This window comes from Trachinotus anak, unplaced genomic scaffold, assembly GCF_046630095.1.
Source record: "Trachinotus anak isolate AG129_WGS33_773 ecotype Australia unplaced genomic scaffold, CSIRO_AGI_Tana_v1 ptg000021l, whole genome shotgun sequence".
NCBI lineage: Eukaryota > Metazoa > Chordata > Actinopteri > Carangiformes > Carangidae > Trachinotus > Trachinotus anak.
The window spans coordinates 16126666-16399681 of NW_027273872.1; the positions used below are offsets into that span (position 1 = coordinate 16126666).

A 273016-nucleotide genomic window follows, 5' to 3' on the forward strand; every position below is an offset into this window, starting at 1 on the left:
ACACAGTTGAACATCTGACTGACATAATCTACTGAGCAAATAATTGACAACACAGACGAAGAACTGTAATAAACCTGCTCCAGCAATCCAGTATCCTTTTGCCATCTGATCAGTCTGCCAGTTCTACTTTGTTCAATACAACAATTGCATGGGTAACAACTTGCTGAGTATTCTGACTATCCTGTTCACCGTTTAATATGTGCATGACATATTAAATCCAAAGAGATTAAGCTCTTGCACCTGAACTCTTGATAGGTTTGGTTGAAGCACAATTGAACATTTACTTTTTTCTCATAAAAACCAGGAGATCTTATCATTGTCGTGACACTTTCATGTGATGTTACCTCGCCATGCCAAAGCCATTAAACCAATAAACTAGGACTTTTGAGTAGTGCCAGTTCTTCAGTCCTGGTTATGTCAATTTTTGATTGATTGTGTCTTTCAGTTGACTTATAATTTAACATTTAATTTGACAACAAACAGAAAAATTGTTTGATGCAGCACTTTCATATTTGTACATTTATACAGTACAGCTAATTACTGTGTGCCAGTATGAATGTAAAGAAAGGCAGTGTTGAAAGACATAAAGATTAGTATGAAAACATCTGTCAGATGCCAGGGGCTGATTATTACTTTAAAATCCTGTAGTGTAGCCTATGTTATTAAAAAAAGGTGTGTATGGCACAAAACTTTGGTCATTTCATTACATGAATATATTAGTGGGCAGGTACTTTTTACCACTGGTGCATTTCTTCACTGGGGACCTGAAGTTATGAAGAACCTTTTCTCTATGCAATGTTTCAGATAATTGTGATGCAGTGAAACAAACAGACCTAGATCTGGGTGAATGTAGTTAGTATTAATGAACAGAAAATAAAACATATTCAATAAACCTTGGTGCTGAGCTGCTTTCTTTCTTTCTTTCTTTCTTTTTTTGTACAGTGAAACACAAAACCAAACACAACCTATTAACAAATGAAAAAGAAAAGAGGGAAATTCTTCACTGCAAGAATACATGAATTGCTCAAAGTTTGTGGTACAGTGGTTTATTTCGAAAACAGTTTTTGCAATTCTTAGTTGACTGTTTGGGATTTACTTTGCATTGCTACATTTTTCACTTTTCCTGCCACGTCTTTAAAGTGACTTACAAACAGGAGCATAGTACATACCTATTTTTCATAGATGCATGAGAGAAACAATGACTTTCTTCAGTTGAAAATCTATAATAGGTTCTTGATGAAGCCAAATGTGATTAGCAGTACAGTAACCATAGACCATGAGTCATGTGGTTGAGTTATTTACAGCTGTTTTTCAGGAAGTGGCTAAATGTTGCTGTCTGAATGTCTTATTCCACGGTCATTTTAACACATTCTCAGCCAGACAAACTTCTCAGGTCTTTGCTTCTGCCACAATGTTGCAACTTTGCAAAAACAAAAAAAGCAAAAAAAAAAAAAAAAAAAACTTACAATAGAAAAGAAAATGTTTTCAGCAAATGTTTTTTATGGCACATTTTACATGCGTTTACATACTGAAATCTCACTGCTTTTACTTCCTCTTGTTTTTTTTTTACATTTCTGTGCCTTCACCCCCTCCATTATGCTATATATAGCTGCCTTCCTCCCTGTGACTGAAATGTACTCATTTTTACTTTTTAATGATCCATTCCTTTGATATATCCTACCCCTATTTTCAACAGAAAACACATTAAAGGGTTGTTGAACTTTGGCATAACCTTTCTTTCCTTAGTAGTAACAAACAGGACAAAGATGTTTTCTCACTCTATTTCCCACAAATTAATTTTACTTCCCTAAAAAGTATGATTTTGAGACTTATTTTCTCACATGGTTAGAGCAAAAAGAAAAAAAAAAGATGAAACACAGATGCATTGTTCCTCTTTTCTTACTCGGGTTGCAGATATGTGAATATATAATACATGGACATATCGACCAAGAACATTTCACAATGCCTTTACGTTAAAGAAAGGAACTTCTGAAAATACTACTTCATCATCGCTTTATCTACACAGCATGTACCTGATGTGATAAGTGACAAGTTAAAGTCCTGTGGTCAGCAAACGTCCAGACGAGATGATCAGTACAAAAGATCAGTAGTGCTTGTTAGTGTGAAAGGCAGAGAGTGCAGCATTATAACATCATGTTGATGTGAATCATCTTCATTCATTCTGTGGTGAACTTATATAAAAAAAACAAAACTCTATGTACACATGAGATGCTCCATCAGTCTTCCTAGTATTCCTCTGATATTGCATCAGACAAAATATTGCCGCTGGGGCTGGTGGTGACATGAATGTCAGTGGGTCCGCCTAGTACAGGTGGGGTGGGTGTAGTGGTGGAGGCCTGCTGGGAGTGCTGCAGCTTCTTCCTGTTGATTTTCCTCTCTTTGGCACGCCTGTTCTGAAACCAGATCTTCACCTGAAACACAGATAAACACAGACAAACATAAGATACCACCATCACAGACAGATGTATTGGGTAGATAGATATAAATTAAACCAGTGAGTGCGTCATGAAGCTTTGTTATCAAGTGGGACCTTCTTTGTGGCAAAATGTAATGATTTTATTTACTTTTTGTGCTAACTTTCTCTTGCCCTGCTGCATCTACTTCTGCTCAAGTTAAGTCATTTCCAACTTTCCCAGAATTACTTAATGTGCAGCAACCACCGCATTCAGCTGTGGGTTTAACAAGCGGAATAAGTAGGCAGAAAAAAACCCCAAACAAAACAACAATAACAGCATCATGAAAACCAGAGTGAGGGTTTTACCATTAATGCTACTTATGTGAAATGCTTTGTTTGGCCACATAACATTATGGTTTACAGAGGTTTTCTACCATAAAGCTGGTTTCTCCAAATGGCATTGTCGAAGAACTTTCTGCTAATGTGCACTGTGTCAGTATCAACTCTACACAAGGAGGCTAAATTTACAACTTAGTATCAACATTGTGAATCATATCAAAAGAAAGAAACAACCAATAACCCTTTCCTTCCTATTTCTCTCTCCTCTCCAACCCACAACCCCAACACCCCCCCCCCCCCCCCCCCCCCCCCCCCACACACACACACACACACACACACGTCAAGCAAACATAAAAACGGAAACAAGCTTGGTCAACACTTTTAAAACCTATCTCATGTCACTTTATCCTGCCATGTCACCAATGTTAATAAATATTTTATTATCTTATTACACAACCTATATGCCACTGTTTAATTTGTGGCTTTCTTAACGGTCAATCCTCATTATTTACAGTCATACGTCTGCCTGGGCCCAGAACTTAAAGTGGGATCATGTAACTAAAGATAAAACAGCAGTCTCTGTCTCTTTCCACTGAAAATATGATTTCATAAGTGACAAAACATACATTTTCTCAATCAAGTACCCACTGGGGTTTTTTGTGCAATAGCCTTACTTGGTGTGGTATCGCCACTTGCATGCAGAGTACAGTTACCAATAGTTGCTGTGTTTTCTGTAATTGCAGCCACTGTTACTGCAACAGTGAATACTGTTATATAATTTGACTGAAAAAACAAAACTATTTAAAAGTTTTAACTGGAGCTTCTGACTGCATCTTGCAGTCCTCCTCAGCAGATACAGTAGTAGCCGAATGCTGAAGAAGCTAGTCAGTCAGTTTTTTGTTTTTTTGTATGTTTTTGAGGGTCAAGTTTTCAAGGTCAAGAATGAACTTTCATGCTCAAAGGTTACGTATTCTCACTTCAAGTGATTGAGGAAACAAAGATATAAAACAATCTTACTATCTGTTAAAATCACTGATAGCATTCCAACAATGTTATAGAGTTTGGGATTGATTTTTTCCTGAGATTCACATTGTGAATTTGCTCCAGTCCTCTCACCTGTCTCTCTGAGAGGCTCAGTGCCATCGACAGCTCGGTCTTCCTCCTCATGGTGATGTAGCGGTTGTACTGAAACTCCTTTTCCAGCTCTAGACGTTGGTGGTCAGTGTACACCACCCTGTACTTGTCCTTAGTGCGAGTCTTCCCTCCTAAGTCACGCAAAGAACAATTCTGAATTACACAGCAACAATCAATGCAAATTTGGATGATTAACTGACTGAATGAATGGATGTAAACAGCGTGATACACGTTCCTGTGTATTTATTTGTCTTCATTCCTACCAGTAGTTCACACAGGAATGACTATATGTGAGTGAGTCATGTGTAGTGTGAAACAAATGACTAATGTGAAGACGTCTGGTGCCATGTTCAAGTTCAGGCGCCACTTAAAGCCTCATCAACTCTATTAATCACGCTAACTATAACTAATGCAAAGACTCCCCACTGCATTGCATCAGCGGTTCCCCTTATCACTCTGAGTGGTGTTTACATAGGTGTTTACACAGGCAGCTATTCATTGACATGGGTGTTCTTGCACGCACACACACACACACAGACACACACATACACTCTTAGGGAAGGGTGAGTCAGTGAGTTATTGATCTGAAATCTTGACCATGTGACAGCATCGATCGAGGCAGACCAATACACACACACACACACACACACACACACACACACAGAGTAAGGCCTGAGGGTTCTCGCCTTTGGAGGAGGTTTGACTTCTGCAGACTTCCTGCAGGGCTAGTGTTATCTAGCCTGTCTCTAACCCTTTTGCACCCACCCAGTGGATAGAGGGTGGGGAGTGACAGTTCTTCAGACTCCACTGTTAGCTTTTCATTGACATCTTGCTGGCGGAAGGGAGAGGTGAAAAGCTTGATAAATGTGTGTGCAGTCTGGTTTGAATATGTTGAAATTGTTCCTGTCAATGAAAATGTGTTCCACCATATCTGTCATCTGTACTCCCACTCAACTGCTAGGGCTCAGTTTGTAATGTGACTGCACCAAGGACCATAACTCATAACAAGAGTTATGCTTATTTGAGCATCTTTAATCATAGCTTGCTATCTGACACTTCCTGTTTGTTTATGGCATTTAAGATATCTGATTTGTGACGTTAACCCCGGTGTTTACTTGAGAACAACAATAGCTTTCTCAGCCCAATCCAGTTCTTAAATTAATAATTACATCTGAAGGTGGAGGACAGTGTTTAATCACAGCCTGCAGCCCACAACAAGCCAACACGCTGACCTCTTCGGCTGAATCCAGAGAGTGTGCTATGATGAATTCCCACCTGAAACGGACGGTCTGATGGATTCGTGTGGTCTCCTCCTGCAGCTGAAGGGGTCCTGTCCAGAGATGAAGTTGTATGGGTTGAACGACCCCCCTCCGGCGGCGGTGGGCGTGCCGCTCAACTCCGCAGAGCTGAAGCTGACCTGCCCGGCGCTGGGGCTTGACCCCGGGAAGCTGTAGGGATACTCCTCTCGGGGAGTGTAAATGGGGTTCCAGGCACTTGTGGACGGGTCACCGACTCCCGGGACGTGATGATAGCCGGGGAAGTCATACGGAGACGGAATGTACTGACTGTTCATTGACAGAGCCTGCGCTGTTTGTCTGGCGGGCTGTGAGCTGGGGTACATACCGGTGGCCTCGTCCGACAGGTAGGGTGACTCTCAGGTAGACCTCGGTGATTCAAACCTCCTGGGGCATGTTAGGCCTCCGCGTTTATTCCCGGCAGCTTCTGGCGCTCTGTTTTCACTTCAGTCTAAGGTCCAGGCTTATTACTGCGCCACCTGTGCAGTAGGACTACACACCTTTATAGATTTACTGCCAAGGAGTTCAAAAGTATCATCGTGACGTCACGTTTTACCTGCGACCCACCTGCCTGCCCGTCTTGGCAACAAGAGGCCATTGACCCTAATTTACCCGGTTTGTCCCGGTGGATTATTTTGATAGGGCCATCGTGTAAGGTGTGCGTGTATCGTAGGCCTCATGTGATGTCCAGCACAGAGACTGTAAATGAAAATATGAGTTGACTCAGAAGAAGTTTATTTAAACCAATAATGAAAAATCTTACTTATATAAAGCATATATAAAAGCATGTATTATTGTTATAGTATACCCTTGTATGTATGCAGAATACCCTTGCACATATTTTCGGTACATTTTGGTTTAAATGTATTTCTACATGGCCAGGCATGTGGTGGACATGAAGTTTCTGTAATTGTAATTAATTTAAAAACAGTTACATTTTATAATAATTACACTAAATAAAGATCAGAACCAGACATAGGAAAACAACATGTACAGTCCGTGTGTAACAGTGGCATATAAACTCATTTTGATGTCATGTCAGGCCCCAAATTCTGGTGTGAATCTGTCAAGAAATATTGCAGAGAACACACCCTCCCCTCTCTCTGTGGCTCTTCATTTCAGTAACTGTTCGTTCAGTATTAGTATTGATATTATTATTATTCCTGATGCATTACTGTGTCAGCTTAAAGTGACACATTTTACCAGCTAATTGTATATCTCCAAAGTAGTAACTGTAGCTGTCAAGAGTCACGTAGTGGAGTAGAAGTATAAAGACAAGTGACATAACATGATTGTAATCAAGTTGAGTACAAGCGCCTTATAACTGTAGACTACCTCTGCCACGCTGAGCTGACTCAGTTTAAGTATTTGAGTAAAGGTAATCATGCACATTTAACCTGTGAGTAGGACTGATGAGTTGTATGTTCAACACGATTAGGTGTTGTAGATGTATTTGTACACCCTTACATTTTTTTTACCATGAACTGTTTATTTTGAGCAACTTCCTGTTTTCAGTCTCAAACAAAACAGTTTGTTCTGTATTTTTACACAGGTTAAAAATAATGATATTAATAATAAAGAAACAGACAACAGTGTTCTTATAATTGAGTTATTCATGATGTTTCTTTGAAAAACCCATCTTCACTACTTTCTGAAATTCAAAATACGTAGCAAATACAGAAATTGGCCATTCGAATCAAGTGGGTCAATTTTTCACTATGTCCCTGCTGAAAACAACCACATGAGGGCAGCAAAAAACTAAATAAAAGCAGGTAATTTACCAGGTGCCCTTCAGAGAAACAAACTTGCTGTTTACAAATCTACTCTATGAGCAATTTATCCAAAGTTTATTTTTCATCCAACTTGATGCAGGCTTTATAAGTTTTCCACAATCAGTTGATGCTGCTCAGATTATCATGCAGTGAACTGTATATTTCATTTATCAAGCTTGTCTGTGGGTTCATCTACATTTTAAGTCTGCTCAAACAGTCATAAAAGATTCATGCCATTATCTTGGTCAGAACACTCATTATCAGCTATATCAGCTGTCAGCTGGTAGCAAGAGGCAGGCTTGTGTTAATGGAGAGAAAAGTGCCACAGGCCTGAACGTTAAAGGAAGTGCAACATAAACATCAAATTTGCACAGTATGTTGTGAATCGGTCAAAATAAATGAGATCATAGCCACCCAGCAGAACCAACATAGGGATATGGTTTTAGCACTTACATATACATTGCAGTATTAATGTGCTGCACTTCAGTGCAATTCAAACTATTATTGGCATGAAAGTTTTATGTTCGAAATAAAGTTTCCAAAATACAAGATACAAAGTGCAATGAACGACACCAAGCTTGAGACTGCACTGAGCTTTACATTACCCTAAAATGGTACTAAAATGTCTTCAAACATTTAGACCTAAGAAAAGATCCTTATACTTTAAATTCGCAGCACTTGTCTGCTGCTGTCTGCCAGAAATAAAAACCTGTGCTTTTTTCGGGCTGTATAAATCTTTAATATTTATCTAAATGAGGGGTTGCTGTACGGCATAGTCCATGTATAGTGACTCACTTTAAACAGTGCAGCATAAACATTGTTCCCATTGGTCCCCTTCTAGTTGTACAGATGTAGAAGTTCATTGAGGGGGAACTAATAAAAGGCCTGTATCCCCTTTTCACCAATCCTAAAAGCTCACATGTGTTAGAAAGACAGCTGCTGTAGGTGCCCAGGCACACCCAGAGCTTTCATCTTCCACTTCCGCTTAGACATATTACAGTCTACAGAAAGCCTGCAAGCAGTAAACAGTGCTAAACCCTTACAGCATGCATGGCAGCCAAACACTGAAAAGTTGAGAGGGGGTTAAATTATTTAACACACAACAAGATGGTTCAGCAACCTGTGGCATGATAAAAAAGTGACTAAACAAAAAGTGGTCATTACAGGTTGAGTAGTTTACTCAGTATGATAAGACACCACTTTATTTGATCATAGAGTGCAAGGTGGTCTGTGTACTCACCCACTATGTCTGTGTTTAGACTTGTCCAATTAAAAATAAGACAACATACAAATTTAATTTAAGTCATATTTCATTATGCAGGACCACATCAAGTTACAGTTCTAGATGCACAAAAATGACATTTCTTATTGAATCTCTAAAACCAGATCTAGAAAGTGATTACAACTGAATAAGATACTGTTTAGTCTGAAAACAACTCAACCACACTCAACAAAACAACATAAAACACGAGAGAAATGTAACATGTTCTCCTTCTGTTGTACATCTCCCATTTCAGTCTCTCTTTCAAAAGAGTTTTTTGTCATTGTATGCCTTTACTTGACACTATGCAGTAGAGACAAGATATGAAGCTGACTCTTAGTTTCAGTAATTCCTCACGTTGGGCTTTTAATCTTTTTTATGATGTTAACTGAATTAGTGCTGCAACTCATGATTATTTCCTTGTCTGATTTGCCAAATATTAATTAAATTCAAATAACAATTAATTGATTGAATATTTTATCTATAAGATGTAAAAAAATAAGGAAAAATGTCATAGTTTGAGGACATCACACTGAAAAACAAAGAAAAGTAGCAGATCCAAATGGAAAAGGGTTGGGGTTTTTTTCCTTAATGTCGTCATCCTAATGAATCCCTGAAGAGCCTCTGACTCAATCACCCTTTATCGGTACAACTTCAAATGGATTTGACTCCAGATGAAACATTTTATGGTTTCATCCATCTTCATCTATCAAAGGTGAGTAGGGTTCAGCTCCAGGTCCAGGTCTTAGCCCTGGAGCTTCCTGTTTCTACCTCCCTCCCCCCTCACAGGGGCCTTAATGGGGCCCAGAGAGATAACTTTCAGCCTTATCCAAAACACAGCAAAACACAAACTTGGGTCCAGCGTACAGGGTAGTTGCACTAGTTGCACTCAAGCTATGGCAACAGTCCAGATCAGCAGTGAGGGAAACCACTCTTTAGCTGTTCAGATAGGCTGAATAGGCTGGGTATTGTTGCAGCAGAATGATCTGGCATCCAGTTTGTTAAGTGGTGCACCGCTCTGTCAAGCTGTATGAATAAACAAAGACAGCTGCCAAATTTAAAGGAATAAATACCCCCCTGTGTTCTCTTTCTCCACCATACCATTGTAACAACATGGTAAAATTATGGATGATAACAAAATGCAATGTCTCCACTGGACTGTGTCTGTCTTGGCTGTCTTAAAATTTCCACCTAGTGTGTCCTGTTCGAGCTGTGGTTTGCTGCAGGATGTTTAGACAGAGTGGGTGTCTTATCTCCATCTGATAAGGGATTTGCATATGTGAAGGGGATGTGTATTATTGTTGCATTATTACCTACTATCTCTTGTGTCTACAGTTTAATTGAAATTGTGCTAAAAATATGTAGATCTGGGGTAAATTGATAAATTTAGAACAGATTTATTGCGAGGAGGTGTTAGTTACACAGACAGAATTAGAAAGACGTTAAGGTGGGACAGCCCTGTGTGGCGTTGCTCCCCTCCTATTTAATAACTGGGGCTTCAGTGCCTCTCTAATTACTGCTAGCAGGGCTTTTAGATTTACCCTCACAATTAGAGGAGAACATGGTTACTGTCCAATTTAGCCCCTGTTCCCTCCTCCCCCTGTCTGCCCCGAACTCTTGTTAGAGAGAAAAGACCTTCGTCAGCTGCAGGGTTGTGTTATGAATTTCAAGCCATCCACTCATATCCTGGGAAAGGAAGAAATTAGGAGGAGAGCCAATGTAGAAAACAGACGTATTTGCATGTGTGTGCGTGCACATGTTTGAAAGAGAGCGACTGAAAGAGGAGAGAAAAGAGACAGGAGCGGGTGAGGACAGAGGGAGGTGTTGAGATATTTTATGTGGGACAAATGGGAAAAAAAGGAAATAAAAAAGGCAGAAAGGGAGATTGACCATGTGAGAAAATCAGGTTCATTCAAACTAAAACTATTATATGTGTTTAATCTATTTTACACTTTATTCTAGCAGTACGATTATATAAGTGAAGTTATTTTCCTGAGAAACTCAGACCTCCATGTTTGTTTCCAAAGCAGGCCACCAATAGCTCTGCCAAAACCTTTTTTTTTTTTTTTGCCTGGACCTCTCACTCACTCTCTCTCTCTTTCTCTTTCTTTTTATTGTGTTTGTTGTTTTATGCAGGGGTTAGATGTGGTCCAGATTGCTGTTGCCAATAGAGACTGTCTCAGTCTCACCTCCAGTTGCTCGCCACTCCATTCATAAACAAATCACTCCAGTTTGGGACCTCTGAGCCACTACCTAAGAACAACAAGCAGAACTCGATCTGTATTTTGAAGTTTTCTCCCTCTGCCTTTTTCTCTTTCCCAGTTCACTCCTTTGTTTTTGAAACTTCCCTCTCTTGCTTTTTGCTCAACTCCCCTTCACTGTTCCCTCCCTCCTCTCCCTCTCCTCCTCCTCTGCTCTCTCTCAGCTGCAGCAGGGTTGGACCACTGACACTCTCCTCGGTGTGAATCTGTCAGGGAAGGAGTGTGCATGTCTCCATTGGGAACACTTTTTTTTTTTTTTGGGGAGCGGTGGGCAGGCTTTTTCAGAGTGAGAGAGTGGAGAGAGAGGAGACCCCTGCGGTGCTGTGATTTGGCCAAACAAACAGCCTGGCTCAGAGCAGTACCTCCTCCAGCGGACTGCCGGGACAGCAGAGATTAACCTCAGACTCTGAACATCTGAGGGATCTATACATCTGAAGCAGCAGCCCCTGTAGAGACAACCAGCTGGAAATCTCTCCTCTGATTTCACAAGGAGGAGACCAACTGCTGGCCGGCAACCTCCTCGGACAGAGAGGGAAGACTTCTCTGTGGATCTAGGATCACTCTGAAGGTAAGAGGGCTTACTTCTCTGTCACTGTCAAGGATTTTACTTTTAGTCACGGCTGCTTGGCAGCTGTTGGCAGATGTGAAGATGTGCTGTACAAAGTGGTGAAAATTCACTTAGCCAGCATGGGAAGCCCACTGTGACAAATTGAATTTCATAGTTGTCTCAGAGAGGATGCCCCTCACCCTGAACTCAACTCTGAACTCTTGGTTCATATAACTCTCTAACTATGATAATCTAAAGACAAAAAAAAAAAAAAACTTTCGAAAAAAGTCTGTTTTGTTGAGTGATGTTGTTGCTGGTCAATGGTAACGTGTCTGTGTTGGTGGTATTTGTTTCCCGCATACTTGAGTATGTACACAACAGCAATTACAATGTGAAAGAGTGTGAGCAACCTGTTCAAACATCAACATGGTGATGGCTTGCATCTCTGTACATAGACACCTTTTCATTCTTTACATAGTGAAACTCTAACAATGTTTGTCTTCTCACTAAGAGAATACGTTTGACAAGGTATCCCAGGGTCCCAGACACACACACACACACAGTGGGCTTTATAGCACAAGCTGTTTGTATGCGCTCCACTTTGTGCTTCGCTGCTAAAGGGCTTGTTTATGCAGCCCTCCTCAGTCACCCTGAGTGAACTGACGGTCCTCATCGCTACACCATCAGTCTCTTTCCTCCCCTGTGCCTGTCCCCCCGTATTGCTCCAGGGGGAAGCTCTTTGAAAAGCCATGGCCGTGCAGTGATACTATGAGACCAGGCATCAGTCACTGTCACCAGCGTCCCCTTTAACTGTGGACACATCTCCTTTTAGTGATGACACATACCAGCTTGAATTTATATCTTAATTGCTTTGGTCACCCTTCTTAAGTGTAAATCTTTCATAAACCAGTGACTGGGCACTGTCTGAGGAACGTGGAGCCGAGCAGAAATAAACAAATCTGTTGAGTCATCTCCTTTCATTCATCACAGGAGAAGGTTTTAGTACCTGGAGTCGGTTACATTATAACAATGTGAGCTATTTCATGGCTGAGACACGTGTGGTGTGCATGTCTTTTCGCTTGAATCCTGCCATATGTTTTGCACCTGAAAGCTTCCCCGCGTCCCTGCTATGTATGGCTGCGGTGGTGTTCAGTTGTCGCTTTGGTTGATTGCACATCCTTCTTCTGTTTACAGATGACCTTTTGGATATGGGAGCATCTGAATTAGCATCAGTTGTAATGACAACAATGTGTTTTGAGTCTGCTGTTCTCCTCCTCTTCAGTTAGGAGTTTTCTTTTGAAGTTTTCCCGCTCTGTAGATATTTTGGCATCCAGGCATCGTCTGTACTGTTGCTGCAGATGAGCTGTCGGAAAATTTCATGCATGTCATACTTTTGCCATCAACGGTATTAGCCTGTGTTACATTCATATCATAATTGCAGAACATTTCACAGAACCAACTTGAAAGCAGTAGACTTAGTCTGACAGATCTTTATGGCATGCATGTGTAAAACATAGTGAAGTTTCATTTGTCTCCTGACTGGTGGGGATTTTTCTCCCTGTGCGTCAGGCTGCTGGTATGTACTACAGCAGAGCTCCTCTCCTCTCCCCGGGCCCTGATGCAAGGCGGCCCATTCGGCTCCATTCCCCTGACCCAGACCTAATCCTTCGTCATCAGCTGTTTCCTGGCTCTCGGGGCTCTCCACATGCCAGTCGCTCTGAGAAAATGTGCTTCACATTATGACCGTGCACAAAACATGCCAGGAGTCTGATTCGGCTCACATGTGCTCTGGAGTGCCGATATGTAACAGTTTGAGCTCAGCAGCAAGTTTTGAAACACATTGATCTCATTCTGTCCTCTTGTGATTTTTCCTCTGTGAGCTGAACACACAGCTGTTGAACAAACACAATTTCAAAACTATTGTGGTGCAGTTTATATCTGGATGAAGTGTATGGCTTCAGAACTTATTTTCAGCTCTTAGACAGCTTATCATATGATTGTTCTTACACTTATTGATGAGTATGTGTATTTTATATTTAAATATAGCAGTCTCTGACTCATTCTCTGGTGGTCACTTAATGTCTGATTCATGATTCATCATCCATACTCCAGAAATGAGCTGTTGTTTCTTTGGAAGCCCATCAGTTGCATGTCCATCTAGACACTATACTTAAGTCGTATAGCTTTAATGAAGAGCACTAAGTGGTGCCTCGATACAGCATCCTGTATGGCTTCCCGTCCATCTGGCCTCCCCCCTCAATCCCCCCTTCTTTCCCTCCCACCCACTCACACAGAGCTGACAGGCAGCTGCATCTCATCTTCAGTCAGAGAGCACAGCCACTCCTGTCAGACAACTCCTGGAGGAAATGTTTCTCTTATGAGTTATAATACCAAACTTTTAGAAGGAAAGCTGCCTTAAAATGCAAAGAAAGGAGTCATTTTTGTCCAAACATGTACATTTACTTAAGTACATTTACTCAGGTGCTGCGCTGAGCCGAGTACAATATTGAGGCACTATGAATATTTTCCATTTTATGTTACTTTATTCGTTTACTCCAGAACATTTCATAGGGGAAAAATTTACTCCACTACTATGTGATGACTATAGTTACTAGTTATGTTTCATAAATTATTCAGAAAAATGTAATTATATGTCTGCATTATTATATTAGTATAATAATACAGACACCATTCTAATTAATGGATGCTTTTACTTTTGATGCTTGTTTCTGATATAACCTCTGTACTTTTACTTTGAAGGCCCTGAAAACTGATGAGAGGTGGGGTTCAACAATACTCCACAATTTTCTGCCAAAGTTAGAGCAGTTTTGGTTATTTGTTGGGAAGCAATTTCTGTATTTGTGTTTTTCTCTGTGCTCTTTTTGCTGGTTTAAAGTGGGTGGGGCTGTTTTGGAAAATGGTGATGTCATGTCTGTCTGTGCACCAATCAGATCAGAGTTTGGCAACATTTTTAATTAAAATGTTTTGGCAGTTGTGGGGTTTTGTGTTAGTGTTTCCAGGCCAATGACAATCAAACCACACCCATAGAAAGTATGATGAATGATGATGATGAATATTGAGTTTTTAAATACTAAGCTCTTAATATATATAAGACATTTTTCTTTTTTTCTGAACCTAAACTTCACTGTTGCTTATTTTGCCAAAAATATTAAATATTATAGAGAAACATTTAAATATAATATAGAGAAATAATAATAATAGAGAAATACACTTATCTGCTTTCTTGGTGAACTCCCACATCTTTATGTTAAATACAGCCAGCAACCAGTTAACTTAGTTTAAGAGTGGAAACAGCAGGAAACAGTTGACTGACTCTGACGGAAACCAAATCTGCCTTTCAGTACCTATAAAGCTCAATAATTAGCATATACACACATATACATACTGCACTTACTGTAGATACAAAAACAAAAGTGTAAAAATGCTAATAAGCCAAGAAGCATTCAGACACATAATTCCCTTTTAAAACAGGGTTTTCAGTCTTGATGCTAAGCTAAGATAACCAGCTGGTGGCTTTTACTTCATATTTACCACACAGACATGAGAGTGGTGTTGATCTCCTCATCTAACTTAATGCACAAGTGCATTTCCTAAAACTATTGCTTAAGATTTAAAAGCAAGTTCTCTGTAAGTAAAAGTGAAATTAAAACTTTCAATGCAAGACTTTTTCTTCCTTTTATTACTGCCTTTTCTCCAGAAAAGGGTTCTCCACCCCTGTATGGCTTCAATTTTAGGCAGTTATTATGATCGCCTCTGCATTTACTACATAAGGAAGAATACAGATTTTCAGCAGGAAGTTTTGGTCTCCGTCAGATTCTGTTAAAGCAACACGTTTTCTCTCTGGAGCTTGTGATGTGCCTGCTCCAACAAAAACATGCTGGAATTAGTGATACAGTGCAGTCGGACAGAAGGACAAAGAAAAACAGCCTTTTGCTTTTACAAGATAAGAATATCCTACACAGTGTAAAATGGAGACATTTGGATTTCTCATGTTTTGTTTCATAGCTTTGTGCTGCTTTCTTAGAGGTTAAGTGATATATATCTGTGGCACTTCTGATTTGTCAATTCCCATCTATAGAAAACAATCCCCAAGGAATTATTCTAAGATTGGATTGCTGCAAAAATGTCAATATTAACATAACTTTGCATAAAAGAACATTTTTCCAGCATGTCAAAACTGCACAACAGGTATAAATTATCACCCAGAGTCACAGTTATTCCTTATTTTCCTCTTTAGGCCTATATTGCTGTGTTTAAGGAAACAAGTGGAGTTTAAAGGCAGTCAGTCCTAATTGTATTCAGCTGTTTCTGGTTCTGTCTTGTTGGGGGTGTGGGTGTGTAAGAGCAGAGGGACTGGAAGTGTGTGTAGGCGTCCTCCATTTCTCATGAGGCAGGTTGGGGGTCTTATGCCCTCTTAATTGTTTGTTGGATGGCTTATGTGTGAGAGAAAATAGAGGAGGTGGGGTGTTGTACCCTGCACATAGGTGGGGAGGTCTTAGAGAAAAAAGGTGGGATATGTCAAATATGTCTGATATCCTTGTTTTCCCTGAGAGCAGTTTGCATTGGGGGGACTAGGACAAAGCACACACAAAATTATAGCCTGAAGTGGTATCTTAAGATTTACTACTCAAGAAAATGGGAAAAAATGTCATGACTTCAGTGACAACCGCTGCTTTAGTTTTTGATAAGTTAATCCTTTTTTCTTTCATTTAGGTTCCCAAATGAGTAGAAAATTAGACCATTAAACCGATATCAAACACTAGCCACATCTGAGGATGTCAGTCTACAACCATCAGTTTTACCCAGAAGCCCTTTACATCCCCCCACCGCCACTACAAACAGCATTTACAGCTCTGTTTGAAAGGGAGCAAACCAAAATCCACAGTTTCCCAAACATGTGTTGCCACAGCACGAGTACAGAGTCACTTTGTTTGCTGAGGTACGACCTCACAGTCACTGTAACCTATAGCTGAGCTGAGCAAAACCAGAGGGAGATTTATGAACAGGAATAATAGTAGAGGATTTTTTTTAATGCCCCAGAATCTGATAATGCAAACTTGAGAGAGGCTTCAGTGCAGCTTCAAGCTCTAAAGTTACAGGATACAAGCTGTTTTTTGCTGATAGAGAACTTTTCAAAGTCCTGTGTCCAGATGTGTAACTGCGAAATCCAGTTGGGGGTCAGTGTGAGTGAGCCAAAAAATCTTGACAAACTATTTCTGTCAGCCAGATATTGTAATAACAAATGAATACCTCTCTGCAGCCTGAGTCTGTCTTGAAAGTAGTTACTCTACACACAAAAGTTTCTAGAGTGGAGAAATATTGTGCTAGTAAGCTAAAATCAATGTTTTAGCAGCTTTAATGAGCCATTGTTCATAATATTAACCATGGATCAAATGGCAACTTATGTAATGTGAAGGGGTCTGTTGTAGTGATGAGCCCACTTATCACCTGACTGTGGTTCACTTCAGGCCTATGGAGAGTTTTGGTTACTTTCAGCTCATTGTTTTGGTTTTTTGGCCCATAACTTTATTGTTTTGGTTCACTCTCACAGCTCCCATCAGTGATGTTTTGGGCCACTGCAGGCAGCAAAACCCACTCCACACTATCTGCTCAGCACTAAATAATGACAAGCTGACGCAGTTAGTAACTAGCTGGTGAACAGCTAAAGAGACAAATATTTATTTCAAATATTAGGAGTTGGTGGAGAACAAAAACAGAGCTGAAGGAAGGTAATATTGGACCTTTAAAAGGTTGTGTTTACCCCCCCAAGTGGCCAAAAAAAAAAAAAAAAAAGTTAACACAGCTGCAGCATTAAATATGTTATGTATGGCACAGGGGGCATTAAGAGAATCTAAACAAAACAAAACATGAGTGAAAGTGTTTAAGCATGCACTGTCTCTCTTATCTCGCTCTTATCTCTTATCTCTTACAATATGAAAGGTGCATTATTGTGATACCATCACAGGCTCCATAGTCATTTCCTGCTTACACTAACTCTTATGCTCTGACAGCATGTTGGTGTCGTGTGTGCAGTCCCAGCTGAAATTGCTTTTTGCTCATGAGCCTGCAGTTTATCTGTCATTATTACAGCCGTGGCAATGGACAGTACGTGTATTGGTCATGTTGGAGGACAGTGAGAGCTGTCTGAGGTGGGAGCAGTGCATTGTGGGTCTGCTGCCGAGGGACCAGAAGTTTTTCCTCAGGAGGGGTGGGCTGGTCTGTCCAAGTGATAAAAATGGAGGTTTGTTTTAACAAAGACACACTGGGTCATTTTTTTTCCCACAGAGCTCGCAGAGTCCTGCTGCTCGGAGATATGTCAAGAAAACCTGGCATCCCTCTAAAAAAAGAAAACTAAAAAGACAAGTATGGCATGTACAGTGCGCTTGTGCTCCGGTGTAGCTATTTTAGTGATATGATTTAGTACATGTCCTTTATTAAGTATACTTATTTGCAGTGGAAAGACGTGACCGCTAAATTGGAGATGTTTGTTTTGCAGATCACAGCTTCCTGTGCGCTTCAGCAGAGTAAACATCACCGTCTGTGATGCAAGACTGTGTGTGCGCTCCCTCTGCTGTCCCACTCTCTGCTTTGATGTGGTGTTTCCCATAAACTGTATTCTGTACGTCTGCATGCTCCCTTTGCTGTTTTTTTTTCCACTGTCTGTCTGCAGTGTTCTTGTGGTGTGTCGATGGTTTGTCATGCTTTGTCATTGGTCTAATTGTTCTTGCATGTTGATTGTTTTCTTTTTTTTTTCCTCTTTGATTTTTCTCTTTCTTTGCTCTTTGTTCTCGTTTTTCTTAATTTCTTATTGCGAGTTTACATCTGTCTCGTGCAGCTTGTTATTTAAAGCAGTTTTTCTCTTTGTATAAGTTTCATTATGTGCTGTTTGTCCTCTTCTCATTGTGGCATCTCTTGTTGTCTCCATGAGTATTTGGTTAGCGGTTGTGGTGTTCTGCTGTGTCATTGATGCATCACTGGCTTACACCCACACAAGGCCAGAAAATTTCCCCATACAGGAAGTCAGAGCTCTCCAGCTGCGCTTGGAGAGGTTTTTTTGGACATCTTTCTCTCTTTTGTTATAGATTACTCTTTTTTTCCCCCTTTTTTCCTAGTGCAACCTTTCCCCCCTGGGACACACTCAAGCAAACAGTTGGCAGCAAATGTGGTTCGGAAAACATTTCCCACCTCATTGAGGACTGCTTCATCATTGCCAGATGTTTAAATAAAACATGCAGATACAGTATAGATAATCCCAGAAGTGGCATTACAGGCTGCTGAGGGACTTGAGTTTACACACTTGAGCTGTATCCTGAGGCTGTGCGTGGGCTGCGTGCACCCCGCTGAGGTCGATTTTAGCATTCTTCCTCGTTAGCTGGTGACACTTTGAGTGTAGCTGGGTTGTTTATGAAAACCAGGGAGGGTCAATCAGCCACCAAATTCCCAGCATCTGTGGGAAAACTCATACAGCAGGATAACAGAGTATCCGTCACGCTGATTACTGTGCCATCACTTAAATACACACTGTTTGTTTTTGCCAGACCTCCACAATCTTTGGGGGACTGCAGTATCCCATTTCAAAGATTAAAAAGACAACAATAAACATCTGGGTTACAAAGATGTTTAGCTGATCCTTCATATCATCCTGAAGACAAGCTCTCCTTCTCAGACTGAGAACCACTTGACTCGACTAGATTTATGGATATTTTGAATGTTTCTTGTTGTAATTTGTCTCGAACCCAACTCGATTGTCTCTAAGCAAAGTGCAACTTTGGGTTTTAGGGGGTCAAACTGCAACCAAATGTTTTTATTAAGTGGGAAACAGAGTCACTGAAATGCTGCCAAACCTTCTTGGCAGATTCACTAGTGTCCTGACCCTTTTAGCACTTCATACCAGTGTCTGTTCTCTTCTTGCATAAAGACCTCACCAGGATAGCAGCCATGTTTTCAGCAGTGTTTAGACCTGCCCTTAAGTGTCGCCTCACGCCAAGACTACCACTTTGATGTTACTGTTGCATGTTCTTAAACCTTGGATTAATCTCTGAAGTAACTTTCACCCTCCACACTCTTTTTGAAGTGGACTCCTGGCTCCCTTTGGCCCACTGATCCAAGTCAGCACATCCCGTATTTAGGGTCAGATTCCCACTCAGAGTCTCCCACTGCCCATCGGTCAACATAAAACCTCATCGTGTTGCAGCAGCCAAACATTATTTTTCCGTCCCTTTCAAAGAGCTGAACACACCTAGATTCTTGTTCAGCAAAGAGCATGTTCTTCTTTTTGATCTCAGATGTAAATTGCACATCCTGCAGTAGCCCTTACATAGCAGTCTGGCTTGTTTTAGCAAATATAGCATCAGCTGGAAAGTCCACAATAACATTTGTTAGTTCTCAAACTGCCAAGTGACACATGCAGTTGGCGTCACTGTGTTTGGCTGTTGTCGCTCAAAGTCATCACCACTGACACTGAGGTTACCGGCACTCGTAAGCACTGATGTATGGCTTCCTCAGTGGACAGTCCCTTGATGCCGGTTGCTGGGGGCCCCTCGGGGATGAGGTGACCCCACTGCTCCCGCCGTCATCACCAGAATGGTCCCAAGTGTATCAGCGGTCCTGGGAAAGTTTCAGAGTAATACTGTGGGAACGTGAACTGTACAGAGACAGCAGTGACAAAAGGGGTAAGAGAGGGAGAGGTCTGAGTGTATGTGTCTGTGTGTGTATGTGTGTGTGTGTGTGTGTGTGTGTGTGTGTGTGTGTGGGATGGGCAGGGGTTGTGGTGTAATACAGCGTACGTCTGTGTGTACAGTGTGAGCTTCAGCATTATGCTGGCATGCAGCGTGCACTATGTGCCAGAAAAGCACTGTTTATGTGGGCATGTGTACCAGCGACGACACAAAGTAAATTTCTCTCTCTCTTTCTCTTGCTCTCTGTCGCTCCTTCACCCCTTTTTATTAGAACCAGGAGGCGGGGGAGGAAATGAACAAGTCATGTTTTTGGAGCAACTCAAGAGCTTTTCGTTTTGGGAGCGGAAGTGCCAAAGGCAGTTAATTTAGAGAGACAACGTGTATCTGGTTTGAGTAACTGGCTTTTGGGTTAGTCATGGAACTTCTTGTAGCTGATCTCCACTGCTAAACTGATCGGGTCATCTTTATCTTTTTTATGCCCATCTCTTATACCTGCAAATATAGCCATTAAGTATTTCAGCAACTTTAGTTTTCTAGATATGTTCCTTTAATACATGAAAGCTGAGAAAGGCCCTAATAGTGTCAGATAAGCTGAAGAAATGTAACCTTTAAAACATGTGTTGAATTACATAATGCATAAAGATAGTCCAAGTTCTTAAAATAGAGATTGTAAAATTGGATTGCATTATCAAGCAAATGGGGCAACATTTCACAAGATATATTTCACAATTTTTCCACAGCCTGTCTCCTTCTCTTCCTCCTCCACCCTCGCTCTTCCCAAGGCTCCCTCTTCCGCCCTCTCTCTCTTTCCCACCCTCTTGTGTACAGGCTTGTGATCCATCCTTAACTGTTTCCAGACGCCTGTGTGCTGCAGGCCTTAACCCTCCGTCCCAAACATAACAACAACCCACCCCTCCCTCTTCCCCCTTCAAGCTTTTCCTCTGCCCTCTTACTCCGTAGTGAAAAGGCCAGTACAACATTTTAAGGTCTTGAGTAACATTGTATGTGGTTAATGTTGGTGATGGGAGGATGGTAAGTATTAGTCACCTCTGACCTCAATAGCTGCTGAATTGATTCTGGGATGCTGATATCACTTTGGTGTACAACATAATATCCCATTATAGTTACAAAACCATAGCAACCTTTCAAAACTCCAAGTACACTCCTGTGTCAGCCACTTGGGTGAATGCCCTCATTTTCACTTTTGTTTACACCAAAACCAATTAATGGCTCAGCACGGCTCTAGAATAGCTTGGACGCAGCATTGTTGCCAGTGAGCGTGTTGCAAAAGCTGCACACAGTGACCCGTTTGTTAGTGGGCAGAATGCTGGTGAACCAGGAACAAAAAGAGCCAGACATTGTCGCTCTGTCCTGGTGCAGTGAGGCATCAAATACCTCCAGAGTGAGCTGCATCTGCACCTCAGACCCAGTGTGCAGGCCAGAAACCATTAAAGGAGGCAGCTTGACAACAAACTCAATGCTTTGTGTTTGTTTGTTTCTTTTTAGTATTAGAAGACCATAGTTCTCTTTGATTTGTAACAGATTTTTCTGACATGCAACGTGATTTATATTCTAAGCTCTTGCTTAAACCTGACCTGCTGGGTTTCATGAGGGCAGCAATCAGTCCATCATTATATGAGGTCTGTCTCTAATGGAGAGGTGACAGCTCTGGGGGAGCTGTGTGTTAACTGGGGTGAACACAAACTAAATCTTCCAGCTGTTTTCTTCATTTTGACAGAGTCTTATTGAACGTTTTGTGGACAGAATAATCAGTGGTTTTTGAACTGTTGACTGAGACAGCGAAGCAAAAATATTACAGTTTTTTTCTCATCTGTTTGTTTGCAGACAAACAGACTGTTTGAAGACATCCAGCATGAGGAGGGTGACGGTGGCCACACATCTGACAGTCACAGTTACAGGTGAGAACTCACTTTCAGAATCTGCAAACAGGATCACAGGTAGGTTTGAAGGGGAGCGAAGAGTGTGATGCAAAGCCTAGGTGATTTTAAACTTAAAGAAAGTATCACTGCTAAATCAACTTTTTTCTTTTTTTTTTTCTTTTTACAAAATATTCAAATGAAACTTAACATGGTTGAAAGAGTCACAATTTCCAAAAACTACCTTACATACATTTCTACTCGCAGTAATGACAACTGAGTTATTCAAGGAGGTTTTATTTAGTATATGATAAAGTCAAGGATGGTCAAAGTATAGACACTTATGTCTTTGTGGATAGCTGTCCAGTCTGTGAGATAACACAATACTCTGATGTAAAGGACAACTGATGAATTCAAACCGACCCCTGTCATTTTAAATACATCTGTCACTGACACAGCATCATTTTCCTCCCACTTACCGCTCCAGACAACTCATATCCGTCATCATTTAGAGATAGAGCAGGATCTGCCTTGTATTGTTGATTTAACCTTTAACCTCATGCTGCCGTGTCTCTGACCTCCAACCTGACCTTTTTCCTTGTTGTGTTGTGTTGTGTCAACTGCAGCTCTGCTGTATCTCTGCACTGAGTTGTGTTGCCTGGAGGTCACCCCTGATGACAAAGAGCACATCCTGGATGAGGGTTCCTCTCTCACCCTTACCTGCTCCGGCTCAGGGGAGACCACCTGGGATTTTAAGAGGGATGACTTGCCATATTTCCAAGTGGAAGAGATTCTAAATGGTGGTCAAAACTACCAAATTGTGCAAAGTGGCTCCACATCCAGTGTTTTGACCTTGTGGGATGTGAGCTGGAGGCACACAGGAGTGTATCAGTGCACTGATCAACACACTGGAGAAACTAAGGAGGTGGTTGTGTTTGTCCCAGGTGAGGCTTGTAGAAGCTGTTTACAGTAAGTCTTTCATAAAACAGTGAAACAAAAAGGATGTCCCAATTCTGTGCTGCATACTAATTCTCTGCAGGTTTTGAATATGTAGTGTGGCCACATTGGAAAAGTCAGCATGGATACTTGAAAGCTGCTGACAACATACTCTTAGTGTGCTGTTGATACACAGGTCACTGTGTAGCAATACAAAAAAAGGATAAAATAATCATGGTGAGAACTGGAAAACAGAAAAATAGGTTTAAATAAATTTGTGAAAGATCAAGATCAGATCAAGTGAGACCTTATTATTATCATTTTCATGTTATTTGTAGAAAGAAGTAGATTTTTTTTGTACACAAACTGTTACAGGATACTATAAAGATTAGTTGGTGGGTGGTATGGAATTGGGACACAGAAAAAAAATCATCCACAATTGAAATGAGATAATGAGATAATGAAATAATGAAATAATGAAAGGAGTCATGTTTCCGTCCACAGACCCTGATGTGTGGTTCAAGGAGAGCTCCCATGGCATGGTAACTAAGACCAGTGAGGAAAGCACCGTCCCCTGTGTGGTCACCAACCCAAAGATCAGCGTTACCCTGTATGAGAGGGACACTGACATGCCCATCAAGGGACATTATGTTCCCAGTCAGGGGTACAAGGCATCACTGGAGGACAGGACCTACGTGTGTCGAGGAGAGCTGAACGGGGAGGTGAAAGAGTCTCAAGATTTCAACGTTGTCAGCATTTTGGGTAGGTGTTCAGGTCCGAGAGACTGGTTAGGGAAACAGCTCCCTCTCAAAATATAAATGTGGTGATTATCGACTCACCCCCATGTGTGCTGCAACCCACAAACACACACACAGATCTGGCCCCTTTAATTCAATCTCAGCCCACACCCAAACTATTAAAGTTAATGAGTCTATCTTTTTAAGGCACCATAAGGAATCTCATAAAATGTCCATCATGTCTTCAAACGGTTTTTGCTACAAGTATCAGAGCCAAAGCACTACACTGTGAGTCCAAAATTATAATTCATTCTCATTTTAACACATATGCTTTGGTCACCTTACACTATCCCTGAAGGGTGTGCAGATGTGTCTTTTTCCTGAGGAGATAATGAGGTAAATATTGGATTCTTAGCCTCAGAGTGCAGTTGTTTGCCCCGAGAACACACTGAAAAATACTGCATAGGCTGTTTGGAGAAAAATATTTCATAGTTATGTGGAGTTGTAAAGTTTTTTTTTACAGGAGCCATCCATCTAATGACTAATATTTTGGAGATTGGATAAAAATATTGATCAGGTTCCTTTTTTTTTTACCAGTTTATTCACTAGAATTGAAGAAGACTTTTCTACATATTGTTTTGATAAATCGCATCATCACTTCTTCCTCCTCTCCCCCACACTCTCTCTTCCTGTCCCAGTCCCCGAGGCAATTGACGCCTACGTCAATGCGTCAAAGACAGTCCTGAAACAGGGCGAACCTCTGTCAGTAAACTGCACGGTGCACGGAGTGGAGCTGGTGTATTTTGCCTGGGATATCCCAGAGGTGAGTAGGAGTGAAGCAGAAGGAGCGCTTTTGTTCAGCTTTCCCTTCGTGATCGCTCTCAGGCTCATGACCGAGCCCAAATTACATCAAGATGTAGAGACACACCTCAAATTTTAACCTCCCGTGAAATTGTACTCATAACACATGGTGTAGGTATTTTAATAAGTGGTTCTTAAATGCGGAAACGCCAACTATGGTTCATGCTTGAAGATTATCTACGGTACACCCATGGAGAAACTTCCAGACGTTTTTACTTATAATATCAACCATGAAATCTATAAAATCAATCACATATGGAGGCAGCATCTCCCAATGTCATGGGTGAATCTGTCATATGATCTTGGCTACTGATCAGGCAATATTTCCTAACGCTCAGCAATATGTGATATCTAAGTGAATGTAAGTTTCCTGTATAAAAAAATGACTAAATTCGTGTTTGATTACTTATTTTTTGATCATATTCAAGCAGATAGTAAATTGCTACATTCAGAAACAGAGATCTTTGACAGTGCTACTTTAATGCTGTTTTTCTCTCTGAGGGCGTTGAGGTGGAGCCGCAGACAGAGGTCCAGCTGCCCAGCATGAAGATGCACTCCTGCCTGATCTTCCCTAGTGCCAAGGTGGCCCACAGCGGAAACTACATCTGCCATGTCCGTGATAATGTCGAAGACCACACTGCCTCTGCCAGCGTCAACATTACTGTGCTCGGTTAGTGAGAGACGCACACTCACACAAAAATAAAACAAACTGATGCTGGACAGATTATTATTGTGTTTCACTGACAGAGAGAAGACTGCTTATTATGTAAACCTTTGTAAGTCAAGGTGAGAGAGGAGCTTCTTTTAAGGGAAATGGAGATCCCTTCTGTTTATTTCTGTTCAAAGTGTGAAATAAACCTTTCACATGGTTTGGATGCCCTGAGTGAAACCTTGAAAAACAGAGCTTTAGACCTGGGGGTGCAGCAGCTCTGTTTTTACACTTTTGGGGGAAAAAAAAGTTAATAAAGTTCACAAGTAATGTTTGTGTAATTGAGATTTGACTTCAAACATTAACATACAGTGCGTAATCTAAGCGGCTAATTCGTGTCGAGAGGCAATAAAAGCAGCATTCATCATGCTCAGCTTTTCTTCCTTTCTGTCTCTTCACATTCACGGAATGTGTTTGGGTCTGTGAATGCTTATTCTGTCTGCAGCGAGGTGTGTTATGTTTATGAAATCCCTGAATAACTAGAACCACTGTGGTCCATGGAGACTGGGACGGTGTAGTAGAGCGGTCTGGACATCACAGTGGAAAAGACAGATGCATTCTGGCCACAGAAGTTCAACAATGATCACTGTCTATAGCCTACCATTAAGTGAAGTAACTTGAATATACCAAAAAAGAATGTGTGTATGATTAAGTAAATGGAAAAGATGTTTTTTTGTTCTTTTTGTCTATAAAATCATTTGGTATGACGTATACTTTTTTTTCCCTCAGAGCGAGGCTTTGTGGACGTGAAGCCTGCACAGCCACGAAACATTTCAGCCAAGTTGCAAGAGAACGTGGAGCTGAGAGTTGAGATTGAAGCGTACCCTCCCCCCCAGGTCCGCTGGAGCAAAGACGGCACCACCATCAAGGGAGACAAAACCATTACAACCAGAGAAGAGCACGAGACCAGGTGAGACATGCAGCCAGACTTCTTCAGCTGTCCTGTGACCTTAAAAATACTTCAAATACCATGATGCAATTAAACACCTCATAGACCTTCATAAATGTAAACAATTAGCACTGGACCACTGTTAGGACGACAGCCTTCAGAGGCATCCAGCTCTCATCAGTCAGCACTAGATAAGGCCTCCGCAGAGAGAAACACAATCCTCTCTAGAGGGCAGGACTCCATCATTCATCACACGGGAACCTTAAACACAACATACCTGTCACAACTCACAAACGTCTTTCAGAAAAATGCCAAACGCTGCTTTAATTGCAGGGCCACGTTTTCACGTTTTTGCCAAAACATGTTAAAAATCAAAAAGACAAAGCGACATGTCACCCACAAGCCTCCTGATCCACAGATGGAGAAGCTCTTCACCACAAATAAAAAATAATTGAAAACATTAGCAAACTTTAAACAACCACATTTACGCCACACTAAATTCTCAAAGACAAATGGATAATAAACAGAAACAGATGAATAAAAGACAGCTCACTATATCCTGAGCTCAGGGTCAGCTGTCATCAATACAAAGTAATATGTACCATATAGTGTGTGTAGCTTGGGTTATGAGGAGGGTTTTCCATTTCAAAAACAATCCATCATTTCCTTTTAAAACATGTTCTTTCTGAAGATCCTTCTGTAGCAAAGGGAAACACTGATATCTGTAATCTGCCCTTGCGAGCAATTAAGAGAAGCTTATCAAGAAGTTTATAGTAAAGAGTGGAGATGTATTCCCTGGAGGGTAGAGCTAAAAGTCTTAATTTTCTTAAATATTGCTGAAGATAATGTCCACAATCTAGAAATGAGTTTGCACTTCCAGAACTGGAAATACTTTACCTTATCTCCATATCTGAAAGGCACTGAATTCACAGAGGAGAGAGAGCAGGATAACAGATCATGTTTCATGTTAAAGTAGATCTAGTCATTCCAATCATCTTCAATATATCGATTACTCAGATCTCTGCAGAGAAATATTTGGCAGCTCATACATATTTATTCTCGTAGGTATGTCACTATTCTCACCTTAGTAAGGGTGAGGACGGAGCAGAAGGGCCACTACACCGTCCTTGTCACCAACGGAGATGATACAAAGGAAGTGACCTTTGACCTGGAGGTCCGAGGTGAGAAGCTGATCACAGTATGAGGGTTTTTTTTTTTTTTTTTTTAAACCTCATTAATGTTCATGAATCACAGACTAGTTGAAAATTATCTTTGTGCATCAGAAAAATCAAGGCCAGACACTTGTTTTTGTTCATGTCAGTAATGATTAATGGCTGCTGCACCCCCTGTGTGTAGTCCCCTCTCAGATTAAAGACCTGACTGACCACCACCTCCCGGGGAAGAGACACTTGGTGACCTGTGTAGCTGAGGGGGTCCCAACCCCAACCATACAGTGGTACAGCTGTGACAGCATGCACAAGTAAGTCCCACCGCCACCCATTCATCACTGAACTGTCACACTGTGAACACTAGGGGGCTGACCATACACAGAAATTTGTTTTACTTTCAAATTATGTACATCTGCTTTGACTTCACACCACACTGCTGATCTGTCTTGCCGCAGGTGTAGCAACCAGACAGCGGTGTGGCAGCCGCTGATGCCAGAGCCAGAGGAGCTGAGCATCCAGACCAATGTGAGCTACAGTGAGAGTCGTAAAACCAGTCAGGTCCGCAGCCAGGTGACCTTCCACAAGCCCCAGCAGGTCACAGTTCGCTGTGAGACCAGCAACCAGGCAGGCCTCGTCGACAGGAGAGATGTCAAACTGGTGTCCAGCAGTAGGTTTCGTGAAGAATGTCCCATTTTAGTGGTTTTTATGTTTCTGTGTCAGTTGAAGGACATGTACAAAGAGATATTGAAATTATAGAACATTATATTGGATTTATTGTGTAAATGTGCAGCAAATAGCTTTAAAAAAATATATTAAAAAAATAATTCTACCACATTTTTGTTAAACTAAACAAACACATGGTGGTCTGGTAAAAACAAGAGTAAAGTTTGAAAAGTTTATATCTCAGAGATACAGTGCAAGGTTTTCACCAAACAGTGAGACTGTGTGTTTGAAGTCAAAATATGTATTTGCACTTAAGCTGTAAATATCAGTCTAACCACTGCTTTCTTTGGAAAATCACTGCAAACATGTTTACAAAGTGAAGTTTTATGTCTGTGGAGAATTTGAGACAACTTGGTTAAATGCTCTCTGCTTGAATTTATTACCTTATCTTCATCCTGGCTCTGTGTGTCTTTGCCTGTTGCAGCACTGTTCTCCCAGGTGGCAGTATTGGCTGCTGTTCTCGCCTTAGTGGTAATCGTGATCCTGTCTTTTATCATCCTCATCGCTGTGTGGAGGAAGGTAAGATAGACAAACTCAACTATCAGTTTCCTCTTCGTATGTAAATGGGAATTCCAGTGAATGAAAAGGAAAAAAAGGAACCTTTTGTTTGGTGTTTCAGTTTTGCACCTTTGTGTTTCTTCTGTGTTGTCAGAAACCTCGCTATGAGATCAGATGGAAGGTGATAGAGTCTGTGAGCCAGGATGGTCATGAGTACATCTATGTGGACCCCATCCACCTGCCCTATGACCTGGCCTGGGAAATGCCACGAGACAACCTGGTGCTGGGTGAGTCTTCAGGCAGACAGGGGACAGATCAAAGTGCAGAGAGCTGGCGTCAATAAACTGATACTAATATGAACCTGTCGAACACTGTATGTGATATGCCCTCAGTAACTGACTTGACTTAATACCACTCTATGCATTTAAAGTAGCCGAGTCACAAATGATGACAGTTTGATTAATAGATAGATATGAAAACATATGTGTAAAACTACATTTAAAATATTTTCTTCTCATGGTAAATGCTGAGATAACAAGAAAGAACAAATTACAGGAAATTAAACACTTCGTCATTTGAAAAAACAAAAGAAGAGTTTATAAAAGCAATGAGTCCATTAAAAACACATGTAATTTAAAAGGTGTACAGTTGCTTACTACCTCACAAAAAATGTATAATAATTATGCTTTAATAATATATGATTATTTATGAATACATAAGATATATATATAAAATTTAATTAATAGATAAAAAACAAAAATTAATAGACTAAAAGAAAATGAAATAATATAGTTTGTATTTTGAGTACCTTGTGGTTTACTCTCTATTTGCTTTTACCATCTCTGTATTGATGTACATTGTTGTTTTTTTATTGTTAGTGGGGTTGTATTGGTTTGGTTAAATCTTATTTTATTTGACACATTTATGAATAATAGAATTATTACCATTGGGTTTTTTTTGTTGCTCCTTCTTTCATTATATTATTAATGACTTCATAATATTTGCTGAGGTCTTGTGGTAGTGGTTTCTAAAAAAAATAAGCTGTAGCCTTTCTTTCTTGTTAGCTGCAACTAAAAATGTGTCCATATTACATATTTATATTAGAGTAAACAGACTTTTAGGCAGTGGTCTGCTTGTTGCTCAGATGAGAACAAACAAATTACGCTGTACCTCTCACCAGGGGACTTTAGAAAAGTAGAATACTAAGTATGTTTTAAAACTATGCCTCTTGACTTTTATCCTGCTTTATTTTTAAAGGTCCTTCTAAACTTTTTTGTCTGATCATGTGTTGTTGGTTGTCAGCTGCTCCCTACAAACAGCTTCCTAAGGCCACTCAGCCAGACCTGTAACTGTCATAACTGCTATAAAACAGATTATAATCTCACAGTCCTTCGGAAAACATTAGAAACGTGTTTACAGTCATATTTTAATGAACAGAAATGTTCTTCATTTTCAGGTCTAATGTGTGCTCTATTCAGACTCCGTCCCACTGAGTCCGTCTTTGTGTTTCAGGTCGCACTCTTGGATCAGGAGCCTTTGGCAGGGTGGTCGAGGCAACTGCATATGGTCTCACTCATTCCCAGTCCAGCACAAAAGTGGCAGTGAAAATGTTGAAATGTAAGACAACACAATGTAAAAACACAGTAGAAAGCCATGTGCGTATTTGTGTGAACAATGCAGAGAGCACAGTGGAGCCCCCTGCATAGCTGTCAGATGTTGTGACACCAGTGCCATATTCCTGTGAGCACAGAGAGCAGCAGCCTGCTGAGCTTTAGTTTGGTTGCCAGCCGGGTTTGCAGTTTTCAGCCAATGGGTCATTGAGCAGTTTGGCAAGGACGGCGTGTGTCCTGGTCTCAGTCTGTTTAGCTCTCCTGTTCTCATACCTACCTCACACTGCCCTGCTTTTATACATCTTTCTCTCTCTGTTTTGTCCTCCCTTTATCCAGCCACAGCCAGGAGGAGTGAGACCCAGGCCCTGATGTCAGAGCTGAAGATCATGAGTCACCTGGGTCCTCACCTCAACATTGTGAATTTGCTGGGGGCTTGCACCAAACATGGTGAGCATCACAGTGAGCACCAGTAACATACAGTGCTAATACGCATGATAATTAGATGTTTTTATAGTTTGTTTACAGCGCCTGATATCAGCTGTGAGCATTTTCTTTAAAGCAAACTGTCCTGGTGGTTCAGTAGGCTGAAGCGTTCTTTCATATAAGATATATTCATTTTACACAAAGTAATGGGTGCTGGTGTTTATTTTAAAGTTACCATGTGTAGATTTTTTTTTTTATGTGATGATCACATCTTTTCCAATGGCAGAGGATTTTATAGAAGAAGACTTGGTCAGAACCTAGTATAAAGGCTAGACTGTGTATGGTCAATGTGAAACATTGAGAAGGTCGTTGAAAACTGTTGTGGAACCATTGTTTGACTTTATCTCGTCGTATTTGCAGTCAGCCTACTGCTTGCTTCTCTCCTATTCTCTGTACTCATACAGTATTTTAATACAGCTGACTTTCCAATAAAGCTGTCAGACAACGGAACAAGTTCGAAATAGTTACTAAAATGTGGCCTATTAAGACCAAATGTTAAAAAGCAGTCACTTCCACGCCATTTCCAAGCTGCTGCCCTGCATTGTTAAAATCCTGTTTTTATAACTGTGACCTCGTTTGACTAAATGACCATTGACATAAGTTAAAGACAAAGACTGTGCTGTGATGTTGGTTATACTCACTCATTAAATGATCACAAACAAAATTCTTTCTTATTTTGTCTCTCACACAATGCACAGCTTCTGGGATCCACAATAGTTTTCAACTACTGTATTTCCTTAAAACGTTATTGGGGCCTGAATTTACCTCAACTGCCGAAGGTAACAGGCCTTTATTTAAGGCAGGCTTGTATCTGAGGCAGCTCTGTTTTATTTTTTTTTATAAATTCCCCCTGTTTGATACGTATAATTGGTCAAGCTGCTATTTCAGTAGAAAGCCTCATTTTGATCTTCTCCTGTTTGCCTGGTTAAAGGAACTGCCATACATGTTAATACAAACTCAACACTTCCTATAATGTGACAAATTAAAATCCCACTAGCGTTTAGAAACACTTAATTTTTTTAACAAGGCTTTTATTGTCTTGTCTCATTTCTGGTTGCTGGCGTTCCTGTTGTTTACATGCTATTCAGATATGTTTGTTTCTTTAGATTCGCAGTTACTGTTGGCTTGTCTCTCCCTCCCTCTCCCATGCTGTCTCTTGCTCTTATGTTAAGTCATTCTCGCGATTATAGACCCCATTGTTGCGGCCAAGCCAAAAATGAAAGTATTTTAAGTTTCAGTGTTGTGTGCAGCCATTCTCAATTCAATTGTTTTTGGAATTTCCAGTCAAAAGTCCTGCTGTTTCATAGTATAGAGGCAGGGGAAAACTACTTTCGTAATTTAACATTCTATTTAAAATGTTAATGTCAAAGATCTACATTTGATCAAAATGTGCCTGTTGTCCTATTTGCACTTTGAGTGGGAAGGAGGAGAAAGCAAGACAGGGAAATGTTGTGTACCACATATTTACTATCAACTAATCTCGACCATTTGATAAAAATGTATACTTGTTTAAAAGGTAAGAATTACTTTTATAATGTAAGTATAACCTGATATATGCTTTTTAATGTTCATTTGGGATATTTAATTGTGTGACAAGTACGTCTGCCCTGTCTGAAATGAATGTCCTATTAATATTTGATAAATCCCATATTTTAATTTTTTTCTTCCCCTAACCAGGCCCTCTGTACCTGGTGACTGAGTTCTGTCGCTATGGCGACCTGGTGGACTACCTGCACAGGAACAAGCACACCTTCCTGCAGTACTACGCTGAAAAGAACCCAGATAGCGGCTGCCTCATCTCAGGAGGAAGCACTCCACTCAGCCAGAGGAAAGGGTGAGAGAAACAAACTCTACAAAATCCCCAGTCAGGGCTACACAAAGGAGCATTGTGTGTAATTTGTGTGGGCGGGGGGGGTTTCTTTTTATAATATCTGTAGGCACAGATGTCATATAAATTTTGATATGATGTTGGACCATGAATAAATACAGATTTAGGTCATTTAGTACACTGTAATTTTACACACTTCATGCATCCTTACAGTTATGTGTCTTTTGGGAGTGAGAGTGATGGAGGATACATGGACATGAGTAAAGACGAACCCTCAGTCTACGTGCCCATGCAGGAGCAGATGGACACCATAAAGTATGCAGACATCCAGCCTTCTCCATATGAATCCCCCTACCAGCAAGACATCTACCAGGAACAAGGTTTGATTTGAGCCACAGGTGTCTGCGTTGATGTACCCCTCACAAGTAATGACATTAATAAAGTTTCCAGTGTAATTATTGAAAATAAGTATAAAGAATTCAACACAGTGAGCACAGGAAACAAAGTAGAGTAAGATCATCTGTCTGCTGCTCACAGGGGGAGGAACTCTGTGAAAATGAACAGTGTTTGTGTGTAGAAAGCACTGTATTTAATCAATGAACGTGAAATGGAACAATTCACGTTTTAGGCTTGTAAATCAATGAATACGGTTCACTTTCTGATCAAAGACCACAGAGAATGTACAGACAAATGTTACAGCATATAAGGATATGAGCTTGATTTCAGCCCATGTAATCACAGCAGCCGCAAATTCCCCCAAACGCTGAGACAGTGCCTTCATTCATCACCTTCTCTCCTTCTTATGTTTGTTGTCTCACCTTGTCATCGTGTTCAGGTGGTGGCAGATTGGACCTGGTCATCAGTGACTCCTCCGCTCTCACCTACGATGATCTTTTGGGCTTCAGCTACCAAGTGGCAAAGGGGATGGAGTTCCTCGCCTCCAAGAATGTAGGACATTGAAAATCAAGTTCTATGATATTTAGCTGGTGACTGGGCCCCTGATAGTTACACAATTTGACAAATACCCTTATTCACTTTTACACTGACATTTATAGGAGAGAATTGATCAATAGGAAGCTACACCCAGCAGCCAGTTAGCTTAGCTGAGCATAAAGAGTTTATATAGAGCATAAAAAGTATGTATAATCTGTAAAAAAACCTGTAAAAATGCCAATCTGTTATGTGTGTTATCCAGAGTCTCTGATAGTTGCCTGTGTTAGTTGGCATCTTCACACACACCCGGCAAATTTGAAACTTATGGTAGCAGCCTGTTAGCTTAGCTTAACATTAAGACTGGAAACAGCTAGCCTGGCTTTGTCTGCATCTCTAAAGTGTCAAAACAAGTGGAAGAACAACAATGTAATTTTACTCCATATTATTCCACAACAGTGTGTCCATCGTGACCTCGCTGCAAGGAACGTCCTGATCTGTGAGGGTAAACTGGTGAAGATCTGTGACTTCGGCCTGGCCAGAGACATCATGCATGACTCCAACTACATCTCTAAAGGCAGCGTAAGTGGCAGAATAATTACACAGACACACACACACACAAAAGCAAGTACAGCAACAAAACCTTATAACTTGTGTCGCTCACCAAGCTCTTTCTATCGAGTTTGAATGCATGGATGTCTGGTGCTTTGGTGAAAGGTGACATCCAGCTGAAAGTTGTAGTGCACATAAGATAGATAGATAGATAGATAGATAGATAGACTCTTTTAAACCTGTTGACATCTAATATTTCAAAATCGATCTTGACGTTCTCACATGGAGTGTTATCTTTCTTATCTTTCATTCAGACCTTCCTGCCCCTGAAGTGGATGGCACCAGAAAGTATTTTTCATAATTTGTACACCACCCTGAGCGATGTTTGGTCATACGGTATTCTTCTTTGGGAGATTTTCACACTGGGTCAGTCCAAACACACACACACACACACACACACACACACACACACAAATAGTCCCAATTAAGATCAGAGCTGACTTACACATAAGAGGGATTCATCCTCTTTTAATTGCTTATATGGATCACATTGTACTTACTGAGCATCACCTGCTTGACTCCTCCTTAATTCTTTAAGTAGCACAAACACTTCTCGACTCGGTGAACTGTAAAACATAAGAAATATAGTATGTTTCCAGGTGTCTAAATGACAGTAAATAAGAGTAGTCAAAGCTATAGCAAATTTCATATTCCATGTCTGATTGCAAGTACATACCACTTTGTTTTAAGACTCATATGAGGTCTAAATCATATTAGGCACAGTCAAGCTTTTAACTTAGCATTTCTTTGCTCGCAGTATTGTGAGCTTTTTTTTTTCAACCCACTTCCCACGATTTTTTGAACCTACCATGAAAACAGCAGTTTATAGTATATGCTGTGTAAGCCTGAGTGGGGGAAAACAAACTCACAATCCAGCCTCTGTAAGCGAAAACCAAAGATTCTCTGTGCTTCCGTGCTTCACTCTGACATTCATTGGACTTTTCAGATCCATTTTTCTTACAGATTTGGGTCTGAACAAAGACTTCATTGCACAGCAAATGTGATTCAGATAAAAAAATGTTGTATGAGAAATATCTAATAGTTTATGACAGTGTTATTCTGTGTGCATGTGTTATTATTATTACTTTAGATTAGATTTATTTTACATTGAGATCTACTTTAGATTTCATGCCTGTACATCAGTTATGATTTCTAAATTAGCTTTTGAATTATTTGAAATACTTTGTGCAGGAGGAACCCCCTACCCTGATTTGCCCATGAATGAGTTATTCTACAGCGCTTTGAAGAGAGGCTACCGAATGGCCAAACCTGCCCACGCCTCTGATGAAGTGTGAGTCTCACTGTCACCTTGCCTTACCTTGTTGCCTTCACAATAAGTCCTTTTACCTGACGTATAGATACGAAATAAACTCATTTTACGTTGCTTATGTTGTAGTTATGATATCATGAAGAAGTGCTGGGATGAGAAGTTTGAGAAGAGGCCAGAGTTCTCCTTTTTGGTGCACAGTGTTGGGAACATGCTGACAGACAGCTATAAAAAGGTACTTTATTTATACATCATCTGTAACCTACTGAGCTGACTTCTTTATTTTAGACTGTGAGCTTGGACTTGTGACATTCTGCCACATATTCCTGAATATCTTATGTTATTTTGTACTTATTATCCACCAGTTATTCTTTCATCTCCTCACTCACTCATTGATTCACTCATCTGCCGCCTAGTGGAGGCCTAGTAATCATTCACTTAACCAGGACTCCTCAGTACTCCTGAACTGTACAGATCCCACTGGTGAAAAGTAACTATGTATGTTTAGTTACGAAAAGTAACCACAGTTTTGAGATATTTGTACTTTGCTTAAGTATTTCCATTTTATTCTACTTTATACTTCCACTGTACTGCATTTTGTTTTTATTTACAAAACATTTGATAACTAAAAATCTATAATTCCTTTTTCTAATATTAAAGTATATGTATAAAGGGTTACCAAGGGTTACCACTATTCTACACATTTACCATAAATATTTTCTATAAATATTACTTTCATAAATACTAGCTCCACCTTGACAAGTTGCAATATTAAAATATTTTATTGATGCTTAAAGTAAAATCTTCATGATAACACTTTTGTAAAAGTACATTTTTTAATGCAGTTTTTACTTTTATTTTTTCACTTTTAAAAGTATTTTTACACTCTGGTATTACAACTTTTACTTCAGTAAAGGATATGAGCACTTAATCCACCACTGCTACTTGTTTTTGACACTTTTTTTGACACTGCTATTTTGTCTGTATGTATGTCATGGAGCAGCAGTATATACAATACAGAAGTATACATGTTTAAAAAATAGTAGTATAGTCAGTAAAGGTGCATACAAATAATACATGTTGGAATTTAGATACAGGGACTTTGGACAATGTTCTGTTTTAGAATTAGGATTATAGATAGTAATATACAGTGAGTTGAACTGCAATGATAGGTGGCCATGCAGGTCAGTAGAGGATAATTCGACTTAGTAGATGATAGTTAAATCTGCAGAGGTGGAGAATATTGCACTGTGCTCTGTGTGATTGAAGCCTGCAATAAAGAAAGACAAATCCAATTGTGCAGGTCTGTACTGGTCAGAAGAAAACTTTCACAAAATCTGTAGTTTAGTAGTGGGTGAACTGCAGCTCCTGGCCACATGTTTGATTCACAGATTCTTTAAGTATATACTTGTGGGATAAACTTTGACGAGCTTCTTTTTGACTAAAATGCCATTTCTGCAATCTGCAACTCCAAATGATCAAACTATTGTCTCCTGACAACAGAAATACAACCAAGTCAACGACAACTTCATGAAGAGTGACCACCCGGCAGTCGCTCGCACCAAACCCAGACTCTCCTCACCCTTTCCGATTGCAAACCCATCATTTGGCTCCCCGTCGTCCGTCGCCTTCTCCTTCCCCCAAGACCCCTACAACCAGAGCCCGAGCCCAGGAGAATTCAGACAAGACTCAGACATGCAGGAAGTTATAACTTCATACAATGAGTACATCATTCCCATCCCAGACCCCAAGCCGGAGGAGGTTTTCACTGACGTGCCATCAGAAAGCCCTGCAAGGTACAGAACTGCTGAAAACATGCTGCAGATGTGTGCCAAATGCTGGGGTTGCAAGAAAGATGAGGATGTATTTACTTAACAAGAGCATTTTTTTCCACCATACACCCACTCATCCAGATGTTGAGCTGGGAGACAATAGCTGTATTATGAAGGCAGACATGGAGAAATGTTTTTATTGCATGTTTTTATATAAATACACAGCCAAGCTAAGTTGGCCTTAAAGACCAAATAAATGTTTGACCACACAAAATCCAGGTATACTCACATAAAAAATGAAAGAGTTGTTTTTTTTCACAAGTCATTATTAACTTGGATTAGGTTTCTGTTTTGTGAGTCATTCAGTTTGACAGTGATAGCTACTTCCAATCGTGTGTTTTGAATTTCAGGAGTGGTGTGAATCTTCTGCCTACGTTCAGATCACAGATTGTACCAATTTAGGTTTGAGGTCTCTGGCCCCCTCGTGAGAGAAAACAGAGAAGAACTGTTCTGGTCCAGGATTGCTGACTCATGTCCATGAAGATCTCATACATCAGCAGCAGCATGAGCTTAAAATCAGCCATGGGCCAGTCAATAACAAGATTATTCAATGAACATCCTTCTAATTTTCTTTAGAAACTGTATGTCTATGGCTGAAACAATTTATCAATTAATCGATTAGTAGATGAACTGAAAATTTTCACAATTTTCTCACAATTTAATGGACCAAAAAATTACTTAGATAATCAACAAAATAAGAAAATTATCAACAATGAAAATAATGCATTAGTTGCAGCTGTATTCATGGCCTTTTGAAGTTAAAACATTTTAGTTTCAGTTGTATAACTTCAAGTAAGTCATCTCAGGATTTCTTTTTAAATTTTATCTAGGATGTTAGGCAGGAAATACAAAGTAAGAACTGCTGCCTCTTGTATTATTGATTACTCAGAAAAAAGATCAATTGATTAAGATCAATTTGGCAGTAATTCAATTTGTCCTATTAATTTAATGCATGAGGCACACAGGGAGTGCTCAGTATTTATCTACACAAGGAGCTGTATTGGACAATACACTTGAAAGTTGTGAAGCATTGAAACTGAGCATTCAATGCAAAATGTGCATCATTTCTTTAAGTGTAATGGAAACAAGTGCCAGAACCACTACTGAGTTAAAAATATAACCTGTGGTTGCTGAAGGGAAGATGTAAAAAAAAAAATGAGTGAAGATGTCAGGATCAGCATTAGTAGATACTGATCATGGTGTGTCAATTTGTGAGTCACACATGACTGAGCACACTGTGTGAAACTGTGTTTTGTTTTTTCTGCTCTCAGCTCTCTGGCTCTGGAGGAGGAGACTGACTCCATGTCTCAGGACACGGCTGACACTCTTCCAGAGGAGGACAGGCTGGAGGAGACCAGTGAGAGGGACGCTCTGCTGGGCGCCTCTGGGACGCCCGAGGTAGAAGACAGCTTCCTGTAGTCACACCACATGTAGGAACCCTGAGAAACCAGAGCCCTTTTTGTTTTTTCCTTTTTTTAAACATGCCTGAAAAAGGGAACATGACTAAACTAGAATGTAGCAAAATGGAGACCGAGAAGGCAATCTTTGTATTTCCACTAAGCACTCTAAAGTTTTGCCCTTCTTTGAGTTTTTGTGTCACACTTAGTACCTCTGGAACCGCATAATTGTTACAAATAATGAGCATGATGCTGTCAGCTAGTCATTTATTGGAAGCTTGCCACAATATGGTACTCTCCTCACACTCCCGTAGATGTGTCCCATTTCCCCATTTTAGATATGTGCTTTACTATTAAGACACATTCAGCCATTTGTCCCTTTTTGGCTCTTACTGTTATATCCCTCGCCCTTTCACAGCTGGGGTAGATTTTTGAAAAGCAGGTGATTTTTTTTGTTTATTATGAACAGTTGGATCAGTTGTAACGATACAAAATGATTAACACAACAATAAAAATATACACACATAAAAAGAAAATGCTGTTCACACAAGAACAATTTCAATATTAATGGGAATTAATAACATCACTTTAGGTCTTACCCTATCATCAGATATGTGGGAAGGTGGGTAATTGAATTCAAACTTTACATTGCATTGTTTTTCCTCGCGTGCGCGTGAGTGCAGCCACATGCAGTCACAGTAGTGTAATATTTTTGTAAGATGTTATTCCCAGGACATGAAATGCAGACAGAATCTACATGCACTGTTTTACTATGAAATTAGCGTTTTTAGTTTTATATGCCATAGAGTCAGAATCTTCCAGCTCTCTTCTTTTTTTTGGGAAATATATGAAATTTTGGGATTATATGAAATGTATATTTCATTTGTGAATTTTGAATAGTGTCTTGAATTTTGAATACTTGTTTTATGTAGGCTTAATTCATAGTTCTGTGCCAGATTTGCACTTTATTTAGAAAAATGTTGATATTCATTATAAATAAAGATACATGTACACTATGTTAGAAGATTACAACTAAGAACTTTGATTTATGACTTAAGTTTGTGGCTGTTAAGTAATTATGACACCCAGTTTCTGTGATGACAGGCGGCTCAAGTGAATATAATAAATACAGCGTATCACTGCCTTAGCACAAGATGGCACACATAAATGCCTTTGTATAGACTGAGATTTATGTCTTGCAGCTATTGTTGCTTGCTGACATGAAGGGCTATTGTACTCAAGGAACCTAGATAGCCATATGTGTACATGTAAAAATGACGCCTTTAGTCTTGTGTTGCATTGTTTAACATTCACTTACACAATGTCTACTTCCATTACATAAACCACCTTTTAAAACACCACACTTTTATTTCCTGTAGCATTTGTTACAATGTTAGTTAGTTGTTAAAATGCACAAAATCACTGTATCACAAGCTATGGTACCAAAGCTCTTCTTAACGTTTACAAATGTATTTTTATATGTGTCATTTTATATGTTGTAAATGTGACAATAAATGTGTATTATCATAGTATTACTGGAAGTGTGAGTCTTTTATGAATCATGTGAAGTCAGTGACTCTCTGTCTACATCAATTTTTCCTCATTGTTTAAACTTCCCAAAAATAAAAAAACTAAACCACAAAAAGTACTTATACTCAAGGTCTCGATAATATAAAGCTAATATAATGTAATAAGCACATTCACTGATTTGTAGCTGGATCTTTTTGAAAAATCTTCCTAGAACTTACTTAAAAGATGTTTCTTTCATGGTGTGGAGTCTTACTCACAGCAAATCCTATGTATTAGAGTGACTTCTCTCATTCTGCATCCTCATATTTTTCTCTGACTCCTCGATCAGATTTCTAAGAGCCCTTTGACTGTCCTTCCCTCTCCCATGAGTCCACGGTTTTCCAGCTAGAAAAGCCTGGCAGCCATGGTTCTACAGTGATGGAGATGATTAGTCTCACCTCCACGGGTGTCTCGGGAGAATTGTGCCTCTCTGTGGCAAATTGGTACTAGCTCATTAATTAGTTGAGCGTGATATGCTGATCCGCCTCCCCCTCACACACACACAGTTCCCTCCACCCTCCACCACTTGCTGTCTGAAAGATTTCATGTTTGCTGTGTGACTTCTGTGGTCGAAGACACTGTAAACAAGCAGAAGGGAGAAGAAGGGCAGAGGCAAACAGAAAGGGAAGAAGGGGCTCTTGTCTCAGCTCTGGATGCTGGAAACGTCAAACCCAGGGACATTATTGTACCCCTCTGTTAAGCTGAAGACAACTGCAGGTGAGTATTTGAAATAAATTAGTGATGCCTCCATAATGCATGACAATGAATCTCTGTTTTCAGATGTAGGGATGTACTAATTCCCTACTTACTTCCTCAAAGTATTTCATACGTTAGTCTGTTTCCTTATTTTAATGTACACAAAAGACAGTAGACTGTGTTTCAGCATAGGTTCATCTTTACAGGCAATGCTGCTCTGACCAATCAGAAAAGAGAAGTTCATTATGGGAATGAGTGATAACACAGCTTCTGCTGTGGTTTTCTTGTTTCTCTCTCCAACACCACAGATCAAAAGAAAAGCGTTTTGTAGCAAACACAGACATCAACCCTCAAACTGCAGGTTTGGAGTTGATCCAGGATGCAGTCCTACCTCACGCTGCTGCTGGGGATTGTGGCCTCTGCTACTCCAGGTAAGGCCCGACAATCAATGACTGTTAAATTTACAGCTGCAGATATTTGTCTTTTTACTCTATTTGTTTTTATTTTTTTTAACAACTACTGTGCATATAAATGAGCAATCCATAATCGTAAATAAAACTGTGGAAGAAAGACAAACACTCCAAAAAAAAAAAAAAAAGGCAAAGCATGAAAAAGTTAAAAAAGTTGGATTATTTTCATAATGATGTAAAATCTCACACTGTGTAGAGTTAAGTAAATGTTGGATTAAAACAAAGCTTAAATAAATCAAATTGCAATAACATACATGACATACATGGCATACATTCTACATGACATATTCAACTGCAGCATAGCTAACCAATTATTTATATAATATCTTCTCAAACCTGAGTTACACTATTGTGTATAAGAGGTTCAAATTTCACATACTTTCACAAACGTGGTCAGTGTGGAGGGGCTGAGAAACAGTGCATGCTTCTCCATCTGAGATCTGACACTTTTGTAATGAGCAGAACAAGTGTCTGCAGTATCATGAGTTGTTTTTTGGGGTCATTATGATACTTTCTTTTGATTCTGAGGTCCACAAGCTGGGCATCAAATTGCAATTTCATGTATTTGTATTTGAACACATGAAAGCATCTGTTGTTTGGTTTAATTACAGCTGAATGCATTAGCTTTGCCTTCTGGTGGATTGCTGTGTGAGGTGTAATTGGGGTCATTTTGAGGTTGGATGAATAGTTCATTTAGACGATTGGAGGGGGGCTTTGGGCGAAAGGCAACTGTTTACTCCGACAGTCAGGATGTTCAGAAAAAATAAATGCTGATCGGTTCCTAGTCTGTCTACATAGTGGTGAATAGGAAAAATGCTGAACATGGAATCTCAGTTCTGCTTCAAGCTCCAAAAGACACTGTACAAACATTTAAATGGAAACTTTTATGATCCTTACTGAAAGTGTAGTTTCAATACTCAATGAGAGAGAAACAATAAGAAAAAGAGAAAGAGAGAAATTAATAGGAAAGGTACTCTCAGTCAGCTCTCAGGGTCAACAACTTTCCAAAAACAGTTTCAACCTCAAACAACCCCTACATCCTGCTGAGTTTCTACAAACTTCCAAATCAACACCGAGCATTCAAAGAGAGCCCTGTTCTTCATCCGTAAATCTTGCTTTGTTATTCCCTCAGGGATGGGGCCTCTTTTTTTTTTTTTTTTTTTTTTAGAAATGTCCCTTTCAAAGATGCCTGTTAGATATTACTCAATTTTCCATGCTTAAAATGCTTGAATGTGGCGTTGAATATGATGGCCTAAGTTAAAATTAAACAGTAACAGATTTCAAACTTTCCATATTTTTAGTTTTTATGCTGCCAGTGTTTAGATAGCAACACTGACAAAAGCAGAAGTGAGAAGGATCGAGAGATGTTATTCTGGTCCAAGTCTTCAATCTGTTTCCTGAATTCATGAGATTACTTCCAACATAAATCTGAATCCTGGAGCAGATGAGACATTTCTGAGTTCTCAGTTATCTTAAAATGATCAAAACAGAAACAACATCCTGAATTTCCAAGGAGCAACAACAAAATAGAGTAAAACTACAGTCTGAGAACTTAAGCAACACAGTCTATTTTGATTGATTTGCTCTAACACTTTTCTTTCTACATTTCCGTTGCCTAAAAAGTCAATAAATTCATTCATTAATTCATATTTTCATTCCTTCTCAGCAGAATGGAGGCGTCCAGTGATCAAATTCAACTCTAAGGTGGTGGGGGGTTCTGAGCTGGTGGTCAGACCTGGAACCCCTCTTGATCTGAGGTGTGAGGGGGACGGTCATGTAAACTGGCTAACCAGGCTTTCCAAACACAGACGCTACGTGTCCAAGGGCAATGGGAATGTCCGCACCTTAAGGGTGGAGCGTCCCTCCGCAGAGTTCACTGGAACGTACAAGTGTTTTTACATTTCCCAGCATCGTGACCTGACCTCCTCAGTGCATGTGTACATAAAAGGTGAGCTCAGATGAATGAGATTTCTACTCTTCTGTTCACAGAAGAGTAGGACAAGCTTCTTAAAGTTGAGTTGTAAGTGTTATACCTCTCTGTGATTGGTTGCTAGATTTCTTTAAAGTAAATTCCACATTATTGTAGTGTTCAATGATCTAATAAATCTCTTTCCTTTAGATCCAAACCGTCTGTTCTGGACCAGCAGCACATCCCTGCGGGTGGTGAAGAAAGAAGGTGAGGACTACCTGCTGCCCTGCCTGCTGACCGACCCAGCAGCCACAGACCTGGGCCTCCGCATGGACAATGGCACCACGGTGCCACCAGGGATGAACTTCACAGTCGACCGGCACCGTGGTATTTTCATCCACAACCTCCACCCCAGCTTTAACGCTGACTATGTCTGCACAGCTAAGGTCAACGGAGTGGAGAGGATCTCCAAGGCATTTTCCATCAATGTCATTCAGAGTGAGACACATTCGGCTGTTGGGACTGCTTAATCGAAACTGTTGTATCTGTTGTATCTGAAGAGATATGTGCATCCAGTTTGACACTCATGTATGATTTCCTCTTGCTCCAGAACTTCGTTTCCCTCCATATGTCTTCTTGGAGACAGATGAATATGTACGCATTGTTGGGGAGGAACTCAAGATTCGCTGCACCACACACAACCCCAACTTCAACTACAATGTCACCTGGAAATACACCACCAAGTCGGTGAGTATGGCGCATTTTTTCAACTTTCCTTAATTAATTGTGGCAGTAATCATGATTTTAACTTTTTTATTTTTTGTCTGCAGCAACCAACCATTGAGGAGAGGGTCCGCTCCAGTGGAGAAAATCGTCTGGACATACAGAGCATACTGACCGTCCCTGCTGTGGACCTCGGAGACACAGGAAATATTTCCTGCATTGGTACCAATGAAGCAGGGGTGAACAGTTCAACCACATACCTGCTGGTTGTAGGTAAGCCACAGAAACAACCACACTTGCCATAACTGATTCTGAAAAGCTTGCAGCATCTGTTAACTGCTGATAAATGACAAACTGAAGGCATGTCTCTGGATTCACCTGAACAGACAAGCCCTACATCAGGCTGTTGCCCCAGCTGTCCCCTAAACTTGCCCACCAGGGTCTTTCGGTCGAGGTGAATGAGGGAGAAGATCTGGAGCTCAGTGTGCTCATCGAAGCGTACCCTCACATTACAGAGCACAGGTGGCACACGCCAACATCTCCCAACACGTCCACCCAGGAGCACAAGTTCATCCGATACAACAACAGGTAAAAGTCTCCAGTGAAAGCTGCTCTTTCACATGCTTATAGCACAGTTTAAATTACAAAAAAAACAATCAAGTGTACTACAGGAAGGGGAAGTTCCTCTGGAAAAATGCTGTCAGTGCATTTTGGGTGAATTTGACAGGGAACACCAAGGTCATAATATTCTCTTAGGTCATGAAACTGTTGCTAGAGGGAAGAGTGGTGTTCTCTTTTTAGTCTCTTGACGAATTCGCCAATGATTCATAGGAAATGTCTGAATTCAAACCACACAATTAGTCACTTCTTTGACTCCGTAGACATTCCTCTTTTTCTCAGTTTAAAGATCCTTTTTGGGGTTTTTTGGTTTGTTTGTTTTTTTATAGATACCATGCAACTCTCCAGCTGAAGAGAATGAACGCACAGGAGCAGGGCCAGTACACCTTTTATGCCAAGAGTGACTTGGCTAATGCATCCATCACGTTCCAAGTCCAAATGTACCGTAAGTGATGTGATTAAACACTAATCAAAACAGTAAAAACATTCATCGTCCTATGACACAATCTTTCTAACAGTTTGATAGAAGGAAAATAAAAGTTTCTTTGAAGATTGTACAGCTCAATAATCTGATCAATCCTTTTGGCAGTTTAACAAAGCTGAGCATGAACTTTTCCCTCATTTTTCTTCACTGGCAGAGAGACCAGTGGCTGTAGTGAGATGGGAAAATGTAACCACACTCACTTGCACCTCATTTGGGTATCCAGCTCCCAGAATCATCTGGTACCAATGTTTTGGGATACGGCCTACGTAAGTATCACCATACACTGAAGCCAGTTAGCAGACACATAACCCATAACACTAAGTGAGGATGTGGGGTTTAAGTACGAACACCCCTGTGATGTTTGGGTCCTGTGTCTAACTGTATATGTGTTACAATGAGGCAGGTGCAATGAAAACACCACTGGGCTGCAGATGGCGATCCCTCTCCAGGCTCCCACAGTCGAGGTCCAGAGGAAGGAGTATGGGGCCGTGGGGGTGGAGAGCGTCCTCACCGTGGGGCCGTCCAGTCAGAGGATGACAGTGGAGTGTGTGGCCTTCAACCTTGTAGGTGTCAGCAGCGACACTTTTGCCATGGAGGTTTCTGGTGAGTATTTGACCGATCACAGTCACTGTAGCTCTCAGTTTGTTATCTTACAGTCACATGGACAGGGGCTCAACCCAAATGTAACATCTGATTTGTAAAATTGTAGTCTCATGGTCAGCTGGTCCCCTTCTTAAACAGTCTAAATCTTTTCTAATCCAGTCTGTTTTAGAAAACTACGACTTCTATAAATTCTACAGAGGCACATCAGAGAACAGCAGCTTACATTACACACAGTCAGTACATAAGAGTTAAATTATGTGTTGATATTGATTGGACAGATCAGCTCTTCACTTCCATTCTGGCTGGGGCAGCAGGAATTCTGACCATCCTCCTCGTGCTACTGATTTTCCTGTTCTACAAATATAAGCAGGTTAGTCTAACAACATATGTAGCTTAACTAGTAAAATACTGGTTAGATGTTCAAATATTTTGAGGAAACATGGGTTTTTTTCTTTGATTTAGTACCATTATGACCTACTTTCGTTTTCAGAAACCCAGGTATGAGATCCGTTGGAAGATCATTGAGGCAAGAGATGGAAACAACTACACCTTCATTGACCCCACTCAGCTGCCTTACAATGAGAAGTGGGAGTTTCCAAGAGACAAGCTGAAGCTAGGTTTGCAGCATTTTATCTTAAACTGACTCAAGTGATCTTAAATGTTCACATTTAGTTCACATTGTGGATCATATGCCATTATTGACTGCATTTAAAAATATTGTTAATTTTAAATTTTTTTATTGAAAGATTACATCATTAGATGCAAACATAATGTTAAAATGGTAATGATGTATCTGATGATACATGAGCGGGTTTTTGTCATACTCATAATGCGCTCTGATATTTTTTCTCTGACCAGGGAAGATCCTTGGTGCAGGAGCTTTTGGAAAGGTCGTTGAGGCCACAGCCTACGGTCTGGGAAAGGAAGACAATGTGTTGCGTGTGGCTGTGAAAATGTTAAAAGGTGAGGCGATCTTCTGAGCCTCGATTTAACAGAGAGATCTTTGTTTATATGACCAAGTCAAAATGACTGGCAAATCTGAAAATGTTCCACATAATGTGAAGAAATTATGCCTGATTAGGGCAGTTGCAAATGTCACTTAACAAAATCATAAAAAAGTTATTCGACAGATCAGATTTAATAATATGACAATCTGTGTTGTGGTTATGTAGCCAGTGCCCATTCAGATGAGAGGGAGGCGCTGATGTCTGAACTGAAGATCCTGAGCCACCTGGGACACCACAAGAACATCGTCAATCTACTGGGAGCCTGCACCTATGGAGGTCAGACAGCATCTTGTATTTATTCTTTATCATGTTTGATGAAATTAGAATATTGTAAAAACAACTAAGTAATTTGCATGCAAACACCGTTTCTCTTTGTTGAAAGGGTCATAACATGGTGTGTTTCCTCATCAGGACCAGTGCTTGTGATCACAGAGTACTGCAGCCTTGGTGACCTCCTCAACTTCCTTCGCCAGAAGGCAGAAACGTTTGTGACCTTTGTTATGAACATTCCCGACATCATGGAGATGGAGAGCTCAAATGACTACAAAAACATCTGCAATCAGAAACAGTTCATTAGAAGGTACATCTCCAAACATGTGCAGTCTCGTGATCGAGGATTAGTGAAAGTCTTTGTTATCTGTTTCTGTTGACGTCCCGCTCTGTGTGTTCTTCCCGTCCAACAGTGACAGTGGGATCTCCAGTGCATCATCGAGCAGTTACATGGAGATGAGGCCAAGCCAGCTGCCAAACGTGGAATCATCTCCGGGTAAAATACTTTCCCACCAAATCCCATTTTATATTCACACAAATTCAGTCAAAATGCAGCATGAAAATTTGCCACTTTACTTCCTGTCCTTGGGTGTTACTAATATTATTTCTCTCTGATTCATGCTTAGACCCTGTGTGTGAGGAGACTGGTGAGTGGCCGCTGGACATTGATGACTTGCTGAGGTTTTCCTTTCAAGTGGCTCAGGGCCTTGACTTTCTGGCTGCCAAAAATGTGAGTGATTTTGCCACTAAAATTAAATTAAATGTGCAAACATATGGAATAGAATACTCTACAGCAGCAGTGGCTGTATAGACCCTAGAAAGCGGGTAATACCCAGATGATGGACATGCATGAAAAGTACCACTTTGTATTGAATATGATAAATGAAGGGTGTGAAATCATTTGTGAGAGAGTTATGAGGGGTATTTCCCATTACGTTGTTCATATTTAATCATTGTCACAGTTTAACAGTGTATTTGATCACAATTCTTCATGCTCCATCTGGAGGACTTTACAACCAAAGACAAACTGAGTGTATATGTGTGTGTGTGTGTTTGCAGTGTATTCACAGAGACGTGGCTGCTAGGAATGTCCTCCTGACCAACCGCAGAGAGGCAAAGATTTGTGACTTTGGCCTGGCACGTGACATCATGAATGACTCCAACTACGTGGTGAAGGGAAATGTAAGCGCTTGAGTACATTAAAGCCAACTTCTACTCATATGACATAAGTCTAATTAAAAATAAAAAATAACACTTTTTGTCCTTTTGACATTGTGTGTGAAGGCACGTCTGCCCGTGAAGTGGATGGCTCCAGAGAGTATTTTTGACTGCGTGTACACTGTCCAGAGCGATGTCTGGTCCTATGGCATCCTCCTGTGGGAGATCTTCTCCTTAGGTCAGAACGCATGCACGTGTCCCCTACATATACTCACATTTACTTCATGATGTTCTCGCTGAAATTACAGTATATTCTTTTCTATTAGGCAAGAGCCCCTATCCCAGCATGGCTGTGGACTCCAGGTTCTACAAGATGGTGAAGCGCGGCTACCAGATGTGCCAACCAGACTTTGCTCCACCTGAAATGTAAGCTCAACACCAGAGCAACACGAAGCCTGGTTGGATGGATCCCTGCTGCTTTTTGCCCACAACATTTTTTAAACACTGTTGTCCAGTAAATGTTAATACTCTATTTCTTATTGCCCAATTATCAGTTGAGTCAGTAGCAATCCTCACCTTTTTCATCAGCTGGTAAAATGTTAGCACTCAACCTATTAAACTGAGATTCAAAATAGTAGTAATGCTGTGGTTATGGTTGCTAACTGCTGAGACCTGCTGCTGAAAGGAAATAACTACTAAATAGTACACAAAATTAAATTGGTATCAGAATCAACAAAGACTGATTTAAAAAAAAAAAATAGTTGATCCTAAGTTGACTTCACCATCAGACAGTTCAAACGGCATGCTTCCCAAATGTTCGTCACAACTGAACAAAGATCCTTTTTTCTTTGCCACGCTATCTAACAGCTGGTGAACTCATGAGGTTCTTCCATTATTCCTGATTTTAATTCGCTTGCTTTGCATTTTCGGCTAACCCCAAACTCAAAATTCAGCAAGCCTAAACTCCAAACTTTACAAACCAACAAGATGAGAAAATAAAGAGAGTGTTTTTCCCAGTATCACAGAGGGCCCTAACATCAGTGTGCTGATTTGATGTGACTGTCACACCACCCGGAATAACTGTGTTGTGGAAACGGAGGGGACTGAATCTGAGTCAGGGCCTAATCATCTGTTGTTCTTTTGTGAGTCAGGCCTCAGTTCTGCCTGTTAGCCACATGATCTCAAAGCTAGGAGGCCATGTAACTGGTATTTCACGGCAGCAAAATGAGACTGGAGGGGCAGGGATTTTTATGAACAAGTCTCTCTTATCAAACTGCGTCACCACGTCTATAAGTCTCTCCTTTTTTCAGTTTTGGCTTTAGTTTTTTCAATTTTACCACAAAAACTCAGCAGTTTTCACTGAAAATCAGGTGCATAGCCTCAGATATAAACCCCTGAAAGTGAATAGCATCAATAACTGTTTTGTCTGGTGAATTTAGCTGAAAGAAATCTGTCTTCTAACTGTGATTTGCTTTTGTTTCAGTTACACAATCATGAAGATGTGCTGGAATCTGGAGCCCACGGAGCGTCCAACGTTCAGCAAGATCAGTCAGATGATAGAGAGACTACTTGGGGACCAACCTGAGCAGGAACAGGTGGGTTAGTGTGGAGCAGGTTATAATGGCTCCAGTCTGGCTTCAACAGAATTATACAAGGAACAAAAGGTGATTCCCCAGCCAAGATGTCCTAAGGAAACCTTGTTTTTGTTTTAATTTAATTCTCCCAAAGAGAAAACAAGTTTAGCTGTGCTGTCAAACCCATTAAATGAATTGGATTGTTTGTGATAAAACCTTGTTTGGGTGTTGTTCCCAAAGTAGATACTCACAATTTTCAGAGTATCATTCTCTGCCACATATTAAACAGGGGACTGATAATGATATTTTAGTTACACAATGCAAGACTTCTTTCACTTTTAACACCATTACATTGAAGCTGGATGAAGGATGAAGCCGATATTTGGCTTTTCTGGCTGAAGTCTAACCATCGTACTGATGCCTCTCCACAGCTAATCTACCAGAATGTGCAGCAGCAGGTCACCGAGGGTGAAGTGTGTGACGAGCCCAAGTGCTGTGACGGCCCCTGTGACCAGTCTTGTGACCATGAGGAAGAGGAGCAGCCTCTGATGAAGACCAACAACTACCAGTTTTGTTGAATGCCCTCGCCACCAATCAATCAATAAACCAACCACTCATCCGCAAGCATCATGGGATAAGCTGTAGTCTGTGGCCAAAGTACCACAGTTTGCTCCAAACGCTGGATGGTTGCAGAGTCGCCTTCACAGCTATTTTTCGCTGTTTGTGTCTGCTCGACAGACAGACGAGCAGCTGCAGCAAGCATGTGACTTGACTCTTTGCAGACCATGACTACAAATTGCCACGTCTCACACCGACTGCAGACATGAAAGGAGGAAACATGTCGACAAACCACACAAACATCCAAAGCTGTATCTTATCTTACGCGTTACTCCCTCACAGACTGTTTATCACCCCTTGTTATGTATTTGAGGTATAATCTGTTGCAATTTATCCAAAGGAGACAAAACCTGTTTGTCCTCTCTTCTCACATGTTCCTAATTATATATTGTACACTATGTTTATTACTATTTTTTATTGAGAGCGAATGTTTCTTGTTTCTTTGGAGATTTTCGTCAGCAGGTTCACTTCCTTTTCATCACTTTATTGCATGTAAGGTTTCTCAGAGGAAGCAACCCGACAGTCACAAACACTGGATCCAAAACTGCGAGAGCTGAGCCACCCAACTTTATGTGGTGCAGACAAGCTAGGTTCTATTCTCTGATCACCTTAACCCAACATCGAAACAGTGCAAGTGTTTCTCCCTGGTTTAAACAGGCTAAATCAACCATGGAGCAGGCAAAGAATGACCATGTTGTTTTCCTCTCTGGGATTTGGTCATAGCTGTGTTTCTTGTGACTCACTTACACTAGCTGTCAATTGGTGGCAACATGTGATTGTTCCACTTCAATGTAATTCATTAACCAGTGTTCAGTGTGATTTAGGAGCAGGGAATACAACGGAACTGAGCAGGGAAATTTGTGGATCCGTGCTGGATCAGGTGAACAATGTTTCATGTCTGACAATGTGAAGGTTTTTTTTTTTTTTTTTTTTTTTTTTTTTTGCATGGCACAACTTAATCTTCTCATCTCCTGTAACTGTTAGGATGTAAGCTTCACCTATGTCTAGATGTACCAGTCAGCCTACACTGCCAACTGTATGAAGATTTTAGAAAAACATATAAGCTATGTGAGAGACTGCAAATTTGTATGACTTCAGGCATTTCAAATGTGCTTGCATCTGAATGGAACACAAATGAGATGTCTAATAATGTATATATCTAATCATGTAAATCAAGAATTATCTTTATTTTCACTGAAATGTTGTAGACAGTCGTACATCAATATTTCATATAGTGTTAAGTGTTGTTTTTTTTTTGTGCAAATGGGACAATCAATGCAAAAGCTGCAAATGTAATCACTGAAAAACTGCAGAGGTGTTGAATAAAGCTTTACCATTGAAACTCTATTGTGATTCTGCTGTAAAGTGTGTATGCTACCGGAACATTATGTACTGTATATGTTAGACATGTGTGCAGATAGAAACCGTGTGGCCTTAATGTTCTTCTCTCCTCACTTCCTACTTTTTACTGGATAATGTCCAATCTGCATTTCCTCTGGAACGTTTCCCACAGTATCTGTCGACATTGCACAACTCTGAAATCTTTGTAGGGAAGTATTCATCCCATTGCAGAGGCTACAGAAAGTCTGAATGCTTTTCCTCCTCTGTCTGGTTTATTTCACCACTCACAGATCCTTGTTTTTACTTTGTGAGGTGACAGACTTCATGAATAACAATTTGAACAACAGCCTTTGCTGTCTCTTCTCAAAATAATTATCTCAGCAGCACCTTTGTTGCTCTGCCAGGGTCCCACTATACTCATTCCTACAGACCCTCTTTCTAACACTCCTGTTACACAGACACCAAAAATGAATTTCTTCACATAACTGTGGCGTGTTTGTGCAAAAAATCTTTTTAGCACATCACAAACAAACATTACTGAGCTTTGTCTTGATGTTTCTCCTCAATAATCTTCTTGTTATGGTTTAAAACATTTTGTTTTTCAGATTATTTCAAGTATATGTAATAAACTTAATCACACTGCTATACAACAAGTGAAAATCCATGTTGTGTAGTTGTGTTTTTTATTTTGGACTGTTAGACTGAGTCAATTCAAGCCAAAGTTCTTCCTCATGTTGAGCAAATGTAAGGAAGCATTAGTAACATGTAAACAAACCGAGGCCAGAGTACTCATTATGAATATGGAGAGCTTTGTAACATTGTAGCCGGTGTAGGTGCGGCCACAGTGACTCATCATATTGCATGCAAAACATTATTCTGTGAAGTCTGAAAAAACAACAACAAAAAAAAACAAAAAAAACGTCTCTTTGAAACTTGAAAGTCCTCAGAGTCCTTCACACACAATTACTGTAAATCCACAATCCTGACATAACTTTGCTTGGGGAAAAACCCACAATTAGAAGTGATGTGGTTATTACAAGAAGTCCAAAAATAAAAAGAAAACACATAAAAATCATGAAATGTGGCAGGAGTTGGTTTTAAGTATGTTTCTACAAATATAAAACACATCAGCCTGAAGAGCTGTAAGGTAGTTGATGACAGTAGGAGAATCATGATGTGATTAACCATTAGCCTTAAGACAGAGTGAACAACGAGCACTCTTGTTAATTAAACAATGTACAGTATGAGCCTCACTTTACTGTGTCAGAGGTTTCTCTTCCTCAAGTTAACATCTGATGCCGAAGAAGCTGCCTGTCCTACTCTTTACACATCCTGGAGCTTTTTCGCTCTGTGGCGCTGAAGATAACCATGATATCCATGACATTTGAGGCCTCTTTTCATATCACATGACTGGTATGGGCATGATAGTAATCTGGTGGGTAGTTTGTATGAAGATATGAGTAAGAAACTGCTTCACAGTTGTTAGGTTTGTAGCCAACATGAGATTGCGTGTTTCACTCCACTGCCTACCACCACTTCTAAAGAGTTATGAAGGCGTATTTGTAGTCTAAGTCCAGTTTCAAGTTGAGTTGAGTTAATCACAGAAATGTTGCTCCTCATATTCTTAAACGTTACTCATAGCCACATGAGCAAGTGCATTAATAGGCAGGAGTAATATATACTATATCAGATCGACTTGATCAACGATTTGTAGTAACTATTAACTTATGACTCAGATTTCTTAACAGTTTTACCACAGTGAAGCTGACCAGATCTCTAAAGTCATTCATTTCTTTATGTTTGTGTTGCATCAGTAGCTTAATTAACAGGACTTCACTGGTCCAGTTATTTCAGTATTTAGACAAAGGTGTGGCTGCTGTATTTTCTTTTGACCCGCAGGTGTCCCTATTGGACACTTGAAGCTTCAGTAAATGAACACACTTCCTGGGCAACCTGAGAGCTCCAAGAAAGCCTTGTTTCTAAAGCACTCCATGCTGGCAGGTCCGCTACATAGCTCCACTTTATTGTCAGTGGCTGACTGATGATTGTTTGACATGAGGAAAGACAACTGATTGCATGCACCCTTGAATGGATCTCCACTGATCCAAAATGAAGCAAAAGGCTACAAGGTCCATCATCACATTATGATACAGTAAAATGAACAGATAAAGTTTTTATCATCACTTTTCAAAAGCAAACATCGATCCAAAAGGCAACAAGTGGCAGGTGAGAGGTAAGAGTGTAAAACACAAAGCAGAAATGTCCTGGACAGAAAAGGGCAATAAATATACTACTATTAATGTTTAAATATTCTTAGGCTTGAAATAGCTGAGTTATTAAAATCATGTTTACATTCTTTCAGTCACAGGAAAGCATTTAGATTTAGGACTCACTTACACTTCTTTTAACCCTTGGCACCATATTGGTAAGAAAAAAAAAACAAACACAAAAGAGTTGCATTTTTCTTCACCATACTGACTTATTCTTACTCTCACACTCACTGTTATAGATGGTTAAAAAATGACTTTGTAACCTGTATTCTGAAATGACACTGTATGTCTCTGTTAGCATCTTCACAGAAACACTACTGACCACTCTGCGGTCTTCTCGTTACCATCAATAAGGTCCACTTCTTCAAAATTCAACCACTTCATCCATACTCAGCACATTTCCTCACATCAGTAAAAGCTGTCAGCACTGCATAACTGATGAAGTGTGCTGCTGCACAGGCTCATCCTCTACTAAAAGGAAAATTCTCTCTATACTTTCTGCTTCCTCAGTTGCTCTTGGGCTGAGCACAGTCTCAGTTTCACACTCTTGGACCCCTCTGGTAGCACTTTCATCTCTCCTCATGGCATCTCCATTTCCCTCATCACCGTCTCTCTTATTTTCTGCACTCATTTCACATGCAGCCATCTTTACATTCAGTCCACACCTCTGCCTGGCTGTTGATTCATCCAGCTCTCCATCCATAAAATTTTTATTCAGGCAGGACAACCTCATATGTCTCCGTCCCTCCCTCTTGTGTCTGTCCCTCACTACCACTTCCTTCTTCTTCCTCTTTCTCCGTGTTGATCTGTGCCACTCCCAACCGGTACAGAGCATCCCTGATCACCACCTCTCCCGGCTGGCAGGCCTTCACCACTTGGTTGATCTGCTGGCTCACGATCTCCCTACTGGTGAGGTAATCTACCAGACGGTTGTACAGGTAGTAATAGGCTGCGTTGCTGAAAACCACAGGTTGCCGCAGTGTACGGCTCACTGAGGAACAGTCCTCTGATTTTTCAGTGGCATCTTTCTCAACTTTGTCTGTGTTTTCTTTCTGTTCTGGCCCCTCACCATCCTGTTCTGTCCCCAGCTCAGCCACCAGACTGACGTAGGGCTCCAGGTCCTTGCAGAGGGACATTGAGTGGTGCTCTGGAGCAGGCGGCTCCGGGGGCTGCTCCGTTGCAGGAGGATGAACCAGCCAGCAGGAAGATGATTTGGTGATGGGGTGGACCTGCTGGTTCTCAGCTACCAAGGAAAGGTCAGCACTGTAGGGCTGGTCTTGTAGCTCAGCACATGACACAAACTGAAGAAGATAATGGAGAGCGACAGACATATTAAAAGCTTAATCTTTGAACCAAATGTAACAAATAGTTAAGACCCACTTAAATAAAAACATTTAAACCTGCTTTTCCTCAAATTGACTTGACATTTTTTTCACACATGGACAAACTTTAGAAGAAAACTAAATATAAAACATTTTTTAAGAAATAAAAAAAATTTTGCAAACACAAAAAAACGTATAATTTTCAATTCAGTAATCCACATCTTTTTAAGAAACCATTTAATCATATCCATGATTTATGTGAATATACCTGTGCATTTTGTCTCATTTTAACCAGCAGAAGTTCCCTAACAGATAAGTGGCTTATAGAAAAGACCTACCTCTGGCCTTTCAAAGGGATCACAGAAGCAGCCTTGGTTCCTGCCCCACATCTGGGATGCTAGCTCAGGATACAGCATGTCTGTACAGAGCGCCACCTGACGGGCACAGTCAGTAACATAGACTGGGGGCCAGTAGCGAGAGGACAGCAGCAGGTCGATGTGATCTCGAGCCGTCTCCCCTCTCACCAAATATTTAGAGCCACACACCACCTGGTCACGAAAATGGGACAGAAGTAGACAATTAGCGCTCAAACCCATTCCAACGTCTTACAGGGGATTATTATGAATACATGGCAAACATATGGGGAATATTTGATTTCTAGGCACATATAACCCGACAGTTTTAGTTTTAGTTTTTCATTCACTTCATGACTACTTTCTGCATTTGGCATTTTAAAATGCTATCTAATCCAAAAAGATTGTCAGTTTGGACTTTTGAATGGACAGATTAACTGATTTGAGTGACTAGTTAAAAAAAATTACAGATCTCCTAGTTTTACCTTGTGGGGGCAGACCTTGGACAGCTTGCCAGCAGTGAGGTGTGGAGGGGGCTGTGGCGCGGTGGAGAGGCCGCTATGAACGAGCGTGTACAGTGAGATCAGAGAAGCCAGCAGCTCATTCTAACAAAGAGGAAGACAGAGAGGACAATCTTATTTAAACAAACTCAAACACAGATTTAATAATGTCAGAGATAAGATTAAATCAAACTCCAAGCAAGTAAACCAACTTGCTGAAATACCCTTGAGCACCTTGACTAAAATACATTCAGCTCTGGAGTACAGGGGAGGGGAGGGGGATTTCCTGTGCTTTAAACCAAGAACTTATCACATGATCAGTATGTCTGAACTAACAGTAACACTCGTATTCCAGCTAGTATTTCACAGTAAACATGTTTACTTCAAGTCATTAACATACAACAGAAAAAACATGTGAGCATGATAAGCACATATGCACAGGCTTCTCTCTCCATCACACAGACACACACAGACACACAGACACACAGACACACCCACCTTAGTGGAGCCCGGGGTGATGTTCGCCCCGCAGCCGTCCAATATTGTTCTGAGCTCATCCTCACTGTGATCCTCGATCTTGTCGAGTCTCAGCTGACCATCGTGAATGAGACGCACCAAAACTGATGGATCACCTGAAACAGATGGTGGAATCCATTCTCGTTAAAGTACATGGTCAACATAATGCCACCAAAACAAATCCTATAATGGTGATGCATTAAAAAAAATCTGAATAGCTACTTCTAGAAATCAATAAAAAAAAATCAGTACTGCATGTGATAATGACTTTGACATAATGCTAACACAGAATTAGTTTAAACTGGAACCCTTGCATGGCATTTGCAAATATTAAACTACTACTATCTACACATAATAAACAAACCATATGATTGTTCTGAAATTAGTTATCTTTCCACTTGTTTCTCTATGAAGCTATGAATGACAGGTAACATGTCAGAGGTAGAATCGCTTATCCCTCTTGTTTCTCACTTTCAAAAAAATGTTCATGATTGAAAACTCAACAGTCACAGGATTAGTGCATATAAAAGCAGAGAGTTCAAAAGACTCTTTGTGAATGTACCTGAGGGCTGCTGTGCGTGTGACAAGGCTTTGTCTTTCTCTGTGTTGATAACAGTGGGACTCCTCATCAGAGGGGGGATGAAGGGGGCAATGATGGAAGCATCCACACGAGTGATGGGGATGTCAGTCGGGAAAGCCGCCTGCTCTATAGCCTCACTCTCCATGGTCAGCCAGAAGTCATCCACATGTACCTCATCTGAGACTGAAATCTCAGGCCAGGTGAACTATGGAGACAATGTGGTTCAGGGAAATGCAAGATGTTGTCACTGCTAAAGCTCTATAGCTCTAACAATGGGATTAATTTTGCAACAGTTCTGCAATTGATCTGTCACCTCCACATTCTTGAGCTCCAACGCGTTGTTTGTGTGTCGTTGTACAATCTCCAGCTTGGGAGCAACACCACAAATGCCGCAGATCATATCGTTGTAATCCCGCACTGTGAGACACTCAAAGGCCCAGTAGCCGCTCAGGAGAAGCTCTTGAATTTGAGATAACTCCTCTGGACTCAGTGCATGGACTGATGCAAAATAGGAACACACAGTGAGATTTGTAGAAAACATGCAGGGATATACAGAGGGAACAAAGTGCAGAAAATAAGAAGTGACTCTCAAAATCCCATAAAAAATGAAAGACATTTGCAGAATTCATGTGTGTAGAGTGTAATCCAGAATTTACCAGGGTGATTAGGGTTGTGGTCCAGTATAGTCCTGGCTGCCTGAGAGGGGGCTTGGCCCAGTCTGATGTTCACCCTGATCTTCAGAAACAGGTCAATACTCACCAGCAGTTTGTTCCCGATGTTGAATAAACCTACCAAATAAATAAATAAATCAACATTTCAATTCTCAGAGAAAGCAGGCTATACCACATTAGAAAAAAAACATTGTCAGGAGACACTGTTTAGACACACTTGATACACTGTGACAGAACATTGCTGCCACCATGAACACACAAGAAAAATATTGTTGTTTAACCGTGATCTCCTGCTACGGTGGCCTTTAAGGACAGAGAACATACAAGCACAAATATTAAGGGAAACCATGCCCCAAATACCAAAACCTATACAAACAGATCAATTTGACATTTATGGAGATTGAGAACCCCTCTGTCTGTTGAGACTGGTGGTCATCTCAGCAGCCTGCAGTGCAGCTCCAGATATTACCATACCATATACAATAAATACATGTTTTATTGAACGGTTTAACGACAACACCACCTCTTCAATAAAAGCGAATATAGACAGTGTGGTACATATTCAATTTAGCTTTATTTTTTGAAATTATGCATTAAGGATTGGATAACAGGAGTATCTTTTACTAGATTATGGAGACATCCTTATTGAAAAGAGGGAGAGATTCTGTAAAAACACTGGAGATAAATGATGATAATCACAGTTTTGTATCATAATTACTTTTTTTTGCATTTTTATATCAAAATGTGCTACAACGCTGTGTCTGAAATATTTCCTTGGCACATGAAGCAGCTAGATATTAGAATAGACTAGGTATCTTAATCTTAAAATGAAAATGCTTTGGCTGGTATTCGTTAATGTTCTCCCAAAACATGTAAAATATTTTCCCCATAGATGAGTTTGAGAAGGTAAAGGAGAGAATGTGTACTGCAAGAAAAAGGTACCATCATAGTTGTAGCTTTCTCCAAACAGCAAAATACCAGTGTAATTCCACAAAAGTCTAATCAGAAACATCTTTTAAATTGTGTCTGATGTGCAAACGATCACCCTAAACAAAGGCAGAAGTTTCCACCCTGGAAGGAATTTTTGAAAATTGTGAAATGGCAGTCACACCCAGAAGTCTACCCACAATCTAATTTGCTTTGTTTGAGGTATTCTGTGTGAGCAAATGCACAGAGATGAGACAACGGGCAGTTTACCAACAGTAAGAGAAATCTGCCAGGCTTCAGTGATTGACGCCCAAGAAAAACATAGAAATACAACATACAAGTTGTTGTTAGTGCTGCTGTTTACCTGGATGCAGGTCAGTGAAGCTGTGCAGAGCCAGACACTGAACGTTGAGACACACCTTGAGCTGGAGAGAAGCTGTCTGCATCAGGGCCTCGGTAAGCAGCCAGCAGTCCTCCTGTCCTGCAACAGTACTACAATGTACAAGCGCACGCGCGCGCACACACACACACACACACACACACACACACACACACACACACGTAAGAGTGTACATTCGCCAACCAACAGAACCCAACAAAAACGCTGGGCTATCTCCTGTCATCCAACACATCAAAATGTCTCATTATTTTCATCCCACTCACATCCTCTCACCTCTGACCTCCCTTGAAGAGAGGGTAGTTACACAGGCCACAGTGAGTGGCTGCTGATTCAAAGTACTGAGGCCAGCCAGACTCAACCATCGTCTCTGTCCCTGCGCTGTCTTCGTGCTCCTGGTCACCTGGTTGAACCAAGATGATCTGGAGGCTATTGAGCTCTTGGATGAGGTTTAATGTTTCCTGAAGCTCAGTCTCATTTTCAGGAATCTGCAGGGAATGGCGCAGTAGCTGCAGTGTATTTTGCCGCTGAATGTCCTTCTGAGCAGGACTCAGGGCCTGGTACGGATCCAGCAGCGTCTCAGACTGAGAATGGAAAAACAAAAGCCATAAGAGCAATTTGTCCACATCCATTTGTCCAAATTATATGAAAGAAAGTTAAGATGTTAGCTTTAATAACAATTAAAGTGATTCATTGCTACAGCAAAGATTAAAGATGGGACGAAGGGAATGTTTGTATATACAGGCTTTTTCTTGTGTTTCTACAAGACTTAATTAACTCCTGCAATAATTGGAGATACTACTCGAAACTAATCTTACAGTATCCGCACTTCAGAAAACTCTGGTGGACATAAGCTTTCACCTTTGCTCCCTTGTTATTCTTTTGGGTGAGCTCACAGCCACATTTAGGGCACACTGCAGGTTTGTGTCTGTTCTTATACATATAGTCACAGGACAGGTTTTTACAGCGACCCCTGCCTCGTGCTGTGGACAGTCCCAAGTCCTGAGAGAATAAAGAAGAGCAAGAATTAAAAGTAAATCAAGAAACAAGGGACATTCAGAGACAAAATTACATTCCACAAAAGGAACATTGAGTGTAATCTAATAGAAAAAGAAAATTTACAGCAGGCTAAATTGCACAAGGAATAGTTGTATACTGACAAAGTTAGAGACAGTGTGCTGTTTGAAAGGCACGACTGACAGGATATTCACTCTCCTGTCAGTCAGTGAAGACACAGGCTGGCTTCCATCTGCTGAGACAGAGGAATCCTATGGAAAGACATGCAGAGAGTCAGGAAACTAGATTAAATCTGCAGCTTTACTGTTTTCTGTTTGTGTGCATGTCAACATGCTTCAGTGTGTAATAACCTGCTTGGCTGAGGTGGTCGTGACCGTCTGGCCGAGCTGCTTTAAAGTGCTGGGTTTGAGACCTGAGAAACTTTCTCGGGGCACTGTGTTTAGAAAAAAAACCACATCAGCCGAGAGCAGAGGCCTCAGAATGAACAGATACTTATTCAGACATCTCACTTCCTCAATGTGTAATGAAGATAGTCTATACATGCCAAGAATAAACACTGAATGAATATAAAATAGAGCTGTATGTAAACTGACATGAAAGATTGTATTCATTACAGTATATTTAGAAATAAAATCAAATGTTGCACAGTACCGGTTGACGATTTGTGGTTGTTTGCAGTCTGAGATTTTCCTTTGTTAGGTGGGACAGTTATGATCTGAAACAAGGCACGGCCTAGAAACACAAACACACGTGTTAACATCTTATTTTAACACGGACAACAAAACATTTCCTTTGTGTTGCATGTTTTCTCTCACCTGTACTGTAATAGGCAGGGAGGATGGGTCTGACAGGCCTCTTTTGAACAGTGGCACTACTTTTGTCTTGACCTTGGACTGTGGCACTTTTAGGACTGGCTTTCAATTGTCTACTCATACACAGAGGGAAAGTATGTAGGGTAAGATAAAACTATTCTCACAACTTGAAATAGAAACAGCAGCTATAATAACACAACAAAGTGTCAATATAATCATATTCAGTTTTATCTTTTCAGGCTTACAAAAGGTCTTTGTCCCACACTTTTATTACAGTCCACTTGGTAAATATGTCTAAGTACATGTTGATATATTAATGGATGCTCACCTTGTTTGTTCCTGTGGCTTGGTGCTGCTGCCCTCTAGTGTCATTCCAGCTGGAACTGCACGCTGCTTTCTGGAGCGCCACTGAACTCGCCCGTCTTTTTTGCTCCCAGTGGTATTTGTTTTACTGACATCAGCATTCCCTTCCTGAGCAGGAAGCTGTGTGGGTTGGCAGCTTTCATTAGGCTTAGTTTCAGCTTTCTGTGGAAACTGCTTTGATGCTCCTTCTTTCTCTTGTGCCTTCTTTGCCTAATATATAAAAGCAAGCAAAGTTGATTGACTTCAACCACAGGTCAAAACTGGAGCCCAAATAACTGTACTAATCATAAAAGTTTAAACATCTCTAACAATCTGTCCAGATATTGCCCGACACTTACAGCAGGTATCCATTTTCCACCCAAAAGGCTCCCACATTCAGGGCACGTTGGTGGCTTATGGCGAGTGACATACACAAACGAACACCCAGGATTCAGACACCTCCCTCGACCTCTCCTGGTGTATGTTTTCACAGACTGCAGAGAAGAGGAAAACAAGTTCATATCTCTCAACTGTTATAACAGAACCCACTAATCACATTTTTCAAATACAGACGATGATATTTGAACAGGCTATAATTGCCAGTTTCAGTGTTGACATTTCGAAGCTGAATGAATGCCATGGGTGTTTACCATTTTATATGAAGGTTTGGCACTTTGTTCTACACTGGCTCCAACAGAGACCATCATCACTGGGCCAACAGAGCTGACACCTGCCAAAGACTTGGGCTCCAGCAAGTTCTGAGGTGAGGGAGAAATCATTTCACTGCATTAGTAACAACACTGTTTTATGATCAAAATAGTGAGCTACATAGATTTTAAACTACTGAATGATAAATGAAGCATTTACTTTAATACAGTAGTAGAAGGATATTTGTGTCCCACCTGTGAGGGTATGATGGCAACCACCTGTGTCGTTTCCCCCTGTATTTGCTGCACCATCATCCTGCCATAACCACTGCCAGCAGTTTTTGACTCATTTCCTTTCAGTGTGACCCCATTTGCTGTGATGTCAGCAGAGCCCTGGACATCTGTGGAGTCTGGGACTTTGGATGAGACAGAGGAGGAAGAGGAGGATGGGATTCCTTGGACGGCAGTGGGACGAGACACTACTGCAGTTTCCTCTGCTATCTCTTCAACAACAATGGGCTGCTCGGAAAGTTCCACCTCACCGGCCAACCCTAGAGCTGTGAGCTGAGGATCTTGGGTATTGGAGACTGAGGGCAAGCCTCCTTCAGTCAGAGGCTCCAGGGACTCCATGCTCACCCCTGACTGAGAGCCTCCTGGCTGGTGATTTGAAGGGCTGCCTTTGGACAAGAGGAAATAGCTGGCTCTGGGGAGAATCTTGCGGAAGCCTGGCAGGTCTTTGGAAGGGCTGAATGAGGACTGAGGGAAATACAAGATTAGCATGATGCTTCATGGAGTAGTGTTGACACAGATAAAAGCAGATAAAGCAGCTTTAGTAGCAGGCAAATGTATTGACTACAAATGAAATCCTCACTATTCTACATGCTCTGCGATGCATAATCATAAAGAAGGACTCAGCAGCCTAAGCCAAAACAGCACTCTATCATCCACAAACACTTAAAAGACAATTGGCTTGGGCTGACTGCTCAGCAACACCATTTTTTTACTACTGCATGCTCTACATGTTGACATGTTTTGTCAGAATATATATTACTATCACAGAAATTATAAAAGGTTTTGAAGAAAAAGAAAATTTCTATAAATCCTGGCTTTGTTCACTTTTATTTATTGTAGATGATTATTTTGTACTTTTTCAATTAGTGATCAATGATATTTAAATCCATCAATGTCAACTGTGTTAACTTCTTTTGGCACCAACTATGATGATGAGTGTTTACATGACCAATGTATGTATTTTGAATTAATTATAACAAACTTCAAAATCAATTTACTTTGATTTTAGTGGTTAGACAAGAAAGTTTTAGTCTGAGGATTTGTGAAATAAAAGGCTCCACATATGCTCAGATGCAGTGGTTTATCAGTATGAAAAAGTTGGTGTGGCTTACTGTATCTATGCCCTCCTTCTCAGACTTGGCCTTCTCCAGATAGTAGGCTTTCTCAGCCACACTGAGCCTTTTCCAACTCTCACTGATTCGCTTGTTGATCTCTGACTGTGGCAGATTAGGTATTTCCTGCTGCATAATCTGGTGAACATCAAAGTAGTATAGCAGGTAGGCAGACCTAAAACAGACAGATTCCACATTTGCAATCAGTGCATGACAATGAGAGAAATTTCAGATTTTTTTTAGAGGATCAGTCCCTGTTTAAGACAGAGCTGTACTTACTGCTATAATAATTTAACAGTTGTGTGTGAAAGTCCTTTGGGCTCTATGCAATTACCTAGGCTTCTTAGGTTTTTCAACAGAGTCTTCTTGAGCTTTGTTCTTCCTCTTTTTTGGGGTGGTCACCTCCATTTGGTTGTAGCAGCTCTCCACCTCCTCGGTGACCTTCACCACCTCATACACCTCCACTTTCTCCATAATTTCCAAAGATGGGGCCAACTTGAAAGAAGTATAAATATAAGATTAGTTTGTTGGTCATGTTTGAACCTTCATGAGGGCAGACTTTATTGCAGGTGTGTTATATCATAGTGCAGTAGTTTTGGCTAAACGCAGTATCACCAAATACTATGCATTTAACACCCAAATTTGAAAACCAGAGTTTCACCAGCTGTGCATGACTGGCCGGCATGGCCGATGAAAGCACTGGATTTGTGAAGCTTATTATAGCGGTGGATAGCTACATCACAGCTGATGAGAGACAAGTAGAGACACTATATCTGATAAAAGCTGCTGCAAGTCGGACAGTGTGACTGCAGGCCGGTACTTCGTGCAGAGGGAATACAGCGCTGCAATGTCTTAGTCGAGATAAAGTATAATGGAAACTTGTCATGCACAGGGATCTTAGAGAGACCGCTAAAGCGCTAACACGTTAAAAACACTGGTCCTTTCCTGCTTTAAAAGTAGGTTTAATGGCGTGTGTTTATACTGCCTGTACAGTCACCGAGTTATCCAATGAAATGCCTTCTTGTTGAAGCCTTACCTACGATGGCCCCAGGCTCAACAAACTGCTCTGAACAACCTTTACAAGTCGCCGAAAAAGTCAGGCATTGTGCCGACGGTAATTACAGCCGAAATGTGTCTATGCTTAATATTATTTCAGAGGTTAACGATGCATTTATATCTGTAAAGTAATTTCGTTTCTCGTCGTCCTGTAAAAAAAAAAAAAATGGCGGTTTGTTGCTATGGTCTTCAACCAATGAAATGCCGAAATGAACAAGAACGGGCCAATCACAGAGGACGTATTTGACACGTGAAAATAAGGCGTGCGTCCTATAGACCTTCAGAGTACATATTGTGGCCACAAGCAGGCTTATTTATTTATTTATTTATTTATTTATTTATTTATTTATTTATTTATTCGTTCCTTCATACACAAAATGGTGTATGAATAATTAATAAGTGGTATGAGCTCTGTGGTTTTGTGGCATGGAGACCATAAATACAAATGAAATTCTGCATAAACTTTATTTGACTATATCTATATTTATATTCAAAGAAATGTCATGAAAATGACTACAAAATGTCATGGCTGGTTGGGATAGAGGAACGTTAAAATTAAAACAATGGGCTACCTATAAATAAAGCATCAGACTATGATTAAAAAGACTTCAAATTTTACCCTATGTGTACTGCTTAGACCATTTGATTGTCTTCAGGTCCTGCCTCCATACAAAATTATAGCCTTTTGTTGATGCATTTACATATAAAATTCACCTAAGATAATTGCAAGGATTATATTTATTTATTTATTTATTTAATTTTTAATTTTTAATTTTCAATTTCAAGTGAATAAGTACCAAACAAAAAAATAAAATAAATAAAAAACAAAAAAATGCCTCCAAGTTTTAGCCATAGTTTTTTTTCCTACAAGACAAAATTCTGGGTTTTACCACCAAATATAGTCCAAACTAATCGAGCTGAAGCAAAAATAGGCAACTCAGGCTTATGAGCCGAGCACTGATCGCTCCACTGAGCAAAATGGCGGATGACAAGGTGAGTGAGTTAGTGTGCTCTGGCTTTAAATACATTCATTTCACGTGTTTCGTCAGATGACAGCAATTGCTAGAGGAGGACGAAAAAACCGGTCCATCTCAGCAGCAGCTGCCCCCATGCTCGGATTAAGTTACTCGGGCGGGAGTCGCTGCTGACTGAAACTGGCGGATCCTTGAACTGGCTAAGTTTTGCTGCTGTTAGCTAATCGGCAAACTTCGAGAAATCCACTCAGCTGTCTCGTTAGAGGAGCTTTTTACAAGATAATCTGTCAGTGACTGTAACTTCAGGCTGCGGTGCACAGCAGCGTTAGCTACCCTCAGTAACATCTATGTTGTCTCACCGTTTCATTGCACAAATGTGATGCCCTGGTTTTATTTGTTAGGATCCTCTTAAACAGCTGAAAGATCTGACGCAGCTCAGAAATCAGCTGGAAGAGATCCAGAGGCGGGTTGAAAACGAGGTTTCTGTCGGAATACCTCAGGTGAGTTGTTTTCACGGCTCCTGATAACTGACCACACCGGCGGAATAAGTTGTTTAAAGTGTTGTTTTCTCGCCTGCCACCTTAATAACAGCAATATTTGATGGTGTCAAATGTGTTTTCAGTTGCGATGAATATTATTATGCTCATGTTTTGTATATTAACGGAGAAACGCTGGCCACAAATACACTGAAGGTGAAAAAAAATATTAAAATAAATATCTAAAAATATGGCTCCATATCTCAGTGTATCCCAATTTACATTTGTCAGTCACTGTTATTGATTTGCCTTTAGTTTAATCAAGCTTATGGTCATTTTGTGTTTGTTATATTGTTGGCAATATAATGATTTATCCACTACATACTGTAACCTGTAAATGCGTTCAGTTCTATATATCCATCTGTTTGTCCTTCCCCTGTGCTGGGACAGTGCTAAAGATCCCGCTGTTACATTTTCCTTTTGTAGGGAGGCTCTGTGTTAGGATCTCCATTTCTGAAGGGCTTTCTGGCCGGCTATGTGGTGGCCAAGCTTCGCTCCTCCGCCATCCTGGGAGTGCTGCTGGGAACAATTACTGGCATGTACGCAGCACAGAACTATCAAGTGCCCAACATCGAAAGGACTGTGAAAGAGTATTTGAACAACATGAAAAAAGGACCAAAGTAATTTGGGCTCACTCTTCGCCCTCTGAGTTTTTTTTCCCAGTGACATACGAGCCACATGAAGAAATACTGTTCTAGCTGCCGGCTTGTCAGCGGCTGGCGACAGATGAGCCTTCAAGATTACTTGATGTAACTGGAATTTTATTTGGGACTCAAAGTAAAAGACTGGATTTTTTTTTAAATTAGCATTTTTGTTACAGGTTCACTTAAACATTGCTCTGCTCCTTTTCCACTTGTAACTGTTTGATCTTAACACAAGATGTAAGACTCCGTGCCCACAAGTTTTGGTCCTTCAAAATTCATAACTTGTCTTAGTTTTGTTGCCTGGAGCAACTGTCTGAGCCCGATTTTGAATCATGCCGTGTTTTAAAAAAGGCAGTAAGTCCTTCGCCTTTTATTGTTCAGCTCAAGTTACATCTACAGCGTTATTCAGAGAATGGTGTGTATAAGTATTTTATAAGTGATATTTAATTGAGATTTGTTGCTGTCCGTTTTAAGAATGGCCTGATGTGAGGGGGTTTGCACTATAGCTAGTACTCAGATTTGTTAGTGTTTATTTTTGCATCACTGAGGATGATTGTGATTCAGAATGTGGGGACCAGTTCTCCGGCAAGGATCAGGAGACAGTGGGTGAAAAGGATTCAGTGGGGTGTCCTCTTGGGGCTGATGGTCCTCATCTATGGCTCTCATGCACCGCTCATCACCCTCACCAAGGTAGACGGTCAAGTCCCTTTCAACCCCTCATCATGTGTCGTCATGATTGAGTTAGCTAAACTCCTCGTCTCTCTGGTGGCTCTTGTTCTAACTGGGGGTACATCCGCTTTACATGCTCCTCCGCCTCTAGTCCTTGTGGCCCCCTATGCAGTCCCTGCCATACTCTATGCCCTCAACAACAACTTAGTGGTTCTAATGCAGGCCTACATGGACCCTAGCTCATACCAAGTTCTCTCTAATCTTAAAATTGCCTCCACTGCCCTGCTGTACTCTGTCTGCCTGGGCAGGAGGCTGCGGCCTGCTCAGTGGTTAGCCCTGGGGCTCCTCATGGGTGCAGGGGTGTGTCACAGCTACAGCAGCCTGGACCTAGGGGACCTTGAGAGAGCTGACGCAAAGGAAGGTCCCAGGCTGCATATCACAGCTTGGGGGCTTGTCCTTGTGCTGGTGTACTGCTGTGTTTCAGGGCTGGCAGCAGTTTACACAGAGAGGGTGCTGAAGAGCCAGGAGCTGCCCCTCAGTTTGCAGAATCTCTACCTCTATGTGTTTGGTGTGGCCATCAATGGGCTGTCCTCCTTCTCCTCTGTAGCAAGTGAAAAGAGCTTTCTGGAGGGATACTCAGGGGCCGTTTGGGTCATTATAGCAGGGCAGGCAGCTAACGGACTCCTGATGTCTGTGGTGCTCAAGCACGGCAGCGGGATCACCAGACTGTTTGTCATTTCCTGCTCCATGCTGGTTAATGCTCTGTTGTCCTGGGCCACCTTAGGGCTGCAGCTTACTCCCTTTTTCCTCCTGCCTGTTTCTATGATTGGACTGGCAGCTTACCTTTATTACATATAGAGGAGAGGACTCCAAATAAACCACAATCCCAAAAAGAACTCTCATTACAGTCTTCTTAAACTTCTGTTTCCTAGTTTTTAAGTTTTGAGTTTTTCCCTCAGTTTTTTTTTTCCTGCCTTCTTTCGACCTGCCTTCGGAGTCTTGGACCGAACCAGACTCCAGAATCCTACACATGGCAATTTGCATCATATTATAGAGTTAAATGTATAATTATGTTACACTTTTGCAAGTAAATACAGATTATAATGCAAGTGAAGACCATTAAATCTTCAGTTCAACATTTCTGAAGAGTGCTGCTATTGTCCTGTTTTTCTGTTTTGTGTCACAATCTCTGCCAAGAACAATGTCAAAGCTATAGTGATATAAAGAGTGTTAATAATAAACAATAAATTGTCCAAAAATGGTTTTGCTTCTCTTGATGTACGGAAAGCATGCTCATTGACAAAGATATTTTAGTCATATATTCATTCTTGCTGGGATAACAGGTCAGCCTTAGGGTCACCTCTCGCGGCTAGAGCATCCTTTAACTCTCCCAGTGCTGGGGAAGAAAAAGAGGAACAATTTGTAAATGCTGTAGTGAGGTACTGTAAGTTCTATCTGTAATCTAACAGCCGCTCTGGCAGAGGTTAAGAAGTGTACACTGACCTTTGCAGAGTTGTTTGTTGTCAGCTTGTAGCTGCTGGTTCTGGGCCGAGAGGTAGACGGCATCCTGCACAGCCTCCAGGAGCACACTCCTGTATCTGCTCTCTGACAACTTCCTCTGCTCCTCACTTACCTGACGAAACACTCTGAACACCTAGACAGCGGCAAAACATGAAACATTAAAACATAGAGTGTGTGCAGGGAGGATAACAGCTTCTTTTTGTGAAGTAGCTGTAATTTTACTTAACAAATTAATGATTATCTTATGGCAATATCCTGTTTTATCTTATTTTAATTATTTTGTATCAGAAAACAGTTAAAATTATTTCCTCGGTATGTAGTGTTTATTGAAACATGCAAGAAAAAGGCTTATTCAAGATATTCCCCCAAAAGTTATATTGAAAATATAAATATATTGTATTTAGGATATTTTCATTTGAATCTTAAATCTCGAAACTCGCTTCATTTTTTGACTGACTTAGAAAAGTCAGTAGGTCTCAGCTCTTGTTCTTGGTAGCTGAGACCAAGATCTTGGTGCATACAGGTTAAATCACTCTTGTATTTACCGGTCATAGAGACTCACAGGAGTAAGAGATAGATTTGAATCAATGTTCCCTCACCGATCAAACAAACTCCCACCTGCAGGCTCTCCTCCCTCAGACATCGTAGCTCTGTTTGGTGTCTTTGAAACTGATCCTGCAGGTCTCTCTCAGCCTGCAGGGCTTCAGTGCGCAGGGCCTCCATCTGCAGCACCAGGACCTGCCTCTGTCTGGTCAGCACCAGAAGCTCTCTCTCGGGGCCTTCTGTCTAACAGAGGAATGGACCAAACCATGAAAAATGCAAGGAAATAACAGAATCAAGTTGCAAATGCAGTGGTTTCCTCTGCCCACCATAAATCCAGCCTTGCATTAATTTAAGCTGACTCGGCACCCTTAGCTAAGATAGATCACAAACTCAAGAATGAACAAGTGTATCTCATTAGCTCACCAGTAGCTGTTCCTGTGCCAAGTCTCTCTCCATCTTCTCCACCTCCTCTTGAATTAATCTCCCATGATCCTCCTTAAGTTGCCTCCTCCGCTCCTTCGCTTTATTGTGTTCCAACTGAGACTGATCATTAAAATTGGCAAAGTGAATGTCTTGGTGTGGGTTGCCCACTCTCTCTCTCACACACACTCAGATCTCATTCATATGTTTAATAGGATATTCCGACGGCCTTCTGGACATGTTTTCCAGTCAGATGATAATAAAACAATATTACATTTAAAATGGCAGGGATGATAAGAGGTGCATTACTTGTTGACAGAAGTCAGATTTCTCTGTAACAGCCCTGTTCTTCAGTGTCTCCTCTCTGAGAGCCTCCTTCAGCTGCTGGATTCTTGCTACTCTCTCCTGGACTTTCTCCACATTCCCTTTACCTTCTGTGCATAAGAGAAACACGCACAATATCATTGACGCCCCTAAGATGACAAATCCTTAATATCACAGCACATTACCTCTGATGTGTTCTTCCATTTCTTGTTTCAGCTGCTCCTGTAAATATTTCATTGCGTCAGTACTCTCTTGATGATCACTGCTGTGCCAAGTGCCGTTTTGGGTCCAACAACTCTGCTGAATCATTGAAAAACATGACGCCCATTCCATTAGACTGGCAGCACCCATCATTTGTTAGCATTTTGCTAAACTCGTGTGGAAAAGTAACCTGTGTTTTGCCTTTTTTCTTCTTTGACTCTTCCCTCCTACTCTCCCATGACTGATTTTTCACAATCTGAGGGAGAGATCACAGACTGTGTTTGAGCTGTGAGCTCAGTTAGTCTCTGCAGGTGTTGGTATTCAGGAAGCACCATTTCATATTTGGCCTATTTAGAGGTTTACCTGCAGGTTTTGAGTCAGCTCCGCCAGCCTGTAGGCATTGTCAACTTCACTTTCCCCCTGTGACATCATTAGGGTTTGGAGATCCATAATCTCATTGCGAATCTTTTGTTCGGTTACCCTTGGACTCCATTGACTAACGATGGCATTAGTCATCAAACCTCTTACTTTCTGGGCCAAAGCTAAGGCAGAAGGGGTCTCATCATCTAGAAGACCTGATGGGTGAGGAGGATAGTCAGTTTCACATCAGTTCAACACTGTTGTGTTGGTGTGGCTGGGTGCAGAGGACCACTTACCCTGAGGGTTAATACAGTAGATGAGGACCGTCCTACTGTTTCCTGTTAAGGCGTCATGTAGGAGGAAAGGAAGGAGCTTGTCAGTCGTTGTGGCTCCATGTGGGATTTGGTCCACAGCCTTCACCAGTGGGTTGACTCTGAAGAATATTCACCTGTTACCACTGAGTTTGGTGTGGGGTAGTTATTATCAGCTTATTAACATTTTACAAGGTTTTCCTTATTATTCTTATGCCTTAACATACAGAGCTAAATAAATGACCTCTACAGATATCAGGTATTGCAATAGACCGCTCACTGTATTACAGTACACAACTGACCCTCTGAGGTCAGTCCTGCTGGCTCCTCCTGCCAGGCTGAACAGCTGCAGTCTGCTGCGGCACACCTCTGACTCCACCTCCTCTGGATCAAGTTTCCACTCAACAGCCACTGAGAAGAGGAAACTACATCTGAAGGAAGCACATACCAAATAGAGACAATGATAAATTCACTCATGCATACATTTCAGGAACGGGGAACAGGCACGACACCATGCACAACAACCTGATCAGAAAACACAGAGGTGAATCTGCTGCGTGACAATCCAGCCACTCAGGCGACAGTGAGTCACTCAGCTCTATAGTTATCAACCATTGTAATAACCCTATTCAAAGTAATTCAGTTAATGTAATTCAGTTAATGGATTAGACGGTCAGAGTTTATTTGACCTGCCTGCTGGAAATGGAGCCTGCACTGGCCTTCAGTGTCTCCCGGCATGTGTCATACACAGCACAGGCTTCCTCTTCTGAACTGACACACACCTCACATAAACCACCTATAAGACTGGGACAGAAAATATGGATTACATTCGATGCACTTAAATGTAAACGTGGGGTATAAGTGATCCATGGATAATCCGTCTGAATATATATTCGTTGTTTATTGTATCTATCTCGATGCTGTATATCAGTGGTCATCATTGGACTCACCTTCCAAGGACTGGGTGTGTGACAAGTTTTAGAGGCTGTCTGTTGGGGCTCAGGAGATCCACCGCACTGCCATCTGGATAAAACTGACATTGAGAAACATCAGAGGTTATTCTGCACCATACTGTGTCTCATATGATTTATGGCTACACTCTTTTACACAAGGACAAACCTGAAGGAACGACACAGAGATGAACAAGTTCTCCTTCACTTGCGACAAAATGCGACTAAACAGATTTGCCAGGAGCTAAGACAGAATCAAGAGTAAGATTAAAAGTAGGAAAACATTAAATCTGCCAGTATTACGTGTAGTGTGGTTTTGGGCTCTACCAGTTTGATGATGCTGTGGTCGATCAGCGTGCAAATCTTCTCTGTGGAGGCTCCACATGTCAGCAGAGCTCCATTATAACCACTGCATATGGACTCAGTGAGAGGCTGCAGGAGCTCAGGGTGGAAACTCTGCAGATTTATATTCAAACTATCAGTTTGCAGACATTACAATATTTGGTAGCGATAAGGTGAAAAGAGACCTTGTAGTCTGACGCAAACAGAACAGAGGTCAGCATCACTTTTGTACCTTTATGTTGTCAACATTCACAACTTGGTCAAAGGAGAAGGACTTTGCTTCCTGCGTGAAAAACAGTCACAGCAGTGAGAGCTTGCAGAGAACCAGTGACTGAATGCTGAAGGGTGACTGTGAGTAAATGTAAATCTTCTACCTTATTCTTTCCTGCTGTGTAGTTCACACCATGTCCATCTTCACTAATAACTACACAGTCTTTACCCTCTGACAGCACAAAAAAGACATTTAAAGTTAAATCTCCAGCAACAGCAAATTTACAAATTTTATATTTTTGTCCTTGCTGTACCTGGGATTGTAGTAAGCACAACTCCCACTCTTACTGCTTCAGCTCCCTCACACATCTGTATGAGGATCAAGTCAGAGAGAATACTCATAAAAAACAAGATGATCTCCATCCCCTTAAATTCAAATTGCATATTCAGTCATTATACACTGTGTCACACTCTCACTGTTGTAAAAAAAAAACAAGAAATTGGTACTTACAGGTGCATTCATTTTCACAGCCAGAGCTTGTGTCTACCTTAGCCACTGGGTCACCTCGATTTCATTACACATAGGCTGAATTATTAATGAGCCAGAATCCTCTTTCACTGGTCTGATCAGGGTACAGTTACCGAGATGGGCAGAAAGGTCACAACTGGGGCTATATTTGAGCAATAATGATTTCCTTCGACCATCTTCATCATCTCATTTTGGGATAAGGAACAGATTAGATTGATATAACATTACTTACAAGTATGACGTTTTCAGATTTATTAGATCATTCAGCAGACATCATGTATATATTCCACCATTTTACAATATTAACAGTGGCGACAGATTAAAGACAGGGGTCAGACGTTTAATAAGCAATTAATAAGAGCAAATTTTGGATTGCTATAGGTTGTGAAAATCCCTTTGCCTGCTTAAAAAGTTGTTAATAGACTTTGCTCCAGATCCTCTGCAGCCCTTTGCTAGTAGGTAAGTGGTCATACAATCCAATTAGTCAAAAGGATTTTTCTAAAAGTTGTGCCTATAAATAGTTGATAACCTTTAGTGAATGATTTATTAACCATTAAGTCAGCCATTAGTTGCGCCTCATAAACTCTTTAAAAAAGGATGCCTTGTTAGAAAGTGGTAGAAAGGAAAACATTAAGAAAAATAATTCAGGAATGACAGCCAGCCAATGCATGGCATCAAATGGAGAGGAGAGCCAGGGTGTTGTTTTTCCACTGTTGGGCTTCCCACACTCTTCTGGAGACAGATTCATCATCTGAATCCCCTGCTGGGCCACTGGTGTGTCACACACAAACTCGCCAGGCCTGTCCCCCACAGACATAGTGTGTGTGTGTGTGTGTGTGTGTGTGTGTGTGTGTGTGTGTGTTGTTCAGGGAGATGATAGTCTCTTAAAAGGCCCAGTCACATTGACAGGGGTTCCTCCCCGCATGGAGAATATCATTATCTGCTCCACTGTGCTCAAGCTGATCCCTGTTTGTCAGAAATGGTAAACTGGTTACTCTCCACCCTTAGTTCCTGGAGATGAGGTTAGCCAGAGAGGGGAGATGACCCTGAACCACTTCAGGGTCTGTGGTGGGTTATCGAAGACCCCCAGAGCATTAACACTTAGACCCAGTTCTTCCAGAGATGCAGAGTTATCCTCAGTGATTCCTGAGCAAGATAGACTGAGCTTCCCGATACACTTCACCACCCGGGGCATTGTGGATAGTGGAAGATAGAGAAATTGTTCCAGCTAAAATCAAGTTCAGTGAGGGCAGGGGTGACACTCAGGAACTCTTCCAGTAACTCCGGATGCTCTAAAGGCTGGACAACGTCCAGAGTGAAAGAAATTATGTTCCCAAATGGTTTAAAACCCTCTGTTTTTATCAGTGATGCCATATGCAGTAAGCCAACTTGTTAACAGCTGCTAAAACAAAAGTCCACTTAAAAACGTATCCGAAAACATGAATCTAACCAGCTTCAAGTCAAGCACTTAACCTTGTTATGATGAGCATTTCCCACAAGAGCCGTTTATATCTGTGAATGGTATCAGTGTCTTTATTCTCAACTGACTGCTAATGTTCTGCCTCAGGTGTTGGCACTTCCCTTCCTTTCCCTCACACTTCTAAGAGATGATGTGTTCTAGGACAAACTGTACAGTACTTCCTCTGTGCATGAGTGAAAATCCCCTGAAATATTCCTACCAGTCTGATCTTTGTCTGTCATCACCCCTGGGGAGAGAGCAAGAGGAACCAACACTTCTTCATCAATCTGAATGAAGCTAGCAGATATGCGTCCTTTGAATCTGAGCAACTAACATGTTGCTCTCACCAGCAGCTCTGAGAGCTGTGAAAAGGCCACTGAGGGGTTCAGCTGGGACAGGAACCAACTAGGGTTCCTGCTTTGCCTCTCAGATCCCGTGAATTTAATTCGATGATAATTTGATGACAAGCGTGACCTCATTTTAAACTGCCAGCTTGTTGGCGTCACATCTTTTGTCGCTCTGTCTCTTCTTAATGATAATCTTAAGATATGTAGGGGATAAAATGAAATGAATCAATGAAAAGGGAAACTTGAAACCAGAAACAGATGCCAGAAAGTCCAGGACTGAGTGAGCAGCATCATTGCATCTAATCAGGTTGAATTTTATTCAGGCCTTGTTTAGTCTATAGCTTTGACAAACATTAGATCTCGAGACAACATGATTGGAGGGGAACATATTGTATATGTATAACAATGCAAACAGTATAGTTAGGAAAACTTTATTTCTCGCCTTCTTAACATAAACACCTTCAAAGAAAAGTCACTTTCACATCCTTTATAGGATCAGTTCACCCACATTACAAAAAAAAAAAAAAAAAAAAAGCTCAGCTCACTCAACTCTCATGGTATCTAGCCATGCAGATAGTTTTGGTTTTATTTAGCCAATATTTTTGTTTGTGGTGCCCACAGCATTGAAAAACACAAAAATCTAAACAGCAACACCTCTCTCAAGAAACAGTGTCCTCATTACTTTTGGCATCCACAGAACACACAGTGAATAGTTTTTATTGAAACTACTTTTACTGGAAATACTGCCAATGAAAACTGTACCCTGTGAGGTCTGTGGATTATAAGAGCATCAGAGGACATTGATTCTTGAGAGAGTCTTGGCTTGCTGTTTTTAATGTAATTTTTCAGTGTTGTATGCACCATAAACAAAAAGGGCAAGTAAAACTAGACCTACCTCTATGTCTAGATGCCAGTAGAGTTAATGGAGAAAACATGTTTGTTTTGTTTTTTTTAATAATTTGAGCGAACCGACCCTTTAAGCATTCTGCAGAAACAAACACTCAAATACTTTAATATATTGTAGATGAATATCTCCAGGTTAAAATGTCAATGAGAACACCCCAATAATTCTGTTACACAGACAAAAATTACAAACATTAAAAGCATTAAAGTATAACAGGCCTCTAATGATTTAATTTCAAGCAGCCGGCAGAGCAGGTACAATCAACAGGTTACATGTAAGAAGAACTGATCGGGCTTTAAAACCATTACTGTGAGTGGGGCTGTATCCAACTTAAAATGTCTGCTAAGATTGCGTTGGAAAAAAAAACACCTTGATTCAGAGTCTGCTTCGTTTGTTTCACTGATCTGTGAAAAAGAAAAACACAACCAATGATAATGTGTAGAAACCAGCAACAGTTTGAGAATAAAAATAGAACTTTTAATTTTGTCAAATTATTCAAAGACCAAGTACTGAGGCTCTAAGATTTGAGGTTCTTACCATCGACGAAGGTCTGCATCAGCTTGGGTGCCAACATCATGCGGCGAGGAGCTGAACAGAAAAAAAATAAGAGGAAGTGTAGTTACTTTCACCGCCCAGCTTCACATGAAATGCAACACATGCAGCGCTGAATCAAAAGGCCTTTAATCTACCCACCTCTACCCCTCTGACAGTCAGGGCGGCCACGCATGGTGGTGCCCTCGATGACGTTGCCGGACTTGTCCACACACCAGCAGAAGCCAGTGGGGTACCAGCACTGCATGGGCAAGTAGTTGCCCTGCTGGTCACACTGAGGCTTGTAGGAACCGATCTTGCCGGGTCCGGATGCTGCCTCCATCTGGCATTTGGTCTTGATCACAGTCACTGAGAGAAGGACAGAGAAGCAAACACTGGGACATTATTGACCTGTTTGGTGTTAATTACTGATGATTGTGGCACAGAAGTGAAAATACGCAGTTCCCAAGAAAAAGACAGTTAAAGCAATAGTTTGACTGTTTCCAGTCTTTATCCTAAGCTAAGATAACCAGCTGTTGGCTGTAGCCTCATATATTTACTGTTAATATACCACAGCAATTATATTGCATGAATTTACAAATAAATTATTTGTTTTTTTGCTCTACATGATATTTTTTGCCTTTTCTAAAGTCAAGTAAAGTTTTTATGAAAAAATCAAAACACTTGGTGTCTGAGTCTTAAAGCACTAGATAAAGAGTTTTATTCTTTGGTGATAATGTTGAAATGAATGAAGGACTTTCCATGTTCCAACATATGAAAAAGGCTTTGATTGTTTTAGTGACTTTTGCACAGATGAATTAGTGCCATGAGAAATCCCTGTTCTGAGAACTGCATTAAGAGTTGTGAGAGGGAAATTTCTAATAATTGAACTGAAAAACAAAAACAAGCGACATATTATCACTAATATTGTCACGGTAATGTACTACAGCCATAGATGGTCCTTAAACACCCCTTCTGCTGGCTACTAGAAATGTAACATCTACTCTCACAGCACCCGTCTGGATAAGAACATCAGCTCAACACTACAATGTACAGGAAAGTCGCAGTAACCTGGCTCAGATGTGGGGGGTGCAGGCTTCTGCTGGGCCATCTGGAAGATCAGCCAGTTACGCATCCAGGACTCCAGGCTCTGCAGAGTGCAAAATAACAAGATTATTTCATTTGATTCATTTCTATATTAGTTTTATTGGTTTGCACTGGAGTGAGTGCGAAGCCTCACCTTCCACTCGCTCTCATTCATCTGCTGCTTCAGGCTCTGCAGGTTGGCCTGGAAGGTCTCGTTGAACTGCGGCAGCTGGGAATCCTGCTCAAAGCAAGACCAGAGCTTAGCAACTGTGCATCAATACACAAAATCAGCAAAGTGAGGACACGGTAAACTGCAACATACAAGTGCAACATACCAGCAAGATATCCTTCAGCTGCTGCTCCACACTGACAACAGCAGTGTCCTGCAGTTTCTGATCGGAGAGAACAGGAGAGTCAAATAAATCAGTGTTTGTTTACATTTTTTTTTTTTTTAATGTATGGTACAATTTTCATGTTGAAGCATTCTTTATGTACCATCCGGGACAATATCTAAGTCTTAAACAAGTTCGAGGCCACCTCGATACAGTTAAATGGGAAATCCTCCAGTTGGCAGGTGAAAACTCACTGTCAGGGGAGTCTTGCTTGTCTTTGAGTCCTCATCTTCGGTGAAATCCATCAGCAGAGGCAGGGTGTTCATGGGCATCTGCATCCTCACTGGAGCCACAGCTGAAAACACAAACAAACAAACAAAAAATATATTAATAACTTGATAAAAAAAAAAAAAAAGATGACGCATTGAGCATTTTTATTTCTTTTTACTGAAAGTTAATGAAAATGATGTTGAAAGCTAGATAATATACAGTATACTTGGAACTCCAAGTCACAATGCTTGAAGTCCTATAATAGCAAGATTTACATAAAGACAGCACTCAGCTAACTTCTTCCCCCTCTGAATCACCAGTGAAACTTTCTTGTCTATGTCCGGCTTTCAGATCAAGTTCCGTAAAGCAAACTCTCACTTCCCTCTCCTCCTCTTCATCTCTACAGCCTCCTCTCCTCCTCCTCCTTCACTGGTCTGATGATGACTATTTCTGAGACTGACATTTCCCTACTGGACTCCTGTTATGCCTGATCATTAGGACTTGAGTGCCCTCTTTTACCCTGGGATGAGCGGGTCAGCTGTTTGCCCATTCTCTCTGAGTTCTTCTGCAGAGTGTGAATCTGCTGCTTCTGGTTGAACACCGTGTAGGCAGTGAAGACCTGGCTGGCCAGCAGCAGACATGCTAGGGTGGTCAGACCTGCAATCTTCAAAGCACGGCTGTTGGAGCCCCTGAGAGAGAGAAACAGAAAAAAAAAATGTCACCTGAAGAGGATGACGCAGTAGGGGAAGACAAAATCACACAACAGAACGGAGAGAGACTAAAAACAGGATTTTGACTTTTACAAAAAAATTCAAGGGCTTGGGGGGATTTCCAAAAGTGCTGTTTGTGGACTTTTCAAAGGAAGGGTGATTAGTTTTGTTACTGATATCAGAAAGTCCAGCACACACAAAGAAAGCCCTATGTAAACATAAAAACTGAGGAAAGCAAATTTGCGTAATATGTTTTTAAAGCTGTCATCATGTTTCCTAAAATAATAAAAGGTGTGAGACATGCTCATAATCAGCCAATAGAAATGTGACTATCATTAGTTACTAGGCAGATCCCTTCTGCTGGTGTTATCAGGAAGTTCATATCCCGGTAAGCTTTAGAGCCTCTTAAGACTGTTAACAGGTGTAACTTGATGTTTCTCTCATATAATTACATTAACATATAACATCTATATATCAAGGTTTCGAATGTCAAATAATCAACATTGATATTAAAGTATTAGCAGTTTTTCTCTGTGGTTAATTATGAACCAATAGGATGACATCATTAGTTACTAGGCAGACACTTCCTCCTGGTGCAAGGGGAGGTCAATGTTCTACTGCAGCTAAATGAAGATGATTTAAGTTTGTAATACAAGTAAAAATGTTTGAAACATACAAATAGTTGCAACAGAACAGCACAACAACTTATTATTTCAGAACTAGTGTAGGAATGTGAAACTGAAAAAGAGCAACATATGGTATATGGTATATGTGGTATGGTATAAAAAACATAATGTTAATCATCCGTTGAGTTGACCGAAGTTGTGTGGTGTGACAATAAGTGAACTATAAACTATAGTTAACTATAACTAACTAACTAACTAATTAACTATATAAAGAAAATGATGCCCCTTTTTAGCAAAACTATGACTGAGCAAACAGCTGTTGTTATGAGGACAATGTTTATTTATGCTAGGTCCCTCTTACCCTCTGGGTCCTGCAGGGAGAACCAGGGCCTCCTCACTGCCTGTCAGACTCCCTCTGGCCAGGGGAGCATCTTCTGGTAAGTGGGCCATTTGTGTCTCTCAGCTTCTTCAAAGCCACAAACTGGACAAAGTCCGGCAGGTCAGATGGATAAATTGCCTTGAAAATGAGGAAGGAGCACCAGACAGGTTCCTCAGAAAGGTGAAGGGATGTGGAAAGTCCCTCTCTTTAAAGCCCTGTGGGTTGGCTCAGTGGAGCTGTGAGAGAGAGTGAGCTCTGATTGGTCAAATTAAAACACCATCACTTGTTGACAGAGGCAGATTATAGTGAGAGGTGCAGAAGTTTATTTACATCCTTTATTTCACCCTAATATTGTATTATTTATTGTCTGTACTAATTCTAAGATCATATGGTCGGTCCAATGAACTTGTAAATGCAGGTTTAAAACTACTATACTTTATTTAATTATCTTATTACTCAGATGTATTGTACTGCTAAATACTTATGATAGTTAACTTTATGTATATTACTTTTCTTCTTTCTTTTTGGCACAGTTAGTGCCAAAAGTGTTTTACAGGGAAAGGAAATAAGCAAACAATGAAACTACTATCTCTAATACTAGCAACAGAGCTATTAATAATGTAATATTTATCAATAACACTGAAATACAGTTCTGAAATATTTGTCAGTTGTAACCATGAGAACATGTAAATTGTTTAAGTACTTTAACTTCTGTTTTCATATATTTTCAAATGCAAATCTTTATTCAGCCACTGTTTACTTCCTGGAACAGCACAGGGTTTAATTCATAGTTTTCACGATAAGGAGTCAAAATGAACAAGCATGAGATACATGTTACAACTTCTCTGGCTTGTGTTAAAATATCAGGATAAATCTTATGTTTATTTTTTTGTCAAACAGGCCAACAAGTCGTGCGATTTTGAGAGATTCAGTACCTCCCAATGAAGTGAAACCAAAAGATGAAGCAATCAAGCAAAGTAACAAGAAACTGACAGAGATTTCTAGAAATCTCTGCAGCAAAGCAGTCACCATAAACCTGCTGGCTCTGAATCTGGAGTGACCATCAGTTCAGTGTCATTCAGTCGAGGTTAGCTTGCCCAAATGACACTGTGAAAACAGCGAAAAAAGATCCAACTACTGAAAAATACAGTGGTGTTTTATTTGCAAATTAAAAAGCACCGACAATATTAGTTACACTGTAAAAATTATTGACAACAATTACAAATCTTTATCATACAGTCCAGGAGATTAGTACCATCGTTGCTGTTATGTGTTATCACTTAATACTTTATATGGAGAGACTCAGTACCTCTGTACAATAGTTGGCAGTGAGAGGACATGAGAGGAAACAATCTTAGTGACACATCTCTGCACAATGAAATTATCCACACTCCCCTCAGTACAGCACTGACATTTCACACTATAGGAATGGGCTGATGGAGAGTGTAAACCCAAACACATTCAATAATTTAGGTCTACCAAGGGTTGCTTATTATGTACATTACAAAGTCAGGAAATAAAGGACCAACATGTGCATTGTTATCACATCAGAACATTGTACAAAACTATTGCAATAAGAGCAGCTTTTTGTTATCTATGCTTGACATCTAGTTGCAGTGGTAACACCTTGACCGACAACCGAACGTCTGTATGGGCATACTGTTGGTTTGCCTGGCAACTTTACACGGTTTTCCCAAAGACAGCCCCTCCCCCCTCCCCAAACTTAAACAACTCATCTAGTTAATGAAATAAAACAAAACATGAGACAAAATATACAGTTTTGACAAAAACCCAATGCTGAAAATGGATTTTGAAATGCACAATCTTGTTCTGTACACCATCTGAATCTCTTGAACCAGAGTGCTTCAATAAACATACAGTAGCTAGCTTATGTTCTTCTTCACAGATTGTAGTAGGAGCCGGTTTGTTAGTGTGCTTTCCAGTAACCTGTATGCTCAGAATCGATGTTCACTTGAGTGCCTTAAATATTGTGCTTTCAACATCTATCCTCCAGATCCTGCTTTAGTCAATTCATCGGTCATGGAACTGCTTAAAGAGGAAGCTGAGCCGAACAGTTTAACTAACGGAACTGTACATCTGGCCTTTATGAGAAAACTGAGCTAAGGTGTTTAGTTTTGGTACATTCTACAATAATGCATTGCCATCAGCATTACAGAAATGTTAAAACAAAATCTGGGTAAAGGAAACAAAACATAAAACTTCTAAAAAAAAAAAAAAAAAAAGAAAAGAAGAACCCTCAAAAGTCCATGTGGTAATAGTTTAATGAGATTCTGTCCTGGCACTTGTAAATATGTGATAACTAGATTCTACCAAGGCCTATCCAGTAAGGCTACAACATGCAGCCCGAGTCAAGTTGCCAGATGTCCCATTCTCCTCTCATAAAAACATATACACATACACACACACACACATATATATATATATATATATATATATATATATATATATATATATATGTGTATATATCAAAGGCATTTGCAACCAATGTCTCTCTAGTCAATCAGGCTGTCATTCATTCAGTCAATGTTATGTTGCCTGTTTTAATGTGCTCCAAACACCACGACTCATAGCTGGAGACACAGGTGATGCTGTGTTTGTCCTCTGTCACCCGTTTTCCAGAGCTGAAAATGTGATGACTGCTTCAGCTTCAGACATTTTTTTTTCCTTTCTTTGATTTTCAGGATGAAGTTCATGCAAAGAAGAGGAGGTCTGATTCACAAGAGCAGGGGTGTGATTATCGAACACTGAGGGTCCCTCCTGTGCATCACTGAGCCCTCCCTCCTCCTCCTCCTCTTTCAGGGCACAGTGGAGGCCATCATCAGGGCAATGGCATCTCAACCCTCAGGGAGAGAATGGAGAGCTTTCAGCTGCTGAAAGCAACTGTGCTCTCTAATTGCTCACCATCTACTGTCACCCTGTTCATTTGGGAATATCACAGTAGAGTGTTGAGTTCTAATTAGGCATCCCATCCTCAAATCTCCGTATATTTCAGTTTCTTTCAAAACTGTTTGGGATCTTCAATGTTTCGGGCCACTTGGCCGGTGTCCCCCAGCAGGGTCAAGCAGTGGTTCAGTGTGTAGAGCTGTGGTCTCCTGCTGCGGTGCTGCTACCTGGTGTGAACCAGCTCTTCTCTGAGCCAGCTGGGCAGCGGCTGACCCATCCTGTAGAGCAGCTTCGACAGCTCGATGTTGTGATCCCTATAGTATTCCCTGAGGAACCCCTGGGACTGAAGGAGTGGAGAAAGATAAGATGAAATCACATCTAAAAAAATGTCATCAGAAGTAAAGAAAAGAAATGACATTTATAACATAACGGACAGCAACGTGTATCTTGCAGAAGATCATACCTCAGCGTCCATGTCAGGGTACCTGCGCCCTTTACTCTTTCCCAAACACTTTGTCTTCCCACCCTCCAACAGCTGACACCAGAAACCTTTCTTAGGATCAAACCTGCACATAGACAAGAATAAATTATATAACTGGTGATGAATTACTGCCCTCCTGCAATTCATTCACAAGACAATTTAAAATATAATGACAGGGAAATAAGGTAAAGCTGTAGATGTCTGCCTTGTCTGATCTGCTGCACCCCTGAAACTCAACTAATATAACCTGTGGGGTCTAAAGGTCGAAATCAATCTGTGAACTAATTTGTAAACGGCAGCTGAAGAAATGATACTAAGAATGATTAAAGTGAAGGAGGATACTCACGCGAGGATCTTGTGGTAGTTGATGATATTGGCGAGGCCCAAAAACTTCTGGATTTTATCCATGACTGAGGCAGGTTCAGTCTTCAGCATCTGTCCATCTAAAACTATCAACTGTGTGAGACACACACAGCACCACATGTTAGAACAGGAGCAGTCGTGTATGTAAAACCTCTGTGTTAAAAATGTTCCTGGTTCAAAAATAGACATTTTCTTAACTGCTACTTTAAAAACCTCAACTCATACTTTAAATGTTCTGCTGGTAGATATGTTTTCATCCCATTTTGCATGTGCAGCTGACAGATTCGATCAGTTTGGGGCAACAGGTGCTTGTTTCTCTCTTGATAGTGTCCCTCAAAGGGCAGCTCCCCGAGCGGATTTAAAGAACCGCCCGTGAAGATGTCACAAAAGAGTAAAGAGGCCTCCTGTGCCCCAGACTTTGCTATGTGCGTGAAAACACACGCAGTACCTGGCTTGAGTGGTAGTAGTTGAGCCAGCGCTCCAGGTGGATGGCGTACCAGCCTGGCACCAGACAGCGATTCTGGAGGACCCGTAGTTTGACTGGAGCGTCGTGGCCTGCGGTGATGACGTCATGGAAGGAGTACTTCAACGCCACCGGATCATCGTGGGCTCTTTGGTGCTGTAGGCGGACAGAGATGAGAGGAGACGTCTAAAATCAACTCTTAATTACATTACATTGAGCTTTATTTAAAGGTTCATGTGAAGAGATTAACAGAAGAGTTACCACAACACATTTTACATGGCATTTATCTGGTTTAAGAGGCCTATGACAGACCTGGTACCAAGAGTAAGCTCTGTCTGCTGGATTGATGAGGATAGTGATGATCTTGGCTTTGGGTAGGAGAGCTGCAGCCCTCTGAGCAGCCACCTCCGAGTCAAAGTAGTTGGCACTCTTCTCAAAGTAGTAGTCTGAACTAGTGTTGGAGGGCAGAGGGAAGTACTCCATATACCTAACACACAACAAACACAAACATACCAAGTGTTACAAGCAGCCACAGCTGATCTGGTCCAATTTGCTCTCTGCAGATAAGGACAAGTTCTCTGTTCCCCGTGTGGGTGATCGGCCATGTGCAACAGCTTGGCATCACACATGCAAAATACATCTAACAACACCACACAATGTTAATATTTGGGCAGCCCACTCACAGAATTGTTCATCCTGCCAAGTAAATTTTGTGTTGGACTCTTTGCAGGTGCCGTGATGCATGAAGTTTGTCTCTGATGCAGGTTTCAAATTAATTAAACCTACAGGAAACTGAAAAGAGTGGATTTCTAACTAAAAAGATGTTTATTGTGTTGCTGGTCTCACTCTCTAATAAGTGGTTATGTTGTTGTGGCATCATTTTCATTCTTGGTGTCATTTACTTAAAACAGAAACATGCAAACTGTCAGATTAACCATAATGTTTTTAACTATTATTGCATGTGTTTGTAACTTTACATGTTTTGCACTATACTTCACCTGAATTCCCACACATTGATATTTGTGAAAAAATCTAACTCTGGCTCTAGAGGTTTCCTACATTGAAGTTATACTGCAGCGATGTGCTAAATGAACGTTCATTAAAACTACAATAACCATTTTGCTAATTAGAAATTTTCAAACATTTCCTGTGATCAGAAGAAGACACACTTGTCAGCTGCAATGTCATTCAGTTATATACTAGAATCAAAGATGAAGAGAGTTACTGAACTCAACAAATTAAATGAACAGTCAAACAAAGGGAAACAATACAAACATTGACTGTGTAATGGGAGCATCGCTCATTATAACTACACTAGTTAAGTATAGTTGTTAGCTTATTGTTGCCCCAGCACTGCTACGCCACAAAACACTTCAGTGCCTGGGAGGTTTCTTACCAGTCGATGCCTCTGTGGTAGTTGTGTCCGTTAAAGAACTGGATCTCCTCAAAGGTCTCCTTGCTGGGGTAGTTACTGGTCAGGTCAGGATGCATGCCGAGAAACAGGTAGAGTGCCGTTGTCCCTGAGAGGGCAAAGAGAGAGCGAGTGGTGTAGAAAAGAGGGAGAAGAGAAAGAAAGAAAAGAGAAAGAGCTTCAAGGATGTATATATTCTCTCAGCGGTACAGTGACAATTATCACACAGTGTAAAAGGCAACAACAATAATACCATGAAAACAAATCACTACTCTGTCTACACACTCTACACAATCAGTCTACTCCACTAGTGCCATCTCCAATTTACAAAAATATAATCACAAACTCATTCAAACCGCTGAGAGCAAGACACACGACTTGTGTTTTGAACTGAATGAGAAGCTTTATTTTAATTTCCCACTCCGTCCTGTGGGGGGCGTTGAAGTACTGCGTCTCACCTGTCTTTTGAGGCCCAATGACAAGCAGTTTGGGGAAGCGGTCACATGTTTTCTCTTTGGACCAGATGTCCTTGTGCCTTTTGTCCTCACAGGGATCCTGTAGCCATAGAAAGATAAACAATCCTTTGTTTTAAGTGCGTTTCAAACAAAAGTCTAACAAATATGTAAATCAAAGAATACAAGAGACAGCCTGGTTAACATTTCCTTACTCAAACACTCTTCAGGCTCAACAACAAAGGAAATACCTAGAACCCTTAGGATGGGTAACAAGATCCATCAAGGTCCATCAATGAAACAATGTGTGTTCATTACCAAAGTCATACACACACTATGTCTGGATACGGTATGTATGCAAGTGATTCAAGCTTTAGCTGTATAATGTCATATTTTAAAGGGACAGTACTTAAAACGTTACAACAAGGTTGTTCCACAGTACCACTTTCGGCTACATTGTGTTGTTATTGCAGCATTATTACTTTAACAAAAGCTGTTAAAAAATTACTACCCAATGTAAACTTTGGCTTTAGTGCCAAACAATTGAAGACAAAAACATACAAATATAAATATATAAATAAATTAGGTCATCATCAGGGTCGTCTTCTCACCTGCCAGAGGGGATCCCTCTCAGAGGGGAATAGGCTGAAGTACTTCTGAGCCAGCTGAATAGGCGGCAGGGTCTGCATCTTCAAATTGGTCCAAGTCTGGACGAACATCACCAGGCTTTTAAAGGTGTACAGGCCCAGGCGATCGTTCCCATAGTTGGACAGGTGGGTCATGAAGATACTAATCTGTGGATGGGAGGAACAAGCAGAGATAGAATGGTCTACATTGGGGATAAATGATACACACTGTACTTTATTAGTGTTTATATGTGACATGATATGAACTTTTCTAGACCTGAAACAATTTGTCAATCAGCTGATTAGCAGATCAACAGGTTCCAGGTTCTCAAATGTGAGAATCTGATTCTTTTATTTGTCACACATCACAGTAAATGTGATATCTTTCGATTATCTTGTCTTGTCTGGCTTATCTTTTCCTTTTTTTAAACTGTTGGACAGATAAAACAAGTCATTGGAAGATGTTCACCTTGGGATCTGGGGAATTATAATGAATATGTTTTGCTATATTCTGACATTTTACAGACTAAACAGTTAATTGATCAACCAAGTACAAAATAATAGGCAGATTATCAAGTGATGAAAATAATTGTCACTTATGACCCTAAAATTTGACTATAATAAATTGTAAATTTGTATCGGCATTGGGGCAGTGTCCTTGTCCTTAATAAGCCACTAAAAACATTATTATCAAAAAGAAAGTCAAACATAGACAAGAATGCAATTATCTGCAGGGTGACATTTGTTGCACTTTTGGTAATAATAAAAATAACCTTTTTTAATCATCTGACAACATAAAATCTTGCCAAAGAGGAATGCATCTTCAGTTCCAATAAAAGAAGCTTTTATAATAGTATAAAAAGAGGAAGTACAATGCAGACATCACTGCATGAGTCACTGACGAGCCATTGTCCCGTTCCTCATTTAAATTTCAATTTACACCACCAGCTAAATGGGTTTCCAAGTGTGCAAGACAAAAGCTGCTCTGCATGTTTATGTATTTGACTCACAGGGTTCAGCAGAACAGTGAGGAAGAGCTCTCCTCCATTGATGAGTTTGTCCAGTTCATTCGGACTGCCGGGGTAGTCTTTATAGAAGATTGTGTGCGTGAAAAGGCCGCATGTCTGCCTAGGCAGCACCTGTGATATAGACAAGCACAGATTCACCAAACCAAAATTTAAAAAAAAAAAAAAGAAAAAGAAATCACAAAGAAATGTATTCACAAATAAACACACAGACACATCAGACCTCTGCTGAGAGTGGAGCGGAGCTGTCAGTGCTCCAGGCAGTTACTCCACACATTGTTTGCTTTCAATAACATTCATATTATGCAGCTCATCTAGCCAAAGCAAACCTCTTATTCACTCTGAGTCTATATGGAAATTCATGGAAATGCGTTTACAGTTTGGAGTGTCTGTGGAACTGAATATCAATCATCAGTAAGCAGTGAAAACTGTCCATTCAGACTGCACTATCTCAAGGACAGGAACAGAGCGCTGAAACCACACAGGCCGACTGAATGCCAACACTACAAAGGAAGTGGACTGAGGCTGCACTGTTTCCTATCAGTCCTGAAGGTCAACCTGTGAAAGAAATGGATAAGAATTTTTCCTCCTTTTGAACCTCATGAATGTAATCTATTCAACTTTAATTTTGGTCTGTGTTATTCAGCACCTGCTAGCGCCCTGAAGCTGAATAAAGTTCAGTCATTTTTGTTGACATGTCACTGATTGGTTGTATGCAGACATGTGCTCTACTGCTGCCAGAGAAGTCAGTCATTGTTATGGTGCTGAGGCCTGTTCGGGAAAGGTGTCTCATGCAAGAGGGGTTCACTCGACTACATTATCATCTCCCACGCTGTAGAAGAATACAACAGCCCCGCCACACTAATGAGATGATTGGCTTTCTCAGGACTTCTGTCGCCTAAGAAGTGAAAATAAGATTCTGCTCAGCATCTTTGCGGACAAGACTTCAGAAAAGCCAGAGCGGAAGAGGAATAAAGGACGATGGACAAATGCAGCACGGAGAGTAACTGCTGGCCTTGAGAGGAGAATAAATACAAAAGAACTGGAGGAGGTGGAGATGGAGAAATAATGAATCAAGGATAACATATGTAGATGGGAAGACAACACTGAAAGGGATTACTGGCAGAGAAGGTAATGGATGTTGAGAAGCCAAGATGAGGGAGAGCAACAGGCCAGAGTTAACAAGATAATGAGGCCTTATGGATGCCTGGGTGAATGAGAAGTGGTCTTACGCTAATGCCGCTGTGGATGAAACCTCGCCGGAAGCGAGCAGGCTTCAGGTGTGGGTACTCCTCTGTGCTGGTCACCTTGATGCCCCACACCTTCTTCCAGGCGTCGTACAGCTGTATGTGGACAGGGTAGACGCCTGAGTGATGAGGCGCCACCGCATAGCCCATGTTAGTGGGGATCCCATGCTCCTGGAGGATGAAAATACATGAGTGATAGTTTAGAGATAAGATGAAGAGAGAATTGAAAGGCACCAAAAGCAAGGTCCATCAAAACCGGTTAAGTTCCTCAGTGTTAAAGTTACAGCACTTAAGATTTTCACGGCAGTGAAACAATTTATAACTGCAACAACCGCTTAACATTCAGTAATTATAACAGTTTTTATTAGCAGCGGCAGAGTCCACCACTCCCATGCTGGATTCCCATTCCTCCTTAAGCATGAGGGAACCATTAGAAAACAATGCAGCATGAAACCGTGTGTAATTTTATCTCGCTGATATCAGCCTCACTGGTCTTTACACCGTGTCAGAGCTGCTTCACAGCGTTCAACTGGCTCTTACTGTGAAGGAAATGCACTGCCACCACCGGGGCTGATAGGGATCATTTATCAAAAATGCATCCAAAAAAGAAACCAAACCACGGTCATTTTCTCTGCACTGCTGCAATGTTCAGTGTATCATTTTTAATTTGTGCAAGTGAGTAACTGAACGAGATGGAGCAGCCACAGTGAGCCGTTCGATAAGGAGCTGCAGGCGACAGACAACACACCTCCAACTCCTCAGCAAAGTAACCATCTCCACTGTGACCTGCCGTTGTGTGGAAAACGGCTCACACTACGAACAGCATGAAATCAGGTCTCTGGCGGCTTCATATTGACTGACTTCATCATTAAACCATATGAATTTGTTTGGCTGTGATGTAAAGAGGAATACCTACTGCTCCTCTGTTTCTGACACAGCAGCTGTGTTTGCCGTAGTATTAGATCACACTTGATGTTACCGAGTCGACCCAGACTGAAATCGAACTGAGCACAAGGACAATAGGATAAAAAAAAACAATAGCTCTGGTCACCGTGCTCGCCAAAAGCTGTGATCTGACCTTCTGCCCCTGCGACTCACCATGGCAAATTTCTTGTTGAGCAACATCTGCTCGGCCAGCACGGACTGATTGTGGAATAGATGAGGCTGCATGTGGCTCCACATGTGAGGAAACCACCAAAACTCCTTCACGTAGGAAAGCAGCAGGTCGTCTCCGAGGTCCTCCTCATCAGAGCCTGGACGTGACGAAGAGGGTTGATGGTCAGAGGGGAAGGGAGGGAGGAGATGGAAGTCGAAGGAGGTTAACAGGAAAAAAAACAGGCGTGAAGGGTGAAGAGGAAATGAAGGAGATAAGAATGGACAAAGAAGAAACAAAAGGTGAATTGGGATCAGTGATGAGGAAAGGAGGTGAGGAATTTGGGAGATGAGCAGCAGCAGAAAAAAAAAAAATATATATATATATCAGGATAAGAAGAAAAAGAAAAGGAGTGGAGAAATTAAAATAGCGTGAGTCTAAGCATCAGAGTGTGTTATCTCTGTCTATCTCTGTCAGTTTAGTGCATGTTCTAATCTCTGCTCGAGTTAACAGCTGCAGAGGTTCTCTCCACAGGCCACATCTTACCGGCATGAAAGAATTTCCCTGAGAAGCCCAGATTGAAGGTGAAGTTGGGCACATGGGTGCGCAGCTCCCTCTGTGTCTCCAGCAGGGCCTGAACCGGTGAGAGGAAAGAAGAGTGGGTCAATACATGACGTGCTCATCCTGGTGCACCAGTGCATTAATGAGGAAAGCGTGAACACATCGGCGCAATGCGTGCCCACATACATATTTCATTCTGCAAGTTTCTTTCGGTAAACATCCAACATCCACTCCCAGTTGCCTCACTCCTCTCCTTCATTCTGTTTGATATTTTGCTCTCCTCTGATTCGGGTGTTTGTTTCATTTGATCTCCGCGCTGGATGAGACTCACAGCACACACCCTCTCTCACTCTCTCAGATTTCTCCGTCTTGTCAGGGTGTGATTTGTTCCTAAAAGCTTGCTGTTGCGCTGCCAGTGAGGAGGCCTTGATGCTTCTTCCATAACTTTTTCTTATACCCCCTGCCTACACATGTGTGTGTGTGTGTGTGTGTGTGTGTGTGTGTGTGTGTGTGGTGGTGGGGGGGGGGGGGGGTCTGTTCTGCTCTTGAGGGGATGCATGTAAGGAACTTTTCAACATTCTTTGTATGTGTCTGGGTCCCTGAAATATTCATTGCTGTGGAGCTTCTGTGACAGTGTGAGCAGTGGGGCCTGTCAGCTTTGAGCGGCCTACTGGGACGAACGCATTCAGAAAGAGAAGAGGAGCGGGGAGAAGAAGGGCTTTCTGTGTGACTGGCAGAGGATACCTCATGTATGAGGCAGTTTTTTATTTTCCATGCAAAGGGTTGGAAACGCCGGGTTCAGTTTCTATTCTGATGACTTTCCTCACACGCTTAAGCAAAGTTGCTCACAAACTCACCTTCACATCAGGCACCTTCATGCGGGTGCCCTCTTTGCCCACAAAGATGTCATCTATATCCACCAGGATGTAGCGCTCCAGGGACAACGAGAGCCTCTTCCCCGTCAGAAAGGCCACGGCATCCACAAACACCAGCTTGTGCAGCCAGAAGACCAAGTTGTTACCGAACAGGACCCTCTGGATGCCATCGTGGAGCCCCAGGTCCTGCACCACAGACGGGAGCAGAGCAGCGTTCTGCCCCATCGATGCAACGCTCTCAGCCGACTGGGTCTTGGCCAGCAACACGGGCTCGTATGTAGAGTGGTTGGACTGGAAAACGGTCCAGTCATCCCCAGGAAGAGGACCTGGCAGGGGCTGCCCAGATCGAGTGATAAAGAGTAGGGGGGACTTGGGGTTGACTGTGCAGTCCTTCAATCCCAAGTTAGAGTGAAGAAAGAGGGGGAAGCCCTTCAGCTGCGCACTGAGCAGACTGTTTTCATTGGCCTGGTCAACAGAGAGACAGAAACAAGAGAGAGAAATGACACAGATTCATCATACACCAGAGTGATGAAGACAGAAATGGATTGGATATAATTCCCCAATTTCTCCAATCATGTGTGAAATGAGGAATGTCAGGCCTACTCAGATGTGAAGGCATGAGACAGCTTCTACCTGCTATGCTCAATCTGCCATGCTCCAAGACTGAAGTCAAAATGAATAACCTCCCGCTGTGCCCTCTAAAATTCAAAGACTGAGGGTTCGGTGATTATTCATTGAAATTTTCCCTCCCACATTTCTCATTCTCTGACTCCCTCACATCTCTACGACCACAGATATATAGCCCTACGTTCTCTTGCTCTATCACTCAGGTCTTTCACCACTGTGTGTGGGTGTTGGTGACAGCATATACCAACCCTGGCTTCCTTTCCTCATTATCCTATAAGAACATATTTGTGTATTTTCAAATATAGTAATAATACTAATATTAATGATGATCATCATCGTCATCATCATCATCATCATCATCATCAACCAAATCAAGTAAATTTATAGAGTTTATTTCCTTTTCTTTTAACCTTACATAAGCCCAATATGTATGACTCTTTCCTTTGCCACAAATAGACTTTTTAGACATTTAATGAAGGTGACAAAATGACCACAGACCATTGATAATCCAGCTAATCAGGAAATATTTCACGTTCTATGCGCTTAGTATGAACTAATACATGTTCATTTGGTTGCTAAAAGTCATTACAGAACTCTGTAGTATGTAAGCTGTTGTGCTAATTGTTATGTTATGTCATCTTCAGCCTACCTCTACTGACATTAATGGGGTGGGCAAAGTAGTAAAAACACCAGTCAGCATAATGTAACATAGCTGAACAGCACCACAATCCTCCAAACTTACAACACAGTCGAATCAACACCTCTATAAAACAGTTTGAAAAGTGCACTTTCCTGCTGAATTAGACTGCATTAGCTTTAGCTAGGCGTACCTAATAAACTGCAAACTGACTGCATAGCAGTCCGGATCCACTGCGAACAGTTTGGTTCAGACAGCAGAGCTCTGCTGTGTGTCCAGGTCATTAGGATGCATGCCCTCACTCTATTTCCTCCTCTCCCAATAGATGGTAAATCCCACCAGGATTTCCTGACCTTCACCTACACTGCCGAACACCTCTGCACCACCAGTCCACATATCTTTCTATATTCTTTTCATGGCTCAGAGATGGTGATTAAAACCATAAGACCTGAAAACTGGCCTTGGGCAAACAGGCTCAGCTAAGGATTTCTGGGAGGGAGAGAGAGAGAGAGAGAGAGAGAGAGAGAGAGAGAGAGAGAGGGAGAGAGAATGAGAGAGACAGTAAGAGAAATATAGAAGGAGAAGGAAGTAGAGTGGACTAAATATCCAGAGAAAATAAAACAAAGGAGAGAAAATGAGGAAAGAGAAACAAGAGACTGGGCAGGAAGAGTGAAGGAGGCCAGATTGCAGAATAAAGAAAAACAAGAGAGAGATAGAACATAAGAGAAACTGCAGTGGGACTGAGTGATATTGAACCAGGCAGGTCCAACCCTGTGAATCCTATCTCCTTAGAGACGCTGCAGCCAGATGGACAGGGCAGAAGGTGTGAGTGAGAGGAGGGAGAGGAGGGAGAGGAGGGAGAGGGAGTGTGCTGTTGTCCTAACCTTGAAGAAGCCAATGATGCCCACTCCATATTCCACACAGTATTTGTCCAGCAGCTCTCGGTTCCAGGCGTCCAAGTTCACATACTTGAGAATGTTCTCATAAATCACCAGTGTGAAACGCCCTCGCTCTTTGTCTGTCAATGTGGGCATGTCCCCCTTACCGGGAGAGATCTCAGTCCGGTACCTGAACCGGCCAGACTCCAAAATGGCCACAATCTCCTGACCCAATTGAGAATACTGGCTTTCCACAAACACCAGAACCACAGGATCTGTTCTGGCCCCTCCGGGATCCACCCCGGGGCCCCCTGAGACGCTCCGCAGAGGTAGCAGCCGGGACGGAGTGACCCTCGGGTCGTCGGAGTCTGCGGATGCACCCTCGGCTCCGGACACGCCCCCTCCCGATGGCTCCAGCTCCCGCTTGACGCCATAGAGGAAGTAGGCAGAGATGAAGACGCTGACGGTGCAGAAGAGGAAAAGGAGGAGGAGGGAGGTCTGCAGGGGGAGGAGACGGACCAGCCGACGGAGGCGTGTCACGCATCCCAGCATCGTCTCACGCCACACCGCTCCGCCCCACCGGCCCAGCAACACGCCTTGGGGGCAGTTTCTCTCGGTGTGGGTAGAAAATGGTGAGCAGGGATTACTCACAACAAAGTCAGTCTTGCTATGGAGCTAAACACAAACGCCGATAAGGTCGCAGCTGCAGCAGCTACTGGAGAAAGAAATGAGGTGGTCTCACTTTGGCTCTCCCTCATATTGCAGCACTGCTTATGTCACCATGGCAGAGAAATAAGGGGCCTCGGACCGCTGGTACACACTTATGCCTCAGGGGGAGGGGTGGCAGGCCGAGTCACTGGCGGAGAAAGATGATGGAAGACTCCATCACCTGTCCATCATGTGAACCTGCCAACCATGTAGCAACTAGATTTCGCTCCACTCTTCCGATTGGAGAATGATCTTGAGGAAAGTGAGGTCACGCAGGTCATCTCACCAGCACCATTCCCTCGGGATCGGATCTTCTGACCTAGAAAAACAGCATGACAGAAAGAAAATCATGTTAAAGTCTGAAAGCGCAGCATCAGCTCCTATAGAACAAACGACATATCACATTCTTTTGTTGTGTGGGTTTAGCAGTGTGTGGGAGATGTGTGTATACTGCCAGTGCCAACACTCCAAAAGTTCACACCAAAGTAATCCTTGCCTTCACCTACACATACAAAGAGCTGCCAATTTCCCCCCTACACACACGCACACACACACACACACACACACACACACACACACACACACACACACACACACACCTAACCCCTGTGTTCACAAACATAAACACACACACAGGCAGAAAGAAGAGAAGAAGAAAAAAAAAAAAAAAAAAAGAAATCACCCGCTCACGCAGCCTCCACACAATCAATAGGCAGAATGTGAGTGACAACAAAGCCTTGGGGCGAGCCAATTCCCAATTCCGTCCAGTAGGAATGTGTGACTGCATACAAGTGAAGCCATCAACCCCGGGGACACTCGCCTTCTATTTCCCTCAAATCCTCACAGTATCGAGACCAAAACGGAGCGCAGGGGAAGGGGGAAAAACGCGCCGATGGAAGGGAAATGATCCAAGAGCAGAGGAGAGGATGACAGTGACAGAAAGACTTGGCAACAATAGGATCCTTTACTCTGGGAGAAAACCCCTCATCACACTCTATATGCTTTTCCAAACCCTCTGCAGACCTATCGTTACATACCAGCCCTTTAGTCAGTCTCCATCAAGCCAAGTGTGAAAAGTACAACATTCAGCATGAGAACGGTGCGAGCTAGTCACTTACAAAAACATCATTTCTCCATTTGGACGCCTGGTGGAGAAAATGAGAGCATCATTATCCTTGCATGGAAATGCTCTGTCCATTAAGCTGGAGAGCTATCAAGGTGCGCACACCCCCCTTTATAAAACCCTAGATACCACATTAGAGCAGAGTCACAACCCTCTCAACCCAGAGACATTAAACAGTGACCACCAAACCCATCAAGACTCATCAGACTCAAATCAGACATAAAATAGATCTGATAATGTCATCAAAGAGTTTATTAGTAACACCATAAACCAGGGTTTAATTAAAGGGGAGTAACATTAAAAACAGAGGAGTGGCTACACTATGCTCAGCACAGTGAATTCACGTTATCATCCGTCTGACAGCATTTCAATCAATAAATTATTGATTTTTCACAGCCTGATAGGAGACAAACTTCAGATCATACCACACATTATTTCTAAGAGGATTCCATAAAGTTAATCCTTTGATCACTGAAGTTATCATTCGTGTACACACAGTGCTACAAGGGTAGGGGAAAAAAAAAAAAAAAAAAAAAAAAAAAAAAAAAAATCAGGCTCACATAACTGTCCCTTTAATGTAATCGGGGTCAGCATTCTGGCGAGTATCTCTGCCCCCTCTAGGCCTTCCAGCTCAGCTTAACAGGATGCCTTAAATCTCCCTGCGAGTGCAGTGGAAGAAAATCACACTTCTTTTTCTCTGAGTCGTGTCCAAGTTTCCTCTTCACAGGGAGGCAGAGTCTAATGTAAAGAGAGGCCGTGAAAAAGCAGTGGGCGTTCAGAGAATGTATCGCAGCAGAGCAGACAAAAACCAACAGCCCTGCTCGCTTGAAGATCCCCCCCCCCGGTACCTTGTTTGTTCATTTCTGAGGGAGCCAGGGTTCGTGCCACCACATATCAAAGTATGATTAGCCACAGGAAGTGACTGCTGCTCGAAACAGTGAAGCAGAAAATAAGACGAGGGAGACAACTTTTAACACTACGCACTGAGGCCCAACTGTTTTTTCAGGTCTCTTGGCCAAGAGCTTCTGTTACCACTTAGAAAATAAAAAAAATAAAAACTTGCAATGATGAGGTTTCTCGTCACCAAATTCTAGCTATTAGGGCTGGTGCAATAACTTTCTAAATATTATCATATGTTGACTTTTGGCAGAATCTGGAGCTGCATGTGCATGTGAGCTACTACTATTATTATTAATGAATAACTATTATTATTACTGAATAACTGATTATTATTTAGCCCATAAAATGTTAGAAAAAGAAAAAACACCCATCATGAGTTAAGGTGCCCAGATTGACAGTCTTCTCAAAGCTTTATTTTCCTCCAAACCAACAGTCAAACAACAAACAAGTATTTAGACAATAAAAAGAGACAAGAGCAGCTACTCATTACATTTGAGAGGCTGAGACCAATTATTCATTGGAAATGTTCCTTGACAAGCGACTTAAACAATTAACCAATTATCAGACTTGTTCGTTCATTTTCAGATGATTAAAGCTGCTTCACGTTCATGTCTTTCTGTTGTTCAACTTTATAACAATGAACAAGTGACAAAGAGCTCATCATGCACAGCAGAGATCGCTACGTTGAGCATCAGAACATGCTTACATGTCTCTTTACATTCATTATGTTTCCCTGTCATCTTGACACAGGTAAACAACTTTATTTCGAATGCCAAAACCATGTCAAACACATATCACTAAGCTCCGCCCTTTAAGAAAGAAGTTATTTCCTGGTAGGGATCAATGTTATCTTTGGCCAACGTCTGCAGAAAGACAACAAGCTGTGGCATGACTCTAATGACACTGTTGACATGGCTTGGGAGCAGATTAAGTGGTGACACAACACAAACAGAGCAGGGGCACGGAAAAGCTCATTTCTTGCCCAATTCACAGCAGTGATGACTGCCTCCCAATGTTGACCTTCACTCTGTGTTACAGAGAGCTACAACTGAAGGAATGAAGAGAGAGGGGAGAGAGAAAGTGGGTTATGGCCTGAGTGAGGGGAGGGAGAGAGGAGCTGACACAAATAAAGAGAAAGCTCAAGGTCTCAAGTGTGAAGCAGTGAGATCAGGCTGGCTAAATAGAGAGTATAATACATCAGGCGATAATGGAGATGAGGATATAGCACCGACGGAACAGAATAATAGCTAATGGATCTCAAATGTCCACATGCTCATCTCACCTAATGCGTCTTCTACTTTATGTGCCATGTGAAGAAGCCAAGGTGCAACCGCAAACGTCTCCGTCCGCCTCCCTCCAAAATAATATATGCAAAAATGCAGAGGAGGAAGAAAAGTGAACATGAATATTTCATGTTAGCGGAAGCTGATGAGAGGTATAGCCAGCAGACATATCCGTAAGGTAGAGAGCAGGCAAAAGATGAGCAGAGGCCTCGAGTGTTTCACTCTGCCACAGAGAGGCAGTATCTTAACTCATGCATAAAGGAGAGGCAGATGGAGACTGATGTGTATCTGAGAGCCAACCTTTTCATTCTCAATGATGGAAAGAGCTCAGGCTCTGTAATTGCACACATGGACTAAATATCTCCCTAAATGGTGGTGGCAGATAGACCGATAGGAGGACAAAGAGCAAAAAAAAAAAGGGCGATATTCAAAAATGTAAGTGGAAAGGGAGACAAAAGCAGAGGAAAGGACAGGATGATCAACTACAAAATCTTGAGGAAAAACAGATTGGTGAGAGAAACGAGCGAGAAATTCACCCCAAGGGCGACCATCAATCTCAAGGCTTTGAAAACATCAATTAAAATCTTTCCCTCATTATTTTATAGCAGCTGAATGATGGTGACAGAATGAAGTGGCGGCATAAACAAAAGCAGGTGACGGCCGAGGGGACAGACTAATGCTTTCCCTCAGGGTGGGTGGTCAGTCAAACCTGCTCGTTCTGCATCACGGGAAGCAGGCCAGAACCATACTGCTAGATTAATGAGAGACGATGAGGAACAGGAGGACGGAGCCTGGTCCTCAGCTGTAACAACTCTCTGGATAAACACCACTAAGGATGGCCATATGTAGCCTTGCACGTCCTGCCCCCCCCCTTTCCCCTTTCCCCTCCCAGCCTGACACTGTGGTTGCACTTCTTTTAAAGTGTGAATAACACTAAGTGTCCTCGGGCTTGCGATGAGAGTCAGTACATTAACACTGTCAGACAGAGTCAGACTAACAGTAGGTGATCCCTTCGACAAATAAACTTTTAAAGGGGAGCTGGACCCTCTGAGCCCCTGATGATTCAACGCTGCCCCCTTCTCCCCCTACTGCCCCCCCCCCCTCCCCGATGCATCCCCTCGTCGCTGACTGACAGAAATAAACGACAACCTTCTGTGTTCAATCACCGAAGGCCTTGGCAACAGCACGTTCTCCATGGAAACGCCACAGTTACGTTGTGTTCAGAGGCATGGAAACTGTGCAGAAGGAAATGGGGGGGGGGGTGTAATCCATAGGACACTCATCAAAAGGCTACTGTTGTTGTCACTTTTCTGTCTTTGTCTGTGTATTGATGTGAATGTACCAAAGTGGCTCGATCACAGCGGACACACACCCAAGAGACTCATTAGAAGATCTACAATCCCAGTCATCTCAACACACACACACACACACACACACACACACACACACACACACACACACACACACACACACACACACACACACACACACACACACACACACACACACACACACACACACACACACACACACACACGCTTTGTTTGTATTTATTCCTGAACAAATATTGCTAAGCTTTTGTGCAAACACTCAGGTCTTACAAACACAAAAACAAGTTTGGGCTGACCGTCTGAATTGCTTCAGTGGGGGCATGGGTCAAGGTTAAATGGGTAAGAATGACGCCAGTGTAATCCCTAATCTGTAATCCTGTTAATCTCGACACTGCAAACAGTACCAAATGTGCTTATGCCAGCTCTGTAACTGTGTGAGATGCCTTGAGGGGATTAGGAAGCGAGACACAATAGAGCGGGGAAGGCGAGGGTGGAACATTGTTTTCGGAGAGGGGTTGAAACGCCATGTGTCCTCACTCCCTGCCTTGTTTTGATGCTCACTTAGAGGCCTTCACTAAAAACATGAGGTGATAAACTCAAAGTCTCCAGTTTGAGGTGTTGTGACTGCTGTGCTGGAACTCTCCACCAGAAAGCAGTAACAAGCAAAGCTACAGCGAATTTCTGCATTTGCATTCAGCCTCCTAGCTTTTCTTCTGAGAGATGAAACGTCAAAAAACGAGAATTTTCATATTTGAAACCACAACTAAAGCAACAAACAGGCACACGAGAGCAGCAAGGACTCGCCTTCTGAAAGAGGTTACTTTTTTTTTCCTTTTCCTTAAGCCAGCCTTGGCATTCATCAATACAGAATCAATCAATCTGAAATTTGAATTCCATTTTATGCATCCATTGTGGCTGCTGCGATTAAAGGCTCAGGCCGTGAAATAGCGTGGAACGCGGTGGCGTATCCTCACTCCAGCTTCCGCCTCCTACCCTTCAGCCAATCTGAATGCGCAAGCAGGCAGCTTCATTTTAGCTGCAAACATTTACACCGACACTTCCCTCTCCCTCTGTCTCATCAATTCATTTCATGCCACTGCGTGAAGGACAGAGGACTCGGGAGGGAAATGTAGTTTTGCCTCCTAATTCTCTAGAAAGTGACTTTCAGACCATTTCCCCAACCAAACCATGCGGCTGAATTATCACATCATTTTTCAGCACCTCAATTTACTGTCCCCAAGACTGAGGCAATTTCACAGAAGAAAAATGCCTTCCCTCAGTTTGCCCGTGCCCCTCCAATTACATCTCAAGGCCCCACTTGAAGACCTCAATCCCAGTGCTGTCATAATTGAAATGATTGCAATGTTATTCGTTGACAGACTAATGGGACAAAGAGGCAGAGGCTCATCTTCAAATCCAGACAAGGGAGTGCAATCTTTTCCTAAGAGCAATTATGAACAGAATGGGAAGACAGAAAAAGTGTGTTCAATGACAATTAGAGAGAATTGGGGCATCTCTGCTCCACCACTGTACTGTATATTCTGCACCAGACGGCGCGAGATCCCTCCCGTAGACTTCCATTAGAGGGATCATGTCAGATCGCATCAACACACATATCATCTTCTGTGAGGATAACCTGAGCAGGCACAGGCATTATGGCATGATTACACATTCATATTATGTGGAGACGATTAGGACCAAGATGAATAAAAACATGGAGGCCAGAGAATAAAATATACATGGCACTCCCTTAGTCTTTTTCATCTTAAGACACACTCCCAAGCCTCCTGTTCTCCTCAGATCTGGGCTCTCAAGCAGGAGCTATCGGGACAGAGGGATCTGAGAGAGGCAGGTAGTGTAAAATAGATTACCTCACAGTGGGAAAAGCAGTGTGGATGAGTTGTGGGAGCCATGGGAGAAATGTGGCGGGGTGGAGACTGAGCAAGGAAGGGTCATTAGGGACCGGTGGAGCTAAGATGTGAAATGGAGACTTTCCTCAATAGCATTACTCCCCTGGGCTGTGGGGATGAGCGGCGAGAGTGGAACCTGTGCCTTCATCAATAGCCTCGGCCACCTCACATGCAGCACATAAAAAGCATGCGCACGCAACCCCCCCACCCCCTCCTGCTGATAACCACCCTCAGCTCACTACCACAGTATATCTATTTATAGACACTCTGTGCCCCATTTACAGGCATGGGGACACTGGATCTGTAGATTTAAAAAAAAAAAAAAAAAAAAAAACTGTTGAGAAATGGAAGACATCATTTGTATACTGCAGACCTTTATTAGCAGCTGAGGAAGAGTCAGCACATAGAAAAAGAAAAGATTCATATGGAAAATACTGCAGTAAGATCAAAATCCATTAAGACATGCAGTCAACTCATTATTGTCCACACACGACAACAGCCCAGGTGTCGGAATTCACTTCTACCTGATTCATGTGACTACAGATTAGTCAGATACATAACGAGAGAACGGACTGATTAAGCCATTGATAAAGAGAAATAACTGACCCCACTTTGCTCTGCATGTGATTTCATCTTTGAGTGACATGGCAGACTATTAGCCAGCAGCCACAGGAGAGGAGATCCTACAGTGTGTGCCGCTGAAATACATAATAATTTCCTCCATTTGTCTTTTTTGATGTTTTGACATCATGCATATGGATGTCCTGCAGGGCTGAAATTACGCTAGAGACATGTTTATGTCTGGAAATTATAGGAAGGACGTAAAGCAATGAAAACAAACCCCCCCCCCCCCCCAGCCCTCATCCACCTGCAAAAAAAATAAAAAGGTACACTTGAGCAATCGGGGAGCTCTCTCTATTGGATTTGTGAGGGGAGAAATAGGCTTGTAGTGCCTCGGACAGCCAACGTGAGGCACAAGGAGGTGGTGGCAGAGGAAGGAAGGGGTTGGTCATTTATCATTTTTGTCAGTCCTGGTGGGAAAGGGAGGTGGGGCAGGGGGGGCTTTCATATAAATTGAGTGTAGGTGGAATCAATGTGGCGTTGTTGGTGAGAGCAGGGAGGGGCGAGGGAGCCAGATCAATGCTGCGGGGAGTGACTGTTTGTTCCCATTGTTTATCTACCGTCATCTCAGGCCTCTGCTGAAGGACAAGGGAGCACGGCGGGCAGCACAATGTCTCCGCTGGGACTACGGATTCGTAATGGGTCTCCCCTTATACAGACAATAGACATCACTCAGAGGTGAAAGTCATACTCCTTGTGGATGAGGCACGTCTGTGTGTGTGTGTGTGTGTGTGTGTGTGTGTGTGTGTGTGTGTGTTTGTGTGTGTGTGTGAGAGAATGTGTGAGTGGGAGTTAGGGGGTTCTGAGTGGAAGAGGCAAGTAGAGATAACAGTACTTGTCAGTGCAGTTTCATGCTGCAAGGTCCACCGATCAAATCAACTGCCTATTCAGAGGAGAAAACCTATACTGAGCTCCTTGGAAACTCTGACTAAAGCACAACAGTTTTATTAAGGCTTTTACACCTGCAGCGGAACAGCAATAACAGATTTGCTGACCTTACGTGAACCAGAGATGCTATCAAACAGCGGCAATGCTTGTGGTGACCGCAGATGAATAAAAGAAAACGATCAAACTAATAATAAAATCCCCAGGCATGCTGTAACATGGGCTGTGGCGCACACATAAACAATATAAGTGTCTAATGTACTCAATCAGTCTGGGAGAGACTGAGGGAAAGCAACTGAGCAGTGGATGTATCCTCGGCTGTAATGGGGATAAGTACAATTCCTGCTCATGAAATGATGATGAGGTAGATTCAAGAGGCCGCCCAGTGAATTTCAGGTGTTATCATTCCCATGGGAGCCCCCCCCCCCCCTCCCCTTTTACACCTCCCTCCTCCATCTTCCCTTCTTTCATGTCCAGATAAGAAACAGCCCGCACTGATCCGACTGTGATTCGCACAGCAGAAATGCGTCCCCATGGGAATATCACGGTGCGGAAGAATAGCTGACACAAGAGATGAGATTCTGTTTTCCTGCCCATATTTTTGCCTGTGAGATCAAACAGATAGGATTTTTCCTCCTGCATGAAAACACGCTCATAACCATCAACTCGCTTTCAAAGTACAATCAGGAACAACAGATAAATGGATAGAAGTGGAAATTTGTCTGGAGGGCTGTATACACTATGTTTTACATAAACAAACACTACACACTTGACACACACCCCCATTGTGGTAATTGCAGGGACTAAATGTGTGAAAACTCCAACTGCAGAGAAGTAGCCAGCCTCATGATTGTCTTTTAGCAATAACAATAATTACACTCCCAATTGTAGCCCCAGTCATGAATCCTATTACAAATCCTGTGTGTTTTTTGAAAGTGAGGCTCTGCTCCAGCTTTCCTCTTCTCCCTCCTACTTTCTGCTTCAGTCGCGGTTTTTAAAAACACAACCGCAGCCAAGCTCTGCTACACGCCACAGTCTTCCAACGTGGCAGTGTGCACCCCCCTCGGACTGTTTCTTTTTCTGTGTTATGACGGTGGTTCAACAGAAAGTAAGATGAAAAAAAAAAAAAAAAAAGACTGATTGCTCAAGTGTTTGGATGACATGCAGCTAGTGCAGCCACTTTTCAGAGGTTGCGTAATAAATGGAATGGGCGATGCAAAGACTGGTGTGAAGTACATAGTTGATATTAAATACATTCATATCTGGGTGATATAACAGCTGGCAGCTTCCTGTCAAAAACTACATTATGAAGACAAGGACAAATCTGAGCAAAACATAAGGAGAAGGACACTGAATTATGCGTTAATTAAGCACGGGAAGGACTAAATCTGTGCCGAGACACGGCTACGGTCAAAAACTGACCATCTCTGCACTGAAGGTCACCAAGAGGCCTGCAGCAGCTCCGAAGACTCCTCGGGGTCTCATGGCTGAGAGATGGGAAGACAGTGTGTTCAACAACTGTTGCCTGGGTGATTCACCAGTCACAGTTTTACAGCAGACTGGCAAAGAGAAAGCCACTGTTAAAAAAAAACTGACATGACATTTCAGCGAGTGTTTGCCAGAAGGCGTGTGGGAGAATCAGAAACAAAGCTGAAGTAGATTTTATAGTGTGGTGAGACCAAAATATAGCTTTTTGGCCATCAGACTAAATGCTGCGTTTGGTGTTGGCTAAAGAGGAGCGGTGGAGGCAGAGGGTAAGATAAATGCAGCAAAAACCTTAGGGAAAACCTGCTGCAGGTTGACAGAAAACTGTGACTTGGGAGAACATTTAGGTTTTAGTCAGACATCAAGCCCAAAGATAGGCCAAAAACTACACAGGGATGGCCTCAACACAACAACTAATTAGCTGCAGGCCTTTAAACCTGCAGTTTATGAAACCTGACAGAGCCCATGCAGTTCTGTAATGGACTACATGCACCGATAGAGACCTGTCCCCACAGGCATAGGCCTGTAGTTGCTGCCAGACTGGAGCCACTACTAAATATTGACTTCAAGTGGATAAACACTTCAAATGCTATTTTTTGTTTCATATTTGTATTTAGTTTAAGTTAATTTGCAGATTGCATTTGACATAAAGGATCTGTTGATTAGCATTACAAAGCTTTCAATTCTATCCATTGTGATTCAAAGCAGTAAAACAATAAAACATAGAGCAAGGCAAAAGGAGGGAGAACACTTGAGGCTTCGTCTCTGCCAGGCCCCCATCTCCTCTCCCTTAAGTCTCTTCATGTTCCCCAAAATAAACACAGCTCTGCCACAGCTCACTGTTATCCCTTTCACAGCTTTAGTCTCAACGCTGCCACTTCTCCAGACTGTCTATTTCATCCCCTCGCCGAGGCGCTCTACCTGTACCCAGTAGAGCCCCCCCCCCCCCCTCCTCTGCTCTCATCCTGGACCAGAGGGTGAGGCATGTGTGGGTGTCACAGAGCTGACAGGTCTATCTGGGCTCTGTTTACTGTGCTGGCTCTTCCCATTTCCCCTCTTCACTGCCCCATCTACAGCTGTGTATCCTACCGTGACCACACACACACACACACACAGGGTAGCTGAAGCCTGTGCACAGGGTCAAGCCTCCACAGCGCTGCATGCGTGGTGTACGTCCTGGAACACAACCCTTTGAAATCAAAACAATATTTTCTTTATTTATTTAGAGACGGGACTGCAGGAGAGGGGGAGAGGGAGAGAGAGAGAGAGAGAGAGAGAGAGAGACAGAGAGAGAGGCGTATGGGTATTTATGTGGAAAGAGAGCTATTCTTTTCCCTGTCAGTTCAAGAAAAAACCTGTCAGAGCCACTGACACACACACACACACACACACACACAGAGAGAGAGAGAGTCTGACTTTTTAATGGTGTGTTTATATGTATGTGTTTTCATGTGTGTACACGTGGCTCTGCTCTGATATGGGTCCTAACACCCAATCTAAAAAGCAGACTGTCATGTAGTGTGTTGGCCATGTAGAATCTAAAATCTGTCTCCTGCCAAACATCCACAGCAGGCCAACAGCTGCCAGAGTCCATGGCGTTCAGACACACGCCGTCACCATAAACCCTATGTAACACATTTCTCATTTGATACGCCTCTCAGCCATTTGCTCTCCTGAGCACACAAACAGCCGTCTCCACACACACACACACACACACACACACACACACACACACACACACACACACACACACACACACACACACACACACGCAGATTGGTGGTGTGTTTTTCCCTCCTGCTGGCTGTAACAGGTGTGTTGAGGGGGATGGGGGGGGTTAGGAAGCAGTAAGCTGATCCAGCCATGGAGACCCGCTCCCTCTCTACTCTTGCCAAAACATCCCCAGTCCCGCTACAATCCTGAAGGGAAACTTCTAATCAGTCCGGCTGATCAATACACCCTAGCCTCAGGATATGAGACTCTAGAGCTAACTAGGAGTACTCAAGGAGAGGGAAGTCTGTATTGATCACAAAGGGTTAATGAGACCTCTGTGCCAGCTACGCCTTTTTTGAGACTGGAAATGCGTGACTCAGTCACTTAATTGATACAAATTGGTAACACACGTACAACTTGACTGCTGCTGAGGATTTAATTCCACTATTCTATGACCCATGGCCTCGTGTTTTGACGCGTAGCGGTTTACACAAAGGTGATGTAAACCTGAATGAAATCATGATAATAGCACCTCAGTCAGAGGGGAGCACAGCGCCACAATGAGTCAGCGCAGACTGAACTCGACGACCAGAAAGAAAGAAAACTGGTAAATCTTTTATCTGCGCTGCCAGTAAAAATACCGAGTATGATAAGGTTCAGGATGCCATGACATCTTTGCTCCAGTATCAATTATTCAGCATCGCCCTTTCTAACCCTTTAATTATACATCAATGTTAGAATAACAAAGGCTAGGGACGCTCACTGTGTTCCTGCTAACAAACGCCATTACAATGAGACCGGATGGGGGAACTTTAGCCTTTAGGTAAGGCTTGGAAGAAGACAGAAGCGAAAAAGCCTTCGGCTGCTTTCTCCTGCTGTCGAGCTGTCATTCGTGATGTGTCCGCCTCACCCACTGTGTGATCAGAGATCAGAGGGTTAACTGAAACTCTGGCCTATAGCCCTGTGCTTACATTATTCAACAGCTTGTTACAACAGCCTGCTCCCTGATCTCACACACAGGGAGACGGAGCTGGAAACTCCAGGGAGGGGAACGCTGGGGACGAAAAGCCGGATTAAGAAAAAGGGATGACAGAGAGACCGGGAGGCTGGAGAGAAGAACGATAGGAGAGAATGAGGGGTGGACCTGAGGGATGTGGGGGGGGTGGGGGGGGGGGGGGGGGGGGGGTAGGTGAGGCGTGGAAAAAAAAAAAGTCAGGATGAAAAGAAGTATTGAGAAAAGGGAAGGATGAGAAGGTGGTGAAAGATAGTGAGAGAGAACAGGTGGACAGAAGAGGAGGGCTGTGTGTCTAAATCTGCCTGTTGCTAGGGGAGACTGATCAGAACCACCAGACATGGACGTTTAACCTTTGACTGCACATCTAATTTGTTAGCTCACCTTCACATTTTGTCTGAGGGAAGCAGAGGTTTGAGCGATATCTAAAATGTTTTATTTCTGAGCTTTTCTCAGCACAGTGTCAGAAAATGCCACAGTCCATTGACATGATGAGACATAACAGTGTTAGAAGGCGTTTTGTGCTTTCCTGCCAAAAATGTCCAAATCCATCCCCGTCTCTCAGTCTTTGTTGTCAATAAGAGACACCTGAACATTGGCTGGCAGTATTCAAACAGGTAAGACGGCAGTATCAATTTACTCTCTTCTCAAATAGTACTCACAGACACACACTCACACATGAGCAAAAAAACAAAGCAAAACAACATCCATCAGATGAGCACTCAACTGACAGCGACCATGTTTTGGGAGCGCCCTGTTTGTAGTCCCAGGCTCGCGCCGCTCGCTCAGTGAGCGGGCTCCTTTGTTCATTAATTGATTGGCCTCCCCTGCTGGGCCTCAGTAACTAGGTTACACAGATCCATGAAAAGAAGAGGATTGGCCCCCCCGGTGAAAGGCGCAGGATAGATGGACGACTCCAGGACAGGAATCCGAGTGTTAATATAACTAATGGAGTGAGGACGACGGTAACTTTATTGAAATCACCCTCATCTAATTAGGGCAAGCAGCTGATGAGAGCAAAGAGGAACGGGAAGGAGGGCTGGATGCCATTATGCAAGGGTGATGTCACCGTTGCATCAAGTGAATGGGTGAGGCTGCGGAAAGGTGAAGTGATGGCTGAGAGAGAGAGAGAGAGAGAGAGAGAGAGAGAGAGAAACAGCATGATGTTCATTATCCAGCTGTCACAGACAGATCTCTCTCACAGTCGTACTGACAAGCAGCTTGTAACATCCCATCACTTCGCTCACTGTCACCTCTTCCCCTCCCGACAAAGGCAGGGGTGTTTTCTTAAAATGATGGAGGCAGGTTAGGGAGAGTGCAGAGGTTGTTGAGAACATCACTCCCAGGTCACAGAGATGTTTGCTTCAACTAAAGCTCCAGGCCTCCGGTACCATCACACTTGATAAAAACAAGTAAAGAGGGGAAGCTGAGCAGCCAGAAACACCATGTACTGACATGTGAGGGGAAAGGCAACCTTATACTCATTACCAGAAGTTTAACCTTTGGTTTCTTTATAATAAGGTCAGAAATGAACAGGGATCAGAAAAAAGTGTCCTTTAAGTCCTTTCAATTATTTGTAGATTCCATTCCTGCAATCCATCCTGCTCATTTTATAAACCGAGTTGTCATACAGTTTATCTATGTACAGAATGAATTTGATTACTGTGACTCCTGGGAACTCATCACTGGCTCATTATGTTCAATGTGTGTGGGCAAAAAATTATTTTGTTAATTAGTTTTCGGTCGGAAAACAACCAGGTCTAGAGCTTGAAGCAGTGGAAAAAAGCTGGCTCTGTGCCGTCAGCAGCACACGTGGGTTGACCTCAGACAAGCCACCACGTCCGACAAAACCATAACCACCAACCAAAGGCTTTGAAAAACAGGAGGTTAAAGATGGGACTGTTTAGGGGAAGACCATGGTTTTTTTTCCCCCCTTTTTCTTCTGCAATGGAATGGAATAAACTATGCAACAACTTCTAGACGTTGACGCTGGATGCTTATTTACCAATAAGCAATGCATATTAATTAATACCAAGTTAAATAAAGTTATCCCGGCTAAAGGACCACCATGACTCTAAAGTAGCCTTAAAGAGGCACAAGAAACTCCTTGCAAAAAGTAAATGTCTCACCTAGCTTTACAACTCCTCCAACAACAGAGACGGAGCCATGCTGTGCCCACCCTGTCTGCACGGGTCACAACAGCTGAACCAACAGAGGATCTGTATCTGCTCTGCATACCTCAGTGTCCATCATACAGTTTATGACTCAGGTGACAGGACTGAGCCCCCTCCACTCCCAGGGATGGACGCAGGCGAGCGGGGCGGTGGGCAATGTGGCCCACAGTGACACTGTGAGCCAGACGAATGTGGGCACTGTGCGTGCTAATGGCCATCAATACAGGGGATGAGTGGTGTGGATATCTTTGGCAACAGGTCAGAATCCAACACAAAATCAAACAAGGCCTTGGGTGGCCTTTGAAAATAAATAAATAAACCCTACCAGAGTATGACTCTGCAGAAATTTCTGCTGGCATAGTACTTCTCAACCCAAGTGGCGTGTGACAGCTCGCAACATAATCTTAATATATTATTCGATCCTCCCACCCTGGAGCGATGGAGTCATAATGCATTACGAACTCCACTGAGGCTCCAGGCCCTGAGTGGCAGAGCAGTTGACCACTCCTCACAAAGAGATGACTTCCAGGTCACATGAGGAGAGTGCAGCGGAGATGAGGTTAATATTTCTGTCTCTGGTAGCCAGAGGGAGAGAGAAAGAAGCAGAGGAGTAAAGGAGCAGAAAGGGGAAAAAAAAGAAATCCAAAGCATTTCACTTGTATTCCTTTAGACTTCAAATTACCTACTCTGCAAATTGCAAGACAAAAGCAGTCCACCTCCTCCCAACAGCCTCTCTAATGGTGTTGTCTTTAAAACCTTTATCACTTATTCATTACTTCTGATTTTCCAGCAGCAAGGGCTGAAGCTTTGTCTTCAGTCTAATTGAGAGCCAGTGGCCTCAGGCCCTAATCAGTCAAACCTACTAACAGCTTTCCTCCAGGGAGGACCAAGTCAAAAACAGCATTATTATACCAGTAGGTCATTTGCTATGTGTGCAACTTCAAATTACTTTAATTTCACACTCACCAAGACGGTGATTTGTGGAATGGGGAAAATGTCAGGCAGTAATGAAGGTTGAGGTTTTCCCAAGTTGTCCCTTTTCGGAAAGTGAATGCTGTCAGTAAAACTTTCAAAAGAATATGCCACATATTCAATAGTGGTTTCTGAAGTAACTTTCAGAACCCATTCAATCAATAAAGCAAAAAAAACTTTCAAAAGGGGGAAAAAAAAACCAATTTTCCTATGTTTTTTTAATGCACTACTTCTCGCTCCATCTCGCTTCACTCCCACCTCTCCCCTCCCCGCACGTGGATGCGTGCACAATGTCTAATTAGCTGTGTTGTATCCCTTGATGACTCCGCCATTTCCTCTCACTGGGAAGATTAACCACCACAACACTAATATCTGCCTGCACATCAACACAATTAGGTGAAGAGTGAAATGTGAGGCATGTTGTCATGTCGCGTCTCCCCGGCTTCACTGGGGCACACAAAGGAGAACTTGGCGAGAGAGGCCGCTGTGTCTGCAGGTTGGGGAGGCGCTGAGCAGGTGTATTTGGCGAGCCAGACTGTCGACACGGGATGTGGTTAGAACTCGCCCGAGATAACACAATGCGGCCGGGTTTATTGTTGGAAGTAGAGGTTGTAAAAGGAGCTCAAAGGCCACATTCAAAAGGAAAAAAAGACAAACTCCTGTTTTATTTCACTCGACAACACTCGATCGTGTTGATTAGAGGATGATTAATAGGACGTCTGCCGATTATTAAAAATCTACTCCAGGGTTTAAATAAAGTGTAATTTTGGGTGTCCTGTTGCTAATGAGTAATCTATGTTGTATTTAACTTTATTTATACATATTTTTCATTTAATTTAGCCAAGTTCTGATAACCTAGGGGTTAACTTAGAGGGTATGTGAATCTTTCAGATCAAGGTTAGACCTCTATACTGTACCTGACTGATTAGATTAGTCAGTCAGTAAAAATCCAACACCACGAACGGAATGAGGACATGGTTTTACCCTGTGAGTTTTAGGGGTAACAGTCTATGAAATCCTCATAAAAACCTGCCTCATTCCGCCTCAACACTGAGCCAATTCACCCAAAGGTTTTTGACTAAGATTCAGTGATGAGTTTTCAGGTGAATATCAAATTGAAGAATGCCAAATCAATCTTCTATATCCAAGTTCTCCCCGAGCTGTCACAGGAGGCTGAAACTCTAGATAGTCAGGAGAGAGAGGCGTCCATACAGTTAGACATGGAGCCTGCTGAAGACAATCCATTGTTTCAAATTGTTTCCAGATGCTCTGCACTTTAAGCTGTTGCATTTTCTGGCCATGATTTGTCATTCTTTCAGTCAGTTTGGGAGCTTCCTATGAATTCTCATCAGCCAAGCCACCACCCAGTGCATCCTTAGTGAGCAAGTGAACTTATTGTCCTCTCCTCCGTTACGAGAAATCTTTCAACAACTACTGGAAATTATTTTATGCGAAGAACACAACAGTGCTCTGAAACACAAACTAAGAAAAACCCAGAATTCCCTGAGGTCCTCATCCTGTTTAATAAACAGCTTGTTTATGCCAAGAATACATTTCCAGAAGAACACTGAGCATTTGTCATTTCATGGAGTATTTTTTTTAGTTTGGCAGGTTCATCTTCAAAATTACATATGAGGCTTAGGAACAAAAATCCACCATAATCAACATGAAGTATTACAAAACAGGACCAGTTGCACTAATGATGTCATTAATTAAAAGGCACAGTTTGTCATTTAACTGTAAACCAGAGAGAAGCAGCTTCATCATTAAAACCCAAACACTGAAGTGGAGCCTGCTGTAACTCAACCAATTAAACTACACTAAACAGCAACCCACCTGTTCATGCTGCTGATGCCATTTTGTTTACATTATATATATATATATATATATATATATCATAAGTATATACTGCATACAGTGCACTATATGAACAGACAGTTGATAACAGCTGAATAACATCACCTTGGGTCAGCATATGATAGTCAAATGCCTATTTTGTAACATTTTGTAGACCAAATAATTAATCAACAGGAAAAAATAATTATCAATTTCACCAATTATTATTCATTATCAATCAATGAAAATTACTGTTAGTTGCAGCTTTAGAATTACATATTCTAATCACACTCACAAGAGAAACATAGAAAATTTTGTTTCCAATGGGATGTTAAAAAAGTCCAGTGATTTACACTGTGATTATACCTGTTATCTATATTTTTAAAAATAAAAACACCAACTGTGTCTCTAAGAAACCGCACAATCAAGTGACAGAAAGAGATGCCACGGTGACAGCACTAAGTCCTGGCGTGTGCTGTGATGTTAACATAAATATCTGCCTTCAAAAGTTGTTGTTGCTGGATCCTTGTGTGACGTTTTCATTTCAACCTTCAGACCACCTAAAGGCTCCCTGGCAGGGAAAGAACTCTTTCGCTGCACGAGGAATAGACGCGGACAGGAAGACAGAGATATCCTCGCGCTCCGATATGCTGTCAACTGACATTAGAGCACACAGCAGATATTTACAGCTTTCTGGAAACATCTGTAGGCTCATTGAGGACTGTCAGGCAGGCAGGGTAAACAACATGCTTACTAGCATCTCACACCCCCATGCTAACCAGGCCTGTCAATCACATGAATCAAGCTAGAGGCTGCGATTCAGATGTGGATGAAAGAAGCCTGGTACAACAGCCACATGAATGAAGAGTATGGCAATTTATTGCAAAACACAAAAGTGGAGACTTTAAGAGTGAAAGATTCCAACAACAACACAACAAACGCTCAGCTAATTGTTTTGCTCCTAGAATTTCAGATGATCATTTGCTGATAGCTTGAACGGCGAGTTCAAAAATATGTAACACAAGAAAAAGCTGAGAAATCTGCCACTGAACAGAAGCGTACAGAGCAGAGCGGAGAAGAAAGCACGCAAAGTGGCAAACAAGAGAGCGAGAACAGAGGAAATCTAACAAAAGACAACAGAACATAGACGGAACACAGTGGAGCCCAGCACAACACTCCAGAACAGGCTGTAATTGTGTTGTGCAGGACTGACCCCAGCGCATCCCAGCAGGCATTGCATGATGAATGGGCCTGGCGATGACTACATCCCACATCCCTCCACCTCCTCCTCACATGCTCTTTTCTCTGACTCTCTTTTCTGTCGCCACTATTAGCCCTCCTTCTGTCCCTCCCTTCGCTCCCCTCCTTTTCCCAAAACCACACTCTATTCAGCCGCTGCCATCCCACAAGATTAATTTGCATGCAGTGCACTTAGTCCTTGTATTGTGCTCTGACACAATGACATATTACAGTGCACAGCACACCTATTAAACATATAGTCTAGCTTGAGGGACGATGCTTTTTTTTTTTTGTTGTTGTTGCGAGGATTGTTATGATGGAGCACAATGTGTAGTGTAAGAAGCGCGAGGGTACAGCTTGGTCGGTTACGAACACAGAGACGACTCTGACACACGAGTCACAGCGGAATCATTACAGGAACAGTTAGATAACCTCGATTAATGATTCACTAGCCCTTAACTAATAAACTGGGCCAGATTGTGTTAGCAGTGGTAGCAAGAGCAGAGAGACCTTCAGGTTAGGCTGTGTGAGAACAAATAGCAGCAGCCAGCACGAGACCGGGGAGAGAGCAAGAAAAAGAAAATTAAAGAGTGGAGGAAAAAAAAAAAAAAGCAATAGAGGTGTTGGTGTTACTCCACTATAGACCCTGAGGAAAGAGATAGTAATGCATGGGAAATGGGCTTTTTTCCTCCAGCTTGCTTTGCTCCCGTTGTCCTTCTACTGTTCCGTCGTGCCCATGTCCAAGGGGAGCAAAAGAGGGAGACCAAATTTAATTTGCGCCACCGTCTCCAGCCATCACCCTCTGTGCCTTGGGGGCAAAAGAAATGGATTCTGGAATTTGAAAAGATGAGTGAAATAAAGAAATAAAACCAGGACACGCAGGAGAAGGCGTCAGAGACAATAGCACAGAGGGTGGTGGCGAGTTTGAGAGGAGCAGAGCGGGGAGAGGGGAGGCAGGAAGCTGGGAGAGTGTTATGCGGGCCAGATATTAACTGTATGGTTATCATAAACCGGCTCAGAGGCCGGGCCATCTGGAGAGGCCATGGGGGTTACTCAAATAATCAGATCAGGGCGCTGTTGGTAGCCACTGCTGCCAGCACAACGTCCAAACCACTGAGGTAGCTGAGGGGTTAACAACCCATTACCTCACCCTCCTGCGCCGCCTGGGGAGACACAGTATGGAGTTGTGGTAACGGCGTGCGAGTCTTCCTCAGAGCCCAAAGCGCACCTTTGGGCTGTTACTCAACAAAGGGGAGCTCATTGGAGTGACATCAGCAAAGAGATGAAGCCTGTGAGGAGGAGGCAAGTGGGAGACGAGGGTGTGGAGGACGGAGACTGGGGAGGCTGTGGACTATGTGGGAGTCACATTACTCTCCTCCAGCTCTTCTCTACCTGTCACACAAGCACTTTGAGGACTCAACAATAAAGCCAGAGCCTTGACGACTTCAAACGCCTGCTTTGCTGGGGTAGATCAGAGGCAACAGATGGATAAAGGGAAGAATAAAGGAAGAAAGATGAATTTAAAAAGCATCAGGCTTGCTCAATGTGTAGCCTCAACATTGTGTTGAGGGATGTCTTGAGTTTCATTAACAGATTCTTGACTCAAATTTATCCACTGCTCAGTCCCACAGTCGAAGAAAGAAAAAAAAGAAGGTGTGTCTCTGTGTGTGTGTGTGTGTGGGGGGGGTGTGTGGGGGGGTCCACCCCGGCCCATTGAGAACCAATGAGCTCTGGTCGAGCCACAGCAGAGAGTTGGGGGCCATTATGGAGAGAAAACAAACACAGACCTCTGGCCAGGCACACACAGCGTGGCCCAGACACCTGTGTCCCATTCACCCAACATATCCGGCCACTTAACACTTCACAGAGGGGGTGGGGTGTTGTTTGTATTTGCAGGCTTGCACACCCCACTATGGTTCCTTTAGTTTAGCTTCTTTACCCAAACAACCTCCAAGCATCTCTGTGTGGACCAAATGCTTGCGGCTGCAGCACATCCCACTGAGAGCAGCCAGCCGTTACACCACCTGACCGCCACAACTGACCCCGTTCAAAATTGCACCCACCCTCTGGATAAAAGCGGTCAAAACCTGGCAAAACAAAGCTCATTCATCCTGCTGTCATTTGCAGTCTCCAGCCGTCCTCCTGTCTAGGTGCCCCAGCTGCGTGTGGACTGACCTCCAGGTTGCCAACACCTGTCCTGCACAGACAGGGACAGACAGACAGACACACAAATACAGACACACAAACACAAACACACACACACACACACACACACACACACACACACACACACTCCGTTCTCTACCACCCAGGATGGATGAGAGACAGCAGGCTGGGCAGACACGGCACCGCCTCGGATCAGTGGAGGGGTACACTTGGAGCTGCCAGCAGCTAAACCTCGGGGTCGGCACCATTACAATTCTTTCCACCTCAACGGCTCAAAATGGAGAAGAGGTATGCCATCAGCTGTGGTCAGTTTGTTACGGTGGATTCTAAATGCCTCGATACAATTTAATGAATTGAAATGGAGATGACCCACAACCCTGGCAATGCGCTCATAGTTTCCACCCAGAGATTAAGCGAGATAGCAGGGCCGAGCTGTTTAGATGTAGTGGAGGACGCGAGCACGCCACAATGCTTTGTTTGCGGCGAAGCCAAACGCACTCACAGATGGGAGCCGACTGGACACCAGATGACTTGATGTGGTGCGGTGGCGTGGTCTGCTTTGGGGCAGGGGAGAGAGGGGAGAAGAGAACAGGGGCACTGGGCAGCAGATGCCCTGCTGAAGTTTACTCAGACCTCTTGTCCTGGTGGGATGCCATAATGCTCCAGCCTGGTCTGCTCTCAAGCATCGAGACAGCGCACAGAGAGAGCGTGTCAAAGACGTGCCTGTTTTTTTTTTCTTTTTTCTTTTTTTTATAGTGTACTGTTGCCCTGGATAACAACAGTTTCTATCATCAAAAGACAACAAAGAAAAACTGAAACCTCTACGTGACCTGATGTGCATGCTGGCTCCTCACTTTCCTCACAGTTTCACCGCTGATCATGACCTGCGCTGTAAACACAACCTCTAGCTGGTAAACAGCGAACATGGGTTTCTTGACAGCAACAGGTCACGGCTGTGATCTTGTTTAAGCATCGGGAGGAACAGTCAAACAGAGCAAGCGCAGGCAACTGTTACTAAGATAAGGACAACAGCCACATACTTAGTTGTCAGATAACAGGCACAACAAATACAACTAATGCAAACATGGCTTTAAAGTCATTTTTAGAGGCTGCTGCTGTGATCTTGTATTGTACTTGATTATATTAAGAAAAAAAAAAAAAAAACATTGCATTTTACGTATAATAAAGATATGCATGTTAGGGAAGTGTTTTAAGCCAGATATCATTATTTAATACACAATAAAATGATGGAAATTTTGTATTTTTTGTGTAAGTATCATTTCCTTATGTCTCAAAATATCCGTTGAATATTATACAAAGAAAGCCTCTAATTCCACTGATTCTTGATGTTTCTCAATGACTAAGATGCAATTACATCACACTTTCCATTTAAGTCAGCTGTATACTATGTACAGCCACACTGTATACGACTTGAGGCACGCATGGGTGTGGGTGTGCACAGTTCTTCAGCCAGACCCAGCTGAGACTACCAGACAAGTGGGTAAACTTACAGACCCCCTCCGCCCCACCCCCACCTGTCTGTCTGCCCTCCATGCTCTTATCAGAAAGCTTTTAGCACCAAGCCTTAGGTCCAGTGATGTCAGGCTAATGTCTAACATTTCAACAGACTGACAGTAACGTTTACACATACGCTGGCAGAACAGCCTTCATCACAGATTTCCTGTTTTCCAGTAATCGTACAAAACTTTGACCCTGACACACAGTGCTCAGAGTTTCTCAGGATAAATAATAGGCTACTATGTACAGTATATCTCAATGCTACATAAAGGCAGCAAACACATATATATCTAACTCTGAGCCTGACAAAGAGGCCTCTGAATGGCTGAATGGATAAAGGGGGGAAAAAAAAAACCTAAATCATATCCGATGACTGATAGCACTTATGATGAGGATGGGGTTAGAATATCCTGCAGTGAAGTGGTGCGTTCCCATTACTGCATCTCTCCATCTCTGAAAATGGCTTCATTAGCAGACCAGTGCCGAGAGCTCCCTCGCCGAGCGTATCAACGTGCTGTACCCCGAGGGTCCGCCGGAATGGCTGAGGTGAAGTCCATTAAGACCCGACAGCTTGTTTTTTGACCACTAAATAAAACAGGGTATTTTTCTGTGTCAGTGGTATAAATAGCTTTTAGCTTTGGAGCTGGAGTGCACAAATTTCTCAGGGGTTGAAAACTCCACTGCAAGAAGAAAAAGAAACCCATGGATTGGGTTGCTAACACCGCATCATCACAGGTGTGGACCTAGACCCAGGTGAATAAAATCAGAATACGAAGGCATTGTCACACAGGTGTCAGGAACTCATGTACATAGAAAACTGCTTCATGTCATAACTTGTCTAGACATTAGCCGAGCTTCATCGAATAACTTTTGGTTATTCATCACTAGTCATTTATATGCCAATCCCTACTGAGTCTAACTACCACTGTGGGCCTTGTCAGAGTGAAGTGGAGTATAATCTACCAAAGACAATTGAGGGTTTTCCAACGGCGCTGTTCATTTTAACTTGTTCAGGATCAGAGTTGTCACCTAAAATGCCTAAAACGATGTCAATGTCTGTGTCTGAACGGTGGCGCAGGGGGTGATAAGTAGAAGAGCCATAAAAACCAGGCTGTGTTCTGCTGGGGATAAATCCATATCCCACATAACCTGTCCTGCTCTTCTGGCATACTTCCCGATCCCTCAGGCAACCAGAGCTGGCTACCTCTGAGCCTATGACATCGTTCCTACTTTCCCAGCACTTACGCTCCAATCATGTGTCACCTGATGAAACGCTACACCCTCGCCACCATTATTTGTCTGGATACACGAGCCTCTGGAATGTATCGGATTCCTGCCTCGGGGGATAAGCACCTTGGAAACATGGTCTTACCTTCACTGGCTAGCTTCTCCCGTCCTCTCCCTCTCCCTCTCCCCCTCTCTCTCTCTCTCCTCGTCTGTCTTTCCATTCAGCAAAATTCCACTAGAGGCCTGCTTGATTTACGCCGCATCATTGCCCATCTATTATGTGCTCACATTTTTGACGTACATTTCATAGTAGAAGGACATGTGAGGGACTGTTTAGAGTTTTGGGACTGTTTTTGTTTTCAGGCTGTCTGCCACCGTCCCAGCCAGAAGGTGAGTGAACACCATCCTTTGCCCAGTCACTGTATGTGCTGGGTCACAATACCTCCCATGCTTGAGAGTAAGCACCAGAGCTCACCCAGAAATTCAAATCAGAAAACCACTTTGTCCTACAGTGCAACGGTGCAGTGCAACCACTCTCAACCTATCTCCCCTCTCCAGAGAGCAACAGTTATGCCGTACAGTAGTCTGGCCTGTAGCATCGAGTATCTCTGAGTCACTGGCCAGCGTAATTCAGTCTTGGGAATTATGACAGTGGAAAATCATTTCCCTGGGCCGGGGATAGGAGGCCATGGCTAATCGTTCAGTAATCTGATCTGCCTGCATACTGTAGCATTCAGCAGGGCCGCTAGCCTAGCCAGCCAGTCACACATGTGGACACCCCCGGTGCCTGCCAACTATCTGATGGAGGCTAGCACTATTCAAAAACAACTCTCCAGGTTTTCCCGAGGATTACAGATGCTATCGGATCATTTGCTAATGCTCAGTTGTGCTGTGCAGTTTGAAATGTATTTACTCTGCTCCTGCTCTCCAATACCCCTCACGATAGCACGGCCTAAGCCAAAAAATGCCACAGCTACATTCCAGGCAGAAAAAGGCGCCTCAATACAAACTCAATACTTTACAGGCTGCAATGGTACAATCTGCCTCTCGCATTCTAGTGTATTAATCCAAAAATCTGATTTAACAAGTAAAACAACCAAGTTCGTCTGTCAAACAGCAGGCTATTCTGGGTATACTTCCAATTGTTGATTCCAGTATCGAGTGGAGCCGGTGGCGCTGTAGTAGTATAGTAGAACAAGAAGAACCATAGGGAGCAGTGCTGTGGCACAAAGCAATGCTTATACCGAGCAGAGAGGGTTGGGGGGCTTGAGTTTTGGAAAGATGCCTGGCTTCAGCCCCACTCTAAAGAGAGGTCTGCCCCCACACACACACTCTGAGTGTGGCTACAACAGGCACTGACATGGAAAAATACAAGAGCTGGCATGTTTTTGGGCACTGCAGTTCCCTACAGTTACCTCGTCTAGCATTAAATGTGATAGTGTAGTTACTGCAGCACAATTAAATTGACGTCCTCCTCTGTTCAGAGATAAGCAGCAATAAAGCAGTCGACGCCATGACTGGCAACAAACAAGGTTCCCCTTACTATTCCCCATTCAAGCCTGAAATTTAAAATGATGTATTGTCCGTGATCATGTCTCATTCCGATAAAGGGCCAAAACACTGCTCGGTGACATGATCCGTCATATACGGTCGCACCTTCAGCATTTTATCTTCCTCCACGTGTAGGCATTGTAACCCCGTCGCAACATTTCACAGGCATATCTAAGTGAAGAGATGCTGATATATGATCAAATGGCTGCGGCAGCAGTGGCAGCCTTCATCAGCTGAAAGCGCTAGATCACAGCATGTTGGCAGCCGGTGGGAGCAGTCAGATGGAGGGTTAGAACAACCAGACAAACAGTTGGCACGGATAAACAGAATGCAACTTAAGGTTCAGCTCTCCACAAATTTGACAAACAAATGACAGCAACCACACTCTTTTTTTTTTCCTAATTAAATGGAATAAGCCCTACATTTTTTTTAATTTTTTTTTTTGGTGAATGCAGGGTGGAACATGTGATAAACAGTATATGGCTTTGAAACAGCAAAAATGGGAAGCAATGTTAAAATAAGTCTCATGATACTTAAAAGCGAAAGGGACAGCACTTTTCAGTCACAAGAATGTGTTCAGCAGCTGAGGCGAAATGCAGGGAAAGTCCTTATGACTTTGCCAAATACATTCTGAGTGTGAGTCATTCTCCTTTGGTAATCTCTTACTCACATAGGTTCACACTCGCATGCGTGTACACCCCAAGGCAACAGATTTCAGGCAGGTCTGGACTGCCCCTATTTTCTACAGACCAAGTCAAGTGTTAATCACATTTAATAGATGGAGCTATCTTGGTGAAGAGAGACATTTGCTCGATCTTACACCACAAAGCAGCCTCATACAGTAAATCCAGAACTTATTGAAGAAAACACAGTGCGTGACTGGTGCACTGTGCAACAGCCCATCAAACCACATAAAAACAACATCATAAAACTACTAAATTACAATGGCCACGACAATTATCCTGCAAAGTCTGCATTATCTGTTTGTTTGTGAGTTTATGGTCGGGGGAAGTGTTTTTTTTTTGTTTTTTTTTTTTCCATTTGTTATGATCAGCATGCAGAGGATTCCTACAGAATGAATCATCTGTCACAACTCAGCAAGTCACCACTGCTGATAATTAACCCAGGTTCCCCGAAATCATTGGTACTAATCAAGTAATGTTAAGGTAAAAAAAAATCGTTGCATTCCTGTGGCGATCTATTGTCCACCTCTGTCATGTGCGGCGCCGTCAGATTAGGTGGCGGACAGTCGTATCGACCTTTAATTATAATCTGCACAGAAAATCGTTTGGCCTCATCATCGCAGGAGACACGGTGGAGTAACATTTGTGGATAAATCGCTACGTTGTTGCCGATTTATCGCAGCTAACTTGAGGCGAGCATCTGATAATACTCTGAACCGCGGCTGCTGCAAAGTTGCAAAAACAAGTTAGTCGGTGGTCGCTGGTGCCGGGCTGCGTTAGGATCCGGCTGGATGAAGGGATTCCGACATTAAACCACGGAGCAGGGGCCAGCGGGCACAGCACTATCCTGGGTGCAAACTTCGACATGACCCGCTGCAGCAACAACAATAACGCTGGCCTCCCGTCTCTCTCTGCTGCCACACGGACTAGCTGAAAGCTGCACCGAGCCTCCACCACATCGTCTGGGCTTTATGTTCCCAGCCAGGGGAAGGGGAAGGGGAAGGGGGGGGGGGGAGAGAGAGGAGAGAGCCAGGCCGACAAACTGGCCTCATTCTCCGTTCTGCGCCAGACAACGCTCCCTGGCCTGGCCTGGGAGACCGAGCGGCGGGGCTCACTGTTGTCTACCCAAAAAAACAAAAAACAAAAAACGTGAGGAAACACCGCGACGAGACGCGTGTTGTGTCGATGTACTCACCTCGTCTGAGTGTAGATGGGTTCGGGACAACACACGCCGGTCGGGCTGAATGCGGGATTCAAGCACCCTGGGCGCATATCATCGTCGTGGTCGCCGTCGTCGTCGTCGTCGTCTCGGTTTGCTGTCGGCCGTGATGTGGAAGCGGCACGGCGGACTCGGCCGGGAGAGATCTGGAAATCTGAGAGTGCCCCTCTCTTTCTGCGGCTCCGTGCACCAGCAGTGGCCCATAACTGTCGACAGGAGGCGCCAGCACAGCACATTTTTGTCTCTGATATGCGCATGCATGCATATACTACACAACTCCTCAAAGAAATCAGTGTGCGATCGTATTTCTGCAGGAGCTTATGTGCATCCGTGCTCTTCAGGAGTGAGATTATAGTGGCCTTGTCGCACTGTGTGTGTGTGTGTTGCTATTATTCTGGTCGGGATTTAATTGCGCTGTGATGTTCGGATTATCCTGAAAGTTTTTATGATCTTAGTACCAGGAGCTCAGGGGTAGTCGTGGTGATTTTGATTAGTCACCACATCATGCGGATTACACAACGTGAGACTGTGAAAAACTAGATTAGATTGGATTTTTTTTTTCTTCTTATATGTATAACTAGTTTTGCATCAATGGTCTTATAAATTAAATCATTTTTCCTGATTTAAAAAAAATCACTCCAATATTCCCCTAAGAAATTGCTTATTATTATTCATAGTGCTTAATCATAGTGGCCTTATAATACTCAGTCACACTGCACTTCCTCTGGAGACATGTCCTTTTCCTCTGGGTTATATCTCTGACAGAATATCTCTAAATGATAACAATAGTTACGGTGCTGATTATTGCTATGAGGAATGAACAAACATACAGGACCATGAACAATACAGGAAATATACCTTGATGAAAACCAATGTCTCAGTGTGCCACATAGGAGCATACAAACATTGACACCACTCCACAAATGAATGGAGCTCAGAAACCTGGAGCAGCTGTGATGTAGTGCTACACCTACATGTCCCCTGACCTTGTGACTCATGAGGTTAGTGATTTTGATTACGAGTGGCTAAATCCAAGACAAAACCGTCCTTCAAAACAGCTTTGGCAGCCTCATCCGCATCACATGATAGAGGAGACAGGGTCACACGACTCGTTAAGACAAAGAAAAGGCGATGCCCAGAAGGTTTACTTTGGTGTCCCACGCAAAGCGAGACACAGCCTGTGCTTGGCTGTGAGTGGAAACATGAGGAGGAGGAGGGGGAGGGGGTCGGTAGAGGCTCCGGTTGAACCTTTTCTCATGGAAATATGATCACAAGAGCAATTGTTGATCGATAATAAGTGTCACCTCGCTGATGAGCACAAAGCAACTGATTACACTTTGAAGTCACTGCATCTGGCTCAGACTTTGAAAGCCACAGAATAGAATAGAACAGTAGACTCTCCTTTCCGACCTCTTGAAAGGTCGCTGCAACATGAAAAAGTTGCCAGCTCTGTGTTTAATCCCTGTCCTTTGACTCCACAACCTCGCCCTGACCTTAAATAAACATTAGAGGCTTAATGCCCATCCGTAATCTCAAACATCCTTTGCCCCACTAATTGGAGTTTCACACGGTAAAGACACTTGACCTGAATCTGAACAGGTGGATAGATAAACTGTAAGTGGACGACACAATTGGCTTATACAAGCTCACACACACCAGCCAATCAGTCCATCTCTCACTCACAAGTACACACATCAAGCACCTCAGTAGAAATTTACTCTGTTACATGTCGAAATCCTGCAAATCCTATTTAAGTCCATCTAGAAGATTTAAATAAAGCAAGTAAGATGAGCAGAATAGAAATAAAATAGTGCCTCAGAGCACACAGTGACAGTTACATCTTCACAACTAAGCTGCAGGTGGCAGAGTCACTTGTCATATAAAGCCAGTGTTGCCACTTATTTCCAAACATTTCTTTTTCTTTCTTTCTTTCTTTTTCTTATGGTGTAAATCTGGTACAATCTTGAAATAGGGCGACACCCCTAGGTGAAACGTGGCTCTCTGGCGCGGTGCATTGTGGACGGACACTTGGCCCGGTTGGCTCACACTCTGCAAAATGGCGACGTCCCTAGGATCTAACACGTACAATAGACAGAACTGGGAAGATGCGGTAGGTTTAATCATCGACACAGTGTTCAGGGCGGGGAGTTTGACTAAAACACAACAATTTTCTGTTACATCCCAGGAATTGAAATGCTCGTTTAACCGACTCGCTTGCCACTAACATTGCAGACTTGCGTGATAGCTAGTTAGCATTTCGTTAGCTAGTAGTAGAAGCATGGCTGCTACCGTCTTAGCATGTCAGTGTCAGCTAAAGCGTTAAAGTTAATTTGTATTTAATAATATACACCCTTTCCTCTTGACATAACAACGCTGAGAGACAGATGTTGGGCGATATAATCCGAAATTGGCCCAAAAGCAATCATCGTCGCTGAAATTTAAACATGTTATGCTAAAGTTAGCTATCGAAGCTAATCAAGTCTAGCGTTAGCAGGCTAACAATAATAAAACGAAGTTGCATCAAATAATCGGCTAATAACTTCAACTCATAACTGGTAAAAACAGAACCGAACCAAACTAACACATCAGCAAATTCTTGGTTGTCTGCTGTTTTTAAATAAGATTTACAGCTTAAACTCGTATCATTAAGATGCCGATTTAGCTTAGCAGGCGCCTTGAGAAGAGGACCAAACCCGCTTATTTGACGATGAATAATAGCTTTGGTAACTTTAATAACTTTGTTCTCCTCTTCGTGGAATTATTAGAAGAGTGGTCTGTGTTTTAAACACTTCTTAGTTCAGTACACCATGTTGGCTTGTTAATGGAGTCAGTGATATTGGTCAGTCATCGTATAGACAAATCGGCCATTGTAGTGGGAAAGCCAGAAAACTGATGTAACCCACTGTTTGACCTAGGTTGCTTTTCAGTGAACTGTTTGCGCATCAAGCAACTGTATTTTGGAACCACTTAAAGTCCCTAACCCTACTATATATGGCAACAAATCAGTTTCCTCTCTTAAGCCTTGACATAACATGGCCTTTGGCCAATGTTGGTTTTATCAAGACAGCAGAATATAAACTTTGCAACCTTAGACTATGTAGTTAAGAGCTACTTATATTTAGGTGTTCGGCTGATGTTGTCAGTGGGATGGATTCAGCAAGGTCATTTTCAGCTGTTAGCACTTGGACTGAAACGGCATCCTTCAACAGATGGCAAAGTAGGAATGAGCAAGTCCCATTGCACTCCTTGTATTCACACATGTTAATTCGCCAAGATGCTCACAGTAGAGAGTTAAACAGACTGTAGGCCAAGTTACAGCTTCCGGAAATTGAATCAGTGACCTGTTGGATGTATAACAGACAAGGTGCTTGGCTTTTTACTAAATAAACATCTGTTTTTCCTTTGTCTTCCAGGATTTTCCAATTCTGTGTCAGACATGTTTAGGAGAAAATCCTTACATCCGCATGGTGAGTGATCATGACTGTCGTTGCAAAGTGAAATTTTCTGTAGTGTTGATTTCAATAGTTATGCAGGTTTTACATTTATTCGTGCTTTGCATTACAGACCAAGGAGAAGTATGGGAAAGAATGCAAGGTATGTTTTGTAATCCTATTTCAAATCATGATTATGCAGCACAAAACATAGTTTAACTTACATTTTTATCATTGTGTTCCATGTACGAATATATATCCATACATTGTCATTCTTTGCCCATTAGATCTGTGCTCGACCCTTTACTGTGTTCCGGTGGTGTCCAGGGACACGAATGCGTTTCAAGAAGACAGAGGTCTGTCAGACCTGCAGTAAAATGAAGAATGTTTGTCAGACATGTCTGCTTGATCTGGAGTACGGTGAGTCTCTGGGACTGACTCCTTGTAATCTGTAAATGTAAATTGTCCCGTGTACACTTGTTATGGTTTGCTAAAGCATATAGCTGTGTGCGTTGACCCCTCTTGTCACACTTTGTGTTTTTTCAGGTTTGCCTATCCAGGTCAGAGACACTGGGCTTTCGATCAAAGATGAGGTTCCTAAATCTGATGTGAACAAAGAGTACTACACACAGAACATGGAGAGAGAGGTATGTTTGCTTTCTGATGCTGGATAAAAAAAAAAAAAAAAAAGTTTTGTCAGTTTATAGTGACAGCTACAACAGCTAAGCCTAGTTGTAGGCATGTCCTGAATACTTTCCTTTGTCCCCAGTTTTAAGTCCTTAAATAATATTTGGCGAAACAGAGTCTGGTCCAATTTTTGTTATTATTTTTCCTACACTGTACGTCTTTTATGTATATACTCTACCCATGGTGTATGTACATTAAAATGAGTAAAGCAACTTACATATGTCTGATGTGAATATTTTTACATTAAGAAAATATGACCAACATCAGTTTTCTTTTGAGTTTTGTATTGTAGTTAGAATTGTCCATGTGGGTGAGTCATTGACTAGTTGTGGCCGCAGATTTTAATCATTTATGACACCTTACGGGTTTTGTTCACCTATAAAACCCCCCCACTATAATAGGCCCAACAGGACATCCCTAACTTAGGTTTCTTTTTCAAATTGGAATTTTTCTGTCATTAATCTGTCATGTCTGTTTGAACATGTGTTCTCAGATAGCCAATTCTGATGGCACACGGCCTGTGGGCCAGCTAGGTAAGGCCCCCAGCTCTAGTGATATGTTGCTGAAGCTGGCCCGTACAACGCCATATTACAAGAGGAACCGGCCGCACATCTGCTCCTTCTGGGTGAAGGGAGAGTGTAAGAGAGGGGAGGAGTGTCCCTACAGGTGAGTGACACTCAATGAAGCTGGCTACAGTTGCTTAGTGGTCAAACTTGCTGCTATGGGATCAACAGTGCATGGCTGGAGCTGAATGTTTTTTATCTTGATTTATTTTTATATATGAATTTTACATATATTTTGAGTACTTGCTACTAAAAGCAAAACAAACACACTGTGTTCTTACAGGTCAATTTGTGATTTCCTAATACTTGTTATGGTTGTCGTGCTGTCAGCATTTTCTTATTATGGCTCTGTGTTTTCACACAGGCACGAGAAGCCCACAGATCCTGATGACCCTCTTGCTGACCAGAACATAAAGGACCGTTACTATGGCATCAATGACCCAGTAGCCGACAAGCTGCTGAAGCGGGCCTCGACTATGCCCCGACTGGACCCACCAGAGGACAAGTCCATCACCACCCTCTACATAGGGGGTTTGGGAGATACTGTCACAGATGGAGATCTCAAGTAAGGATTTCTATTTCATAACAAGCTCTCGTGGAATTTCCTGTTGTTAATGAGAGTGGGTTTTACTTTTTTCTAGATATGATAGAAAGGCATCGACTGTTCAATTACTGTTGACAGTTGTTACAATTTTAAACCTTATCTATAACCAGTGTTATGGTTCTATTGGACCTTTATCTGTGTGTTTGCAGGAGTCACTTTTACCAGTTTGGTGAGATTCGAACCATCACCATAGTCCAGAGGCAGCAGTGTGCCTTCATCCAGTTTGCCACGCGGCAGTCGGCCGAAACAGCTGCTGAGAAGTCCTTCAACAAACTGATCATAAATGGACGCAGGCTCACTGTCAAGTGGGGAAGGTAAGAACTTGATGAAGATGGTAAAACTTCAACATTAGGGTGTCCATCTCCAACACGACCTCCTGACACTAACAGCAATAACAATAGCCTGTGAAGCAGTGCATTGTGTGGATGCAACTGAAAAAAAAAAACCTCCTGTCATCTGGTAAAATTTGATAGTGTCCACACAGCCTCACCAAGCAGAGACAGGTGGGGAGGAGAGGTGAATATTTATGTGATAATTTGCTTATTAACACCAGGAATGGTGTTACCATCACAGACATAACTGACAGTAAACTGACAGCAGTGCATTTAAAATAATAATGCAGACATTGTAAGAATTATTTTACCATAGCAAATAAATGGACGCATTCCGTTGCTGCACACAACGCAGTGATATTTAACAAAGTGATGTGATCAATATGATCAACTTGTATGGTTTGTCTTTTTAAGGTCTCAGGCAGCAAGAGGAAAGGAGGGCATCAAAGATGGTGTCAATGAGATGGGTACTAGACTTGATCCTGTACCGGGACTGCCTGGAGGTGAGTCTGCAAATACAGGCAGAGTTGAAATGTGCACATGTGTGAGTGAGAGAGTGTGCATAATGACATAACCATGTAAGAATACTCTAGTCTGAAGTAGTATTTAATGTCTACTTTTTCTTTTGATTGTTGAATCGTTAATTCAACCCTGTTGGTGTAATACATACGGACAGCTATGCCTGCAGAAATAGAAAAATTCTTATTGCTATTGACAGTGGATGGAAGTAACACTGGTGTTACTAATGATTACTCAGTTTTCTAACTGTGTTTCTCTTTGTACCATAGCTCTTCCTCCACCACCAGCTTTGGATGAAGAGGCTCCTGCAAACTACTTCAACCTGGACCCTAGCACCTCTCCTGCTGTCATGAACATTGCTCTGCCCCCACCTCCAGGCATTAACCCACCTCCTCCAGGTAAAATTGTAACCTTGATCCCACAGATGGAGCTTATCATATACATACATAGTAAAATATTATATATGTGAAGTATAAAAGAGCTTTTAAAAAACAACATAATTAACCGTACACTGGTGTTAACTTGGTAATCCTCATCTGTTGTTTTTATATATTTGAATTTAGCAAAATTGCTGAGAAGATAGTTATTAAATGATTTAAACGCAGCGATAAAAGGTAGATACCTAACCCTGTATTCTCTTTGTTTTCATCTGCTTATTCAGGTTTCGGCCCTCCAATGTTTCACCCCATGGGTCCCATGGCTCCTCCTATGCCCCCTCCAATGAGCATGAGACCTCCTGGTCAAATCCACTACCCCTCCCAGGATCCTCAGCGCATGGGTGCCCATGCTGCTCATGGCTCACGCCATGGTGATTAGCTGCTAGAGTGAAGTGGTACTGTGTTATTCTTTTCCCTGAGTCAAACCTGGTCACTTCAGATGCTGTCAGTGGGCCTGAAACCTGCAGACCACTTCTGGGAGAAATACACTGCATAGAAAAGACAGTTAATGTCTTACAGTATAACATCTGATTTATTATGCCACCTCCAGTGCAGTGAATGAACTGAAAGAACACCATCTGTGTCTGGAGAGACACAACCTGGATCTTACCAGATGACTTTGTCACTGCTCACATTCAAAAATTACCAGAACAGCAACTAAACAGCGGAACTTAACACAGTAAAAGACTTCACACATTAGAGTACTGACCAATGTGATCAGGGTTGTTTTTAAAGGACTCCTGTGCTCGGAGCCATTGTACATATAAAAATGTATACTTTAGGTAAAAGTTGTCCTTGTCACATCGTACAAATTATCACATGGAGTTGAATTCTGAGGAGCATTTTTAAACCTATTCATTTTCAGTTTGTTTGACTTTTTTTTTTTTTATTTGACACATTCTTAATATTCCACAACATAAAGACTTGGTTATTGTAAGGCTTTCTTTGTATGTTGTTTTCACTTGTCATTAAAATGACCTTTTTTTTGTCATTAATCATCTCAGAGTTCATATTATTCATCATTAATGTAACAATATACTGTTGTATGTGTGTTGTCTGGGTAGTGGAGAAAACATTGTAAGGCCTCAGTATGAAAAGAGACTGAAATGGTGAGAGGAGGTGAATCAGGTATTGAGACACTTTGATTGGGTGAGGGGAAAAAATTGTTAGGACTGATCATCCTGTAGCAGCATATAACTGATTCCAGCATCCAGAGTTTGCGTCAGCTGGTCAAACCACTCAGCGGCAGCACATTTCTATATCATGCAGGAGTGTGCTTCCCCCCGCCCCCTGCTGCAGTGCCCACTGACTAACAAGGGGACCATTTTTGAAGGAGGAGGAGCAAGCATAGGTCAGCGCTTTAGTCTTAAGTTGTCAGCCCTTTTTCATAGTTCATTTGATTCGGGGCTGTAATCATTTCCCCATCCCCTGGGTGCTCTGTTGAAGTTGGGTCGTTTGCACATGCGGTCCAGAGCGATGCCGGGCAAGTTCTGGGATTCCACTGCCTCAAAGCTCATCACTGGTATCACCCTCTTGCTGGCCATAGCACCCCCAAAAGGCATGGGAGATCTGAGGAAAACAAAGAAAACTCCTTATTAAGCAGGCTCAGTGCATTGTTTCACGTTACTGGCAAAACGTGACTCTAGGTATCGTGGCTATCACACCTTCCCATAAAGGGTGGGGGGAAACTTTTAAACGATACATGATACCCAGTCTGGTCATCTCTGACTTAAACTGAGGGTCCTGTTAACAGGAGAAGACCACAGGGGATTCAGGTTGAAACTGTGTGTGTGGTGAACTCAGCCTTTTCCACGTGAGCTCTGACGTGTGATTAGTTGAGTTCAGATTTAATTACAGCTTCATAATTTCGTGATAGTCTTATGGGTGTAAACAAATCCCTCCATTGGGGGTACAGTTCCAGACTGCCTGGCAGGAACCGTTTGATTGACAGCCTTAATTGAGTAAAGTCTGAGTTTGTCTTTCCTCTATTCGCCATTTCTCCCATCTGCCCAAGCTTAACCTTTGTTCTGCCTCGCTGGCGTGATGCACTTCCTTGTGTGCCAAGAGAAAGGTGATTCCTTTTCGTGCGCAATCTGTCTTAGTGGGGACATTAAAGGCTCGCAGCCCCCCCAGTGGATCATCTTTCAAGAGCCAGAGTTCAAAATAGCCATCACGCAGCCACACTCCAAGGAGGTGCAAGCCAGAGACTGTATTAATTTTCAAACTGTGGAAACATGGAGTGGAGCCGAGGGAAGAGATGATGGTGATGGATAACATGCTTAGATCATCTGTGGATCTATTTGAAGATGGGTGGGTCTCAACGCCCGCGCTTCCAACTGAACAGGATTTAGAAGTTCATGATTTATTTGGATGAACTGAGTAGTGACTGGTGAAGCAGGCGGAGAAAGGTAGATTTACCTGTTGAAGCACCTGTAGTTGGCAGGCTGTAGTGTTCGTGGGAGCTCAGGCAGCTGGGTATTGAGAGCGTTCAGGAGCTCTTCGTTGTTTCCCAAAGCTTCCCTCCATGGGGAACAGTAGGATTTGGGGATTACTGTTGTGTTAAACTTTTCATGAGGAATTCCCTTCAGAGGGCCAGAATATCCTGACAGAAACAAAAGTCTAATGTCAGTGGGAAAATATGACACACATCTATGGATAAGATGGCTGCGTTTAAATTCATAGTAAGCAGAAGAAGGTGTCCTGTGTTGAGAAAACTGGATAATCCTTGGGTTTTGAAAGTAATTACAAAACCCAATCGATAACTTGAAAAACAGCAAGCCCTAACACAGCACAGACAGATCTAATACGCATACAAATATCTTTGATGTCACTCCTGTCAACAATAGGAACTACAGTAATTAGATCTCGGTGTGAATCCCTGCTAATAAACAGAGCTTAGCTCACTGTCAGTCAGGCTATAAGCGGTGCCTTCTGTCAGACCAAATACACAACAGCAGTCAGCAAAGACGCTCGCAGATAACTGCTCTCAACAAACTGCCAACCATCCTGGCAGTGATGACAATAAAATCAAATTTATGTGCTCTACACATTTCCATATGAAAGATGCATCCTAACAGATGAATGTGAGAGTGTCCATGCATTACACAAGCGCATCCTTTTGCCCAGGCACTAGCACTGCCCAAGCATTGAAGGTGAACTAGTCCTATGGCTCGTGGCCGTCTGCGGCAATCCTTTCATCACCTTTGTATCACCATTTACCTGGAGCAAGGACGTCAGGACTGCCCCTCTTTGCTACAGTCTTCTGTAGGTTCATGACCAGGCTATGCTTACCAGGGATGGAGAAAGCCTGGTTTTCTTTTCCTCCCTGTGGCCCTGGGATGATTTGTTGGGGAGGAGTGGCCTCCAGATGGACCTGAGGGCACAAAGTTAGGTTTCTTTGAATTTATGAACTTCACAAATGCTGCGCCACACTTTATTAGGGGGCACTCCACCAATTTTAGACACAAAGTTTAGTTTAGTAATCTGGAACAGTTGTATAATATCTTCAGTGGCTTTGGAGGGAGCTTTCTGAAGTTTGAAAAAAAAACCCTGATGATGTCATCAATACAAAAAGCCTGCATTAGAAACTGATCGTGTAGAGTCTGACAGAAGTGGGTATTTAGGAGACAGGGGTCTAAAGTTAGGTAAAAGAGATGCTACTGAAATTCATTATGGGAAGTAGGTTACAGCATTTTAAAAATGTTTATTTTAAGCCAAACTAAAGACCAAAATCAGGATAAAAAGACTGAGACTGCAGAGGGGCCAGCGAAGAGACAGACTTCATTGGTTATTAATTATAGTTCTTTGATGCATCCAGCCCAGCAAGAAGCTGTTATGTGGCATTAACTGCATGTCAGAAACACAGATTCATACAGAGTATGCTTAGTTCAGTGGATGTAAGTCATCATGCGTTCTGTGCCATCTGTCAATTCCTTACATTATTGGTGTTGTAACCACTGTTGGCAGAGTTCTCCACAGTGAACATATCCACTCTCCTCTGTCTCTCCTGAAACATGCGAGAGCCTCGATTAGAGGGAAGATTCAGCTCCTCCATCATCACATCCTTTGGAACACTGATCTTCTTCCCCAGGTTCAGACCCCCTGGCACAACATGACACACAAATGGAGGGGATTTAATAAGTGATTACATTTAACGTCCCTGTGCGTTTTCAAAATGGCAGTATGAGTCCAGAAGTGTGTTTGCCCCAGGTTTTTGTGCTGTGTAGCATTGCATCAGGCGACTCTAAACCTGCATAAACACAACACGACATTTAGTTGTTAGTGCGAAGGCAGTGACAGCAGCAACTTCCAGACATTTGGAAAGAGAAGGGAACTAACACAGACTAATAAGGACCTTTGGCAAATCATAATGTCTCCTCTGATCTTCTTGTTTCTGTCAACTTTAAACAGCTGAGGGGTACTGATATGAAAAAGCCAAACCGTGTGCAGCATCACTAAGTTGGTATCCGCACCGCTTTTGCTCAGGGTCTCTTCTCGTGTTATATCATGGCACAGTAGAGTTTCTGAAATAGCCTCCAGATGATGTCAAGAGGTGTGTAATGTTTGTTGTGGTCCTGGGTTGCATGGGTAACTGGGCATATAAATAGGATCTTTGGATGAAAGGCTAATGTAAGAGAGCGGATGGCCTTCTTTCTTCCACAGGATAAGTGTTCGGAGAAGTCTGGGCAGATGCCACCCTCGAGGAGCTGCCTTTGATCGGCCTGTGTAAAATTCAGTGGTGGGAGTCACATTTTGCTGAGTTTAGGGGACTTGGTTTCAAAGCCTAGCAGGACGACAGCACTGGAAAACGAACAGTGCAACTGGGATAGTCCCTGCTGGAATGCTTAAAGAATTTCAGCTACACACTGGCACTCCTTGGATCTGGGTGTAGCACACTCCACGTGTCCCCAGGCAGCGGGTTAAGACACTTTGATGTTTGACTTGATTACATCTGACGGCCCTGGATGTGATCACACACTTTGGCAGTTGTCGATGCATTACGTCAGCTAGTTTGTGTATCAGTTTGCCATCAAATATTATGTGCGCCTAAGTCGATTGTGTGCCAATATCCAGACTGGAACAAAACCAGTGCATCCACAGTACACTCACCTCCTCTGGCTTCCTTAGCCAGAGCCTTGGCTTGAAACATCCTCTGTTTCACCATGTCATTTTGGCCAGACTGCATCATCAGCATCATCGTTGTTCTGTGATGGACACAGACATTTTCTGAATTATTTCAAGGATTTATCTAAATTGTAGTGTTATGGCACTACTTCAATATATAACCTACGACTTCTGATTTAGTGACAATCAAGAGAAAAAATACTCTCCTATAATTTCCTGTTCATTGTAAAACACAAGCCCTAAGTCATATGTTATAATTATAAGTTTTATTAAGGGCAACTCCATTTTGTTAAGTGAATGTGACTACATTACTCCAGCCACGTGTTTTGTCCAAGCAATGCATTTACTGATATTTTAATTAAATCTGTAATTATTAAAATGTGTATTTACCCATGAAATCAACAGCAGCACCACAATAGAACCACGTGACATCTTTACATTTTAAAGCTGCTTCTCCAGCGACACAGAAATGTTTGATTTTCCACGTTACATGTTACAGTACATTAAAGGACCTAGTGGCTTCCACACCTAACGCTCCTTTCAGTCAGGTTGTAAGTTGTGCCTTCTGTCACTGCTTATTTTGCTCATAATAAAGGCCTAAGCTCCCCTCACCTTGGTCCTTACCTGTGTCTCCTGCCTGTCGGGTGTTGGAGTTGCTCCGGATGGTTGAGTGGTTGATCCCGTACTGGAGTTGGGATGCTTCCACGCTCTGCTCTGATACTCCTTAGCAGAGAAGGAGCAGTCTGTATAAAACTCCCCAGGATGCCTCCAGTGCTTACCTCACTCAGTTTATTTTAGCAGAGGGGCAAGAGAGTGAAAACGGATGGAGGGAGTGTTTCGTGGGGAGGTGGGGGTATAAAAGGGCGATTAAGGGGAAGGGGCTTGTAAAAAGATTTGCATCCTGACCTCGGACCTCTTTGATAATAAAAATCTGATACCCTGCATGTGTGTATGTGTTCATTTGAACAGCTGCGGTCCAGACAGTGACAGCTATATGAGAGGCCGAGCATCTAACTTCTCCACTGCAAACATAGACACATAAACATAATCCCACTATATGTTCTTCTTCTCCATCATTATATTGATTATTTTTCTTCTGTACACTAGTCCTGCTCCGTTTGTCATAGAAACTCCATTCTAACACCAAAACATGCAGCTTGGGAGATAGGTAGAATTACTTTTCTCAGATATACGTCTCATTATTTCCAAAATGGTAAATGTTTTGTCTGACATTTTTCCTACAGAAATGAATGGGGCGACTGTTCAAATCCTCTAAACGTTCTCCTCTTTAAAACTTAACTGCTTCAGCATACTTTTAACTAGGAACTTCATAATGGGTCCCAAGACTTGCAGCTATTGAACTTATATTTGGCTTTTTGGTATCTTATAGTTTTTGATTTATCACAGTTTAAGTGTTTCAGTATTTTTTTCTGACAGTTTTTAAGCTTATAATACAATAGTGGGAGATCACAAATGTTCCAGTAACACTAAATACTGCACATCACAGTGGATCTTAGTGTCATTTATGCCCTGTGTTATGCCCCACCCTTAGGTGGCCCTAAGGGTCACCAGTGACCCACGTCAGACCAACAAGACACTTCTAAAACAATCAAAAAACCACAGTTCATTCAACTCGGAAATATACAGATAACAGGGACACCAAATCAAGACTATAGAAAACAAAGTAAGAACATAACAACCAAAAAACAAATAACCCCCGAGCTGAGCCTTTTGAATTATTTGTATGCCTTTTAATTAAATTTTTTTTATTTTTTTTAAAGCCTTTTAAATGTGTTTTACTACACTGATGAAGTTGGACGGAATTTCACTGTACAATTTTGTATAATGACAATAAATATTTTTTCTATTCTTTTCTATTCTATTCTAAATATAAATGAATAGACTGAGGGTGCTGTTTGCTTATTGTACTTGAATGTTGTCACTGTAGAGCAGGTCAAATCTGAAAATAAAATATCAATCACAGATTGTTTGCTGACATGAGGATGTGAAAATGCAAATTGGATTACTCCATTTTCTTTTTATTCTTTTCCATTTTAACTTTTAACTTTTATTACACTGCGAGAAGTGGGGTCACATGACTGCTGGGCTGAGGAGCAACAGGAGCACAGATGTGCTGATCGGGCAGCTCGCACAGGTACTCACACCTGACTGACTGCAAGCAACAGATTAATTACTTTCAAATGGAAGCTGTTGACTGCTTCTCCTGCTTATGTCATATTCATTAAATCATGTCCAGTGTAATCCTAGAACACATTCATGAGTGGAAAATTACAATTCTCAAGTGTGAAAACTGAGAAGTGGGTAAAGAACATGTGTAATGGAAAATTATTTTAGGAGAACACTTTTTTTATTAAGAAATAAAAACTTCTCAGCTGTGTTAGGCCTAAAATGCATCATTTTTTTTTAAATTCAGCAAATATTAAAAAAAAAACTCACTGTTAAGTTTACAAGTAAATGTCACCTTTGTGCTTAAGTAAAAATTAATGTTTCTCAATTTTGTGTTATTAAGGGCTGCTGAAAATGTTCTTGTTTGCTGTGCAAAGGAGAGTGTATTTTATTTCAGGTGTGATCATTGTTTTCATAGGGATGCCAAAATCCACCTCAGGCCAGTCCCACACCTAATGGTCCTCAACAGCCAGCAAGAAATGTTAAGTCATGTGCATGATGACACTCCACACACATATGGACTCAAATTAGGGTCCTAATGATTTTAAAGGGATAGTTTGGGATATCTGACGTAGTGTTGTGCGAGGTGGTCATGCATAGTCAGTGTGTTACCCGCAGTAGATTCGGATCAGTGCGCTGCCAGTTTAGAGAAGCAGCCGGGAGCACGGGCACAGAAGCAGAGCAATGTGCTGCTATGGACGGGGCTGTTTTAGATGCTTTTAAAAGGCGCCCACTGAAACAATCCAATATCTATTTAAATGTACGTTTCATTTAGACTATTTGCAGTGCTTTATCTTCTCGTCAAAACACAGTGAAGTTTAGCTCTTTCTGATTCACTCAGCTGACCTGCAGCTGTGGCGTAACACAGTGAGTCCTGTAGGTGTGCTTGTGCGTGGGAATAAGGTAGTTAAGTGACTGAAAAAAATATAGTATCAAAGGAAAGTGCTAGTTCATATAGTACTGCTCTTTTTCCATCTCTTAAAACAGCTTCAACTGCTTCTTCATACAAACTCAAACAAGCAACGCCTCAGCTTACGCAGAAGGCAGCACTTTCACCACAATTTCTTCAGAAATGGTACTTTCTAGTATCTATTTTCTATCTTTCTTTTCTTTCTTCTGTAAAGTCCTTTCTAACATCTATGCTCTCTCTCTCTCTCTCTCTCTCTCTCTCTCTATATATATATATATATATACTGCAGCCACCATGTGTTTCTCACATACAGACTTTTATGGGAGAAGCTGTAAAATTGATGAGGTCGCTGCGATCAGAGGTTGTGATTCAGTTTTCCATTTTGGGGTCAAAGGTTAAACTCTGCAGCAGTCTATTATTGATGGTGTGAGACCTTTGACGTCCTTTTCTTTCACACTGCTGTGGGTTAAGGGTGTGTTACACACCCTTTACCAGTAGTGTAAAAGATTGTAATAAATAACAATACAATGTTTTTGCCAGTGTGTTTACATTTATAACCAAATGCTTAGAAACTCCAGTTGTGATTTCTGCATGTGCCCTTTTTTGTGTTACAACAGAAGTGATGCCCTTTAACTTTATATTTGGTTGCCCTTTTTGAACTCAAGTTAGTCTTTATTGAGCAGCTTTTTTCCCCACAAATTGATTCATTGAGCCCAGCAGGAGCCGAGAGGGAAAAAACATTTTCTTTATCCCTGTTGAGATTGGATATCGATTTCACACCTGCCCTGCTCCACAATGCCACTATCCCCTGGTGGGAAGCCTCCAAGCCTCTGAAAGAAAATGTGGAGTCATCCTGAGTCACAAAAAAATCATCTGCAGACACACAATGGAAGTTGAATAGTTTCTGCCCATTAAGGGTTCATTCAAGTGTGTTTGTTTAGTAGAAAAGCAATTTTACTTGATAAAAAGAAGCCAGATTGGGTTATAGCTGCCTTTTAACAAAAAAAATGTACCTTTTGTGTTGTGCTGCATCACACAGAGCCTTAGTGATTGCAATCAATTTGTCATGTCCACTTTATTCAGACCTACTGCTTATAACAATTAATTACAAAATGAGTTATTATGATAAGTGTCTGTTAATAATCCAATGGTTTCAAGAGTCTTTTTCTAGGAGAAAACAATACTGAAAACAGGACAATGTCTCATGACTGAGTCATCTGTGTTTGAGAGGTGGCTTCCGCAGTATGTTTATGTCACGAAGAGAGAGGTGCACAACCACCAGGCGCTGACAGCTGACACAAGAACAATAGAGGCCCATTCAGACACAAGGGCTTGTGTAATTAGGGCACATTTAAAACCGTTTGCCCTATTGGCCTTCAGATGAAACCTTATGAGGCTGGCTAGTCTGAGGAAGTTCAAAATCTTACAGGTAGTGTTGAGAGCAGGAGAAGGCAAAAGCAGCAATATTCAAAGCATGGCTTTTTATAGCTTAACGCTGAAAGCTACATGCATTAAAATTCAGTTTGCAGCACTGAGAAAGTCATCATTCTGAACTTTTCTTATTTGCTTGCAGGTGCCTTTGGGAAGACTGCTGGAAGTCAATCAGTAGGGGAGCTGTCTTGACAGTGCTCAGTTTGAGCTTCACTCCAGAGCGACATTATGTATGGGCTGCTGTGTGAGAGTCTTCATGACTTCATCAAGGAGTCGTATGGGGATGACGTGTGGAAGCTGGTCAGAGAGAGAGCAGATGTCAGGTTACACTCGTTTGTCACCCACCAGGTAAAAGTGTCTTTGTTCCTGAAATGAATAATATGACATAACACTGTATCTATGCACAGAATAATGATAATGATAACTCTGAAGTCTCTATAGTACATTCTGTCCACATGTCCAGATGTCAGAACATTTTGAGTGATAATGTCTGCATATGTGTATCTGCAGGTGTATAGCGAGAGTGTGATTCCCCGGATTGCAAAGGCGGCCAGTGGAGTGACAGGCACACCGTACAATGAGCTGATGAACTCCTGGGGTGTCTACTTCCTCGGCTTTGTTGGGAAGTATGGCTATGACAGGATCCTCAAGGTGAGAAAAGATCTCAAATTCAGAACTGTGTTGTTTTTTTGTACATATGTGAGTGTGATGTAGTGTAATTATTAAATACACAGTAAATACATCTTATATATCTTATTGTGTCGAATTTTCTTGTTGACGTTTCAAAATGAAATCTGTCAACCTAGTCAAAAGAGATAATTGTGCATGTTGTGTTTTTTCAACAGTAGATTTTCTTCTACATGATTTCCTTAGACAATTGAAGAGTGAATATGTAACTCGTGTGCAAATCAGTGGAAAATTAGGGCTTGCCACTAAAATGTACAACCTTTAAAATTTAAAGTTAAAATGTTATTAGTGGATTGCATGAACTCTTATGGACACGTATTGCATTATTGGTTATAATTTGTCCAGCCCTTATTAACAATCAACATCTGTTTTGTTTGACAACACTAACATCATTAAATCATTTTCAGGCAAATAAGGAACAAGGTACTCCAGTATTACGCTTTCATGAAGTAGCAGGACTCCGAAAAATGGATTATATAAAGAATAATTAAAATCACCAGCAGCAAAGGGCAAGATATTGTGATTTGCTGTCATTTGTATGGGTCAGGCTCCAAAAATGCTCCGTCATCATTTTTAATGGTTTGTCCTCTAGCACAAGCCAAGATAACTCTGATGACTCTCAGATATTTCCTCCGCGAAACACATTCAACTGTTTTCACAGGATGCCCACTCCTCCCCGTGATGATTAAATACTGCTTGAAAAGGTACAACAAATCTCCTAAACGTGACCTGTTACCCTCCGTCTCTGCCTCCAGGTGTTGGGCCGTCATGTACGTGACTTTGTCAATGGCCTCGACAACCTCCATGAATACCTGCGCTTCAGCTACCCCAAGGTGCAGCCCCCAACCTTCTTCTGCCAGGAGGAGTCTGCCACTGGGGTCACCCTCCACTACAGGTCTGAGACGATGCAGAGGAGGGTGGAGGGTTGGAGTGGGTTGGGTGAGGGGTGGAGTGATAGACTATCAGGCATCAGACAAAAAAAATAGCAGAATGGAGCGAAAATATTGAAAGCTGTGCCATTAATCTCTTCACAAAGATATTGGATTTTCTTCCTCTGTGACCTGCAGGAGTAAACGTAAGGGCTACCTGCACTACGCCATGGGTCAGCTGAGGCAGATGGGGAAACAGTTCTACGACACTGACATTCATGTGGAGGTGCTGTCTGAGCAGATGGTCGGAGACTACTCACATGTCACCATGAGGTACACACACACACACACACACACACAGACACACACACACACAGACACAAGCTTTTTTATACTCACTGGTGAAAAGTAAATAAGTACATTCACTCAAGTACTGTACATGAGCACAGTTTTGAGGTGCTTGTACTGTACTTGAGTATTTTCTTTTTGTTACTTCATAATTCTCCTCCGATGTATTTAAGAAGTAAATATGATTATGATCATATTTAACAGGCACGTTTACTAGTTTCTTTGTAGATCAAGATTTTACATAGAAAACATATGAACTCGGTTTACAAACTGTTTTGGCATGTGACCTCTTATGAGAAAACAGCGTCTAGTTGGGGTCCCGTGTCAGGTTTTTGGTGTATATGAGTATTTAACAGTTCCACCACACAGTTATTTCCGGTCTGAACTTCTCAGATGGCCTCATTTAGATAACTGTTTGACCTAAATAGCTAAAATTACCTAATATTTAACCAAAAAAAGCAATGATTAATAAAACATCCAAAATTTTGTTTTTCTTTGTTACTGTTCCACTATAAACATCTTGTGGCCCCTCAGTGATTTGGAGTGGGACTGAGGTTGGTAACTGTGTACACATAATTAAAAGTAGCTACACCTCAGCTAACAACTGTAAAATGCTACTTATGTATTGATGCATCAGTGCTATAAATCTAATAATGATGTATATCGTAAGATTTTAGTCACAGGGGTGTTTTTCTGCAAAACAAATACCTTTACTGTCAATATCTTAATTGATACTTCTGTAAATTTACAGTTTTGTATTGGTACTTTTACCTTCTTACACCACAGCTCAAATTCAACTTTATAAATTTAAGAAAACATTGATATGTGTGTGCATGCAGGCTGAACTTTGACAACTCAGCTTACCGCTACATCATGAAGGAGGATGAGGAAGAGCAGGAGATTTTGCCCATTACCTCAGACTTCTTCTTTGAGGTCTTCCCCTTCAATATTGTCTTCAGACAGGTAATCCTTTTGAGTTACCCTCCAAAGGGCAGTTAATGAACGAAAGTGTTAAATGATTGAACAGCCAACGATTTTTTGATTCTTTAGGACATGGTGGTGCATAACGTAGGCTCAGGCCTGGCTACAGTCTTCCCTGATTTGGATGGGAAGAAGATCAATGATGCCTTCTTGCTGGCTCGCCCCCTAGTGGAATTCACCTGGAACATGGTAAGACATCACTTTACATGGCTCACCTTCAGACAATTTTAATGCTTTCAGCCAATTCAGCTCCTTAGCCATATCAATCTGCAATAGACCAAAATTTGTCTTAAAATATCAGCTTTAAACAGGTGCTGATGACCGCTGAGAACACTGACTTTGTAATCTGTACACAGATCATCTCCCACCCCAACAACTTGTTTGAGATCATGTCCAAGGAGCCTGTGAAGAGAGAGAGGAACCTTCACAACCGAGTCCAGAGTAAGAGTGGGAGCCATGTAAACACTCGCAGGGGTGTGTGTCTGGTGGGCGAGGACTCTCAGGCTTGTGGTCAGATCAATTTCACTGCAGACACGCTCAATTTCAGTTTGGTTAAATAAAATAAAAAAAAGAGCAGGTGTGCAGTGAAATTGATGTATGTTCTCATAGAAGAGCTAAAGCATCTACATTTAACTTTGAAAACACAGCTGAATTAAAGTTGTGAGTTTAAGAGGTCTTTCAGTTGCTGAAATTGAATTGTTTGATGTCTTGATTCAACTTAAATTGATTAAATTTAGTGGAACTGATCCCAGCCCTGTTTGTCATGGATAGAGGGTATGAATATGAATGTTTGCGGCTCTAATAGTTGGCCCTGTTTTTCCACAGATTCTGACTATGAAAATGCCAATCGCTCTGCTGATGTAGATGTGGAGCTCATGGCTTTCCAGTCCATCATTGGAGATGATTATAAAGGTCATGACCTTTCCGTTATCTGAAGTAACAGAGCAACACCTAGGCATACAGACACTGACATAAACTGGCTGACAATGACTAGATGAAACCAGTTAAAGACAGACTCATTAAAATACAAATCTCACTTTAAAGGACTGGTTTGACATTTTAGGAAATGTGATTATTTGCTTTCTTGTTGAGAGCTGTCAACTTTATGTGAAGATTGATCCCACTCTCATCATTGTACATTTAATGTGGTGCTGTGGCCAGTGGAGGGTTAGCTACAGTTAGCATCACTGACTGAAAACATGGGGGAAAAGCTAGTCTGGCTCTAAAGCTAACAACAATCAACCTTTTAAGCTCCTCTTAAGTTCACCAGTTAACATGTTATCTCTCATTTAATTTGTACAAAAACTGAAGTGAAAAGGAGAGACTTTACAATCTTATGGGGGGATTATGTGTCTTCTTGGCTGGGACCAATGACTTCTTTAAGTCTTGTTTTTACTGTGCAGCTACTAGACAACCAGCAGAAACTCCAGGAAGTCACTGCTCCCATCCAGAAAATAGTCCTGGACAAAGCTCACTGAATGCCATTAGCTGTCACCAACCTTCAGACAGAACCAGGCTAGCTGTTTCCAGTCTTTATGCTAAGCTTTACTAATTGGCTGCTGGCTCCAGCTTGATATTAAACATACAGATACAAGAGTGGTATTGATTTTCTTGTCTAACTGATGGCAAGAAAACAAATACGCATATTTCCCAAAATGTTGAACTATTCCTTTAGAAATGCTAAACTGCTACATCCATTAGGATGACATTGTTAAAACAGTGCAGACATAATCAACTGCTAATATTGAATCCCACACATTTCTCTAAATGTCTGTGTTTCTGGCATTTGATTGTGTTCCTCTTTTAGACGGTAACAGTGCTAATGCTATGGAGAGCTGGGGTGATGGGAGCCGCTGCCTGAAACTAAAAGGACAAATGAGATACATGCCAGAGTGGGAGTCCATCATTTTCCTGGGAACTCCTGTGTAAGGCACGCACATACACACACACACACACACACACACACACACACACACACACACACACAAGTAGATGCAGATCTTTATTAAAACACCGCAGCTGAAAAGTAAAACATTCAAAAAAAGCAGCAAGAGCTAAACTGAATTACGAAGCTGGAAATAAAAGCCTGGGCAGTGAATCAAATCAGGGGCCCATTCTAACAGCACTTACCATGCATGAAATGAGCTGCTAATTAGCCTGTAATCAGACAGTGCAGCTCTTGTGAGCGTAATGGGAACCCATTTGCAACTGAGTGTTTTCCACAGAGTACACTACCAAAACATCTCCCTCCTCTTCTCAAACATTTTGTATTACAAGTAAATGCCCTTATGAGTGTATTGACAAAACATACATTATTTATAGTATAGGAAACATAAAATTATATCTTTCAGAATTACAGCCTTTTAATTTTTACAGATACGGCTATTGTTATTCGTTCAATGTATGTTGCAATTTTTTTTCTTTTTCTCTCTCTAACTGTCTATGTGGGTGTGTGCAGGATGGAGAGTCTGAGTGCTATGTTTAAGACCGGATTGTACATCAATGACCTGAGCATGCACGACTCCAGCAGAGACCTGGTTTTGGCTGGGACTCAGCAGTCAGAGGAGCTGAAGAGAGCTCTCATACAGGTTCCCTGAGCCGAAGTGCAGATGCATTTTACATGTGTGATCAGCTCACTTGTCAGTTTGCATTATGCAAAGTTGCTCTGATGCCCTTATTTCAGTCTAGCAGCCCCAGATCACCTTCTGCCTGCAGACCTGAGATGAACAAAATGGATGCAAACTTACGTTTCTGTCTTATTCTCCATTATGAGTGCAGGAGCAGAAAAAGTCGAGCAAGCTGGAGGAGAGCATGAAGATGCTGGATTATGAGATGAAGAAGACTGATGACCTTCTGTACAGGATGATTCCCAAGCCAGTGGCTAAAAGGCTGCGCAAAGGAGAGCCTGCTGTCAACACTTGTGAGGTCAGGATTGTACACAGTGCCCACAGTTCACCAATCCTTTTTCAGCTGCTGCCCTTTGAAACAAGAGTTTAAAATTGTGGGGAAATAGGTTCATCAGCTTTCTTGCTGAGAGTTAGATGAGAAGATTGATATCACCCTGATGCCTGTATGGTAAATATACAATTACAGCAGTTGGTTAGCTTAGCTTAGCACAAAGACTGCAAACACCTTGCCTAGCTGTAACAAAATCCACATACTAGCACCTTCAAAGTCCAATAATTACAAACAATACATTACATTTTAATTAGTGAGCTTTAAAGGTGCTGCAGAGCAGATTTTGTTAACTTTGGACAGAGTCAGGCTAGCTGCTCACAGGGGCTAGCTGTTCCTCCCTATTTCCTATAGTTATGCTAAGCTAACCAGGTGCTGGCTATAACTTCATATTTATTGTAGACAAACGGAGTGCTGTCAGTTCTCATCTAATTCTCCCTAATTTACATTCATGTGGTAAAACACTTTAAAATGACAATGATTCTTGCCTAGTGTAGATAGTGACAGTGTACCTAACCACACACACACACACACACACACACACACACACACACATACCTCCATATAACCATATAAATTCTCTGAATTCTTACTACTCTTCCTATTGGAACCTTTTGCTCTAATGAAATTCAGGGTGAGAATGAGAGCGGCTTCATATCAGCACAGACATTAAAAATGAACCATGAATATCTGCCTCCCCTCTCAACCTGCCTGCTCATCAATTCTCTTATCTCTTTTCTCCCAGGTGTTCCCAGATGTGACCATTCTCTTCAGTGATGTCGTGGGGTTCACTCGCATTTGCAGCCACATCACTCCGATGCAGGTGGTCTCCATGCTCAACACCATGTACACACTGTTTGACACGCTCAGCGAGAAGCACCGCGTCTTCAAGGTTTGTGTGTGTGTTTGCTCTCTGTGTGATGCACTGTATGCATAAGAGCTCCTGTCTAAGAGCTGCTGGTGTTATCCTCTCCAGGTTGAGACAATTGGAGATGCCTACATGGTGGTTGCCGGGGCCCCAGAGAAGACTAAGTACCACGCTCATAACATTTGTGACATGGCCCTAGACATGGTGCGCTCCATCGATCACCTGAAAGACCCCTCCAACGGCAACAACATACAGATACGTGTTGGTGGGTAGAAAGTATGTGAACACGTGAGTGCGTTTAAGTTGGTGTTTGACTGAGTTAACTAACCTGTTGTTCTGGTTGCAGGGATCCACTCTGGCATGGTTGTGGCAGGTGTGGTGGGACATAAGATGCCACGTTACGGTCTGCACGGTGACACAGTCCACACGGCATCTGCCATGGAGAGCAATGGAAAGGTAGGGGAAAGTAATGAGTGAAAGAACAAGGATAGCATGCAAGAGGCAATGATGCATCCGTTCTCTGTGATCTTGTTGTGACTTGTCTTTCTCTGTCTCAATCAGGAGATGCACATTCAGCTCAGCAGTGCCACCTATGAGCACCTGAAAGGAAGTCACTTCATTTTCGAAAGGAGGGGCATCATTACCATCAAGGTCAAGGGTCAAAACTGTCACCATAGCAACTATACCAACCACATTAATTGCATTTACTTAACCAATTGTAACAATATGTTTTAATTTGCTGTAGAGCGTATGCATAGAGCGGAAAATTCAATTCAACTGAATTCAAAGAACTTTTATTTATCCCCACTGGAGCAATTAAAGAATATGCAGCAGGGAACACTCAAATGGATGTGTTGATGCATAAAATAAAGAATAAAGTGCATGTCTCTACTCAAATGTAAATATCTCCACATTGTGCACAACCTACATGGGATCCAGAGCTGAGGCTGTAATCTGTATTAAAGAAAGATCTGCATATCAGCAATCACACATAAAAACATTTCTGAATGTAAAAATATATATAAAATAAAAACTCACAATGTTTTGGCTCTGGGGACTCAGCCCACTTAGTATTCAGAGCTTGTATTTGCAGCTTGCTTGTTGATTTGCCAGTCTATTTTATCAGTGGGTCTGACTTTGAGGCTGCACATTTAGTGATAATGCCAGCAAAGTGACTCCCAAAGGTTTCTGAGGCAGCTGATTGCAGGTGCCAATCTCAAGAAACCACCAGTGACTCGTTCTTCATCAGGGAATTTTGACTATTGAAAATCTGCCATCTGCCATGTTACCCCCCTCTATAACAGAAGCTGTGCCTATATCACTGTATACTATGTCTGAATATTTGTGCATATGTCAGACATCTTTATGTCTAAACCTAAATCTTTCTTTTACTTTTTTCTTCTCTTCATCCATTTTTAGGGGAATGTTGAGATTGAGACCTACTGGCTGAAAGGAAAGAGGGACAAGGATGGGAATGCTCAGGCAGCGTGTCCTCAGTTTGAGACACAGACCATCAGCAAGGCCATCAGCAAGGCCACCATCTCAGGGCCTGAGGCCACAGGGGATGAGGAGGGACTGGTAAAAATTCAGCTCAGCTAAGCTTGAACGGTGTACACTCATTTACTTTATTGACACCATCATCATCTCTGATTCCTTGAGCCTTCATCTGTTTTTTCCCCCAGGTTTTTCCTCTGGTGGCAGGGGAGGACGAAGATGATGTCAAGTCTATTCGCTCTCATCGCATCAAGATGGAAGTTTCAGGTCATTCTCTGGAGGAGTCGATTGAGGAGTGCCGGGTGGAGGAGATGTCTGTTCATAAGGTGAGAGTGTATATCTGCTGCTAGGATTTCTAGATTGCTATACAGACTTTTATTGACTCTGGTTTACCTACAATGTCGAGTTGTCTTTGTTGTTTCACACTTGCTGTTTCATTATCAGTGCAATAAAATGAACTCTTCCCTCCCCAGTCCCATTATAAGGATGCTTTGCAGGACGGCCTCCAGGACTCTCACCTGGAACTGGACTCACCTGAGTCTGACGGCAGAGACTCCATCATGGAGTCCCGTGCCAGCTCCTGTGACTCCCGCTGCTCCAAGAGCGCCATGTGCTCTGTGTCGTGAACTGCGACACAGTAATGGCGACCAAGCAGATGCTAGCTGATGCTATAGCCAGTAATTCATATGTTTTACTGTTTCTAAAGCGCTTTTTTTTCTTTTTCTTTTTTACAACTCACTCAAAGCGCTGGGTGTTAGGCCAAATGCCAGATAGGAATACAGGTTTTGCTGTTGTTTTGCTTTTTTGGAGGCATTCTTGTACATGGACTAGACTGTAATGCTTGAAACCTCTAGTGGCCTTGTGTGGAGTTATAGTACGCAGCAAAATCATCAGTGTTTATTTAGCGCTGACAATACAGAAATCAGACACAGCCATCAGTGTTAATTTTACACTTTGATCATTTTGAACAGCTGCCTCAGAGATCTGTCAACCCCATGAGTGAACAGACACTTCTCCAATTAATACCTCACATCAGTCACCTCAGGGCAATTGCTACTAAAAAGTCAACACTTGCTGAAAAACTTGCTGATTGCATCCGCTGTAAGTGTTCACTGCCACGTGGTTCAGCTGGACACGAGCTCAGTAATTTCCTGCACTGTTTGTTCTGCTGTACCTTGTAGATTTGACATCTTATTTCATCCTGTGAGAAAAGAAATCAGTCAGAGTTTCTCCTCCGTCCCTCTTCCTCCTCTCTCCTCCATCTCGCATGTCTGAATTCATTATTCTATATCAGTCTTGTCAAATATACAGCCACGGCACAATGTAAACGCTTGTCAGTTCGGTGAAAATAAAGAGAGATGACTGCTGAGCTTTCCGTGGATCGGTGTGTTGTTTGTCTTGTCTTGTCACACAGAGGCATTGGCATTCACACTCACATTTGCATTTGCATATATTTTTACTTTTTTTTTTTGGAACACATTTCTCTGTGGATATGTAGATATGGATATGCTTTTATTGTGTATCTGTGTGCCCAGATCTGACATACACAACATGTGCACCTGCATCTTACTTAAACACCAGTGATGTTCGTAGGAAGCTTGGTAAACAGTCCTATTTAAGCTTCACAATGAATGATAAATGTTTTTTTGTGTTCCTGTTAGTGTAAAAAGTCAATATCAGGCACAAATAAATATCAAATTAAAAGGGATTTTCACCAGTGTATCAAAACTCATGCTTTGGTTTCCGCAAGTTGTTGCTGCAATCTTCTTTTCAGTACTACAACACGTATCCATATATGTCACTAAACCAAGAACAGCATAATCCATAAATACACAGACAAACAATCAAAATATCAGTTAACGGGTTTCGCTGTTCCAGTCAGACAACATTTCCCACTGACTGGTTATCAGATGAGCTACACTTATAGGTGGCGTCCTCACGATCTAGGCTGCATCCGTTGGCTTGGTGAGAGTCTTTAGCTGCTGAACTGATGGAGCAATGGAAGCAGAAAGCGTATAAGAAGGCCAGCAGGAGCAGTAAGCAGACGACACAAAAAACAACCACGATCAGGATGGTGTGCACTTGCATGTGCAACTCATCCCATGGGAGCAGCGTGGTGGTGGTCGGGACACTGAGGGTCGTTGGGGTCGTACTGAAACTGGGCAGGGGAGGCCCTGTGGGTAGCTGTGGCTTCATGGAGGCAAGGTTGGCGACTTCTGGCATGACGGGAGGATGTGTGCCCCTTGAGACTTGGGGATACGTTGTTGCAGCCTTATGGAGAAATACATCTTTTAGTTTGGTTTACCACATGCACAGATGAGCACTCACATTAGCAAAGCTGTAACGGCCTATTACGATACTAATGCCACTGAAGTACTAAATCAAGGTAATGATGTCTAATGATATATCAACCTGTTTACAATGAGCACAAATGGTATCACACAATGATGTTGTATCATTCTTAACAAAATGCAATTTTTGCAACGCAATTCCATACAGTATATTTTAAAGCAAAGCAGCAAATGAAGTCTTGTGTCTGTTGTCTGTCTGTCTGTCTTACCTGGAGTGTGATGTTGCAGTGGCCTTTGATGAGCAGAGCTTGGGAAAATGAAAGAGATGTAGGACCGGAGAGGGAGGGCTGGACTGAAGAAGTGAGGTGGCTGGTGGACCACGAATAACAGGGAGGGTTGCCATGGCAACGCTTGCTGAAGGGCACTAGCGTGGAAGTGACATCATATCACCTCAAGGATGTGTTGACAAGTATACAAGTGGAGACGTTAGGAGATTTTAAACAGGCAGATGTGCACTGACTTTGAAATGTACACTGAGCTAAAACTATAATATGCACGGCCCAACAACCTGTAGCCTATGATCGCAACAAAAAAAAAGATCTAGGCCTATAATTTACAGGTATTCTTCTTAAACTGTGCAGGAATAAAAGTATCTGCCCGATAACACGAGAGTTTTGGAACAGCAGACACAATCAGAGCAACTAGAGCATGCCAGTCACTTTGTGAAGAGCAGGGCCTCCTCGTCAGCCCTGAGATTGATCAGGCTCTCCAATGCTGCCACCTGTTGGTAAAAGAGACAGCACTGAACAACACCCTGCAAAATGCAAACTCATCTTGTCAGCAGCCCAGCTCCTGTGCCGTCTGGTCTCTTTCAAACAGCCTATAATGATCCTTTAGTACAAGTTGTAATTGGTCCCACACCCCTGCTGTGCTCACTCAACAGGAGTTGAAGCCTAAAAAATGTTTTAGGGCTTGCTCCAAATTTTAGTCGCCATGGAGATGACTCAATTATTCTACTGATTTTCAGTCATTTTGTTAACACTTAGCAAATAAAAGAAAGCTGTTTTTTTTAACTACTCATAAATACCAGAAAAAAGAAAAAAATATTCATGAACATAATTTCTGAGGCGGACGCAGAACAAAGCCTGCCAGCTGATGTGATTTTTAGAGTGCTTTCAGATGGTTAATTACAGCTACAGACAATAGAAGCAAAAGATCCATTAAATCCAACTGCAGCTGAGCAGAGCCAAAATGGCTGAATGGAGGCCTTAGCCTACACCAAGGTCAGCCTAAAGGACAGATATGTGGAGAAAGATGTTCTGGCCTTCAAGTCTGTGGGGGGTGGGTGTAGTCTCAAGTGAGATGAACAGCATGAGTAAGTCTTCTGAAATCAATGATCTGATCAATATTTTTTGTGACTCTCATAACAGAGGGATTTATTATTATTATTTTTTTTTAGAGATATTTTTTTTGGGCATTTTTTTTTTGCCTTTATTGACAGGACAGTAGAGAGTGACAGGAAAGGGGCAGAGAGAGAGGGGGAATGACTCGCAGGAAAGAATCGGGCTGGTCGGGAATCGAACCGGCACTCGCCTGCTTGAACAGAAGGATTTTAACGCAGAGTTGCACTGTCAAAGTAGACTATTTGTATTTCAGCATGGGGCACACACAGCGTTCACAGCTGGACTTGAGAGGGGTAATATAGCCAAGTGCCTCTGTGAAGAGGCATCCAGACAGACTCTTAACAGACGTACACATTGCTGTGAGAGAGACTGCATGCTATGTAATAGTCCCAGAATTAACATATAAAACAAACATTTTGAGAAAAAGTGTCCCCGCTGAAAATTAGTCAGCCTCTCTGCGTGTAATTTCCTGCTCTGTTTGCTCTGCTGTGCCTTGAAGATTTGATATCTTGTTCTGCCATGCCAGTGCATAATTGCAGACTCTCTTCTCGCTCACTCCTGCTTTTCAATTAGTCTCTCTCTCTCACTGTACAAGAGCTTGTCATCGTGGCGTGCAAATAAAGCAAGATGATGGCTGAGCAGCAGCAGATCAGCCTGTTATTGTTCTCCATGTCACTCAGGGAAGGGCTGGCATTTACAGAGACATTCATGCGTTTTCTGTGTTTCGATGATAGTTTTTGAAACTATTATTTCACTATATATATGTCTGCTCTTATTGCCTGCGTGTGTATGTATGTGTGCTTGGAGAATGCGATTACACGAAAGCACAACAGCAGAAATGACTAATTCTTTTACTGTCAAAAATCTCAAAACACATACTTTACACTCACGCTGAACTGGTGTCTATTTAAATGACAAACCCCAACAGTTCTACATGGCTACACACTCAGATTGGTTTTCTCAGTACTTAAGAAAACACACAGATTCACCAGACAAGAATCCTCGGGATAAAGGGAACAAAAACATACATTTCTGGGGCACAACAATGATTAATAATTCACTTATCGTAGCTAATAATGTTACAATTAAATCAGCTACATTTGCAAAGTTTTCATAAAAATGACACAAATTGTAAAAACAAAATTAGTGTTTCAAATCTGTGATGGGAGCAGGATCTGTCATAGGTGAGGTGTGTTGATATTTAATCATGTGAAATATTTTTTTAATCCCTTATGAGAAGCTGGTTCTCAGTTTGACTCTGGTCAGTGCTGGCGCTGGTTCACTTCTTCTTGTTCACAATGTTGTTGCAAATCCAGTTCATGCCATCCTGGAGAAATGGGAGTAAAACAAACAAAGCAAGTCAAAGAGGTTGCCCATACAAACACTTCAGACTGATCAGTACAATTTTGTGCAGCAGGAAGACGGAGAGCACTTTTATAAGGTTAATTATGTTCCATCTGAAGGAGAAATCAATAAATCAAGAAGGGTCTGACCTGAACTCCCTCCCCAGACACAGCTGAGCAGGCCTGAATCTGCCACTCACGGTCCCGGTACGTATGCAGGTTGAGTCCCTCAGCGATCTCGCTGGCTGGTGACGCTGTGGCCAGATCCTGCTTGTTGGCAAAGATGAGCACTGGAACGCCTTTTAGATTCTCCTCATCGATCAGCTCGGACAGCTCCTGCTCATACACACACACAAAAACACGACTTTCATATATCAGTTTAATCGACTTCAGTTTTAGGCATGGTTTTTGTCAGATGTCAAGCTCACCAGTCCTGTCTCTTCAAACCTCTTCTTGTCTGCACTGTCGATAACATAAATCTGAAAGAGCAAATACATAACAGTGAGATCATACTCCGATTTATTACAAGGAAGAAAAAAAAAAGTAATGACTTAAGTATTTCATCTGCATGTCAGTGACTATCTTAGTATAAAGCTGCTCCTGTGCAGCAGCAAGTCAGTTTTACTTGAGAATAAAACATACAGCTGTCACGTCCCTTTCTTAAAATTACAGTTTTTGTATGATTATAGTGCTTAACTTGTGTGTTTATGTGGTCTCTTTCCCTGAGCAATTCAGCATTGGCTTTCAGCTCTTTGTGCTGTGAATAGTGTGACAATGTATGTCTTTTACTACGTTTCAGTGACATGCCTTTTTATTGTTTCCTTTATATTCTTTTATGTATTTTCAGTGACTAGTAACAACTTTGAACAACCAAATAAAGAATGAACCAGTTCTTTCTGGGGTTAAGTTTGAATGAAGTTTACAGTAGTCACTCACCAACAGGTCTGTGTTTTCCAGGTACTTTTTCCAGAAGGGCCTGATCTTCCTCTGTCCTCCAATGTCCCATACGTTGAGTTTCATGCCATGTGAGGCAACACTCTTTATGTTGAAGCCCTGAAGTGAAACACAAAGCAGGAGTCACTGTACTGCACATCAGTGCCCTCAGTTACTCACAGTGCCAGCACGCAGCACCTGGAAAGCCTTGCAAATGGTTGTGAAAGAATTCATCAAGTGGCAATGGACTAGATCACAGGTGTGTGTATTGAATTAAGCAGTGTTTGGTTACTCTGTATTGCAATCTCATTACGTATCTGCAGGAGCGCAACGTATGCTCTAGGTGTTTATAAGGAAATGGTCACTGTGTTAATCCGTAGTTGTTTTTCATAACGCAGCTTCTTTCTGCTTCAGTCGGAGAGGTTGTATAACAAGTTTATCCTGAGGGCCAGCTGAGGAGCAAATCTGAGGATAAGACTGGAAGGATCAAGTGCAGTGTATGTGTTTATGTGTCAAGTCTGATTTAGCTTTGTGGTGACCATTGCCACGTTGTACTGAACTGCTTCCTCTCTGCCTGGTGCCTGATGAGCTGTCACACCCGTCCAGGAGCTGGCAGTACATTTGCTCTATGTCTTGGCTGTTTCAGTTTAATGCAGTGGTATTAGATAATCATATTAGAGGTTAGATAATCACATCCGAAGGGAATGATAAAAAAAAAAAAAAGGGACCTCGCTGGGATCTTCTCAGAAATTGTGTTGAGAGCATGTAAATCAGGAAGGTAATGTAAGGCCACGGTTTATCTCCTGATGAAAGGTTATTTAACATATGCTATAACAGGATGATCTGACATCCTCACATCACTGTTTTACTGATTAGCGGCGAAAGCATGTGCACTGTAGGACCAATCATTTCATTTCACAGAGTGTCAGAAAAGCAAAGGTCATCTGAATCTCATTACTTTGAGCGAGAGCGTGCGCCGGTGTCACAAGATTAGACACAATCCCCCTGCCCTTTCTCATGCTGGGTTACAGTAGCATGAAAACACAAAATGTTGAGAGAATACCTCTGACAGATGAACCTGTTTATCTAAAACACAGTTAACGATGAGCATTAGGTAATGATGTTATAAAGTGGCTCAGCTGTTCATGAAGCACACAGTCATTTTTGTGGTGTGCCTTGCTTAATGCCATACTGTATCCTTAAGGTGACGATGTGTGGGTGTGAGCATGTCATTTTTAGCAACCCCTCACCTGTGTCGGTGTGATGGTGTTCACATCCTCAGAGGCGAGGCTTTTGAGCAGGGTGGTCTTGCCGGCGTTGTCCAGCCCCAGAAGCACTATCCTGACCTCCTGCTCTGTGGATCCCTTCAGTTTCTCAATGACAGAGAGTAAGCCCTGCATAGAGGAGGAGGGGGTCAGGTGGAGGAATAGTGAAAAGGCAGTGCCATGCAGACCATTCGTAGCATCCTTCAGTACTTGTAGAATGTACTTGTCTTCTGTGGAAATCATGAAGTGTCATGACTGGTCATTTGTCATCGGATTTTCAATTTTGAAATGTTTCTGTTTAGAATAGGAAAGCATAGGAACGGTTCAGTAATAATAAAAATGTGACTAAGGTGTTGATCAAAATTAAATCAAAACACTGGGCTCAGCTGTTATTGACACCATGTATTTGGAAAACCACAATATTACAATGAGAATAAGGACAAGACCTTTCCCTTTTTTTAAGGGGTGGTATGTTTCTTATAATATCCGGAGGTAGATAAGAAAAGACTTACTTAACACCTGAAAACTGATGAAAATCCCACTGACCTCTTTCCAGTTTGAGGTCAAAGCTCCCCTTATGCACGCCACTGTTGAGCACATACACATGAGTGGCCATCATGCTCCACCCACTCACCGACCAATCTCCAGGCCTAATATCTGCAGCTACTGTATAGCTCCCACCCCCTCATTCTGTAAGAATTAATCTGTTGCTTCATTTGGAAAAGCACCATTAGAACTTTATTCATATAGTTATTCACCACTTTTTCTGTTTAATCTCAAGCAAGGTTGCACAACTGCAGACTGCTGACAAAAGACCCACTTTAAATGCTTTATCAGCTTTAAATGCTTGATTCAAGGTGATAGATACTACAGTGTATGTGTGGTTAACTGTACATGAAAGGGAATTGAAGGTTCACTTTTGATGTACAATTACAGTTTTTATATTGTATCAACACAATTGGACAAGCCAAGGAATTTAGATAATCCGACCACCATGTCTGAGAGCTGCATCTATATACAGAAATTCTGTAAAACACTTGATGATTTACACTTGATGGATCATACAATGGAATTCACAGCCACATGTGAGAAATTCTTCTGTATCAAACAAATACCAAAGATTCACATTTGGTTCTATAAGTCCTGTGGCTCCAGATCAGGTCACTTACCTTTTGAGCTTCTCCCATGGTGGCGTGTTTCCCGTGGCTTCGCTGGAGGCTGCAGCTACATTCTCCAGTGAAACTCACACAAGTGTGTTAGCTATCCAGGTCACCCAGGCTAACTGTCCAGAAAAGGTACCAGCAGCCTTTTTCTTTTCCCTCTTCCTCCTCAGTAAACTTTGGTGGGTTCAGTGCTATGTGTGTATGTGATAGTAATGTCTACCTGGGAATCAATTGCACTGTCGCCGTGGAGTTAGCAAGCAGGAAGAGGGGGAGGGTGGACGGGACTGGGATTAGAAGGCCAGAATTAGCCCTAGTCATCCATGCAAAGGCCACCCCATCCACCCTCCCCCCTTCCTCTGTCCATCCCTCCATCTCCACTTTGCAGTGGCTTTACCTGGATTATCCCTTAGCCACCTGCTATAGGAGGAAACTGAATAAACAGTCCTTCCTGACACACTCTCACACACTCAGATATAATGGGGAGAAAAAAAAGTTCTGCCACTTTGCCATATGGCTGAACTGTTAATGTAGGAAAACAAGCACACTCAGGGCAGCATGAGAACCGACAGTCTGCATAGATCTTTACACATCAACTCCAAGGGATTATATCATGTTGTTGAGCAGGGGAACTTTGTATTTCATAAGTGTGTTCATAAGTCAACTCTCAAATCCCACATCCATCCCTCTCTTGGAGAGGAGAGGAAAGCATTATCATCCCATATATCCATTACATGCCAGCCGCCATAAAGCTGCTCTGTGTAGTGTGTGTTCCTGTGAGTAGAGCATTCAGTCGGATTAGTTTGAGCACGCCTGTCCTGCGTCTGGATTAAAACATTTCTAGGCCCTTTTCCTCAACTGAACAGGCTTTCTGGTCAGTGGGCGTGGTTAACATGACTGCCGTGTTACACAATGGAACCACCCTCGACTGGAAATGGCCCCTACATAAGCTTGTGACTTCACCTGATCACACACACTTAGCCTCAAAGACTTTGGGATTAAAGTGGTTTTATTTATCTATCATATACTACTACAACAACAACAACAGATTGTGAAACAATATCAGCACTGATTCATTTTGGGTGTAATAATGTCTTATTTAGGACTCCCTTGGCGTAAATGGAGCTGGACCACCAGTCCTCCCGTCCAACGCCCTCTGCGCCATCCTCGCTTTGTGTTTAGCTGCAGAAACACAAAGGGGGTGTCACACTTGATAATGTACATAAAGAAAATTCACATTCTAAGATAAGCAGTGTGCAAAAAAATTCTGGACAGTTCAATTTTGGAACTGCAGAGATGAGACAACACTCATGTCTGTACACTAAATATATAGCTGGAGCCATCAGCCAAATGCCTTAGCTTGGCACAAAGATTGGTAGCAGGGGGGAACAGCTAGCCTGGCTCTTTCCAAATGTAACAAAATCCATCTACCAGCACTTCTAAAGTTCACTTATTATTACATTTTATCTTATTCATCTTGTCTTATGGAGGTGATGTGCTGGATTATTTCTTGGAGGTGACAGCTAAGCTAACTGGCTTCTGCTCCAGCTTCATCTTAAATGTCGAGTCATGAGTATGGTGTTGAAATTCGTATGTAGCTCATCTTTGCAAAGTTAAGGTGAAAAAGCAATTTTCCCAAAATGTCTAATTATTGCTTTGAAATGTTCAAAATATATTAATTGTACCAGGGAGAAACCTACCATCTACATCATCATCATGGATTTAAGATGATATATTTGAGAAAGAGGAGGCACTGAAACTTAAGTTTTTCATTCTCTATTAGCTGTCGGCTTAATAGCACAGACAGCCGGAAGTGAGCTCTTACCGTTGTCTCTTTTCAGCTTGAACTTCATTGCCAGACCCAAAATCAGGACCAAGACCAAAGCTGCAACACCACAGATCACCAGGAGGACCGCATTGTTGTCTGGATGAGGACACACAGTCAGTTACATAGGAACACATGCTGAAGGATTACTGCTATTTTATTTTCAATTTAGAACTCGTAAAAAGCACTACATTCAGGCGTCTGGTTCATTCTTTTTATGTGCTATCTACATTTTAGAGATAAAGGTAACTGTGTGAAATAAGCAGGGAGATGTCAACTTACTCTCTACGGTGACAATGTGTGGCACAGACTCATAATTGCCACATGAGCTATTCACATAGCAGATGTACTGGCCTGCACTAGGTGACAGCACTTTATCGAGAACTATGGAGCTCATGTTTTTGTTTTCATGGATTTCCTTCCCATCCTTCTTCCACCCAAGTGTCAGATTCAAATTGGGAACGTTATGGCCACAAGTTAGAGTGATCGTGTCACCCTCCTTGGCGTTGGATCCAGTGCTGTTGATATAAACCCGGAAATCTGATGGGCAGAATAAATATTTAAGCAGAGGAAAACAACAGTGACAGTGTTAAGTAATCACCCACAAGTCACTTAATGTGTTTTAGTGCACTGCCACAGACAAGGGTATTGGTACAGGTTACCTTTTTTGCAGCTTGATGGTTTATTTGCATGTAGTGTATCTGAATATGTAAAGAGAATAGTCAACATGGAAAAAAATGAATACAGTCATTTTAATGTACCTACTCTTATTAACTTATTTTTATTTTAGATTTATCTTGAAACAAACAAAGGAGAAGAAAGAGGGCACCAACCATTAACGCAGATAGGTTTTAAGCAGAATTTACAGTAATCTATAGGGAAGACAGAGATGGAAGGAATACCATTAAGAACCTTTTCCTTTTGCATGTTGCTTCGCAGTTACATAATGGCAGGCAATGTTCAGGTACATTAGCTGCTACATAACATTTACAGATGCAGTCTATAAATAGAGTAAGAGGTTTTGTTTGATTTTTTTTTTAATTTTTTTTTTTTACCTTCATTCTGTGAAATGTTACATCTCAGACAATGGACAGAAACACAGCTAGAGGCAACGCTAACTAGAATAAGAGAATAAAGAGGTAATGTACAGATTCAATGTGCAGAGTTAAACAGGCACATATATTGAAAAATACACACAAACACATTATAGGTCCCTTACCAATGATGAGGTGACCAAGCAGACAATATAGGGATGTCTCTCTCATGACGATTCTCTGCTGGAAAAGATCTAGGTTCAGAATTAACTTAAGAATCAAATGAGACAAGTATTCAGCATTTAAACAAATCAGGAGTAGTAAATGTCACAGCACTGACACATTAACACCTTCTACATGAGCTATTATATATCATTATAAAGCTAATAAATAATATAATAATGTTTTGCTTTTTAATTTTACCTGTGGTGGTGCTGTCTCTTCACACAAAGCTGAATGATGACCTGCTCTGCTGTGCCTCACATAATGGTCTTTGCATTGGAAAAGGAAAGGCAGAACTGATCATAAACACTGATACGGATGCAAATAAAGCTGTTTCTGGAAGTTCAAAGAAAAAACAGCACAGCTGTTTGCATGTTTGTTGGTGAAAGTGTCGGCAACGATGACAGTCAAGCCGTTGTTGCTGTTTGCTTCATGTTGTTAAGTAACACTGAGGTTAAAATGGTGGAATTTTTACACCTGCTACTGATAAAAATAAAAATAGGCGTGAGGCAGAGAGAGAGAGGTGGAAAGAAAGACAGGTAACCTGAAGTATGGCCTGCTATCAGCAAAACAGAGGTTTAATTATGCAAACTATCCACAGCCTTTGCACTCATCATAAAATGTGAAATATTAGGGGTAACTTTGCTCACTACTGTTTACAGCCAAACTGACTGACTTTGAAGAACTGAAGCTTGGAAATACATCACCTTTTACAGAAGTCATGAATGACCCTCGTACACAGTACATATTCACATAGTGGCCAGTAGAGAGCACTGCTGATCAGCCATCATTTTTCTCAGCCATCCTTTTTTTTTCCTCAGCTTTTATCAATTTAGAGTTTATTGAACCAAACTTTTACGTGCTTAGACTTTAGAAGGAAAGCACCTGTGCAGACACAAGATGAACATGCAAAGTCCATACAGAAGTGAACTGGTTTTTCTGGATTCAAATGGGCTCTCAGCCACCTTACCACTCTTTTAATAAACAAACTTGCCATGAAAATGAAAATCCTGTTATATTAACTTCAACCAAACCTTAACCTTACTCCAGCACTGCCTATAAATGATGTGGCTGAAACCCACTAGTGAAAGCACTAATTATAAGCCCTGAGCTATTCTATCTGCCTGTAAACACTTTGTTGTTTTCGACAGGGAAATAACAAATAAGATTATGTCTATTATGCCTCCATATCATGTCTTGATCCAGAGTCAGCCTGTTAAAGAGAACATTGAACTGTTAGTGTGTGAAACTGTTACCTAAATTTACAACATTAGTTTTCTCAGTGGTGTGAGCCACTGGGAAAACTAATTTTGCTGTCAGTCTGCTACTGGAGAAAGTAAACCCGGACAACTGAGTTCTCAGCAACCTTAGATTTTGACAATAAGAATAAAGCTTAATCAGTAGATAAATTTAGGTTGTGGTAAAATTCGCATGTTAGGGTGCGAGTCATATCTGCTGACAGAAAAGTAAACATGACGAGAACAAGCTTACTGGCTTAATATTTATTCAACCTAATGATTCACATTGTGGAAAATTAAAGCACAAAAGCTGCACATTACACTCAGGAAAGTGATCTCTCAGCTTTACACACACGTCATTCTGGACAAGATGGTGTCAAAGGCCTACAGCTACAGTAGCACACAAAGCTGAAATTACTGCAGAACAGAAATTACTGTGCTGCTATTCGGATGTTAATTTAGGTAACAGTTTCACATTTCTCCTTCTGACGCCACTCTTTTTTTTTTTTTTTTTTTTTTTTTGTTTTCAGTTTCTGTGTAGCACAATGTGTCCAGACAGGCACATAGACTGTTAGGCTGATTTCTTTGCATTTCCATGTTGTCTAGAAATCTTGTCTTTGAAACAGTGAATCGCGAGAGTTCACGGTGATACCAAATCACCAAGGGTCAAATAAATGAAATAAGCTCTCAAGTATTTGTTTATAGACTAAACTACTTTGCTTGTCTGACCTCTTGAAAGTTCAAAAACAAAACGGCCATTACATATAAGCCTTTGCTGCATATGCACAGCCACTTTGCATAATAACTCTGGAAGCCAGGCAAAAGCAGACAGGAAAGTTGCTGACACTTGACTCCTAAAACTGACAATAATTTAGCTATGAAACCAACAATTTCTCCGGGGTGGGGGGGGGGGGTATGCACCCTTAATTAAAAGGTCCTGCTTCACCTGAGATCAGAGCTGGTGATTGACTGTGACCTGACAGCTTGCAGCTCTCTGCTGGAGTTCTGCAGCTCTCTCTGAACATGGTCACTTTCAGAGGACTTTCTCACAGGTTCTACCGCCTGGCGAAATTTGCAGCACTAAAGCAAAACAGGAAATATGACAGGCGGTGCACCGTGGCCGGTGGCATCACGGTGCACAACGAGGTATGACGATCACTTCACACAAGCTGATCGGAGGGCGCATGCCTGTGTCACAGTGTTTTGGTGGTGTACCGGTTCGGAATCGATCTACATTCATTTAATCATTACAGCTACGGAATGGTGCTCGTTTAATGGTGGACTTCATTGAGATATTGAACTTACGTTTTCAAAAGACAGCAAATAATAGTCTGAGAGATGTAAAGCTGAAAGCGCTTGTAGAGCAGAAGTTTAGTGAGGGTTGGAGAATTAAACTTCTGTATGGCAGGATTATGAAATGAATCAGGAGGAAACGTGATGTCTTTGTACATCTCCTCTAAATTTCAATGGCATGTGCTAAAAATGTCTTAGATGTAGCACTGTAGTTGCAGCTTTGCCACCTAGGGTGTGTAATGGCATAAAGCTGTGTCAAGTGAGTTTTATAGTGACTGCACATCAAAAGCAGGATGAGTACATCTGTCCTGTCAGTGTTCCCACATCACAGTATTTCTCAAGATGTAGGCTGAGAACAGTTTGATCATAGTAACCATACTTCCTCTTTTGTGGCTTGTTGCTATGGCAAGACTTCCCTTCCAGGCAGGAAGTGACAAGAAGACCTAAGTGATGAATTTTTGTGTGTGTGTGAGTGTGTGAAGAGTGTGCATCATTTTTGGGTGGAGCACTTCACTGTGTCCCCTGACAGTGTACAAGTCGCACAAGGCTTCAGTTTGTAGTCTGGTGTCTGGGCCAGCATGGCGAAGAACTGCAATGCTCTAGGGATTCCTATTGGCCACATGGTGAGTTGGCAGCAGCCTTGTTAGGCTCGGTTTGGTTCTGCAGCTGTCCGTGGATCCAGTGGTTTGTTCATCCATATATGATGTGCAAAGGAAGAAAGTTTTATCAGGCCATATATAGTGGAAGTTCAAGATCGGGGGTGTGCTTCTGTTTAAGAGGATGAGTTGGGGTTGGGTGTGTTGAACACTTGTTAAGTTGCAGCCATGTTATAATTTGTAAAAAAGAAGGAATGTCTTCGAAGTTTCTCTCAGTCTGCTTTTTTTTTTTTTTTTTTTTTTCTCCATGCTGATACTATTAAGCTGACATCCAGGCCAGAGTGCCGAGAGAACGGCAGCGCAGTTTTCTTGTGGTGGCTTGTATTATCTGTCTTCACTCCTCAGCAGTGCCAGAACCAATCAGACTGTGTGTCGGTTGCTACTGAAAACAGACCGGGCTTGCCTGAGTCAGAAGCGGAAACGGAGCCATGCCTGTTTGCCAATCTGTCATGTGTAGGCTGAGCTGGCTTTGGTCTACTCTGTGTGAGACCATTATGTTTCAAGATTTGGTTTAACCCTGCTAAAGGTGTGAAAGTGTATGTAAAGATGTATTTTGCAGAGGCAGAGAAGAAATGGATGGTGGTGCTATGGTTTAAAAAGGCTCTCTGTGCTTTGCATTTTGTGTGATTGGCAAAGTTCCTATAATTGGTGCTGCATCAAACTCTTCCCTCACATAGACTGTGTTTGCATATCTTTACTCTCCTTCAAAGGATTTCCGGAGAATCCTAATCCTTAGATATTATTTTCTGCTGCAGTGAATGGGAATGAAAGGTGCTCAAGAAAGACGATGAAGCTGTGGCTTTCATTATGGTGAACTGTGTATGAAGAGTGACTTGGCTTCTCCTGAGAAGTGTATTTGTAGGCACTGACATGTGTTTTTGGGGCCACAGTTTGAGCAGTTGAGCATAAAAAGTGAAGAGGTGGAGTCACAGTGAGGCTAACACCTGCAGAAACAGCCAGCTCATATCAACCTTTTATGCTCAAAGTTTACAAAGAGCAGCTGTCTTTGAACTGTTGCCTAAAATTCACGCACATACAGTATGTCTTCTCACTGGCAAGTTTAAGAAAACATTAAGTGTAGTTATTTTTTGCATAGAAGTTGGGCTTTGGCCCCACACCCTATATTGAGCAGAGACAACTGTCAGATTGTGTGTCACAGGACTTCTGTGTCACTTTAAAACTCAGAGCTAGTTTTAGCCTCTTTGGATTTACCTGGATTTTTTTTTTTTTTGGTCACGCGTTGATGCTGAGAGAAATGTTTTCGCACTCGAAATATGACACGTACCTTTCAGTATGATGCAGCAGTGATGTGTGTTGTTCCAGAAATGAGGTCAAGATAAACTGGACTTTCTGTGAAAATCCTGACTTCAGTTAACCTTTAGAGTTGACTGGCATTCAAGACATTTCACAGAACTGACACTGAGCCAAAATGGTTAGGCAAATTCAAACCTGCTTTAAACAATCAAGAAAGCTGCACAGGCATTAATGACGGAGGTGGGATGTCAAACACAGATTAGCTAACAATGAAGAGGAGGTCAAATATGAAATGTGAGGATGAAAATGAAAGCAAGATTTAAAAAAGAACCAACAGAAGTGATCAGAGTTAGCCCATTGGTATGTGATTAAACATTAAGACAACTTCTTTATGTTCTTTATAAGCACACAGGTTGGACCATTCGATGGACCAAGTGGCACTGAGAGTGTGAACACTGTTATTGGTGACTATGTCACTTTCATCTTTACTTTCACAAACTGTTACACCGTGATTACTTTGGACAGGACATACCTACACACAATCACACACACACACACACACACTCTCACATTCTCACGCTCACATTTACACACTTTAGCAATTTTTGAGTTGGAACCCACATGTCTGTGGACTGTGGGAGGAAACCAGAGCACCCAGAGGAAACCAGGATGGGCAAGAGAAACAAACAGCAGAAAGGTCTTTGTATTAAAACCCAGGAGCTTTGTGCTTTGTGTCAGTCTGCATCTCTCTAAGTGATATTTCAGTATCACACCACTCTCAAGCAGGAGCTTTTCTGTGTGTGCGTTCTTGGATCTGAGCATCCAGTGTTTCACCAAATCACTTAAAACAGATGTCCCTGCTGATCTTATTTGGTTCAGTATTTAGGCACCTTGATTAACGTGACTAGCTTGCAAACGTTTTTGTGAACACAGGCTTGTGTGCAAAGAGTTTGCAGAATTCAGTTTTTAACTGTGAACGTGACTGAATTGAAATGGAAAGAACCTTTTACAAGATGTGGATTTTGTGAGCTCTGAAAGCTGAATGAGAGCTATTGTCATCAGTGTCACAACCACTTCCTGTGAAAACAGCTTTGGCTGATTGCACTACACTGTTACATCGAGGGAAAAAACAAAAAGTAAAAAACCACGCAGCTGCTGTTCACATTTCACTTCCTAAATGTATGCTAATGTGCTCTGAATACATGTGTCTAGCTTGAACGAACTTCAGTCACTTTGTGAAACTAATAGCGTAATATTTTGATGCACTGATCACTCAGTGCATTTATAGTTCTGTGGTTTAGTTGTGTAGTTACTCATCTTAGACATGAGAACGAATTATATTATTATACATACAGTTAGGTTGTTATTATGATTTTCTGTTCCAGTCAAGTGACTGTTTAAGTGAGAGGTGAGTTTATTGTGTAATACAGGAATTTACCCAGTGATACCACAGAGAGCTCGTCCTCGATGACCTCAGTAAGGTGTATTTCATCTTGTCAGATGTTTTCTTAAGTTTTCGTTTGCTTTACTGCTGTTGTAAAGTTATCTGCTCTCTCTCTCTCTCTCTCTCTCTCTCTCTCTCTCTCTCTCTCTCTCCACAGAGCCAGGCAGTGTCAGATGGAGGTAAGCCTGAACAGTCAACGTGCACACTGACAATCCTGTACATGTCACATTTCTACAATCTGAACATGTCCGAGCATGACAGAAGAAAATATCTGATTCAGTCTCATTCTTGGTCATGATTTCCTCTGCTGATAAATGGGTGTGTTTGTGTCTGGATCTGTTGTAGAGTTGAACATGTCTGCACGGGGCTGTGGAGGCAGCAGCTCCAGCCTTCCAGGGACTCCCGGTGGAGAGGCTGCCCCCGCCAACAGCATACTGAGCTGGGCAGTTTCATTTGAGAAGCTACTGGAGGACCCCTCTGGGGTCCGTTACTTTACGGTGAGTCACACTCAACATGCACGAGTGTTATGTTGTAATTGTCAACAAGTTCAAAAATAATTGAAGTGTTGATTTTTTCCAATGACCCCTCATTGTGTGTGTGTGTGTGTGTGTGTGTGTGTGTGTGTGTGTGTGTCCACAGGCCTTCTTGAAGTCTGAGGTGAGTGCGGAGAACATCTTATTCTGGCAAGCTTGTGAAAAGTTCAGGAGGATTCCAGCCACCTCATTGGATGAGGTATGATCGCACCGTTTTACCTCTTTACATGGTGAATTAGCTTATTGTCATTCATTATGCTGTTGTGTGTTTATAAATACCCTCATGGTAATTTTCCTGAAACGTGTTTTTTCATTGTAGACAAGAAGTTGAATGTGGGAGGGCAACTTGTTGGCCATGTTGCTATTATTGTATCTGTGTAGTGATCTGCAGCTGTGCGATCTAGTGATGTGCTTTTTTTAAGTCAGTTAACAAGCTTTACATAGAAAACAAACGTTTCCTGTTGACTTCAATGATGTATGAAACTTTTTTTTAAGATATCTGCCCTCTGCTACACCAATCTTTCAAATAAAAGGGGCCAGCTGGGGAGCTTTAAAAGCTAACATCAACTTTTGTTCTGTGATTTCTCAGCTCTCTGGGAAATGACTAGACTTTTAGCGACTCATTGATTGTATGACGTGCAGTGTGCATGCTTGGAAAGGGTCGATTTGATTCTTGGTACAGGAAGTGCCCAACACTCGAAGGAAAAACACTGAGCCAGTGACAATATAACCTCACTGAGTGGCTTCTTGGGAGCCTATTGAAAGCTAAACACTCACATGTAAACTGGTTCAATGTGCCGTTGGGGTTTATTGTTGTTGATGTGTAACTGGCTCAAAAACAATGATTACGAAACAAAGTTAAGGTCGTAAGTAATCAAGAGGATGATTCAGTCTGAGGAAGCTGTTGCTTTTCCAGCTGAAAGCGGTGGCTCGCTCTATCTACAACACCTACCTGTCTGACAGCGCTCCCTACTCAGTCAACATTGATGACACCGCCAAGACAGAGGAGAAGGACCTGGAGCAGCCCACACCTGACATGTTTAACAAGGCTCAAACACAGGTCTGTTTAGAGTCCATACTCATATTAGCTTGATAATACAGTGTTGATGCCTTGGCTGACTTGACTGCTCCTGCTTTGCATCAGATATTTAAGCTGATGAAGATGGACAGCTACAGACGCTTTGTGCGCTCTCCTCTTTACCAAAATTGCACCTTGGCAAGTGTAGAAGGAAAACTTCTACCTCAGCTCTCTAACGAGCCAGTCCACATGGGATCCTGGGAGGACGTGTCCTCCAGAAGCCCCTCGCTCAGTAACAAGAAGGTAGATAGACTGGGGGAAAATGGGCTGAGGGACAGGGAGGGGTAAATGTGAACGATTCTTGTTTGATTGTGCTGTAATGGCTTTATTTCATCACTGTCTCAAACAGAACAAGAAGTCAGACTCTAACAGCTTGCCAGGGGGCAAAAGTGCCTCAGAAAAACAGCGACAGAAAAGAGGATCTTGGGGAGGTAGTGCCTGTCAGATGGCTGATCTTGTGCTACCGTGTTATGCTTTAATGTACTTCCTGTGGCATTATTTGACACTTCCTGCCTGGCTCTCGTCTTGTTCTCTTCCCGTCGATAACAATAGATACATCAAACACCCAGAGTCCAATCTCCCAGAAAGAGTCCCACATGACAGTGAAGTCAACCAGCAGTGTGGAGCTTGGCTCCCTCTACAGGCAGATAGAGGTCAGTGCATTTGTGACAAAGGGTTTGTACTGAAGCTGAAACTGGTTGATCAGAAATTAATTACTGTGAATGAATGAATGACATAAATGACTAAATGCAGTCTATGAGGTGGCAAATCTCTGCCATAAAATAAATCAACTAATTTTTGAGTATATTTTTCACTCTTAAATCCTTTCCTCTCTTGTCCATCTGTGGTGCAGAATGGCAAATCAACTCCCCGGTCTCCAGATCAGGGAGGTGGGAGTCGGATAGAGTTGGAGGGTGGCTACTGCTGTGTCTACCTACCCGATGGAAGCGCCTCCCTGGCCCCCACACGCAATGGCCAACCCATCAAAGACATGCTTGCCAGCTTGTGTGAAAAGAGAGGCTTCCCACTGAAAGATGTCATCATCTACCTTCACGGGAAAGACAAGGTGAGTGCTCAGCTGCGCTGTCTCCTGCACCAGCCCCAGCTTTAACTCAAGTAGCTGTTCAAACTCTATGGCACTTCACAGTTGTTTTGCAACAGGCGGTATGAGAAAGATGACTACCCTGTTCCTGTTCTAACATCCTCTCAACTTCTCACTGCCTCATCCCACTCCCTCATTTCATGTCTGTAACTTTGCGAAACTTATTCTAAAGTGTCCCCATTTGAAGCTCACATCATTGAAAAAGACTTTACTTTCTCTGTCTGATCTGATGCACTCTACTCTCTCTGCAGCAGCCCTTATCTCTGGACCAGGACTGCTCCGTACTGAGAGATCAACAGGTCTCTCTAGAGCTCAGGGTGACGTTTGCGTGAGTCAACTGCCACTTCCTTTGCTTCCCTTTTTTTCTGTCTTTGACGCTCCAGCAGGCTTTCACACCTCCATCCCCACTACAGCATGTCACTCCTCACCATATTAGAGGGAAGTCCTTGTGTTACTGCAAGACATAGACTGGTTTTCTGGGCAGAAATCATTTTAGTCATCATTTGCACTAACTGTGTAATTACATAAGTTTCTATATTAAATCAAATGTGAATTTCCCACTAAAATATCATTGGGTGGGAGATTTCTCTGACTACATGCTTTGTATTACTAGATTTTAGAGATGCTATACTGGTGTTCCACTTGGTTCAGCTCCTTGTTACTATGTGGGGGGTTATTGAAATGCACATGTGTTTCAGGCTGGAGATTGCCTTCACTGGCAAGACAGTGGGGATCGTGGTGAAGTCTAGTAAGACGCTGCAGGACGCCCTCTCTCAGGTGATGCAGAAGCACCAACTCAAGCCGCAAGAGGCTCTGGTCACCATGGTGAGTGAGTGTATGCATTTATCAGTGAGATCACCCTCTGTAGTTTGTGCTTGAGTAATTACTCAGATAATGACAGTCTGGTAAGTCAAGTAAAATCACTTTAATGATAACCTGCCTTGTCTGGCATTTTAAAAATATATTCATTTTTAAAAATTCCGTCCATCTCTCCTGTCAGCACTCATCTGCCTCTCCCACCTCCAGCAGCTGTTGCTAGGCAGCAGTTTACGCGTCAGTGTGCATGTTAATATTTATATCAAATCTGTCATTTTAATGTGATAGCTGAAACCTGAAGGTGTTACACTATTTTGTTAGTGGAATAACCAATGAAATTACACCATCTTAGTAATGCATTAATGTGCTGTCCCTGTGTTTTGCATCAAGATTCGTTATCTGTGGGGTCTTGATGCTTCATCATTGTGTGTCAGCATCTGTCGGACTGGAATAATTAATGTTTTATTTTCTTTTTTGCTTAAGGTTGGAAGTGACAAGCCTGTGAGCATGAGCGGTACGGTGTTCAGATTGGCTAACAAGACGCTAAGACTTGACAAAACCAAAGGTTAATGTTCTGTCCCACTGTTTTTACTTTAATGTGAACCAGAAAGAATCATGTTGATGTCAGGTTTACATCATTTAGTCATGACTACACTGCTCCCTCAAGAGCACAAGCAGCCACAAGATAAAAAGAAACCTACTTAGCCAATGAGTGAATGAACTGAGTCTCAATTTAATCTAATAGAGGCACACACTCTGTCCACTGTTAGTTGTAGCTGTACATGACATATCAGTGATGCTTTGTGCGATCTCTTCTGAATGCTGCCTGACCCCTGTCTGCGCCTTCCTTTTCATTTAATTGATTCTTTACTGGGTTTTAGAAAGTGTTTCCCTATTTCTTGGCTCTCACTGACTCTTAGCTGGCGGGGAAGAGAAAGTCCTTTCACTGTCCATTTTACTGCCCTGGTTTTTCTGCGTCACTGTCGGCATGTTCCTCTTTCTCCTACTCTGATTTCTTTGTGTGTGTGTGCCTCTCTCCTCAGTGCCTCCATTCTTTTCTATGGGTTGAAATGTCCGAGTCCATTTGGTTTGTTGAGTGCTGTGTCACTTTGAGTTCGCTCACCTCATTTCCTGACTGCTGAGAAACCAGAACCAACTTCACTTTGGATCAGTGCTCCCTGCCTCAGCTCCACTCACTGCATTTAGGAGGAGGGAAATAGAATCGATTAGAGTGGCTGTATCCCAGGAGGACCAGTTTAATTCTTGTCAAGAATATTTTATCTGGCTGATGTCAGTGTTTAACACAATGGGGAAGTTAAGTTGTGTAGCATCACCAGCAGTCCACTGACTACTTTTTATATTGGAAGTGGAAGTACTGCTAGAGACTAACATGCAGCTTTGTGTGGTTTGAACAGGAAGAGACCAGGCCAACGTTTCCAGAGGCAGCAGTTCGGCCACACAGGTGAGACAGTGTTAATGGACGGACTGAGCTGCTGAGATGCTTTTGACTGTTATCTTGAATATAATGAAGGTCATCATTTGACGGCCTACAAGGCTCCACGTGAATGGAGAATAATAACCTTCATTATATTCCTTTGTGGGAATTTTTTAGTGCACTATAGAGAGGATAGAATTTGAATTCAAACACTTTATAAAATTGCTAACAGTAAATATAGTGCACTATAGAGTACAATGGGGAGTGGTTTTGGACATAGTCCAAGGCTTCTGGACACCACCGAAGTCTGTGTCAAAAATTATCAGCACAAATTTCTCTTAATGTGTGATTTGTAAAATTTGTAGTTTATAACATTAGTGGGATTTGAAACCTGTGAAATGTTATTTCTCATATTGATAATGCTGGAATCCATTTTGCTCGCAGGCAGGAGCAGCGAGTGGTGGTGGCACGGAGGCCCGATCATCGCTGCAGACAGACAGAGCAAAGACTCAGCCCAAGCCCAGTAAGAACCGCGACATGGATGGTAGGAGACCTCAGCAGTATGTAGGAAGGTTGGGCAATATGGTAACATATACCATAAGATGATAAAAAATGACAACTGTTAATAGGGAATCCATGACAATTCTCAAGTGTTATTTTATTTATTTATTTATTTTTTAAATCTATACACCATCTCTCAATTTGAGCTTGGTTTGTTCTTGACCTTCTGAAACAAAGAAGTGTGTTTGTCACTTATTACACACTCTTTCTCAGCAGATGGAATTACAAAAAAAATCTACATTGCAATGAGTAAAATTGCAATTACATGAAGAAGATTGAAAGCTCCAGAAAAGCTACTAAATGCACCAAGTGGTGAGACTGTTTTATCGGCCACTGTTTTAAAGGTCAAGGAAGAACAAAATATACACTATTGCCACATCCATTAGTATGAATTTGCATGATACATAATTGTATCCATATCACCCAACCCTAATATCCAGCCAGGACAGTGGTTTGATGAGGACTGAAAGATTTCTTGTTTCTATATTTTTAAATCTTAAATAATCAAGAATAAGTTGAGAGTTGTAAGTGTTGCTGACATACTCTCAGCTACAAAATGTCAATACCTTAGATTAAAATAGCTCAGTATTGTTTATTTCTATGCTTGAAATAAATGCCAAAATGAACATATTTTCCCTGCATCAGGGTTTCTTGACATGCTGACGAGAGCTCAGTGCAGCAGGGTCGACGACCAGCGAGGCCTTCTGACCAAAGAGCAGCTGGAGGTCCCCGACTTCCTGCAGCTGCACATAGACCAGGGCCAGGTCAAAGAACCAGAGGAGCCCAGTGACCCTAGTTCTGCCACTGCAGAATCCAAAGAGCAATCAGAGGACAAGACATCAGTACCTTCAAGCTCAGCTGAGGCAACGGCGGGAACCCATGACTCTGCTGAATCAGAATCCAAAGACTTGAGGGAAACAGCAGTTTGAAAGCCGTTCATGAGTGGGACGGACAAAGACATGATCAAAAACCACAACAAACATCTTGCAACATGATGTTGCTTATCATGTCAAAAGACTCATTTTAGTCCAAAATGGAGAAGCACTTTTTAAAAAAAATAATTGTTTACAAATAAGCTCTGAGACAGCAGGGTGCTACCATCTCTGCTACTGATGATATGGAAAGAAGAGATATCATGGCAAGCATTTATAGTGTCATCTCATAACACTACACATCCTTATGGGAAAATGTTTGCTATGAATTGTTTAATGCACCCAAAAATGTATGAAAAGAAGTTTTAGCTCAAGCAATGTGTATGAACAGCTTTCCCTTGACGCTTTATAGTTTGAGTTGCAGTTCACATTCTTTCTGTTTCTCTCAATCAAACATTGCGCTCATGCTTTTCTTTGAACTCTAAGCCAGGTCCCTGCACAGGAACTAGTGACTGTCCAGAAGGGGTTTTTGAAGTGTATTGCACGATTGTGTTTTCTCTGTTACTATCAAGATTGTTAAATATTTTTTACAAAGATTCGTTTTAATATTCTAAATGACTATTTTCATTTTGTGTGCTTACTTGTGATTTTGAAATGTATGTTTGCAGTACTTAAATGCATTAGCTGTGTTTGCTGTGATGGCACTTTTTGAAGCCCTGGCCAGATCCTGTTTTCCTGTCACTTTAGACAATATATGAGGGTCCAGATCATTCATTAGAACTGTTATATTACAAAGAGTGAATCGGTCGCTTTGATCATCGAATACATCCCACAGGGTGCATCAAAAGAATTAAAGTGTTTTATGATGAAATGTGATCCTTTTTTGTCTGTATTTGTTGTTGCGGGGGAAAAACATCAGGTTTCAACTTTTACCCCTCAGACAGGAATTTTTGGATGAATCACTGAGGTCAGTTTCTGGCTTGACAAATGCTACGTGATGTGGTTTTACATGTAGTGCAGCCAGACCCCACTGCCCCAGTGGACTGGCTGAATGAGTCATGCATGGTAAAGCAGGTTTGATCTGTGTCTTGTCTGTGTAGGTGTCAATTGTAAGTAGCTTTGATTACATTATGCATTCATGTGTCTGGTGGAGAAACCTCCATCCTGAAATGCCGTCATGTAATGATGTCATTTTTGTGCAGTGACAGGGATCATTGCAGTGCTGTGATTGGCTGCTTGTGATGAGTTTGTAGCCAATGATTAGCCTCATCTGTCTACAGACTTGTTGCTGGAAGGTGTTTTTCCATTTGAGGACTATTATGGGGTGTATTTGGCTATTGTATTGGTTACAAAACAAATTAGATGAGTCATAGATGAATTCATCCACATGGATGGTGTCAGCAGCATACATATTTCAGAGTATGGGACTGCATGAGGTTTGGGAAGCATTTCATTCGCCCACTTTGCCTAAATCATCACCTTGTAGATGTAATTGTCACAGAAGTAATTAACCTGAGACGTGAGCATTTATAGCAAGCTGTACATGTCAGCATTTACGTGCAGTATACAATACCTGTTTGCCACACCCACAGCTTCCGACTGCCAGGCAGGATATATTAGCATACAGAGCTATGATAACACCTGGTGTTATATGTGTGTATGTTTGTGTGTCCATAAATGTATGAGTGGTGCGTCGGTGGTGCTGTGAATGGGCAGAGAGGGGTGTGCTCTCACAGACACCATCGCAGCAGTGAGATGAGGAGTGCCATCTACTCCACTGCACGCCTGCTGAACTGAGAGAAGAAAAGAGAGGGAAGACGGGAGGAAAGGAGGTGAGTGTCTGAATTCCCCCAGCCATTTTATTAATGTCATTTTTTTGGAGGGTGATCGCTGTGCTTGTTCAGTCAGTAGATGCGTCTGCTTGTCCTTTTTCTCCCTGTCACTCCCATCACTCATTAATTTCTCCTCCCGTCTATCAGCGCATTTCTATGCTTGATTCAATGTCCTATGTTTTCTCAAGATAAACCTGCTCATCTCATTCACAGAAAAGCTCCCATTTTCATTCAGATTGAGCGTCAATGCTTTCTCCTGCCTCTGTTTTGTTATTTTCCACTTTCACTTTGAGCTTAGCTTCATGATTTAGTCCAGTATACATTGGAGAGGGTGACAATGTCCTGGAAGTGTTTTATTTCTGAACTCAGTCCTCTGAATGGTACTCACTGTGCCTGTGAGAGTCCTGCAGAGGAATGCATAAATGGTGTAAAACAAAACCCATCTATCAGGTCAATGCTTGCACATCACTGTGCATTGAAAGATTCTGCTCAGCTGGTGAAGGACAAAGTCTGTGTTCAGTGTTTTCCTCAGCACTGACTCAGTTACTCAGGTGTGATACACATGGCTGAGCTGAGATTCAGGCTGGGAGCAGCTGTGTTGGGTGATTCCTGACTAAATTCATCCAGATGGGGAGAGTTAGAGAGAGTGTGTGTCTGTGTGTGTGTGTGTGTGTGTGTGTGTGTGTGTGTGTGTGTGTGTGTGACACCTGAATGTGGCAGAACAGACAGCCCATCATCATCAATTACAGGACATAATGTCCTTGTCACCGTGAGCCGTCTTAATGTGCTCTCCAACCACCTGCCGGTACAGTAACTGTCCACATGATCACCTTGGTGCCCTAACCACCTCTGTGTGCGTGTGTGTGCTATCACGGCCTCTATAACTACACAGATCCTGAGCATGTGAGCTTCTGTGATTAGCACGTTCACCAGCACAGATGTGTTGAGGCGACCATGTCAGACTAAGGCTTCAATTTCACCTCCTGCACTGGAAGATCAATGATTAGCTGACCAGAAAGAGTGGAAACTATCTGCAAGGTGTTCATCACTTAACTCACGGCTGAAGGGATAGTTCCTGTCATTGTCATTGCTGCTGGATGAATGAATGATCTCCAGCAGGTAGTCATTTGACAGGCAGATATTTTCATGGTGAGGTGCAAGAAGACAGCAGACAGTAATACAGTAGGTCTAACTTGATTATAGTGTTCTCTTTGATATCTTTTCTGTTCTTGTGAAACTCACTTACGTTAAGCTCAAGAAGTTCTTGTCGTATTTTGCTCCTCAGTTGGGGAGTTAATTAGTTCTGACCCACTGCTCTAAGCGAGGCCAATCTTGGACCTTGAATCCGGTGGATTCAAATCAAAGGAGCAGATTTATTGCTTATGTAATGCAGATGTTCACATCATCATTTTATTCAGGATCATAAAGGCTAAATACTCTGTTATTAAACTTTTCTACCTCAGATTTATCATCTTCTTCTTATCTCAGTCAGAGTCATGATGGGAGGAGGAAAAGGCAAAATATTCTATTTGACCATCCTTGCAGAAAGAGTTCTTGAGTAGCTTTTAAGGCAAAAGTCTTTGTGTTGCTCTTGTGTAGTGTGCCTGCGTAATAATGTATGAGCATTTTGTGCATTTGTGCGTGTTCATATTTCATTGTGCTTACCACAAAGAGGTATAGTGTTTTTGGATGTGTCACTTTGGCTGCTGTTGGCTTGCTCATGTGGATAATTGATGGAGAAGTGTTTCTCAAAGCAGCTACAGTGATTTTCCACCCACAACAGTGTGGCCTATACAGTCCTCACCACCCCTTTGCTTTGTCTATGAAGGTGGGATTCCTCATCTACCTAAAGATGGGCAGACAGTGACAGAGCAAAGCAGGGGGAGAGATAGGGTGAGGGAAGCAGGCAAATCATTCTCATGTAGGTCATTTCTCTTAGTGATCTGACCAGAGAGAGCACTCAGGACTCAATGAATGCATCAAGGCCTAGATTATCCTCCTCAGAGCCCCTCAAAGGCCTGTAATGCACATTTAAGAGTAAGTGCAAGGAGTACAACAGCCTTGCATACCCCTGGGTGTGCCAACTGAACCATCGTGTATGTGGTAATGGGCCTCCTATAAAAGAAGCTAGGAACTCTGCACTGGCTCAGTCCCTGTGGTACAGATCATTGTGTTAGAGATTGCTGGCTAGCAGGTAGGGCCTTGCTGAATATCACACATATTCCAGCCAAACTGGGACTTTTTAATAGACTTCCCTGCAGCACCAAATGTGGTGCTTCCTTGATGGCTGATGTCAGCAGTCACAGTAGGTGAGTGAGTCCCTGTCAGTCAGCTCCCATTCATTCTTTATGAGCCCTAAGCTGAATGCTTCCTGTAGAGCAGCAGGCTAAACTGGCTGGCAGACAATTCACTGTCATCTCAGTCAGACCTGCAAGTGACTTTCCTCTTTTGATTTTATCTTTGCTCTACGTACATTTTTGTCTCACCAGGCCAGATCTTGACAGACTAAGAAATAATTTCATCATCACATGTAAAATTAACTTACTATTAAATTAAATTACTCAATGACAACTTTCTTTAAAAGTATATTTTTCTCAGTGGGCTTCATACTCCTCAAACATACATTTCCATCTAAGTTGGAATGGTTCTGGTTATTTCAGCTGAAAGATTCTTACATTTCTGTTTTTCTCTGTGCCCCCCCCCCCCCCCCCCCCCCCCCCCCTCTGTTCTGAAGTGGGTGGGGCTCAGTAACACAAAGGTTATGGCACAAACGTCTGTGCACTACTCAGGATTTAGTTACATTTTAGAGGACAGGTGTGTAGGATTTATGCGGATCTATTGGCAGAGATGGAATATAATATCAATCATGATGTTTTCATCAATCACTGAGAATCCTTGTGTTTTAGTTAGCTTAGCGCTTCATATCTAAGCAGTTTCTCTTCCAGCAGGTTTAGCCAGAACAGACAAACCAAACATGTTTTATATACATGAAAGCCACTGTAGGTTCTCCTGCATGCTTGAGAGGGATATTCATCATTGGAATCCGATGACAGTTTGTGGGTTGTTTTGCCCTGCAAGATTTTATGTATTCATTTCTTTTAATTGTCCTATATTTTCATAAACACATTAAGATAAACATATTAAATAAGTTATGCTTACACATTTAATGGAACAAGTGTTTTTTTTCCCATATAAGCCTTTAATCATGGTTCTGTGATGTTTACTTTTGAAGTTATTAAGCATCAAATAGAGGAATGTAAAATCAGGTGGAAGTGGGCCAAAAACAGCTACTGCAGAAAAAAGGATAAATCTGTTCAAATCACACCCACACAGTTACAGATTCGGTTATTTTTTTTAAACCCTTATTGTGATTACTGAATGGTAAAGAGAAATACACTATTATTTGATATATATATATATATATATATATATATATATATATAATAGTATGAAGCCAAGCTTTCATGGAGTGACCTTATAAAATAAGTCTACAGTAGTGTTTCTGAAGCTTTCAGCTTCATCCTGCAGCCTCCCTCAGCAGATGGCTGGAGCTCTGAAACACTAGAGCTCAGTTATCATGTGTTTGAAGAAGGCCATGAGATGTAGCTGAAAGCTATAGAAACATCAAGTCAGTGCACCTTATGTTGAGATTTTTTTTTGTTTTTGACAACCTGCTGTTCAAAATTAATGCTGCAGCTCAACATCTCCTTTGTTCATAATAACCTAACACATATTAATTCCTTATGATGAGCAACATGTCTGAACCACATCTTCCAAATTCCCTGATGTCTTTGTGTGATTAGAATCCCATCTGTGTCTCCTCCATTTAAAGGCCTTGCAGAACAGGGCACCAGTAAACCACCTGTTCATGCTGAGATGCCAGTGCTTTGATCTGATCGAACTGGTCAGACGTCAGACAGAGGCAGACATCCACAGGCAGCACTGAGATCTTTGGACTATAAAAATCAGCCTCATGCAAACCAACCCAGACCCAGAGGTGTTTTGTCTCGGGCCACCAGGGCTCCTGACACCAGCTGTGGATGAGGCTGTGACTGTTGGCTGGTGTTCACTGTGGCCTTTCAGCTCTGCTGGAAGCGTTTTTTTGTCTTCCTATTTTTCAGGCTCTGTGCCCTTTTGTCTCATTTCGAAGGATTATTGTTTTTGCATTTATTTGTAAAACATTTAGTGAGTATTTTTTAATTTTCACCTCTGCCTGTTGGGAGAACTGGTTATTTTGTATATCTTGTTGGAATTTATTTTCTTGGGTCTAAAACTTAATAGCTGGCAGACTGTGGAACAGCTCTACCATTAGGACTCTGCCTTTATTTTATGATATTAAGCCACTAAACACTTACTTTTTGATGGGATTGGGATAGGATCCATCATCCTCAAGCAAAGCCTTTCTGCTGGCAGTGTCTGTTTCCATAATAACAATACTGGGAGCAGCAGTTTGTACATGCTAGTGAGACAATTAGAACCAAACACCAGGGTAAATCCACTGAGAAAAATCACACAACAAAACACTGAGATCAGTGAAGTGAGTCTGAGCCTGAGTCACAGTCGCCATCTAGTGAAAAAAGACCATAACGGCAGTCTCCTCAGCTTGCCTGTGGTGTCTCATTGAGTGTTATTCATCTGGCCTCTTATAAAAGGGATCAATCAAGACTTGCATTCATATTTAACTGGAAATACGACCCGGTCAGTGTCTTTACAGCAGGACTACCAGTATGAGAAGCTGCAGACTTAAAAAGGTCTTGCATTTAAGCATTGTTGTTGCATGAAGCCAAATGGCTAAAAAGAGTTTCTCATTTTTCTCTCTCATGTCTTTATAGTTACACAATAAGAATTTTCCAAAGGATATCATCCATCTCAATCCTCCATCAGCACCGAACTTCTTCTGAGAACAAACAGGCAGCCATGGAGCGGAAGACAAATGAGGTGTGTAAAAACCCGAATTGCAAAACACTTGAATTATTCTGGCAGTGTCTGACACGAGGCTTCGTCTCCCCAGAGTCCCACCACCACCTCTCCTCAGAAGCACATGAAGAACAGGTCCAAGTCCACAGAGGAGATGCAACAGTCGAAAAAGGTAATGAGCAGCCTGACATTCATACCTCCTAGTATTTCTTATTTCTCTCTCTCGCTCGCTCTGTCAGTAATACAGACTATTCTGGCTGCTCTGTATTATCTCACAGGCTTTTTCCTCACAAAAATCACTCCCAGGCAGACCAGAACTGGACAGAGTGAAGGTGAAGTGTTCCTGTGTGACTGTATTTCTGTACAGTGGAGGTGCTGTAATGTCTTTATACTTATGTATCTATGTTTTATTTTTGTCTCTCTGTGCTGTAGGAGTGTCCTGATGGCTCTGACATGCCCTTGCCCTCTACTGAAGAACTAAAGTGATGAATAAAAGGATCAGTAGGACAATAGAGCTGCCATCAAGTTACAACATCATCATAAACACAACATGATACATACATAAAAATGTACACATGTACACAGGGAAACATACAATAATATTGAGGATAATCATGAAATAGATTAGAACATATTCAAGCAATGGAGTGATTAGTTGAAGGAAACTGTATAAAAAATGGTAAATTGAACACACACACACACACACACACACACACACACACACACACACACACACACACACACACACACACACATACATACACACACACGCATTCAGAGACAATCACATGTAAACAAAAGGACACCCATGATGATGTTGTTTCATTGTACTGTGAGTGTCATATACATACCAAACTGAATGTGTATTGACAGTAAATGTGTATTGACAATAAAGTGATGCCGTTGAATGAATTCATCTCTTATCTCTTCTCTGTTATATCTCCAAAATTCATCTCTGTCTACTAATTATAATGATAGAAAGACAGAAAATCTGTAAAACTGATGATTCAAGTATAATTCAAGACACCATATGAGGGCAGAAAATGCAGATGCTTTATTTACTACAGACTGTGGTTGTTACCAAAAAATCTCTATTAGGGGTTTATAAATATAGTTTATAAATAGCAGCCATTTGGTAGTCTAAGTAGACGTGCACCAGGCCCTCTGGTGGTAGGGTGGTGGAGAGTGGGAGACAAGTCAGATGAGGTCATTTAAATGCCTTTTAACTGAAATGATAGTCCACAAAGTCCACACATTAATTCCAGTGAAATCATTAACTAATACATAAAAGGTTATTTTATCTTTTTATTGGCAGACCCTGTAATGAGAAGGGAAATTCACTTTACGTCACCAAAACATAGAGTAGCATAAAGACATGGGACATACCAAACACATATGATAACAAGATAAATATTAAATAACATAAGATAGTGTAAAGCAAAATGAGAGACTCTATCCTGTAGCACCTCTCAGAGGTGGCAATCTCAAATTAAGGAAATAAAGATGAGAAATGTCTGTCAGGATGCTTATGGATTAACTTTTGTCCTGACAGTTTACAGTTCACTGAGCTTTATCAGGGGTTTCACAACTATTTTGCTGACCATGCCAAATACTGCACACTGGTAAACTGCAGTTCAGGAGCGCAGTACTGTAAGAACATTCAATCATAGTTTTCTAAACTTATTTTTCTAAGACTGACAGACTGTTGAGTCTCCTGGAGGATGATGCAGTTGTTTACATTTGTCACACTGTTGACATTGTTAGAGATGCTCACCTGGTCTTTTGGAACAATAGCAAACTTTCATATACTTGGCCCAATCAGTGAAAATCTGCTTAGCACAAATATCCATTTCTTTAGTCGGTAACCCTTTAATTCACAGGCCGTTCATTATATAGTAATTATGTGACCATGACCCTTTCTTGGATAGTGTGCCAAGTTTGTCGCATGGAAAACTGTTAGCATTTCAGCTAACAGTATGCATGCTGTTAGCTAACGCTAACTGGCTCTGGCAAGGTAGCATGATGCTAACTGCTAGTCATCTTTGTACATCTGTTTTGAAACTAAAGCAACCTGCGATGTGATGCTGTGTTGGACTGAAGCTTTGTCCCTGCTGAGCTTGGGATATTCTTTCTCTTTATACTTTATTTTCATGAATAAAGTGGAAGTGAAAGGCCGATTAGCTTGTTCACCTGAATTGCAGCCACAGCTCGTGGACCCTGTGAGTAGGGTGACCAGGCGTCCGGCTTAAGGCCGGACAGTCCGGATTTTCAATGCCCTGTCCGGCCGCTGTATGTTTGTGTAGCCTATTCAGCTACACAAACATCATCTTTAAACCACTCACAATTATACTATAAATGAGAGTATACCAGAGTCCTATGTACACCATAGTAATTTATTGATATGCCGCATAATGTCCTCCTTTTTGGTGTTATGGAAATGGTCAAAAAAAAATGAGGGAAATGTGCTTGATCATTCTGCTCTCTCTCTCCAATTAATTACTACACAATTAAAGGCCTGTAAATTGTCTTTTAAATATTTATGTAAAATTGCTCCTTTTTCAACCAAATCCAAAGAACTTGAGTTTGGGCAAAAAGGCTGCTTCTTGTAAGGGTCTTAAAGGAGCATACACACTCAAACACTCTTAACCCTCCAAAATATGAATAATTGTTTTCCTATGTTTGCTAAAAATGTCATTATGTCCAGATAACAGCAGTATGACACCTTGCCACAACAGTGATGATAAACCCACAGCACATGGATGTACATGCATCACCTGCCATATGTCCAGAGATAATTAACCGACATGTTTCTGTGATCCCCTTCGCTTAAATAACAGACTGAGAGCTTAATGAAAGCATCATCTGGCATTCCTCAGTGTATGATTAACACAGGATAACACAGCGTGCTGAGGGGCATAGCAGGACTAACGCTGTGGACCTACAGCACATTGACTGGCAGGTTTTTTGAGTGGCAGGATGGTGTATGTTGACCCAGTGGCTTCTGTTTGGTTTATCCCCAGGCTGTGCTTTGGCTACAACCTCCCTATGACTTGCACATCTGGAGATTAGCAGCAGCATGGAGGGTTTTTAACCAAAGAGCTCTGGAACCACGCCAGAGATTTGGGCATTGCCATGTGTGTGTGTGTGTTTAAGTAACTGTATGTGTGTGTCCATATGTCTGTGAACATCTCTGTGTCTTTTTTTCCCCCCCACTGCTTAATGCTGCTCCAAATCTCAAGGATTTCTCCCTCTGCTGCCACTGACAGCAGCAGCCTTGGCTCTGGTCCAGCAGCTGCAACAACAGAGTTGTTATCTCTCTCTGGCTCCCAGCTCTCATGATAGTTTGGAGAGTAACAACTCAGTTTAGGGGGTTATTAAGCTCTGCTCCTCTGAGTTCAAGGATGCAAGTGTGAGGTCAGCAGGTTTGGCAGATTTGGTTGAGAGCACTGCTGATATGACAGAACTGTAGCTGGTCTAATTATTAACAATTACTCAGGGCATCACTGTGTTCTCCCATGGTGAGGAGGACATTGCCTCTGGGTAGTGGAGTGTGTAAGTAAATGTGTGTACGTGTGTGTTAAGAGGATCTCAGAAAATCTTCCTGATAGTTCATTTCCAATCACAACATGCTTGATCTTGAGTCCTGGCAAAGAACCTAAGTACCTGAACATCCAGCACAAGTCAAGCAGATTACACTGTACGTGTTTGAAATACTCCCACTGACTTACCTCTTGGAAGAAATGATCATTTAATACCCTGGCTTCAATCTTTGCCAGGCTACAGTACGTGATGAAAAGAGTTGTCTGAGAATATGAGCGGACTTGAGAGGCAATAAAGAAATCCTACGTTCTTCCAACATTTACCACTAGATGTCAGATTTCTCCTGCTCTTGCACGTGAAACTGAAAGCCTCAAACAACAAGGGTCATTAATCACATCAAAACAGGCCTCTTCATCGTATCTGGCCCCAAATCAGGTAAAAAATAGTTGTGCAAACATCATTCATCACCTAATACACAACGTGCTCTCTCAACTTATGCATCATTAAGTTAAGGCTTTGTGTTATTGTTTAACAGTGAGGTCTCTGATGGTGGAGCAAGTTAATCGACAAGGGATGAGGTGCTCCTCCTGACACCTCCAGACCTGGCAGCGTATTTAAAGATGATTTACACTTGAATTTGATACTTTCCTTTACAGGCCGTCATAAACAACACCTAAGACTGTTTCAGACAAGGTAAGATAAAACTACACTGCATATGTCGATATCAAACATTAATGATCTTTGTGCTAATATCATGTGTTGAAAGCCTGGATCATCGGTATTGAAGCTTTAATTTACATCAGATTCTGTCTTCTGGGACCCACAGCTCGTACTGTACATCCTATAGAACCTCACTCACTGACAACAGTTACCAGATGTTTCATTAATTTTTTTTATTTCACCACTTGAAGTAAAACTCAAATGCCAACATTTTGGTGAAGTGGAAACAGAATAGACATATACATGAGTCATGATGACAGACTTAGCGTAAACTTACAAATAGACCAGAACCAGACAGAAACAGAGAGAGCGGCTGATGGCAAACAGATGAGTATAGGCCAGGTGGATTAAGGATAACATTCAGTAAACACGCACAAAGTATGCACAAGTATATTCAGAGTTTATTCAGCTGCAATCTATGGAACTTGTCGGATATCCTCCCACATATAGATAACAAGGCCTCTGTGCACCTCAGAATCTGCAGGAAGGATGGCACACAGAATGAGAACGATGCAGTGACTGTAATTACTATAATTTTGCCTGCTGTAATTACTGAACCCACTTCCCCTCTCTTTGCTTTTAAGAATCACATTTGTACTCACTCCTCTGCTGGAGACCCCAAAATATGGTAAAGTGGCCGAGATGAAAAGAGGGAGAAACGGCCTCTTTAAACTAACAGTGTGAAAACCTTTGAAGGGAGGTGCTGCTGTATAGACAGCGGAGAGCCCCTTTGAGAGGTGACCTGCAGTTGCTGGAGGTCAAGACAAGTTACAAGGATACCGATGTTTGCTTATTGATTGTGACAAGGCGTTCGCTTGTTCAGAGGTGAGATGATGTGTTGTGCTGTATGTGGTTTAACAGTGCAAGTTGACCTCAAATCAAGGATAGCTGCCAATTCCAAACACAGTGGGTTGCCTTTGTTCTTTTCTAATTGCTTGTCTGTTGATCTCAGTTGTGTGGTGAGACACACACACACACACACACACACACACACACACAAGTTGATCACCTTTGGTTTTTTTTTACTGCTGCAGGTGGCTGATAAACACATCCATACTCACATTTGTTCCCACTACAATGGTGTCATCCTGTGATTTTAATTACTTCCGTGTCTCATCACAGCGTTCGAAGCACCATGTCCTCCCGATCTATAACTATAGTGTCCTCTGGAAGGAGAGCAGGCCTCGACCACCAAGGTAATTTATACGTTTCAGTTCCCATCCTATGTCTTTGAAATGGTTCTAGGGTTTCTTCCACACCTGAGTGTGTACTCTTCTTCTTTGCTCTTAGGGACGAGGATGCATGGCACTCCAATATTGTCACACCACAAGCTCCCATTGGAGGAGGACAGGGAGTCCGGCATCGGCTCCACCCTTGACCTCAGCAGCAGCTTTGAGGGCTACAACCAAAACACCAATCACCACACCAACAAATCTTCACTCAGGGAGGCAGACGGCCTCCCCATAGAGAATGGTACAATAGTGGCTTAAAGGGGGGGGGGGGGTGACACACTCACCTCCTGGGATGCCAGTGGGTCTGATCTCTTTTAAAAGGCAAAGAACAAGAGCAGAAGCTAAGCCACATGCTTATTACATAAAGACAGGCTCAAAAGCCACAGGGCCAGTGGGACCGTGCTGTCTGGGCAATAAAGGCAAAGTCCTGCTGTCACTCAGCAGTATTTGGCTGCATATGGGTAATGTTGTATGTCAGATGGCTTTGCTCTCTACATGTGAGATTGCTTACTGAGGCTATCGCCCTCATCCAGAAAACCAAAATCACAAGAATGAGAAAAGTGTGTTTTTTTTTCTTGTGGCCAGAAACAAACCATGTTTTTGTTATCTGTGATACAATTGCACCAATCACCAGAAAAAATTCCTTGTATGTGAAAACATACTTGGCAATAAAACTGATTCTGATTCTGATTCTGATTCTGATTCTGATTTGTTGAATTCAGGTTAACTTTGCAGTCCAGATTTAGGGCACACAGTGAGGCTACCCATCTCCCCGGCTCATGTTCTTGTTTTGAACAGATTGCTCTCCTCAGACCACGACTGTGACTCCAAACAAGATCAGACAGCTCCTTATCAATCTGTCCAAGATCCCGCTTCTCTTCATCCTCCTCTTCCTCTTTGTTTGCTCCTTGGACACTCTGAGCTCTGCTTTCCAGTTAGCGGGGGGTAAGTACTCTAACCCTCACTGCCCCCTCAGTGGGTTGATAGTGACTCAGCCAGTCAATGTTTGATAAATAAGTGAGTCACTACAGAACTGGGGCTTTGCTGTATAATTTACTGCAAACCTTCATCTAGTGACCTTTTTGGATTTGGGGAAACAAGCAGTTTGAATCTTGTTTAACATTGCTCATGGCATCCATGTCATGTCTGAGACCACAGTACTGTTGTGTGTGTGTGTTTGTGTGTTTGTGTGTGTATGTGGGCGGCATATTTAACCAGGGAAAGTGGCAGGGGACATTTTCCAGGACAACGCGGTGCTGTCTAACCCTGTGGCGGGACTTGTGGTGGGGATCTTGGTTACTGTGCTGGTTCAGAGCTCATCAACCTCCACCTCTATTGTCGTCAGTCTGGTGGCCTCGGGATGTGAGTAGGCACATTGAAGTGTGTGTAAATGTTTGAGTGCCAGCACCAGCATACTGTAGCATGAGCACTTTTAAGTTTTAAACGAGACTCTGACCTGGAAAGACGTCCAGGCTGGCCTCATTTAGTCTGAGATATATGTTATATGGCCTCTGCATGCAAAGATATTACAGTGAATGGAAAAAAACTGTTATGCAACAACAAAAACAAAAAGACGGAAAACTCCCATGGTGCATCTGTGGCAATAACAAATAGATCTAATTAATTTGTGGTTTATGGTTCTAATCTCGGTTTACTGGCTCCCAGCCCATTCGCATGCTGTGCTCCCTCTGGAGGATACAGTAAATTATGCTACTTGATTTGTTGCTTAGCATTAAGGAACAAATATTAGTAAGTGCAGCTTATATTAAATACATAAATGTGAATTAATATGTATTAGGACAGTTGAAGATTTAGTTCTGTATATTTACACATGCTTTACACATACTCAGTGTGCTCCATCAGTCAATGGTAAACTAACAGATGAAGATGAGCAGTTGACAAAAAATTTGCATTTTTAAAATTTTGTTTTGTAAAACACAATTTTTAAAGAATAAATACTTATATTTGTGTAGTGTGAAATCTGATATTTTATAAAATAAAAATGGTCACTTATTTTGTCATTTCTTAAAGTTTTTTTAAAAAACATTTTTATTGAACTGCACTGTAAATGTGTCCTAGGGTGTGACATAAATAAATAATAGCATCTTATTTTCATATAGTGTTATTTATTTAATATGAAATTATGAGTAACACTATTTTTCCCCATGAGTTGTTGAACTTGTTGGACTCGTCAAACTTTGCTTTGTTATCCTTTCAAAATGTAAAATTATATCAGTTTAAGATGATCTCCCTTAATGCTCAATACTCAGCTGCCTTTTCAAGAAATTGTGAGTTAAATACAAACGTTTGGTTCTTAGCATTAATGAAAATGAAAATGGTCGAAAGAGAATAAAAAGGAGTTTAAGGAGTTGTGACATCTATGTCCACCAGTGTGACAGTACAGGTGTCACACTTCTGATTGGTCGATTTTTTTCAAAGCTGGCTTCTGATTGGTTGATTTAAAGCTAGCTTCTGATTGGTCAAATTTGATCAAAGCCGCGTTCTGATTGGTGGATTTAAAGCAGGCTTCTGATTGGTCGAATTGTTTCAAAGCCGCGTTCTGATTGGTTGATTTAAAGCTGGCTTCTGATTGGTCGAATTTTTTCGAAGATGGCTTCTAAGTGGTCGATTTAAAGCCGCGTTCTCATTGGTCGAATTTTTTCAAAGCTGCGTTCTGATTGGTTGATTTAAAGCTGGCTTGTGATTGGTTGAATTCTTTCAAAGCCGCATTCTGATTGGTCGATTTAAAGCCGCGTTCTGTTTGGTTGTAGTTTTTCAAAGCTGGCTTCTGATTGGTCGATTTAAAGCTGGCTTCTCATTGGTTGATTTTTTCGAAGATGGCTTCTGATTCGAATTTTTTTTTCCTGTAGTTTTTACCAAACATGACTCAAGGAGGAGTATATAGTGCATTTGTTGCACTATTTTTGGCTGCGGATTAATACACTTTAGGTGCTCTTGTGATTATTTCCTGTGGCAGGCCGGTATGTCAGACTTACTTAAAGTAAAGCATATCTAGTTGTGGCTCATTGAGGTATTTTGGATGGAAGTCCATGGCACATAATAAGCCATAGGCTTAGGCTGCACAGGAAATATTTGTTGGTGGAATTAATGTTTTATTGAATTTTGTCTTTCTCGATTTTTCTTATATACAAAATATAACTAGATATAAAATATAATTAGCATTAGCTATTAAATGTAATGATTACATTTTGTATAATTTAATCTTTCTTTTGTTTGATTACTACCACACACAAACTAACTCTTCTTAAAGCCTGATGTGAAATTGCCATTTCAAGATTGTAGTGCTTTCACACCCTGTAATCTCCCACCATCTCAGTCAGTCAATAGCTTGTCATGCCTCATAAGTCCAATACGCAGTAAGGTTACAACCTGTCTGTGCAGGTTCTGAGGTCTCCCCTCTCTCTCAAAGTAAATTAGTATACAGGTGGAGGCTCTCTGCTTCCAGAGCCTTTCTGTAAGAGGGCTAGGAGGAAGATTATAGGTAATTATCAAAGAAAGCAAGAGATGCAGAGGCATGGATATGTGTCTATATAAGTGTTTTCATATGTGCATGTGACCTTGAGGTCATCATCATTAGAGACATCCTCAAAAATAAACCCACCTGCAGAATGTGAAGACTAAGCTGCCTCCACTCACCTTCAAATTATAGTCACCTTTCATCTCCATTTATAACTCATGTTGCATTCTGAAATGTGGAAGGTCATGGGTGGTAATTATTTGCACTACGTAAGGCTCTTCACCACGAAGACAGTCATTTGCACGTTTACATATGTATTACTTTTTTTTTTAACTCTATAGTCTTCAGTCAAAGATGACTTTCAAGTAAAACCTATCTTTCTGTGTGGTCTCACCTCACAGTGTTAGAAGTGAGGTCAGCTGTTCCAGTCATAATGGGATCCAATATTGGGACTTCAGTCACAAACACCATAGTGGCCATGATGCAAGCAGCAGAGAGAACTGAGTTTCAACGGTGAGTGAAGAAAATTGATGAGGCGGAGGATGAGTGGAGGAGAAGCAGAAGATCAGGGAAGAAAATGTAATGGAAAAATGAAGAGGATAAGTGCAGAGCTGGAGGAAAGAAGGATACATTTGTTAAAAGTGGAGGTAGAAAGCAGACAAGGGTGAAGAGAAAGTTAACAGCTGTTCCCTGCCTATGCTTCAGCCTCCATTTGAGTGTAATTTCTAAAACAGTGACAATAATGGCACCAATCCACATTGATCCCACAACAGTAACCCTTCAGAATGAAAAGATACAGCACTGAACAGATGGCATGTTACTCAATCTGTGTCTGGTAAAATCAACATAATTTATTAATCTTTCATAATAGTCTCACACACATTGAGTCAAAACTAAAATGCCTGTTACATCACACTCATCACAGAAAGTTAAGCCATGAAAAGCAGATTAACAAGCAATCATTCAGAGTAGCTGAGGATGCTGATGGCTGACCTTACCACAGAAAATTATTGTGACCCACTGCAGTGCCTTCGCTGGGGCAACAATCCATGACTGCTTCAACTGGCTGTCGGTCCTGGTCCTGCTGCCGCTGGAGGTGGTGAGCGGCCTCATGGCCCGGCTGTCCCACCTTCTGGTCACCAGCTTCAGGCTCCAGCCTGGGGAGGACGCACCTGAGCTGCTCAAGGTCATCACTGAGCCAGTCACCAAGCTTATCATACAGGTAAAACTATCAGCCAATCACCATTTTTTCTAACAGACCTTTGCTAAACCCCTCCATCGAATAGTGACTGTCTATGTTGAGTTACACTAAAGCTGACAGTATACTGTATGTAATCTAAGCAGCCAATCAGGGTTCTGTTTGGGAAAACAGTCAGATCTTGTATTTTTCTTTACTGTACTTACAACGATTAAAAACCTACTAATAGGGCTAACTAACTATCCACTGTTTCTTTCCATGTTTTCTACATGGATCATTAACTGTTGAGGTGCTGGCTCTTTTGTGTGGCACTTGCAGCTTTAGCCCAAGGTAAAGTCTTCCACCGACAGCTTTCATTTCAGCTGGCAAATTTGAGGGTCACTGGTTAGAGTGAGAAGCTTACTTTTGTCTACCTCTGTCTCTGTCTCAGGAGCCCAGGGTTTCAACGTGAGAATTTAAAGTGGCAAAGCTGCGAGAACAGAAAACTTGACACACACAGCAGACAGTATCTAAGAGGGGTGGAGTTTAGCAAACACTTAGTTAGCATCTTGAGACACTTGAGCAGGGTCTCTGTGAGGTGAGGGAGTTGACCCCAGGGCTTCTGGCTAAAGAAGCAAAGAAGGTCATTCTAATCCTTTAACTGTACTCTCCTTCAACTGGAAAGCTGAAGAAATATTTTTCCTTTCACCCTCAGCTTGACAAGTGTGTGATCACAGGGATCGCCATGGGAAATGAGGACATGAGGAACAGGAGCCTGGTGAAAGAATGGTGCCAGACTGACCTTGTTATGGTAATGGCTCGTCTCCACCACTGTCTCCTGCACATTCAGACACATTGTGTCACACACTGGCGCCAAACAGAGCCTGTCACTGCTGCCAGTGAAAACTGTGTTTCTAATTTGTCTTTTCATTACAACTGCTCCTTTCTTTCTTTCTTTCTTTCTTTCTTTCTTTCTTTCTTTCTTTCTTTCTTTCTTTCTTTCTTTCTTTCTTTCTTTCTCTCTCTCTCTCTCTCTCTCTCTCTCTCTTTCTTTCTTGCTACAGTCCACAGACAATGTGAGCATTGAAAGCTGTGGCCCCAGTCATGTCTTGTCCCAGACATCAGTGAAGTGTGAGTTCAAACTCAGTTATGTCTGTAACCAACCCACTTAATTTTCATTATGCATTTCTATTATGCATTTTCTTTCCAGTATTGATGGTTAAAATTGAATTCATCTGGATGTCTGTGGGGTAATATCCTTTCACTCTACAGGTAGGCATTTGTTTGTTTCCACCCAGCTGTCAGACCTCACCGTGGGGCTGATTCTCCTGGCAGCCTCCCTGGCTGTGCTCTGCACCTGTCTGTTGCTTCTGGTCAAACTGCTCAACTCTCTTCTTAAAGGCCAAGTAGCAAAGGTCATTCATAAAGTCATCAACACAGGTGGGCATGCCTTGAGCTGCTGGAGCTTTTACTGAGTGTATTTGCGTGTAGCAGATGAATATACAGAAATCAGTCTGGAAGAAACTGGGAAAACCTTTAAAAGCCGCTTTGGATGCAAATGACATGAAAGAGGCTGTGTAGAAGATAGAAGCACTGCTGTGTTTATACATATGGGTAATTTCCATCTCTCCTCTCTTTATCTCAACAGACCTGCCATATCCTTTTGGGTGGCTGGCAGGATACATGGCCATGTTTGTGGGTGCAGGAGTGACATTTGTGGTCCAAAGTAGCTCTGTCTTTACATCAGCTATGACTCCGCTGGTAGGTGAGTGATAAATGCCACTGCACCTATAAAAACTACAACACCAGAAATGGTCAATATGTTGCAGTATATTCAATAAAATAAAAAAAAAACAGTGTAAGATAAAAAGTTCAGTTCATTAATGTGAGAAGTAGGACACAGAAAAGACAAAAAAATTGTAAGTAAAAGAGTACATAAGTACATGTGAATAATGACTGAAAGCATACATACCAACATGTTTAATATAATGAAAATGTGACCTCATAGAGTGTGAGGAAAAGCATTAAAATGACTGAATATGCTGAAATATGCTAATTATTCACTTAAAGGTCTAGATGGAGCTACACATGTTAAGAACTTTTCTCTTTCATATTTGAATATATTTTGCATATATTTTTTTTACTTTCTTTTATTAAAACCTCATAAATTTGTTATTTTTCTGTATATAGACTTCCATCTGCCAACACAATACTCATCATCAGTGACTGGTGTTCTGCAATAACTGCTCTAACAGTGACCTGGTGCTGCTGCAGATCCATACTGTCAGTTAGAGGTTAGAATTAAAATAAAATTACATCAATTCTTGGTGACATTAGTAATTTGATGCAGCAGCTTTGCAGCACCAAGGTTTGTGACCCTATTCAATAAATGGCTTTGAATAGCAGACAGTGTGAGCACAGAATAGGAAGAAAATTGCTACTTTGCTTTGTTTTATTCTTGTTGTCTTGTCCACCACCCACCTCAGTGACCTCAGGAGGCCGAATCAGTCAGCATTTAAAAACAATCCTAGCCTTTAAAATACAGAATAATATCAATTAAATCTCTGTCTGAGTCTGAAACCTATGGCACTTCATCACTTGGTTTTTACAGTGTTAGAGAAATGTGAGCGATCTTAAACAACTATTTACTAAGTACTTTCTAGAAAATCGGACAGTTACATCAGTATATAGCATATGCAAAATGCAGCTGTAATTCTCATATCAGATTCTTCTCATTCATTATACATTATAGTGTTTTATTGCAATTTTTTCTGTGTGATTTATACGTTTTATACAGTAAAATAACACTGTATACATATTTATTTTTTGTTTGTAGGATCAAAGGACATACTACTGTAGCTGATTGGATCACATAACACATCCACCAAGTAACAAAGCAAATTCAGATATAATCCTCAGCGTGGCAAAACAGAACAATTTGGATCATTCATATTCATAACTCCCCTTCTCTGAGGAACCAATAACTTTAATCTACTGTTAATTCTACAGTTGTGTCATTTTTGCCATGCTGACACACACACAGACGGACTCACAACTTGAAAACTATACAGCGACTGGTAATTAATCAGAGCCTCAGCTGTACTTTGTGTTTAGTGCTAATCAGCTAACATTAGCTTTCTAAGATGGTGAACTTAGTAAACATTAGACCTGCTTAGCATGTTAGCACAACATCAAGAGGCATAAATATGACTAAAAAGACGAAAATGCTGTAGACAGCATGCAAACATTTTGACAGTTCATAGGTCTAAACTGAATCCTTACAGCATACAACAAAACTGAGAATATATTGCAAAAATTTTAAGTAATTATAAATCCTGTCCATTTAACATGTACAGTTTTATTTGTTTTAAGCCCAAGAAGAATGAAGCCAGTTAATTTGAAAAAAAAAAATTGAAATGTTTGGCTAATTAACTATAATGGAATTTCCATACTAAAGAAACAACTACAACAATAGTCAGTACATCCGTTATTTGTGAGTTTCCATTCAGTGTTAGGGGATAATGCCATCTGTTATCTCCCCTACACTTTTTGTAGCCTAGTCGTGCAGCCCTGTATCAGCACACTCCCACCCCCATGTTTCATAGTCAGCACTAAGCAGTCAGTGGTAGTCCTGGCCAGGGCCATGCCAAACATGCTGGACCTCATCTGATCCAAACAAATTTATTTTGGATTCATGTGACCAAAGAATGTGCTGCCAATATTCACCAGGCTTCTTTTCATGTTCACTGGTGAAGTTTAATCTTGCACTTTTGTTGTTTTGTAAGCCATGGTTTTCTTCTTGGACACCATCCACAGAGGTTGTCTTACAATGTCCTTTGCACTGTCTGATCAGTCACTGAAACATGGATTTCCACAGATACTCCCTGTGCAAAGATTCATCTTAAGCTTCAGCTTCAGTCTGCTGATGCTCTCATACCCTCTCCCATCTTTATAAAGTCTCACAGTCTCGTTTCTTATTTGTTCAGGCAACTCCTCACCATGTGGAGCCATGTTGCATTAGAAACAACCCAGGACGGAACTGCGAAAGCTGTGTGTTCACAGATTATTTTATTTTATGTTCATGTGATCAGCTTTAATTGGAACTCACAGTTGCAATACTGTTTGTAACACTGGTCACAGATGTGCTCACTTTTGTTGCATTGAGGGTTTTCCTGTATTTTCAGTGTTTTCTATCTAACCTCTTTGTTTTCAATTATTGATAAGATCAAATACCCTACATGATACAATTATACTGCAGAGGGGTGACCTCAGTTTTATTATTTACTGTAGATGATGATCCATTAACACACTATTCTCAGAGGTCATCAATAAAAGAAACTTTTCTTAAGTTGAATCGCTTCGTCTTCACTTTTGCAGACACCACTGTCTCTCACTGTCCTACTTGACTTTGCTGCTCTGGTTCTCTCCAGTTTGTGTTGCGTGATGACAGTCAGGGAGTGATCCCAGCATCTGTCTAGTTTGATGGTTGGACTCATGTGAAGTGTCTTCTCATCTTGACCCTGCAGTTATGACTCTGTTTCATTTTTACAGGCCTTCAGGGAGATTGTCTCCTGTAATGTCTTACTAAGGTAGAACTGAACTGCGCTGATATCAGAACTTATTCTTGAGTGGGCCAGCACTGTGCAGAGGTGCCTATCAGACAAGTTACTTGTCTGGACTCTGCTTCTGGCACTTCAGATTTGAAAGCAAAGCTGTTGCACATATATACTTTGTCTCATAACATGTTTTACATGTATATCAGTCTATGTGATCATTCTGTTTTTACATTGTTAATATAAGGCAGTCCAACCTGGAATTACCACAGTGATCTAGCAGCTTGTAGACTGCGCTGTTGTTTCCACTGGTTTCTACACTAAGTTATAAATTCAAACACCACGGCCTTTAAACAGACATTTACTGCTAGAGTAATAACCTAACAGTACACTGACCAAACATTTACTTGATTGCTCTAGGCATGTATTTAATGACTAATTAATATCCTTGTGTTCTCATACTAAAGAGAAAATTCCTCAAATTTCCTTGTTGACTAATAGCTCATTTGCCAGCTAGATGGGTCCAAATAAGGACTTAAGCCTGCTTATTTCCACTGATCGAGTCTTGTGAAGTTTATAAGAACAGGTTGCATAACTGGCACTGTATGCCACTGGCTAAATGAAGCATGTAAAATCAGCAATGTCTGAGTCATCAGCCTGCTACACAGTGATAAATGTGAGGTGGGAATAATTTCTCTTTTAAACATGGATAATTAACTGGCTTAAGAGGTTATATACATGGAGCACAATTTACAATCCACAGATATACTTAAAGTAATTAACTATGTGTTTATTTTACTTTGTATTTCAGCTTTACCACTCCTTCAACCCCCACTCTTACCATGTCATCGTACCATGTGTTGAAAACAAACTAACAAATAACAGACAGACCAGTATTTTTAACACAATGTCAGAACCATGAACTACATAGATGCTGTAGCAGAATTGCCCTACTTTGGTTGTGAGTTGCTGTCAAGCAGCCACTCATTTGACAGTCATTAGTCATCTTCTGGCAAAGTAGTATTTCAGCCTCAATGATTTCACTGATGCTTTTTTTAAATATTGGCTTTTGTCCATCTTAAACACCGAGTACTAATGGTTTCATGTTTTGTCTGTTTATCTGAGATGTAATTTGATTCAAATAGTTTGAATAATTCCAAAATCTTTTTAAAACCTATTGGAGAATAGTCTCCATGATTTCCACCATGGTTATCAGCACATTTTGTCTTTTATTGTTGTGGTTTTAAACTGACTCTTATCCTTATAAAAGCAGTGAATTCAGATTTTATCAACTGCTCACAAATTGTATCCCAATCAAAGATTTCCACTTTTTACAAGATAGATTAGTGAGGTTTATTTTGACAAATATGCTGGGATAATGTCTGAGAGACATAGTTTATCATTGCTGACACTTTGTATTTGTCATAACTTTTATCTTGAGAGCTGATGATTGTAATGCACTTGACACCAAAGTGGTGTCAAGTGCATCAGACAGTGGTTAGTGCTCTGCAGATACTTCATCAGGAAGATGACAGCAGCTATTTACATTTCCTGGTTAACCATGATTATTTGATTACCTTGTTTCCTTTGACACAGCACGTTCCTGTCATCTCCCTCAGGTATTGGCGTGATCAGTCTGGAGCGGGCCTATCCTCTCACCCTCGGGTCCAACATTGGCACCACTGCCACAGCCTTGCTGGCAGCTCTGGCCAGTCCCGGGAACAAGCTAGCAGCGGCCATACAGGTAGGGACGCGTGTTTTATCAGACAAAACAGTCATTTTAAAACAGGAGGAAAATGAGAAAAGGAAAATTCATGAATATATTTTCCAATGATCTGCCTCTGAGACAGACAGATGAACACAGACAGTGAAACAACAATAACAGAGTCCACAAATCTCTTTCACTTACATGAACAAAAGCATAGGAGACAGGGAGAATTATCAACACTGTGGATAATAATAATGTGTATATTGAATATATATTTGTGAATCTGGATTTATGCATAAATGTGTGAGCAGGAACTTTGGAAGCAACTGAAAGGACACAAAACAGCAAAATGAGAGTCAGATCATGTCATTGGGTTGTGTTTATGGTATGAATGTGACATGACAACATAATGACTGTGATGAATTATGTCCCTCAGCACTTCACTATCTCTTTATCTCATATTTGTACGTAGATTGCTCTATGTCATTTGTTCTTCAATGTCTTTGGGATTCTGCTGTGGTACCCTGTCCCCTTCACGCGTCTGCCGATAAGGATGGCTCGTGTCCTGGGTGAGCGCACTGCCAAGTACCGCTGGTTTGCGGTCTTGTATCTTCTGCTTTGCTTCCTACTGCTTCCCTCGCTGGTGCTGGGCCTCTCACTGGCCGGCTGGAGGGTGATGGCTGGCGTTGGAGCTCCTTTCCTAGGCGTGACCATCTTCATCGCCATGGTAAATGTGTTGCAGGCTCATAGCCCACATCACCTGCCTGCTAAGCTCCAGAGTTGGGACTTTCTGCCCCAGTGGATGCACTCTCTCAAACCACTTGACCGCCTGATTACCAAGGCAACTGTCTGCTGCAGCTCGGCAAGCGAGGAGGGGAAGGGAGAGGAGGAAGAGGAGCACGTCACGACACAGACGAACTGTGTCGACCCCAAGACAGAGTCTGCCCAGAGGAAGGCAAAGCTGGCATATGACAACCCAGTCCTGGACTACCTGGATGAAAGCAGACCAGGTGCACGGGTTTTTAAGTTAAAAGGGTTAGAGAGGTGCAACAGCACTCCGCTGTAGTTGCACTGATAACAGAGGCCTATTTTATACTCTATTATGTCAATAGCATGGCAAGGGTAGGATTGAGAAAAGCCATTTTATGCCTTTTGAGATAAACACATTTCTTATTATTGATAAACTGATCATTAGAGATAGCCTCCCACAGCCATCATGAGCTCAGTATGAGATTTTAGTATCAGAAAATATCAGCTGAGAATCGGCTGAGCTCTGCAGCTGGAAGCCAGAATGAACAGTCATCAATGGGCGGGCAGTGGTTCTCGTGTTGATGTGACTGGCCTTCTCTCAAAACTCATGAGGAAGATGACAAAACAATCTCACCTCAAGGTTCAGTAATTAATTGTTGTGAAGCTTTCCAGCAGACAGTTGGCTCAGTTGTCACAGAGATGTAAATGTTAACCTCCAGTTTTTACAAAGCACTTTAAGGAGTATTTTAAACAATCTCCATCTGTTGATGAAGCTCATATGATCAAAAGCTCCAGAGCAGCTACTAAATGGACCTTAAAGTGATCTTGTTTTTTTTGTCTCCTGTTGTCCTCAAAGTCAAAAATGAACTTGATGAACATGTAACACAAAATCTGTAACTGCATTAAAGATACCCTGTGGAGCTTTTGGCCACTGGTAGCATTATGGAGCAGTGTTTTGAGTGGGTCCTCATGTTGTTTGGGTGTTTGCATGTGCATTAGGACACACACACACACACACACACACACACACACACACACACACACACACAAGCATGCATAATTTACAATCTAGCCTTCAGCTTTGCAGATGTTTTGTGAGGAAGGAAACACATTAAGGTTGAGAAACACTAAATGTAAACACAACTTTTTCTTGTTTGTGTTGAGAAAACTTGTTGGGGCAGCTTATAGCTAGCCAATAATATTTCTTGCTGCAAATGAATTTAAAAAGACAGTTTCAGTGGATAATTTAGAAGAAATACAACAACATTTCCAGAACAGGCAACATGTTTTGCAGTTGATTTATCTCTTGCAAAGGCCAGTGGTCAAGTTTCTAGTCTTAACCTTAACCTTAACCTAGGTCTCAAATAAGTCCCAATTTACTGTGGTGAGAATCAAGCAAGACAAGTTAAGCCATGTAAAATTGTGATGATCTACCAAAGTTTCCACATTTAAATCAGTCATGATGGTCATGAAAAGTTGAATTTTATTTTCAACATTAAATTTTAACAGTTCTATGTGGCAATTAATTTTTCCAGAATTCAGAGTTCATCATTTTATTGCTGTCTGTTACTGTCAAGAGTGACCAACACTGCTGTTAGCCCGAAGTCTAATGATAAAACAATCTCATTACCATGTGGATAGATTTTTGATTATCATGTTAAAAGACCCTGTCCTCGCTTGTTATATAAGTGTTAGTGACTGAACACTACAAAGCATTCAAAGAATTATCGCACTGATGTTATCTACAAAGGAGTGTATTTCTGTGCTGTGAGTGTTGGTGTGTGTATGCTTGCCTAAGTGGGTGAGCATGTACACTCTAGAAGTGCTGTTGAACATATGAATATGTATTGTTTTTTCTTTTTCATTGTTACAATTGGTTTGAAAAGACACTTTGAACAGCACTTTGCAAACATGATGAAAGTACACCAAACACTAATATACAAAAAAAAATGACCACTTGGTGTTCAGTATTGTCACAAAGAGAGACTTCATTCATTCTTGTGTGTCTTACATGAAAGCACTGTGCAATAGGAAGATATGTCCTTTTTTTTTAGCCCGTTCAAAGAACATACTACTCTGCAAACTTACACTGCTGCTGCTTTTTGTTTCAACAAAAGCACCTTCCTCTCATCGTACTCCTCTGATCCTGTCATGCCCTTTAATGTTCTTGTGTTTTAAATGAGATGCAGCCATCTCCACCAGCAGACATGGCAGTCTGGACAAGGTTTGCATCATACTATCCTGCGGAATGTAATGTGAACCTTGGAGGCATTCGCGAGCAGTCAGAGAAGAAAAGGGAGGGGAGCCAGGAACAAGAGTCTACCATGACCCTCACTCATGCATGTGCTCACAAAAACACACCCGTTGCACGGTGCTATTTTCTGAGTGAGAGCTGATCTGAGCCCTGATTATCACTTGTGTGGGTGCAGTTTGGATCAGACCTGGAGCTGCCAGGCTCTCATTAGTGTTCAGTCTCTACATTATTAGATCAAAAAGTAGCACATTTTATTCACATTGATTTACACTTATTCACTCCTAAACACCATTTTTCTTCGCCTATCTAGAATCTGTAAAGTCTTAAATTCCTTTGACCACCGTTTCCATTTACCCCCAGTGTTATTATTGATATCCCATTAAGTGGAATCTGTTGTGGAGTTGTGTGTTTCGGTGGGGTATACAGTATTTGTGTGTACAAAGGAGAAAATCTTGTAGTCTCTTAAGAGACCAGAAAGTAATTTAATTCCGCTATTTAAAATAAAACTTGCTTCATGCAGGGCTAAGGTCACACCACACTCTTCTATAGCTAATTTCATGAACCTTTTCAACCCTCAAGCTCTCAAATTTAGCTCCCAAAGCAATTTGTTTCTGCCAAGTGGATGATGCAGCAGTTAGTTTTTTTTAGACAAAGGAATTACAATGCAATATATTTCATCAAAATAATCATCCAGAGACATCATTATCCTACTGCTGAAACAACAAGAAGTGGTAAAATGTTGTAGCCTGTAGCCAAGGACTAAAATGAAAATCTACAGTATTGTCCTGGAGGATTTCCTGTTGGGTAGCCATGTCTGCATTAAACAGTTCTGACTCTGTCTCTTCCAGCAATAATGACAAATTGCTTTAATTTGAAATCATTTAATAGGTTAGTTTTTAGAATACTGTATATATAGTAACAATGTTAACATTAACACCAAGCTCACCTATACATTCACATCATATATGAGCAGGATTAAAATTGTTAAAGGAGCTATTTGTATGTTTCGCTATTGCTACATAGCCAATGTTAGCATTAAAGCTGTTTACTTATCAGTCTAGAAGAAACATTGTGAGTTCAGCATCAAACTTCTTTCCTTTACTTATCAAGAGCTGTCTCCAGAGGTGGAAAGCAAGGCCAATGTTAACTCATGTCTTTATCACCTCTTTTCTTCTACTGAAGCTAGCATGCTAACCTTGCTCCGTGCCATCTTGTTGGTCAGATGCAGTATTAATTTACAAGCCATGACCTATGTAAAAGTATGATAAAATAATTGCAATACTCAGAAACATAACAACTGAATAAACACAAGATTTCGTGCTAACAAACATCTGCAGCTGTAGGTGTTTATTATGTCCACAAATCTTAGTTACTTGTATGTGAAATAGCACACTAGCTTTTGCTACCTGATCCGCTCACTAAGAGGAAGAGATTCTTACAAACTCATTCAAAGATAATTTTATTAAAGCTTATATGAGGAGGCTAGTAACCTGCTCACTCGCTCTGAAATATTGACCACAGTAACAGAAGTGAAAATGATGCATTGTTGTTCGGCCTCTCGTGTGAAAACAAACTGTTCTTTCATGGCCAGTGGCTGCTGTTAAGTCAGCACTGTGTGGGCCTGTTGGGACAGCGTGTTTACCCAAACATGCAGGAGTCACTCCACTCATACCTCAGTCTTATCCACAGGGCCAAATTTACTCTCACTTTACGTCTGTATTGTGAGTCCACTTTGCCACTAACACAGTATAATATCCCGTTAATGCACACTGTGTTTGCATTTGTTCTTCTAATAACTAAGGTATGGCCATACTTAATGGAACCGTGAAGATGCATGTGAACCTGTGTTTCCATTGCAGTAGATGTGCATGCCTGCACATCACTACACGGGATCAGATGGCCATGGCAGAATGACTCTTTATGTATTAAAGTATGGTGAAGTGTAATATGTAAAAGCCCTTTGTGCTTTAACAGGGATCATTAGCAGAGGTGTCGCTGCCACAGCTATTAAGGTAGCTAGTGAAACAGTAATAGGGGAGAAAAAGGTGAAGGTAGAGTATGCAGTCCAGGTCACCTCTCTCTGCTGCAACTAGGAATAATGTTAAATGTTAGAAGATGATCTGAATTTAGAGTCCACTCACACACACAGCCGTAATTATCACTGAAACCTTCCTTCACCATTTAAAAGTGTTAAACAACTGCAGCATCACAAGAACTGCTCAATTTTTTAGCTGCACAGTTTGCATGCAGACAGAAAAGTGGGGAAAGTTAACTGGTGGGGGGGCAATATAAGGGTTCCAGTATTCAACCCAAGAACATGATAAAATTATTCATGAAGTTTGAAAAGTTATCATCATTTAATTCATTTCAAAAAGTGTTGAGATATTTTGAAAAGTTCAACATGAAAAAAAATTGATTGGTGTCAGAGGGAATGCAAATGCTTTTCACAGGATTGATGTAAATCAACCAGAGAAGAGTTTTTATGAGCTCTGAGCAGTTCTCTATCTTTGCTGCACACTCACATAATTACCTCCATTTGTACTGAATGCAAATGAAATAGAGGAGAAAGAGAGAGAAAAAGAGGGAGAGTGAGGGTGTTGAGGGTAAAACACACTCTCTTCCCGCAGGGTGAAGGCGGGTGGTTGATTTGAAATGTGTTTGTATATGTGCATTAATGCTTTCTGTGTTGCTGCTGTTATTGTGTGCAGGTTGGTAGTGAGGTTGGTTTTTATAGCATGTGTTACTGAATGTTGGCTAATGCAGTCGTACATCACTTCAGCTACTTACTGACTCCACAGAATGTGTCATTTGTTCTTGTTTAAACAGGAAGTTGAATAGCATTATTATCCTTATTTAGAGCCATTTGTGACCATTATTTTAAACTACACAGCATCACGTTAATGCGTAAAACCTCTCATTTGTTTGATAAATAGGTTTGTTACTATGATGAAACATGGAATTACAAATACACCAAGGGAAGAATACAATAACAACTGCGTGTGTGTGTTTGTGGTGGGAATGTGCTAACCTCTGCGCTGTATGCAATTTGTGCTGTGTTGGGAAATAACTCAAGCTTCAGGTTCACAATAAATCTTGAATACATTCCATTAATTCTAATATTTGTTTACATATGCCAGCGTCATGAAACATGAGCATTGTAGCACTTTGGACAATCACAATCAAACAGAGAACATATTTTTCTATTTGTACAACATGAGACAGTGAAAACAGCATTCGTAAAAGTCAGAATAAAGTAAACACAATGAAACCGAAGTTACTGAGAAAAGAATTTTGACTTTATCTTTACCGAATCTGAGTCTACATAACAAATTGTTTTTTAATTTTAAAACTCTGCCTGGTAAAACCACTTTTTGCTTGTTCATCATGTCTCTCTCATCATGACACGACAAAACATAAACAAGCTAGAACATAAACAGCAGGACTGGAGGAAAAAGTAGAGAACATCAGGCCAGCAGCCTCATTTCTAGACAAGACAAATACATTTGGCTTCCTGTGTCCTCAACATTTATTTTTGTAAATCCAGACCTCTCTATATTTTTGTGTTTGCTCTATATGCCACTATACTCTTTACATTTTTAATCAAGCCTCAAACTGGACAGTGTATAAGCTTAATTCTATCCATGGGTACAGTACATACTATTTAATATTTTTACACTTTTGATTCATTTGTTTGCCTAAAAACCAAATATACCAGTTTAGATATTGTGTATATTCACTTCATTTGCCCAGATTCCCATGGGAATCATTAAAGCCTAATCTAATCTAATCTAATCTAATCTAATCTAATCTAATCTAATCTAATCTAATCAATTTTTATATTATATAATGTAGTCATATCATATTTGATTTTTATCCTGTGAACTGAACATGAAAAAAGACATACAGTACATGAAACAAACGATTTAACTCAATTTAAATATATGAAATTATCCACATGTATGGGATCTGAGATGAGGTGCTGGTTTCAGTTTCAGAGTTTAAGATGTGCCACAAACTCATTGACCCAGAGCTCGTGAGATGGTTGAGTGGTGGCTGGTCAGATGAAAATCATTAACGCTTTTATTAAAACTGAACTCAGGCTTCATTCAATCCGTCCCTCTTGCCCCAGATACGCTTTATAAACTGGTCAGTTTTGAAGATGACTGATCAATGGATGGAGCACAATGGGCTCAGTTCAACTTTATGGGACTTCAGGTAAATGTAACAAAACCAGAACACGCTATAAATCAAACACACTCAGACCCTAAAAGTTGTCCTTTAAATACACATTAATTATTTATTAAATGTAGTAGCTTCAAATACTAATAGTTAGTATTAGTAACTGACTTTAAGGAATTTATTCATGTATTGACTGATAAAGGGACTTAATAATTAATAATATTTTATGACATATGGGTTATTACAGTAATGTAAAAACCCAGTAGATCGATAATCCATTAAATGACCCCCAATCTTTACTTTAACTAAATTTAGCCTTAATAACAATCACCATCAGCCTTCAAGCAGGGGATTTCAATTTTAAGAAATTAGTGTGTCCCAGAATTTCTAACTTTATTTCAGAGTAAGCAAACAAAAATGGAGCTGCTGTTGTCCTTTTATCTTGTGAGACAACATAAAATTGAAGTGATCGCTTATGGGATTTGGGATTAATCAAGTAGAAATTCATATTAATGTGAGTTTATTTCAGGGATTTGTGGTTCATAGAGGTATAATCTTTTTTGGCTTGTTAGCACAAAACTACCACTGTGGGATCCCTCCAGTGACACTGCCAAAGAAAATGCGTTAGATCAGTGTGAGGCAATCTTAATCAGACATAGAATTGGGAAAATTTACTGGATATGCGTCAGAACAGTTTACCAAAAGAAAGATAATCCAGCAGTCAGTTAACCGCAGCAGGTCGCAGGTCAGTTATTGTTCTGTATTTGGACTAATAGCGGCATCTGACTTATTGTTGTGGTAAAGACTTAGCTGATGGGAGCCTACACATACTAACCAAGCAGAACTGATCCAACAGACCTGTGCTGCAGTATGTTTCACTGCCTGCTGTTTATTTCTGTTTGGTTTTATTTACTGTGGCTGGCTTGACACTGTCTCAAAAGATAAATAGACAGAATCAACCACTGCCAACAGTCTTGAAATCAGTGCATCAGTGTTAGAAAGTCAGACAATAACAGTGTGTGATGTGTGTTTTTTTTTTTTTTTATGTAACATGAAGCAGCAGAGTTGCAAAGACACTAAATCACTGATTTAAAAATTAAATGTATATCAGCAATAAAATGGGAGACATAGTGAAATGTTTTCTCTCACCACTGGAATCCTGAAATGTCAACATTTTTCATAAAGTAGTTTCGACTTGGCTGTTATCAGAGCATAAATAAAGAGCGGGGTTACAGTGTTGTTGGAGTATTGCTCCATAACAGACATTATTGTAGTCATGACCTTTTCAACCAGACTCCGTTCAACAGTGTATGAATGAATAGTACTACAGTAGAAAAGAATAGAGCTGGTGATAGCTAGGTAGCTCTTGTCCTCCCTTCTGTCTGCCTCTCCAGACATAACAAGGAGTATGAATGTACCTTTGTTCGCTTCTCTAAAAGAAAAGATAAAAAGTGCCTGTGATATAATAATGGGCATCATCTGCAGCAGGACATGAATTTTCACGGTCGGTAGATGTTGCTGGCGTGTCGCAATAAAAACATCAATAAGTGCCTGGTCTTTTCACACTTTTTAAGGAACCACTGTAAAATTACTTTCATAACTCTTTGCAACCACGAAGTTAATGAAATATAGTCTGTTATTTGTCAGTGGTGACTCAGAGTGAAGTTCTTGATTTTGTCAACAGGTTCCTGTAATCCCATGCAGTCCTCAGCTGTGTGAGCTGGACTTCTTCCTTCGTACCTTCATCTTGTGTCGTGACCAGGAGTCATGGATGAGTTTGGCTGAGCTCATTTGTTTTTGTGGCTAGCCCTCTAATCACATGCACGTGCACAGAATGGAGCATACCCAAACATGGAAACACACAGAAAGACACACACACACACACACACACACACACACACACACACATATGCACAGCACAGAGCAAATTATCCATCAAATTACTGACAGAGAAGCGGGACAATGTGTTTGTTTATCCTCAGGATCTGAAACAGTAATAAATGGCCACTTTATCACAAGCCGTCCCGAAACATACACATCCATTCATTCTTTTTGCTGAAAGACACACAAACACACACACACAAGGGTAAAAATGTTTTCTCTGTAGTAATAATCAAATTTCAGGAAGAGCAATAAATCATTAGCACTGCATGTTTAAGTCCAACACAGTATGAAGAGCCTGGAGAGAAAAACAACATTTATCCCTGATGGAGCAAAACCAGTGGTTGATCTGAATGATATGATCCATTTATCAGTGTTTCTGTAATTGCAAAGTAATAGCTACAAGATAAGGTGACTGGCTGATGAAAGATTCCAGCCAGTGGTGTAATTTTACCAAAGGCACATGTATCACCTCTTTTCAGTTTATAGAGAGCCACTTTTACGAGATAAGGTTTAGGATTATGAGTTATTTGTTGATGGGTGCTAATTCAGGAGAGCGCTCTGCACTGAAAGCTAGCAAGGCCTCTGACAGTGCTGATCATGTGATTTTACTCCCCGCTCAATAAGACAGGGGCCTTTTTATTTCTGAAACAGCCTTGGACTGGTTCTTCTCCAATATACAGAAATGACACTGTCTTAATAATAGTTTCACCTTGCTAACTTCAGAGGACAGCAGTATATGCTTCCCTCAGGACATCATTTTGGTCCTCTTAACATCTCATGTCACCGCTGGGCTGCTGATATGCAGATATACGTCTAGATACCACTGAGTGACCTGAGAAAGCTGGCCACGCTACACAGCTGCATGATTGTCACAAGACAGAAAGTCTTTATGGTTCAACTTGGACACAATGTGAAGGCCCTAAACACTGGTCCACACAAATGCAGCTATTTCTTGGTGTTCTTTCCCCTAAATGGATTTCTTTAGGCCGTCTGGAGGCAACAGAAACAAAGCGTGAACAACACATTGACGTATCATCACATTTTAAATTGATACAACTGGTTGACAAATAGCTGCTTATTTACACATCCAGCAGCAACAACGGAATAATATCCGGTGTATGAAAGTCTACATTAATTCTCTTTTAGCTCTGTTTTTGGTCTTTTTTTCTGGTCTCTGATAAACAGTGGCTTTTTTTAGAGCTAACAACAACATGCTTTTCTAACTCTTTGTTTTTGTATGCCATAGTCTTGACATTATCCTTGAAAACTGTAATGTCATGTTCAGCTTTCATCACGTACCCTTCTTCTGCTTTTCCCACATTACTTCAGTTTTTCACAGAGCTTTATATGGCCTGGAGCCAGGTTATATTAATGAACCGTTAACTCCCTGCTGTTCTCAGTGGCCTCTCAGGTCCACCAGGTCTTTGGCTGTTTACTCTTGAAATTAAAGAAACAAACTGCTGTGTAAAACTGCGCTGGTGCCTTGGTTCTCAAACAGTTTTGTCTTTAGTATTTCATCAATCTGCTGGTATTGTGCTTGCTTTTATATCTTCTTGATAAGATTTGTTCTCTAGATGTCCGTTACAGCACTTTAGTCATTTACTTTTTTATAAACCCTATTATTTTATAATCAGCCTCACTAGTGCCTTATTCCAAAATAACATTTCTGATAGTTTGTTTGTTTGTGAATGTGACCCCCATGTTTTACGGTTATGCTGTTATTTTTATGTTCTGCTGCTGTGTCATCATTATGGTTCTCATCAAAAAGGCAAAACAAACATTGCATTGGACGTGCATTAGTTTGCCCCAGTTTTACTCCATTTGAATGATCAAGTGCTGAAAAGTAATGGAATTATTATTGACAACTTAAGTACTCTAACTCTTTGGCCCTTCATGGCTTTCTACTGGCTTGAGTGTTGTTTTTTCCAGCAGCGTGTAAAGTGCTGTTATATCATCCAGTGTCTGTCAGCAGCTCTACAAGAAGAGTGCTCTTCATTCAAATGGATCAGAGGTTAGACCACATGTTTTTGATCTTTAAAAGTCAAGTGGCTCTGTCTGCTTACCTCCCTCACTTCACGTGGGTTTGGAAGAAAACTGTAGAGAGGTTTTGAAACAGAGCGAGAGCAGAAGGTAAGTGATAGAGCGATATAAAAAAATTCAATACAGTAATTATAATGACACAGACAGACCATTTAATAATTTGTGGGCATAATTTACTTTGTATATCTTAAAACAATGACTAATGTCACTGAGAAAATCCTTGTCAATGATTCCACCTCCACTTAATTTCCATTGCAGATTTGCAGACATACAGATGGAGAGAGACGGGAGTTCTCCTCAGTCCAAGCATGTTGCTTTTTCGGGTCTCTCGCTCCCTGTTGTTGACAGTTTGTTGGCGGCTCTGCTTATCCGGAAAATTTAATTAAGCCAAAAAAGAGCGACCCAGATGTCACAGGAGGAAGTTTTCCAGCGGGACCTGGTGTTGTATGATATGCGTAAATTTAATCATATCTTGTATTGATGAAAAAATACTTTTCATGCTCACCTCAGAAATGCACAGAATAGTTTCAAATACATTTTCAAAACATTTGGGTGAAAACTCGGACGTTTAATTTGTGAACATTAGTCAGACTAATTAGGAGGAGACTAATGATGAGCAATTAGGAGTAGCTGTGTCTGTGCATGACCACGAGTAAATTATTAATGAGACCTGACAAAGACTCTGTCGGGTTATGTTGGCAAAAACTGTCCAGTCATATATAAAGAAGAAATATATATTTGTGTTTCAAAACATAAAATAAACATCCAAATTTTGGGATTATATGTCTCAGTAAAAGTAATTTAAGAACATGACTCTTCACGGCGTACTGATATCCTGATAACCAGCTCGAACTAAGAGTGCTATCAGTCTACTCAAGCTGTTTGCAGATTTGATGGGAGTAGAGCAGTGCTGCACTCGGGCCAAATGCAGTTTTTTCTACCTCGAGAACATCATGTCCTGCCGTGCAGCTCTCTGCTTTTTCCCCCTCTGCCCCCTGCTGAGAAAAGAGAGAAGAAATTGCATCATTCGCGTCCTGCTCATGCTTTTTTTTAAGGCATGTGAATCCTTGTGTTTTGTGTCAGCGGGGATTTGCTTGATCAGCTCCCCACTTCCAACTAGCACAGCTATGTGCCTTGGAGTGCGTTAACCTTCAGCTCACCGATGTGTGGAGACCGAGAGTGGTGACCTGCTCCCATATGACTATGTACCGCCTGTTTTATGTCATTTTCACAAAACAATATTGATTCACCAGGGGGACCAGGGGCCATTTGCTCCCACTATATTTTGTTTTGGCTCCTGCCACCAGCATTGCAGTGGAGGTTGAAACCAAACAGTACTGCTATGATGCAATACTATATTGTCCCACCACTCATGTGCGTTAGTTTGTGGTAATCTAATTAAACACAAAATTATGCACACATTTAAAAGCTTCCAATGGTGCCAAAATTACAGTTAATCAAATTATCACAAACTAACTGAACGTTGATGATCCAACCTTACGTGCCAGGTGCCAGGAGGTGCCAGTGCAAACACTTCTTCCCCCTAAACTTAAACAAAAAAATATAAAATAATAATAATACCACCAAAAACATGCATTATAATGAGACTGTCCTTCCCCAAAAAAAGGACAGTTTCAGTTATTCAGCAAGTGCACCAAAATGTTCTCCTTGGCCCTTGTTTCCAGCTGTTGCTCACTTTCCTCCTTCTCCACGTTCTCCCCTTCAGACCTGCCATTCTCCTTTCGCCCACAAGATGTCCCTGGACTTTTTTCCTGTTCCACTTGCTTACCTGTTTTGTATGGTAAATCACCTCAGTAACCCTGTCCCCACACACACACCTGATCCCAGTTTTCTCCTCAGTCAGTCTGTATGCATTTGCCACTTGTCCTTTGTCTGCTAGTGTTCTTGTGTTTGGTCCTTGGTGTGGGCCCTGCCTGCTACCTGTGTTTACGTCTCTGTTGACTGTACCTGGGTACGTGCCTGCCATCTTGTCAACCCCTCTGAATGTGAGCCTGTTTTCAATTATTTAAAGCTACTACACTGCATCAGCCAGTCTGTGTGTCTGTGTTTGGTCATCTGCCTGTGATGTTATCAGCAAAACCCTCACAGGGACTGGAGACAGCCGTCTTCCTACCAATCGTCAACACAGTTTTTATTTAAACCATGATAATGATCATTCTTTCAGCATAACCAGGTGACTGTTATTGTAACCATGATTGTGTGGTCCCCTGAGCTTCAAGTCATTTTTGTGCCTGAACCTTACCAAACCTTAAACATAGTGTTATCTCGTCATAAAACAGACACCTTTTTCAGCAGTGGTTTTTGGGGGACAGGGTGGTCTCAAGCTAACTACAGGTGTTTTTCACACTGACCAGGAGCCAGTCATCAGCAGCGAGCCACATGCCGTTGGTGTATGTGGCATTACTCATACGCGATCATTACTGTGCAAAAAATCTCATCTTGTTTTCATTGGCAGAGCAAGTCCATTAGAGGGCTCTCTCTGTGATCATAGATCTTGGGTTACTCGATGTGTATCCCGCATTCAGGCATATTGATTCTTAAGAGGTAAGCTACTGATGAGATTGAGGCCATGTCCTTTGCAATCTGTGGGTTACAGCAACCTGGAGTTGTTTTCAAAATGCAATTTAAAGGATAACAGAATTAAATATAGAAGGATAAAGATTAAACATTTACAGACTTTTGTCTGGTCAAAAATTTCTAAAGGGCCAAAGGGGTGTGTTTGTGGAACTTGACCTCATTAGTTTTGAAATCCTGCTAACCCTCTGAATGCAGGCAAGCGAAAGAGATGTGACGGGTTGAGCAAACACCCCGTCAAAGTAAGGGGACATCCAAAGTGTTCAGAATAGACCAGACATCACAGATAGACCTCTCGGTGAGAGCGTGTAGAAGAGCAGGGTTTTCATTCATTTTAAGTACATGGGTGATCACCAGAGGTGGATAAGGGACAAACATTAAAATCCTCCACACATGACTTACTTTAATTTCCCGTTTTATGTGCATGACTGCTCATGTGTGACTAGCTTTCACAACCACTCCATTGCTTTACAGTGGAAGCCATATTCACCAATTCACATACATTCATACAGCAATTTGAGCCACAGTCAAAGTCCCCAGGAGCACACTTTGAATTTTCACAATTTCCATTCTCACAATTGCACTTAAAGGCCTCCACGAGTCTTATCGAGATATTTTTCTTTCATTCGTGAGTGCAGGCGGTAAGAGACTCTGACACTCACACTGTGAAGGGCCAAAAATAAAGAGGCCTGAAAATGTCGGCGTATGCACCGGGTGAGAAACTTTCATTGAAATTAATGAGCCACCCTCTTGGTACTCGTAACACATTATGAGAGGAGGTTATTGGTGGATAGTGGCTGGGGGTCAGAGGTTGCCATGGCAATCCTGATGAGAGTCATTTCCAGTTTGCAGTCAGCAACAGTAACCATGAATATGTGTGAAAACTCCACAGCAGACTCTAAGAACAGCCTCGCTGGTACATGCACACAATCTGTGGTGGATCTGTGTCTTGGTGAATAACTGATCATTTTCACACGTACTTGTGATGAGATCCTGTGAAGATGATCTCCACTCTTCTCCTAACCCTGCCTCCCCATCTTTTCTGGGTTGAAGTAGGTGCACAGTGATCGGAATTAATCCATTTTAATTGACAGGTTCCTGTTGCGCTGTGGCCTGGCTATGTGCAATGAGTAATGCATGAGGGACTTACCTGGTTTGGTTTCCAATGAGGAATGACACTGTCAGGCGCTAATGGAGTGAGTGTTACGTGTGTGTGTGTTTGTACGCACATGCATACGCTCACCTTACCCGGCTTCAAATGAGCACTGGCAGAGCCAAATGTCCATCAGATGACAGCTTTCATGTCAGTGTCTGTTTATGGACACATTTGGCTTTGACTGTGCGCTTCAGTGGGCAGAAGTCATGAACAACATCACATACGGATACAATGCTTTGTTTGTGGAAATTGTTAGATTCCACATTATGGTTAATCAGTGGAAAATAAAGTGCTGATAACACATAAGCCCACATTAAAGTGAGGTATTCATCAGATGTCAAATGGAAAGTGAACCACAATAAAGTCCTTGTTGCTTGTTTCAATGAAATGGGGAATGAAAGGAAAGATTAAGATAAGCAGGGGGATAGAGTGAGCACAGTAACACTGTTTAAAGGTTTCAAAATGTTGGAGGCAACAGGTTGAGCATCATTTCCGTCTTAGAACAATGTGTATTGTTAGTTCAGATTCATGTAAAAATGAATTCTGTGTTGGAGGCTTAGATCTCCACAAAACATTGCACCACTGGGCTGCGTCTTAGAGTAAAGGCTGAGATCAAGAAGAGGATTTGCATAAACCAAAAGCATAAAAGATTCATGTGATAAAGAAGGCTGACAGGCAGAAAGGAATCAGACATTGTGGAAGCCGCCTGAAGAACACAGCTCATCTCATGTGTTTCTGGTTTTCTGTGATCGATTTTTGTATTTTCTTTTCTGCCCGGATTTGGAGGTGAGCAGACTTGAGCTTTCATAAGTCACTGCTGAAACAAGCCGCAATGTTGCTCTGCCTCACAGCTCTTTACCTGCCTGCGTGCTCAGCGCGCAACACTCAGCATCTCAGAGTGACTGCACCAGCGTGTCGTCTAAGCCATGAGGGGCTGTGTGGGCTGACACGACAACAACAGAGACGGCAGTTCTCACACATCACAAACGGCGTCTTTGTTTAAAAAAAACATAAGCCAAGGTTTATTGGGTTGTGTGCTTAGAGCTCGCAGTGGGCTGTTGATAGAGACATGAGATATATGAAACTGTACAAAATAGAGGCTGGAAGTGCACCGGTGGGGTGAAGCAATGCTTTAAAGAAAAGAGCAGTTGGGAGATACACACAGCACTCACATGTTTTTACCCAAAATGAGCTTTCTTTCAGAAGTGAGACCATTGATTGCAATATGGATTGTTTTTTATTGTGTGTTTTCATTCAATAAAGTAGGGAACTAATTTATTTTATTTGTCACTTGAGACACATTCAGAAACAAACCTCTAATAGGAGAGGAAATTACTTGTTTATATTTGTCCAGAGCCGTGTGTGTGTTTTCTGTTGAGTTCAGTGGCCGCCGTTGTTATTCACATACGGTGAATTTAGATCTATGTAATCAAGCAGATCTCTCATATGACATGAACTTGTCAAATTACAGGAATTTTGCACCAAGTTTGGTTTGACTTATTATTTTTAGTACATGGCTGCCGTGAGTCACAATGTGTATGTGTACGTACCTCGACTGAGAGTTTCATAGTCAGAGCAAGTTCATGTCAAGCTTTCACATGATGGGTCCACTAAAGTGACACAGGTGTGAGATATGAGACATGTGAAGGTAAGGCATACCTTTAGACTCTGTGAGAAATCAATTTTTTTGGCCTCTTGTGTCTCGAAACCAGCCTGCACCATTGGAAGATAAGTGGAATATTTGGGAAGAAGCAAAACTGTGAATTCACTGCTTTTACTTGAAGGTGCATAAAAGCTGAATTCTTCTTCAGGAGCTCAAGGAGCAATGAGAAATTTCAAACTGTTTTGGTATAATCTACTGAAAATGAGACTGAGTGTTTATGAGTGGTGGGGGACTGTTAGTTTTACTCCTGGGACTGTGAGAGGTACATTTGGAGACAGAGGTATAAATGATAAAAGATTCCCTGCAATGAATGTCAGAGACAGAATGTCAGTCTGTCTCTGAATAAGACACAGGGACTGTATATATGCACACACACACACACTCACACTCACACACACACACACACACACACACACACACACACCCTTTTGTTTTCCTACCTCCTCCTCGTCAACCAGCTCTCCCAGGAGCAGCAGTCATCAGTGTTCAGCACATCTGTAGGACGGGCACCGTGGCTGCCACTTCAACATGATGTGATCACTTTGACCTTTTCTGCTTCATGCCACAGGGACCAAGCTTTGGCAACCAGGCCTTCTCCTTTTGGGGGACGGCGCTAAGGATTATAAGGATGTGACTATAATACACCTCTTATGCACACCCTAGGGGAAGATAACAGGTCTTATCTATTTCCATTTCATGTGCTCTTACAGATAAAGTGAATTGCTTTTCAAATAACAAGCTGTAATGGAATTACTTCTGCCAAGGAGGTTATGTTTTCATCTGTGTCTGTGTGTTTGCTTGTTTTGTGGTTTGTTTGTCAGCAGGATTATGCAAAACGTGCTGAACGGATTTGCACAAAACTTGGTGGAGGGATGAGGGATGGGTCGGGGAAAAAAGGAATTTTTTAAATCACTTTCCTTAACATTGCAAGGTAGAACTCTTTTATTTATTCCCCTGAACCTCAGAGGCTATGACTTATAAATTTCCCTATGACATGCACACATGCAGAGACACAGGACAGTAGCGAGGAGGCTGCAGCAGCAGCAGCATGTCCATGTGGGAGTGCTGTCAGGGCGAGGAGACCTGCGCCTTGATCTAAGCCCCTCTCTGCTCTGTCTACTCTGCTCCACCAGCTGCTTTGTGTCTCCACTCACTTCGACTTCTGTCACCAACAAGACGAGTGAGAACTGATGTACACGCCTCGCCATGAGACCGAGGTGCAGACAGACTGAGTTGTATCTGAGTTAACTTATACTATGCATTTCAGCGTGCACGGGAGCCTATGTTGCTAATTGTACTGGTGCATGTCTCTGTGCAGACTTGACTTTTACAAACAATATATTCACACAGTAGTTTTTACTACTACTATTTATGTTATGTACTATATTGAATACAGGTTAATGTCAGCGCAGCCTGTTTGGTATGTGTCTCATTCAGTGGAGTCATTCCACCACAGGTATGCTTTATCATGTGAAGACAACAAAGCTAACACTTCTGCAGACGCAGTGGTGAGAAGTAACTTGGGCCGTTCCAAAACTAATGAAAATGAGAATTTACAGTGGCTGACTTTGAATCAGGGAGCAGGTGCACGCTTAGTTGGAGTGCTGAGGAAAAACAGGCAGCTTGGCCAACATCACTAATAACTAAGTGCCAAAAGGCTCAAAATCTGTGACACATAGGCCCATATATAGCACTGGATAATTCACATACAAGAACATCTGGAGGTGCTTTTGGTCTGACGAGGATTCCTGTTTGAGGGCCAGTTAAGCATCCTCCATCAGCGAGCACAGGAGAGGCCAAAGGCGAGGCTATCCATATTCCGAGAGCCAAATGATGTTCTCACTGAAGATGTCCACTTGGACCAACATATCATATTATGTTTAATTCAATTTAACACCCTCAACTGTGACACGACTGCACGTAGACGTCATTAACTATGACAGAGACAGAGCGGGTTGTGTCTTTCAGATTAAAGCGCTCTCTCAGAGCAGAGACATGCTTGAAGACAGATGTGCTGCAGACGTTCAGCTGTAGTTGAACTTTGGAGGCTCTGATACATGTAGTTGCTACTGAACGCTTCCTGCTAATTGAATGCAGATGTCTCAGCACAGCGGTGTTGTGTATGTGGAAGAGGTGCATGAGAAATTAGACACAGAGAGAGAGAGAGAGAGAGAGAAACCTTTGTGTGTGTTTACACAAGGCCTCAGATTTAGAAGCAGAAATAATAACATGCTTGTATCACATTTCAGTAAAATAACATTATCACAAATAATCCAGCTTTTTGTATTTTGGTACAAGCCAAGTCTAAATGCAAATCATGATCCTGCCAAACATTATTATTGTTATTGGTATATTATCCTTTTACACGGGGTGTGTAGAAATCTGAACAGAGCTGCATATATTGTTTATTATAGAATATATGTACAATAGACAATACCAATTAAGATAAATATGAATATATTATAAAGAAATATACAATGTATGGCTTCAAACTGTTTCAGTCACTGATGCAAGACCACACACTGTAGTTATTAAGGGACTATTCCTCAATTAAAAAAAAAAAAGTTTAATTGGAATTTTTTTTTTTTTTTTTATGGGTTTATGTGAATTCTGTCTCCCATCACTTACATCGAATTTGCATCAAGATATGATTACTGAAAGACAAAACTGTTTCAGTGTACCTGATGACTGTTTTACGACAGACATGAAAACTTATGAAGCCTTCCTTTGAGGATTTTGCTCTTTAATCTTTCACTCTTCTGCTTCTTTTTGCCACACTCTCCTGCACCACAGTCACTTCCAGCCCTACAGCTGGTTTTTGAGCAGCTTTGAATGTTAATTGTGGGCTGAGCGTTTTACTCCACAGTATTTTTTTTTTTTTTTAATTTTTAAACAGAATTTATGGGTTACTTCCAAACAAATGCTACAGCAGCTGAGTCCATTAATTAAGCCCCATCCGCTCACTGGTTAATGCTGTGCTAATCAGAGGAATCAGGTGTGTTAGTGTTCAGATGGAACGAAAGCTACAGGCAACCTTGACTCGCTGACGGGAGAAAACTTGTTTATGCTCACCTACTGCTGCAGTCACTTTCTCCAGTTTTCTTACCCAGTTTGTTTATTTTTACAGGCAGTGACATGTACTGATTTTGAATTATTGTGGCACTGACTATAACCTGTGCTCTGCCCTCTGTGTGTCTGACTAACCCTCTCTGTATGCATCCCATCACTGTATGTGAATCCCATAACAGAGTCTTTTCAGACTGTCAAACAAGAATTGCTTTTTGATGGGTTTACGTCAAACAATGAGGTATCACACGTATCAGCTTCCCCCACCTCATTTTTTTGGGTAGTTTTCATCATCTACATCTGCAGGAAAACCACATTCACTGTGGGTGAGCTCCTCAAGCTCTTACAGTACCCCAGTCGGAGGATTTTTAAATGAATCTGGGCACCGGGGATAAAATGCTATGAATTTCTACACTGCTGTCATCGTCAGGAATTGTAGTGTAAGCCACCTGTGTATTGCATAATTCATGGGTAGACCACAGGGAACCATCACTGCTATAAGCCAGTGTGACATGAATCCTCACCTCAACACCAGCAAAGAACAGGATGATGTGAAATAAAAAAATCAACTCACTGTGTGCTGTAGATGGTGAGTGTAAACAAGGCAACATATCCATGTAAATATTTAATATGTAGTTTATTTCACTCAGAGAAAACTACATCTGTCCACTGTAACTCCCTGCTCTCTGGCAGAAATCGAAAGTCAGCAGCTAGGCTTCTTACTGGTTTTACAGACATCACATCACCCCAGTCCTCCCTTCATTGCCTCCCTGTCCATTTTAGAATTGATTTTAAGATTTTACTGATCACTTTTGCAGCACTCCAGGGCCTTACCCCAAGCAATACCAGCCAAAACGCAGCCCCGTATCCTTGGGCGGGGCCCTTCTGACCGTTCCAAAGTCGAGGATTAGATCTGAAGGTGACTGTGCTTTTGCCATCAGGGCCCCTCAACTTTGGAACGGCCTGTCCGTGGAAATCATCTCTCAAAACTCAATTTTATAGACTTGCTTTTATTTGATGTTGTCATTTTATTTTATTTTTTTTAAATTCTTATTTCTTTGTCTTTTTATTATCTCTGTATCATCCTTTTAGCATTTTTACCGTTTTTGCATAGGTGTGCGTTGTGTGTGTATGTATGTGGTTTGTGTCTTCCCTCTGTAGCTCTACCTCAGTCCTGCTTTTAAATACCACTGCTTTTTATTTGTCTGTACTTTGTAAACCCTGTTTTTATAGGTACTACACGAATAAAAGTTATTATTATTATTATTATTATTATTTATTTATTTTTTGTTCTGGATGGAAATATCCACACAACTACTTGATGTATTGCCATGCATTGCCATTGTTCATGGTCCCCAGAGGATGAAGTTTACTGACTTTGGTGATCACACCGTTTCCTGTAGCGCCACAATGTGTTTGACATTTTTGATTGTCATCAAAAAGTTAACAACAATTGGATGGATTGCAATCAGCAACCCGTAATGACAAACAATTGTGGTTGACAGAATTTAGGAGGACACGACTTAGAAAAAAAGATTATAAAGAAAGAAAAAACAGTGGCTGGCCCAGTGGGGGCATTATAATTAAAGGTCAGAATTCCCAACTGATGTTTGACAAACACTATACCACCACCACCAACCTTGATGCACACATTCAGCTTCCTATTCAAATCAGATCAGTCTAATGAGGGTACATTAAATAAAGGTCACATTTTTAAACTCAAAATGATCCCCAAGACTCCACTGGTGAGACTGACATATTTTGGCGCTGATGAAAAAGTGTCAACATTGGAGGTCAGATGTTTTATTTGGGAAACATGCTGTTCGTACCAAACTAACAATTCAAGAACACACTAATGACATGGATTCCATAACATTTCACCCATTTTTACAAAATGAAGCCTGCTTGCTTGTGTGCATCCTTTATTATATTATAAAACCAAACTTTGAAACTTAACTTTAAACCATAAACCTTGTATTTGCACCTCAATTAATACTTAATGGACATATCTGACCTTAAAATTGGTTACTGTCATTTTACAAGAACAGCAGTGTTTTGAGCTAAATGGTAATGCCAGCATGCTAACATGCTGATGTAATATTTACCATGTTCACTCTCTATGTGTAGTGTGCCAACAATTGTTAATTAGTACTGAACACGAAGAAGCTGCTAAAGCTGATGGTATTCATTTTTCAGGTATTGCGTCGTTAACCAAAGCATTGGACAAACTGAAATATTTACCTGATGGAGGTGCTAGATGAAAAATCAGGGATCACCAAAGTTAATAAGTCACATTCTCTGGGAACCATGCATGTCTGTCTGAATTTTAATGGGAATCCATAAAAAGGTTGAGATGTTTGAGTCTGAACTAAACTGTTGGACTCACTTAACATTTTCATCCATAAATGCAGCATTGAACTTGTTCCCATGAGTTTAAATAAATATCATAATCGATTATAATCAACAAGCAGGTCCCCACACAAAATTAAAATGATCCCCAACTCAAGTTAGAGACTGTCTACATGTTGACCAGTACTTGTGGGTTGGACCACACCCATCTTTGAAATCGGCCTTCATTTTGGCCTCGACTACACACCTGCAAAGTTTTGTGACTGCATTTTGCATGGTTGTGATGCTAATGTCGTCACAAAATATGTACCCATACTGTCGAAGTACAAAAAACAGACCACATTTTGCCAGAATGACACACACACACACACACACACACACATTGAGACTCACAAAATGAAATCAATACCAGCCCTGCTGTCGTGCCTTGTAAAAATGAGTTTACTAAAGTCTGTCTTTTGTCTCTCACAGCCTTCCATTACCTGACTATTAGGTATCTATTCTTTCACCATGACACATCCTCTCTCTCCTCCTCTGCTACTCTTGAGTGTTTACCTGTCTGGCCGTCTGAGAGTGTCAGCAGCTCTGCCTAATTCTCTATACATTTCCGTGCCCCCTCCTCTCTTTTCACCATCCCCACTCTGCTCTGAGATGAACTGTATTCCACCCTGCTAATCAGAGCGCGCAGGCTGTCCCCTCCCAGCACCTGTTCCCCTCTCATGGAGCTTGGTTCCCAGCAGTGGCAGAGATACAGTACTATGCTCATTTAGCTAGCAGTCTGTAGCAGCACCGAGATCACATCGCAACAAGATAACAAGGTTATTATCACCCGCGTCTGCACCCCATGCAGGAGGGCTTCTTAAAGATAGTCTCTTCCTCATGTGATTGCATATACAACACACTCAGACACTTTAAAAATACATCTTTTAGTATATTAATCATCGGGATAGATCTCCTGATGAAAAGTGTTTGCAAAGGAAGGTCAGAGAGATTCCCTTATTGTCTCCATACTGTGATCTGGCCAGCCATATTGTCTTTGTGCATCTATATGTGTTGTCCATGGGTTCATAATAATGATATATGGGTTTGTCAAAGTCCCGAGGCTATGTTTACTGGTAGTTTGTCTTAATTAAGTGAGAAGGATGGCATATGCTCCCTTGAGAGGCAATAGCCACATGGTAATAGCCAAAGTTGGAGCCTTCAGTTGTGAAACCACTTGTGCGCATCCACGTGCATCTAAGCATGAACACATGTACATCTATGGATACACATGGTTTATGACTCCTTCACATGCATACACATGGGTCATGGGACCGTGCTTAAAGTTCTTTCTAACTTTTACATGAATAAATAATGTGTCACTTTCCACCTTTATTACTGTCCCCTCACACTCATGAAAAGGAGGGAGGACAAAATCCTGCCTAGGGACCAAACAACAGACACTGGGGAATGTCTGTTACTCACTCTTTTATGTGAGCACATGTGACACATATGAACACACATGTATAACATGCATAACCACATGTGTTCAGGGACACATGCTGGCAGGTAAGTCACATGTTTCCCCCTATGTAAAACGGGGCACACAAATTGGCCCGCAGGGTGTTCATCATTGGTGCCCTCTGACATAACCCTGAGCCATAACTGCTCATTAGTGATGTACATCCGATATGGTCAATCTAGGACAACACTAATCAGCCCATTAGCAACCCAGCGTTCAGCAGCTTAAGCCCCTGTGGGATTTTGCTGTGTGCCAGACATCCTTTACTACACACAAACTTTAAAATCTTTAGAGTTCAACCAAAATCACAACCCTGAGGGACTATTGACTTTGTTACGGGTCAGGACAGGACTGAAAAGCAGACTCCTCAGACATGACATGCCTGGTTAAAAAGCACTTAATTTAAATGTCAGCCCAGATTACAGTCTGTAACATTCAGGCTTTCAGGCAAACAGGAGAGTAAAACAGGCAACAAACAAAAGGTAGGTTAAAAACACATTCAGGTAATGCTGTAAACAATATGAAGAAAATTAAAGATGATGCTAGACAATGTGTGAAATATACTATTCATCATTTTAATTATTGTCGGTTTTTGCTGTAACTATATGAGACCAATGCCAGTATCAATGTACTGATACAACACTGACCAATATCACACAATATGTGACTTAGGAAACCTAGTGCCAACAGGTCTTTATCACAGCAGATCTTTCACAACAGGACAATCACAGGTGTAAATGATCAAACTAACAGTGGCCGAATCAATTAAGATGCTTCAGCTTCAGGGTGTTTGTGTTGGGCACGCTGCAACACTAGGCGCGTTTCCATTAACCTGCTTAATGCACGATTCGAAATTGCAAACTTAAAGACTGTTTTCACCAACATCTTCAACCTGTCCCTAGCACAAGTCATCGTTCCACCCTGCCTAAAATCAACGGTCATCATCCCCGTCCCCAAGAAAGCCACCACTGACAGTCTAAATGATTACAGGCCAGTTGCACTCACACCCATCATTATGAAGTGCTTTAAGAGACTGGTACTAAAACACCTCCGACACTGTACTCACTGTACACATATGACTGTACACCAGCCCATGCTACAAATACCATCATAAAGTTTGCAGAGGATACTACAGTAGTTCAGCTCACATCAGGTGGAGAAGAGTCTACGTACAGAGATGAGGTCCAGAAACTGGCGAGGTGGTGCTCAGTCAACAATCTGACACTACACACAAAAAAACCCAAAGAACTCATTGATTTTAGGAGGCGCAGCACAGACCCCGCACCAATATTTATAGATGGTGACTATACGGAAAGGATTCAGAACTTTAAATTTCTCTGTACCCACATCTCTGATAACCTCACCCGGTCTGTGAACACCTCGGCTGCTGTGAAAAAGGCTCAGTAACGTACACACTTCCTGAGGCTATTGAGAAGGAACGGTCTGAATGAACAGCTGCTGGTGACGTTCGACCACTCTTCCATCGAGAGTGTCCTGGTGTACTACATTACAGTCTGGTGCACCGGCTGCTCGGCAGCAGACAAGAAGGCTTTGCAGAGGGTAAGTACAGCTCAAAAAACCATCGGCTGTCCTCTCCACTCCCTGGAGGAGATTGCTAACACCCACTACCTCAGCAGACCCTGAGCCATCATCAGGGACTGTACTCTCCCAGGATACCATCTGCTTGACTTGCTGCCCTCTGGGAAGTGCTACAGATCATTTAAAACCCGAACTAACAGACTCAATCACAGCTTTTTCCTACAACAATATGCACCTTGAACAGACTCAAGATGTTTTCTTTTTATGAGGGACTACTATCATGACGCAATGTGTAATATTTTTACAAGCTGTTTTTAACTGCTAGATTTTTTACTTATTATTTTTTTTCACTATTTATTACTGATTATTGCGTGGAATATGTATGGATAAATGTGTGAGGGTTGTGTTTTTGTAAATCCATTGTCATGTTTAGCTGGGATGATATCATGGGAGAAAAAGGCCGAGCTTTATTCGCAGAACATTCACTCAATGGAAACAGACTGTTTGCAATTTTGTTGACTTTTCTGAAAAATCGCTGTTGCGCAAAACTGCAATGGAAACCCAGCTACTGTCACATTATCTTGGTTTACTGAGACATTAGAAGAATAATTATTAATTTCCTATAAGATTTAATACTTGATTTTTTTGTTTCCAAGGTGTTCCTGTAACTTTCTCAAAACTGTATGACATATAGGTTTGCTGAGCATAGGTCTAACATACTATTTCATGTGCTTTGTGCATTTTATTATGGGATAATAAAGTCTACCAACACCATACCCAAAAATCTAATTCAGTTTGCTTACTAACATATTTTCTGACTATACTAAAAGATAGAATAAGTGATGCTGGAGAAAGACTGTTGATATTTGAAATTAACAACAGAACAATGCTCTGCCCCCCAAATTCATGGACATGAATTGCCAAAGCATTGACACAATGGTGGAATTCAGAGCGTCTTAGGGTGTGTGCCCATATAGCGTGTTTTCTGTACATGTTTTTTCAATTATTCCCAGTGAGGATGTATGCGGTCACATGCAGCCTCCTGAAGAAAAAGTGTTGTACCAACCTTCAACCGAGAAAATGGAGGAGAAGCCATTTTTGTCTATTATGAGCTTTATGATATGTCAGAAACTACCACAACAGAGACAGAAATGATGGGAGCAGATTGGCCGGACACTGAATGGTGGTGATGACATGATGTCAAGATATTGTTGTCATGGGGACAAAGTGCTGGGATGAGGGCTCCCCAGCATCCTGCCAGGGCTTTTCTGTGGGATAAAATGGACACACACCTTTATGTGTGGAAGTGGATACTCTCTCATAACTAAAGCAATACAAACTTCATAATATAAAATGTCATTAAACAAACAACATGTACACAAGCATCCACAGCATCCAAAACACAATGGAGTAAAAACTAGGAAGAGTTAAGTTGTTTCGATTGTTTTTACTAAACTACAATGACTTTGTAGCTAACAAGGAAGCTAACGTTATAACATTTGGAATTATGCTTCTGACCAAATAAACTTATTGTTTTTAGGTTTTATTGGCTATAAAACCCCTCACACCATATAATGATACAGAGTAAAAAATGAGACAGCAGAATATCACTCCAGTTGTTTCTGCAAAGCTAACATGCAGAGAAGATGAGGCAGTTTCCAAAAGCAGTATGCAGCTTCAGACAACAATGCTTTCCTGCAAATATCCCACCAACAGCATATCTTGGCAAAGTAGAACGTACGCTGAATGTCTGTGGGCAAGTAATTTAACAATATCAAACAAAAAATGAGACACCAGTACCTCCTAGCTAACTAACCGGTTAGGGTTAGCTGTCACAAACATTAGCAAACGGGACAAAACCTGGCCTTCTGGTTCTGAAACAGCAAAACTAATGTTACCCACCTGTCAGGCAGAAACCTCTAAATCTGTCTTCATGCCTCTTGACTTTCTGAAGTCTCTCCACTATAATCGGACTGGTCATCGCAGCTACTGGGAGAAATCCCACCACGGCAGTGGACTGGTTGACTGTCAAGTTGGCCGCTGCATCAGCCATCCAGTGGACTGTGAAAACATTCATAAAGTTTTGAAAGATTTACCGACCCCATCAGTCTCTTTACCGGCCCTCTCTGTGTGCCTGTCATTTTCAGTTCAAATCGGCCCCAGCGGATAAGTCCAGGGCTGAATTTATTCACCATCAGCTACACTGATGTTCCCGCCCCGCTTTACCCCGTCTGATCACAGCACATCACTTTCGATTTCTGATAGGATAAACTACAGTCTGTACTCTGGCGGTGATGGAAGGGTGATGGCTCCTTCTCCTTCCCCTAGTAATTCTCAAACTGGCATTATCCCTTAGCATGTGCCAGATTTACCGTCTCTCACTTCCATTGTGTTATAACTAGTATATAATATACCGCTGGGACCCAACTCTACACGTTATACAACCTGATAAACAACAGAGATAAACCTGGACAGGTGATCGGCACGGGCAGGAAAACTTGATGATGACATCTAGTGGCTTGTTGAAGCACCGAATGAACAGATGGTGAGTAGCCTACAAACATCACATGGTGTGTCCCAAATTAAGGGTTGGGGTCCCCTGAAGTCCATATTTCCAGACTGGTAACAGGCTCACAAGGCCTGCCCCATTTCTCTGGCTGAGAAATATGCAGCCTTCTTTTAACCAGTATTGGAGGACACACAGAATGCAGTGGTTAGTATCTTATATCCCACTGTCAAATATATTTGTATTGTATTTGTATTCTTCAATATTCTGCATTTAAAGCCTCTCCAAACTGTTAATATCAACCAAATGGGTTTATATATTTCAGGTTTGATTTCTAGAGTCTAAGTTAATTCTAATCGTACATAAATAGTTAAAATATTTCTTTATCTGCACTGAATCATAAATCTGTGTTGCCCCTCAATGCTTGTTTACACTTTCTGTCAAACTTTCTATCAACTGGCAATTAAATGATAACAGAGGGTATTTGTCTTGCCCTTACACTGGATCTTTTGCATACACTGAAATGTTCATGCTCAAATGAACATGATGTCTCACCGATCATGTCATTGTTATTGTGACCAACTGGTGATGGCTGTCATTGCTGAGAGGCGGAGGTCTGAAGGCAGAACTTTGTGCTATTTTAAGTATTAACCTTTCAGTAAAACGATGAAGCAAAAGCAGCATTACTCAAAGATCATCTCGATGAGTCCTTTTTGATTAAAATGAACAAGTCAAACTGCACATTATAATAACAAGCTCAGCATATAATGAAAAGAGGTGAGGGGTGACTTTGTGGTGAGATGAAAAAGTTTTTCTTTTGCATTGATGCAGCACTTGGACAAGGAGGCACAATAAATAGCCATTACAAAGTACTTCAGCCTTCAATGCTCCCTCCGCTAGATACCCATTATCTCCTCTGCATCAGAAAGACTGATGTGCTGTCAAACCAACCTCCACAGAGAGATACCCATAAAACTATACAAAGCTTCTTCCACATCCCGAGTCTGTCACAAGCAACACCTGAAAAGGCCTTCTTTAAATACCTTCCTATATTACCTGAAGTCTATTAATGAGATGTTGCTCATCTGTGAATTCCCTGCATAACCCTCAGATAGTCTACCAGATTTACTGTATATCAGCTAAACGTGTACTATTTGAACTAGAGCAGTGGTTGTTTCAGCTGAAGATGAATTTCCTCTCAGAGAGCTTGCCAAGCGCAAGGTGATAAATCTTATCATCTACACCCCGATGAATGTGTAGTCTGGGTCAGAGTTTACATTCTATTAATGGCTTGTTATTCAGTATTGTATTACTTCTGTAATGTATTAACTTGGTATGCGCTGGGCTTGTTGAAACAGAGTTCCTTTTTTGATGATGAAAGTTGGATCCGAGCACGTTCTTCGAATGTTGGTGTTGTTAATGCGAAGTAATTTATAAGAAATAATAATGCTGAGCTGAAGCTACTTTTGTAAAATAAAGTGGACTGTAAAGCGCCGACATGATTAACTGTATTTTCCTCTGATCTCGCGCATTTAAACTGTCCGTTCCTCACAATAAATTCCTCATATGACCCTGAAAAGACAGAACAGCAAAATGATCCTGGAATGTATTTCTGGCAAAATACCCAACACTAACTTTATTTCGTAAAAAGGACGGCTGAAGCGAAGGATGCAGAGAGGGATGCAGTAGAAAGAGGTCGAAAGTCATGAAAATAAACATTCCCCTTGTTTGGAATAGTTTGTGTTGTTCTCTCTGCAAGGCATTAGCCTATTTCCTTAGGGTGTCGTCAGCTAATGTTTCATTACTTCTGTGCTTTCCTTCTTGTTTTGTTTTGATGCCACAGTGGAATCCATTACATACGAGAGGCCACTATGTTGCACAGCTGTTCTGTCCTCAGCAATCTCCTTCAATCAACCCCTTGCTTTGATTTATTACTTCCTGTTGTCCTTGGGATTCCTGAATTTCACTACAAACTGTCTGTGTAGCTACAGTTTGAAACTCCTGCTACACTGGTGCTTGGGATCGCTGACCGCAAGGCCTAGCTGTGGGGTCCAAAATAGTTTGGAGTCAGGGGAGGAGATAAAAGGGATGATGGGATGGAAAACTAAATGACTCTCCTTCGTAAGCCTGGCTGATTGTGGGCAGGTTGCAGGCCTGTGAGAACGTACCATCGCAAGATGAAGGTTGTGTGTGGGTGACCCGGGTGACTTTTGGCCCCTCAGGGAGTGGTGGGTGGGGGCAATACTTGAGTGATTGTTCCACAATCTTGTGTCTGGATTAGCGTAGTTAAAATAGCACATAACCTCCTCATCAGACTCATTTGTCCACACACAATAACAAATGAGTGTATGAGCACTTAGATGAGAGCCAAATCTCTGCTGGGTTATTGTTTTGGTGGAGTGAGTGTCAGGTCTCATTAGTGTCACATTCAAGTCAGGGTCACTGAGATGGAGGTCAGGGCCGAGGAGCCCTCCTCCACCCTTCCCACATCTTTCTCCACTTCCTGTCCCACCAGCTGGCTCGTCCTCATTCTCTCAACGTGACAATTTATTATTCATCATTTCACTTTCTTCAATTTAGATTGAAAATTTGTATGGAGAAAATATTTAGTGTGGGCCGATGATGGTTGGCAGATGTGGTTCATTTTAAGATGAAACATAAAGAAAATGTTCTTCATGTCAATCAGCACTACTGAACTTGACTGTTTATCTAAAAAAGCTGTATGTTGCTGTTAATGAACATCATCTTTTTCATTATTAGAGATTGTAATTCTTTTCACTGGTTTGTGGGCTTATTTTCCACTGATATGAATATGTATCCTGAATGTATATAATTACATGTATAAATGTCTTCCTCCATTCATTGTCATTGTTTCTGCCTCAGACCAAACACAAAATCCAACACCTTCATTAACTTATTTTTGGTGAATATGTTTTCAGTTCCCTTTTTATACATCTAGCATGTCTAAACATTTTGCGTTCATTCTGAGTCATGTTTATGGTCACCTGATGAATGGAAGTTCAATACTTACTCTGCTTCTGGCTCAGTTTTGTCATCACCTCAATAGGAAAACATCTGCCTCTTTACCTGCTAAATCCTGCACTGTATGTGTCTGGCTGCCTTTTGGTGTTGAGATGGTGGGTGTGGATATACAGATGATATTTATGCACAGCTTTTTGCTGAAAACAGTTGCAGCCGGAGGAAAGGTTGATGAGAGTGCACCTTTATAAAAAACAAAACCATAAGCTAAAAGATGCTAAAGTGCTTTGCAGAGCTAAAGGGAACTGCACATGTGTGTGATAACTCTCATCTCTTTGTGTGACCCTTTCACATATAATCATTGTTAATGTGAAAATATGATGCAGCTTTAAAGCTTTGAGGGATTTACAAGTCCATAAATTGCAGTTTAGTTTTATTCCACAAAAAAGTACAAAATTGTCCCAACAGAGTAGAACAGAGAATTTGATCCTACTTTTAGGGACAGGAGTAAAAGCATGCTATCCTCATCTTGCTATAGCTTTAAAAAAACATCCTATCTCTTCCAGGATTAGGAGAACTGCAGAGCTGTACCAGTGTATAAATAGTTTCTAGCTGATGGCAACAAGGCAATCACACACGCACTTTTTGGAAAGCTTTATATATTTGAAATGCTTGACAACAAAAGAAAATGCTCCTATGAAGACTGAACACTCGCTACAGATCTTATTGATCTTGTTGAGGCGTATCATTCCATTCACAACATGAGGAGACTCTCTTCTCGTTGCAGTTAGACATTTTTTCAAAAATAGATCAGGCTTTAGGTAGTCTGTTATTGCTCGAAATGGTCCAAGTTTCTACATTTTATTCTTTTATTCAATACCGAAAACTCTTACCGATGATTGACAGCAATGTTAGAGTTTGATTTTGCAGTGTTGTAAAATCATAATGAGACACTTCCAGAGGTGAAGTCGACTCTTTGCATGAGGTGCAGGTGAAAGTAATTTGTTTCCTTTCATATTCAGCTCATTTCAGGTCCTATTCTTCATAATTCTTGGACTCAATCCAAGCTTCATAAGTACAGCTCCAAGTCTGCATGATTAAAAACCTCCTGCTGTAAAGTGTTACAGTCTCTGCCTGTGTCCCACCCATGGGTGCACTCATTTACTTGGGGGCCCAAGGCAAAGACAAGCATGGGGACCCTTTAATTACACCCTCAGCATTTCCTTCCCACTCACCGAAACTGGGGCAGAGCAGAGTGTGCATTGGTTTGCTGTTTGTTGTGAAGAACACTAGAGCTGATCTCTCTAAACTGAGAAAAATCCACACTGCTTTTATGTCAGTGAAACTAATATAGTAACCCTCAAAGTCCTCGTATTTCACAGGTCATAGGTGTCCTTCTAATGCTGCAGCTACTTTTCCATGATGTGTGAAATAGACAAACGTGGCAAAGTGCAGGAGGTGTGTGTGTGTGTGTTTGTTTTTACAGATGAAAACAAAAGGGAAGAGAGATGCACTATGGTCCATCAGGGGCATGGTGTCATCCCACTAATCTCAGCTCAGAAACAAGGGAAGCGTTAGAGTCTACCAAGAACAGCACCTTCCAGCAGAGATTGTGAGAGAAGCACAGAACACAAAATTTTACCAGAAATAAAATTAGCTGCACAGATGTTCTGTTTGGGATTTAAATGTTGCCTGTGTTCACCTGCTAGAAACAAAAGAGAATTAAATCTCACACAGACTGCTGAGAAGACATGTTCACTTTATGAAAAAGAGTGTGTGGGGATGAATACAATATCTCCCACTGATATGTAAAGACAAACAACAGCAATACAATGGTGAGGAATTAGAAAAACCTAATTGTCCACTGTATTTATGCCCATCTGTCCTGTACTATAACATCTGTTTTCTGTGGTGTTAGAGGCATCCATGTGTGCAAGCTCACACACAGAGAGCAGACAAGAAAATCCTGGAAGATTCAGTTCTGTGTGTAAAGGATGAATATATAATTATTTAAAACTGCAAAGATTTAGATATGAAATGGAAAAAAAAAAACTTAAAGGGAAGCACAGTGTTATTTACACAAATATACAGTACTCATTAAGGAATGAAAAGAAATGATAGGCAGAGAGACAGAGGCACACTATTCATTCTGGTCGCTCTGAATATCTATCGTTCACTGTCATAGCTATTTGTGAATAGGCAACACAACAAGAGAGGAGATAAAACCGTAGATTAAGTGAAACGTTGAACCGTTAGGGACTGAAAGTTTTTCAACACACTACAAATCATTAATCGTGTTTCTTTATGTTTCAAGAACAGAAGGCATGCTTTTGTTTGAAATTGTTTTATATATATATATATATATATATATATATATGAGAAATTAAGGTTTAGTCGCCTTGTCAGATTAATTTCATATGGATTTAGTTATTTGTTGAAGTAAAGGATAAGATTGATTGTACTTTATATCTTAATTATTCACAATGAGTCATGTGACAGGATTAAAGATTAACAATTTGTTAGTACGTTTCTCATTACAATCTGACTTCCTCAGTTTGTGTCTCTCAATCCCAAGCCCCTTTCTTCCTACTGAAGGTATCTTTAAAACTCGCCCAAAATGTACTTTCTTTAAAAAAAAAAAAAAGAAGAAACTGAATGAATGTGGGCACTACAGCTGGGTATTGTAGTTTTTGCAAGCATTATGCAAACATGCGTTAATAGTGTTTTGGTCTGGGACTATTTTCAGTGGTGGATTTAGGGAGTGTTAGGGAGTATTTACAGCAGCAGGACAGTGCATGTGGGTCTGGCTTAAAAAAGTAACTACAATTCCCATGTTTATGGTCAGGAAGGAACATATCACTCAGTGCAACAGCGTGGCTCACTAATGTGCTTTTAATAGTTTTTGGACAACATTGCAGGTCTTTGACACAAGAATAAGCTACAGCATATCAGACTTTGACTACACACACAATACTGGTTCGTAGAATTAATTATGTAAGAAAAATATGGAATATCGCCTTACCTTTCCTTTAAAGCTGCGAATTTTTTGCCATGTTTGTTAGTTAAAAATGTCAAGGTGATTCTGTTAGTGTGTAGTTAGTATGTGTATGCCCCTTGAAGAGACACATCTGCACATGTTTGGATGCAGAGACAAAAATACAGAGGCCAGTAATCAGCAGTTGTCTAATTTCCTCTGACGCCCCAAGTCAGACATTGGTTGTTTGTGTTAAACTTGGCGATATATTAGAATGGCCTGGAGACAGTGAGCTCAGTCCCACCCTCGCTTCGACGTGACACCAGCTGATTTACACTAATGACATACTGGCTTTTCTTCTCCAGATGCGCAGCTTCCTGGGATTGACGCGAGTTTTGGCCTTGCTCGCCTCCAACCTTTACCTTGTTAGAGACAATTGAAAAAAGCAATTACCTGCAGATGCAGCATTGTGTCTGACAAACAAGGTAATGCAGCAGAGGACAACCAGCAACTGCTCTCTTCATCGCTCTCTCTCTCTCTCTTTTCCCAAGAGTCTGTTTTTTTTTTTCCTTCGCTGCACCCATCTTGAAACATTTATAACTACATCTCCTCCTACTATTGTGCCTACAAATAGCCTTCCCTACACTGCTGCCCCCTCAACAGCCCTGGCAGCCAGCTCTGACCGTCCACTCTTTCTCCCCTTTTAAAGGGCCTGAATAAAGCTTTCCCTTCAGCATCTCACTCCAGGAAATGTTCTGGCTGTGTCCTGTTGGTCTGTTTCTCTCATTAAGCCTTTAGGAGGACTTGCGAGGTCGAGGGTCACCACATCTCCGCTTCACTTCCTGAACTATAGTCTCCAATTTTGTTTACAGTCTGGGATAAATAAAAGGCTTCGTAGATGGAAGTGCAGACTGGAGAGGATTGCAAATCAACAGAGTGTAAACAATAACAATTTTGTCTCGAATAAAAATGCAATTAGCAGAGCATTGAGCTAATGAACAGTGATGGATTGTGAGGAATTTGTGTTTAGTTTTGTGTGAACATTTTTCTGAGGAGAAAGTGATGATAATTTAATATGCCATGCCGCTCATCGGTCTCTCGGTTTGGACTCAGAAACAAAAGCATAGGTGAAGTGTGTGAGGAGACATGCCTGACAGTAACAGAAAACACTACAGCTAATTGAAAGCATTGTGCTCCGTTCTTGCTGCAATGGAGCAGCTGATTAGAAAGATAATTGAACTGGGAAGTGAGATTTGAGAAGGGAGTTGCATGTCTTATCAGAGACTAATCAGTAAACTATCAGGAAGAAAATTACATGTGGATGGTCATGTAAACATTTACACCACGGCTAATGCAACATACATTAAGAGCGATGACTGTGCTCTCTGAAGAAATTAAGTTACAGGTAACATGTGTACAATAACATCCCATTAAGTTGCACATATGCCAATTAACATCACTTGCTTCCTGCTGAAGATGAAGGTGAAGATGAAGATATACAAAGCTAATTTTTACCGCCTCTTGTGAGGACGACTTGGCAGACATTTCATTTGTTTCAAGAGTTGGTGAATCCCTTAGAGATAAGGTTTCCTTCCTCACACCAGCTCCACTTCTCTCAGACTGTCTAATTCTGCTCATGAATAAAATGGTAGTAAAAGAGAAAAGGAAGTATGCAACCACCTTCACTCCTGTTTCTCTTGATGATAGTTCAACAATACGCTCATGAATATGAGCTCAATTCACAAAAACCACTTCATTAAACTTTTTAAAAAATAATTCCTTTCCAACATGAGACCACTCAAACAGGCTGATTATCTTTGGCAAGGCACCACTGAGCCGTAGGAGTGCTTTGAAGACATTCCTAAGGAGATATAAATAGTGTATTTATCCCCAGCAGCCCTATGCAGACAATAGGTTGATACGGAGCTGGTCAGACTTCTTCTCACTAACCAGAAGTTTTTTTGTTTTTGTTTTGTTTTGTTTTTTTCAGCACAGGCCTTTTCATACAAGCGTCATCCTGTTTTCAACATATCACATACACTTTATATCCCAGATGCATCATGAACCAACCACAACCTTGGGCTGTATGGAAATCAGTGATGAGCAGCTTAAATATAGCTTTGAATTTAACCACATTTCCTTTTCATGTGTGTAACTTCATTGTAAATGGTTTTTTATGTGTTTCCCATATAGCTTACTGACTTGTTCATTCTGTGAATAATTTCTGAACTGCTAGAAAGTTAGAGGATAGCTGTGGTCATAATTCACAGGACTTTTCCTATGATAATACAGCTTTATAATGCAGAGGATTACAGCTTGAGGCACGGCTCGTAGATATTAAGCTCTCTTATTGAACCAAGGAGATTTGATGGTGCATGGATGTCCGGCTCCACCTGCAATAGCTCTGTCCAGAGATGCTATTTTTAAGAAAGAGGGAGCAGGACTGCTTTTTATTTTGTGGGCAACCTTCCTCTAAAATGTTTGAGACTGTCACAATCAGTCAAACGTATTGAGTTTCTATTTATCATCTCACCAGATACTTTCCCTGCGTCAAAGAATAAAAAATGAATTTGGCAAAGAAAAAGGACAACATAACCCAGATTTAAACTCCTGTCCCATAACACTGAAACCAGGTTGCGTAGCAGAATAGTGATCTCACAAGGTTTAAATATTTACTGACAAAATATCAAGCTATTGTGAGGTTGAAATGAAATACGCAGATTGATCTAGCAGAGTTTGCACATGCAGGCCTCGGCTTGGCAATTGTTCTGGTGTGAGGTGGTGTGATGGTGTGGTGGGGGTGTGAGATTAGACTCTTACGTAAGTTTGGGGGTTCACTGATAAGACATGGCTGTGAGCCTTGCTGGAGCTTTAACTGCAGCAAGCAAAGAAATATGTCTGTATCTGAATTACTTATAGTAACGTCAAACATTTCAACCGGGCAGCATCTGCACTTATCCCCTCTATAGGATTTCACTTTTTTCCATGACACCTGCAGGCCATACTTGCTTGCTTATCCCTATGCTTATATTTTATAGACAATGGAGATTTATCCTGAATTTATCTCAACACAAAAACACTCACTGCGAACCATCTGCCAGCACTGGAATCCAGTTCCATACATGACTTCATTTTCACTCCTTCCTGCTGCTTGCTGCTGCATAAAAGATTGATCCGATGCAAGGGCGTCTTTTTCAAAAGGTGCAGATTTGCAAGACTTGTTATACAGTGACCTATATATTAAAACTTTGCATATCTCAAGTGGGATAAATATATCTGATGATTAAGGAAGTGACCATGTTTGATGTACAACAACACATCAAAATATATGTCTTTTGTTTTGCTCCACTTTACATTTTATTCATAGACATTTAAATGTGTACACAAGACTAGAACTTTTTTTTTTCTCAATATGATAACAGTTACATTTAAATGATTTGGGGAGGAGAAATAGCCAAGAAGAATGAGTTCTAATAACAGGCCTTTTCCTTCCCAGCACTGCTGATAAGCATGCCCCTGTCAGTGTTTATGTGCGTTTAGGAGTTCTGCATACAATTTTCTTGAAGGCTTTTCTGAAATCCCTGTTGAAAATAGTGTAAATTATGGGGTTCACAGAACTGTTGCAGTAGCCAATCCAAAAGAAAAGGTTGAAAAGTGCTCTTGGGATGTAGCAGCTGTCTCTGCAGATGGCATGCAGGCTGTAAGTGAAGAAGAAGGGGAACCAGCAAAGCACAAACACCCCCATCACTACTGCCAGCACGAAGGTGAAACGCTTCTCCCGCATCTGAGCCACTTTGGTCTTGTTGGCCGCGGCCAGCTGCTGTCGCTCAGCTGGGTTCTTCTGCTCCGGGTAAAGCTGCGACGCCCGGGCCGAAGCCCAGGAGAGGCGGCAGTTCTGAGGCGGGCAGCAGTCCGACCCCTCCACCTTCCTGCGCTTGGTGAAGCGATGATTGCGGGGTTTAGTATCCGACGGACAGCAGCTCTCCTCCAGATCGATGTCATCCAGCTCCCCCTGCCTTGGCTGGTGGCTGCCCGAGCTTTGGCTACTGGGGCTCTCCATCTCGAACCGGTCCTTCCTGACGAAACAGGTCTCAGACTGAGAGGGCTGCCTCTCCAGGCCGTTCTTGGCCACGAACACGGTGGAGGAGCGCTGCTTGGCCACTTTATAGATCTTACAGTAAACCAGAATCATGATGAGACCTGGAGCAAAGAAGGACACCACGCAGGAAGAGAGGATGTACCAGGTCTCATCGTTCAGTTCACACTCCCGTTCGTCATGCTTGGTCATGAGAAGAGGAGGGAAGGAGATGATGGCAGATATTAACCACACTACAGCAATCATGGACTTGATGCGCTTAGGTGTCCGCTTCAGGTTGTAGCTGACCGCCTTTGTGACAGACCAGTAGCGGTCCAGGCTGATGGCGCACAGGTGTACGATGGATGAGGTACAGAACAACACATCCAGGGCCAAATAGAAGGCGCACCAAGTACTTCCAAAGTACCAGTATCCCATAACCTCATTGGCGAGAGAGAAGGGGATGACCAGCGTGGCCACCAGGATGTCCGCTGATGCCAGAGACACAAGGAACAGGTTCTGAGGCGCACGGAGAGCCCGGCTCGTCAGCACCGCCACAATCACCAACACATTTCCGACAATGGTCACCGAAATGATCACAGAAACCACCAGGATGATGAGCGCAGTGGCTGCCTGAGTGTGTGGCAAGGCAAGCGGTGCGTCCGTGGTGTTCTCATCGTCGGAAACGTTTTTCACAGACAGATTTAACTGGATTAAATCCATGATGGCTCCAATTTGTCCTTTCGTATCATGTTTGACGTTTTGCACCCTTTTCCTTTCCAAAAATCAGCTAAGGCTGGTTGTGCTGAGCTGCCTTCCGCTAACGCATGGGGATATGTCGCGCGTAATGCTCCCGGTCAGTGCAGCCCGCTGAAAACACTGCACATGCACAAATGTATCTCCTCAAATAGCAAACCTTTCATCACAGGTCCTCCAGATAGTCCCGCCGCGCACACCGTGGTCCGAATATATAGGCCTATACATATATATATATATATATATATCACAAGGGTGAGGAGAACAAGAGTTCACAATCACCACCCGTAAAGACATTCCTCTGAAATCTCATCGCCGTGCGTAACGCTGCTTTTGCGTTTTGGTGAGCAGCATCGCTTTGGAGACGCACGGGAGATGCACACTGCTGGTGGAATGAATGCCCATACAGGAGTGAGGTGACATCACTCGGAGGACCAACCCATCTCTAAACTTAAAGGAGAGAGAGAGGGAGAGAGAGAGCGAGAGAGCGAGCGAGAGAGAGAGAGAGACAGAGAGAGAGAGAGAGAGAGAGAGAGGATTGTTCAGACATTGGATTTGAGATTTCTTTGAAATTGTTAGTTTTTCCCTTCAGGCAGTGGTGTTCGATTTCATACTATCACACTTTTTTTGTTTGTTCTGTTCTCTCTTTTCATATTTGGGTTTTCTCAGCATTACATGTAGGCTACAGCTTGCTGGAGGTGTAATGCAAAACAACACGACTGACAGTAACTTTCCGTTGCAATCATTTAGAATTATTCATTTAAAAAGAAAAAGAGAAAAGTTGTCCTGCCACTGACAGCAGTATGACCTGGACATCTAGGGTGACACAGCCATTAACAGTCACTGATGGATGTGGAGGTAAAACAGCACAGCTGGAGTTTTCTCTGAACTTTATCAGCCCTGCAGGGCCACCAATTAGGAGGCCACAGTTTTCAGAGTAAAAAGGCTTTAATGCATCAGTGATTGACTAATCTGCACTTGAATTTGTCTCTGAAATGCAGAGATAGGCTACATTTCTCATGGTTCACCTCTCTGATGGAGGCATAGGCTTGTTTGTATGCACCCTCATGCCTTTCCATTATTCATACACTGTAATCTAGAATTGGTCAATGATGGCATAGCTGGAGGTGACCATAAAACCTGTGCTGAGAAGCATCCCTCTGTTTGCTCTGAAGGTCCAGTTATATAACATGTACGAAGCAGTGTTGGGCAGCCAGTCCTGTGGCCAGGGGTTGTTTACCAGTCAGAAGTGATACAAAAAGACACACACACGGCCGGTCAGGGGTCATTGTGAATTAAAACTATGAAATAAAAATGCTGCTGAGCTGATGAGCAGAGTGTAGCTCTGCCCGACAGATGCACTTCCCTAATTTTGGATTTTTAAAAATCCTTATAAATAGCATCTGCTGGAAGCCTGTCAGTGTGGGATTTGCAGTCCAGCTGAAGCTGTCTGATGGATGCCAACAGTAATGTTGGTGTATGCGTGTGCGTGCATCTGTGTTCATCCTTGAAAGTGAGTTGCCGGGAGGCTCAGTAAGATCATCCTTTAGTGGCTGCAGTGAGATGAAACACAGGAGAAGTTATGAAGGAGGAAGAGGAGGAGGATTTGGAGTGCCTATCTTGTTTCCCTCTCTCTTCCTTCACTCTCTCTTCCCCCGTTCTAATCGCACTCCCCAGGATGAACATTAAAAACAGTGAAGATCATCTAAAGGGTGACTGTCACTATATATCAGTGGTCTGTAGACATTCCCTTGAGGGTCTACCTGCTGCATAAAACCAGAAAAAAACACTGACCTCAGTAGCCAGCGTCCTCCAACACAAACATGCTATTTACAAGCAGAAAAACAGAGTTCTGCTGTGTCTGACCGTATCCAAGAGGATCCAAGAAATTACAATTATAATTATTACAAATGATCGAGTCTTGTTATGCAATCCTCTGATGGAAGATGCAATTACACACATTTCTTCTGTTTTGTTGTTTTTCGTCTGCTTTTCTGAACACTGGAGGGACATTTTAAAATGTATAGATTTGTTCCAAAGCAAAGGACAGACCAGACAAAACCAAAAAGTCTCAGCAGCTGATTAAGTCATGATTGACTCACCGATTTATAGAGTGATATGCACAGGTGATATATACACTACCAAAGCTGTTGTGCACTGTGCATCTGAAAACCTTACACTGCTTTCTGGACCTGTAACTTTAACCATGGCCAAAACCGAAATTATGCAACAATTCAGGTTCTTTCTGCTTGCAGGTGTTGACAAAATGTTTTGTCTTGTTACTGCACCAACTCTGCGTCCTACACAGAGCATTGCAGAGAACAGTTCAGCAGAGAATGAATAAAACAAGACACAATGATGACTTTGTCTTCCATAATCCGAAATTGTATAAGTACAGAATTCATGGTTATATAATGTTCAATATGTTTAGTAACTTTTCAGTAACTTTTGCTTTGTGTTTTGAGGTAATATACAGCTTGCTCACACTGACACGTGCACCCACTCACTTTCCTCCATTTCATACACATCACAAAAATATGAAATATGAATATGTGCTGCACATGTGCTGTATGTCCTAAAAAAGAAAAAAGGAGAATAAAACGCATGCATACAAACACGTGCAAATACCCAGATTCACATATTTCCTCTTTATTATGTACTGTACATGTTGACATGATATAGTGATAAAACCAATTTTATGTTTTCACAGAGAAATTATTTTGTGATCTCAGGAAAACTGAATATGAAAAATAATCACACACATGTTCCTTCTAGGCTTCTGTACTTTCTATTCTGAGTAAGACAACAATACCCAGCATCCTGTCGCCTTGGTCCCAGCTTCCTGTTATGATGTGGTAGACATACATACAAGCCTGACCTGTGTAACTAAAGGTTTTCCCACAAATTAAGAACTTACACAAATCAAATCTCTCACCAACCAATTATCCCAATGAATCCCGGGTCAAATGATAAGTTTAAGCCATCACCATTAACATTCACAACAACAGGCAAAACGAATAAGATGTTTCACATGTGACATGTTTGACATCTTTGTGACATACATGACCCCTCCGTGACGCACATGCCAGATTCATTTACTGTCACATTTTGAAATATTAGCCGCACTCTGAAGCCACAGAAGCACCAGGAACATCACAAACACTTCCCGACTCATCCAAACGGTTTTAATCTCGTCAACTCATCAATCAGTAGATAAGCACCGTGATTTGACAACTTCTACCACTGCCAGCAGGTAATGTTTTGAATAATGAGGATTTAGTGATGATTGCTGCTCCCAGAATTTCTTCATTAGCTGAGCAGTGATTATTAATGTGCTTTCTGAACACCATTCCACTGCCAAATAAATGTACTTATTATAAGCTCCACACACACGCTTTTTCTCACCCTCTGGACTGATGGCTGAGATACTTGTGGATGCTTTTTAGCTGCATCTAAAACACAGTGTGGTAGAGCGATGTTCGCAGGGAACTGTCAAGAGGTGGTTGCCTCTTGTGATTAGTTGTTATGGGTAAATGTGCTGCTAGAAATGACATGTGATGATGCTGATGACACTGTTTATTGACCATACAAGACTGTGTAGATTTAAGAAAGGCTCCTTGAGAAGGCAGCCATATACAGAAGCAACTGACGGCTGTGTTTCCCTTGCCGTCTCAATCCTCTTACCTTCCTGTTTTCTTCTAAGGAAGGCGTTCAGGCTGGATGTGAGCGAGCCGGGCCCACTGCTGTGTTATGTAACATCCCAGGAATAAATGGCTCGAGGTGGTGTGTAAAAACTTCATCTCAGGTTGCAGGTGATTTATTATAGTAAACATTTTCCTCAGGGAATTCATCCTGCAGAAACTCAGCCATGACCCTGTATGATTGTACCTAAATACTGTTTATGCATAATTATTAGTGTGTGTGTGTGTGTGTGTGTTACAGGATCCTTGGCTCTTGTTGATGTGTATACTTGTGAGATAGCGTACAAGAGAGTGGGAGGGGACTCTGTGTGTGTGTGTGTGTGTGTGTGTTTCACAGCCACACTGTGATTCACATGTTCTTTTTTGTGAGCTCACACATCTTGCCACTTCTCCCACCTTCTTCTCGTGCTGCTACTGCTGTCAGTGGGCTTGTCAGGTCTGGATAAATACATGACTGCTGACCTTTGTTGTGTCCCAAACAAACAAGATTTTGCTCACATTTTTCCACAGTTTTGCACAAAACCACTCTGGAATTTGAGAGCATGACCAGGTTAATGAAGCCCTGAAGGTCACACATGTCACCACATTCCCTGATAGAAGTTTGATAGAAATTGTAAAAGATCTCATTAGAAGTTAGGGATGTTTTTTTATTTTTATTTTATAATTAGGGGAATTTTTAAGGCTCAAAGGGCAATAAAGATACTACCGATTAAACAAAAAAACAGTTCTACTCTTTTTAATATATCTTTTTTTGACTACACGATGTAAATACTGTAGATTATTAAAATAAATTTCAGATGCATTGAAAGTAGGAACTGATGAACGCGTTTCATCAGCTGCCCTTTGAATTGGGATGAGGTTTAAAGGGTTTACTCTTGCATAAAGAGCCGTAATGGTTGTGTACACATCCAGCAGAGGAAGGCACTTTTAAAATTCACTCCCAAGACCCAAGAGAATAGGCTTCCTGCAAAAACACTTCAGTGAATGACTTCCTCCATCTCATTTTAAGTGAAAGAACACATTTGTAACTGATTAAAAGTGGCTTGTGTTCAGGGTGTTTGGTGTGATTTGGTTAACTACATGGTGAGCCCTTGGCCACGGCTTAAAATTAAGAAAAATGCACGAGGAAGGAGAGCCAACAAGTGAGTATGAGCGCCTTAAGCAAATCAAGTCTTATTTTGTCCTCAGTAGTGTGCTCAATTCACTGCGCTGTCAGGAAGTCCTTCTGAAAAAGTAGAGCACTGACTCAGAACTCAGTGATGACTCAGATCACGTTATAATTTGGTCATTGTAATAAACTATTAAACATGAATTATCAGATGACGTAGACTAGACAGAACATGGGTCGTGATCGCTCCACTAATGTGATTTCATTCATTTAGTTTTTAGATGGAGTAAATTTACACTGAGAATGAGATCAAAAGGCAGTGTTATGCTAATTACACATAGATGCAATTATTTGATGAATGAAAACTGGATGAAAAACATCTCTTGTTAGATTAACACATCGTGAGCATATCATGAACAGTTAGGCCTGAGGATGGGGCAGAGAAAAGGCACAATGCCACTAAAATGAAATCTGAACTTTGTGCTGTTATTAAGAATTTGATCTAATATGTTGGACAAGTTTCATTTTTGACCTGCTGGTGGCGCAATAAGACCCTGTCACACCACTTGCATTGTTGCGGCCACATTTTATCTAACAAATCCCAGATTTAAGTTTTAAAAGAAAGATGGCGATCGTGGTAAATACTATACTCTGTAACGCCAGTATTTTAATTTGCCTTGAGGGTATGGATATTGTCATATTGTCATAATTGCTGCATGAAGTCTTGAGTAATGGCTAAAAACACATTTGACATTTGACCAACAAAGTCTAATAAGTTTGTTTTTGAGTCCTAGTGAACATTTGTGCCAAATTTGAAGGGATTCTCTTTGGAGGCTCTCAAGGTCACCATGACCTTGCCTTTGACCTTTAGCCATCAAAATCTTATCAGTTTGGCCTTGAGGCCAGATGAATACTTTCATCAAATCTGAAGAAATTCCTTCATGGTGTTACGGAGATATTACCTTCACAAGGCCAAAACTGTGTTTGGTGGGTTCACGGGACCTTGACCTTTGACCTTTGACCACCAAAACCTAATCAGGTTCACCCTTGAGTCCAAGTGAACATTTGTGCCAAAGTTCCTTCAGGTGTTACCGAGATATTGTGCCGACAAGGCCAAAACAGTGTTTTGTGAGGTCACTACGACCTACCCTCCGGCCCTGGCTGTAGCCAGTGCAGAGGCATAACAAACACCAGTGAGTTTCTTTGGAAGGAAAAAAGTGTCTGCCAAATGAGCAAATATAAATGTAATCTCACCATGTCAGCTTTCTGACTCCACTCTGTACAAATCTCAGCTCTTGAAAGTGCACTGTTAGTATTCAAGAAGTCCCTCTGCATCCAGCCACCAGGCTGAGTACTCATTAGAGCTCTTATTCTTACTTCGTTTGACTCGTCAAAGTCAAACGAGTGACCTCGTTTGCGTCACCCTGCACAGCATAATTGTACCTTTTTATTATCACAGAAAACATCTCTATTTATTACTGTTGAGCATTTGTGTTGGCGCACGATGCCGCTCTCTCAGATTCTGCATTTTAAATACAGGAATGAAAAATGAGAGAAATGAAAAGGCAACCATTTCTGGTATTTTTTTATCTTTAGTTTTTATCATGATTGATTCACTGGTGTTTTTCTTCTTGGTTGGAAGTCAGTTTGTATATATACACTACGCTAAAGATAACAGATAAAAGCCACAAGACAAACACTAATTGAAATCAAAACACATACTAGAACATAATGGGCATGAAAGGCTTGTTTAATGCAATAAGATCCAGGGTCTTGAGTCACCTTATTTCAAGAGCCTTAGCAAGATTTATCTGAAGCATCAGATCATTAGATATATAGTACAACCAAGGCTTCCACTCCGAGCTTTAAACATCCATGAAATTAATCTGTCCTATAAAAATGAAAAATCATCTGTCCTATCCTGTGCTATAAAAACAATCTAGAGTTTTTTTTTTTTAACTTGTGCCTTTTTAAAGCAACAACAAGGGAACAAGAGGAAGCTCCAACCTCAATAGAAGCTGCACTGCGTCAAAATAAGGCATCTTGAAACTCATACATAACACATTTGATTCTTGTTCAAAGGTATTTACAGTGTTTTGGCATCTGCCAGGTCTGCATCCAGTGGTTCATTGCTACATAGCTGTCCAGCAGAGGCTCCTGTTGTGACATCCATCAGCCCCTGGGGTCACAGATTGCAGAATGAGTCATTGGGCTCTGGTCCACCATCAGTTTTCTCTGTCTCAGGACCTGGCATGCTCTGCCAGTCAAATGAACCTCGTTAGGAATATTATACACGGCCAGATTTAAAAAAAAAAAAATTAATTAATTAAAGAAAACAGGTGACTGATACACTCCTGAATATGATATGTGAAGTGGGACATGTGACAGGCATGGCCTAAACAGCTTAAGAGCATGACAAACAGAAATTTGAGGATGTGGTTGGACATTTTTCAGACAGCGTTCCTCTGTTACTAATTCCTGTCTAACTTTGTCAGGCCTCTTACTCTTGCTGTCTTTTTCATGTTCCTGTAGTGACAGCTGAGACCTGTTGGTTCTGTATGCTGCTGCTTCACTTCACCCCTCTATCTTCTCTCTCTCACTCTTGTAGTCATGTCACATTTCCATGTGATAGGACTCTCTCTCAGCAGAATCAATGTCCACACTTGGATCCTGGCAAAACAAACATGCTATGCAGCATGATCATCAGCATTCAATTTAAATAAGGATTTTCCATCTTTAATTGCTTTGTGCTTGTTGAAGGGAATTATATTTGTAGAGCTAAAGTCTTGGTAGAGGACAAAAGGACTGTGTGGTAGCTGACAAAGATTTTTTAAGAGATATTATGACATTTAGTCCAAGTTAAAACCTTTTTATACACAGTTTATAGTAACAACAACAAGAAAATTACATGTCACAGTTGGTTTTGCCAATAATTCCTGATTGGCTGGAAGGTGTTCATTAAAATTGTATAACAGGACATGCCAATCAAAGATCCAGTTCCACCCACAGATATAAATAAGTACATAATAAAGTACAGTAAATACATTATACTAAACTTCAGGCAACCATAGCAACAATATGTCTGAGTTAACCAGATTGTAACTTAGAAACTGACCTAACCATGAGTTGCCATGACTACAAGTTAACTTTGAAACCAGGACTATTGTTGATCGATATTAGGATACTTTAAATTTTTATTCCACTACACTTAAGGAAGTGTTACACTCCACTAAAATGATTTGACAAATATGGTCACTAATTACTTTTCAGATAAAGAAGATATTTTTTTTTTAAATAAGCTTAGTTTGATAAGCTCGTAAAATACAGTGCATTGTTTAAGATTGAACCAGTGGGGCACAAGCCAATAGCAGGGGCACTGATTCAGATGTTCGAGCTGATGGCAGTTTCGCCAAATAATTTCCTTCATAAAAATGGTGCAATATTATTATTAAAAATATTACAGAAAATCTGAAAAGAAATATTTCAAATTTGTGTAGCATAACTTTATTTTTCTTCCATGCCCATTCATTGTTTATGACCCCTTGGTGGGGCCTGACCCCTTGGTTGCGAATCACTTGTAAAATGCTGCTTATACATTAATGCAATACCATTGAGAGACCATTTTTCTGTACTTTTATTTTTGATTCTTATGTGGTATATTTTGCAGATATTCTGTACTTAAATAAGAGTGTGGATGGAGGGAAATATGCTGTATTTCTTTCACCACTGCTGAACATATCTTCTTCCTGTAAGTAATAATGACATAATAAACTGAGAATTCTGACATAGAAAACCATCTAGTGAAGGAATCACTTGGTCTGTTAATTCTAAATATCAGAACACCATCACTCAGAGAGACTCTTTCAAACATTATTCATCCCTTTAAGACTTTCATTTTGTGCCAATAATGTGCAGTTACCACAAAATTCGCTATTTATTAATAGCTCTTTGGAGAATTATGCGAATACTAGGTTTTTCAACCAGCCTGTACCCAAGTATTATAAATGCTGTCGGCACTCTCAAAACAAGCGTTATTGTGGACACTGTGGATTTTCTCCCGGAGGATATTTGTTCACCAGTTCTTTGTTTAAAAATATTATTTATTCTCTGCTATAAGAGGGCAGATGTGACCTCTTACTGCAGCAGAAAGTGTTGACTAACCGCTCTGTCACAGAGAGTGTGGACTGTGTGGCTGGGACAGGTAGGGATGAAGGTAGTTGTCACTAACACAGATGGCTTTGTCTTGAACAATCTACTGTCTACCTTTTCTGTTCAGGCATGTTGTTGAACAATATTTGTTGAACCCTGTGTTCCAGGAAAACTTTCACTCACCAATTGTCTTTTTTTTTTCTTTTACAATCTTCTGTAATATAAAGCATACTTCCTCCTCTGTGTGCTGAGTGAGTTTAATGCCTTGAGCCATGAACTCATTCATTCACTGTTTCTGTCTGCCTGGAACGTCATGATAAGACTTTTTATCAAAACTCGTGAAAATAAATTTTGCAGTGTGATGTTTTTATTGCAACACTCATGATAGATAATAATTCCTCCCAGCATGCATTGCTGCCTGCCTAAGGTAAATGTCTTTGTTAGCCTTGCTATCCGTTGAGGATAGCTTCTCATATAGCCCAAAGCAATGGAAAATAACAAAATATTGATTGGTTTCTTCACGTGCAGCTGATGAAGACAGAGACTTATCTCATTACTCTTTGGCGGGGCCTGAATTACTGGACATAACCATACTCAGACACTCTTGCCTCAGTGAGAGATAATAAAGTACATCAAAAGCTGAGAAGTCAAGTGACACCGTGAGAATTTCTCTCTTTAAAAAAAGAGAAAAGTACACTACCTTTGCAATTTTTCTGAAAGTTAGATGAAAAGATCCATATAAGCTACTTTTACACATCCTGTTGCGCTTTTATTCTGCCTCACCGCTCTGTATAAAAGGCACAAACATGGAATGGGGGAGGGTCATTATTGTTACCTTCATGTCAGCAGCACAGATCAAAGAACTTGGATTTATATGGAGGGGCAGCGTGGCGGGACATGACGCAGATCTGTTGTGTTACACGTTATGCTTCTGATTCCAGAATGACACATGCTAAAATCATACACTGGGGCGGCATTATATCAGCTTTGTTTGGTTTATTGTAAATAAGCAAAGGTGGCATAAAGAGAGGTCTTCTAAACGGCACATATTGTGGGTGTCTGTTTAAAAGAGGATTTAGCCTACTGTTACAGCCAGCAGATGCTTAGCCTAGCTTAGCACAAAGACAACAAAAGGCATCTCTCAGCACCCCTAAAAGTGACGAATTACCACAATATATCACCTTTGTTTGATTCATAAAAACCAAAAGTGAGAAAACAACAGTTCACAATTTAACAGGTGGTTATGAGCTGGACTATTTCTTCTATTTTTTACTTACCATCAAGTTGCTTCAGAATAGGTAGCTGTACATTTATAATGAATATGGACTGTGGCAATGAACAAACAGTAGCCAGTTATTATAATATCAAGTTGATCAAATGAATTCCAGATCATGCATTTTGATTCACAGCCTGTCTTTAAAACAAAGACTTGCAGAGTTTAGAGAGTCTATTTTCAGTCCAATATTCACAGAGCTCCTCAAACATTTTTCTCTGAAGCCAGCTGGCCTTATATTAGACATTACTCGTTCCCAGTGCAAGTAACTACTAATGAGTACAGACATGCTTTTGTTCATTTTTTGAGACAGGAAACCGCATGCTCTGTTGCTGATAAAGTATTTCATCCTTAATGTGTGTCCATGTATGGGCAGCAGAATGTTTGGAGGCCCACCTGGGATTTAAAACATCTCCATAGCTCTCCCTCTCTGTCTAATTGAACTTGGACCACCTTTTGCAGCTGAATTAGGTTTCACATTGTGGTAATATTTGTGTTCTCAAGACTGATACACTGAATACAATAACATGGACAGGCTGACAATAATGATTTGGCATCATCCACTGTTGTGTGTCGGACATTATTACCCATATAATAACTTGCTATTTCTATCAAAAATTTTTGCATAGTTTGTTTTCAAATTGAAGCAAAATGTGTGCTCCAGAATTCATGGCATCATGACAATCTGAGTATTAAAGGGAAGAATGATTTCCAAAAAACAGACTGCAAAGACACTGGTGTGCACAGACTTAACCGCACATAGCCTATATACACACACAGTCCATAACCATCCTATTAAGGTTTAATAATTGCTTAATAAGTGGCAGGACTAGGTTGTGAATGTCTGACTATGATGACTCAGCCTGGTACTCCTCATAGGGTGTAATGGTTGGAGCCATCTAAGACTATCCAGTTACATAGAGAATTCAGTTTAAAAATGTACATTTCTTTAAAAAAAAAAAAAGTACAAGTACAATTTTTTCACAGATACTTTGCTTCACAAATGATGTGACATTATAAACAAGGCTGTAAGCTAACAGCAGTAAATTGTGCACTTTTTCTACAGCATAAACAATGTGCTTATCACAATTACGGAGTCCTTATCATCTCAACACACCACTGTGTGAATATGTGTCAGCGCTCTCCATCAAAAGGAAGCAGCTCTTACTGATGGCATGTAACTGTTTCGTCTGGGCTTATAACAGGATATGATGTGTGTGTGTGTGTGTGTGTGATGTATGTGAATGACTTACAAATACAGAAATGCATTACATCTTTTTCCTGCAGCCTCAGCCCTGACACTGTGGGTTTATATCACTACAGCACAAGGGTTTGTATGACACTGTGTTTGTATGTGTTTTGTGTCCACTGGACTCACAGAGCATCAAAAATGCTTTCCCAGGGATCAGAGAAGTTATAAGGTGACAAAGTTAGCATTCGTGCTGCAGGGTCTGTTTGAATGATGTATCTCTCTCTTTATATCACCACCGAGATACAACAGACTGCTCTTGGCAAAAGATATAAAATACAACAACCTCTTTGCATGTGCACAGTTAAGCGTAAGTAACATTAAGAGGCAAATAAGGCCAGATAAAAACCTCTGCTCTTAGTTCAGTTTCTGGGTAAATAACTATGAAGAATACACAGATGTGTGATTGCTACAATTCAGTGTGCACATAGACGTATTTGTCAAATTTCTTAATCTTTTGCACGACATGAGTGCACTCCAGTGGTGAGGCGTGAGACTACATATTGTGACAAAAATTCACTGAATTTTGTCGGGGAGGTTTAGTGTTTAAGTTTTAACATGTACAGGCCAGTAGCAGGTATTATGGATCTGGTATAGTTTAAACTGGTTGAGTTGACACAAGGTAGTCTAATGAATCTGCTGTTCTGCATGGCAGTCACTTATTCAATAACTCCAGTGACACACACAGTGAAACCATACTTACTGTAAAACTATTTCAATTTTTCCAATTATTTTTTTTTTGTACCTGTCACATCACTTATGAGTTTAATTGATATCGTGACTTTATTGTTAAATAACAGGACAAAAACAACAAAATGTTCTGAAAAGAGAAATGGTTTAGGGACATCCTTTAATGTTTTTCATGTTCAGTCACAATGACTGTTCCTCACTCCACAGGCTTTTTGTGATTAAAAAATACTATATTTACTACATAAATAAATTTGATCCAACATATCAATTTGTCAGAATTTCTGACTTTGTCTGAAATTGTCATAGTAGGATATGCACAGATGTTACTATTAATAATAATGATGACTCTGTTCTATTCAAGTGTCCCTGTAATGACAATGTGACAGTGAGTCAACACACACAACACTGAGAAACCGAAGCAGCTAGACAGAATTCAGTCATCATTCATTTTATCATTTACTGTGCTGCTTTTCCTACTGTCTAGGACTCAGCACAGCTTTAGAGTGATTCTACATCAAGCCCTGCAGTGTTTCTCATTGTGACAGGGAGCAAAGATAAAGCACAAACAACACCTGAAATGAATTAGAAAGTTATATCTAATTAAAATATTCAAAGCTATTCCTAAGGCTTTGGGAGGTTTATCCATGATGATGTTTTCGCTGTGTGAGCACTGAGCAATGCCCTTAGCTTTTGCTTATGCACTACAAAAAGTGTGTAGAGTGGAGTGCCTGACAAAAGCATTGCCCGGGCATGCCGTCATAGAGGTTAGGAGAAACCATGGTAAAATAAAAAAACATTCCTTTCCTTTTATGGCCCAACATTGTTAGTAGTTAACAACACACAGACTGGTGAGGGGGAAAAAAGGTAGCCAAATTGAACTACTTCTTGAATTACTATGCACATATGAATGCACTGCAAAATGTAATTAAGCTTCTGGTTCAACTACATGCTGACCCTTGGTGCAGGATACTCCCTTCTCCCAGAGGACAGGCTTCGTCAGGGCCAGGCATGTCAGACTGCGAGGTCATACTCCAGTACAGTAGGTGGAGATGTTGGCAACTGTAGAGCTGGATATGATCCGCCATTCTACAGAAGAAAAATGACAACAAAACCAGGAAGCATCACACTTCAAAGTTGAACCAAGTGGACATCATGTCATTGGATTTTATTTTTCTAATGTAACCGAGTTTTAAGGCAGTTAACTGGCTCAGTCCCGTTAACTCTGGAGATACAGCCACACGCAAAAAACTACCGGCAAGCTGCCTGCAGGGGCATGCGGCTAACCACCTAACGGGGAAATGCCACAAGTGCTGAGGTTACATGTCTGCATGGGGTTATCTTGTGTTTCCTACAAAACATGAAGAGGAATTACACATTAACGACAGGTCTTCTCGCTTTACGGTTACGGCAGCTACCATGGGCCTGCTTCAGGTGATGCTCTTGTGAGCTGTGGCTAGTTGGCTATAACATTAGCTGCTGAAGTTCCTGCCTCCTCTGAGACTGAGTGAGTGAGGAGAAATGGATGATGTGATCACCCTCAGCTCGGACGACTCCGATGTGGAAATCGTCGGCTCCTTCTCCACCAAGGCTGACCTGCTGCCCCTCTCGGCTGTGCGGGTTGACGTCGACGCCGTGAGCGTCAACATCCCACAGGTAACCTAGCAAACTTCTCTGCCGTTACCATAGAAACTGGCGCTAATTACTTTTAAAATGGCGTCCAGATACACCTGCGGCAGCTCGCAGTCGTCGGATTAAACTGGGAAAAACTATTTAAAAAAAAAAAAAAAAACAGTTTTCGTATCGCAGCCTGCTCACTAGCGCCGTCCTCAGGTGAACTTCAAATACTGAGTTTTTGTGCAACTTCAGTTTGTGCCGGTGAAGGAACTAGGTGAAAGCTAAGCGAACAAGAGTAGTTCAGCGTTAATCAGATGTTACAGAGTATGTCATTGAGCTGACCATGTGCAGTTTCAGTTTTAATTATATTTACATTTGTTCTGGCACTGTATTTGTTTCCACAAGCATTTTAGTCTGGAGGAGTGTAACCTTCGCGTTAATTTGTGGTCTGAACGCCAGCTACACGCACCTGAGCTGCTAACATGCAAAATCAATGTGTTAACTGTTTTCAATAACGTATCCATTGATTATCATGGTTTGTTGTATATCAAAATAACGCAACAATTAATTGCCAGCAGGGAGAAGGTAAGTTAAGGTTAATATGGATAAATTCTTCTGTCTCTGATTATCATTGTAGCCTGTATCATTATATCATTTATATCCCCGATATGGAGGAGGAGGTCTGTGATGCCTCATCCCTTACCTACGATGCCATCCTTTCATCCCTTCCAAGAAGATTTAGCAACCATTCACACTTGGCTTCAGGTGTCTCTAATGGAGCACTGACAAACGGAGTGACGTCAGTGGCCTTGACCCCACAGAGGTCAAACACCTGGGTCCCCTCACCATCAGTCAGAACTGAAGAGGTGAAACATCCTCATGTATCTAGAACCTAGTCCAGCTGCCCTCGATTCAACTTCTCTTGTGTAACATTGTCTACTTGTACACTCAAAGATATAAAACTTCAAATTCATATACTTTTACCTCAGTTGCTAATACATGAGTATGTGTGCCATGGGCCATTTAAAGACAATGCTGAAACTGGCTTTTTATTCACTTATGGTCTTTGAGGGACAAAACAGTTACATTTCTTTTGTGTAGGTGAGAAGAAATGTGTTTATACTGTTTTGGACTGAGTTCCCCACATGATTCTGTTTTTGAATAAAGAGAATCAGAAGCTCTGTTATTCATCTGTGTAATTATGTAAAGTAGCAAAGTATTTATTGACATATTTCTCTGTTGATCCCCCCCCTCCCCCTTTTCTAGCATTATATTGACCTCTCAGATCCAAGATGGACTATTCCAGAGCTGAAAATGCGCAAAAGGCAAAATTCCACTCCCCTGGCAGTGGTAGACTTGACTGAAGGCGACGTAGCAAATGGGACAAAACAGGAGACAGAGAATAAGCCACCACGTGACTGTCAAATTAAACAAGAAAGTTCAAACAAAAATCAAGAAGATTTACAGAAAAAGTCTTCAAGAGACTCAAATGTTCTTGCTCCACAGCAGGACTGTGGTAGCTTACATCAAAAGATGAGATGTTTGAATTCTCACACAACACAACACCAAAAGCAGAACTATGAAGTACATCCACACCATCACACACCAGCTGTAAAACTGAGACGACTGCCTTTTCTTGAAACGCATGTAAAGGAACTGAAAACATCAAGTTGTTCTGTGTATTTAACCAAAGAGTCAACAAAGATGTCACTGTGCTTTACACCACTGGGCATAAACAACGATGCACCAGAATGCATTAGTAATTTGAAAACAACTGCAGAATCAACTGGTCCTTTCATGAAAACTTCACTTGACGAGTCTCCTCCTAGTGAATTGGTTATCGGGCAGGAACAGGAGAACAGTAATGAAATTACAAGCACACAGTTACATGACCTCTCTGATCGCTCATTCCCTCCAACTGCCACTGCCAGACTGAAGCCTTCTGAGCTTTTTGACCTTGACCTTCTGCCTCACAGAAGTCCTGCATCTCATGATCTGAAGAGCCAAGTCGACCCAACACCCACCTCTGAACTTACACCAGCTGAAAACGCGCCTGAACGGCAATCGGACGAGGCAAAGGCTGAAAGAGCCTCAAACAGCCCTGACTTCTTGCACTGTATCATCCCCAATGAATCTGCTTTGTCAGTGACCAAAACTGAGGACGTGGATGAAGGTTCTGGGGCCGGGACATATCGAGGGGATGCAGGAATTGACAGTCCACTGTCTTTCCTTTGGCAAGAGGGGAGTGATATAGAAGAAGTGAATGAAGAGAGCAGATTTGATATAGACTTCAGGGCAGCCAGTCGAGAAGACAGACATTTTGTGTGCCCAGTTACACTCAGGAAAATAATGTCTGGACCAGGTCAAGCCTTGGTGAGTGACAATTCTCCATATCTTTGTAATCTCTATATCTCTATATCTTTGTAATGTTCTATTGCTCTCATTGAGTCATTTCACATGATTATATTCTAGGCAGAACATACAGTTTTTCTTTTCTTTTTTTATGTTTTTTTTCCAAGATTGATGTTGAAGATGAAGGTTTTGGAGCTCCAGAGGTGCTATGCCGTCAGAGCCTGAGTCTGGTTTACAGTACCATTGATGAGAACTACCCAGAAGGCACTTTGCAGCTCTTGTCTGACCTACTACAGCCTGGTTACTATCCCCCCAGAGATATCACTACCCATCTACTCCGGAACATTCTGCTGGACCCACAGTGTCCCTATCACTTGTGTGTACAGGCCTTTAATCTGCTGATGAGGACACAGAGGTGAGGGAAGCATTGGGAAACAGTAATGTATTATCTGTAGCCTTTCTTATGTAAATATATAATCTGCTCTTTATTCTGCTTCTTCTCTTCCATCTTCCCTCTCTTCATTACATATTTGAATTCAGAGATTAAAGCTGCTTTGTGATTGCAGACACCACACGGCTGACAAAACCACAGCACCATGGGACTGGGAGTTGCTGACCTCAGTCGTGGCCAATCAGGTGCTACTCCAGGCAGCAAAATATGAGAATATACAGTAAAGCTGGGTGATATATCAGAATGCAGAAATTGGTATTGAAAATCGGTATTGTTGCATAAACCATATTGAATAGCTTAAATGTTGTTAACTGTTCCGGTCTCAGAAACTGAGTTACAGTTGGACTAGTGATTCAATTTTCTGAGCTTATTTTATTTTAGGAAAATGAATAGCAAATGTGCCTACTTGATTTTTATATCAGCACTGCACTTTTAACTTTTCTCCCATGTCAATATCTTTTGAGAGCAACAAAAAGCATCCCCAAAATGGTGTTGCAGTATTGATATTGTCATTGGTGAAAATATTTAGATATTTGTTTTTGCCAATATGAGTCTACCATAATATGGAGACATATTTACAGCTGAACATCTTTTTGGGGGGATTTCAGTAAACTAATGTATGTGGCCCTCCTGCCATAGGACTGTACAAAGAGACGTCGATGTGAGGTTGTGCGCATGCTCCTGGAGTATGTTGCGCAGACATTGGAGGACGACTTTCAGGCCAAACGGTCGACTTCTGCCCTCCACCACTCAATTGCTAAAGCCACACTGTCATGTGATCAGCAGTTCCCTCGAGTCAGGTGAGTTTGGAGTTGACCTAAGCTTTTCAGTTGCATTGCACATTACCATGGAAGAATACACTCAGTTGCCAATGCATTAGGTACACTTGGCTAAAATTAATGCAGCTTTGCAACACAGTAAATCCTGCCTTCATGAGGCCTATAGTGTTCAGTTTTTTTTCAAAACTGTTTGTTTTGTGAAGTTGTTGAATTGTACTATGTTATACTTAGAAGTGTTCCTAATTTTTAGTCTGCCTTCATTTATATAAATGGGGTGGACAAAATGTTCGAAATATATCTGAGCACGTTTACTTCTGGGGATCACACCAAAACATGTAATCTGTTATTCCTACACACTGCCCTTTGTACAATAACCTACCTTTTACTTAGCTTTTTGCCACTGCAATGGCATAATTTTCTCCTTCCCTTTTATTGAATGTTTTTTCAAAAACCCCACCTTTTTTGTGTAAATTAAACTCAGCTCATAGATAACGCGGGGGGTTTCCAGAAAGCAGGTTTAACAAACCCTGAGCCTAACCCTGAACTCTAAGTTGATGAACCCTGAGATGGAAACTCTGAGTTTTCAGGTTCAGATCAGCTTATCTGATCTGAGGTATCAGATCAGCTTATCTGATCTGACCTGAGAAAACTCAACTCTGCGTACGTTCACACTCTGAGTCAAGCACATGCACGTGGAAAATAAAAAGCCATCATCAATTGAGTTCTGATTTTTCTCACTAAACCCGCTTTCAGTAATACCCCCCAGGTTTGTGAGACTGGTTATTTCAGATTGCTAGTATTAGACATCCTGAAAGTAGATAACTTGAACAGACACCCCAAAATTGTAACCCGCTCAATGATATAGGCCACTGCAGAACATATACAATTAAAATATTACCAGTCACCCTATGCCAGGGTGATCACATCATACTATGTGCCTAATTAATTAACACGTTTTTACTAATATTTCGCACTTGTGAAAGTAATACTGGGGATGTTTTTGGGGGGTTTTTTTGTTTTGTTTGTTTCCAGGGACATCATAAAGTGGCTTTTTTCTGCCATTATGAAATCAACAGAACATGGAGAGAGCAGAGAAACAGCCAGAGAGAGAGATGAACAAATCAGGTGAATAAGTGATGCATGTACAGTGGGGTCCAAAAGTCTGAGACCACATTGACATGTGTTCAGGTGACACTCAGGTGGATTTGATCTACACATCAGAGTCTTGTTCAAGTAACTCAACTTACAGCCAGTGTTCACCTGTTATTTGTAAGGCTATGCCACAAGTCTCCAGCACATCATTTCTTACTCACTAGCATTGTGATAGTGGGAGAAATGGTATCAGAACTGTGTGAAATTCAGGTATTCAAAGATTCAACTTTTCACTCAAATTGTTAGGCTGATATAATCATTGAAATGAAAAAAAAAAAAGGATTACGTTTGAAACAAATGCATAATGGAAGTATCTTGACTAGTGGTCAGACTTTTAGGCCATACTGTATGAAGCCTCACTCAGATTTATATGCATTTCATACAATTTAATTTGTTATTTGCCTGTCCTTTTTTTCGTTCAAGTGGACAAACCCTGTTTTGTGCCCTTTCCCTCCTGCAGAATGGTGTCCATCTTCCAGAGGATGTTGTCTCTGGCTCTGGAGGTGGATCGCTCTCCAGCTCTCACCTCTGTCAAGTTGTCCCAGGAGCTCTTCCATATGCTCATCAGCAATGTGCCTTTGAGAGCACACAGGTGAGGAGGAGAGATGAGAGAGCAAGTTGATCAGGTTTTTGTATTCACCGTTAAGGGAAAGTTGAATTACAAGAGAGAGAAGTATTTTCTTTTATACACTTAATTGATACACTTGACAGGCTTATCTTTTCCTGTGGAGCTAAGGTGTGCCTCTGTAATGATTATAGCCTTTTTCTGATGTCAAATATAATTTCTTTTTTAATTTGTATATATAATATTTGTATATTGCATTTAAATAATACAATATAAAGTATTTGTAAAATAAGTTTTAAGATACCATTTGTAAATAATTAATTCAATTTCATTATTTGTTCTTCAAATAATTAATAAGTAAGTGGATTCTCAAGACAATTTCCATAATGGGTTTCAAATTAAAGGGAATTTATGTAAAATTCCACAATTGTATTTGCTATTTAAACAGGATAATGAGATTTATTTTCATTGTCAATAATTAAAATAATTGCATTGTTTAAATGCATATTCATTTAATAACTCAATGTTTTCTTTCAATTGCAGTTCACAAAGAGCTGAAAAATTTTATAGTTATTCCAATGGCACTCTTCCCCAGTGTTTTTGAGCTACCATCGACTAATATCTTTCTGACTCTCAGGATGTTGTTGCTGGAGAGCCTGCAGAGCAAGCTGCTGAGATGTAAGCTGTTGGAACATCTGCTGGACTATGCTTGCCCACTGAAAATATCTCTGCCCATGTCGCTTAGTCTGCTCCTTCATTTTATGAAGAACTGCACTCTGGCACCAGACCCTACGGTGAATATTAGACTTAGTGTAATGGATTTTTTGTAAATTGTTTTCATTTTTACTTAATCAGCAAACCTTTAGTGGTATTTATATATCTGACTTATTATGTACTGATAAATCTATCAGAGAAAATATGGCAGCAGTGTTTTAGAAAATGTAACAACTTATTTTTTTTTACATCTTCCAATTAGGAATTTAGGACACCTGTATGATTATTCCATGATTTATTATTGTGAAATCTAAAAATGAGAAGTTAGCCACAACAGGCAACAATTTAATGCAACAGATCCATGACTGTATTATCCAGGATGGTACTGAAAGGTGGCAGAAGTGGGAAGAGTTGGTCCATCTTCTCTGGATGCTGCTGCTCAGCTACAACAAAGCAATGAAAGGTGAGATTTTAGTAAATTGTGATGACGTGTGCTTCCCCGTTTCTACAGATACCCGTACACCAAAAGAAAGGCAGAACAGTTTCTTGTAAATCCTGTAAATGCTGGGTGGTGATAGTGGAGGTCTGGTTTAAAATGATAAAATAAATTATTGTTATATACAACATGATCTGGCTCCTTGTTACCCAGCAAAGTTTTAAAAAATATAGTGAGTTGGGATATTTTATCAAAACCAACATCTTTACCATCTTGGACAAGCTTGCCAGTGTCCTGCTGCCAGGAAGCAGACAGAGCTTGGAGCCTGCGGGAAACCTCAGACTCCAGCGACTGCACAATATGTGGTGTGATACCATATGGGAAGACTGATCCTGATCACCTGGTCAAATATCTTTCCCTTTCCTCTATTTACCATTCCCTGTCTCTCAGCACTCATTTCACCACAGGTATCTTGTGAATTGATTTTACTCAAGCATTTTTTTAAATTTCGTTTTGACAACTAGACTTATGCAAAATAAGAAATGGATAGATAGACTTAAAAGATAAATTTTACATTTCTGTGCTTGGTCCTTTTATTTTTATGTATTGTTTTTTTTTTTTTTACTCTTGGTTACCTGTACTAAGATTTTTATATTGTCATAAAAGTAAAAGTATATTTTTCATACATTGATTTGAATAGATATTAATTCTGCAGGAGAATTCCTCCAAGGCATAGGTTATATTAACTTTTTGATACCAATATAACATGTCCCTGAATATTCAGACATTTCAACGATAAGTACTTGACTAAACTTTGTTAACTCTGAACCTTTTTCATCTGTTATCCCCAGGCTATCTGTGCAGCTCCATCACTGAACAAAGAGGCAGAGTTGGCACGCTGGTCTACAAGCCAGATGATAAGGTATCCAAGCCCGCCATTCGTGAAGCTGTGGAAGCCTTCCTGTCCAGATCCCAGGCTGACCTCGGCCAAGCATTACCTCTGCATGTGGAAGAGTCCCTCACTTATCTACAGGATCACTTGCTAGATGTCTGTCAGTGTTGAAATAAAAGCTCTTTGTTGTGCTTTATTTCTCGGGAGACATAAGGCACTGAATTAATTTAATATTTATATTTTTGTACTAGTTTGTACCCTTGCACAATTTTTGTATTTTAAATAAAGGCATTTTTTTGATTGGTTATCTTAAGTGAACATATATTAACATTGTTTTTTCTTGATTATATTATTTTTATATATTGTAGCCAACAAAGAGTCATTGTCATTAAACATAATTCTCCTCGGATGTTCATATAGCTTAAACCATTACATCACTACTTTTACAGACTATGGCAATTGATAAACTGCTCATTATGCTAACTATGCATAACTTCTACATAAGCCACAGTTAATTGAACTGTGGTGTCCTAACCATCTATCTCTTGGTCCATCTGTCCTCTCTCAAGGATTTTATTTACCGTGGTTCAACAGCTGGTTGGACCGTCTACACACTGACCAATAGGATCAAGCGCTGTTATCGGCAGAGAAAAAAAAATCCTTACAGTCGCCATGATACAGCAGCGGAAACGGGTGAGAAGTAGCTAGAAAACAAAAGAGAACACGCAGTCGTCCTCGCGTTTTGGTATGCTCTTGCAGGTAAAAACCCAATCCTTCCTATAAGACCTGTATTATCTTCACTCGTTTCTCCGCTATCTTATTTGGATGTTTAAAGCGCGGTGGCTATTTTCTGAATAGGAGCTTATTTGAATAGGAAGTCGGTCAGTTTCGAGTAATTGGTATCTGTTAGGTTTTAGCCAGAAAGCTAACTCAAGCTAAGCTAAATAGCTCGCAGTCGCTTGCAGAACCAGCATTGTGTAGCTTTGAAAGCCCGTTTACTCTGTTTATCTCAACGATAGTGATTCTTGCTTTTGAAGGCTAGCTAGCTAGCAGCTAACTAATGCGCCGTGTCGTGGCCTAGTCTTAACGCCTTCAGTGCCTTGCTATTATGTAAACAACATTTGTACAGTATCTTTTAATAACATTTTGAATCGCTTTCGCTGACCTATCTGGACAAGGCGTTAAAGACAGCTAATTGGTCAGTTTCACTTACTCTACTTGTCCGTATCCACCTTGCTAGTTAGCAAGCGAGCTAGCGTTAGCCATTTAGCGTTTGTTATGTATACTTTGATAGCTACCTATTTAGGTTCAGCTAGGCTAATCAGCTAGCAACTGAAAAAAAAAAATCGGCTAGCCCCTGCTAGCTGTTTTTACACATTTTAAAAACTGTTTTATTTTCGGGTCTTTCGCTGATTAAATTAAAGTTTCACACAGTTAACATCCCAGTTTGCCAAGTTTAGCATGGAAAACATTGCACTACGTTGCTTATTTTAATGTTGTATATTATGTAACTTCAATTAAATCACAGTCTCCGTAGGGAGCCGTTTAAATGTTGGTTAATTATGTGGCATGCAGCGATCTAAATGGCAACGTATTACTTTAATAATTTCTTGAGCAAAAACGTGTTATTTTTGATTATAAAGGGTTACGTTTAACATATTGCCATCACGTGTACATGTGGTAGCATATTATCATTCTCAACGCAAATGTGTCTGTCTGAAGAGCTGCAGAGATCACCTGTAACTTCAGTTACAGTAAAGTTATTCCAGCTTGAGTTTCTAGACAAAATTACTAAATTGATGTACAATAATTGGCATATCAGGGTAATGTTTACTGTGTTCATGAATGACATTTAAAATCAAAATTATCTTTGTAGTGTTATAGGAATGCCCAAGGAAAAATATGACCCGCCGGATCCCAGGCGGATGTACACAATTATGTCCAGCGAGGAGGCAGCCAACGGGAAGAAGTCATACTGGGCTGAGCTGGAAATCAGCGGTGAGTATTGTCTGGGAGTCCCTACTTATTTAGGTAAAGTTGTATTGAATTTGCACTGTTCACCAACATCTTCTGACACTGGAATAGAGATTGACCATATTGGACAGTTTTGCTTATTTTAACTGTCAGTACATACCCACTTTTGAAGCAGAGTAAAAGCTGCAAGCTGTGAATCTTGGGTATTTACCTTCAAAAATGATTTGTATACATTGATATGTATTTTTCATTATCAACATTTTCACCATTTAATTTTCTGTGGAGTGATGGATTGATTATTTGACTAATCATTTCAGCTCTTGTCCCACAGAGGGTTTTGCAGGCTTAAAATAGGTCACTGTCTAATTGTTTAATACCTAAGAAGCAACATGGTGGGCAGCATTGATGATCTCGAACTTAAAATGATTGTGTCTGTCTTTTTGTGTTTAGGAATCAAGTTATTCCTTGGTTTTTCCTTTGGTGTAAACGGGATAATAGTTGGATACTATGACTTAATTCTCCTTTTCCTTCTTCTGTGTTTGTGTGTCCTTTCCCCATTGTTACTATAGGCCGAGTAAGGAGTCTCAGCACAGCCCTGTGGTCTCTCACCCACCTCACTGCCCTGCACCTCAGTGACAACTCTCTGTCACGCATCCCGCCAGACATTGCCAAATTACACAACCTGGTGTACCTGGATCTCTCATCCAATAAGATCAGGAGCCTGCCGGCAGAGCTCGGCAACATGGTGTCTCTCAGGTGAGTGATTTCACATTTACACCTTAATTCAGGCATAGTGTGAAAGAGCAGCTGCCACTGGGTTGATGTTGAATTTGATCTTGGCACCCACACTGGTGTTACTTATTTTGGCAATGTGAGTTTTCAGTTGATCTTAGATTCATTAGGATTTTTTCTGTATTTCTATTATTTTCAAGTCTATCTATTGGAATATTTAAACTTAAAATGTAAAAAGTCAACAGTAACAATCAGTCTGAAGTTGGCAAGTATGTCATAGACATCCTTGATATCAACAATGTGGTTAATAATGTTTTTGACATACATCAAAGATGGTTGTTTCTCAGGAGGGCTGGTTTCTAATGATCAAATTCCCCTATGTCCTCCACAGGGAACTGCTTTTAAATAACAACCAGTTGCGGGTTCTGCCATTTGAATTGGGGAAACTGTTTCAGTTACAAACACTGGGGTTGAAAGGTGAGTGGCTGATCAATGGTTTTTGTAGCCATTCTAGCCTTGAAATCCCATTATTCTCTTAGAGATGATTCAGCCTGGTTTGCTTTTCCTTCATCAGGAAACCCACTTGCACAAGAAATTATGAGCCTCTACCAGGAACCTGATGGCACGCGGAGACTGCTCAACTACTTGTTAGACAATCTGGCAGGGGCTATCAAGCGCAGTGAGTTCCCTATTTGTCTAGCAGTTTTGAGACTGGACAGGAATTGTATGTAGTCAATTGTTTTTATTTCCTGAAAAGACAGGTTCATCTGTGTATATACATGGGGGGGTTTGAAGTCATTATGTGACATCGATGTTCATCTTGTCACCAACATGGACCAATTTTTTCCCCCCTCTGCTCAGTGCCAACAGAACAGCCCCCAGCCCGGTCATGGATCTCACTCCAGGAACCAGACCGATCACGGCCCTCAGGTAAGGACAACATACATGAAGCATGAATTTTAACAGATGCACATACTCATAGAAATCTTTTTTGTAATACACAGCTGTTCTATAAATATGGATCCAGACTGAATCCATAAAAATTGACTGTCAGCCACATTTATCTGTTGTTGTTGGGGAAAATGATCAGCTGAACAGACAAGGGAAAAAAAGAAGAAAAAGCTAACTAAAAGACAGCAATAAATCTTATGCACATATGTTCAGTATATAAGTATTTCCCATGGGTGGGTTTGTATAGTTTGACCCTGTTGGGGGGAGGCCACAGCTGTTACAAAAACATTGCCTATAGTGAAAGTTTTCCATGTGTAGACAAGACAAAGTATACAGCACAGAGCTAGATTTTATTTTGGTCATCCAATAAAACAAATTCATATTCCACCATTTTTTTTAAAAGGGGGAAAAAATATGTAAGGAAACTAAAAATCATCAGCTTCTTTATTGTTTCTAAGAGATGCCCTGTTTTTCTTTCTCTCCTCAGCATTGTTCTCTGTGATGTGCTACAATGTCCTGTGTGATAAGTACGCCACACGACAGCTATATGGTTACTGTCCCTCTTGGGCTCTAAACTGGGAATACAGGAAGAAATCCATCATGCAGGAGATCCTGGGCTGCAACGCAGACATCATCAGTTTGCAGGTGAGAGACACCAAAACATGAGTTCGGCTTTCACATAAATGAACTTAATATTTATCTTGTATATCTAAGTAGATCCAACAAGATTTAAAAAAAAAAAACTGGGGTTGGCTAGTGGTACCTTGATATGATGGCCAAGGTGAAACAATAAAAGCAACATCTGTAAATTGTTATGCAATCCAATAACCCTGCAATAAAGGCTTCCTTTTGTGAAGCACTATGTGTCACCACTGAACACTCACTTCGTCATTTTCCTGGAATAGGTCAGAATGTTTGCAATTTGTACGAGGAAGTGATTTATTATAACTGCATAATTTGATTACTTTCTTACGTGTGGATGTTTTTCCTGAGAGGACATTACAAAACCTTGAATAATTACATTAATTTTTATTAAAATATTCCAAAAAGTTTAATGTCTTTAATGATATTTTATTTTACAGTTAAAGTCTAGCTCTTAAAAAAGTCAAGAAATGATGAAATGCACACAGCTGCTTGTTTGTGTTTGTCAGTGTAGAATTATTTCCAAACATTTGCCTTGTTGGCTGCTATTGTATCTGCTCTTCTTTGCTGCAGTTTTACTGACATTTTTCTTACTTCAGCTTGTGTACGTTGTATGTCACTTCAATGAAAGTTTATCTCAAATCATACTATCTCTTGTTCTCCTGTCTTGTTCTAAAAATATTTATTGCAGAATTACACTTTTTGGAAGGTGGTATTTGTTATTCCTTTCGTGCTGTTCATCCTGACATGTTTTTTCTTGATTACAGGAAGTTGAGACAGAGCAGTACTACAATTTCTTCTTGCCTGAGCTGAAGGAGCAGGGATATGATGGGTTCTTCAGTCCAAAGTCACGAGCTCGGACTATGTCAGAGTCGGACCGTAAACACGTAGACGGATGTGCAATTTTCTACAGGACGGAAAAGTATGTACCTACAGTTTTATAGTTGCATTGTTCTATATGTCTTTTTTGTTGACTGGCCTTAATAGGGCTTAAAATATATTTTTTTAAATCTTCTTTACAGTTAAACATACATTTTAAGATTTTGGCTAAACGGCAGAATCACTGGCTTGTAGCTCTAAGATGGTCAAATCCACAAAAGCATTAGCACCTAATGTTGTTGCCTGCGTAATAAATACTGTGTCATTGTTGTGCAATTACAGCTGATAACTAAACTTGGGAAATCCCCCTCTTCCCCCATTAAACAGATGCAATAATGCTAACAAAGAAATTCTGTACCACACTGTAAGCCTTTCACTCCAGATCCAGTCTGTAACACTGGGAATCTGTAACCACTGCTGCTTTTTATTTTGCTGTATGTTGATGGTATCTTGTTTTTGTTGTTGGGGGTGTATCAGTTGGGTGGAGCTACCACCACTGACCTACCTAACCAGTTTGATTACCCTGCACATTAGAAGGCCTGTAAGGTTTGTAGCCTTCACACAGTGATAACGTTGATTATATTCACCTTGGAAAAGATCTGTGTCAAGCTGTCATAACCTGTATGTTAACTGTGTTTTCACACTTGAAAACAGTTTCAGAAAGTATAAAACCACAAGGCGTCCTCATTCATAGCTGAATACATAAGCTAGGCTTTAAACTGGAGGCTAAAGGTTGACATTGACAGCAATCTTAGTTTGTCTATATTTATACCATTGCAGTCAGATATGACTACAAAACCTCTTCTGAAAATGTCATACTTGTTGAATATGAATGTGGCCGTGAGGTCTCATGTTCGAATCTGCCATAGCTAACACATCAGACCACAATATTGGTGGGACATTATGCATGGAAGCTGAAGCTTGTTGTTTGAAGTAGAAGGAAAAGGTAGCATTTTTGTTTTGACTTTTGTCTTTAATGAAAATAAGTTTCACTTAATCAATCCTGAAAAAAACAGTATTGAATCTGTTTTATATGAGGAGTCAAGAAGTGTTGTTGAATTTGATATTGTTGTCCTGTAAAGAGTTTGATTACCATGTCTCATGGCTAACATAGTATTAGTCTGATGCAGAATCGTTTCAGTTGTGAAATTAAAGCAATGCAGCTGGATGTCATGTGACTATTAGTAGCCTGTGGCAAAAACAAGGGCATATCTTTGGTTTTATGATTGAAAACCCACAGAAGCCTGAAGCTTCATCCAATACTGATCCCTGTGTTTTGCTGAAACAGATAATTCACCATTGGGTTGAGTGGATATTATCAGCCAAAATTTTCACTGACTCATAAAAGCACAAAATACAAGAAATTTGTAAGTGAAATTCTAAATCCATACACAATTTTCTGCAGTTATATTATTCATCACTATTACTTGTAACATCACCCCTGTAACATTATGTTGCTCAATGTCCCTTTTTACTTTTACCAAATTAACCAAATGTGACCCATTCTGGGGAGCCATCTCTGTACTTTGAGGGAATACTATTTGCTTCAAAACCATAAGTCGGGTAATCTGGGGGAAAAATAACATAATTAAAATATTATCATACGAGCCACTGTGAGACACAATAATTTTGTGCCTGAAGATTGAACCCCTTAACGTTTAGTTCATGTGTTTTAATTTACTCAGTCAAGGTCCTATATTTTAATATCTGGAGTGTGAGAGTTAGAATCCAGGATCCCATCTATTCGCAGCACGTTGTAAATTATGTGCTTACTGTCTGTGTATTCCCACTTCTGCGCACAGAATTTGTGTTGAATCCTCTGTTCTTGTCTCCCTCTGTTTATCTCCAGGTTCAGCGCAGTGCAGAAGCACACGGTGGAGTTCAACCAGCTGGCCATGGCTAACTCCGAGGGCTCAGAGGCTATGCTGAACAGGGTGATGACCAAGGACAACATCGGGGTAGCTGTACTGCTTGAGGTCCGCAAAGAGATGATGGAAGTCTCCTGTGAGTAGACACTCTATTTGGATCTTTGAAATTTCATATTTGGATGCCTCACTAGATTTACTGCATGTGTTTTTTTTCTCTGAGATCAGCTTCTCAAGCTAATCCAAAATTGAAGCTCGCTATGAAGCAGAAGTTACAGTGGAAGTAATTGTAGGTGGTTTTACAGATAACTGTTCTTATGGCAGGGTGTTTCATTGTTTTAATTCCCCTTTGTATCTCTTCTCCCCGCTCCTTTCAGCTGGAAAGTCACTCCACGGCATGGAGAAGCAGCTGCTCCTGGTAGCCAATGCCCACATGCACTGGGACCCAGAGTACTCTGATGTCAAGCTGGTCCAGACCATGATGTTCCTTTCAGAGGTGAAGAACATAGTGGACAAGGCCACACGCAGTCTCAAGTTGTCCTCTGTCTCTGGTGAGACCAATGCCATTCCACTGGTGCTGTGCGCTGACCTCAACTCCTTGCCTGACTCAGGTAAATGAGCAAAACAAATAGAGCTGTGCTAGTTTGTGCATTGTGTTGAAGATACTACAACAATACTATCATTTCAGCAACAGGTAATTATAAGGTTGCTGGTTTGTTTCCCAGTATCTCCTCCTGGATGAGCAGGTCTATGTCTTGAATGGCTGCTCTGTCAATGTAATTAAAAAAACCACCAAAACCTGAATAACTGACCCAGATTACTTGCTTTTAACAAATCTTGTTGTATGTATAGCCTGTTTGCAAAGTGGTCTCAAAGCTGGTGTGAGTGAGAGATAAGGTATTTGACAGAAAATGAATCTTCAACAATTTTCATGATCGATTTTATTTTTTTTTAATTAACTTGAACATGCCAAAAACACACTGGATACAACTTCTCAAATGTGAATATTTGCAGAATTGTTTTAGACTTCTTTTAGTCTTCATTATCTACATTATGTTTTGGAGTATTGGTCAAACAAAACAAACAATTTGAAGAATTGGTCATGGTCTCAGGACAATTGTGGTGGACACCTTTCACAAAATTTTCACAGTTTATACACAAAAGAGTCAGTTAATTGAAACCGTAATGTGCAGACTAATCGATAATTTTACTTATAATTAGTTGCAGTCGCTAGTAACCTACAGTACCCATGATTTCTACCGTCAGTAGTATTTAGTGGTGCCTGTGCTAACAGTAGAAACAGACTGGGCTTGTTCTGTCAGGACCTTGAAGTGCCACTTGACTTTTCTTGATTCTGATGAAGACGACTTCTCCTTTCCCCTCTGTTCAGGCGTAGTGGAGTACCTGAGTACTGGCGGAGTGGACTGCACTCACAAGGACTTCAAGGAGCTTCGTTATAGCGACAGCCTGACCAAATTCAACTGCAACGGCAAGAACAGCACGTCCAACGGCAGGATCACTCACGGCTTCAAGCTGAAGAGCGCCTACGAGAACGGCCTGATGCCTTACACCAACTACACCTTCGACTTCAAGGTAATCTTTACTGGATTACAGAATTGTAATTGTGATTGTAGTAAATGATGTTTGTTGTGTATCCACAGAACAACGCCTTAAGTGTGTTTGAAATTACACAAACCAGCATAGACTTAAAATACACAAACGTAAAAAAAATGTCAATGATGAGATTAATAACTGTTACAGGCAGTGTATCAAGGATGTTCTCCTTTGTTCCTGGAGAGGTGACCCCCTTCTTCTTCTCTCCTCAGGGTGTCATTGACTATATTTTCTACTCCAAGCCTCACCTGAACGTGCTGGGTATCTTGGGCCCCCTGGACCCCCACTGGCTTGTAGAGAACAATGTCAGCGGCTGCCCACATCCCCACATCCCCTCCGACCACTTCTCCCTCTTTGCCCAGCTGGAGCTGCTCCTGCCCAACATGCCCCCCCAGGTCAATGGGCTCCACCTGCCTGCACGCAGGTAGTGAGTCCCTGCCACACAGCCAGGGGGAGCTGCAACCACAGCCTCTCCCTTTCAACCTTCCTCCCTCCCACTACCAGCTCTTCCCTCCACCACGCCGGAGGAGGAAGACAAAAAACACAACCTGTAAAATATTCGTACAGTGAGGTCTGGCCAACAGGGATTTCGTATAATGTTATAGATATTCTATATTTTTCTTTTTTTCTTTCTCTATTTTTCTTTTTTGTTCTTTTTTTAACCGCTCGATTCAGTCCTGTTCGTGCATCATATTTTGTGTTTCGAACTCCTTTTCCTCCTCAAAATCCACCCACCCTCCCACCCACTTTGCTTCTGTCATCCAAACTAGAGGGGATGGTAGCTTGTTCAGCTTTGTCACATGGGGCACTGTTTGGTTTTAGAGAAAAGGGAAACGTAGAAGTGGCTGAGGGGATGACATCCACCCAAAAAGCTCCATACCTGATGGTCTGCTTGTCTGTATGTCCTGTATAAATCTAAAACCAGCAAAGACTGCAGACTTGTCAGTCTCAGACCTCCATTATTGGCTTGTGCTTGTTTTCCCCTGTACTCTGGGCAGCCAGTGCACATTCTCAGTCTTTGTAGAATACACACATTTGTTGACTCAGATGTGGTTGGGTTAGAGCAGCTTTTAGCTGGTAGATTGGCGTCCCAGGAGGTGGATGTAGCGCAGCTCGTATGAGGTGAGATTTCCTGCTGTCATTCTGTGGTGCTGAGGCCTTTTGTGTGGTCACGGCCTCCCGTGGTGCTACAAGATAGTCTACACCTCTGACCCCGGCCCTGGTGCATTAGCTACCAAACCCACAGATGCCTCAAGAAGACGTCCGAGAACTGCGTTTGCCTGATTACACATGGGCACTATGTAGTGTCAGTTTGTCAAGAAGGATGTTGTGAGAAACTGAGAGCAGCTACCATCCTGTTAGCAGACTGTTTCACCCCAGCTTGTATAGTTGTTAGGCTAGTCTTGTGCTTAGGAGCTCATGAGGCCCATGTATCACCTTTTTTGGGGCAAGGGGATTTAGGCTGATGGAAAAAGCATTGGGGGGGGGCTATCACAAATCTTTATCTTGATTGCTTTTAGGCAGAGAGAGCGAGTAATGGCTGATACAAAGGAGTAAAACCAGCATTCCTCTCACTGTCTGGAGTTGCCATCCAACTCCAAACATGCAAGCTTACACACAAACACTTACATAAACACAGACACACATACAGGTAATTTGAAGGCAGATCTGTAGCACTGTCTCCGAGGCCAGTAGTGACTTTCCCCAGCCATAAATTCCATACACAAAAGCAGTGGTTTTTTCACAAGTGTTTGTACAGAATAGAAATCTAGACTCAGTCTTTACATGATTGTATATGAACCACAAAAGACCTGTTTTCTGGCGTTTTTTGTACTAAGAGTAAATTATGATCAGATTTGAAAAAAAGATTGTATTGTAAACTATGGCTAAATTTTTATCCAGTTAATGTTAAGATGAATTGATATTACCAGCTTGTACAAAAGACGTAAGAAGAGGTTGTTCAAGGCGTTCGCTGTCACTACTTTGCACTCCCTAGAGATTAACTGTAATTAATGTATCAGTATTGTTTTAATTTTTTTTCTCCCCCTCTCTTTCTCTGCCGTTGATTTAATTTGCCGGCATATTGCTGCGATTGTAAATAGACACTGAGTAAACTCTGCCCGTTGCTTCTTGCCCATTAACAAAGCCATTGATCCACACTGCTGCCATCAGTTCAGACAAAAGGACATGCAAGAATGAGTCACCGCCCACCAGTGACTCCACATCTGTTCATTTATATATCTCACACCTACTTTCACCGGTAACGTGTGGCTGATACAACCTGTGTAAATCCCACACGTACAACAGAACATCGTGCCTCACTGTAGCAGTTGTCGTTGTCTTGCACTATTTACATTTGACGAACGCCTGAACAACCTTTTCTCCTTTTATTTTTAAATACTGTTGAGACATTTGTGAAGATTTTATGTCCTTTTTTGGGTTTTGTTAATGTTAATTTCCTTTTTTATGAGCTGTGACAATGTTATGATGATGTGTATATCCTTCCTATTCATTGAGCTCTCTAGTAATCAGGTATGCTTTCTCCACCGACCCTTTCTCCTCGACTTAAACAACATGAGTAGGATGTCTTGTCTTCACTAAATCCACTCGGATTGTTTTGCTCCCTCGCTGTACCTTAGCACGGCTCCATGCCCAGACTCCCAAAATACATAGCCCATAGCTCCTTCCCTGGCTATGAATTTGAAATCTCCGTAAGCCTGTCCATCGCCCTAATAACCCCCCCGCCCTCAACCGCCCAACCTCAGACTTTACCTACCCACTATATTACTCAAGCTGTGTCTTTTACACCCCTTTGCTCAACCACTTTGTATAGTTCTCTTACCCTCGTCACTGCAGCTATAGTGCCATCTGTGGACCCCCTACCTCTATATTGGAAAAGGTGGAAGGCTGCTTTTGGATGAGCAAGGGATGAGGGGCAACGAGCTCAGCTGTTTCTCTCTGAAGGCCAGGCAGACACGTTGCTATGAGTCAAATGTGTTACATCCCAGACTGACAGGAGAGATGTGTCAGTGGTGAGACGATTACTTCAACAGCCATGCTTCTACACAGATACAACAGATGATGAGCACTTAGTAGATTCAGATGCAGCTCCCCTCACTCCCTGTCCCATCATTAGTGAGTAAAGATCTTATTACTTTAATGTATATGTTGAAATGACATTTTTAAAGAAAGAGGGAAGCAAGTAAATAGGAAATATAAATTTAGTCCTCAAATCAAGTTTTCTCGTCCCATTTGTTTGCCCCCTACATGTTTGTTTTTTAACTTTTTGTTTTGTTTTTCAATGGAAACCAACGTGTCCAGTTTGCTTTTTTTTCCTGAATGGCATTAGTATTGTAGTAGATTTAAAGGCTAGCTTTTTTGTAAAGTGTGAATAAAAGATGTATCTCATGTTTCCTTTCTAAAAAGATATTGAATTGTGTTGTTGTGTAAATCATGAATTCTATGATGGTGTTATGTTTGCTACATTGTTTTTACTTTTACTCAATATATTTTCCCCCATTTACTCTTACCCCATCACAAACCAAATCCTCTGTAGAAATCATGAGACATTGTCTTTGATGGGTTGATTTAGAGAAGTTGAATGTTCCTGATAATGCCTCGTAGAATGAAGGATTGACTGCTTGTTGGAGGAAAAGTACCTGCATCATTGGTATTAGTTACAACTTTCAGCACAGGGATATTCAATTTTTTGTTCATACTTTTTTTTTTTTTACTTTTCAGCTTTATTTTGGATGTTGCATGGCACTAGCTGGAGAGTGCTAGTGCCTGTAGGTTAGGGCAGCAGAGCTGCCTTACTAGTGACTGCAGTTGAGTACTAGAGCACACTGTTCTGACTGGTGTAAAACGTGTTTGTAAGACTAAGCTAATGTTGTGCCGCTGGTCGCTAGACTGGTCCTGTGATGATTTTTTGAGTACTACTAGTCCATCTCACTCTGTTCTTGTGCATCACAGTGCTTAAATCTGTTACACTAGCTAGCTACTATCAATAGTCACTGATTTGACTCTTGAAATCTTTTCAGTTGTTGACTTCCCCCCTCCCTTCTCCTCCTCTTCGTCACCCTCTTGTTAAACCACAAACTATGGCTTCTGATTGAAAATTGGGCAATTAGCAGAGCTGAGTTATGTCACTCTGTAAGCTTCAGCGAGTGATCACGTTATTGGCTTTGTACTTTTCCACTGTTGCGTCTCATAGGTGGCTTGTTAGACATAGAGTGATAATTTTTTTTTTTTTTTTTTTTTTTCCCCAGGCTGCATCTCTTTGTAATGGTGCACACCAAAGCTGCTTGTAGTTCAGTTCTCTGTCGTAGAGCGAGTTCTTTCACCAACCAGTCACATCATTTATTATTTTTTCTTAAATCCATATCATAGTCTTCATGAAATGTAGGGCTGTAAGGAAGGCAAGGTACTTTTGTCCTTTTCCTTGAATCACACGAACATCCATACTCATACTTGTCACTGTGGTTGGAGTTCGGTTTCTCAACCCATCAACTCAATTTAAATGCATCGTTTTTCTGAAAACTTGGCAATAATACCAGAAACATTCAGACACCTTTTAGAATGGGTTTTTAAATATTTTATCTGGAAAATGTAGCTGTCATCTTTCAAACTGTTTCTTTTTTCTTTTCTTTTTTTTGCTTTTTAACTCTCCATTTTCAATCTCCTAGACCGTTTCATTATCTGAAAACCTCTAAGCTTTTTTTTTCCCCTTTTATGATCCATCTTGTATATTTGCTCATCTCCTCCTCCCTGCCGATCTAGTGGTAGTTGTTCAATGATCAGGATTGTCTATCTGTAGTCAGCTGAGTACATATATTGATCTGTGTCACTGTGTTTATGCACTGGACCAACTATTGTTTACCATTCATGAAATACCAGCAAAAAAAAAAAAAAAAAAATGACGAAACACTTGCACAATGTTGTAGAATGTCCATTAACCCAGATGAGAAATCAAGGCAGCTGTTTTCAAATCAACACATACTGTTTTAAAAAGAAACTGAATGGTAAACAATGCTTTCTGTTGTACCCCTTAGCCGTCCTCTCGATTTCTCTTTGGACTAGTTTTGTTCTTTTATTTTTTTCCGTTTGACTACAGGTTCTGCTTGTTTCCTTTACACCTACCTATGTATTTTCCTACTTCTGGTTGAAAATAAATTCTATATTATCTGTTTCAAGCTGTGTCACCTCTTATTCTTTGCAATGGATATTGAAAATAAATTCTATATCTGTTCTCGTCTTGCCTCCTTCTGCTTCCTTGTGTTTTTTTTTCCCAATGCCAGTCTTCCTTGTTCTTGATTTAACACTTGGCACAATACAGAGTAACTGTAGACTAGTTTTAGTTTTCATCTTTCCTCCTCTTCCTCACACCTGTGACCTTAACAGCCATTTCAATTAAGAAAGCAAGCAGGTCACTGACTCAGAAAGTTTACATCTCTCTTCTATCATTTTAAACAATAGAGCAGCTTTTCTTTTTTTTTTTTTTTTTTTATTCAGGAGGAAACGTTTGGTTGATGTTGAAGCCGCAAGTGTGTCAAACATCTGGTGGAGTCTGGATATGGGGCCCAGGAGTACGCAGGTTTGCAGGTTTTTGCAGCAGCTTCATTAATTATGTGAATATCAGTGAGTAAGGGCTTGAAGTTAAAACCTGCAACGCTCACTACTCTGTTCGACATCTATTTCCAAACCAGCTAGTTGGGTTGTCTTGCTTGAAGCATCTGTCAGTAAATACACTCACCCCTGAAGTGTCCTTTAGTAAGACATTGAGCCATTATCAGCACCATGGGTGCTGTTTTGTAGCCGAGCCTGACCTTTGATTTTCCTCCAGCACAGCAAATGAAAAGAGGATTTCTCATTGGGGATCAATAAAGTTTAACATTAACATTTAATACCTAAAATAGCCTGGGGCTGACAGATTGTGTATTATCATTTACGGGCACATGGTGGAGCCAAAGGATCACCTCCTGGACAAACACTGAAAACTGATGCATGCATGTCGGCCACTGGGGGAGTTAGGATTCCAGGTCTGAACGAGTCACCCAGGGCTCATAACATCAGCTGGAGTTCATTTAGAGCAAACAAGAACAGTGTGAGACAGGAAGTTGAGCAGGAAAGTTTAGTTAAAACACTTAGGGAGTGCAATAATTATGCCCCAAGGTTTTATCAAACGCCATAAGAGTAGACAACAAAACACTGAAACATTAGTTCTGAGTGGCGTAAATAAACATATTTCTATTTTTGATACAGCAGTTATATGTCCCAGTCTGATACACCAGATTCTGATGACTACAGGGGAGTTAGTGTATCTATATACGCTGTATGTTTACAACCTGAATGCGAGAACAGCTGCATAGATTTAACTTCATTATTGACACTTTTCTAGTGCTTTGTCAACAAGTGTTGTCAAGATGAATCACTTAGTGGACCAACAGATTAAATGAATCAACTATTGCTCTGATAATCAATCATATCAGGGTTTTTCAAGCAAGCATCCTGCCATTTATGGACAAAATGATTTATTTAAAAGAAATGGTAAAAAAATTGAAGCGTGTGTGTCTTGTTGTTATAAACCCTGTATTAACACTAACTAATTGATCTGCAAATGTTTTGTTTAAATGCTTGTACTAAAAAAACCACAAAGACAGCCTGTGTACCCTGCTGGTGAACAGCTTTTGTAAAAAAAAAAAAAAAAGTGATTCACTTCTTCTAATGGTCGAGTCATTTCAGGAAAGTTTTTCAGATTTTGTGCTGCTAAAATGTTATTCAGGGGTTTAGTCTTCAGCCGTCAAACCCATGGACAGCTCATATTTTAAGACAACAGGAGGTTTAATCAATAATGAAAATGATCATTACTTGCAGCCCCAGATCTGAGCCGAAATGCAGAGTTTGCCTTAACACTCCGTTAACTTGTCTCTCTTCATCAGGCTCAACCTGCCGTGAAACAACACAAAGTGCTGGTGGGAACAACTTGTCTTTAATCAGTGTGGTATAATTCACTAAAGTCTGTTTGTTGTGCCTGTTGATTGTGCAAACTGTTGGGCTGGTACAGGAAAAGGAAGTTTTTTTTTCAAAACACGGCAGCTGTGTCCATGGAATTAGTACCAGTTAACAGACCAGCGGCGATGTGAGCCACCATCTCTCCGTCATGATGGCACGGCACATGATGAAGAAGTAGCAGAGGAAACCCGGGAAACTCATGCACGAGTGGAAACAAAATATACACAGATGCCACAGGAAAGACAGCAATACAAAACAAAAGAACAATTATCAATAGATTCTCATTCAGTTTTTAGCACACGCACACGCACAAACACCTCTGTCCGTAAAGTAAATAATGAAGCTACGTACAAAGAGCCACAAAGCTTTCAGTGATTACCCTGAAATGGAGTGTGACAGTAAATATAATTCCTGCCTGATTGTGCTCATGTGGAAACCAGGAGCTTTACAAACATGCTGCCTTAATTGTGGGGGAGTTAATGTGTTTAAAATGAGAGTTGGGAAGTTGGAAGGGAATATCAAAGGCTGTCCAAGTGGCGATTTTCCCTTTCGAGGTTGTGAACTATTTCTTGCTTTAAATGGAATATTCTTGCAGGAACAGCTGTCCAAATGTGCGTTTGTGTGTGTGTGTGGACAGTAAAGAGAACGAGGGAGTTTGGTGTTTGCATAGAGAGAAAGAAAGGGGAGAGAGAGGACATATTCCTCTTTACTTCACGCCAGTGTTGCCGAGCTATCTGTCTTATGTTGACGTGGCAGCATGATAGCAGAGCCTGTAAAGTCCTTTGCAGATGTAGACGCTCTCTATCCCTCCTCCCTGGTTCCTGCTTGTTTTCTTCCTTCTTGATATCCTCTCTTATTCCTCCTCCCCCACTCAACCATCCTTTTTAAAAAAATCCTTTTCTTCAGAAATACTCACTGGTGTGTCTTAAAATGTGTGTGTGCGTGTGTGTGTGTGTGAGAGAGAGTGTGTGTGTATATGTGTGTGTGTGTGTGTGTGTCAGTGCGTGTGTGTGCATGACTACTAGGCCAGTTGCCTGTGTGATGTTCAGCCAACTCCTCCTGACACGCTCTCAGCATACTTCTTTGGGTTCCATGGTTGTGGATTCAAGTTGTAAAGCTGCAGAAATGAACACATGAAATATCGCTCTGTGTGTGTGTGTGTGTGTATGTGTGTGTGTGTGTGTGTGTGTTAACTGAGGCTGGACCTGCCAGACAGGGAACACAGCCAACACAGCGCACGCTCGGACCTGAAGGGTTCCTGAGAATTCTCACTGAGTGGAGATCGCCTCGATCGTGACCTTTGCTGAACGGGGACAGAAAACACTGAAACAACTTGAAACAAATTTTGCCAAAAATGATGATCACCTGCTAAAAGCTTTTACTGTGGAGAGAATGGCACCTGAGCATTTGCTGCTCTGTAAAACAGCACATCTTGCATCTATGCCTGTGTGTGTGTGTGTGTGTGTGTGTGTGTGTGTTTTATTACTCTTGTTAAACCAAGGGGTGTGGCTTTGTCCTGTTAGAGAGGTCGGTGAAACCTGGGAGTTATGTGTGTTGGCCAGTAGCAGCTTTGGATGGAGGATGTACACTGTAAAACATTGTAGGCTGGTTAAACTTAAAAACACAAGTTCCCTGCTTTCTTGAAAGCGTGAGCTAACTGAAGTCTTCTCACAGGTCATTCAAATGTCAAACCAACTGATGTAACTTGAGGTATTACGTTCAATCAGCAACTGCTCAGTCACACCGATACATTCACACTTGTTTTGCAGTTACATTTTCTTTTTAATGTTGGGTCTGAGGTGGCAAGAAGACAAAGTGCAACAAGTGCCTCCCAGTCACCTTCAAATAAACTACAAGTGTGCATGGGTAGGGGTTGAAATAGTGTCAACCGTCATCGTGGTTAGTGGTGTTTTAATCATTATCGGACGAAACAACCATGGCTTAACATACTATACACTGAGAGGACAGGTTGAGTGAGCACTCAGCAGCACATCCATTCAACTTATCATGTATATACACAGTATAGCTATCATATTTCAAGTCAGATGAAAATGTCTTTTAAGTACTGACCATGAATTTTAAGATAACTTATGTACTAACATAAGTTGATTTAAGTTCATTAGTTGAATCCCCCATTTTTTAAAATATAATTTCCTGTCTAATGTTTTACAGTGTGTGCGTGTGTGTGTCTGAGTCTGTGTGTGTGTGTGTGTGTGTGTGTGTGTGTGTGTTTTAGGGCTTTTTTCCTGTAGGAGCCGGGTGGTCAGGTTGCATCCTGGCCAGATGTGGAATATATTAACTGGAGTCACCTGTTGTGAGGGCACAGTGAGGTTACGCTCACCAAACCAGAGGAGCGAAACTCACCCAAACTGTAGCTTGAGCTGTTAGCGAACCACCACCTTCTTGTTAAACAGAGCTGCACTGTAGCAGTTGCTCAGCACATACTGTAATATATACTGTTGGGGTCATATATGAAGACAGAAAATAATATGAAATCTTTTTTAAATGTCCTGTTCGGTTTCCCTCTGACAGTTCCTTTACCGTGAGTCATCCAAAGGCTGTTTCCCATTGCTCAGTTTTATTGTCATGCTTTGGGACAAACACTTTAACATATTTTAAGATACCATGTGCTGTTTATGTCAAAGGTCATAAAAAAACATCATAAAATGTCTGTGCAAGGCAGACAGACTCTAAACTTGAGCATGTTTCCTGCAGACTTGCTTCAGTGCACACTATTTGTGAAATGAATGTCGTCTGCAACACAAATATCCCTGCTCTGCTAAATGCTCTACCTATTGTGGCTCCTCCTGGTTGAAGTTATTATCCGAAAGGAAGAAGATCCAAAAAAAAAAAAAAAAAATCCCCTAAGTTAACACAGTAGTGATAAATTAAATGAATGAAAAGCAGCTTAAACTCAATGAGGATTTATGACAGAAATGATACATGAAAGAAAGAAAACGAAAAAAAAAAAAAGATTTAGACTGAACATGTGGGACAGGTGACAGAAGAAAGGGAACAGACATACACACCTCATTAAGACGGGGGATGCACCAGCCTACAGACGCACCTGCTCGCAAACACACACACACACACACACACACACACACACATGAACGATCCCTTCACCAGCAGCACCCCTTCCACCACCAACATATATTATCCACAAAGAGCACAGAAAAACAAGGCCGTGTGCCTGTGAAGTCATGCCAGGAATTCACAGCACATATTTTTGAGGGGGAAAAAAGAGAAAAGAAAAATACATGCTCTGATTTTTCTCAAAACAATGAAATGTGCCATGTTTCCTGAGTTTATTTGTGGTCAAGGTGTGAGAGGTCAAACGATCTGCGTGCTTATCAGTGCTCTGATGTTTTGTGTATTGTGACTACGTTGCAATTATTCATGGGTTAGGGCTCAGTGTGTGTCTAATGATCGGCAGTTGGAAAGACAGTGCTGTGGGACCAGCACAGGCTGATTCGGCCTCCCAGACTCTTCGGGATTACTCCACCAGTCATCGAGGGTGAGGAGAGGCCTGACTCTTCTCCGTGGACACCATGAAATTAGAAGTGAGAACTGGACTCAGCTCTCAGTTTGTCACTGTCTCCGTGTCGCTCTGTCTTTGTCAATAAGTCTTGTCGTGTGGAGCATCTGGTGACTGAACACAGTGCGCTGGAGTAGGGTCACAACCTCTCGTCTCTCTTCAGTGAGCTGCCTCCATATGACAGCCCCTCTCTCCTTCTCTCTCTGTCTCTCTCTCTCTGTCTCTGCCTCCAGTCTTAGCTGTGCTAATTGTTCTCAGGGCTGGGGAGAATTCGTCTGTCACTCGAGGCCTGTGCACTCGCATTGTGTGGGTCACAGACTCCAGCAAAGACTCGAGCAGAACATGACAGCTCCTGTTTGTGTGTGTGTGTGTGTGTGTGTGTGTGTGTGTGTGTGTGTGCACGTGCATGTATGTGTTTCCGAAGCCTAAAGAGTGTGAGGGGAGATGGCTGAAGTCTTAGTTCAGGTAAACATGAAAGTGCATTGCAAGAAATAAAAGAAAGGAAAATGCAAATCAGTTAAGGACATAAAAAAAAGGTAGTTGTCAGACACAGCATCATCATGTCGCAGACCTGTGTCGTCCACCGTGATGCACTGCATTGTAGTTTAGTAAATGAGTAGTTTTGCATTTTGGAAAATACACTCATTTGCTCTCATAATATAAGTTAGAGGAGAAGATTGATGCCACTCTCATGTCTGAATGGTACATAAGTAGCTAGAAATAGTAGCAAGTTAGCTAAGCTTAGCATACATAAATAGCTATACTGCTTATCCTTTGAGGGTTGCTTACATTGGGTGAGAGGAAGGATGCACCGTGGACAGGTCACCAGTTTATCACAGGGCTGACATAAGCCCCTTTTCTACTGGTCAAGAAACTCACAAAGATCCGCCAACGTCAGGCTTTCGTCAGCAATGGAAAAGGGTACAGTCAGCGTTCACACCCAGGTCAAACGCCGGTATTTAGATCAGATCAGCAGCAGCTCAGACTGGACATTGATGTAAACACAACGCCCGAGGGAACACGCTAATTTTCGCCCCTTCTCCATTTCAGAGCACTAACACACTAAACACTCCTGTCACCTGCCCAGCACGGTGCTGTTAAACCAGAAACACTGCAGCTACACTGCACTCAAGGATGAAAGACTGAGCGCATCCTCAAAATAAGTACTGGGGCTGCCTGCATGGCAGCTAACAGCTCACTCCTTTTCCCCTGTGCTTGTTTGTCTGCTCTGTAACTGCATGACGTGTCCTCAGTCTGAACAGAAAGGCAAACTCAGCTGGCAGTGTAAAAGGTCTACCTGCATTTAAAAAAATCTGCTTGTGCCCACTAATTTCACTGCAAAATGGTAATATGGAGACAAACAGTCGTTCACATTCTACAAATAGCCAATTAACCCGCTGCGGGAGAAAGCCAGAGTACCCAGAGGAAACCCTTACCAAGTCCACACAGAAAGGCTCCAGATTCAAACCCAGACGTTGCTGCTGTGAGGCAACGGTGCTAACCACTGCATCACTGTACCGCCCTTAGGGCAGAGTGGAAACAACTGGACCCATCCTATCCTAAAGGGAGCAAAATGCACCTACCACAACCTCTGAAGGTCATTAGTTAATACGTTATGTCTGGTTTGTTTTAATCTGTGTAAAATAAAGTGTAAGAATGACTGTTTTTTGGAGTTTGAGGTTTTTCCTGGAGTCAGCACCATGAGGTTCCTGGGCACCACAAGTTTACATTTGGCAAACCTTGAGCCAATCTGTGCTGAGTGTGAAGGCAGCCAATGGTTAAAGGTGTTTATGAATTGAGACTGAATTGAGACCAAACTAAAAAGTAAAAACCTTCTGAGCAAAACATCAGCCTTTAGACTCAGCTACTGTTTACAATGTTCACATTGTAGCTTGCATATCTTTGCACTTGGTAATCATAACAGACTACAATAAAACTATATAAAACTAATGCAAATTATTTCTTTTTGGCAATAAGCTACCTACTACAGGCTCTTGGTTCGCTGATAAACAGGTTCAATAAACACTTGTGCTGCAGCCCTGGTAGATCCCATATAGTTCATGACATGATGCTTGGATTTTCTGTGACCCAGTTTGTCCTCTGGGCCTGCTTCCCAAGACTCATGCCAGAGGTCTCAGAAGTATAGGGATGGTAGAACTCCAGGCTTGTTTAAACACTCTAGCCAAACCAAACCGAATGAAACTGGCATGCGTTTGTTTGAAGTTGGGGAGGAGATGGACAAGAGGGAGGTACAGACAGGAAAAGGAGGGGAGGCAGGTGGAGGAGAAAAGAGGAAAAGCTTGGGGTGGTGATGTAGCAAAAGAATGATGACCTCAACCAAGTGACCGTTCCTCTGTAGCAGATACTGTAATAAATAACTTGAGCGAGGTTTAATTGTGAGCATCCGATCCCTGAGTTATGCTGCTGCTGCTGTCGCTGCTGCCACAGTTATTGTTGATGCTGCTGCTGTCAGGCCTTGTGGGGAAGAAATGAAGTCTAATGTAAGAGGTTGCAGGCTGCGGTTGTCCCTTTGTTTACTGTTGTTTAGTCTGGTATTTATAGGTACAGTGCAGCCTGTTTCAGCTAATTATACTGTGGACGCCATAGGGATGATTGCAGTAATGACTGGTTGGCTTTCCTAAGCTTTCTGAACTGTTTTCCTCTCTGTTCATTTCGCAATGGGACACAATTAGGGAATTTTTGCATATACGTTTTCGTGTGTAGATCACTGCCTCCAAGCATGCACGTGTATTTCTCTAAATTCC

At 41.4% G+C, this 273016-nt stretch overlaps 19 protein-coding genes and 1 long non-coding RNA gene across 37 annotated transcripts; 11 read left to right on the forward strand and 9 right to left on the reverse strand.

The window, feature by feature from the left end:
* Positions 1–1345: 1345 nt before the first annotated feature.
* On the reverse strand, positions 1346–6720 carry cdx1a (caudal type homeobox 1a). Its single transcript, XM_071458258.1, has 3 exons — positions 5165–6720; positions 3872–4020; positions 1346–2432 (listed from the first exon to the last, which is right to left on the reverse strand). The coding sequence occupies exons 1-3, from the start codon at positions 5508–5510 to the stop codon at positions 2247–2249; spliced, it is 681 nt and encodes a 226-aa protein (XP_071314359.1). The 5' UTR covers positions 5511–6720; the 3' UTR covers positions 1346–2246.
* Positions 6721–10648: 3928 nt separating this feature from the next.
* Positions 10649–39614, forward strand: pdgfrb (platelet-derived growth factor receptor, beta polypeptide). Its single transcript, XM_071458245.1, has 23 exons — positions 10649–11046; positions 21570–21643; positions 22228–22545; positions 23042–23299; positions 23973–24097; positions 24637–24805; positions 25574–25754; positions 26799–26914; positions 27090–27213; positions 27358–27569; positions 28050–28144; positions 28278–28410; positions 29636–29740; positions 30070–30180; positions 31894–32050; positions 32258–32424; positions 32880–32992; positions 33434–33556; positions 33841–33952; positions 34778–34877; positions 34983–35088; positions 36357–36649; positions 37957–39614. The coding sequence occupies exons 2-23, from the start codon at positions 21598–21600 to the stop codon at positions 38102–38104; spliced, it is 3312 nt and encodes a 1103-aa protein (XP_071314346.1). The 5' UTR covers positions 10649–11046; positions 21570–21597; the 3' UTR covers positions 38105–39614.
* A 501-nt stretch (positions 39615–40115) lies between these two features.
* Positions 40116–51128, forward strand: LOC139606206 (macrophage colony-stimulating factor 1 receptor 1-like). 2 transcript variants are annotated; one of them, XM_071458247.1, is made up of 22 exons: positions 40116–40368; positions 40656–40778; positions 42487–42765; positions 42937–43224; positions 43337–43473; positions 43557–43722; positions 43836–44037; positions 44397–44512; positions 44706–44817; positions 44955–45154; positions 45433–45524; positions 45645–45771; positions 46013–46117; positions 46327–46437; positions 46573–46741; positions 46845–46927; positions 47058–47161; positions 47491–47613; positions 47716–47827; positions 47916–48015; positions 49073–49184; positions 49595–51128. In XM_071458247.1, the coding sequence occupies exons 2-22, from the start codon at positions 40727–40729 to the stop codon at positions 49739–49741; spliced, it is 2937 nt and encodes a 978-aa protein (XP_071314348.1). In that variant the 5' UTR covers positions 40116–40368; positions 40656–40726; the 3' UTR covers positions 49742–51128. The 2 variants fall into 2 exon arrangements, with proteins under 2 accessions (XP_071314348.1, XP_071314347.1); XM_071458246.1 differs by having other exon boundaries at positions 40117–40368; positions 42484–42765.
* Positions 51129–53124: 1996 nt separating this feature from the next.
* On the reverse strand, positions 53125–64134 carry hmgxb3 (HMG box domain containing 3). Its single transcript, XM_071458244.1, has 21 exons — positions 63916–64134; positions 63214–63374; positions 62880–63054; positions 61732–62232; positions 61480–61587; positions 61189–61323; positions 60816–61060; positions 60491–60600; positions 60327–60407; positions 60026–60108; positions 59819–59926; positions 59520–59660; positions 58935–59242; positions 58626–58753; positions 57320–57451; positions 56977–57161; positions 56646–56868; positions 56066–56199; positions 55553–55672; positions 55053–55262; positions 53125–54693 (listed from the first exon to the last, which is right to left on the reverse strand). The coding sequence occupies exons 2-21, from the start codon at positions 63351–63353 to the stop codon at positions 54103–54105; spliced, it is 3858 nt and encodes a 1285-aa protein (XP_071314345.1). The 5' UTR covers positions 63354–63374; positions 63916–64134; the 3' UTR covers positions 53125–54102.
* A 692-nt stretch (positions 64135–64826) lies between these two features.
* Positions 64827–68019, forward strand: LOC139606009 (SLC35A4 upstream open reading frame protein-like). The gene is made up of 3 exons (XM_071457953.1): positions 64827–64928; positions 65311–65409; positions 65872–68019. The coding sequence occupies exons 1-3, from the start codon at positions 64881–64883 to the stop codon at positions 66067–66069; spliced, it is 345 nt and encodes a 114-aa protein (XP_071314054.1). The 5' UTR covers positions 64827–64880; the 3' UTR covers positions 66070–68019.
* Positions 66639–68019, forward strand: LOC139606007 (probable UDP-sugar transporter protein SLC35A4). The gene has a single exon (XM_071457950.1). The coding sequence runs from the start codon at positions 66639–66641 to the stop codon at positions 67614–67616; it is 978 nt and encodes a 325-aa protein (XP_071314051.1). The 3' UTR covers positions 67617–68019.
* Positions 67584–69851, reverse strand: golga6l9 (golgin A6 family like 9). Its single transcript, XM_071457952.1, has 5 exons — positions 69552–69851; positions 69246–69365; positions 68898–69065; positions 68262–68412; positions 67584–68154 (listed from the first exon to the last, which is right to left on the reverse strand). The coding sequence occupies exons 1-5, from the start codon at positions 69705–69707 to the stop codon at positions 68081–68083; spliced, it is 669 nt and encodes a 222-aa protein (XP_071314053.1). The 5' UTR covers positions 69708–69851; the 3' UTR covers positions 67584–68080.
* Positions 69852–74573: 4722 nt separating this feature from the next.
* On the reverse strand, positions 74574–79301 carry cd74a (CD74 molecule, major histocompatibility complex, class II invariant chain a). The gene is made up of 9 exons (XM_071457555.1): positions 79096–79301; positions 77918–78087; positions 77383–77483; positions 77132–77188; positions 76951–77034; positions 76782–76860; positions 75873–76079; positions 75717–75767; positions 74574–75583 (listed from the first exon to the last, which is right to left on the reverse strand). The coding sequence occupies exons 1-9, from the start codon at positions 79182–79184 to the stop codon at positions 75576–75578; spliced, it is 846 nt and encodes a 281-aa protein (XP_071313656.1). The 5' UTR covers positions 79185–79301; the 3' UTR covers positions 74574–75575.
* A 2487-nt stretch (positions 79302–81788) lies between these two features.
* ndst1a (N-deacetylase/N-sulfotransferase (heparan glucosaminyl) 1a) lies at positions 81789–120487 on the reverse strand. Its single transcript, XM_071457146.1, has 15 exons — positions 120289–120487; positions 92763–93783; positions 90597–91079; positions 89725–89812; positions 89184–89338; positions 88071–88256; positions 86824–86952; positions 85799–85981; positions 85194–85290; positions 84721–84844; positions 83637–83811; positions 83310–83480; positions 82845–82954; positions 82481–82583; positions 81789–82360 (listed from the first exon to the last, which is right to left on the reverse strand). The coding sequence occupies exons 2-15, from the start codon at positions 93306–93308 to the stop codon at positions 82241–82243; spliced, it is 2670 nt and encodes an 889-aa protein (XP_071313247.1). The 5' UTR covers positions 93309–93783; positions 120289–120487; the 3' UTR covers positions 81789–82240.
* A 1843-nt stretch (positions 120488–122330) lies between these two features.
* Positions 122331–127878, forward strand: rbm22 (RNA binding motif protein 22). Its single transcript, XM_071457148.1, has 11 exons — positions 122331–122422; positions 123726–123779; positions 123877–123906; positions 124031–124163; positions 124290–124390; positions 124924–125096; positions 125358–125558; positions 125747–125911; positions 126344–126432; positions 126718–126846; positions 127110–127878. Exons 1-11 carry the CDS (start codon positions 122369–122371, stop codon positions 127262–127264), a joined length of 1284 nt encoding a protein of 427 aa, XP_071313249.1. The 5' UTR covers positions 122331–122368; the 3' UTR covers positions 127265–127878.
* LOC139605565 (myozenin-2) lies at positions 127399–132783 on the reverse strand. Of its 2 annotated transcripts, none has more exons than XM_071457149.1 (6): positions 132634–132765; positions 131995–132089; positions 130823–130986; positions 130177–130258; positions 129304–129487; positions 127399–128454 (listed from the first exon to the last, which is right to left on the reverse strand). In XM_071457149.1, the coding sequence occupies exons 2-6, from the start codon at positions 132080–132082 to the stop codon at positions 128271–128273; spliced, it is 702 nt and encodes a 233-aa protein (XP_071313250.1). In that variant the 5' UTR covers positions 132083–132089; positions 132634–132765; the 3' UTR covers positions 127399–128270. The 2 variants fall into 2 exon arrangements, with proteins under 2 accessions (XP_071313250.1, XP_071313251.1); XM_071457150.1 differs by having other exon boundaries at positions 128221–128454; positions 130105–130258; positions 132634–132783.
* Positions 132784–136484: 3701 nt separating this feature from the next.
* On the forward strand, positions 136485–146108 carry LOC139606203 (soluble guanylate cyclase 88E-like). The gene is made up of 19 exons (XM_071458243.1): positions 136485–136535; positions 136680–136885; positions 137048–137188; positions 137980–138119; positions 138292–138426; positions 139281–139404; positions 139492–139611; positions 139779–139863; positions 140248–140334; positions 141230–141347; positions 141881–142010; positions 142201–142347; positions 143123–143269; positions 143354–143510; positions 143592–143701; positions 143807–143896; positions 144665–144823; positions 144928–145065; positions 145213–146108. The coding sequence occupies exons 2-19, from the start codon at positions 136766–136768 to the stop codon at positions 145363–145365; spliced, it is 2301 nt and encodes a 766-aa protein (XP_071314344.1). The 5' UTR covers positions 136485–136535; positions 136680–136765; the 3' UTR covers positions 145366–146108.
* Positions 146109–149268: 3160 nt separating this feature from the next.
* On the reverse strand, positions 149269–153365 carry arl3l1 (ADP ribosylation factor like GTPase 3, like 1). The gene is made up of 6 exons (XM_071458316.1): positions 153144–153365; positions 151960–152103; positions 150713–150829; positions 150205–150255; positions 149927–150112; positions 149269–149760 (listed from the first exon to the last, which is right to left on the reverse strand). The coding sequence occupies exons 1-6, from the start codon at positions 153159–153161 to the stop codon at positions 149713–149715; spliced, it is 564 nt and encodes a 187-aa protein (XP_071314417.1). The 5' UTR covers positions 153162–153365; the 3' UTR covers positions 149269–149712.
* A 551-nt stretch (positions 153366–153916) lies between these two features.
* On the reverse strand, positions 153917–156806 carry LOC139606070 (uncharacterized). Its single transcript, XM_071458072.1, has 8 exons — positions 156417–156806; positions 156179–156233; positions 156015–156077; positions 155793–155831; positions 155622–155660; positions 155242–155499; positions 154960–155058; positions 153917–154316 (listed from the first exon to the last, which is right to left on the reverse strand). The coding sequence occupies exons 2-8, from the start codon at positions 156222–156224 to the stop codon at positions 154234–154236; spliced, it is 627 nt and encodes a 208-aa protein (XP_071314173.1). The 5' UTR covers positions 156225–156233; positions 156417–156806; the 3' UTR covers positions 153917–154233.
* A 1603-nt stretch (positions 156807–158409) lies between these two features.
* On the forward strand, positions 158410–169373 carry rgs14b (regulator of G protein signaling 14b). Of its 7 annotated transcripts, none has more exons than XM_071457940.1 (15): positions 158410–158599; positions 162258–162279; positions 162446–162597; positions 162740–162832; positions 163550–163693; positions 163778–163954; positions 164061–164142; positions 164264–164364; positions 164565–164777; positions 165065–165141; positions 165512–165638; positions 166113–166194; positions 167045–167091; positions 167509–167608; positions 168271–168703. In XM_071457940.1, the coding sequence occupies exons 1-15, from the start codon at positions 158477–158479 to the stop codon at positions 168552–168554; spliced, it is 1824 nt and encodes a 607-aa protein (XP_071314041.1). In that variant the 5' UTR covers positions 158410–158476; the 3' UTR covers positions 168555–168703. The 7 variants fall into 7 exon arrangements, with proteins under 7 accessions (XP_071314041.1, XP_071314043.1, XP_071314042.1 ...); XM_071457942.1 differs by having other exon boundaries at positions 167509–167587; XM_071457941.1 differs by having other exon boundaries at positions 165068–165141.
* A 695-nt stretch (positions 169374–170068) lies between these two features.
* Positions 170069–176158, forward strand: LOC139606228 (uncharacterized). The gene is made up of 5 exons (XR_011684574.1): positions 170069–170329; positions 175162–175267; positions 175341–175418; positions 175525–175578; positions 175679–176158. It is a non-coding gene; the product is annotated as an uncharacterized lncRNA (long non-coding RNA).
* A 3294-nt stretch (positions 176159–179452) lies between these two features.
* On the forward strand, positions 179453–193070 carry slc34a1b (solute carrier family 34 member 1b). Its single transcript, XM_071458277.1, has 13 exons — positions 179453–179479; positions 180629–180702; positions 180797–180979; positions 181537–181683; positions 181957–182100; positions 184618–184729; positions 185243–185438; positions 186109–186204; positions 186458–186524; positions 186666–186833; positions 187042–187158; positions 191566–191690; positions 192127–193070. The coding sequence occupies exons 2-13, from the start codon at positions 180642–180644 to the stop codon at positions 192718–192720; spliced, it is 2010 nt and encodes a 669-aa protein (XP_071314378.1). The 5' UTR covers positions 179453–179479; positions 180629–180641; the 3' UTR covers positions 192721–193070.
* Positions 193071–224989: 31919 nt separating this feature from the next.
* adra2db (adrenergic, alpha-2D-, receptor b) lies at positions 224990–230335 on the reverse strand. Its single transcript, XM_071458148.1, has one exon. The coding sequence runs from the start codon at positions 229885–229887 to the stop codon at positions 228616–228618; it is 1272 nt and encodes a 423-aa protein (XP_071314249.1). The 5' UTR covers positions 229888–230335; the 3' UTR covers positions 224990–228615.
* Positions 230336–243179: 12844 nt separating this feature from the next.
* Positions 243180–251358, forward strand: simc1 (SUMO interacting motifs containing 1). 9 transcript variants are annotated; one of them, XM_071457113.1, is made up of 11 exons: positions 243180–243743; positions 244379–244570; positions 244971–246077; positions 246224–246471; positions 246623–246692; positions 247147–247307; positions 248319–248411; positions 248899–249030; positions 249641–249797; positions 250075–250180; positions 251005–251358. In XM_071457113.1, the coding sequence occupies exons 1-11, from the start codon at positions 243609–243611 to the stop codon at positions 251214–251216; spliced, it is 2613 nt and encodes an 870-aa protein (XP_071313214.1). In that variant the 5' UTR covers positions 243180–243608; the 3' UTR covers positions 251217–251358. The 9 variants fall into 9 exon arrangements, with proteins under 9 accessions (XP_071313214.1, XP_071313215.1, XP_071313218.1 ...); XM_071457114.1 differs by having other exon boundaries at positions 243181–243743; positions 250096–250180; XM_071457116.1 differs by having other exon boundaries at positions 243650–243743; positions 244342–244570.
* A 148-nt stretch (positions 251359–251506) lies between these two features.
* On the forward strand, positions 251507–264894 carry LOC139605549 (CCR4-NOT transcription complex subunit 6). 2 transcript variants are annotated; one of them, XM_071457123.1, is made up of 12 exons: positions 251507–251804; positions 252922–253043; positions 253589–253775; positions 254143–254228; positions 254326–254430; positions 254613–254681; positions 255190–255347; positions 256112–256266; positions 258073–258227; positions 258466–258699; positions 259479–259681; positions 259915–264894. In XM_071457123.1, exons 2-12 carry the CDS (start codon positions 252932–252934, stop codon positions 260128–260130), a joined length of 1680 nt encoding a protein of 559 aa, XP_071313224.1. In that variant the 5' UTR covers positions 251507–251804; positions 252922–252931; the 3' UTR covers positions 260131–264894. The 2 variants fall into 2 exon arrangements, with proteins under 2 accessions (XP_071313224.1, XP_071313225.1); XM_071457124.1 differs by lacking the exon at positions 251507–251804 and adding an exon at positions 252010–252243.
* The last annotated feature ends 8122 nt before the right edge of the window (positions 264895–273016 follow it).

Excerpts from the sequence above, each read along its gene's own strand:
- cdx1a (XM_071458258.1), bottom strand. The coding sequence starts at position 5,510 with ATGTACCCCAGCTCACAGCCCGCCAGACAAACAGCGCAGGCTCTGTCA. Across the intron at positions 4,021-5,164 it reads CATCAGACCGTCCGTTTCAG|GAGGGAAGACTCGCACTAAG; the intron begins GTGGGAATTCAT and ends TGCGTGACTTAG. Across the intron at positions 2,433-3,871 it reads TGAGCCTCTCAGAGAGACAG|GTGAAGATCTGGTTTCAGAA; the intron begins GTGAGAGGACTG and ends TCTGTGTTTCAG.
- pdgfrb (XM_071458245.1), top strand. The coding sequence starts at position 21,598 with ATGAGGAGGGTGACGGTGGCCACACATCTGACAGTCACAGTTACAG. Across the intron at positions 28,411-29,635 it reads ACGAGACAACCTGGTGCTGG|GTCGCACTCTTGGATCAGGA; the intron begins GTGAGTCTTCAG and ends TTTGTGTTTCAG. Across the intron at positions 29,741-30,069 it reads GGCAGTGAAAATGTTGAAAT|CCACAGCCAGGAGGAGTGAG; the intron begins GTAAGACAACAC and ends CCCTTTATCCAG.
- LOC139606206 (XM_071458246.1), top strand. The coding sequence starts at position 40,727 with ATGCAGTCCTACCTCACGCTGCTGCTGGGGATTGTGGCCTCTGCTACT. Across the intron at positions 40,779-42,483 it reads TGTGGCCTCTGCTACTCCAG|CAGAATGGAGGCGTCCAGTG; the intron begins GTAAGGCCCGAC and ends ATTCCTTCTCAG. Across the intron at positions 45,155-45,432 it reads TTTTGCCATGGAGGTTTCTG|ATCAGCTCTTCACTTCCATT; the intron begins GTGAGTATTTGA and ends TTGATTGGACAG.
- hmgxb3 (XM_071458244.1), bottom strand. The coding sequence starts at position 63,353 with ATGGAGAAAGTGGAGGTGTATGAGGTGGTGAAGGTCACCGAGGAGGTG. Across the intron at positions 62,233-62,879 it reads AGAAGGAGGGCATAGATACA|TCCTCATTCAGCCCTTCCAA; the intron begins GTAAGCCACACC and ends TATTTCCCTCAG. Across the intron at positions 59,661-59,818 it reads AGCACACTGTCTCTAACTTT|GACTTGGGACTGTCCACAGC; the intron begins GTCAGTATACAA and ends TTATTCTCTCAG.
- LOC139606009 (XM_071457953.1), top strand. The coding sequence starts at position 64,881 with ATGAGCCGAGCACTGATCGCTCCACTGAGCAAAATGGCGGATGACAAG. Across the intron at positions 64,929-65,310 it reads GCAAAATGGCGGATGACAAG|GATCCTCTTAAACAGCTGAA; the intron begins GTGAGTGAGTTA and ends TTTATTTGTTAG. Across the intron at positions 65,410-65,871 it reads TTTCTGTCGGAATACCTCAG|GGAGGCTCTGTGTTAGGATC; the intron begins GTGAGTTGTTTT and ends TTCCTTTTGTAG.
- LOC139606007 (XM_071457950.1), top strand. The coding sequence starts at position 66,639 with ATGATTGTGATTCAGAATGTGGGGACCAGTTCTCCGGCAAGGATCAGG.
- golga6l9 (XM_071457952.1), bottom strand. The coding sequence starts at position 69,707 with ATGATATTGTGCGTGTTTCTCTTATGCACAGAAGGTAAAGGGAATGTG. Across the intron at positions 69,066-69,245 it reads TGGCACAGGAACAGCTACTG|ACAGAAGGCCCCGAGAGAGA; the intron begins GTGAGCTAATGA and ends TTCCTCTGTTAG. Across the intron at positions 68,413-68,897 it reads TGAGGGAGGAGAGCCTGCAG|GTGTTCAGAGTGTTTCGTCA; the intron begins GTGGGAGTTTGT and ends GCCGCTGTCTAG.
- cd74a (XM_071457555.1), bottom strand. The coding sequence starts at position 79,184 with ATGGCCCACTTACCAGAAGATGCTCCCCTGGCCAGAGGGAGTCTGACA. Across the intron at positions 76,080-76,781 it reads ACCCCCCACATCTGAGCCAG|TGACTGTGATCAAGACCAAA; the intron begins GTTACTGCGACT and ends TCCTTCTCTCAG. Across the intron at positions 75,768-75,872 it reads TGACTGTCAGAGGGGTAGAG|CTCCTCGCCGCATGATGTTG; the intron begins GTGGGTAGATTA and ends TTTTCTGTTCAG.
- ndst1a (XM_071457146.1), bottom strand. The coding sequence starts at position 93,308 with ATGCTGGGATGCGTGACACGCCTCCGTCGGCTGGTCCGTCTCCTCCCC. Across the intron at positions 85,982-86,823 it reads TCACTGTTCTGCTGAACCCT|ATTAGTATCTTCATGACCCA; the intron begins GTGAGTCAAATA and ends TCCCATCCACAG. Across the intron at positions 82,361-82,480 it reads ACCCTGACATGGACGCTGAG|TCCCAGGGGTTCCTCAGGGA; the intron begins GTATGATCTTCT and ends CCACTCCTTCAG.
- rbm22 (XM_071457148.1), top strand. The coding sequence starts at position 122,369 with ATGGCGACGTCCCTAGGATCTAACACGTACAATAGACAGAACTGGGAA. Across the intron at positions 123,780-123,876 it reads AAAATCCTTACATCCGCATG|ACCAAGGAGAAGTATGGGAA; the intron begins GTGAGTGATCAT and ends TTTGCATTACAG. Across the intron at positions 125,097-125,357 it reads GGGGAGGAGTGTCCCTACAG|GCACGAGAAGCCCACAGATC; the intron begins GTGAGTGACACT and ends GTTTTCACACAG.
- LOC139605565 (XM_071457150.1), bottom strand. The coding sequence starts at position 132,082 with ATGATGCTGATGATGCAGTCTGGCCAAAATGACATGGTGAAACAGAGG. Across the intron at positions 130,987-131,994 it reads GGCTAAGGAAGCCAGAGGAG|GGGGTCTGAACCTGGGGAAG; the intron begins GTGAGTGTACTG and ends ATGTTGTGCCAG. Across the intron at positions 130,259-130,822 it reads GTGGTTACAACACCAATAAT|GTCCATCTGGAGGCCACTCC; the intron begins GTAAGGAATTGA and ends TTGTGCCCTCAG.
- LOC139606203 (XM_071458243.1), top strand. The coding sequence starts at position 136,766 with ATGTATGGGCTGCTGTGTGAGAGTCTTCATGACTTCATCAAGGAGTCG. Across the intron at positions 141,348-141,880 it reads ATTTTCCTGGGAACTCCTGT|GATGGAGAGTCTGAGTGCTA; the intron begins GTAAGGCACGCA and ends GGGTGTGTGCAG. Across the intron at positions 144,824-144,927 it reads CAGGGGATGAGGAGGGACTG|GTTTTTCCTCTGGTGGCAGG; the intron begins GTAAAAATTCAG and ends TTTTTCCCCCAG.
- arl3l1 (XM_071458316.1), bottom strand. Across the intron at positions 150,830-151,959 it reads ACACCATCACACCGACACAG|GGCTTCAACATAAAGAGTGT; the intron begins GTGAGGGGTTGC and ends GTTTCACTTCAG. Across the intron at positions 150,256-150,712 it reads TGGAAAACACAGACCTGTTG|ATTTATGTTATCGACAGTGC; the intron begins GTGAGTGACTAC and ends TTGCTCTTTCAG.
- LOC139606070 (XM_071458072.1), bottom strand. The coding sequence starts at position 156,224 with ATGAGAGAGACATCCCTATATTGTCTGCTTGGTCACCTCATCATTG. Across the intron at positions 155,832-156,014 it reads TAACATTTCACAGAATGAAG|ATTACTGTAAATTCTGCTTA; the intron begins GTAAAAAAAAAA and ends TCTTCCCTATAG. Across the intron at positions 154,317-154,959 it reads CAAGCTGAAAAGAGACAACG|CTAAACACAAAGCGAGGATG; the intron begins GTAAGAGCTCAC and ends GTGTTTCTGCAG.
- rgs14b (XM_071457940.1), top strand. The coding sequence starts at position 158,477 with ATGGTCACTTTCAGAGGACTTTCTCACAGGTTCTACCGCCTGGCGAAA. Across the intron at positions 158,600-162,257 it reads GCATCACGGTGCACAACGAG|AGCCAGGCAGTGTCAGATGG; the intron begins GTATGACGATCA and ends CTCTCTCCACAG. Across the intron at positions 165,639-166,112 it reads AAGAGGCTCTGGTCACCATG|GTTGGAAGTGACAAGCCTGT; the intron begins GTGAGTGAGTGT and ends TTTTTGCTTAAG.
- slc34a1b (XM_071458277.1), top strand. The coding sequence starts at position 180,642 with ATGTCCTCCCGATCTATAACTATAGTGTCCTCTGGAAGGAGAGCAGGC. Across the intron at positions 186,205-186,457 it reads GCCAGACTGACCTTGTTATG|TCCACAGACAATGTGAGCAT; the intron begins GTAATGGCTCGT and ends TTCTTGCTACAG. Across the intron at positions 186,834-187,041 it reads TCATAAAGTCATCAACACAG|ACCTGCCATATCCTTTTGGG; the intron begins GTGGGCATGCCT and ends TTATCTCAACAG.
- adra2db (XM_071458148.1), bottom strand. The coding sequence starts at position 229,887 with ATGGATTTAATCCAGTTAAATCTGTCTGTGAAAAACGTTTCCGACGAT.
- simc1 (XM_071457113.1), top strand. The coding sequence starts at position 243,609 with ATGGATGATGTGATCACCCTCAGCTCGGACGACTCCGATGTGGAAATC. Across the intron at positions 243,744-244,378 it reads TGAGCGTCAACATCCCACAG|GAGGAGGTCTGTGATGCCTC; the intron begins GTAACCTAGCAA and ends CCCGATATGGAG. Across the intron at positions 250,181-251,004 it reads CTACAACAAAGCAATGAAAG|GCTATCTGTGCAGCTCCATC; the intron begins GTGAGATTTTAG and ends TGTTATCCCCAG.
- LOC139605549 (XM_071457123.1), top strand. The coding sequence starts at position 252,932 with ATGCCCAAGGAAAAATATGACCCGCCGGATCCCAGGCGGATGTACACA. Across the intron at positions 254,682-255,189 it reads AGACCGATCACGGCCCTCAG|CATTGTTCTCTGTGATGTGC; the intron begins GTAAGGACAACA and ends TTCTCTCCTCAG. Across the intron at positions 259,682-259,914 it reads ACTACACCTTCGACTTCAAG|GGTGTCATTGACTATATTTT; the intron begins GTAATCTTTACT and ends TTCTCTCCTCAG.